The sequence below is a fragment of the Schistocerca piceifrons genome, chromosome 2 (genome assembly GCF_021461385.2).
Source record: "Schistocerca piceifrons isolate TAMUIC-IGC-003096 chromosome 2, iqSchPice1.1, whole genome shotgun sequence".
NCBI classification, from domain to species: domain Eukaryota; kingdom Metazoa; phylum Arthropoda; class Insecta; order Orthoptera; family Acrididae; genus Schistocerca; species Schistocerca piceifrons.
Window position 1 is genome coordinate 306149391 of NC_060139.1, and position 257719 is coordinate 306407109.

At 41.4% G+C, this 257719-nt stretch overlaps 3 protein-coding genes across 3 annotated transcripts; 2 read left to right on the plus strand and 1 right to left on the minus strand.

Moving 5' to 3' along the window:
* The first annotated feature begins 12000 nt into the window (after positions 1-12000).
* On the plus strand, positions 12001-12891 carry LOC124775341. The gene has a single exon (XM_047250173.1). It carries the CDS (start codon positions 12001-12003, stop codon positions 12889-12891), a length of 891 nt encoding a protein of 296 aa, XP_047106129.1.
* An 18323-nt stretch (positions 12892-31214) lies between these two features.
* LOC124777990 (odorant receptor 30a-like) lies at positions 31215-102643 on the plus strand. The gene is made up of 4 exons (XM_047253559.1): positions 31215-31297; positions 56081-56182; positions 79578-79733; positions 102365-102643. Exons 1-4 carry the CDS (start codon positions 31223-31225, stop codon positions 102437-102439), a joined length of 408 nt encoding a protein of 135 aa, XP_047109515.1. The 5' UTR covers positions 31215-31222; the 3' UTR covers positions 102440-102643.
* Positions 102644-110440: 7797 nt separating this feature from the next.
* Positions 110441-196926, minus strand: LOC124776778 (torsin-1A-like). Its single transcript, XM_047251916.1, has 6 exons — positions 196385-196926; positions 191515-191777; positions 160967-161118; positions 142961-143109; positions 120231-120378; positions 110441-110771 (listed from the first exon to the last, which is right to left on the minus strand). Exons 1-6 carry the CDS (start codon positions 196554-196556, stop codon positions 110642-110644), a joined length of 1014 nt encoding a protein of 337 aa, XP_047107872.1. The 5' UTR covers positions 196557-196926; the 3' UTR covers positions 110441-110641.
* Between the last annotated feature and the right edge of the window lie 60793 nt (positions 196927-257719).

Below are 257719 nucleotides of genomic sequence, written 5' to 3' on the forward strand. Positions count from 1 at the left end.
AATTTATTGGAAATTATGCTGGAACTATTTACTTAACACTGATATAAATAAATTGTTAAAACAGAGGGTGTCCCACAAAATCCGGTACACCTCGCGCCCGAGATTTAACTAACAATGAATTAACTAAAAAGGAATAGATAATAGCAATGTTAAAAAACATGTAGTTACTTGTTTATGAGAGATGCTGGAAGTGGTGACCATGGGCATCCAGGCATCGCTGACTTCGTTTGATGACGTTGCCAGCAAATACACTGTAATTCTGCAGGCGTGATATTGTTAATTTCTCTAGTAATGTTCCGCTTACGATCGTCTGCTGTGTAAGGATTGTCAGCATACACTTTGCTTTTTAGAGTGCCCCATAAGCAAAAAGCAGTCCAGGGACCTTGGGGGCCAGAGGTCTCTACTGACAATTCTGTCTTCAGGGAACACTTGACGATGTGGGACTTACTTTGGTTGGATGTGTGGGTGGTTGTTCCATCTTGTTTGAATACTACATACAGCTTCTCTGCGTCTGTTAATTGTACATATAAAGAGCCAAAGATCTCTAGATATCTGGCACTGTTTAAGAGCCAATATTGCACATGCCGGGCAACGCACACCGTACACCTATCTTCTCTGAGTCAAGAGGTTCTTCATGTAGAACGTATGGGTTGTCCTGCTACTAGTATCTGTAATTACGATCCTTTACATAACCTGGTAAATGAAACGACGCCTCTTCTGACATGAAGTAAAGCAGACGGTCAGAGTAACCGTTAGCAAGTGATGTTAACAGCCAGTTACGTAATGAATTCTCTTTTCCTGATTGTCAAATTTCAACTCACGCGATAGGCTTTTAATTTCATATCGTTTAGTACTCGATGACACGACTTGCAAGATACATCAACCTGCTGCGATAATCTCTTTACCAACTTGCGGGGACTTCTCGCAATGTCCATGCGAATTCTGTGTATAGTTTCAGCGGTCCTCACTGTCGGTCGCCTAATCTTCTGTACAATCTGAACGGTTCCTACAGCCCTCCACTTCTTGTACAGGTCTTGAATATTGATGGTCGTGGGGTGTTTCCTATCAGGATAGCTCGCTTGAAACATTTCTTTACATTCTTTGAGGGAGCCTGTCTTCATGTAACACTCTACTATATCAATCCGCTCTTCTAAAGCGAACTGCCCCATTCCCGTAACAACTTTACAATACGAAGTTCTCGAAACAACTGACACACTAACACACAGCTGCATTCAAATTTCTGATGAAATGCAGTGTAGCCAACTTTCGAGACAGTGTTGTCACTTCACAAGCAATTCGACTAGAGATGATTAACTGGTACGTGAGGCGTACCAGTTTTATATGGGACACCCTGTGTTAAAACATATACAGTGTCTGCCATTTACCTTCACCACACCAAATAACTTTTTGTTCACAAGCAAAATAAAAAATATATATAAAGCAAATGATGTTTAGCTACAGGGCGATATTAAGGAGCTTGATTGCCTTTGTTATAATTTTGTTTATCTTTTTAAGTAGCATCCTACTTTTTCTTGCTAATTTACCCCCTCTCCTCAAGAGCTGTTTAAAAACGTATCACAGTGTGCCATTCACGTGAGCTTGACGTCAAAATTTAACACAAAACTTACTTTGAGTCTCTTGTACTAGTACACAGTGCATGTAACCACTCGTCCACTCTGCTGGAATCTATAGCAAGGGAATGGAAACACAAGGGAGATGCATGCCAGTCGTTCAGTCAGTCGCCTTCAGCTCACGGTTCGTCAGTGCGAGTTCTACGGCCATTGCGTTGCGCTGGGTTGAAACGACCCGTTTCCAGTGCCGTCAACAAAACGAGGAAAAGTTGGCCGGGAAGGCGGGTTCTGGTCAGGAATTTGCTCTACGCTGAGCATCTAAGTAGCATTATGCTTGCCTTCAACAAAAAGGAAATAAAAGTAAGATGATGCTATTAGAATCATATCTTCGTGACGCTGAAGCTAATGATCCCCTTGCAGCTAAACAACATTTGCTTGATACATTGATAGATTTCTTTTTTGGGGTGGTCAATATAAATGGAACACACTGTATTTTGTATGTGGTGTGTGTTCTTTAGGACATGTCTGAAAGAACAGTCACCGCATATACAAAGTGAAGCGAAATTCGCACACTCGGGCTTCGCTGCGCAACTCGTCACAAGCCAGTGTTAAAAAATTTTCTCACTCTAGATTTCGTCCGGTGACTACATCCGGCAGAAAAAGGACGTTAAAGAGTGGCGATCTGGCAATACTGTAACCACACGTATGGTAACTACCTCTGTCAGCTCACGGGAGTTCTGCTGTGTACTTGGTGCAGTGGATAGACTTCAGGGTTAGTATGCAGGAGGTCGATGGTTCGATCCTGCCGGCACGGTAGCTGAGCGTGTTCGGTCAGAGGGTTAGCTGGCCTCTGTAATAAAAAAAACTGAGTTAATAGATCAACGACGAACTTAAAAGGGTGTCTTTCGATGTCCGCCCCAAGCCGATACAACGAACAAAAACGAACAAAATGAGATTATAAAAAAAATCCTGTGTTGAGGCATATGTTTTTTATTTGGTAAATGTAGTTCAGGTGGTACAGTATCTGTCATCTTAACCGTCAACAACGATTGGAGTGGGTCCTCTAGAAAACACTTGTACTTACATACTACAATCATAGAAATGGAAGATTGGTCAGCTTTGAAAGAAGGCCTTTTCATATCATGGATTTCACAATTACCTCATCTACTAGACGCGAAACCCGTTTTCTTTGTACTCTCCTCCAGTGGTCCCAGAGATTAGTAGCAACTATTATTCTTGCCTCGTTCAGGTCCATACATTTCGTTAGGGTCTTACGTTACCAAATAGGACTAGCAATGAACTTTGCGAGTAACGTCCAAACTCGGTTACTATTTGTATGTGTTATCACCATGGTACCATGCCTTTCAACACTGAGTATGGTAACTGCATGCTGTTTAGTACATATCTCAATGCATTATTATTATTATCATCCTATCGATGTGATTGTGGAAACATCACATCTATTACCATTACGGAGACAGTGTAATTGGAAACCGAACATTCACGACTAGCGATGTCGGTATGAATCATGCAGAACAGTATCTGTCAGAGGGGTAATGCCAATTACGTGGAACAGGTAGAGGACTGATGGCATGTTTATACTGTATGTGCTGTCTAACAAACAGGGACTAGTTGCGAGCGGAGTAACGTGCACATAAGAGAATCCGATGTACTGGAGTACAGGTATCAAACTTTCTCGTTGCAAACCTCTAAGCCTGTGTAGCAGACGTGTGGCATACACAACCAATGAATATGTGGATATACATCTGGTCCTTGGTGCATCTGATAACCGAGCTGGTGTTGCCGCTTGTGAATATGTTGCTAGTTATCCTCATTGAGCCATCCAGATGAAAATTTGTCTCGTTGTCTGCAGCTCCGCCTTTGGGAGTCAGGTTCTCTCCTTCCACCATCGCATGACAGAGGTCGTCCACGGACTCGCTGTACTCCAGCTACTGAGGCAGCTATTGTGGAGGGCATATACCCTCAGCGAAGTACACGTAGCGTAGCAAGGCAGCTCCGTGTCTTGCAATGCACGGTTGTTAACGTGGTGCACGAGCATGGGCTGCGCCCGTATTATTATGCTTTCACGCAACATCTGCATCCTGCAGATCGCCATCAGCGGATGCAATTCTGTGAATGGTTCCAACAACAACAGGAAGCCAACGATGACTTCGTGAACACCGTAATATGGTCAGATTAAGCAGCATCCACTCGTGCGGGTGTCTACAATATGCACAATGCTCACAATTGGTGTGAGGTTAACCCGCACCTCACCTGGGACTGTGGATATCAAGATCGCTTCGGTATCAACATCTAGGCCAGAACTTTGGGTGATGGGTGTTTGGGCCCCTACATGTTGTCTGACTGGCTGACTGCACGAAGGTATCATGCATTTCTCTCAAACCATCTGTCTGATGTGCTGGAAGATGTTCCACTACATGTTCGGCAGAGGATATTGTTCCAACATGATGGTACATTTGGAATTAATGTGCAACAGTACTTGGACAGACCATTTCCAGGGAAATGGCTCGGACGTGAAGGTCCAGTTATATGGCCATCCCATTCACCTGACTTAAATCCCCTGGATTTCTTCCTGTTGGGACACTTGAAGGAGCACGTGTACTCTACTTCGCCAGCGAATGTGGAAGAACTGGTAGCACCTGTTCATGCTGCTCTTGTTACTGTGGACACAGCTTTGCTGCAAAGGGTCCAGATCTGTATGATGCGGCGGCTTGCACAATGTTTGGACATACAGGGAAGTCGCTTTCAGCATCCGTTATTCTGAGGAAAACGTATTCTGTTGTGAAGGTCATGCGGTCATTAATATGGACATTATTATTGTCATTGGTTGCTAATGTGCGACATCTGAGCGGTCATATTACATGTAGTATAAATGACAAGTAGATGTTGTGTTACTGTACTGTGCTAGCATCTTTAGCATCTTCAAATTGATATTGTTTTTTAATTATTCTGTTCTATGACAGGTCATTTGTTTCAACTGTCTATTTCTTATTTGTCCAACCATTTATTTGTTACGTTCAGAGTTACAAAATGGTGTAAATTTACGATACATGTGACCTAAGAAACGGCGAATATTATACACTCCTGGAAATTGAAATAAGAACACCGTGAATTCATTGTCCCAGGAAGGCGAAACTTTATTGACACATTCCTGGGGTCAGATACATCACATGATCACACTGACAGAACCACAGGCACATAGACACAGGCAACAGAGCATGCACAATGTCGGCACTAGTACAGTGTATATCCACCTTTCGCAGCAATGCAGGCTGCTATTCTCCCATGGAGACGATCGTAGAGATGCTGGATGTAGTCCTGTGGAACGGCTTGCCATGCCATTTCCACCTGGCGCCTCAGTTGGACCAGCGTTCGTGCTGGACGTGCAGATCGCGTGAGACGACGCTTCATCCAGTCCCAAACATGCTCAATGGGGGACAGATCCGGAGATCTTGCTGGCCAGGGTAGTTGACTTACACCTTCTAGAGCACGTTGGGTGGCACGGGATACATGCGGACGTGCATTGTCCTGTTGGAACAGCAAGTTCCCTTGCCGGTCTAGGAATGGTAGAACGATGGGTTCGATGACGGTTTGGATGTACCGTGCACTATTCAGTGTCCCCTCGACGATCACCAGTGGTGTACGGCCAGTGTAGGAGATTGCTCCCCACAACATGATGCCGGGTGTTGGCCCTGTGTGCCTCGGTCGTATGCAGTCCTGATTGTGGCGCTCACCTGCACGGTGCCAAACACGCATACGACCATCATTGGCACCAAGGCAGAAGCGACTCTCATCGCTGAAGACGACACGTCTCCATTCGTCCCTCCATTCACGCCTGTCGCGACACCACTGGAGGCGGGCTGCACGATGTTGGGGCGTGAGCGGAAGACGGCCTAACGGTGTGCGGGACCGTAGCCCAGCTTCATGGAGACGGTTGCGAATGGTCCTCGCCGATAGCCCAGGAGCAACAGTGTCCCTAATTTGCTGGGAAGTGACGGTGCGGTCCCCTACGGCACTGCGTAGGATCCTACGGTCTTGGCGTGCACCCGTGCGTCGCTGCGGTCCGGTCCCAGGTCGACGGGCACGTGCACCTTCCGCCGACCACTGGCGACAACATCGATGTACTGTGGAGACCTCACGCCCCACGTGTTGAACAATTCGGCGGTACGTCCACCCGGCCTCCCGCATGCCCACTATACGCCCACGCTCAAAGTCCGTCAACTGCACATACGGTTCACGTCCACGCTGTCGCGGCATGCTACCAGTGTTAAAGACTGCGATGGAGCTCCGTATGCCACGGCAAACTGGCTGACACTGACGGCGGCGGTGCACAAATGCTGCGCAGCTAGCGCCATTCGACGGCCAACACCGCGGTTCCTGGTGTGTCCGCTGTGCCGTGCGTGTGATCATTGCTTGTACAGCCCTCTCGCAGTGTCCGGAGCAAGTATGGTGGGTCTGACACACCGGTGTCAATGTGTTGCCGGCCGAAGTGGCCGTGCGGTTAAAGGCGCTGCAGTCTGGAACCGCAAGACCGCTACGGTCGCAGGTTCGAATCCTGCCTCGGGCATGGATGTTTGTGATGTCCTTAGGTTAGTTAGGTTTAACTAGTTCTAAGTTCTAGGGGACTAATGACCTCAGCAGTTGAGTCCCATGGTGCTCAGAGCCATTTGAACCATTTTTTTTGTCAATGTGTTCTTTTTTCCATTTCCAGGAGTGTTGTATGATATGTCAGAATGAAATTAGCAAATAAAAACAATGCGCCTCAACGTAGGATCGAGCCGACGACATCCTGTATGCTAACCCAAAACTCTATCCACTGCACTAACTCTGCAGCACGAATAATGTGTACTGAAAAAGGTAATTACCATACATGTGGTTAAGGTGTTGCCAGATTGCCACTCTTTAATGTCCTTTTTCTGCCGGATGCACTCGCCGGACGAAATTTTGTGACAGGCAATTTTTTTATTGCTGGCGTGTGAGGAGTCGCCCTGCGAAGCCCGAGTGTGAGAATTTCGCTTCAACCTGTATAATTTTAGGCGAGGCTGATCAATTGGTCATTTCAGTGCAGATGCACACTACACCACGCTCTAACTCTTACGGAAATCGGCGAAATGCCAAACGTAGTGAGGATAGCGGGCAAAACGCACAGAATCAGTAGTGTGTGAATAAGTCGAGAATTTGGGTCTGATGTAAGCCGTGCTGGGTAGTTCGTGTGCTTGTCACGATCTGTGTGTCCGGATGGCGCAGCGATCAACGTATCTGCCTAGTAAGCAGGAGACCTGGGTATGAATCCCAGTCTGACCCAAATTTTCAACTTTCTCCATTGATTGAAGTCAATGTTCACCGGCAGCTAATGCCATTAATTTAGTGTGTCTTGACACTGCATTTTGTTGTAAGTAAACAATTATTATTTTAAGATAGTTTATTGTTATAATCATTCAGACAGTGAGCAACGGTGATACGCTAGAAAGTGGTGGCGACACAAGTTTTGTTTAGGGAGGAGGATGAGGAGGAGACAGTAACACACTGTGACCCACCAGGACCAAACCATGTATCCGCGCCATATCTACATTTGTACTCTGCAAACCATTGTCAAGCGCATGGCGGAGGGTATGTCCCATTGTGTCATTTCCTAGGCCTTTTTCTTGTTCCGTTTCCGATGGAGCACGGGAAGAGTGTTTATATGCCTCCGTGCGTGTTGTGGCTAATGTAATCTTGTCCTCACGATCCTTACGGGAGTGATGTATAGCGGGTTGTAGTACATTACTAAAGCCTTCATTTAAAGTCGGTTCTTGAAACTTCATAAGTCGACTATTTCGGGATAGTTTACGTCTCTCTTCAAGTGTCTGCCAATCCAGTTTCTTCAGTATCTCCGTAACAATCTCTGACGGGTGAAACAAACCTGTGACCTTTCGTCAGTCCACATTTGAATACGCTCAGTATCCCGTGTCAGTGCTATTTGGTACAGGTCCCACACACTTGAGCGACATTCCAGGATGGGTCGCACGAGTGATTTGTAAGCAACCTCGCTGTAAACCGATTGCAATTCCCCAGTATCCTAGCAACAAACCGAAGTCGGTCATAGCTTTACCATCGAGCGAGCCTATATGATCATTCGATTTCGTATGGCTACAAAGTGTTACGCCCAGGTATTTGTATGAGCTGGCCGATTGTAAATGTGATTCATTGATATTATAGCGATAGCCTACTAAGTTTTTTTTCATTTTGTCACGTGCACAGTTTTGCAGTTATGAACATTTAATGCAAGTTGATAATCTTTGCACCACTTTGAAATCTTATCAAGATCTGACTGTTCAATTATGCAACTTGTTCCAGAAAGTACTTCATGATAACAGCATCGCCTGCGAAAAGTCTGAAGTTACTATTAATATTGTCAGGACTGATTTAAAACGCCGAAGAAGCGATCATTGACAGGGTTTGTATACAAAATGGACAGCGCGTGTCGGAACACACTTCCCTGGAGCACACTCAAAGTCATTCATATTGGGTTGGTACATGAGCTCGTAGCCTTTTCCGTAAGTTTAATAAACATAACAGATACACATAACAGAGACTTTGGTCATCAATAATATATACTCCTTCACTATTTACGACAGTCTACCAAGGCTGAGGTAACTTTTCGATTCAGCGACTGGAGAAATCACGTAGTTCTGAGGCGAGGAACTCGTCGAGTCTTTTTCGGAGCTCAGTTTCATCCGAAGAGCAAGTTTCTTGAAGGCTGTTCGATAGAGAGCGGAAAAGGTGAAACTCTGAGGGTGCAAGACCAGGTGAATAAGGTGGGTGTGAAATGACTTGCCGGCCGGTGTGGCCGAGCGGTTCTAGGCGCTTCAGTCTGGAATCGCGCTACCGCTACGGTCGCAGGTTCGAATCCTGCCTCGGGTATGGATGTGTGTGATGTCCTTAGGTTAGTTAGGTTTAAGTAGTTCTAAGTTCTAGGGGACTGATGACCTCAGATGGTAAGTCCCATAGTGCTCAGAGCCATTTGAACCATTTTTGAAATGATTTCTCAAGTCATCTTCTGTATAGTGTTTTTTGTCTGTCTAGCACAATGTGGGCGTACGTTACTCTCCTGGAGTAGCATCACTTCACGCAATCTTCCTGGCCATTGTTCTTGGACTGGGTTTGAAAAATCGTCTCAGTTGCTGACAATAAATCTCAGCAGTGACGTTACACCTCAGGGAAGCAATTCGTAGTACACCACACCGTCGCCGTTCCACCAGGCGCATAACATTATCTTTTGTGGATGCGCGCAGGTCTTTGTACGGGGAGTTGCTGATTTGTTTGGGCTCAGCCATTCCTTTCTTTTCCTTACGTGAGCATACAGACACCATTTCTCGTCACCAGTAACGGGACAGGACAAGAATGTTCGGTACTGTTCACGAGACAATTGATGACGAGGAAGCAGAGCTGCACGTGTGGGCACTCGATGATTTCTGTGATTTTGACTTAGAGTATGGAGTACCCATACACCGGAATTTTGAAATGCAAATGTCGTTCGATGATGTAATGATCAAAGCTCATCACATTCGCCGGTTCTCGAGTACAATGACATGGAACATAGTGGATTAATGCGTTAAACAATTTTCATCAAACTTCGAAGGTCTTCTTGAACGTGGGGAGACACTAATGTCAAAACGACCCTTCTTAAAAATCGTTTTCAAGGCGTACTCTGCCTAATGGCATTGTTGTTGTTGTGGTCTTCAGTCCAGAGACTGCTTTGATGCAGCTCTCCATGCTACTCTATCCTGTGCAAGCTTCTTCATCCCCCAGTACCTTCTGAATCTGTTTAGTGTATTCATCTCTTGGTCTCCGTCTACGATTTTTACCCTCCACGCTGCCCTCCAATACTAAATTGGTGATCCCTTGATGCCTCAGAATATGTCCTACCAACCGATCCCTTCTTCTAGTCAAGTTGTGCCACAAATTTCTCTTCTCCCCCATTTTAATCAGTACCTCTTCATTAGTTATATGATCTACCCATCTAACCTTCAGCATTCTTCTGTAGCACCACATTTCGAAAGTTTCTATTCTCTTTTTGTCTAAACTATTTATCGTCCACGTTTCACTTCCATACATGGCTACACTCCATACAAATACTTTCAGAAACGACTTCCTGACACTTAAATCTATATTCGATGTTAACAAATTTCTCTTCTTCAGAAATGCTTTCCTTGCCATTGCAAGTCTACATTTTATATCCTCTCTATTTCGACCATCATCAGTTATTTTGCTCCCCAACCTTATGGCATTATCCCCACAAAAAACACAAATGTTTCTGGCTGGCGCCGCTTCTGTCATACCTCTGTAGAACTCAAACAGAAGAATATGTCCGAAACGTTCCGATTTCTCTACTTGAACTGCATTTTCTAGCGTCCATGTTTCCACTCACTACCTCCAAATGACAAAATGACAATATGTAAATTTCAGATAGCAACAGTGAACTACAGTTAAAAAATGACAATCGATAAATAAATGCGTACCAACCGGAATACCAGCACGCAAAACAAAAAGGTTATTAACTTAGTCACCAACCTAATACATCTGTCGATGACTCTCCATCCACGATAACTTGTTGAGTCGAACCTGGCATGAAATCTTCAATCTAGCCACAAATGTCGCTTGATGCCTCATACGATCGCACGTTTGATAATAACCGTATATGTGGTCCTGAGTCAAATACCTTTCGGAAATCGAGAAATACAGCATCAATCTGACTGCCTAAGATTTTCGGTATGTCACTTGAGAAAAGTGCAAGTTGGGTTTTGGGATTCTGTCGTGGTTGGCACGACGGATGTCATTCTGTTCGAGATATCTCATTACATATAAGCTCAAAATATGTTTTAATATTCTACAATTAATCGATGTCAAGCATGTTGGACGGTAGTTTTGTGAATCACATCTACACTACTGGCCATTAAAATTGCTACTCCACGAAAATGACGTGCTACAGAGGCGAAATCGAACCGACAGGAACAAGATGCTGTGATATGCAAATGATTAGCTTTTCAGAGCGTTCACACAAGGTTGGCGCCGGTGGCGACACCTATAACGTGCTGACATGAGGAAAGTTTCCAACCGATTTCTCATACACAAACAGCAGTTGACCGGCGTTGCTTGGTGAAACGTCGTTGTGATGCCTCGTGTAAGGAGGAGAAATGCGTACCATCACGTTTCCGACTTTGATAAAGGTCGGATTGTAGCCTATCGCGATTGGGGTTTATCGTATCACGACATTGCTGCTCGCGTTGGTCGAGATCCAACGACTGTTAGCAGAATATGGAATCGGTGGGTTCAGGAGGGTAATACGGAACGCCGTGCTGGATCCCAACGGCCTCGTATCACTAGCAGTCGAGATGACAGGCATCTTATCCGTATGGCTGTAACGGATCGAGCAGCCACGTCTCGATCCCTGAGTCAACAGATGGGGACGTTTGCAAGATAACAACAACCATCTGCACGAACAGTTCGACGACGTTTGCAGCATCATGGACCAGCAGCTCGGAGACCATGGCTGCGATTACCTTTGACGCTGCATCATAGACAGGAGCGACTGCGATGGTGTACTCAACGACGAACCTGGGTGCACGAATGGCAAAACGTCATTTTTTTGGATGAATCCAGGTTCTGTCTATAGCATCATGATGGTCGCATCCGTGTTTGGTGACATCGCGGTGAACGGACATTGGAAGCGTGTATTCGTCATCACCCGGCGTGATGGTATGGGGTGCCATTGGTCTGGGTCACCTCTTGTTCGCATTGACGGCACTTTGAACAGTGAACGTTGATTTCCAGATGTGTTACGACCCGTGGCTCTACCCTTCATTCCATCCCTGCGAAACCCTACATTTCAGCAGGATAATGCACGACCGCATGTTGCAGGTCCTGTACGGGACTTTCTGGACACAGAAAATGTTCGACTGCTGCCCTGGCCAGCACATTCTCCAGATCGTTCACCAATTGAAAACGTCTGGTCAATGGTGGCCGAGCAACTGGCTCGTCACAATACGCCAGTCACTATTCTTGATGAACTGTGGTATCGTGTTGAAGCTGCATGGGCAGCTGTACCTGTACACGCCATCCAAGCTCTGTTTGACTCAATGCCCAGGCGAATCAAGGCCGTTATTACGGCCAGAGGTGGTTGTTCTGGGTACTGATTTCTCAAGATCTATGCACCCAAATTGCGTGGAAATGTAATCACATGTCAGTTCTAGTAAAATATATTTGTCCAATGAATACCCGTTTATCATCTGCATTTCTTCTCGGCGTAGCTGTTCTAATGGCCAGTAGTGTACTACCCTTCTTGTAGACGTTTGATGTTGACTGCACAGATAATACAGATCTGTATCCGGTGACCCTTCCTTTTCTGTATAGGGAGCAGAGCACGCCAATGGCAGAACTGAAGAGCGGACGTGCCCCGACAACAGGGGTGCGCGCAGACGACGTGCTGCGGCACAACGTGAAGCTGCTGACACTGGGCGGGGCGTGGCCCCCGAGCGAGCGGCGCGGCCTGCGCCGGCTGTTCCCGCTCTACACCGCCACCATCTACTTCTGCCAGAGCGCCACCATCGCCATGGGCATCTGGCTCACGTACGACCTGTGGGGCGACGTCGACGAGATCATGCTCACGTACGTCAACACGTTCACTCTGCTCGGTGGCTACATCAAGCTGATCTACTTCTCCCGTGACGTGCGGGGCTACCGCGAGCTCGTCTCGATCCTGCGTAACGTCGCCAGGGAACAATGGCCGTACTGCGAGAACGACGCTAAGCTGATGGCAATCTTCACCGGCGCGTACCGGAAGGGCTTGTGGCTGACGTTCGGCCCCCTCGTGTACCTCAATATTTTGGGCCCCACTTGGTTCTTCATGCCTCTCATTCTTCGTGCCTTCGGTTCAGAGGAACGCCTACTGCCGTTCGTCAACTTGCGCGAAAGTGTGACGAATATTTTTCCTCTGTATGTTGCCATCTACGTGGTGCAAGTTTACTGCATGTTCTTCTGGAATATAATCAGCGTCGGTCTGGACATGTTCTTCGTCACGAGCATGGTTCACGTGGCTGCGCAGCTCAAAATCCTCAATGAACGCCTATCTAATTTAGGTGAAGATCCACCACATGACGACTACGGAGCTGTATTGGATCGCCAGATTATGCGGGGATTTGTCAATCCGCAAAAGCGGCCATTCAGCTGTGACAGACGACGGCGAGACATGTATGAAGAACTACGTAATTGTATCAAGGCACATCAACACATCCTAAGGCAAGTGTTAAAAGTACAATAGTTGCTTAAGTCTTCATCGTCCTCGAAAAGCCGGAAGGTGCTAGTAGGACTCACGGTCTAAGGCAGTAGTCCCTTACCTGGGGATAATTACCTCCTGAGGCGTAAAACGGAAACTTCTAAGGGATATGGAGTTTCGGTCACGAAACTAAATAATCTGTGAAAGCTATTTCTGTAATCGCTAATACGTGAGACTGTAATACTGATTACATAAATTACCAAAAATACATTTTTTTAAATACCAGCATAACGTGAGAAGCATTGTGGTTGAGAATACAGCTTCTGAAACGAATTTGTGAACAACATTTTCCTCACATAGTCCATCCACTACACACAGGGTGACAATTACTGAACTATAAAAAAAAACTAAATTAGTTACAAACTACGGCGTCGACACACTTTACATGTAAACATCACTACAGGTATCCGGATTTAGGTTATGGCATTTTCGATATGCCAGCCATCATTGGCGATGATGTGGTGCAGAAAAAGAGCGAAATTTTGCACGACCCACTGAAGTGTCGGAATATCGATGTTGTCGATGACCTCCTAAATGGCTGTTTTCAGCTCAGCAATGGTTTTGGGGTTAGTGCTGTACACATTGTCTTTACTATAGCACCTCAAAAAGGAGTCGCATGTGTTCATATCCGGAGAAAATGGCCTGGGTACCCAACAGCCACAATGCGGTCCCCAAAGTGCTCTTCCAGGACACCGAACACTCTCCTACTTCGATGTGATCGAGCTCTGTCTTGCATGAACCACATCTTGTGGAAATCAGTGGCACTTTGGATAATGGGAATCAAATCATCTTCCAAAACCTTCAGGTACCGTTCGATAGTCACCGTGCCATCAAGGAATGTCGCTCAAATTATCGCGTGATTGGACGCTGCACACCATACAGTCACCAGTTGAAGGCGAAGAGACTTTTCGAGTGCAAAATGCGGATTTTCAGTCCCCAAATGCGCCAGTTTTGCTTATTGACGAACGCATTCAAATGGAAGTCGGTTTACAACAACAAAGCGCGTTCGCATGCGCATACTAATTCCCATCACGCCCTGCGGCCAACCGCGCAATTTGAACGTCTTAAAGCAAACCGTTCAGAAGTTATGACAATTTTATTTCATATAGTTCAACAATTTTTCACCCTCTATATATTTCTTACTATGCATCTACGACAGTAAAATGGAGACTTAGATATCTCATATACATAAATATCTCATTAAAATGTCTTTTCTGATATGTATATAGTTCCTAAAATAGACCTGAAATTCTTTCATTATTCATTTCGCAACAATAAAAGAACTAACTGACAGCGCAACACAACATTAACTACACACATAAAAAAAAGTTTTGCAGCAGCCCGGTTCCCAGAACTCCTGAAGATAAGACGTTGACTGTGGATATTGTATCACAGTCACAGTCCCTTTGACTGTTCAGAGATGTCACTAAACCCGCCCAAAGATGTAAACAACCACGCATGAGGAGCGCCTATTAGACGAAGGGGGTCAGACAGCCGTTCAGTTCCAGTCATTCCACGAGGAAGGAGGTACACGGCTCGTGTTGTATATGGTTCAACCATGCCTAGACAGTCAATACCGCGGTTCGATAGCGTCCGCATTATTACTTGGGCCAGGAAGGGCTCTCAACAAGGGAAATGTCCAGGCGTCTCGGAGTGAAGCAAAATGATGTTGTTCGGACTTGGAGGAGATACAGAGAGACAGGAACTGTCGATGACATTCCTCGCTCACGGCGCCCAAGGGCTACTACTGCAGTGTATGACCGCTACCTACGTATTATGCCTCGGAGGAACCCTGAGAGCAACGCCACCATGTTGAATAATGCTTTTCGTGCAGCCACAATACGTCATGTTACGACTCAAACTGTGCGCAATAGGCTGCATGATACGCAACTTCACTCCCGACATCCATGGCGAGGTCCATCTTTGCAACCACGTCACCATGCATCGCGCTACAGATGGGCCCAACAACATGCCGAATGGACCACTCGGGATTGGCATCACGTTATCTTCACCGATGAGTCTCGCATATGCCTTCAACCAGACACTTGTCGGCGACGTGTTTGGCGGCAACCCGGTCAGGTTGGACGCCTTAGACACTGCCGAGCGAGTGCAGCAAGGTGGAGGTTCCCTGCTGTTTTGGGATGGCATTATGTGGGGCCGACGTACGCCGCTGGTGGTCATGTAAGGCACCGTAACGGCTGTACGATACGCGAATGCCGTCCTCCGACCGATAGTGCAACCATATCGGCAGCATATTGGCGAGACATTCGTCTTCATGGGCGACAATTCGCGTCCCCATCGTGCACATCTTGTGAATGTATTCCTTCAGGATAACGACATCGCTCGACTAGAGAGGCCAACATGTTCTCCAGACATGAACCCTATCGAACATGCCTGGGACAGATTGAAAAGGGCTGTTTATGGACGACGTGAACCATGAACCACTCTGAGGGATCTACGCCGAGTCGCCGTTGAGGGTGGGACAATCTGGACCAACAGCGCCTTGATGAACTTGTGGATAGTATGCCACGACGAATACAGGCATGCATCAATGCAACAGGACGTGCTACTGGGTATTAGAGGTACCGGTGTGTACAGCAATCTGGACCACCACCTTTGAAGGTCTCGCTGTATGGTGGTACAACATGCAATGTGTGATTTTCATGAGCAATAAAAATGGCGGAAATGATGTTTATGTTGATCTCCATTCCAATTTTCTGTACAGGTTCCGGAACTCTCGGAACCGAGGTGATGCAAAACTTTTTTTGATGTGTGTATATAATGGCTACTCCGCTGCTGTAGGGCTGGCTCTGAGCACTATGGGACTTAACATCTGAGGTCATCAGTCCCCTAGAACTTAGAACTACTTCAACGTAACTAACCTAAGGACACCACACACATCCATGTCCGAGGCAAGACTCGAACCTGCGACCGTAGCGGTCGCGCAGTTCCAGATTGTAGCGCCTAGAACCGCTCGGCCACACCGGCCGGCTCACTCTGCTGTAGGGCCTACCCTGTATTACTGTTATTAATTCTATTATTATTAGCTTTAGTCTTCATACACAATGCATTCACAGCCTGAAGCTCTCCAATTTTGGCTATTCAGAAGTAAAGAATCCAACAAACAAATGGTTTTCAAGCAAGAAGTTTACGCTCGTATTTTAATTTGGTTGGTTTTAAATGGAGGTGCAGGGTGTGGATAAAGGAAGTGTCGCTAGGGAGAGAAGTAGTGCACAACAAGCATGTTTTATAACAAGTGTCTACCCTCAATGTGGGTAGTTAACTTTCTTTTCCGAGATGGTGTTGTAGGTAGCAATTGCGATACAGTGAAAATTGCTTCATCGTTCTATAAAAAAGCGGTGTTAGGAATAAAAAGTATCAACTGTCTCAACGGCTCGTTAGGTCATGGTTTAATGAAACAGTTACAAACACTAAATATCTTTTATATTTCGTCATTTAGAAGTTGAATTGCTCAAAGGGAGATTAGTTAGGCGCTAATGTAGATGGTTGATATTGGTGGTATGGTGGACAAAAATGGAAAGGGTGGTTCTAGCTAATATCTTATTGCACTAAGTGGTAACGGTCACGGAAAGGTTGGGAAGCAATGGTATAGGGTTAGCGTATAAACTTAATTATGTCCTACTTCGTCGTAACTGAAGTGCAGCTATTGACGGAGGTGCAGTGTAGATTGTAATTATCGTATGGCAGCGAAACTTAGTAGATACGCTAATGCAGTAATGCGGAGCCGACTTACTCTGGAAAACAAAATTGATTCCAATTTTGGACACCAGGTGCAAATCTGGCGCTGTACAGTATATCGTCGACGTCTCCGGTGCTCATATTGAACAATTAATAATAAAATCAACATTACGCCTTACTCACTTGTTTCATGGAAGAAGGGAGAGGGTGCAACTCAGCGGGGTCACGTATCCCAATCCTCTCGAATGCCACCATGGGAACCGACACACCCTCATTTGAGACACTGTGGAGAGGTTTGGAGTTTAATCCAGGACATTAGCGCCAAGTCCGACGATCGGCAACCTTACGCCACCATCTCTCCTACTCTGGCTGGCCAAACACTGGCACTGAAAATTTCACCTACCGCCAGGACTCGAACAGGCGTATCTCCGAGTCGAAAGCCAATGCACTGGTATTCGTTAGCGACGTCGGCCACGGAGGTGGGTATTAGCGCGATGTCTCTTAGGGATGGCTAATAGTTTGTCCAGTGAACATAGTGTCCACCACTTTACTTAGGCCAATTTTTTTTAATATTTCCGAATTGTGAGAGAACAGTGACAAAGGTGATCCTGTTTCTCGTAAAATGGTCTCATTACTTACACTCCTTGAGCTACGGTTTGCATGTCTCTCCTTTCTTCAAGAACACCAGCAAATCCAGATTTCTAGTTTAAGATAAAGAGAAGAAAGCGAAGTTAGAGTCAGCGTCACATCGGCGTCAGGGACATTACCGAGAAGTACTGTGGCGACTCCTTCCATCGCCTCCATCTGTAGCAGCAGATGACGGGCTGCGTAGACCGGAAACCAGCCCCCCAACGCCTTCGTGGGTCCCTTCCGCCGGAGGGAGAACTTGGGTGGCCAGGTTTTCCGGACGCGAGGCACGCCGAACCGTCGCTCGGGCAGCCTCTTGCGCCGCTCCGACGAGGGAGCACCCCCTGCCGTGCTCTCGGCAGCTCGCCCGCTCAGCGCCGTATTGCCCGCATCGTCGTCTGCCGCGTTTTGCCGTGGTATACGCAAGCTGCAGAACTCTTATCCCGCGCTCGGTGTCAGTGTTCTGTCGCAGTTCGTTAAGAAGAGGAGTGTTACCATGTTTTTGCACGCCGCCTTCTCGAGTTGTGTCTCCTCGAGGTGCTTCTATTGACTGCGGGTGTACAAAACCTGATGCTGGACGCCGGGTTCGTCCTCCCGGTATCAGCAATTGGATTACTGCGCGCAGTATAGTGCAAACAGTGCAGTGAAGTGCGGTGCGCGCCAGGATTATCAGAAAATAAATATCAGCAGAATTCGGAGTCAAGGGTCAAGCATGTTCGAAATACCATTTACCATGAAAGATCTTAATCATGGAATGAACTCAATGAAAAACGGTAAAGCAGCGGGAGTCGACGATATATGCGTGGGACAGATCAAACAGCTCGGACCTAGTGCCAAGCAATGGATCCTGCAGCTCTTTAATCATTGCTTAAAAACGTGTAAGATCCCAAAGATGTGGAGGAAATCAAAGGTAGTGGCGCTACTCAAACCTGGGAAAGACGCAGGTCAACCGAAGAACTACCGCCCAACAGCACTCCTGTATCATCTGTACAAACTGTACGAACGAATAATCCTAAACCGCATAGCAAATATCGCAGACCAAAAGCTCATTCCCCAACAGGCTGGATTCAGACCCGGGAAATCATTCACCAGTCAAATCCTAGCACTCACAGAACACATAGAGGAAGGGTTTGAAGCCGGCTGCGGTGGCCGTGCGGTTCTAGGCGCTTCAGTCCGGAACCGCGCTGCTGCTACGGTCGCAGGTTCGAAGCCTGCCTCGGGCATGGGTGTGTGTGATGTCCTTAGGTTAGTTAGGTTTAAGTAGTTCTAAGTTCTAGGGGACTGATGACCACAGCAGTTGAGTCCCATAGTGCTCAGAGCCATTTGAACCATTTTTTTGAAGGGTTTGAAAGCAAACAAATAACCGGTGCAGCATTGTTGGATTTAAGTTCTGCATACGACACTGTCAACCACAGAAATCTCATGGAAAAACTGTACTGTACATTTAAGGATCATCAGTTCACAAAAATCATTGAATCTCTGCTGCAAAACAGACAGTTCTATGTAATGCTGGACGGAAAAAAAAGCCGATGGCGTCGACAAAAGAACGGTCTCGCCCAGGGCAGTGTGCTGGCCCCCCTACTATTTAACCTATACACCAACGATCAACTAACACCGGAACGTACTACCCACTTCTTGTATGCCGATGACCTGGTCATTACAGCGCAAGGAAATAGCTTCGAGGAAGTAGAAGGGAAATTAGAAAGCTCGCTACACGTAATGTCTGAATACTATAAAGAGAACTCCCTCAAACCAAATCCATCTAAGACACAGGTTAGCGCATTCCACCTCCGCACAAAACAGGCAAACAGGAAGCTGAACGTCACCTGGAATGGCAACAAACTGGACCATACGGACAAACCAACATACCTTGGTGTCGTGCTGGATAGATCACTGACGTACAGATATCACTGTGAAAAAACCTGCCAAAAAGTTGCTGCCAGGAACAATATTTTAAGAAAACTGACGAATAGTAAATGGGGAGCTAGTCCAACTGTATTACGAACAACTGCTCGAGCACTTTGCTTCTCCACGGCAGAATATGCATGCCCTGTATGGTCCCGATCCACACATGCCAAAAAAGTCACCAGTCCTTAATTAAACATGCAGGCTAACAACAGGATGCATGAAACCCTCTCCACTTGGGAAAATATACAAAGCAGCTGGATTCTCATCTCCTGAATCCCGAAGAATCGCGCACGAACATACAGAAAAATTTAAACATATTTTCGACGAGCGCCACCCGCTGCATGGTTCTTCATGTGGACGTAGCAGACTTAAATCCCGCAAGAGATTTCTCACTAGTGAATTGAACGAGCCTCCGAAGGACTACCCTGCCTCACGAGAAATACCCAGCGGCAGTACATCAAGCTGGAAGATTTGGAGAACACTGAACCGCATTAGAACAGGCGGCGTACCACCAGTTAAAGCAAACCTAGTCAAATGGGGCTTCAAGGACGAAGGAGACAACAAATGCGACTGTGGTGAAGTTCAGGATATGGAACACCTTCTACAGTGTACCATCTGCCCCACTAGGTGTACCCTTGACGAACTATGGCTTGAGAAGAGAGAAACATTGGACTTGGTCCGACATTGGGCTGAAAGGCTTTGAAACAAATCTCCGGACACGAAAAAATAAAGTAAAGTAAGGAGTATCAGGCGGTTTTATTACTATTCTATCCCCAGTAGTTTCGGCACCCTGCCGGCTGCTGTGGCCGAGCGGTTGTAGGCCCTTCAGTTCGGAACCATGCTGCTGCTACGGTTGCAGGTTCGAATCCTGCCTCGGGTATGGATGTGTGTGATGTCCTTAGGTTAGTTAGGTTTACATAGTTCTAAGTCTAGGGGACTGATGACCTCAGATGTTAAGTCCCATAGTGCTTAGAGCCATTTGAACCATTTTTCGAATTCAGCACCCTTTTGCCGTCAAGCGCGCCGTTGAAGCGGGTTTTCCAGCGCCGCCAGTCGATGCCGAACGCAGACTGTAAGCCATTCATTGTCCGCCCGATCCAGTCTCCACCCCGAGCGAGGGTCCTCCTTGATTAAGAGGTATTACTTCGTTGAATTTTACTATTGTGGTTATCTTTTAGATTAATACACAGAAGCGACAAAGAAATTGGTATAGGCATGTGTATTCAAATACAGAGATATATAAACAGGCAGAATACGGCGCTGCGGTCGGCAACGCCAATATAAGACAACAAGTATCTGGCGCAGTTGTTAGATTGGTTACTGCTGCGACAATGGCAGCTTATCAAGATTTAAGTGAGTTTGAACGTGGTGTTATAGTCGGCGCACGAGCGATGGGACCCAGTACGAGGTAGCGATGAAATGGGGATTTTCAAGTACGACCATTTCACAAGTGTGCCGTGAATATCAGGAATCCGGTAAAACATCAAATTTCCGACATCGCTGTGGCCGGAAAAAGATCCTGTAAGAACAGAACCAACGACGACTGACGAGAATCGTTAAACGTGGCAGAAGTGCAACCCTTCCTCAAATTGCTGCAGATTTCAGTGGTAGGCCATCAGCAAGTGTCAGCGTGCGAACCATTCAACAAAACACAATATGGGCTTTCGGAGCCAAAGAACCATTCGTGTACCCTTGATGGCCACACGACACAAAGCTCTACACCTCGCCTGGGCCCGTCAACACCGGCATTGGACTGTTGATGAATGGAAACATGTTGCCTAGTCGGACGAGTCTCGTTTGAAATTGTATCGAGCGGCTGTACGTGTACGTGCATGGAGACAAGCTCGTGAATCCATGGATCCTGCATGTCAGCAGGGAATTGTTCAAGGTGGTGGAGGCTCTGTAATAGTGTGGGACGTGTACAGTTGGAGTGATATGGAGATCCTGATACGTCTGGATACGACTCTGACAGGTGACACGTACGTAAACAACCTGTCTAATCACCTGGATCCCTTGTGTATTCCGACGGGCAATTCCAGCAGGACAATGCGACAACCCTCACGTCCAGAATTTATGGACAGCCCTGCACGATTCATGGTGTCAATTCCCTCAAGCACTACTTCAGACATTAGTCGAGCCCATGCCACGTCGTGATGCGGAACTTCTGCGTGGTTCAAAATGGTTCAAATGGCTCTGAGCACTATGGGACTTAACATCTATGGTCATCAGTCCCCTAGAACTTAGAACTACTTAAACCTAACTAACCTAAGGACATCACACACATCCATGCCCGAGGCAGGATTCGAACCTGCGACCGTAGCGGTCGCGCAATTCCGAACTGCGCGCCTAGAACCGCTAGACCACCGCGGCCGGCGTGGTCGCGGGGCCCCACACGGTATTAGGCAGGTGTACCAGTTTCTTTGACTCTTCAGTGTATGTTAGAAACAGCCTGCGCGGCTCTTACGTACGCCCTGTCTTTTATTGTCATTTTTCTTAAGAAGTACACCGCTTAGGCATGTGTGCCCATTAGCAGTATAGAAGGGAACGTAAAACGTTCCATCAGCACCAACTCACTTACAGACCTCTGATCTGTAGACTGGAGTTGCACCACTGAGACACAATCACATCTATGCTGGGGACCCCATCCAGAGCTATGAAAGCAGTTGTGGAAAATGCATCTTTGCAACTTTATTGCCATCTGAGCCATTCAGGCACCGCCATTGGCTCGACTCAAAGCTTGAATAGAGTGAGGTGGCGCAGTGCTTAGCACACTGAACTCGCAATCGGAAGGGAGACGGTTCACATCCAGGTCCGATCATCCAGACATAGATTTTCCGTAATTGCCCTAAATAGCACCAGGCAAATGAAGGTATGGCTGTTTTGAAGGGCACATCCGAGTTTCTTCTACGTCTCTGAAACATTCCAAGCTTGTGCTCCGCCTCTAATGACCTCGATGTCGACGGGACCCTAAACTCTAGTCTGCCGTCGTTCCGTTTTATCGAAGTTGGGATCCGCAGAATACCAGGAGAGGGGTATGGACTGCTCAAGCTCTAAGCGAGAAGCGTCCGCGTTGTTTTCAGTTGGTAATAACGATGCCTGTAAAATGTGAAGGTGCTAGCCAGGCACACAGTTTCACTTATCTGAAAGTTTCCTCTGAAGCGTCGGCATCACTGCAGACTAAGCTATACAACAATAGTGCCGTCAGGGGCTGCGTGTTAACTTCAAGTGAGTTCTTTTTTCTTTTCGTTTTTTTTTCCTTCGTGGCCTTCAGGCATGACTACTCAGGCCGTGTCCGATACAATTCCTTTTTCTTGTGCGTTTGTCTCGCGTCAGTGCAGGATAGGTAGGCATGGTTATTAACGGGTTTGGCATGGTTAGTTTAAGCAGTAGCCGGATTCCACTCCTATTGCCATCTGGTTATCCCTACCCCCTTCCACTGAGATAGAATATGTGCACCCCAACTATCTGTGTGTAGTGTTATACATGTGAAAGTGAGCGAACGTTTTCTAAATGTTTGCGAATCATCAAACTGAGAAGTAGTGACATACTACAGATTAAAATATACAAGGTGGATCACCTAATTGTTGCACCGCAAATATTGAAGAAATGGAAAGCCCTATTAATATTTGGTTTTCACAGAATGGATTGGTAGTCAGGGGGTCGTATTGTTAACCAATAAACAGATTGCAATAATACTTGGAGAACGAATTTTTTTGTGTAAACTTACACTTTTTAAATGGAACAATGCCTGTTGACATTAGCAGACTAAACGTAGAGTAAATTAGAATGTCACTGGTGTTTGTTGCAGGATTCTAGTGCGAGTTGCTTATGAGATAACGTATTGTGAAAAATTTCCACACCAACACTTGTTTGTGTCATTCAGCCTGTGTAGTTGTTAGGTAAGACGTTGTTATGTTTGCTTGCAGTGTACTTAATAAGGTGTCTTGAGTACATCGCGACTTGCTAGTCAGTTAGTGCGTGACATTCCAAGCAGCAGGTCGTGAATGGACCATAGAATTTACCAATGCCGAAGAAACCGACATGTTCATAGCACATGGTGAATGTTTGCAAGAATGTAGTTCATTCTTGTAGGGTGTATACGGCAAGATGTCCCACTAGACGTCAACCGTCTCAGCAGTTATTTATTAATCTCTGCAATGAGTTCCGTGAAAATGATGGTGTAACACTTAGGCAACGGAAGGAAACAAATGATGACGGAAGAGGGGGGAATTATTGTTCTTGCTATTGTTGCAGCTCCCGCGCAATCGCACTAGGAAGTGACATGAGTCGAGCAAAAGTCCTGCGCATTCTTCACCGACATGGGTTCCGTCCCTGTCATATCTCTCTCAATCACTGCATGGAAACGATTATGAGACTCATGTCACCTTCTGTACATGTGCATTAAGACAGAATACTCCAACTGCATCGTTTATCTTGTTTAGTGATGTAGCCACATTTACCAATCACGACCTGAAAAACCGCCAATATGTGCATTAATGGTCTGTTGACAGTCCCCTTAGGCTTCGTCAGGTGAAATGTCAGCTTCCATGGAGTGTAAAGTTGCGTTGTGAGATAGTGTACTTTCATCTCTTATGCTCGTTTTTCGTAGATGTGTAGTGGCGCGGAATAGTAAAGAGTTGGAAACGTGGAATATTGTCGAAGTTTCGTTGCCTATGCCGGGAGTCAGAGGCAGTAGGTTAGGCAAGAGGTAAGAGTATTGCACATGTATAGGAATGTGTCGTCACGCAGGGGCAGTGACCTGGTTACACACAATAGGCGAGAGAGAATTGCTTAGCTCGCGGGTTTGTGTTAGACGGAGACTTTCGTAGAGTGTAAGACAGAGGTATAGCGTCACCTGTACTGTATTTCACAACTTCGCTTAAGTCTGCCGTAACAACACGTAACTCTGTCGCAAGAACACCTAAGGGGCGAGTACGACAGACGAATCAGCAGTATAAGTGGAACGAATGCGTTCATTACAAACGAGCATGACGTCAGGACGTCGCTCGTGCTTCCTTTAAATAAGGCCAGCTTTGATAGCAACAAGGGACTCGCAGTCAGATTTGCAGTTAGATGTGTACTGGGTCGCTGTGTAGCGCTCAGCTCGGTGATCGACATGTTAATCTTTATTAAGGAGATGTTGCAGTAAGGGCGGCCCATCCAGCAGCAGACATGAGGGGACAGTACCAGCTCTGGTCCTCTCTGCTGCCGCTGTCAGTCATCAAGCAAGGCTTAGCAGACATCGCGGCAGACTCGCTCGCCGCCAGTGCTGACCACATCAGTGAGCCGTCGTCGAGATCGTGCGGGGCCTAGGCCCTGTGCATCCGCCGCCACAATCGGGTGAGCCGACGACGCTGGGGGATTGCAGCACATTCCGCCCGTCCACTGTGGACGAGCCACCAGGAGGAGCAGGGAAGAAGACAGGGTGGAATAGAATACACTCCACACTACGAGAACGCTTCTCGTGCCGACAGCGTCGGGACTCCAACTGGAGCCTCCTACACGCAGCAGCTTGCTGTCCGCCGAGCCGGCCAGCCAGCCGAGCGGCGCCAGCCATGCGCGACCGAAGTAAGGGCATTCCACGCTACGTCACAGCACGCGGCGCTGCGCTAGCAAGACTGGTGCGGCCCGGAGCTGGTGTCATCGCTACGAGTCAGTGAGGGCTCGGGGAAGGTCGTTGATATCTCCAAGTTCAGCCAGCATGTGTTACGCGGGCCACATTGTGCTCGGCAGGAATAAAGGTGTTATGAATTAATACTGTTTCTTTGGCGTTTCTGACTCGTTCACACTCATTTCCTAGCATCCTGACAACTGGAGAGGTCACCGCTCGGCCTCCAGTCCACCGTAGGCGACCGGGACCACCGGGGCCCCTACAGATTTGGTGTCAGAAGTCCTCGCGCCCACCACCTACAGATTTAGTGTCAGAAGTCCTCGCACCCACCGCCTACGGATTTGGTATCAGAAGTGTGCGAACCGCCCACTACAGCTCTGGCCTGCAGATCTGGTATCTGGAGTCGTCGACACCGCCACTGCAGGACTGACACCACAGAGTTGTGGTCATTAACGATGTTTTGGCAACAGCTGCAATGAGCAATTGGTCGGACGTAACTACGTTACGTATGGCAAATTTGCGACTTGCAGGGGAAGCCAAGACGTTCGAGATGTGCCATGAGACGCTTAGTAAGGCGAGCACGTTTGAAGAATTGGCAGATGGGTTACGACAAACATATCGTAAGCAGAATAGTGCAAGATTTTTTAGGGAGAAGTTAGCTAGTTTGACACAGAAGGTCAATGAGACAGTAGGCGAAAATTAATTCGCAGACCTACGAATTATGGGGTAATCCTGATGCGGATCGTGTATTACTACGAGAGGCAGAAAACAGAGCCCTCTATGTATTCTTCAGGGGAATTCCTGAAGATTCGCGTAGGGTTAGGATGGAGAATCCTGGGGATTTAGCTGCAGCACTGCGTATTGCAACGCATCTGCAGGAGATAGACATTGCAACAATGGTTCTCAATGATAAACGCATCTTTGCGTCGGAGAGGAATTGTTACCGTTGTGGGAGGAAAGGTCACGTAAAGGCTCAATGCAGACAGCCGCAGTGCTATGCTTGTAAACGTTACGGTCACAAGGCGAATGAGTGTCGTAGTAAGCGGAATGGTAACGGGAATAAACAGGAAAAAGCGTTAAACGAGAGCTGGAGTGTTTCGTCTGTCAGAAGACATTCCTGGTAAGCAGAAGTACAGTGAAAACTAGTACAGAGACGGATTGTTGTTTGATGGGTGTTGTAAGGAAAAAAAGATGTAAGTTTTTGATTGATACAGGGGCACACGTATCTGTTGCTAGTCTAGACCTCGTGGGTAGGAGAAGACTAGGTACACCTATGTACAGATTACGTGGAGTAGGGAATAGTGAGTTGCAATCATTGGGTACAACACAGCTCGTTTTTAAGATTGGAACTGTAGAGTTCGGAGAGCAAATGGAAGTGTTGCCAACTGTGGGACAAGGGTATTCTGTGATTCTCGGACTGGACTTCCTCGATAAACACCATGCCAAAATTAGTCTTTCACAGCCTACAGTTGGACTTAGTGAAACTTGTTTTCAATGGGTACAACAGCTGTAAATGTTTCTACGTCGCGAGGTGCATCCGTTGCTAAGATGTCACCAATTGAACCGCGTACAAGGGCATTAAAGATGATCGCGCATGTCAAAGTGCCTTCGGATACAGGGAAGTTAGTTTGGTTGTCAGTAGGTACCGATGTACCACAGCAGAGACTATGTGTGGTGGAGCCACTTGAGAGCAATGAAGCATTAGATGAAATGCATTGTTTTATTAGGAGGAGCGTTGCGCGCGTAACGGATATAAATGGGGAACTGATGATTCCGGTCAGTGTAGATAATTTTGGGGCAGATGAATTGGATCTCCCAAAGGGTTTAGTGGTAGCAAGTTTGGAAATACTCGACGATGAGGATGTAGGTGAATCCCAAGGTGATTATAACGTCAAGCAAACCGTCAAGGCATCTGTACTACGTGATAAGATTCGTCATTTGGAGAATGGTGATCGGAAAGCTATGGAAGCTTCGTTATTAGAGTATTTAGATTTGTTTAATTCAGAAGGTCCATTACCAGCAACTCCTATTACATAGCACCGTATACCGACTGGTGATAGTCCGCTGGTCCATAGAAAACCATACAGGATAGCGAAACACCTACAACCACTAGTGGAAGAATTTATTAATCAACAGCTAAGGGACGGTATTATAGAGAACATAGTGGTAGTCCCTAAGAAGTCATTGGGCGGTACTAAAAAGTGTAGGTTTTGTTGTGACTATCGTTTTTTGAATGCACGAACTATAACAGATGCGTATCCAATACCGAACATCACGGAAACATTGGACAGCCTGGGTCGGTGTAAATATTTTTCGACACTAGATCTAAAGAGTGGGTACCATCAGATAGAAGTAAGTCCCGAGGATAGACCGAAGACGGCCTTTACAACAAGCCTTGGTCACTTTCAGTATCGCAGAATGCCATTTGGGTTGAAAAACGCTCCTGCTACTTTCCAGCGTCTGTTACATTGTGTGCTTCGGGGACTGAAACCGAAGATTGCTATGGTACACCTCGATGATATTGTTACTTTTTCGCTTAATATAGAAGAGCATGTGGAACGACTGAACGAAGTATTTAGTAGGCCAAGAGCGGCAAATCTTACGCTTAATCCCTGAGGTGCATAGGCACATCATCTCAATATATGGGTTTGAGGCACATGTGTTACAAGAAGTTCTAGCCACTTGAGAGAGAACAAAAGCGGTTTCCTGGGATTGGAATTTCAAAGTGCGCCACTTCCCATCCATGGGCAATGGTATTTAATATCGCGATCTGTAATTAAGATATTGGGAGGGTTTGACATCCGCAGCATGCAGATATGCATGCAAAATAATTTTATTTAAAAAAGAGGATAAAGTGTCACTAGAAGGCTTCCTAAGAGACAATCTCCATTCCTTCTGAACTGACTATGCAAATATAGACGAGATGTGGCTCAAATTCAAAGATATAGTAGCAACAGCAATTGAGAGATTCATACCTCATAAATTGGTAAGAGATGGAACTGATCCCCCGTGGTACACAAAACAGGTCCGAACACTGTTGCAGAGGCAACGGCAAAAGCATGCGAAGTTCAGAAGATCGCGAAATCCCGAAGATTGGCTAAAATTTACAGACGCGCGAAATTTGGCACGGACTTCAATGCGAGATGCCTTTAATAGGTTCCACAACGAAACATTGTCTCGTAATTTGGTAGAAAATCCAAAGAAATTCTGGTCGTATGTAAAGTACACAAGCGGCAAGACGCAGTCAATACCTTCGCTACGAAGTGCCAATGGTACTGTTACCGACGACTGTGCCGCTAAAGCGGAGTTATTGAACGCAGTTTTCCGAAATTCCTTCACCAGGGAAGACAAATGGAATATTCCAGAATTTGAAACACGAACATCTGTTAGCATGAGTTTCTTAGAAATAGATACCTTAGGGGTTGCGAAGCAACTCAAATCGCTTGATACGGGCAAGTCTTCAGGTCCAGATTGTATACCGATCAGGTTCCTTTCAGATTACGCTGATACAATAGCTCCATACTTAGCAATCATATACAACCGCTCGCTCACCGATAGATCTGTACCTACAGATTGGAAAATTGCGCAGGTCGCACCAGTGTTTGAGAATGGTAGTAGGAGTAATCCATCGAACTACAGACCTATATCATTGACATCGATTTGCAGGTAACATATTTAAGTGATTAACACTGCGAGATCACAGCTTAATGTATGCTCGAGATAAGCTAGTGCAAATGTGATGTGCTGGTAACTTAATAACCGGTATAATCGCCAGAACGTTGAATGCAAGCTTGCAAACGTGCATACATTGTATTGTACAGGTGCCGGATGTCAGTTTGTGGGAAGGACTTTCAAGCCCGTTCCACTTGGTCGGGATAAAGAATTCTGGTTGTGGATGACGCAGGAGCTGTCGTCCGATGATGTCCAATACGTTCTCGATTGGAGACAGATTTGGTGATCGAGTAGGCGAAGGTAACATGTTGACACTCTGTAGAGCATGTTTTTGGTTGCAACAGCGGTATGTGGGCGAGGTTTATCACGTTGGAAAACACCCCTGGTAAGCTGTTGATGGATGACATCACAACGGATCGAATCACAAGGCTGACTTTGAAATTTATAACCACGAGAGTACTCCTACCGTCATACTAATCGCACCCCAGACCACAACCCAAGGTGTAGGTCCAGGGTGTCCAGCAGACAGGTTGGTTGCTACCCCTCAACTGGCCTTCTACTAACCAACATCCAGCCATCACTGGTACCGAGGCAGTACTAGCTTTCATTGGAAACACAACAGACCTCCACCCTGCCCTCCAATGCGCTCTCCCTCCACACCGCTGCAGTCGCAAATGGCAGTAGGTTGGGGTCAGTGGAAAGCACGCTACAGGGTGTCTGGCTCGGAGCTGTCCTTGAAGTAACCGATTTATAACAGTGCGTTGTGTCACTGTGGTGCCTGGTGCTGCTGAAATTGCTGCTGCAGACGCAGTACGATGCGCCAGAAGCATACGCCGAATACTTTGGTCTTCTCTCTTGGTAGTGCCATGTGTTGTGACCGCAGAAAATTTTAATTTTAATTTTTGCTTTTGTGACCATAAGAAGAGTCCAGGCTCCATAGTCGAACCGCCATCCGACATTAAGAAATAGTCCACCAGGACGTAGGTACAAGATAAGCGGCGGAGGCTGCCAAGTATGGCTTGTTGATCAAATAACTTAGTGTTTTTGCGCAATGGAAGACGCAAACGCCAGGACGATAATACAGCAAGAGAGTGTGTCAGTCATGTCCAGAAAAGACTCTTGTGGAACCAAATTAAGTTGTGTGCAGCTAGAAACGAAAGTGTCGTGTGCAACCGAAGGCATTCTTGTGCAAGCCGACCAATTAGAAACAAGAGTGTCGTGTGGAACCATAGGCATTCTTGTGCAATCTGATCACTTAGAAATGAAAGGGTCGTGTGAAATAAATTAACTCGTGCGCACACAAGTACATGAGAAACGAAATAAAAGGCCAGGCAGCAGAACAGCTAGAAGCAGAGATTCAGATGCAGATTCAGAGCCAGTGCCAGCGGGGCCGAGTAGGCCCATAGCAGCCTATACAGCTGATAAAGACTTCAACTATGAGAAGACGGTGACAGACTCTGGTGGACACTCAGGAACTGCAGGTCAAGTAGGATTTTTAGAGTTTCATTGGAATAGTGTTGAACAGAGGCTATCAGTCTTTGTCTCAATTACTTAGAGAGATTCCAGTGCTAACCAAGAACAAGAGATTGCTTTGTACTTGTTTCTTATATGTGCCGGCATTTAGCTTTGAAGTAGCAAGTCCGAATAAATAGACTGAATTTTACTAAGGGGTTTATGGTCCAATACCTCACATAAATATATGTGAGAATAAATTTGATAGAAACTAACCAGTCTTTTCTGCCTATTACAGTTCTGTAACTTATTTTCAGGAAATTTATTTGCTTCAAACCAAGGAGATTCTCTCCCTCTCATCTCCAATATAAAGGTTGACAGCAGTTTATAAATAACCCATTGTCGGTAATGTCCTGATTGCGCTGCGCAGTTCGCACTTACTTCATTCTGGTATAGTGAGGCTGTGCCGGGATGCGACACACATGGCCGTCCGTAGCTCGGTCTTTTTGCTACCATAAATTCTTGTGACCACCGCTGCCAGCAGTCATATACTGTGGCTACATTCCTGGCAAGTCTTTCTGTAATATCGCAGAAGGAACAACCAGCTTCTTGTAGCCCTATAACACGACCTCGTTCCATCCATTGATAATGCGATAATGGCGTCTTTGTCGCGTTAAAGGCATTCTTGACTAAGATCAACTCACCGCGTCCAATCTCAAAGGTAACTAACGGTCACGACAGTTACAGCGTGTATTTAAAGCAAACCTGATTTGCACCCTCTTAGTGGCGTTCTAGTGGGCTCTCTTACGCGACTTGCGCAAATTTGAATAGACATCGGCTTTCAGACGTAGAAACACATCTATCTTTCGTTTATGTTGCATACCACCTTCTTCGTGTTGTTTTTTTTCCGTCAGTGAATATAACGTGTGTCTCTCCTAAGAGTCGTCAGGCATATTTTTTCTTGTGTTTTGGTAGATATTTGCAATTTCGTTTTTGCATTGCTCAGCTGGAGTCACTGCAAACAATTACTGCTCATCACGCCTTTCATGCGACGTGCAGTGTCAACAGAAAGCGTCAGTTTGTTTCCTGTCAAAAAAAAAAAAATTAAATCGGAGCGTTGAACATCGGCGTTCGGCAAGCAGTTGTCACCAGGTCCCCAGTAATCTGCGTAGTATATAAAAGCCACACATGTTCGTTTTGCATTTTAAACGAAGAGCGTGGTGGGGAAAAAGGGTTTCACATCACTGCACTACTTGCTTAGTACTGGCAGCCATGAATAGATGAAAGAGTACCACCTAACAAGTGCTTGCTATCGTCTGCAGCTCACTGAAGACGCTGCAGCGTGTGATGAGTCCTGTGGCCATGACGCAGTTCATGTGCAGTGCATCAGGGGCGTGCATCACCTTGTTCCAGGCCACATTCGTAAGTAACAATTCCAGTTTCTTTATAGTTTCTTACTAATAAAGTACATGAATTACTCTCCCTTCGTGTTATCGATAACATGTAAAACGTGACTTTCAGCTAAAACAGGCTTCCAAAATGTTGCAGAGTGTGACACGCTCAATATTTTTTGCCACGACGACATTACAATAAATACGGAACAAATCACCTACGCCAGTGTGTTGTTTTCTATACCCTGTTTCTATGTTGAGAGAGTTTGAATACATTTGTTGTACGAAATAAAAAACTGCAGAGTAGTTGAAGAATTCTATAGACTTTCATTTGAATATTAAAAGTCCAAAATGGCAATCACCATGTTATGAAATCGTAAATATTTTCAAATGCACGAATAACTGTTGTAATAGGTTCAAAGAAACAGTCTAGTTGTTTTGACTCAATTATCGAAACAAGCTGGTTAGACGCAATATACACTGCTGGGCAAAAAAAGGGAACCACCCAGTGGGTAGGAGTAAAATAAATGAAACTTCGCGGCTTGAGAGAAAGAGTGTGACGTTGTTTCAATAACTACAGGATAGAATCAAATTTACAAAGAACATGGTAGTTTGAGGCCACTTATCAGTAGGACGTTACACCCCCGCGGTCTGTACCCACACAGTAATTCGTTCTGAAAGGGTGTAATGAAGCTATTTTCTCCTCTCCGGAAACAAGTTGCCACACACCTGTTGTAACTGGCGTTTGATATCATGGATGTTAGCACTGGGACGGAGTTGACGTCCGAGCTGGTCCCATACGTGTTCTGTCGGGGACAGGTCTGTGGATCTTTTTCTGGTAACAGGGGTAACTCAACATTACACAGACAATTCATAGAGACACAGGCTATGAGTGTACGATCACTAGCCTGTTAAAAAATGGAACCACTATAATGTCGGATGGGAGATAACACACGAGGACGCATGATGTCCTTGATGTATTGTTGTGCGGTCAGAGTACCCTCAATCACTACCACTCTTGACCTGACCTGATGGCCCTCTGGACCATGATGCCAGAAGTAACACCACTGTGACTCTTCAAAACATTGGAAAAATAGGACCTGTCTCCCAGTCGCCACCATACTCGTAAATGATGGTCGTGATGCAATGCCGTTCATTAGCAGTCCTTGCATCCCAGTCACAGCACATCTCCAAATGCAGCTGTTTCTTGCAGCCTACGCTTGAGGCAGTAATTCACCAGGTCAGCTGCTGCTAGTCTCTGAACAATGGTGCACGATGACACAAAATGGTGCAGAGCATCCTTTACTCGTTCTTGGATGGCAGAAGAACAGATGTGATGGGGTTATGATGTGCTTGGTGTATAATATGGTGGTTCTACCTTTTGGTGGTCAGACGTGGTTGACCAGAACCTTCACTACGAAATGTCTGCCCTAACATTCCCGTGCTACTCAACATCGAGCCTCTGTCACATCCAAACGACCCACAAATCTGGATACTGCACCGATTCTACCAGCTGACCAATGGAGAACACAACTAGAATCCATTCAAACTCTGTCCCGCGTCACAAAGAAATTATGCAATGGGACGGAAATCAGTAGATGTGATGTACATGTACAGACAAACAAATGACTACAGTTTCAGAAAAAACTGAATGATTTATTCAAGAGAAATGGCTTCACAAACTGAGCAAGTCAATATCATATTGGTCCACCTCAGGGCGTTATGCAAGCAGTTATTCGGCTTGGCATTTATTGAAAATGTTGTTTGATGTCCTCCTGATGGATATTATGCCAAATTCTGCCCGACTGGCGCATTAAATTGTCAAAATCCCGAGCTGATTCGAGGGCGCTGCCCAAAATCCTCCAAATTTTTCAGTTTGGGAATATCTGACGACCTTACTGGCCAAGGTAGGGTTTGGCAAGCCGAAGACAAGCAGCAGAAACTCTCGCCGTGTGCGAGTCAGCATTATCTTGACTGAATTGTAAGCCCAGAATGGCTTGCCATGAAGGGCAAAAAACGGGGCTCGGAATATCGTAGACATAGGTGGGAGGGGGGGGGGGGTGGGGAGGGGGCAACAGTCAGGTTAGTGTCCCATTGTCCAGGGTGTCTGCAGACAGAACGGAGGGCAACACCGAGAATGTTCAAGTAAACTTCTTGGATCATGTTCACGGTAACCTGAGTGAGTGAACCCAAGTCATGGCACGAAAAACACTCTCAAAAACATCACTGATCCGCCTCTAGCCTGAACTACACCCTCCACACACTGTGGGTTAAACACCTCGTTGGGACGTCATGCACTCGACGTCTTGTATCATCTGAAGAGAGAAAAAAACCATAACGCGTCTTAGTACTCTATACGCCTCGAATCAGCTAATGTCCAGTTTCTACATTATTTGGCCCACTGAAGATGTACGTCTTGATGTGTCATTGTGAGAAATGGGCTTTTGCGAGATACCCGGCTTGAAACATACACTGCATGAAGTTTCCTTCGAAATGTTCGCTCGGAAAGTGCTTGAGGCCGGCCTGCATTCACTAATAGCAGAAAGTCGTGTCGGGTTTGAAACCGATTGCCATCAACAAGGCGTGACACTCGTTTATGGTCCCTGTCATTTAGGGTATCATATATAATGTATAATTTATTTCACACGATATACTGCGAATTATGGATGAAGGACAACTGACAGATTCCGTATTTTTAGATTTCCGGTAAGCATTTGACACGGTACCGCATTGCAGGCTGTTAACGAAGGTAAGAGCATTTGGAGAAAGTACACAGATTTGTGAGTGGCTCAAAGACTTCTTAGATAATAGAGCTCAGTATGTTGTTCTCGACGGCGAGTGTTTATCAGAGACAAGGATATCGTCAGCAGTGCCCCAGGGAAGTGTCATAGGACCGCTGTTGCTCTCTATATACATAAATGATATGGCGGACAGAATCGGCAGCAATCTGCGGTCGTTTGCTGATGATGCCATGGGCGATTCTAGAAGTAGGTCGGGGGGAGGGGGGGGGGGGGAATTAATGGCGGGGGGGGGGGGGGAATGGATTATCGCTTAACAAAAGGAGAGTTGGTATCCTCCACCGACAAATTGGTAAAATGTGGTGTTGCTTAAAGTAGTTTTTGGTAACTGTTTTGGAGTTCAGGGTAAAAACGTGTCTACAGAATGTGTGTGCCCGGGAAAATAATACGATTTGACCGAGACGTCCGGCGATTTCGAAGTTTTTGTCTAGGGTCAGCAATTTAAAAGGGAGACGCCCATTTAAATGATATTTATTGGTTTAGATAGTAAGCTATTTGCCGCTCTTATTCTTTTGTTAAAATGTGTTTGAAATACATTGCAACCTATATGCCAACATAATTATAAACAAAATGATTGAATCTGTTGAAGTAATATATTCGCTGATTTCTGATGTCATTTTATGTAGTGTAATATGCTACTCCATTGGGGGGGGAGGGGCTATAGCCCCCATAGCCGCCCCCTCCCCCCCCCCCCCTTGCCACCGCCACTGGATGATGCCGTGATGTACGGTAAGGTGTCGATGTTGAGCGACTGTAGGAAGATAAAAGATGACTTAGAGAAAATTTCCAATTGATTTAATGAATGAAAGCTAGTCCTAAATGTGTAAAAATGTAAGACAATGCGGATGATTAGGAAGAACAAACATATAATATTCGGATACAGTATAACTAGTGTCCTGCTTGGAAGAGCCAAGTCGTTTAAATATCTGGACGCAACGTTGCAAAGCTATGTGAGATGGAACGAGCGTGTGAGAACTGTGGTTGGGGAAGGTGAATGGTCGACTTCGGTTTATTCAAAAATGGCTCTGAGCACTATGGGACTTAACATCTATGGTCATCAGTCCCCTAGAACTTAGAACTGCTTAAACCTAACTAACCTAAGGACATCACACAACACCCAGTCATCACGAGGCAGAGAAAATCCCTGACCCCGCCGGGAATCGAACCCGGGAACCCGGGCGCGGGAAGCGAGAACGCTACCGCACGACCACGAGCTGCGGACGACTTCGGTTTATTGGGAGAGTTTTATGAAAGATTGTTCACCTGTAAAGGAGACCGCATATAGGATGCTGGTGCGACCTATTCTTGAGTACTGCTTGGGTGTTTGGAATCTGCACCAGGTAAGATTGAAAGAAGACATCGAAGCAGCGGGCTGCTAGATGTGTTACCAGTAGGTTCGAACAACACGTAAGTGTTACGGAGATGTTTCGGGAACTCAAATGGGAATCCCTGGAGGGAAAGTGACGCTCTTTTCGAGAATCACTACTGAGAAAATTTAGAGAACCGGAATTTTAAGCTGACTATCAAACGATTCTATTGCCGCCAACATACATTGCACTTAAGGTCGACGAAGATAAGATACGAGAAATTAGGGCTCGTACAGAGGCATACAGATTCTCGTTTTTCCCTCGCTCTATTTGCAAGTGGAACAGGGAAGAAAATAACTGGCAATGGTACAAGATACCCTCGCCACGCACCGTACTATGGCTTGCGGAGTATCTACGTAAATGTAGATGTAGATATATAGTATGTATTATATAATATATATGAATTACGTATTATATTATATGATGATGATGATGTCCCATACTCCGAGGAGCGTAGATGGACGATGCGGGACACCCGCACCGCTGACTAGGCAAGATCCTAGCAGAGGTGGTTTGCCATTCCCTTCCTCCGACCATAATGGGGATGAATGATAATGATAAAGACGATACAACACCCAGTCATCTCGAGGCAGGGAAAATCCCTGACCCCTCTGGGAATCGAACCCGGGACACCGTGCGCGGGAAGCGAGAACGCTACCGCAAGACCCAAGAGCTGTAGACATTATATTATATATATTCGACCACTGGTCTATAATATTACATGGCTCTGAACGGTACACCATTCCTTGCAGATACATTGGACAGTACATGTTGATAAACCAACAATTTGGCCAACTTCATTCACTGTGTATTCATGGGTACGTCTGAACACGATCTATAAAACTATTTTTAGCCTTTTATTTGTGAAACATTCAATTTGGAAATCTAGATTCGTCAAGACATAAATCCTCTTAAACCAAAGAGTAACTATAATGTAATGTAATGTAATGGTTTTTATAATCTGCAGATGTCTATGTTTCTCACGATGTCATTGAGCATGTAATATTTTAAATCCACATGATCTGCACTTTTAGCATTTGATGGCAGTTTTTAGATCCATTTCAGAATGACCTAATGTAAAGGCTGAAAACGGTAGCGAACTCAATAAAGTTCTCAACAGCAAATGGAGCGGTTTTTCATTAACTGATTAATATTTTCATCAGAGTACTTATAAATTCAGTGTTTATCAGGCAATGTTCAATGACGATCTACAGTTTGTCTTACTCTGTGTACAAAACCAGTTCATCAGTTTGTCGTAATTTTTCAACTGTGTTCGTGTCCCATATATCTTTCTCCAGCTTTCTCCAAAATATTTGCAACGATAATATTCAAGCAGCTTCTTAAATATCTAATTGCAAATAAAAATTACCCAAGTTACAATTTAAATTTAAAATTGTTTCTGATATTGAGAATGTTGTTTACACATAAAGTGAGAACGCAGTTAATTTATTACACAATAAATTACTAGTTATCAATATATTCTGTAATCTGTCAATAGCTTTCGACTAAGTAGATCGCAGTATTATGGTGTCACATGAAAATTTGCAAAGTGATTCAAGCCATATTTCTCTGTACGTAACAAAGAACGTCAAAAGCAAAGAATTATCCATAGTACCCTGCACATTCCAGCTTACGACTCTCACTTTCTGTCTCATTTATTACTGGTTTACCATCTGTAATATTATCAGATACAATACTTGTTTTCAGAATGAATTTTCACTCTGCAGTAGTATATGCGCTGATGCGAAAGTTACTTACTTACTTACTAGAACCTGGTCGGTACACAGTTTTAATGTGCCAGTAAGTTTCAATAGGCCTACTTGTTTTGTTTGTAGATATCACAAATATAATGATAAATGGCAATAATGTTTACGAGTATGTTACTAAACGGTTTCTAGGAAATTCACTGTCATTAACTCTGAAATGAAAAAAAAAAAAACTCATTCCATGCAGTTCAAACCTGAAAGAGGCTTTCACCGATAAAATGTATAATATATGTGCCCAAGCCGATAGTAGAGGACTACAGAGCTAAATTTTCCAGATTATAGTTTCATAGTATATTTAGCTGCGAGAAACGTACCACTGAACTACCAAATTGACTAAACAATTATTGATTTGCCATATGAGTGCTGTCAGATGTATATGGTATAAAGCTACGAAAAGACATCGTTTGCTTACTTTCATTCCATAACGTGTAGGGAATCTCATTAATGATGCAGTTTAAAGAGTTCAAAAGTATGTAACACAAATTATTTGTGGTTTGAATTCACGAATATCTTGCACAATCTTGTTTAAGGGATTGGAATAGGCCTATTAACCACAGTCCCTCAGTACATTTGTTCATTAATAAAAGTTGCGATGAATAATACAGGGTGATTCACGAACATCTGCAAATATTTTAATATGTTATTCTACAATTAAAACTAAAGAAAGAAGTTCATATAAACATAGGTCCACAAATGTTTAGTTATGGAGTTACGGCTGATAAAAAAGGTTTTGCCTGAAATTTAGCAACTTCGCTAATATGAAGCCATCGCAATACTGTACGAGGTTAAAGCACGATTTCCATTTATTTCGTTGTTATTGATCTGGTGAATCTAATAAAACATGTCCCATAAGTGTATCTGCAGTAGTTTTCCAGTAGACCTGCGTCCAGAGAAGCAAAGAAGTAATTTCGTAAAATTTTAAATTTATTAACTACTTGGCCCAATTTGTTCTTTAAATTCCACACAACTGCACAAAGTTTTCAACAGAACTTGTAGAGAATTTAATTTTGGAAAACTGATGGTTATAACAACTGAAAATATGAATGTGTCAGATAATCTGCTTTTATGAATACCATAATACACGTTAATTCTTGTTAAACATGAAAACACAAAGCTGAGTGTTAAGGAAGTTGTACAATGTACATACAACTTCACAATACAATCACAATAAATGTTCAAAAATGTCTCCACAGAGTTCAATGCATTTAGCTGCACGTGTATGAACAGATCTTTTTGCTCGTTTCAGTTTCACAGGGTTGTTCTTCATTTCGTCTATTGTATTCATAATACGAGCTAGTAATGCCTCACGTGTGTTGACTTCGTCCTCATAAACTATGTCTTTCATCCCTACCCATACACAAAAATCCATTGGTGTTAAATCGGAAGATCTGGATGGCCACAGACGTGTAACACCACGACCAATTCATTTCTGGGGAAAATGTTCATTTAAATGTGCAGTAACGCCGATGGTGAAATGTTGAGGAGCACCGTCATGTTGAAAATACATTTGCTATCGCGTAGCAAGTGGAACATTTTCGAGTAAGCTGGGCATTTCTTCTTGAAGGAATTGTAAGTACGTCTCTCGCCAATTAGACGTCCTGAGAAAATGAATGGTTCAATAAAGTGTGTGTTCATTATACCACACCACACATTTATGCTAAATCGCTGGTGGAATTTGAGTTGCACAGTTGCATGTGGGTTTGCTTCAGACCACACGTGCTCGTTATGTAATTTGTTTATGCCATCTCGAGTAAACTGTGCCTCATCAGTAAGTAAAATGTATTTGTGTAACTGCCGATTAGTACGAGGGCGGTTCAGAAAGTAACCTCCGATTGGTCACAGTGCGGGTTGTGGGGGGAGTAGCGACGCCATCTGTGCCTTCACGCACTCAACAGGCCAGTCGGCATCAAGCCGTGGTCGAGTGAACGTCGTACCTGCGCTAGTTTAGTTTTTGTGGCAGTTTGAAATGTGTGCTGCAATAGAAAACCCCGCCAAATGTGAAGTGCGTGCTGTCATAAGGTTTTTTACAGCCAAAGGATATTCTGCAGTAGCTATTCATCGTGAGCTTTGTGCCGTGTACGGACCAAGAGTTATGAGTGAAGGAGTTGTCCGTGAATGGGTACGTTTATTTAAAAGTGGACGAGAAAACGTTCATGATGAAGAGAGGAGTGGTAGACCATAATTGGTGACTGACGAACTCGTTCAGACAGTTGATGCAAAAGTTCATGAAAATCGAAGTTTCTCAATGTCGGAGTTCTCTACTGGTTTTCCACAGATTTCTAAGACTCTCTTGTATGAGATAGTGACAGCAAGATTGGGTTACCGTAAGTTCTGTGCACGATGGATGCCCAAAATTCTTACCGACCACCACAAAACTCAAAGAATGGCCTCTGCATTAGACTTTCTGTCACGTTATAAGGACGAAGGAGAACCATTGTTAAACAGAATCGTGACCGGTGACGAAACCTGGATTAAGTACGTGAACCCTGAGACAAAAGAACAATCAAAGATGTGGGCACATTCAAATTCGCCTACCAAACCAAGAAAAGCCTCGCAAGATTTTTCTGCCAGAAAACTGATGGCAACGGTGTTTTGGGATGCCAAAGGGGTGTTGTTGGTTGAATTCATGGAACGTGGTACGACCATTAATCAAGACGTGTACTGTGAAACGATAAAAAAGTTACGACGGGCTATACAGAACAAACGCCGTGGTATGCTGACTTCCGGTATCGTTTTTTTGCACGATTACGCCCGTCCTCACTCTGCTCGCAGAACAACGGCCCTTCTTGAGTCCTTCAAGTGGGACGTTATCAACCATCCACCTTACAGCCCAGACCTGGCGCCAAGTGATTATCACCTCTTCATGCATTTGAAGAAATGGCTCGGGTCACAGCGGTTTGATGACGACAAAGAGCTCAAAGATACGGTCACAGGCTGGCTCCAGGCACAAGCGGGTGATTTTTATGCAGAAGGAATTTCAAAGCTTGTGAAGAGATACGATAAGTGCCTCAATCGCTATGGAGACTATGTAGAAAAATAGTGCAAAGATGTAGTTGTAAGATGTATATATTAAAATATTTTTATTTAACTTGGTGTATTTTTTTAAATCAACCGGAGGTTACTTTCTGAACGGCCCTCGTATTTAACCAGCTGCACAACTCCAAGCCAAGGGCAGGATCTCCCAGATGTAAATGATGCACTTTTTGTTTGGTAAGGATACAGATTATTGTACTTCAGTGTGCGCCATACCTTAGATTGTGAAATTCCTGATCGTTGAGAGTTTTCGTATACTGGTACACGGGCTACGTTGAACAGCATCCGTAATATCCTCATCATCGTCTTCACTTATCGAGCGCTCGTACTGATTTGAATGCAAAGTAGAGAACCTGTCTCCCGTAGCATTCGAAATACTTCACTAATGGTTCGTGCATTCGGAGTCCTCCGAGTTGAATAAAGTTCGCGGTATTCGTTAACTGCAGCCGTAGCATTACCATCACATTTGCCATAAATAAACTATATCGGCGTATTGCTCTGTCGTAAATTTGAAAGGCATCCCTATTTCATAAATAATCTACAAACTACAGCAGTTACTATGTGGTTTCACTTAAATGCACTGTTGTTGTTATGTTCGTTCACTGAACAGTACAGAAATTTAACTCGTTTCGAGGTTCGGAAACGACTGAAACAACTCACTAACGGTTTCCAACAATGACATAAACGTTCCTACATTCTTCATGGAAAGTAAACAAATTTACTTGTATAATAATCTTTGCTTTTCTGGATGTTCTGGAAAGCTATTGCAGATACACGTCTGGGGCGTGTTTTATTAGATTCACCAGACAAATAACAACAAAATAAATGGAAATCGTGCTTTACTTTAACCTCGTACAGTTTTGGCTTCATATTAGCGAAGTTGCTAAATTTCAGGCAAAGTCTTTTATTAGCCGTAACTTCTTAACTAAACATTTGCGAACCTATGTTTATATGAACTTCTTTCTTTAGTTTTAGTTGTAGAATAACATATTAAAATATGTGCATATCTTCGTGGATCACCCTGTATATCTCTCGATCAAATTCATGGCTTAACACGTATCTATTATCCAGGGCACACTGCTAATAACTTGTCTGCGACCGTAAGACGTTTAGCTACTAATATAGTGTAGTTTAAAAGAAGACTAAATCATTTTAAAGTGATCGTCTCCTTTTAATCAACTAACGAATTTTTCGACACAACCAGTCGATGTACGTTTTGTTAACAGCATCACATAACGTGAGTTCTACGTTTTCGCCCTTCGATGGGGTGATGTAGTCTGTGTATGTAACTACTGCCATTTTTTACGTTTTTATTTTTTGTAAATGAAGAATGCGCGCCTCTTTTTTTCCTTTTATTCATCCTTCAGTATAATTTGGCTTACAAACGGTATAAGAAATTAAACTTATCAGTCCGTAAGAAAATGAGTATCGTCTTTCTTTGCTTTTAACACATTCCCTATGATCACGCAAATATCGCAACTATGAGCACAAAGACCAGATAGCATTTTTTATGTAATTCACGTGACTTTCCTCTATGAGAAGGAACAAATAAAAAAGCAAATGGATGGATGGGCTGAGGAGCAGCGCGCGAAAACGCTTAGACTTGCCCAAATTTAAAATCGTTTTCTGACATTCGCTGCAGAGAAATGAAAGGCAGGAGAGTGTTGTCTCATTTGTACCATTTATGAAAAATGGAAATGGAAGAGGATGTAGATGAAGATGAAATGGGAGATATGATACTGCGTGAAGAGTTTGACAGAGCACTGAAAGACCTGAGTCGAAACAAGGCCCCCGGAGTAGACAATATTCCATTGGAACTACTGACGGCCGTGGGAGAGCCAGTCCTGACAAAACTCTATCATCTGGTGAGCAAGATGTATGAAACAGGAGAAATACCCTCAGATTTCAAGAAGAATAATTCCAATCCCAAAGAAAGCAGGTGTTGACAGATGTGAAAATTACCGAACTATCAGCTTAATAAGTCACAGCTGCAAAATACTAACACGAATTCTTTACAGACGAATGGAAAAACTAGTAGAAGCGAATCTGTATATTGAGCAAGCAGTAAAGGAAACAAAAGAAAAATTCGGAGTAGGTATTAAAATTCATGGAGAAGAAATAAAAACTGTGGCACAACTTGACCAGAAGAAGGGATCGGTTGGTAGGACATGTTCTGAGGCATCAAGGGATCACCAATTTAGTATTGGAGGGCAGCGTGGAGGGTAAAAATCGTAGAGGGAGACCAAGAGATGAATACACTAAGCAGATTCAGAAGGATGTAGGTTGCAGTAGGTACTGGGAGATGAAAAAGCTTGCACAGGATAGAGTAGCATGGAGAGCTGCATCAAACCAGTCTCAGGACTGAAGACCACAACAACAACAACATGAAAATGGATTGGTGAAACTAGAAAAGTTCATAAGTTTGCAGAGTCTCAGCGTCCACTTCACTGAATTAAAATGGGTCCAACGAGTTTTGAAACTTTTTAACTACCTCAGAACGTGAAATAGATTTTTCCAATTTTGGAAGTTTATGTTTATCCCATAGGCAACCGCTTCATTAGACGAAAGTTTCATTTTTTCCTCCCCTATCACACACCAAATGGACGATGTTGTTTTAGAGATAAGGAGGACGGGACGGGAGGGGGTGGGGGTGGGGGGGTGGGGGGGGAGAGATGAGTGGATTGTCAATGGTAACTGGAAGTTACACGTATAAATGATGGTAACATTTTATAACAGGTTCAAGTAAAGAGACCTGTTATGACTGGATACTGCGTTTACGCTAACTCAGATTTTACAAATGTTTCAAAAACATCGTAAAATACATCATTGCACTGCGTGTTCATTGGTGACTCTTGCAGTGGAAGGTTTTGAGGCTATAATCGACAATCTGTAAGGTGTCTGATCTCTGAAAATGTTTTTATTTTTTATCTGAATTAAATCACGAAGTCAGGTAATCCTACGTTGTCATTTTTAATCGGTCTACAAGAGAGCTTAGCATGCCACAAAACGTCGAATTTCGTTTTACTCATAGAAGTGAAACTGTTTTCTTAACTTCGCACAGCAGACGAACATGGCGCGTTGCAGAGATGAAAATTACGAAAACATCCTAATTAATCTCTGTGGGCGTCAGCATATCGAGGAAGAACATTTTGCGCAAGTTCACGATCATATACGACAGTCATATTGAAAGTAAACGAAAGACAAAAGGGGAAATGTTACAATAACCATCATAATAAAATTAGTTATAGACACGCTTGTTTGTTTATGAACGACGAGAGTACAGACAATTTTGCACCTTTGAGCTTATGGGAAAATCCAGAATTTAGTTCACCTACATTCTGTAACAGAATGCAGGTGATTTAATATGTATATATAGGTACAGCGCGTATTAGACCGCAGTCTCTGTGACAAAGTAGGACTGAATAAATGAATGGTCTCTAGCATTTCTGGATATAAGTTCGCTAGACCTTTTTTTGTTCCGTATCCTCCCATCAAAAATGGTTCAAATGGCTCTGAGCACTATGAGACTTAACATCTATGGTCATCAGTCCCCTATAACTTAGAACTACTTAAACCTAACTAACCTAAGGACATCACACAACACCCAGCCATCACGAGGCACAGAAAATCCCTGACCCCGCCGGGAATCGAACCCGGGAACCCGGGCGCGGGAAGCGAGAACGCTACCGCACGACCACGAGCTGCGGGCGTATCCTCCCATCGATCAATCCCTAGAGACTGAGCACGGTGGAAAAAAATTAATGACATGAAAAACTACTAATTTACGTAAGGTTTCAAATGAAAATATCGATGACTTTCATGAATTATTCTTAATGGCTGAAAGCCGATTTTATGATGATCGCGAAATTTAAACTGATGTCTTCAGCTGGTGTTGGGAATTGTTGGTGGAGCACGATTTTAGGACTGTTAGAGAGTAGGCACGGATGAGAAATGGGCTTTGTTGGTCTTGAGAAAGAAGTGAGCAGTAGGCGACGAGGATTTTTGTGGGAGAGTATATTGGAATGGCAGTGGGATGGAAATTATGGTGAAGAGGACAGCAACCCAAGCTCTTGAATAGGAACGTGAAGAGGGGCCTTGACATGAAGAAGTAACGAGTACTCCGATAAATCCGAAGGCCTAAGTAATTTCTGGGCGTATTTCGTGGTAATGTAAAGAGAGGTGATAAAAGTTGGGATAGAAAGAATGTAGAGAGTGCGTAGATCGAAGGTTACGTGGATGTTTATGGGAACTGCAGCTAACTCGAAGGTATTCACCGTGAGAGAGGAGAGAAAGAAGGTAGTTGACGTAAGATTTGATTGAGGGAGCTATGCAGACATTGAAGGCGAAGTGAAGAGCACGACATTTGAGGATTTAGAAGGAGACAGAAAATTTTGGTGATGCTGAAATGCAGGTGAGATTAACATAAGAGAAAATAGGTCGGTTTAGGGCTTTGTATGCGTCATGGCCCAGGAATGAAATTTCAAGTTTCTGTCATTTTCCTTTATTGTCCTTTCATTGCCCCGCCCCCATGGGTGAGTGTGGGCTGGCATACAAGCAGCTCTTCAGCCACTAGCATTTACACAAAAACAAATCGTTTCAAAATATTATGGAAGATTAAATATTTACATATTTTTTTAAAATTATTAACGTCATTGCCAACATGAGTAACTTAGAAGTGGATACCTTCGGCATAGCGAAGCAGCTTAAATCAGTTAATAAAGCCAAGGCCTCCGGTCCAGATTGTATACCAGTTAGGTTACTTTCAGAGTATGCTAATACAATATCTTCATACCTAGCAATAATGTACAACTGCTCGCTTGTTGAAAGATCCGTACATAAAGACTTGAAAGTTGCACAGGTCACATCAACACCCTAGAAAGGAAATAGGATTAATCCGCTGAGTTACAAACCAATATCACTAACGGCGGTTTGCAGTACCATTTTGGAACACATACTGTGTTCAGACATTATGCATTACCACGAAGGAAACGTTTATTGACGAATAGCCAACATGGAATCAGAAATATCGTTCTTGTGAAATATAACTAACTGTTCATTCTTATGAGGTGATGAGTGCTATGGACAGAGGTGTCAAACTGATTCCATATTTTAAGATTTCCAGAAGGGAGAAAGGAAGGAAGATTGGGTTTAAAATCCCGTCAACATCGAGGTCATTGGAGACGGAGCACAAGCTCAGATTGTGTCAAGGATGGGGAAGGAAATCGGCCATGCTCTTTCAAAAGAATCATCCTGGCATGTACCTGGAGCGATTTAGGGAAATCATGGAAAACCTAAATCTGGATGGCTGGACGCAGGTTTGGACCGTCGTCCTTACGAATGCGAGTCCAGTGTGCTAACCTCTACGCCACCTCGCTCGGTTTTCCAGAAGGCTCATGACACTGTTCCTCAAAAGCGACTTATAATTAAATTACTTGCCTATGGAGTATCGTCTCAGCTGTGTGACTGGATTCGTGATTTCCTGTCAAAAAGGTCATAGTTCGTAATAACTGACGGAAAGTCATCGAATAAAACAGAAGTAATGTCTGTCGTGAATCAAAGGAAGTGTTATAGGTCCTCTGCTATTCCTGATCTACGTAAACGACATAGGAGACAATTTGAGAAGTCCTCTTAGATTGCTTGTAAATGATTTTGTCATTTAACGTAAGTCATCAGACGATCAAAACCTACTGCAAAACGATTTAAATAATTATCTCTGTGGTGCGAAAAGTGGCAGTTGACTCTGAATAATGAAAAGTGTGAAGTCATCCACATGAGTACTAAAAGAATTCCGCTAAATTTCGGTTACACAATAAATCACGCAAATCTAAAGATAGTGAATTCAACTAAATACTTAGGAACTACAATTAAGAATAACTTAAATTGTAACGATCACATAGATAATGTTGTTGTGAAAAGCGAACCAGAGACTGCGATCTATTGGTAGAACACTTAGAAAATACAATAGGTGTAATAAAGAGACTGCCTGCACTATACTTGTCCGTCCTCTCTGGAGTATTGTAGCGCGGTATGGGATCTGCATCAGATAGGACTGACGGAGGACTCCGAAAAAATTCAAGGAAGATCAGCTCATTTTGTGTTATCGCGATATAAGGGAGGAAATGCCACGAAATGATACACGAGGTAGGATGGCAATGATTAAAACAAAGATGTTTTTTTGTTGTGGCAGGATCTTCTCATGAAATTTCAATCACCAACTTTCCTCTCCGAATGCGAAAAAATTTTGTTGGTGCCCACCTGCATAGAGAGATCGATCATCATAACAAAGTAAGAGAAATCACAGCTCGCATAAAAATATTTAAGTGTTCGTTTTTACCGCGCGCTGTTCGAGAATGGAACGGTTCAGAAATGGCTTGAAGGTGGTTGGATGAATCGTCTGTCTGGGACTTGATTGTGAACTACAGTGTAAACGTGTATATGTAGATGTATTGTAATAGAAATACAGCACTGAAATTAATGAGCAAGCACTTTGCTGCACTAAAATGGGAAAAATCTGCACCAGAGGAGAACTCTGTAAGAATGGGGAGGTTAAGTGGTCTGGTGGAGTCAGGAGTGGCGGGGGTCAACGTTGAAGGACAGGTAGTGTTTGAGAATGGATGTAATGTGGGAGAGTGAATGATACGAAACATGGGATGTGGGTTGGTAAAACTGATGTAGAGGCCAGGTCATGGTTATGAGTAGAAAAGACCAACAATAAGAGAAACTGAGTGAGCGCTAGTGTGGAACAGAATAGGTAGTGGGTTAGATCTGGTAGAAACGGTATGTTTCTTTTATCTGAGTCATTTGCATGGGCCATATACGACAACAGATTAATAGAGATACTGTTTAATCATGGCTCATGAGTATTAGGGCAACAAGGACGTGGCCCCACTCAGCATTGTTCCCAAATTTATTCAAGATGGTAGATCCAAGATGGCAGCAATAGATGTGGCAACGTCGCAATGACGTCATGCAGGGAAGTTCAAATTTTGGCGGGAAAATTGGTCAGTTGGGCTGCCTCCACTAACCTAAGTCATCCCACCACCACCTCTTCCATGGACTTGGCAGAAAAGTACTCAGCCTGTACTGGGCTGCTGGATAGGATGGACATAAGTCTTTATTTTGCATGCAGTGTTTATTTAAACAATTTGAGTTGTCGTAGGCAGTAGCTCCATCCAGTGTCTTCACCATGAGGTCCAGAGTCCAACTGACCTAGTCGATAGTATCGCCATCAGAGGGCACTATCATCCCTTCCATGATGTAATCCAAAACGGCAGTCTGGGGAAAAATGGTGGGAAAAGGACTCACTCTATGTCCAGCTGCTGGAGACGAAGGAGTGTATTTATTTTCAGTGGGAAGCTGGAACAATTTATTTAGGGACAGATTTCACATAATTTATTTATTACACTGATACAAAACACTCGCCCTGACGTGCTTGATGTCACAATACATAGCCTACAGGCCTGCAAACTACCCGTAAATTACCGAAATAATGCAGTACCTGATGTACAGACATGCAAAAACTCGTAAATTGTCAAAATAATGCTTATAAAACGCTCTGCAAAGATGCTCACTAATTATAAACTGTCGAAATAATGCATTGCTCAGCCTACAGATCTGTTCACAAAATAGTGCAGTACACTGTTGCACAGACACATTCACTACTCGTAAAACTGTCAAAAAAATGATGCATGTGTAACACTATGCAAACACACACACAACGTTAAATAGCCGAAAATAATGCAGTGCACAAACACTTATTGCACATAAAAATGCTTTCGAATTATCGTTAAGAAATTCGACCTCAACATATCAGCAGACTTTTCCCCACAGAGATCCAAGCTGGAATGATGACCGGATGTGTTGGGTGTGCACACTGGTCCAGCCTGTACCACATGTGAGATGCGTCTCGCCACGCCCATGTGTTTACATGTCCAATGTGGGCTGACGCGGTGCCGTGAAATGTTTATGTAGCAACTCACCCTCGAACGTGCAGCTAAAATGTCAGTATTATACTGATGTCTCATGTCTATGTAAATAACATCCAAGTCTCCCTCTGGATGTGCTGTAGGAATCTTTTGCAATGCTTCCCAGAATAACACAGGATGCATTCTTCCTAGAGATCCTAAAAAGACAGCCCATCCATTATGTATCAACCCTTTTCAGAAATTGTCAAGTGCAGCAGAAATAGTTAATGGTCACTTTTGTTGTTGTAGGAGCTTTCGTGATGTCCCAGCTTGTCTCCATGGAAATATTTGTCCTAACAGGACCTGTTTACGAAAATAGCCCAGAGTAACACAGAATGCATTCTTCCTGATGGTCCTGATGAGGCACTGCATCCAAAGGACAGCATCCCGCCAGAGATGGATGGTGTGCTTCAACTTGTCTTTGAACACTTGAACAAAAAAGACATCACATTACTCTAGGGTAACTTGCCCCCATCTTGTTCGAACCAGTCTGTAGAGGCTCCTATGCCCCAGCACAAAGGATGTCTTGTGAATGAATGGAGCATTCTGATTGACTCTTACTGAATTTACCCGCCAAGTTACGGACGTGCTGGTGTGGCAGCACTGTCCACCACTTTTTTCTGCAGGCTAGACTTTCAGCGGCAGAACTATTTTGTACAGATTGCCATATTGCACTGACAGTTAAACCCTGCAAAAGTGGTCTACTGGTCACACCTCCTCAATTACACTGCTCTGCCACTGACGACGAAAACCTAAATATTACAGCATGAAACAGATCTCCAACTGGACTATACATCACCACTTATAGTCTCAGTGTAGTAAACACACAATTCGTATCCTACATCAAACAAAATCATCGCGTCTACATCCTGCATAGAGCTAGCGACCACCAGACGCTAGTACATATACCACGAAGACAGATAGGGTAAGCGCATGGAGCGTAAACAGTCCTCGCAGTACTAGATTTTTCCAGCGAGTTCGGTAGGTCACCCACAGCAAACGACGGTCACAAGTCATCTGCCCCCGCACACATACTGGCTCAATGCATGACCAGAGCACCCTCAGTGGACCGGGGTCACCCTCTGAACTGTTGTATAAAGGCTGGGTCAGTTCCCCTTGGCACAAAGGCGTTACTATTTCTGACACGTTATTAATTTGAGATCTGACTTTTAACTGCTTGAGCCCACATTCTGACAGAGATCACGAAAGTAGTATCACCATTATGCATACGCCTGCTCGCCATAGATGGAGCAATACTGTAAGAGGGCACGAATCTCGACAGAGGTAAGGGCTACCTTCGCACATGCCTCTCTGCGCGATTTCTAGTATAAAGTTAGCGATGTGAACGAGCAATCTCCAGTGCAAAATATTCACCTGAAGATGACTGAATCAACATGGCAAGAAGTCGACGTCATGTAGCTGCAATCCTAAAACATCACAGAATACTATTTGATCGTAAAAATTTCAGGAATCATCTCATAATAATCTTATTTTTCTGTATACTGACATGATTGTCATAGGAGTGTGACTAAAATATAATTTAAAAGTTTATTTGACACTACAATAGTAAAGCCACAGTCCCAGTATATAATTTTTTCCTTTCTTTGTAAAGAAAAAAATTCATATACTGTGACTATGGCTTCACTATTGTAGTATCAATAAGCTCATAATAATCTATTTACATTAATGATTAGTACAGCCCTTTTACTTTTTATTTTACTTTTTTTTGGTGGTGGGGGGGGGGGGGGTTTACGATATGAAATCCCTGTTAACTATCCCTCAGCTCATTGTGTACGTCAATCGCTAAAAATTTTAGTAGTTAGAATGTTTTATCACTGTCCATATATTTTATTTCAATGAAAATCTATGTAAAGTTCACACTTTCCAGTTGTCATCATGCTAATCAGAATTCTCCGCTGTGTCATAGGAATTTAGCAGACTTAGGACTCCATGATGAGATAAAAGAAATTATTCAGGTACTGAAGGGAGATGAAAATTTAATAGTCATGGGTGACTGGAATTCGAGTGTAGGAAAAGGGAGAGAAGGAAACATAGTAGGTGAATATGGATCGGGGGTAAGAAATGAAAGAGGAAGCCGTCTGGTAGACTTTTGCACAGAGCATAACTTCATCATAGCTAACACTTGGTTCAAGAATCATAAAAGAAGGTTGTATACATGGAAGAATCCCGGAGATACTAAAAGGTATCAGATAGATTATATAATGGTAAGACAGAGATTTAGTAACCAAGTATTAAATTGTAAGACATTTCCAGGGGCCGATGTGGACTCTGACCACAATCTATTGGTTATGAACTGTAGATTAAAACTGAAGAAACTGCAAAAAGGTGGGAATTTAAGGAGATGGGACCTGGATAAACTGACTAAACCAGAGGTTGTACAGAGTTTCAGGGAGAGCATAAGGGTACAATTGACAGCAATGGGGGAAAGACGTACTGTAGAAGAAGAATGGGTAGCTCTGAGGGATGAAGTAGTGAAGGCAGCAGAGGATCAAGTAGGTAAGAAGACGGGTGCTAGTAGAACTCCTTGGGTAACAGAAGAAATATTGAATTTAATTGATGAAAGGAGAAAATATAAAACTGCAATAAATGAAGCTGGCAAAAAGGAATACAAACGTCTCAAAAATGAGATCGACAGGAAGTGCAAAATGGCTAAGCAGGGATAGCTAGAGGACAAATGTAAGGATGTAGAGGCTTATATCACAAGGGGTAAGATAGATACTGCCTACAGGAAAATTAAAGAGACCTTTGGAGAAAAGAGAACCACTTGTATGAATATCAATAGCTCAGATGGAAACCCAGTTCTAACCAAAGAAGGGAAAGCAGAAAGGTGGAAGGAGTATATAGAGGGTCTATACAAGGGCGATATACTTGAGGACAATATTATGGAAATGGAAGAGAATGTAGATGAAGATGAAATGTGAGATAGGATACTGCGTGAAGACTTGGACAGAGCACTGAAAGACCTAAGTCGAAACAAGGCCCCAGGAGTAGACAACATTCCATTAGAACTACTGACGGCCTTGGGAGAGCCAGTCCTGACAAAACTCTACCATCTGGTGAGAAAAATGTATGAGACAGGCGAAATACCCTCAGATTGCAAGAAGAATATAATAATTCCAATCCCAAAGAAAGCAGGTGTTGACAGATATGAAAATTACCGAACTATCAGTTTAATAAGTCACAGCTGCAAAATACTAATACGAATTCTTTACAGACGAATGGAAAAACTGGTAGAAGCGGACCTCGTGGAAGATCAGTTTGGATTCCGTAGAAACATTGGAACACGTGAGGCAATACTGACCTTACGACTTTTCTTAGAAGAAAGATTAAGGAAAGGCAAACCTACGTTTCTAGCATTTGTAGACTTAGAGAAACCTTTTGACAATGTTGACTGGAATACTCTCTTTCAAATTCTAAAGGTGGCAAGGGTAAAATACAGGGAGCGAAAGGCTATTTACAATTTGTACAGAAACCAGATGGCAGTTTTAAGAGTCGAGGGGCATGAAAGGGAAGCAGTGGTTGGGAAGGGAGTGAGACGGGGTTGTAGCCTTTCCCCAGTGTTATTCAATCTGTATATTGAGCAAGCAGTAAAGGAAACAAAAGAAAAATTCGGAGTAGGTATTAAAATCCATGGAGAAGAAATAAAAACTTTGAGGTTCGCCGATGACATTGTAATTCTGTCAGAGACAGCAAAGGACTTGGAAGAGCAGTTGAACGGAACGGACAGTGTCTTGAAAAGAGGATATAAGATGAACATCAACAAAAGCAAAACGAGGGTCATGGAATGTAGTCGAATTAAGTCGGGCGATACTGAGGGAATTAGATTAGGAAATGAGACACTTAAAATAGTGAAGGAGTTTTGATATTTTGGGAGCAAAATAACTGATGATGGTCGAAGTAGAGAAGATACAAAATGTAGACTGGCAATGGCAAGGAAAGCGTTTCTGAAGAAGAGAAATTTGTTAACATCGAGTATAGATTTAAGTGTCAGGAAATCGTTTTCTGAAAGTATTTGTATGGAGTGTAGCCATGTATGGAAGTGAAACATGGACGATAAATAGTTTGGAAAAAAAATGGTTCAAATGGCTTTGAGCACTATGGGACTTAACATCTGTGGTCATCAGTCCCCTAGAACTTAGAACTACTTAAACCTAACTAACCTAAGGACATCACACACATCCATGCCCGAGGCAGGATCCGAACCTGCGACCGTAGCAGTCGCGCGGTTAAATAGTTTGGACAGGAAGAGAATAGAAGCTTTCGAAATGTGGTGCTACAGAAGAATGCTGAAGATTAGATGGGTAGATCAAATAACTAATGAGGAGGTGCTGAATAGAATTGGGGAGAAGAGGAGTTTGTGGCACAACTTGACTAGAAGAAGGGACCGGTTGGTAGGACATGTTCTGAGGCATCAAGGGATCACAAATTTAGCATTGGAGAGCAGCGTGGAGGGTAAAAATCGTAGAGGGAGACCAAGAGGTGAATACACTAAGCAGATTCAGAAGGGTGTATGTTGCACTAGGTACTGGAAGATGAAGAAACTTGCAAAGGATAGGGTAGCATGGAGAGCTGCATCAAACCAGTCTCAGGACTGAAGACCACAACAACAACAGGACTCCACTGTCATACTTGTCACTGAGCGAAGTGGTGGAGTGGTCAGCACACTGGATTCGAATTCTGTAGGGTAAGATGGGGTAGGGTGGAGTATGACCGGGGGGGAGGCGGTTCAAATCCCTTCTCAGCCATTCAGATTTATGCTTCCCATGGTTCCCCTAAACTGCTTAAGGCGAATGCCAGGATGGTTTCCTCGCAAGCAACATGACCAGTTTCGTTCCTCCTCATTTCCAAATAAGGCTTTCGCCCCGCCATTAATGACTTAGTCATCGCGTGGACGTTTCTTCTACTAATGTCAAGCCATCTCACTTGATGGCTACAGCGGAATGCAAAATAAAATTTCATGTACCAAAAATTCTCGTTTCCGACCACGAGTCACATGGCAAAAGTTTAGTAGCGTGTGATGCCCTGCACTGTCCTATCATTCTAGTGAACCAGTTAAGAAGTTGACCCCCCTTCGATTATCGGTTTTATATACAGGGTGTATATGAAGTCCGGAAACATTTTCAAATACTTATTGCGCAAGAACCAAACATTGTACAGATATCAGAAATTTGTCATTTTGAAGAGAAATCCCGCAGGTTCTTTTTTTTTCATGTATACCGCCACAGCGTAGTTTGGTAATTTGCCGATAATCAGCACTAGTCGCAAACATGGTGAGTTCAGGTGCGGAACGAGCTTTTGTGTGTTGGACTTCGACAAAAACAAGTGTGCTACAGCTGTTCAATGGATGTTTGATTGGCCGTGCCACAGAAGCGGACAGCTGTTTCATGAAATGGCCTCCCCGATCACCAGATCTCACTCCGTGTGACTTTCTTCTGTGGGAACACATTAAAGATCTGGTGTATGTACCGCCTCTACCACGTGATGTAGCAAAGCTCCGGGAGAGAATATGGGAAACGACTGCCACAGTCGACGATGCCCTGCTGGGACGGATATAGCAAGAATTCAATTACCGTATTGACATCTGACGGGTCACTCATGGTTTTGCATATAGAATGTTTGTAAAAAAAACTTTCAGAGTTTCTCTTTAAAAAACAATATGCATAAAATCTGTACAATGTTTAGTTCTTGTACAATAAATAATTGAAATTGTTCCTGGACTTTATGTACACTATATATACAGGGTGTTTCAAAAATGACCGGTATATTTGAAACGGCAATAAAAACTAAACGAGCAGCGATAGAAATACACCGTTTGTTGCAATATGCTTGAGACAACAGTACATTTTCAGGCGGACAAACTTTCGAAATTACAGTAGTTACAATTTTCAACAACAGATGGCGCTGCAAGTGATGTGAAAGATATAGAAGACAACGCAGTCTGTGGGTGCGCCATTCTGTACGTCGTCTTTCTGCTGTAAGCGTGTGCTGTTCACAACGTGCAAGTGTGCTGTAGACAACATGGTTTATTCCTTAGAACAGAGGATTTTTCTGGTGTTGGAATTCCACCGCCTAGAACACAGTGTTGTTGCAACAAGACGAAGTTTTCAACGGAGGTTTAATGTAACCAAAGGACCGAAAAGCGATACAATAAAGGATCTGTTTGAAAAATTTCAACGGACTGGGAACGTGACGGATGAATGTGCTGGAAAGGTAGGGCGACCGCGTACGGCAACCACAGAGGGCAACGCGCAGCTAGTGCAGCAGGTGATCCAACAGCGGCCTCGGGTTTCCGTTTGCCGTGTTGCAGCTGCGGTCCAAATGACGCCAACGTCCACGTATCGTCTCATGCGCCGGAGTTTACACCTCTATCCATACAAAATTCAAACACGGCAACCCCTCAGCACCGCTACCATTGCTGCACAAGAGACATTCGCTAACGATATAGTGCACAGAATTGATGACGGCGATATGCATGTGGGCAGCATTTGGTTTACTGACGAAGCTTATTTTTACCTGGACGGCTTCCTCAATAAACAGAACTGGCGCATATGGGGAACTGAAAAGCCCCATGTTGCAGTCCCATCGTCCCTGCATCCTCAAAAAGTACTGGTCTGGGCCGCCATTTCTTCCAAAGAAATCATTGGCCCATTTCTCAGATCCGAAACGATTACTGCATCACGCTATCTGGACATTCTTCGTGAATTTGTGGTGGTATACAAACTGCCTTAGACGACACTGCGAACACCTCGTGGTTTATGCAAGATGGTGCCCGGCCACATCGCACGGCCGACGTCTTTAATTTCCTGAATGAATATTTCGATGATCGTGTGATTGCTTTGGGCTATCCGAAACATACAGGAGGCGGCGTGGATTGGCCTCCCTATTCGCCAGACATGAACCCCTGTGACTTCTTTCTGTGGGGACACTTGAAAGACCAGGTGTACCGCCAGAATCCAGAAACAATTGAACAGCTGAAGCAGTACATCTCATCTGCATGTGAAGCCATTCCGCCAGACACGTTGTCAAAGGTTTCGGGTAATTTCATTCAGAGACTACGCCATATTATTGCTACGCATGGTGGATATGTGGCAAATATCGTACTATAGAGTTTCCCAGACCACAGCGCCATCTGTTGTTGAAAATTGTAACTACTGTAATTTCGAAAGTTTGTCTGCCTGAAAATGTACTGTTGTCTCAAGCATATTGCAACAAACGGTGTATTTCTATCGCTGCTCGTTTAGTTTTTATTGCCGTTTCAAATATACCGGTCATTTTTGAAACACCCTGTATATATATATATATATATATATATATATATATATATATATATATATATATATATAGTTTTATAACATCTTTATTGTATTTAATTAATTTCTCTATGTTCCCATCTTTTCGATTACCCTCCATGAACTTCTAACACTGCACATTTGTTACAATGAGAGTCGAGGAAACTTTGCACGCATATGAAACCTGCAAATCTGCGTTTAGTAATACTTCAAAAGAAAAGAAAATATAATTTATCTATAAATAATGTAGGGAGATATTATACATATTAGTATGATGTAATCACCCTTCATCAGAATAATAAAGTTATGGATATAATCTCTCTTGCGGACTTGTTTACATGGACTGTGAATGTCGTGGATTAAAGTTGCACGAAAATCTCTACAATTGTCAAGTGTGAAGTTCTCCTGTGTAAATAAAAGGATGGAAAAAGTGTATTGCTCCTACAGTAGTAGATAATACTTCTAAATATAAGTCTTTGCAGTGATTTGGATGAGCATGTGTCGTATTAGAAAACAGATATTTTATGTTCTAAGCACTGTGTGTCTTATCTTGTAGCTATATTTTTTTTCTTCCAGAACCCTGAGGGAAACTCAACTCTGAAATGTTTAATTTTCCTTCCATTGCCAGCATTTCAAATATTCATTTACTGCTGGGCTGGACATGAAATAGTTTATCAGGTAAGGATAAAAATCAACGCTTTAGATCATGCATTTGAATAACGTAATGAATTTATAGCAATTTTCACGTTTCTTCAGGATTTTATGTGCTTAAAACGAATTCCAACACAAATCATCAGTATTTCATATAGAACATCAGCAAACTATTACGAATTAAAGATAAATTCATTCGAAGTAAACGTCAGTAAAGAAGCGAAGGGAATCAGTATTTGGATGTCACATGTCTGACGGAGAAACTCGGTGTAGAGTCTTGTCTTATTTAGATGTGTGATGTTACGTACCTCAACATTCTCTTGCATTAGCAATACCTGTCACAGAACCTATTCATGATGGATTGTCTGAACTCGGCAAGTTGCTGGTGGAGACACGCATGTCCGTTGTATCCGCTGTAGGTACCTGAAATACACTTACCTGCGTCTTTCAGATGTTGCTATCCCCTCTGCACAATAGAAACGCCAATCCGCCGGATTCAGAGTCTGAATGGATAGCTCGAACGGTGTAGAATGATGTGAAGTCTGAGAGGAGTTAATGGTCGAATAAAAGCGCGCTCGTATTTTGAAGGGATGCCATTTGTAATTCTAGTAATTCCCTTTCTGGTGGTTTACAAAAAATGTTTACACAATCACTTATCGTCCATCTGTACAGTATGTAGATTACAACGGTCTTACACTCAGCCGGCCGAGGTGGCCGATCGGTTCTAGACTCTACAGTCTGGAACCGCGCGACCGCTACGGTCGCAGGTTCGAATCCTGCCTCAGGCATGGATGTGTGTGATGTTCTTAGGTTAGTTAGGTTTAAGTAGTTCTAAGTTCTAGGGGCTGATGACCTTAGAAGTTAAGTCCCATAGTGCTCAGAGCCATTCTTAAATTCACTTATCGCGCCAAAACAATGACAGTTACATTCAACAAACTCTAAAAAGGCCCACAATTTAACTGATAAGGCGTTTTCTACTGTGATCAAAGGTGTCTACACCCAACACGTAACCGCTCACCCTCGCCGTGCAGGCAAATTCAAGTCACTCGTCAGGTACAATTAGTGTCAGTTGTTCTATTTGCATAGAAGATAGAGCATTCCTGATTGCTGCTTTGTTTCCTTGACACAGGGTAGCAAAATCCTTCCTAATGTTTTGGGCCAATAAGAGCCCTCCATTTTGTTGTCTGTATGTATGTTGCTTTCTGGGGTCGAACAATGGCCCTCATCTAACATAGCTGATGTAGTGCCACATCACCTGGGGCGCTACACAGGACATTCTGTGGCCCCCAGTTTATCTACCCTCTCTCTCACACACAATCCAGTGTCAACATATTGCCCAACATTGCATAATCTTATGTAACTCATTGAGTACTCCCTATTAACACAATCGTTATAGTAATATCACCAGAAAAAGGGATTAGAAATGCGTAAAGACGAGCTGCTTTGTCTCAGTAATTAGAGGGTTTAATATACAGCACATCAAATCCCACGTGCAATTTTTATAAATATAGATGTACTTAAAAAACAGTGATGTAGAATGTGATTATGCTGCTGACTGTAGTAAAGTAATCGTCGACTGAGAATGTTCATTACAGCATGTACGCTGCCTGACAGAAAGTGAAGCACTCAGAAGACACTTACACACCATTGGGAGATACTGCATGCAAATAATCAGATGATAGTAGGTAGAATGGCCATTAGAGTGCATTAGGGTTGTTCATGTTTAGTGCTGTCACCAGTCTCTGTAGGCATACAGTCTGAAAAACTTGTAAAGGTGTTGCAGCGTAGGTTGTCCAAAGAGTTGCTATGAAAAAAAAAAAAACAGATCCTTTGGCCGTTTCTGATTTAATTAGAATTGAAATCAGCCAATCTGGTAGTTGCACATGTAAATTGCCAGAAACAGTGTCGCCAAACGTGTTGTTTGTTCAGAGAACGATAGAAAATTGGACATGGGACGATAATAAGGATAGGATCCGCGAGCCAAAGGCATAGCAGTCTCGTGCTCTATCTTCTATGCAAATAGAACAACTGACACTAATTGTACCTGACGAGTGACTTGAATTTGCCTGCACAGCGATATGATTGGCTAACTTCAACGCTCATATGCTATCTCTATTTTCAGCAGTAGAACACTTATCTACATGTGGCATGTGCGTCCATGAACTGTCTGTATGTTGTTGAAGTACTTGCTTGGGAAGCAGGATACCCAGATCGGTTCTTGATAGAACATGTGTGGAACCAGCTCAGTGCCAGTATCCAAGATATCAAGGACCAATTACAACAGTTTTGGGCCAGATTGCTTCAGGAGAGGATACAATGACTTTGCGACAGCCTTCCCTACTGAATCAGCGCAGGCATCCAGGCCAGAGCGGATGCAATGTCATACTGATAAGTGGGCTCATTCTATCAAGTTCTTTGTAATTTTGGCACGATTTTGTAATCACTGAAATAATATCACAACAGTCTCAGTCCGTGAAGTTTCATTTTGTTTCCTCCTTTCCCTTCTGGGTGTATCACTTTTTTTTCAGACCGTGTACTTAGAGTTGACTATACACTCATGAACATAAAGACTGCAGCTCAATGAAGGCGGCATCCTACAATGTAAAATTGGTATGGAATACACACAGAGGGCCCCAGAAAAATATAGACGCTCTTTAATAGTACTAATGAAACAAAATTACATAACATTTATTTATGTGTTCAAATTGCCCCCATTATCAGCCGAACAACGTCTACGCCTCTGAACTGTTGACCGAAGTACTGCTGTCAGTGTTGCCGGTTTGACAGCTGCACAGGACGCCTCGATGGTTTCTCTTAGCTCGTTCAGTGTAGCTGGCTTCTATTGATAAACTTCATTTTTCAAGGTCTTCCATAGGTAGAAGTCAAGAGCTGTAAAATCTGGAAACCGTGATGGGTACTCACCAGCTCCTCTTCGTCCTATCCATTGTCCAGGTCGATTTTATCCAAGTAGGCTCTGACATCTCTGTGGCAGTGAGGCTGAGACTCATATTGTTATAGATAAAATCTTTCATTTCCAAACACCTCTCGGATGGCAGACAAAATCTCTATATTTGCAACGTGTAATGATACATCTCACCTGTTATGGTACCTTCAAAGAAGAATGGCCAATCAAACCACGCGTCGACAGACCACACCACAAATTAACGCCCAGTAGATTAAGATGTTTGTCCACATGAACGAGAGGATTTTCAGAAGACCAGTACATGGCATTGTGGCGGTTTATAGTACCGTTCAGTTTAAACTGCGACTCGCCAGACCAGCTAAACATCCCTGCAAACCGTGCATCCTCTCAAAGCGTGCCTACAAACCACTCGCAGTACTCCATCCTTCAATTCGGGTCGTCCTCGCTCACAGCGTATAGCGATCTTGGAAAGCACACTTGCCGCTTTGCAATCTTCAGAATTTGTCGTATGCTCGGTCGTCTTGTCCGCTCTCACGTGCACCTTGCTTCACAGATCTTTTAGGTGACCTAGTGAAATGACGCAACGTATCAGCGCTTGAAGCTGGACTTGTTGATGTTTCTGGTCGGCTAGACCCTTTCTCATACACCTCCTGAAGATTGTCGTCGGCTTCAGATTTATCCCGAATACGATAAATTGTTGTACGTGTTGGTGGCTGAGTTCTGTACATATTACGCCAATGTCGCTGTGCCTCCATCATGTTTTCGCACTTTCAGTAACACTTCAATAACGCCTTGCGTTGCACAAAACGACAATCTTACTTCATACATTGCTGCACTGTCACCTGCAGGAAAACACGCGCCAAGATGTGTTGAGAAACAATGGACTAAACTACCGCGCAAAATTGCAATGATATGTCAATTTGTTCCAAAGATTATAACTATCAGAGAGTGTCTACATTTTTCTGGACACGTCTTTACCACATACGTTGATATGCAAATGGTTATCATGCGAACCACACGAATTAGGTGGCAGTAAGCATGTACATTCTTTATATAAGAACGTAGTGGGTTTCTCGTTGAGAAATCGTATTTGTTTGTGAGAAGATGGCGTTATGCATCGTGTGAGGAGAAACGTCTACCAGCACGTGTCGTAATTTGACAGCGTCATAATTGTGGTCTACTGAGACCGCCATTTATTGTTCAGCGACATTGCTGTTCACGTTGATTGTGATCGCACGACTACTAAACGAATAAGGAACTGTTAAGTTCGCCGCAGCATAGGATCTCAGGGAGTACGCGCTACTAGTGCCCGAGCGGACTCACATCGAAGGTGTTACTAGGCTAGGGCATTGCCCGCAGACCTCTGGGGATGGAATGCCTGTGGTGCTCGAACGAAAGAAACGCACAGAATAAAAGGAAAAATCAGTGCACCCATGTGCTCGTGAGCGAATATAAAGCAGACTTAACAGGCGGAGTCTTGACGTAAAAGAATTCGAAATGGGTTAAACTTATTGAATGGTTCTTTGCCTGAAAGCTAAGCTTGATAGCTACCGAAAACAAGCGTATATCAGTCCCAAGTCTTACAGTGTTTCGATTTCTATCGAAACAGCGACTCCCATCAGCCACTGCTCCAACAGTCTTCTCAGAGTGGACGATTTACATTTGTTGTCAGATGAAGGGGTTCAAATGGCGTCAGAGGTCATGTATAAATGGTACTTGTTGTTGTTGTTGTTGCTGTTATGGACATCAGTCCGAAGACTGGTTTGATTCAGCTCTCCATGCTACTCTATTCTGTAAAAGGCTCTTCATCTCCAAATAACTACTGCAACCTACATCTTATTGAATCTGCTAATTGTATTCATCTCTTGGTCACCCTCTACGATTTTTACCACTCACATTGCCCTCCAATACTAAACTGGTGATCCCTTGACGTCAAAGAATGTGTCCTATCAACCAATCCATTCTTATAGTCAAGTTGTGCCACAAATTTCTTGTCTCCCCACTTCCATTCAGTACCTCCTCACTAGTTATGTGATTTGCCCATATAATCTTCAGCATTCTTCAACAGCACAACATTTCAAAAGCTTCTGTTCTCTTCTTGTCTAAGCTGTTTTTCGTCCAAGTGTCACTTCCATACACACCTGTAGCTACATTGCAAATACCTTCAGAAAAGACTACCGAGCGAGGTGGCGCAGTGGTTAGACGCTGGACTTGCATTCGGGAGGACGACGGTTCAATCCCGCGTCCGGCCATCCTGATTTAGGTTTTCCGTGATTTCCCTAAATCGCTCCAGGCAAATGCCGGGATGGTTCCTTTAAAAGGGCACGGCCGACTTCCTTCCCCGTCCTTCCCTAATCCGATGAGACCGATGACCTCGCTGTCCGGTCTCCTTCCCCAAACCAACCAACCAACCAGAAAAGACTTTCTGACACTTAAATCTCTTTTTGATGTTAACAAATTTCTCTTCTTCAGAAATTCTTTTCTTGCTATTGCCAGTCTAAATCTATATCTACATCTATGTCTACGTGATTACTTTGCTATTTACAATAAGGTGCCTGAGAGAGGCTTCAATGAGCCACCTTCAAGCTGTCTCTCTGTTGTTCCACTCTTGAACAGCGCGCGGGAAAAACGAGCAACTAAATTTTTGTGTGCGAGCCCTGATTTCTCTTATTTTATCGTGATGATCGTTTCTCCCTTTGTAGGTGGGTGCCAATGTTTTTCCAATCGGAGGAGAAAACTGGTGGCCGAAATTTCATGAGAAGATCCCGTCGCAACGAAAAACTCTTTTGTTTTAGTGATTCCCACTTCAATTCTACATTTCATGTCCTGTCTATTTCGGCCAACGTCAGTTACTTTGCTGCCCAAATACCAAAACTCATCTATTGCTTTAAGTGTATCGTTTCCTAACCTAATTCCCTCAGAATCACCTGATTTAACTCCATTTGCTTTTGTTATACTTTCCTTTCAAGGTACTGCCCATTCCTTCCAAACGCTCTTCCAAGTCCTTTGCTGTCTCTGACAGAATTAAAATGTCATTGACAAACCTCAAAGATTTAATTTTTTGTCCCCGAGCTGTTCAATGAGCGAGGCCAAGACGTGAGAATGTAATGCAACAAAATCTTAAGGTCTGGGTCTGCTTCCGTGGGCTGTAAAATTTTTCTGTGGTACAAGGGAAAAGATTCCAGCAATTCAGAGCCCTGCACACCGATTTGGCAACAAGACGCGGCAGATGCATCGCAATCAGAGTCTTGACCAATCGGAAGGCGAGATATGGCGTCTGCATTGCCATGATTTGTCGTAGGTCTGTACACAATTTCATACTGATACTGCGAAAGCAACAAAGCTCACTGTTGCAATTTTTGAGCAGTGCGTGTAGGAACCAACTTTGACGAATGAAACAAGGACTGCAAAGGCTTGTGGTCTGTCACTAATAAGAACTTGCGACCATACAGGTAGTGATGGAATTTGGTCACACCACACGCAACAGCGAGAGCCTCTTTTTCTATTTGAGAATAATGGCACTGAGTTTGAGTTAACAACTTTGAGGCAAAAGCAATAGGTCTGTCTTGTGCACCAATTCTGTGTGTAAGCACATCGCCGATTCCGTGGGTTTGGCAGGGTCAAAATGCACTAAACGTCTGCCACTAAGCAAAGCATTGTGGATTTTCTGAAATGCGTCTCGACAGTCTTTAGTCCACACCCAAAAGATAAGCGATGCAATGGAGCCACGATCTGAACGGCATTCGGTATGAACCGAATGTAGTATGTCACCTTGCCTAGCACTGACTGCAGTTCAGACACATTGCGAGGATCAGGCAGGCCACAGATTGCAAGCAAATAAGATTGGAGTGTGTGCACACCCTGACTATTCGTCGCATGACCTAAGTGCTGTAGTTCAGTTTGAAAAAAGTCACACCTTTCGAGTCGACACTTGAGTCCTGCTTCTGACAACACTGGAAAAAGGATTACGCCGATTGGCAATGTGTTCCAGTGGTGTACGACCTGAGACGACAGTATCGTCAAGGTAGTCTGAACAAAGTGCCACTTTTGAGGTCAGCTATTCCAAGTAACGTTGAAAAATGACGGGTGCGGAAGCACTGCTGAAGGGCAAATGCAAATACGTGGACAGTCCTAAGTGTGTATTTACAACAAATGCTTTTTGTGATTCTTCATCCAATAGAATTTGCAAGTAGGCATCACACAAATCTATCTTAGAAAAGTAACGTCCTGCACCAAGCCTGTCCATGAGTTCCTCAGGGCAGGGTAGTGGATAAGTGTCAACTATTGTCTGTGGGTTGACTGCAGACTTGAAGTCAACACAAATGCGAATGCGACCAGAAGCCGTAGGCAACAAAACGAGAGGACTTGCCCATTGACTACCTTGAATGGGAGCAATTACACCATTATCTTGCAGTTCTTTCAATCACTGGCTACTTTGTCTCTTAAAGCAATTGGAACGCGGCGGGCCCGGAAAAACTAAGTCTGGGCACTGTTGGTTCAAATGGCTCTGAGCACTATGGGACTTAACTTCTGAGGTCATCAGTCCCCTAGAACTTAGACCTACTGAAACCTAACTAACCTGAGGACATCACACACATCCGTGCCCGAAGCAGGATTCGAACCAACGACCGTAGCGGTCGCGCGGTTCCAGACTGCAGCGCCTAGAACCGCTCGGCCACCCCGGCCGGCCTGGGCATTGTCTTTCAATGTAACATGCTCTACAAAGTTATTAGCTTTTCCCGTTTCTTCTGAAAAGAGTTCAGGAAATCCTTTACGCAAGCTGTCTGCACTGTCTTTTGAACTAAAAGCAGTCACTGAAAATACATTGTCTTGGATGCTAAGTTCAAACAAATCATGGGCATCTAAACCGAATATGTGCTCACTTTCTCTTGATTTCAACACAATAAAATTCACTGCCCTAGTGTGAGATTTGTAAGTGGCAGGCAAACTACACTGTCCAATCACTGGAATTTCCTGTCCGTTGTAATCGGGTGAGGTGCTTGCTAGATTTAGATAGGCGTGGTGAACCTAGCTGTTCGTACGTGGCACGATTAAGCAAAGTTACTGAAACACTTGTGTCTAACTGAAAGGTCACACGATGGCCAGCAATTCGTAATGAAGCAAATAGTTTGTTAGAACGTCTTTGCGCAGCACTAGGGCGAGAAAGAGGCACAATCTTAATTTTACTTTTGTCAGAATCTTTTCTAGGTTTTGAAAACACTGCGTTCACTGCATGTGGTCGAGCCTGTTTTTTCTGGGAGTGGGCAAAATTGACGGCTTTGTGCCGTTGCAAACAACCAGACCTCGACACTAATCCGCCGGGGCGGATCATTAACTCACTGTAAAAGTTGCCAAAACTACATTTAAATGTACACTTCCTAGTCAGGCCACTGGCAGTAAGTCTGCTCTAACTATGCCAAGAGCACTCGTACCCATGGCAAGAGGGGAGCACCCCACAGACCCCAGCTCTCATGGAAAGAAAAAGAATGTAGTGTTGTTGTTTTTCCTTCAAGAAAGTGATTTAATAGTGGGTATTAAGCAGGTTCTTAACATGGTCGGAAATGGAACTTTTCTGTGGCTAAGTAAAGTCTCCATGTTTAAAAATATTAAAATTACTCCATATCTCCAGCTTAGCCCCAACAAACCAAGGTATGGTCGCACTTGAATCTGCGAATGTGTACCTCTAATTTTAAAATTAAATAACTCTTAATGCAATATTAACTTAGAGTGTGATTGTAACTGACTTCATAGACCACATACAAAGAGAAACACGAGTCACAAATGCGCATAGAGCGCGTGTTGCGTGTCGTACATCGTTGCGGTGAAACATCAATATATTTAACTTATTTACTTGGGACTGGAAAAAAGTGTCACTGTCCTTCCACCATTAAAAGCAATTCCTATATGTTAACTATATTTCATACGCTGCAACAAATGTCCTAAAACCCACCAAACGTAAACTGGCCAGCGACTACATTCTTCACTGCAAACTTTTCAAAGTATGCACAGTGGTTTACTTATTTGAGAAATAGCACAATAACTATGGGCAATAACGAAAATAAAATCAGTTCACTATTAAGTAGTGATATCAGACTATAAGATTTAGTTCTTTTTTTCGAATAGTTTCCTCAAAATCGAATGAGAAAACCTGTACAGCGAAGAACACATGCGTATCCCAGAACTGCAGTTTTTAAATTCATATAAAAAAAAGCTTATGAGAAGTACATGAATCTAGCTGGGAATTCATAAATTGCTATGATTTCATGCAAAACATAGAAGTATTCATTAATTCAATTGAATTTTCATCCCATTTTCGATTTTAAATTGAATAATGAAAATTAATCTAATGCCAGTTTATACTTGTGTAGTATCCATATTCTCGATGTTGCGTTGACTACCGACACTCTGAAATAACGTACCTCATCATAAATATCAAGACTGAGATTCGTTTCGTAATTTCATTCAAACGGAAGTGGAGATTTTTTTGAAGCTGCTCACCATCATTGAAAAATATATTTTCCGGCAAGATACAAACATGAACCAGTCCACAAACCCAGAGATAGGCACATATATTTTACAAAAAGTTCCGTAATAGCAAAAACTTCAAGTGTGTAACTTGTGTTTATTGTCACACATAGACTGGCAGTCATATTAAGATTTTTGGCCGCTGGAGAAACGTTACAGTCGTTGGCCTCTGCAACAAAAAATACCATGAAATACAGGGGCGTAACAACTGCCGTATCAGCCGTATCAATGATACGGGGTCCCGGAGCTACATGCGTTTATTTCAGTCTGTGCACGCAGTTCATGACGTTCAAACATTGTAAATCTAGTGATTATTTGTTTGTTAGTAAGTTTAATTGTGAAAGAAATGAGTGAAAGAAAGATTACCCCGGTGGAGATATTAAAAGTTGAAATAAACAGAAGTAGGAAGTTATACGGAAATTGCCCAAAATTTCTTCATTTTTTCAGCAAGCAGATTCTGTGAGTGATTTATTTTGTAATGCAAGTACTAAAAACTTATCTGCCTCTACGGAAAAAAATACTTCTTGTTTATACACTGAAGAGCCAAAGAAACTGATGTAGGCGCGCATGTACAAATAAAGAGATATGTAAACAAGTAGAATACGGCGCTGCGGTCGGCAACGCCTATAGAAGACAATGTGTCTGGCGCACTTGTTACATCGGTTACTGCTGCTACAATGGCAGGTTATGAAGGTTTAAGTGAGGTTGAACGTGGTGTTACAGTCGGTGCACGAGCGGTGGGACACAGCATGTCCGAGACAGCGATGAAGTGGGGATTTTGCCGTACGACCATTTCACGAGTGTACTGTGAATCTCAAATCCGGTAAAACATCAAATCTCCGACATCGCCGCGGCCGGAAAAAGATACTGCAAGAGCGACACGAACGACGGCTGACGAGAATCGTTCAACGTGACGAAAGTGCAAGCTTTCAGCAAATTGCTGCAGATTTCCATGCTGGGCCATCAACAAGTGTCAATGTGTGAACCGTTCAACGAAACATCATCGATGCGGGCTTTCGGAGTCGAAGACCCACTTGTGTACCCTTGATGACTGCACGACACAAAGCGTTACGCCTCGCCTAGGCCCGTCCATACCGACATTGGACTGTTGACGACTGGAAACATGTTGCCTGGTTGTACGAGTCTCGTTTGAAATTGTATAGAGTGGTTGGACGTGTACAAGTGTGGAGACAATCTCTTGAATTCAAGGACCCTGATGTCAGCAGGGGACTGTTCAAGCTGGTGCAGGCTCTGTAATGGTATGGTGTGTGTGCAGTTGCAGTGATATGGGACCCCTGATACGTCCAGATACGACTCTGACAGGTGACAAGTACGTAAACAACCTGTCTCATCGCCTGCATCCATTCACGTCCATTGTGCATTACGACTAACTTGGGCAATTCCAGCAGGACCATGAGACACCCCACACGTCCAGAATTGCTACAGAGTGGCTCCAGGAACACTCTTCTCAGCTTAAAGACTTCCGCTAGCCACCAAACTCCCCAGACATGAACATTATTGAGGATATCTGGAATGCCTTGCAACGTGCTGTTCTGAAGAGATCTTCACCACTTCGTACTCTTACGGATTTATGAAGAGGATTCATGGTGTCAGTTCTCTCCAGCACTACTTCAGACATTTTTCGAGTCCATGCCACGTCGTGCTGCGGCACTTCTACGTGCTCACGGGGTCCTACATGGCATTAGGCAGGTGTACCAGTTTCTTTAGCTCTTGAGTGTAATTTAGGTCACGTTATGCAGCATTCTACGCTGTGTAACGTAGGACTCATAAGTATCATCACACGTCGTCGCGGAAATGTGCAACATACATAATTTTATTTGAATTATGGTAAAAAGCCATAGGGTTAGATTAAGGGTGCACATAAGATGCATATTGCTCGAGAGCAGCGGCATATGAAAAGCTGCATCTTGGTCTATTATCTAGTCGAACAAATTACACTAAGTAAATTCATGCGAGCAGCGCGTTCGCTAGATTTATACACACGCAGTACACAACTTTATAAGAAAACACATTCCATAATTTTATATACACAAGTTTTCGCACATTAGGTGTATGTTCATGGATGTTCAATTTTACCTGTTTCGTGCAGTGTGTATTAATTAAATAAATTTATCATAGACAGGTAACAAGATGCTGATACATTAAATTTATTTATAACAGTGAGCTTATATAATGAACAGATCTACATCTACATCCATATTCCGCAAGCCACCTGACGGTGTGTGGTGGAGGGTACCTTGAGTACCTCTATCGGAACCCTTCTATTCCAGTCTCGTAATGTTCGTGGAAAGAAAGATTGTCGGTATGCCTCTGTATGGGCTCTAATCTTTCTGATTTTATCCTCATGGTCTCTTCGCGACACATACGTAGGAGGGAGCAATATACTGCAAGACTCCTCGGTGAAGGTATGTTCTCGAAACTTCAACAAAAGCCCGTACCGAGCTACTGAGCGTCTCTCTTGCAGAGTCTTCCACTGGAGTTTATCTATCATCTCCTGACGATCAACTTTATATGATCATTCCATTTTAAATCACTCCTAATGCGTACTCCCAGATAATTTATGGAATTAACTGCTTCCAGTTGCTGACCTGCTATATTGTAGCTAAATGATAAAGGATCTTTCTTTCTATGTATTCGCAGCACATTACACTTGTCTACATTGAGATTCAGTTTCCATCTCTCCACCCAACAAGTCTTAGAGTGGAAAGGACGATGAAAAATAGAATCAATGAACGTTTATTTTATTAGGTACACATTTAATAAAATAAAATTTTAATCAGTATAGTACGGCATTACTGTTTAAACTCGTTAGCGCAAAATCGCTCCAGAAGAACTCGTGGTTAATGCGAAAAAAGTTTGGTGCAGTCAGTAATACATTAGTTCTAATAGAAAATTTTGTCGTGTAACTTTTTTTCAATCCCAAGAGCAATTAAATTTCATTTTAATACGAACTTCCAATGTTACAGTAATTTTTTCCAAAATAAATGCAAGAAATGTAACTACATAGCTAACTACCCATTGTTGACTCGTTTCTAACGTATTGTAGGTCGGGAGCCACGATTACCAGCGTGTACGGTACATTTAACCTAGAGTAAATATCTCTGGAGTGAGCACTCACATGCGCAGAACAGATTTTGTGTTGTCAACATACATTGCCGGCCTGGTCACGTGATCTCGGGACGACGTGCGTTTGTTCGTATAGCGCCCTGTATATTTAGAATGTCACTACATCCCTAGTACATACGGATTCTTTTCATACGTGTCGTGGATTATTTATATATGTTGCGAAGACATTTTAACAGTATCCATTTGATACCGGGAATAAACCAGCTACGTAACTTTTAAGGGCAAGTAATATTACATTCAGCTTCTTTGCGATAGGTGTCATAGTTCAGATGCACTCGACTTTTGGTAGTTTTTGGTATGATATCGCACTTTATAGTATTACAGAGCCTGAAGTACATTTTTGCAGTGATAGTCCTGCAAAACGACTACTTTCGCAAGTGTCTGAAAAACACCGAATTTACCACACATTAGCGATTGTATCCCTGCTAATTCGTCCTTTTTTTCTTGTATTTCTGCGTACTTATTTTCTGGTTTTTGCGACCTAAAGCACAATTTTTCTTACTGGTGGCACTTTGAGGTATTTATTTAACGCATTTTAAGTACTTGCTCCCGGTTCATTAAATAAATAGTAGACGGAGTAATCTATATACATAATTGACAAGTCACTAATAAATGCATGGAGGATAGTATTTACTGAAACAAGTAACCTTTCCCTTTCCTGTTCCACTAGCAAATTTACGAGAGGAAGCGATTGTTTGTAAGCTTTTGTATGAGCCGTAATATCTATTATATAGTCATAAAATCGTAGAAAAATAGGTCTACAGAATCAAGTCTTAATTATAATGCCTCTCGAAATTTTTAAACGTATACAGTGTCTCTTACTAAAATGAAAACTATAATTAGAGATATATGGAATGTACCCATGAAAAGTTACTACCCTCCTTTCACATATTTTTCTTTCCATCCGTAGCAACAACGTAATTCACCATCGCTATTACACTATCAACAAACGGTGAAACACAACAAAAACTCTTGGTATTATAAACTTCAAACGCTGCAGAAAGCACACAGGCACAGCGAAGTCCCGAGATCACGTGACAATCCTGGTTTAAGGGGAGTTGGAATGCCGGAAAATGGAAAAAATTCACATTTTCAGTTTTTAACCTTATAACTTAATTTGAAATTTTCTGCTTAAAATGGTGCAAAATTTGTTAAGAAATTCCAATTGGAAGTATTTTTATTTAATTTTTCAAAATTACATGTGCGCCCAGCAAAGTTACCCATCTTGTGATTTGTACACATTTAAATCTTCGCATTTCCGAAAACATTACATATAGAAGGCTGTGGATTTCACTCTTCAGTTGTAGAATCTTTGATCCTTCCATAGGTACCATTGTTTTTACGACTAGCTGTGTTTATTGTTCAGTTTTTGATCTGTGAGTGTTTGTTTTGAGCCTCGAGTTTAGTTTGTCGCTCATTTGGAGTTTGTTATCTGTCTTGTTTTGACTTTCAGTGGTGAGTGCGTAGTTTCTACGATGCCTAGGAGTGCATCATTATTTAAAAAGCGAAAGTTTCGCGGTAATAGATTTACAAATAACGTTTGTTCAAGTGATTCTGCTTCAGCACCTGTTGATGCTGGTGAAAGTTCTGACGTTTGTACAGCTGAGATGTGTGAAGGAGACACGCCCACCAGTGCATCAAAAAAGAAGTTATCAAACTGTGCAAGTGAAATTACAGATGAAGCTTCTAATGAACAATATGTTTTAGTCGACTTTCCTGTTTTTACTGAGTTTATGAAGAAATGTTTGTGTTGTAATCTTTGTGGAGGTTCTTTTGATATGAACATAACAAAATCTATAGGACTTTCCTGCAAAATTGCTATAGTTTGTGCCAGTTGTGAAAATGAGACCTGTTTTTGGAGCTCTAAAACATGCAGTAGCAATTTGTTTGAGAGTAATATCAGGCTAATGTATGCAATGAGAGCAATTGGTAAAGGACATACTGCTGCTCAAACATTTTGTGCCATAATGAATCTTCCACCTCCACCTGCTAAAATTGACAATTACACTGAAGTGATAGGAGATGCTGTTCAGTCTGTAGCAGATTTATCAATGAAAGCTGCTGCCAGTGAAGCAAAATATATAAATGAAGGAAACCCAGATATCCCTGTTGCTTTTGATGGAACCTGGCAGAAAAGGGGTCACACATCCAAAAATGCTGTTGCTACTGTTACTAGTGTGGACAGCGGTAAAGTTTTGGACTATGAAGTGCTCACTAAACATTGTTACCATTGTGCATCTGGTAAGATAGAAGCAGCTCACATATGTAGCAAGAATTATGAAGGTACGAGTGGAGGCATGGAGGCTGCCGCTGCTGTGAAAATGTTTAGCAGATCAGAAAAAGAACGGGGAGTATTTTACACAAAATTCCTTGGAGATGGGGACTCCAAGGCATACAAAAGTGTTACAGAATCCATGCCATATGTCAATAAGACAATAACTAAACTAGAATGTGTCGGTCATGTTCAGAAACGAATGGGCACTCGTCTAAGGAAACTGAAACAGAATCTGAAGGACAAAATTTTGTCAGATGGTAAAACCATTAGAGGTCGCCTGTCAGATAAAATTATAAATGAATTACAACAATACTATGGTATGGCAATAAGAAATAATGCAAATAATTTGCAGGAAATGAGACAAGCTGTATGGGCCACATATTTACATCGATCATCAACTGATGATAATCCTCAACATTTTGCTTGTCCAGATGGTCCTCAGTCATGGTGCAATTATAGAAAATCTCAAGCTACTGGGGATCCTTATCACCATAAAAATTATATTCCATTGGCTGTTATGGAAGTAATTAAACCAATATATAGAGACTTGGGGCATCCTGATCTTCTGCGAAAATGTCTTCATGGTTGTACCCAGAATCAAAACGAGTCGTTCAACAACCTCATTTGGACTCGTGTACCTAAGAATGTATTTGTTGGGATAAAAACATTGAAATGGGGAGTCAGTGATGCTGTTATTTCATTCAATGATGGTCATATGGGTAGGCTAAAGGTCATGGCAAGGCTCGGCATTGCTCCTGGTATCAACACCATCAGAGGTCTTCAGCTTCTGGACAGCGTGCGAGTAAGGAAGGCTCAGTATGCAGCTGAATTTAATACAAAAAAAGCAAGGGCAGCAAGGAGAAGAAAGCTTCTAGGTGAAGAAGAAGAACTAGAAGATGACCCTGATTACTCTGCTGGACACTTTTGATAATAGAATAAAAGGTATTTGTGAATTTTCATAATAAATTACTTTAATCGCATTTTCTGGCATTTGACATTTTTAGTGTTACATGTACCTTTATCTCATAAACCACTCAACCAACAACATTCAAATTTTCAGAAATGCTGCAAAACAGTTCAAAGAGGCCACTGAACTAGAATCATGACAAGAACTGGCTTATTCTCTGAACTAGGGAAGTTTATGTTATACTTTTTCCAATAAAAAATGGCTTAATGGTAAAAAATTCATAAATACTATACCAACAAAAAGAAAACATTGGTTCTAGTTCAGTGGGCTCACAATATATGCTGAAAACCTCTGCCAGAATTTCAAAGTTCTGAAGATAATAGTTCCAAAGAAAAAGGTACACAAAGTTAGCAAATTTAACATTGGCGAGATAGGGCATTCCAACTCCCCTTAATGTTGACAACATGCACAGAACGCAATGCTCACTCCAGAGATATTTACTCTATGCATTTAACCAAAGTTTATAAAAGTATATTTTACAGATGCGCTTTGTCACGCGTAATGAAAACAAAATAAGAGCTGATACCTCCAACAGCAAAAAAATAGTTCCTTGGGAGAACTAGGGCGATGAAAAATTCGTTATAAGTAAGGACAATAATCGAATTTTTCGAGTAAGATCGATGATTACAGATTAGACGAAAACGCCTGAATCAGCGATATAAATTCCAGGTTGGTATGTTCGATATGTTGACTTTTCTGGTTAAATATTACCCAAGACCATTAATTTCGCCTTAGAGCTGCTATAAATATTTGTTTCTAATCTTAATGCGCCTTGGAAATCATCATAGGTCAATATGCTTCAGCAGTATTTATTACAACTTTCATTTGCCACTAATTGAGAGTATGAAAAAATACATCTACATCCATACGCCGCAAGCCACCTGACGGTGTGTGGCAGAGGGTACCAAAGAAAAGAAAGGCACATCTTATACCGAAGAAGGACAGGAACACCACGATATACGCACAGAAGTAATACTATGTAAAAGTGTAACATGAACGAACAGTAACATCATACGTCAAACTCACAGAGGATTAAGAATGGGAAGAGCACAAATACAAAGAGGTCAGTCAACGCACACTGCAATTTCGCTAATACTCGTTCCAGCCACTATCTTACATTTTGACCATCCCGCTATGTTCTGAAGGAATCTCGCATGTGATACTTAGAACTTTTCGTACTGCTTTGAGACATTAACAAAGAAATGGTTCAAATGGCTCTGAGCACTATGGGACTTAACTTCTGAGGTCATCAGTCCCCTAGAACTACTTAAACCTAAGTAACCTAAGGACATCACACACATCCATGCCCGAGGCAGGATTTGAACCTGCGACCGTAGCGGTCGCACAGTTCCAGGATGTAGCACCTAGAACCGCTCGGCCACTCCGGCCAGCAGACATTAGCAAGTCTATGCCACGATCATTTGGTTTGTGCTGCAGTATCAATTACGCCGTGTATGTTTTATTGTTGTTCTTATCGCTTTATTGAGCGCTAAGATGAACTTCCAATATTACTAGATGGGAGAGAGAAGTTTTCCTGGCACATTATCTGTTACTTTTTCAACGCCTCAAGCGCACGTAACGGGATCGTGTAAGTTCAATGAGTACCGTATTTGAAATGCCAGTCTTCTCTTACTCATGAAATATCTGTGTCAGAACCGGCTTACTTTAATGACATATTCTTTACAAACGAATATCAATGACTCTGCAAAGAAAGTGCTTCCACCTATATTCGTCGAATCTCCACCATAGCAGTCGTGCGACACGACAGGAAAATGGTGTGTGTGTGTGTGTGTGTGTGTGTGTTGCTTGCTCTGAATAAGATGGCGCAAATTACTCCTATTTATTTCACTCGTTCCATCTCAACGTTGTTCATCCGCCTTATACACCCCCCTCCCCCCCCAATCCCCCACACAGCAGCGAACAACCTATAAAATATGGTTTGCATTGACGTTGCGCGTCATCAAGGAGGCCCATGAAACAATTTGGATTCGCCGGGCCTGGTGTAAAGATTAATTTAAAAAATTAAAGATTTGATTCATTAACATTTTCAACCCTACAGTTTTGAATATTTTTCTTAATATTAATTTTACTTCATTTTATTTTTATATTCATCTGGAACACCTGAGGAATTTCGTAAAATATCTTCGTCAGATAGAAAAAATTTTGGTGACAGCCTTACTGAATGCGAACGAAAAATAATTTTTAAATTGGACCCATTTAAACCACAATGACCGTTTCCAAACGATCCAGAAGCAGAGTGATGTTTTTCATGCTATCATTACTCATATTTCAAAACCGCTGGTAAAAAATGTTATTCTAATATTTTAAACAAACTATATTGTCACTTCTATTGGTTGTTTGGAGATGGTTAAAGCAAAAAATACTCCTCCACATGGATTAACAGTGTTTCAGTTAGAAGCAATTTTGCACAATCTGTATCTGGCCACGAAAACTCACAACAGCATATTTTGCGGCTCTATCTTTTAATACTTGGTTACAAGGTAATGCCATCGATACTTTACTGCAAAGTGTAATCAATAGTAAAATTACTTTCTGGTGAGATGTATTACATTATGTTATTAATGTCGTGATTACTTTGGCTATATGCAATTTACCTTGAAATTTCATGTCAATTTTACGTTTACTGTCGAATTATGATCCTATTTTAAAAGAACTTATTTTAAAGCCAAAAGGTGAAACAAATTACTTAAGTCCCATGATTCAAAATGAGATTGTTAAGGTACTTGCTGCCACAATTAGAGAAAATACTGTTTTAGAAATTAAGAAAGCTCCACTTCTGGTGATTATTTTGGATACAACTCAAGACCTGTCAAAAACCGACCAACTATCTGTAGTTTTCGATATGTCTCAATAGCAGAAAATGTGATTGAGTGCCTAAAGAAATAAAAATATCTGAGTCCTTGTTGGGATTTACATCAGTAGCTGATTGTAATGTAGAATGGCTTAAAACTGAAATTTTTAATACTATAACAGAATATGGAATTGATGTGTGCAAATGTAGGGCGCGGGGTGACACTCATGGAGGTAGAATAACTTTATAAACGAACATGCGCCAAATGCCGATTATATTCATTGCACGGCACTCATCAAATTTAATTTTAAACGATACTGCCAAACATGTTCCTGAAGTGTCATATTTTTTCGATAATTTGGAAAAAATATATACCTTTTTTGGCAATAGTCTAAAACGCTGGTCATTGGTGAGTAGCGATAAATATTTAAAATATAAAATTAAGCTAAGAATGTCTGCCCTTTTACTTTATCGGTTATAAAGAAAAATTATTCATTAATAATGAAAACTTTGCACCAGATAAATTTAATTTTCACTAAAAAAAAAGCAGCGTGACAAACGTCAAAGTATAATTAATATTTTAGAGAACTACGATTTTCTAGTGCTTGTCACCTTTTCTAATTCATTATTTGAAATTATTGATCCTGTTTCTAAGGATCTACAACATGAAAATAATGACATACAGAAAACCAGTATTTCACTAAGTAATGTTTTGAATAGACTGAGCGAAATAAGAAATCAGAATTCATTACATGGTTTGCTAGACGAGTCCAGAGACCTAGTAAAAGAGTGGAGGTAACAACTGTTTTCAAAAATAAAAGGTGGAAGATGACAAACCGATATCTTGAGGAGTTATCACAAGATGAGAGAATTTCAGACCTGGAATCGTAATACAAAGTCAATGTGTACTGTTGCTGTTTATATACATTAATTTCTCAAACTAAATAAAGATTTCAAAGACTCTGTGACCTTAACAATACATTCGAGGTGTTACAACCAGAGAAACTCTTATCATTTTCAAGTGAATTAATAAAAAAGAAAGTGGGAAAACTGACTGCTACACACAGTAAAGACATGTCTTTTGATCTGTATGAACAATTAATTTCTTTGAAAATGTGCTTAAAAACTGAAATTTAGAAAATCTATTCCATTAAGGAACTCACAGAATTATTATTGATTAAATTGAATAACATTGTGTCCAGGTTTCCTGAGGTAATAACAGCATGTTTCCTATTTTTGATTCTTCCTATAACATCTGCAACAGCTGAAAGAAGTTTTTCGAAATTAAAACATAAAAAACTGTCTTAGGACTCATATGAGCCAAGAATGGCTTTCAGACTTGTCAGTGCTGTCTATAAGGCAGAAAATCTCGAAAAACGAAAATTGTCTTCACCTATGGATGACTTAAAAAATAAATTTGCCGAAAAAAAACGTGAGGAAAGTATGATATAGGGCCCATCTAAGGCAAGCTACTCCACTGATCAAAAACAATATTTATACAACTTCCTGGCAGATTAAAACTGTGTGCCCGACCGAGACTCGAACTCGGGACCTTTGCCTTTCGCGGGCAAGTGCTCTACCATCTGAGCTACCGAAGCAAGACTCACACCTGGTCCTCACAGCTGTACTTCTCAGCTCAGATGGTAGAGCACATGCCCGCGAAAGGCAAAGGTCCCGAGTTCGAGTCTCGGTCGGGCACACAGTTTTAATCGTCCAGGAAGTTTCATATCAGCACACACTCCCTGCAGAGTGAAAATCTCATTCTGGAAACAATATTTATAATAAATATCATCGACTTTTTAGATAACACTTATGTTAAATGAATAAGAAACACCCAAAACCATCGTATGTCGAGAACTCGGCGACACTTTCAGCTGTACTACAGATTCCATATGCCAAAAGAAGTTCCCTATGTGGCATAACCGGTACAGTGTATAAAGACTATATCTACAAATGTCATTATTTGATACTATTTAATATGCAAATTGTACAAAAAAACAAGGGCATCTGATAGATCATTGTACTGTAGCACTGAAATGGTGTACTTTCGTAGCACACACGTTATAACACTAATAACATCAACTACTGGGAGCCTTTACCTACCGATATGTAGTTTCCCGTCACTTTGTTGTATAAATTTTCACTCGCCGCTTCCGTCTATATACCAAAAATCATTTTGTAGTAAATCGTAGCTAAAACCACGTATTTTAGAGACCATCAGTTTTATGAGGCTTTGAAACAACTTATATTCGTACTGTGTACTTTATAAGAAAGAAGACCTACCAAATGCGATGTTTAGCGCCATACAATATGGCGACTCCTCTGTAACACAAAAATAAGTCGTATCTCATGTGTGCCCATGAACAAATGGTGCTCATGTAAGCCGCCTAAAGCCCCCCCTTGACCACATCTAATGCAAAAGACCCAATCTATTTGCTTTGCTTGGGCTGGAGAAAGTGTGTAACGTTTAAATTTTGACCCCGTACTGTAGGATATCTACGCATACGCCCATTCTTCCGACAGGTATACAAATGGTCACTAGGGCAAGGGATATCCAAAACAAGTAACCCCTTATTTCGTGTAATCAACAGAAACCGATATATGACCCCTGAAAAATCGAATTTTCGAGTGCAGCTTTCTGGAACATATAGGTACCATGCACTGTCTTGCAGTGACAGATATTAATCCAATTTCATTAAAAAATGTAAAAGGCTTTGAGATGCAATGAAGCAGAAAATAAAACTATTCTGTAAGATTTTTCAAATAATTTCTCACGTCTTTCCTGACACAAAATCCACAGTACACTGATCAAGCGAGAAAAACTAATCTACTAGTGAAAACTAATATGCACAGTTTTCCGTAAAATTTTCTGGTTGTAGAGGGGACGTAGTATATGGAGTTCTTATAAGGCACCTATGTCCAGATATGTACCTCTGGTATGTAGAACTTGGTATGCACGCAGCAGAGACAATGAGCTCTGACCTGTGTGCTGTAGGAGCGCATGGCATGGACAATGACTCGACTAATTGTGCTTGGATTCTCTTCTATGTGACGATGGACATCCTCTTCTAAGTTGAGAGTTCACCCTGAAACACCACTACCAACTCTCCAATTTCAAACATACCAATTTCTCGCAGCCATTGCATTTTGATGAAGGTGTTATGTGACATTATAATTACTACAAAGACTGACAGCAGCACCCTTTTCTCAGCATATGTGCGTACCATGAAGTGGAAGATTGAAAGTGATGTGATCGAACAAATTTATTTTATACCCCAACGTTACTTTTCAGACATGTATTCCTTGTCAAAACTTTATCTACTAAGTACCCTTGAAAAGCGTGTGATAGGAATTTTGAATCATCCAGTAGATTGAAGCCATGGATGCTGCTCAGGTCAGATCTGAGAAAACATGAAGTCTTCTTGTAACAGATGTTGAGAATAACTTTGTGCAACTTCATCAGGAAAGTCGATGCCGTGCCATTGAAAACAGTCAAGGGAAGGTACAAAATGGTTTCTGGGCTGACAGCCTTGGGGCTCTAGCTCATGTCGCCTTCTCCGTGTGGATACTTATCCATTTCCTGACAATCTTGCACAGCTGAACGAATGATATCCCAGTCCTCTCAGGCGTTAGTCGCTCGAGTCCACTGAGATCCTGCATGGTGTTGAGTATGGTTCTGCTGACCCCACTGTCTTGTTATCCAGAACGAGTACGAACAGCAGTATCACAGAACGATAAACCGCATTCTCATAGATCATGGTCTTGTCGCTGTTGGATTTTGACACTTGCTAGCAAACATCTCTCCTCCTTACACGAGGTATAGCACAATCTCCTGATCAACAACCAATATTGAAATGCGATTTCTGAACGAGAATTGAGCTCTGTAAGCTTTCTTAGTATACAGAAAGTATACAGAGTTATGTGTGGTTCTGCTGAAATGCTGATCATTTGCATACCCAAGCACGTAAGTACATCTCATGCCAGTTTAATGTTCGTTGCAAGCAGCCTTCATGATGTTGCTGTTTGAACAGTCAGCAGTGTGTAAGGAAAATAAAATATGTATCAGCAAAAATATTGGAAAAAGAAGCAGTTCAAGCTGGATTGGTTAAAGCATGAAAGTCAATGTACATACAAAGCATAAAATCTCTTACTTGCGTGAATCTTTGGTTTATAATAGAGATGTCTAATTCTAAAAATAAACGCAAATGCTGCAGTTAAGTACTATATTTGTCACTGATAAATTATTTAATAAAATTATGATCATTTAATTAGTTTCTATAGTGGTGCTTATTTGATGACTACAACAATTATTTCCTATGAAGGCTTAAATAATCGAACATTACAAAATATAGCTGCTCAACATGAGGCTAATAGGAATCTGTTCACTAAAAGTTTTAGTCTTTTATCCACCAGTTCTGTCAATAATTGTAAGAGAAGCTGTAGCACTGACACGTAGGAAAGGGAAAAAAGATGGGTGTGGCAAGAGCTTTGCTGTAGTACATCCCGGACACAATGTAATCACATTCATCAACGAGTAGACCACTTGAGCTCTATCTCATGTCCACAGGTAGTAATTGTGATTTGTGACTGACCCTACAGTCCACATTGTATAAGAAAAAGTTCAGAGCACAGATGTCTTAAGATAGTTTCATGACAATGTGCCACAGGATTATGTAGTTGCTAATTTGGCTGGAGAATCTTATAGAAAACATTCATTTGTGTACTTTTGGTGCCTCCAACTGCCCCTTTTACTGTTTGCACCTGTGCCTGCAGGAGGAGTTGCTGTCGGTGTCTGGCTATGGCAGTGCGTGGGTGGGTGCGAGCAGGCGTATCAGCGTGGTGCTCCATATCCTAATGTGCAACGCACAGAAGCCACTACGACTCACTGCGGGGAAGTTCTACCCTGTCAACCGTGACACATTTGTCACAGTAAGTGCAAGCCAGCTGTGCATATCAATGTGGCATCTAGCATCTACTAACATTTGGATGCACAAGGAGATTAAATTCACAAAAATGCGTTTCTGTCATCAAAGTGAAGGTCAATTTGGACACCATGGCGCACTAAGGTCTTATCCTTCCTGTACTCTGACTTTGGAACTGGCACAGCCATCCAGGTATACGGAAGCCACAGATTCACATGGGCTCCGAACCACGACGAAACTCAGCATTTTAGTATTAACCAACATTGACAGAGATGAAAGAAATAAGTAACAGATAAAAATTCTATGATTGAGGATCACTCTCAACAATAATCCATTACTTTTGCATGTGTCTACATTTCTTTCGGACAGTTACTTATTTACACATTTACCTAATTAGATATTTTTGGAAGAAGATTTTTAGCATTTTTTCTTTTATGTTTATTATGTAATTAAAAAATCCTCAACATCCATAAAATAGATTTAATTTTTGATGCAAAAGACTAAAATCTTTCAGGCAGATTAAGTTTAGAATGGCAATTTCTTTGTAATCACTTCTTTTTACAAGTATTGTCCTCTTTTTTAACTTCCTCTGATATAAACAGGTATCCTTCACAAATAAAATGGTGGTCTGATATGTTGATAATGTTGCATTGTTTATACACACTGAAGTGCTAACACACAAAGATCACCTGCATATTAGCATGTCGGTACACCTTTGGTATGCAGTGGTTAACACCAGGCAAATTTGGTGCCTAACACATCTTGAGTTCACTATCATACTTCTCAAACTATTGCAACATAATTATGGCCTTATGTCACAGGCCATTAAAATTCTCCATCAGTGAAGACATCAAGCATGAAGGCATGGAACAACTGCTCCACAATAATGTTTATGTGGTTCACAGGTTCCTTCCATTACTACCACAGGATCCATGAAGTCCAGATTGATGTCCCCCAAAACATAATACTGCACCCACTGGCACAGCTCTGTTCCACAGTGCACGTTTCGAGTAGTCATTTCCCTGCCTGACAAGATATCTGGACATGACCATTGACCGGGTGCACCAAAAAACGTGACTCATCTGACTAGCAACACATTTCCATTCAACCACAGTCCAATGTCAATGACTCAGTGCCCACTGCAATCATAATTAACTATCTCATTGGGTCAACATAGGTACATGTAGGGGTTGTCTGCTGCAGAGACCCTTGTTCAACAATATGGGCTGATCACTGTGCCCCAAAACGCTTTTGCCTGTACCAGTACTGTATTTTGTTGTCAGATCTACCACAGATCACTGCCTATCCTCCTTTACAGAGTGGGCAGCCTCCACATTCTGTGATGAGAGTTGGACATCCAACACCTTGTCACCCACTCATGGTTTCATTATCCTTCAATCACTTTCCAAAGATGTTCATGACAGTAGCACACGAACAGCTGACCAATTGTGCTGTTTCTGAGAATCTTGATTCCTGATAGTGGGCTGTAACATTCTTCCTCCTGTCAAAGTTGCTTACATCAATGGATTTCCCATTTGCAGCTTGTATTGTCACTAGAACGGTCTTTCCCCACCTGTCTCTGCTCCACTGCTGGAAAAAAGAAAAACAGTACACCCTTCTAGAGGTTTCCAAACCACTTAAGATTTATTGTTGCAAAAGTGCTTATGGAGGTACATGAAATGATTACATATACAGATCAAAAGCACATATACAAATCAAAAGCACAAGCGATTCTGAGGTACCAGTTATTGACATTTGCTAAAATACCCACATTATTATGTGATGTAGCCTCCATGTGCAGCAATGTTGGCACTGACTCTGGCATCCTGTTGATCATATGGACTGTGAATACTGTCCTGAGATATGTCATGCCATATCTGCTCAACCTGTTTACATAGAGCTGTCAGTTGACAAGTCGCACGAGTCACTTCTCGTTCTATCATATCCCACATGTGATCGAATGGAGATTCGATTTCATTACTAAAGACCACAGTGCACTGCTCCGTCTTCAAAGTGATCCTTTGATGGTGCCAGGTGAACCATGCATGTCAACACCATCGCATGAGTGGAAGATGGGCTATGGTGTATGCACCCATGGTCCCAATACTAATAACCAGTTTGCAACAGTTTGTGTTCACACATCTGGGCTCACAAGCCCTCTTATCTGTGCTGTGATAGCTGTACGATCTCCCATTGCTCCCTTTACAATAAGACGATCCTTGTGAGCATCTGTGCTGCGTTAATGTCCAGAACTTCTTCTACGGGTGTCAGAATGTTCATGTGGCCATTGATATCGGCATCATTGCATGACTGACACAGCACTTACATCTTGTGTGGCAATTCTCCAAAAGGACCATCCTGCCACTAAAAAGGGCACAATTTGACCCCTTTCAAATTAGCTCTGTTGGTTGTAGGAAGCACATGTGCTTCTCAGTAGTATGTCTGCCTGCTTTCTTCACACATTTGCACCACACTGAGCCTTGTGGCCATGAGCATTTCCTATTAAAGGGTAGACACAGATGGCGACATGGTTGCTATGCCAGTACACTATCTGTCAGCAGATGATGTTGAAACCATTATCATGACATCTCCTATCTCTCGGTCCCGCAGGTGTCATCATCTTTCCTGGTTTATTAATTTTTTTTCTGGCAGTGTACTTTTCTTACAGCATCATGAGTCTGCAACACCCTCAGCTCACATTCAGTCTCACAGTGGGCAGCATTTGTAATCTTTTGGCTCATCTGTATATTTGTATCACTTAATTACATGTAATTTTTCATTTGGTACTAATAAAATTTTCCACTCTTTGATAACACATCACTTGAATGTCTGTAGTTAAAACTTTTTTATTCACATTTTCCAGTTCTATTTAGCTGCCTTAGTGCCACTCCATTCTTACTTTCTTTTGTTTACAATTAAATTTGTGCACGTCCTTAGGCTTTTCCCATTTAGAATACTTTCCATTTAACTCAGTTCTAGATAGAAGCACCTTATGTATTTTAACTTAGGATCTACCCTGTCGACATTAGTGAGACGTCAGGGTTGCCACAAGTTTCACCAAGTGAAGTTCCCTGATATTTCCCTGATTCCCAGATAAGTTTTAGCATTTTTCCCTGACTAATTTTGAGATCTCAATGGTAAGTAAAGACATAAGTTGACAAAAAATGTAAGGACTTCCTTATCTCTCAACCATTTTGTTTTGTTTTAGGGCGCTAAAACAACCCACCAGGAACCCACATAAACATCACAGTCGCTCCAGCAAGGGTGAGCAAGTGAAAGCTTTCCTGGACCCATTGCACTAAGGGATGGACAGTGTACAATGCACAGAGGCTTTGAAGGGCGCTGAGAGAGAGTGAGCAGATGACACAATTGAAAAGCCTGTGTCGCCGGATGTACTCCGTGGCCTGATACAGGGCAAAGAGCTCTGCTGTAAATACCAAGCAGTGTGCCGAAAGCCGATACCAAAAAACGTCGTCGCCATTGACGAAGGCACACCCGACACAACAGTCAGTCTGAGAGCTGTCAGTGTCCACAAAGGTACTATCGCAAAGTTCTGTGCTAAGGTCGTGAAACTGAAGGTAAAAGGACGAGGCTGGTGTAGTGTCCTTAGGAAGCAGTTGAACGCCAAGGGTGAACATGGGCCACCGCGTGAAACCGATGTGGTGAAGGGTTCGTACCCACAAAGGAGTCATTGAAGAAGGAGGCATAGTATGGCATACCATACCATACCAGCTGGGCATGAGTCATATGTTCCATCACCTTGCAAACACAGCTGGTGAGAGGTGGCGCGGTGGCTAGAAGGAAGCTGTTCGTTCTTACCGGGCTTAGGTATGGGTATGACAGTGGCTAACGTGCCCTCTTCCCAGATGTGGTTGTACATATTAAGCAGAAAGTGCTTGCCCACAAGAAAAAGGTACTGCAACATCTGAACGTGATCAATGTCTGGCCCTGGGGCGGAGGATCAGGATGAAGTGAGAGCACGATCTAGCTCCCTCATAGTAAAGATGGCATTGTAACACTCGTGTTTGTCAAAGGTCGCCAGGGAGGAGTAAAGCCTCCAGTCAGCCTTAGTAAGCTGCCATTTTGGTGTGTGCGGTAGTGGGGTAGGAGTCAGCAAATGGATAACACATGGGAAATGGTCGCTCGAGTAGGTGTCAGGAAGAACAGACTACTAGAGAGATGGGCAAGATGTGCAGCGCACAAGGATAGGTCCAAATGAGAATAGGTGTGTGAAGAGTCTGAAAGGAATGTGGGTTCTCCTGTGTTAAGGCAGAAAATATAAAGTTGATTAAGAAAGTCAGCCAAGGGGCACCTCTCGGACAGGTTCCAGGAATGGTGAGCATTAAAGTCAGTGAGCAGCAGAAATGGGTGAGGTAGCTGTCCAATAAGCTGGAGGAAGTCAGCCCTGGTGACATCGGATGACAGAGGAATGTAAACGGTACAAAGGGAAAAGGTCAAGTGATGAAGGAAAAGGCAAACTTGAAAACGGGTAGTCATGGAGATGGATTGACTGTGAACGTCATCCTGTATGAGCAGCACTGCTCCCCCATGAGATGGAATGTCGACCTCTGGTGGAAGGTCAGAACGGACCAGGAAGAAATGCGAAAGCTCAAAGCAGTCATGAAGACACTATATTGTTTCTTGAAGGCAGAGTACAAGTGGACGCTTTGATTCAAGCAGCCATAAATCCTCTTCATTGGATCAAAGGCCGCAAAAGTTTCATTGGAGGAGAGGCATGATGAGGAAAAAATGAAGAGGTGTCATGTCGGCAGCTGCCGCGTGCCACTCTGCGAAGACTCGCTGCTACAGGGCACAGAGGCAGGAGGATCCTGCTCCATGAGGTCCACTGAAGTGTCAGCTTTCTTCTGCTGTCGGCCTACGGAGTCCAATGCAGAAAAATGGTTGGTGGTGCGCACAGGCGACAGGGAGGACAGCCAGATGAAGGTATCATGTGGCGACACAGTCGAAGAGAATCTTTGAGTTGGCAAAGGCGAAGACCATTTGCCTTTTTGGAACTTCTTCGAGCCTTTCCAATTAGCACAGGAAGACTCAAGTGTTGGTTGGCTGGAGGAATGTAGGAATTCTGTACTGGAATACTCCTTCTGTCCTTCCTGGCCTGTCAGTTGTGTAGCTATTGACTTCGCCTCATGAAGCAAGAGTTTGATGGCTTGTTCTACAGCTGGAAGAGGGGACTGTGATGCTACTATAACACTGGGCAATTTCACAACCTCAGAGCTGAATTTGAAGTTGCATGTCTGCATGGCCATGTCCTTCATGGAGCGAGATGTAACAAGAACAGTACTATACATGCCAGACAGTAGAATGCAAAGTTTGTGACTAGCTAATAACTTGCAAGCGACAGGGCAAGGAACTTTTTTCTTTATGCAGATCTCCTGGACAGCCTGCTCATTGAGATACATGGGACAATCTCGAGAGGAGCTGGCATGGTCGCCATTGCAGATGATACAGCAGGAGGAAGTAAGTGGATAATCGCCCTCATGTGCATCCCTACCACAGGGTCCCATTTGGCCGGGTTTTTATAAGACATTTGAGTGTGGTTGAAACGATGACATTGATGGCAATGCATTGGGTTCAGAATGTATGGTCGGACTGTGAGAACCTCATAGGCTGCTTTGACCTTGGATGGAAGCATCTCCATCACACGTGAGAAAAAGAGAGAGTCTGGGCACTAAGGAGGCATGCACCTTCTTCATCACCCGGTGGATGGCAATAATACCCTGATCAGAGAGGTATGTTTGGATTTCGGCCTCAGTCAGACCATTGAGCAGCCTAGTGTAAATAACACCACAGGAGGAATTCAGAGTTCTGTGGGTCTCGACACGAACAGGACAGCTGTGGAGAAGTGAAGCGGCAAGCAATTGTTGTGCTTGAGAATCAGAAGTAGTCTCCAAAAGCAAAGTGCCCTTCCGTAAATGAGAGCAGCATTTCACAGGGCCATCAATTGCAACAATACCTTTCTGAATAATAAATGGATGTACCATTACAAAGGACTGACCATCTTCAGTTCGTGAAACCACGAGGAACTGTGGGGCAGCTGGGAGGGTCTTTGAATCTTTAGCCTCTTTCCGTCTACATTTTGTAGATGTTGATTGTAAAGATGATTTGCTCATTGTGAGAAAATCTCTCATGATTGTCAGAATCTCCGGCGGCACACTCCTTCCAATTGGGGGTCCCCTTCACAACAGGGTGCACCCGCCTTAGGTGATTGTTCACACCTCAGGTCACACCTCCCAAACACATGACAGACAGACCAGTCAGCAGTTTTGGAAGGTAACAGCTCAGGCAATCTCCCTTCCTTGGGCCTGGTCTGTACCAGCGAGTATATGTGATCCTTACCTGTCGACACAGGGTTGGGAATTACACGTTACTCGTCACCTGTTGCATGTCAGATGCGTGGGCCCACTTTCAGGCACGCACAGGGAGGAAGAAGAAAAAAGAGAAGCCTCAAACGCCAAAGCAGAGGAAAGGTAGGAGAAGGTGAATGAAGAAAGGAAACAGGAATGAAAAAGTGGTGAGACTGTTCTTATGTCAGCTACAGGCAATGCAGAACATTCCCAAAAACACCCCAGACATGTTCCCCAAGGGATGGGGAAAAGAATAGCAAGAGGATAGACACGCAGCATGAAAGGGAAAAGATGTTGCAAAGGCAGGGCCCCCATGGTAGATTTCTCCCCATGTGACCAAAAATCTTAAGTACTAACATCAAAATCTTTTGTGATGAACTATTTTTAGATAGATAAAGCAAAGCAAATGTTATGCATTTCATTGAGATAACTGATATTTTATTTCAATAAAATGAAACACATTAGTGAGAAATATATGCATATCCTTGGAGTCGGAAGACAGATTTAAAATATCTTCACTGATTTCAGAAACAACCTCAGAAAAAGCAGGACTCTTGAAATAAGTGTTAAAGGCAGGGAAGAATTGTGCACATCAGCACTGTACGTGACCACCAATAAAATGTTAGTTCTACTGTGTTTGTTATTGTCAGTTATTAGTCACTGTGTTATATCTTTTATTTTACAGGTATTATGTGATTTTTCTTTCGACACATATATGGGTACATAGTATGCAAACTGCCAGGGACTGCCACAATTTTTGGAAATTTGTGGGACCAAACTGCTGAGGTCATTGGTCCCTAAGCTTACACACTACTTAATCTAACTTAAACTAACTTACGCTATGGACAACACACACAGCCATGCCCGAGGGAGGACTCGAACCTCCAACGGCGGGAGTCACAAGGAACGGCAGGACTCACAAGGATCGTGAGAAGGCATCTCAGACCATGCGCCACTGCCACAATTATCTTCTTCTTATCGTCCATACTTTCTAATATATAAATTATTTTCTAAGTGCTAAAATATACTAGGATAAATAAAATGTCTGTGAAATGCTGCACTGTGCAATGTACTTACAGTGAGACAGTTGCAATTCCTGAAATCCATCGCCTGTGGCCTCTGGGCTGCCAAGGAGCACCGCAGTCCTGGGTCCTTGGATAAACCACAAAAATCTGCCGCATTATGCCAGACACAAATAGACCCGGACTGCAGGCAGATTGGTGAAACTAGATCCGATGGGCAGGGCTTGCACATTAGTGGGAAATGAAGGCCTTCAGTACAGGCCCGATCCGTTAGAGATACCCAGAGAAATGGCCTGCGGTTTTGGCCCATCATGGAAGTCCACTCGTGGCCAGCTATTCACATGTCACAGACACCATGTTGATGAAATGAGACCATGTTGATCAATCTGTGCAACAGATAAATTGCGCATATACTCTGAGAATCAATATAAATGAGGATAGGTATCAATTCACCATAAAGATGATCGCTGAGCCACAGAGATGCACATAGAAAACAATCACACTCTCACAACTAAATTTTCTGCCATAGCCTTTGTCAGAGGGCAACGGCCTTGCCACAGTGGATACAGCGGTTCCTGTGAGATCACCGAAGTAAGCGCTGTCGGCACTTGGATGGGTGACCATCCAGGCCGCCACACGCTTTTGCCATTTTTCAGGGTGCACTCAGACTCGTGATGCCAATTGAGGAGCTACTCGACCGAATAGTAGTGGCTTCGGTCAAGAATACCATCTTATGACCGGGAGAGTGGTGTGCTGACCCCATGCCCCTCCTATCCACATCCTCTACCGAGGATGACACGGCGGTCGGATGGTCTCGGTAGGCCACTCGTGGCCTGAAGATGGAGAGCCTTTGTCAGAAAACAAGAGCATACACACAGTCACTCAGACACAACTCACAGATGACCATCATCTATGACTTCTGTGTCAACAATCTCTGACAGCAGCACTGACTGCAAGCTGAGGGGACTGGTAGGAAGACAGAAGCAGTAAGAATGAGGGAGTAGGGAAGTGGCACACATACTCAGCTGCACCCACCCAGTGACGACACATGAGACATCTCAGTAAACAAACCATTTATATCTGCTGACACAAAAACGAGATTTTTTCCAGTGTTTTTTTCAAATTTTCCTGATATTTCGTTGACATGTTTGAAATCCCTGATTTCCAGACCTTGTGGCAACTGTGGATGTTGTGTACTTTCTGGATTTAATTTGTTCATCAGTTTAGAAGTTATAGTATCTGGGTAGTTCTCACTAATTTCTCACTAATTTCAGGCACCTCTTAAGGAACAATGCCACATTTTCCCGCCATATATCAGTTTAAAAGTATCACCTGTGTTCTAATTTCCACATTATTCCAATGGAAAATCTGAAATACTTCCTTGCCATATGTATTTAATTATGCTCACAAAGTTTTTGAATATTTCTTTAGGAATAGGCAGAATTTGTCTTAAATATATGGTTTTCGATAAAATTGCACAATTTGTAACTTTAACTTTTTGTATAATATTCAAGGATTTGTTTTGATTTAATTTTGTTGCACCTCTAATTTTCTCCCATTGGAAGATATTGTTCTAAGTCGGCATCTGAAGAAAGTCACAGCCTGGACGATGTGGTAGTCCCCAGCATTCACCTAATCCAGTTGAATGTTGTTGAGACCATTGGAATTCAAAAACCTTGAGCTACACATAGGACACAAATACGGGACATTAATATGAAAAGAAAAGTATCAAATTGATGGCACAGAACGAATAACATAGTATTCATTATGATCTTCACACCTTTATTTTAGCAAGGCATTAAATACAATATCATAAATTATGTTATAATTTTCAAGAGATTAAACTATAAACTTTCAATTTTACTGACTCAATGTCAGAAGCTTTTCTTATTAAGAAACATTCATTACAAATAAAGTGTTCTTCATAAATATTTTTGTTCATTTACAGCATGGTTGATCACTTTGTTACAGCCCATGAGAAATTAATTTAAGGCAGCATTTATTGCATAGCATGTCAAACAATGCAATCTCAGAATACATCAATAACAGAATAATTATATAAAATGAGGGATAAACAATGTCAAAGCTATTACATCTAAGTTTAATCACTATACGACTTGCACGCTTCCCCATCTTGATGCACAACCACTAAACAACCACTACATCACTCCCCCTCCCTAGTGCTAACAATATTTGCAATTAAACTTGCTGTGATGTCCAGATTGCATGACGACTGCTGTTGCTGTTGTGGAGCCATCAGGGGTAGGACACTATTTCTTTGGCAGGTTGTCGGTTATGGGTGGCAGGTGGTTCTGTGGAGTCTGTAGGTGGTGTGGTACGTGTTTTTTGTGCCTCTGTGGGAGCAGCACTGAAGACGGATTTTAGACTGTCAATGCAAACTGTTGTTGGTGTTCACCTCTAAACCTTTTATCTTCTCTGCTGTAGCAGGTAGATCATATGATGGTTGCAGAGGTTTGTGCAGCACGTAACGTCAATTGAACACTTGTTTACAGTTCGACAAATTGACAAAGATGAATTGGTTATGAGTCTTTTCTTCTCTTATTGCAATACGCAAAAGTTGCCGTATCTGTGAGCATTGCTTGATGACAAAGCCTTATGCATCAAGGATCGTTTCCAGTACATTGCAGAGGAACTCACCAGGTAATCTTGCTGGTTGGCTAAAGACTAGGTCAGCTGTGATTGTTTTCATATAATCATCAATGGTTGTGTGAATGCCCAGTAGCATGGTCGGTAGTCTCTCAGTCCAGTGGTGTGACTTGGGACACTAAAGAGATGCTTTGACCCTCGAAACCATTCGCTACCCGATGATAAGCAGCTGTCTGGATGCGCTTTGTGCTTGACATGGTGGCAAGTGTCTCGAACAGATATGATTCGAGCTCCCCGTCCTGGTTCGTGGAAAAGTACAATGGTATGCTGAAATGGGCAATCCATCCTCGGAAGAATGTAGTTGCGACAGTGTTGGCGGTGTTCTCGGATGTAAGGAATGCATCCGGCCAGCCAGTGAATCAGTTTATGGTGGTATGACATTAAGTACATCCTTCTGATGGTGGCAATGATCCAATAATGTCTATGTTGATGCATTCAAATCATTGATTAGGGGAATGAATGTACCAATGAGTGCACTTACACGGCAAGCGATTTTTTTTTACACTGGCATGCTATGTATTGGTGGAAAAATGTCTTATTCTTTGTCTGGGTTAGGCCACACAACTTCTTTTCATCAACTACGCTGTAGCACATCCACCAGGATGAAACAGGTTGCGCAGCAATGCAATTGCTTGCTGTCAAAAACTGCGAGTCATGAAGGTCATGGCTTCAGTGTGGAAACGTCACAGTGCAACAGCATATTTTTTGGTGGCACTTGACTGCAACAGAGCAGAAGACTAAGATGGCCATGCCAATACATCTTGCAGTTCATCATTGGATTGTTGTGCAAAGGCCTCATAATCAATTGCACTTGAGATCACTTCAACGTGAGAGAGCATCTGCTGGTATCCCCGAGCAAATGCTGGTACATTAAGTACTCCCTCCAATGGACAATGTTGTTCGTAAACTGTCCTATGAAGTCCAAATGACAAAGCTTCAAGCATGTATCTGAATTGGTTGATAGAAGCATACTCCATATATGGTTCACTGCCACAGACCAGTTCTGCTGTAAAGCAGGTAGTTTTTTACTACAGAGTGCCAAAGGTTGTCACAGATCATCTATCTGCTGTTGTAGCATGGTACTTATTACTGTTGCTGGCACATAACCATTAACACAAGCGGTGATCGCAGAACATGGTGTACCAACAGAACGGCCTTGGTGATGGCAGTCTTTACATTATTGAAAGCTGTCTCTGCTTCATTATTGTACAGCAGTCTGTCACTTGGTCTGTGTGAACAGTGTTGAAGATAATTCAGAGGTGCAGCTAACAATGCATGGTTCCACACACAGTGACATTAGAAGTTGGTAATGCCTAGAAATGTCCGCAATTCATGAACAACCACCAGTTGTGGATAATTACCTATTATGTCTATCTCGTCTCACGGCAGCCAAATTCCATGGACTTTAATTGTGTAGCCCAAGATGTAGATTTCTGAAGCTGTGAAGACACATTCAGAAGGGTTGTAAAGCAAATGAAGGCATGAGAATATCTCACACAGATGTTCAGCTTCAGAACTGGACATAGCTTACACATCACCAATGTACACATAACAGATGTCCCGGTCTCTCATCACTTCATCCATGAAACACTGGATAGTTTGAATGGCATTACACAACCTGAATGACATCCTTGTAAGCTCAAAGAGGCCAAATGGATTGGGGACAGCGGTTTTAGCAATATCTTGTGGTGCTACCAGTACCTGATAATATGCACTCAGCAAGTCTAAGGTGGAGAAGTTATGCTCACCACAGGTGTTAAAAGTAAAGTCCTCGATGTGCAATACTGAGTGGCAGTCTGTAATAGTCCTTGCCTTTAGCTGTCAATAATCACCCTAAGGATGCCATCCATTGTTCATTCTGGGCACTACGTGTAGCAGTGAGGCCCAGCTGCTGCTTGGTGGTTGGCAGATGTCCTGTACAAGATTAGCTACTTTCAGCTTCTTGAGTGTCAAGGGGTGAGATAAGAATGTAAAGCACTGTTGAATGGCGTACTGATGCTAGTGTCAGTAGCTGCCTTCTGATCTCCGGGAACTGCTTAAGAAGTTCTATGAATGGGAGTTACCAGGGTCATCCGGACAGCTGTACTGTCCATACAACATACACTTACTTGACTGGCCAGATTGATGGTAGTATCAAGTAGTCGACAATGTCTGAGGTCGGGTAGCAGGTCATAAAACACCAGGAAGCTGGCTTCTCATATGGGATGTGTCACATTTGCTTTGATAAATTGCTACTCAAAATTATGACGTTGGCCTAGGTTTAGTGCACGTGTCAGATGACCAATGCCTTTATTGTAGATCAGCGGGTGGCAAAGCTACAAAGAGGCAGATGTGTGGATGGATAAACAGACACATCTGCACTCGTATCCACCAAGAACTGGAGTTTGGTATAGAGATCGGTGATCAACAGTGAACAGCTGCTGTACAGAAAGCCAGTCTCCATCATTACTGACTTCCTGTCATGTTTCCTACCTTGCATGGCAGAATACATTTCTTTGCCTGAGGTCCAAACATTCTGCGGTGAGCAGTATCATTGAGGTTGATGACAGGAATATCATGTTCACAGTGCCGTGAATTATGCAGTGAGCCAGTTCATGGTCCACAAAACTCTTCTGTTGCTAACATATTTGCACTGGACATCTTTGCTCCTCTGCCTCTGAATATGTCCAGAGCAGTTCCGGATTAAACGTTAGGAACAGAAGAATTTCGTGGATAGGTTTACCAGCAGCCAAGTCATCCAGTAATGAAGACCTTCATTCTGTTATGCAGTGAGCTCTGCGATCTGCATCTATAGTGGTGCTATAAGAGAATTTGCTGGAAAGCCAACAGTCGCTACCACTGCAGTCCGGTACATCTCCACCATATAGCCTGCGCTGATGCATTAAGCTCTCTGGCGCATGCTGTGAGGATCTTCTGTGCATCCAGCAGGAGACATGACAGCCGGATGTTCCTTAGAATGTCTTCATTAACATCACTGCTTGCTAGTGTTCGTAGTGGTCTCCTAACTCCTCCGTTCACAGCAACTTCTCAAAGCATTTTGCCTCAGACTGTGATAGACAGCGTGACCACGGCAATCTTCCGAGTCATGTATCGGTGGTAAGGCCTGCACCTCAACAGTCATGTCTTCATTAAGTGCAGTGACAAAATAACTGTACTTAAGCCTGTTCCACATGAGACATATGAGCTTGCAAGATTACCCATGATGCAACCTTTCTGCCGGCACCTACCATGTAGATGAGGCCACTTGCACAAGATTCATGCTTATGATCACCAGACAGCGGAATAGGATGGATCCTATTCTCATGCATATGTAAGTGCTTCGCCCATGGGCAGATGACCAAGTGGGGAGCACAGCTGACAAATGGCGTGAAGTTTCCTGCTCAGTGAAATATAATACAGCAGGTTGTTCACATCACAAAAGTTAACACGTGAAATAACTGCAATTTTCGGTAAGTATTATTTGAAGCTTTATCTCGGTTACACAATTTATCAAAAGTTGCTGCTATTCTAAGCCATTCCTCTTCAGCTGTTGGAGCTCATAAGAAAGAAGAAGTGAAGTGAAAGTTCTCACTTTTTTTATTCAGAAATACAGGAAACAAGTACCTTCAAATATTTATCCCTCAAAGAGTTGCAGATTTCACACCATACACCTATTATCGATTTAGACAGACTCGAAACTGAAATAGAATGTGCAAACGACAAGCTCTTGTAAGATTCGCCAGTCACCAGAAATCGCAATGTAACTGTTCACCTGGAAAGTAATAAAATATGACATCTGTCACCTAATATTGTTGAACAAACAGTCATATGAAAAACTATAAACACAAAATTAAAGTCTTGCTTTCTGCTTGGCGAAATTGCTTCTCTCAGGCGAAGTCGATGATGACAGCTTGTCGAAACAAAATTTTAAACTGTAGTGGATCCTCCAGCCTCAACTCCTTTATCAATAAGGAATAACAGTCCTTTTCCTCATCCCTTCTTTGAAGCCACAGTCAAACGCAGCAGCTTCTATTTTTGCAGCACCTTTCTTCTGATTTTTACTTTATAATGAAAGCTGCAGCTATGGTAATAAGACCAAGGTGACATCTTCTTCCATCCTTTTGAGCCTTGTCTTCTGAAAGTATTTAAGTGGCTTTTACAATGCGGGTGTTTACACATGTGAGCGACTTATAGTTTCATATAAACTGTGTGAAAACAATTAAATGCAGCATTATAGCTGTGGGGTCTTGCCCACTCGTTGGTTGCTTATACGGTTGCATTCTTGGAATGCTATACAACAATTCAAACAAATAAAATTAGTAGTTTTATTTCTAGAAAGCAAATTGACAATACTTAATTTTAATTACAGCAAATGTCACTAGTGAGAGGCGACAAGAAATCAGTAAAGTTCTTGCTGTACACAAAGTCCAAGTAAGCTCCTCATACGGATCACGACAATCAGATAGCGTAGCACAAATGTCCATTGCAGACTGGCCCGATCTGAGCGGCCGAGGCTAACAGGAGTGGCGTTTATATTCACTTTTTCCAGGTGTCGCTCTTGGTGCAGCGTGGTCCTATTCCACACACCACTGGCCGATGTTTCCTCACTGCCTTCTATGCTCTTCTGTTCCGCATCTTCGTTCCAGCGCTTGTGGTTATGCCAGAACATTCCTCCCCCCCCAAACAACGGACCAGCGTCAAGTAATGGAGTGCGACCACCGCGAGAATGCAGGAGTGTAGGTGCCTCGGTGGGCCAGAAGCTGTTACTGCAGGGGTGTCAACACATCCAGACGAAGAAGGCGGCAACTGCTGTGATATGGGTGGGTCCAGCTCCATTGGTAGGACGAGAGGACGTGGAGGAGACGAAGCGTCCGTCTCCATGGGGTAGTCCAGCGGTGTCGTGATGACACCCTCTGGCGACTGCTGCAGTCGCACTGCCCTCTGGACCCATGAATCTGGGGGAAGAGACTGAAAGATCATTGTGTACATGACAGAGGCAAAGTTGATTTTGATGGCGGCGCTGAAAGCCATCTGGACCTGATAGAAGATATGTGCAAGCGCCAAGACGACGGACGATCTCGTCTCGTACCCACTGTCTGCTGCCGCTAAAAATTCTGTAAGACATAATATCATATGATGTGAAGCAATACTTGCGGCCTTCCTGTGGCGCCAGATGCTGAAGAGGGTGGAGCAGTGTGCGATGGTGGCAGCTGTGAAGCAATTCCCCCGGCGATGGTCCATCTCACGGGTGCAAGCGATATGAGATGAGAAACAGTTGCAATGCTTGATCCACGGTGTGTGGGGAGTGAAGTTTGTCCATCTGCTGCTTGAATGTTCAGACAAAAGGTTCTGCTTCACTGTTGGGCTGTGAATGGCACGATGCACTAGTTTGATGCAGTATGCCACTCCGCTCACAGAATGTTTCAATTAACGTTGTCGAGTTCAGGGACACCGCAAAAGGAAACTTGCTATATGAGTCAACCACAATCAACCAATGAGTGTTTCAAAAAGGTCCCGCAAAGTCTATGTCCACACATTGCCATGTCGATTGCGACTTAGGCCGAGCAGAGAATTTCTTTCAGCAGAGCGGACTGATTTTCCGCACATGTGTAATACTGTGGCATCATTTATTCAATTTGAGCGTCCATATGATGACAAGTACAATGTCGATGCACTAACTGTTTCGTACGAACAATCCCCCAGTGTCCCTGGTGAAGTAACTGGAACCCTTCTTTTTGCAAAGCTTGGGGGATCAACACACGTGACTGTCCACTGTCATTCTGAACAAGAATGACATCTTGCTGTATAGCAAGGCTATGCCAATGTGCAAAGTACTGGTGCACTACAGAGTTCCTTATGCTGTGCAATGAGGCGAAGATATGCGAATTTTTAGCAGAATGTTCAAATTCTGAATCGGCATCCATGGCGTGTGCAATTTTCTTATAGTTCAGTGGTAAAAACTGAAGCAATTCAGAATCCTGAGCAGCAATGTGACAATAAGATGCAGTAGAAGCATCAAAGTACATATCAGGGCCAATCGGAAGAGGTGAAAGTGCGTCTGCATTATCATGTTGAGCTGTTGGACGACACAAAATCTCATACTGGTATTGAGACAACAACAAAACCCATCTTTGCAAGTTTTTAACAGCTCATAAAGAAACCAGTTTCGTTAGATAAAACAATGACTGCTAAGGCTTGTGATCTGCTACTAAGTAGTTTTCTGACATACAAATAGTGGTGAAATTGGTGACACCATACACAATAGCCAAAGCCTCTTTTTCAGTTTGTGAATAGTTACACTGAGCTTTGGACAACACTTTTGATGCTAAAGCAGTAGGTCTGTCTTTGCCACCAATAATGTGCGAAAGTGCCGCACCGATTCCGTAACTTGCAATACCTCTGGTTTGTCAGGATCAAAGTGAATTAAGTAACAATCACTGAGCAATGCATCTTTAAGTTTTTGAAAAACTACTTGGCACTCATCTGTTCAAACAAAAGGGATGCAATGGAGCTGCAATTTGTGCAGCATTCGGCATGAACCAAATATAACAGTTAATTTTCCCTGAAACTGACTGCAATTCTGTGATATTGTGAGGAACTGGCAAATCTCGTATGGCTAACAATTGCGACTGAAGGGGATGTACACCTTGACTGTTTATGACATGACCAAGATACTGCACAACTCAGGTTTAAAAAACTCACACTTGTCCAGTCTACACTTTAGTCCTGCATCAGACAACACATGAAACAAAGCTCAGAAATTTGCAACACGATCTTCAGGTGTACAACTTGCTACTACAATGTCGTCCAAATAGTTTGAACGGTTTGGCACTTGTGCAGTCAGCTGTTCCAAATACCGTTGGGAAATGGCGGGTGCAGAAGCACTGCCAAAAGGCAAAAGCAAATATTTAAACAGGCCCAAATGAGTATTTACTACACACACTGTTTGAGATTCTTCTTGGAACGGTATTTGAAGATACGCGTCACGCAAATCAATTTTTGAAAAATAGCGCCCAGTGCCTAATCTGTCCATGAGATCCTCTGATCATGGCAATGGATAAGTATCAATCACAGTTTGTGGGTTGACTGTAGATTTAAAGTCAACAAAGACACAAATGCGACCTGAAGGTTTGGAGAACAAAACCAGTGGACTTGCCCTCTGGCTAGCAATTCTTTAAGTTCAGCCACAACTTCGTCCCATAATGCAATGGGAACAGTTCTGGCCTGGCAAAATTTCAGCTGAGCATTGTCTTTCAGTGTAATACGTGCAACAAAAATGTGAGCTTGGTCTAAACCTTCAGAAAAGATGTGATTCTTGAGTTTCTTCCAGCATATTTGATAATCAAAACATCCACGGGTGTACTGCCGGCCTACAGTGTCCAACGGGCACAATATTTCGACGATCATACATGTCGCCATCATCAGGTGAACTGACGGACTGAGCTCCTGTGAATGTGCAGGCACGGAGATCCGTACACTATGGCTGCTCAGAGGGAACTGGATTCGGTCACGGCGGCAGCCGATTTAAATACTCTCAGCCCGCGGCGCGCTCCCTCCGCTGTCCGCGCCCTGTGCCATGGTCGTGTGATGGAACAGATTGCTATGGCGTCTGAGATGACGTCGGAGTGATGGCTCTGTCCGCTGTGGTCGTCACAACTACACGTTTGCTTGATTTACTCTTGATTAACCCAATCACTGGTTCCCAAGCCTTGCTAAGATTATAGCCACAGTCACGGTTTATGAGGTTGTCAGTGGTGCGAGTTTCGATGGCCCAGTATCTCGACATCTGTACCAGAATCCTCGTGCGTTCATACTCCATAGCGTGATTTTCCGACAAACAATGTTCAGCGACCACCGACTTGCTTGGATACATCAGTCGAGTGTGCCTCTGATGTTCACGGCATCGATCCTCGACGGTACACATCGTCTGACCAATATACGACTTGCCACATTGATACGGAATCTGGTACATGCCAGCCTTCCTCAAACCGAGATCATCTTTTGGCGCTCCCCACCAGTGCACGAGCTTTATTCGGAGGAAAAGAGTTTCAGTAATTCTTTTAGCAACCTCGCTACACTGTCTTTCGCATTGAATGCAGACACTGACAACACATTATCCTGAATGTTAAGGCCAAATAAATCAAAAGAATCAAGACTTGCGTGACTGTAGCACTGTAAAAGTCACTGTTTGCATATGCGAGCAATACATAGTAGACAAAGTACACGTTCTGAGAATGGGAATGTCTTGTCCATTATAAGCTGTGAGTTGTGTGCTAGTTTTAGACAGGCATGGGGAGCCTAACAGGCCATATGTGCGACGACTGAGCAATGTGACAGAAGCACCCATGTCCAACTGAAATTTCCCACGTTTCCCACAAATAAGTAAATGAAGAAAAAGTTTGTTTGACTGACATATATCTGATAAATCTGCATGCTTGCTAGTTGCAGACTTGGAATATACTGCATGCATGACATGGACCTTGTGACTATATTTTTGTGAGTGGACTGAATTCTTTTGTTTGTCCTGTAGCAAACATACGGATTGCACATGTCCTTTCCTACCACAGGCATAATACTGAGCTTGTCAGGAGGGGGTGTCTTGGCATTTGTGCTGTGTATAACACTTAGGGCAAGACTTAATTATGTTCACCTGTGTAGCTGCCTGTTTAGCGAACTGCTTTTGCGGCAAGGAAGGTTGTTTACTTGGCTTGGCTAGCGCAAGCTGCCGGTGCGGAATGGGGTGATCACAACTAAGGGACTCAACCCGCAAATAGCTGGCTGCTCAAACATATGAGCCGACAAGGCACCGGAATCTTACTAATCCAATATTTGCACTACCTGCTGAAATGATGGATCGGACTGTTTCAAAATTTGTTCTCCGATTTCGACATGAGGAACATTGTACACAATCGCATCACACAACATAATGTCTGAATATAAAGCACTGCAAGCACATTTAAATTTGCATGTCATTCTCATACCTTGCAAATCTGTTACCCACTTGTGATAAGTCTGTTTGGACCATTTTGCAATCGAAGAATTGATACCAAGCTGCTACCACATTCACTTGCTGATCATAATAGTTTGTTAGTGATGTTACTACTTGGTCATAAGACAGTTCAATCAGAGGGACATTAGGAAAAAGTTTTTGAATGAGGCGGAACACTGCTCTTCCTACCATTGATAATAGATAAGAAAGTTTCACAGTTCCTGGTATATTGTGGGCACCGACTTGCACCTCAAACTGTGAGAGCCACTCAAGCCGTTCCTCTTCCTGTTCAAAAAACTGTTGAAAAGGTGTTATAGCAGCTGTAGTAGGCAGTGCTTATTCCGTAGGGTGCACACCGCTGGCGAGTAGCTGCTGCACTGTGTTGAGCAGGGTAGAAATCTGGTTCATCTGAGACCGAAACATCTGCATTAGCTGTGTGGCATCTAACACTTGCAGCTGAGGCACCTGAGCAGAGGGTGGGACAAGATTGGTGGGCATGTTGGAAGAAACATATGCAAAAGAAATATACAAGGCAAACGACAAAATCAAAGAAATTTTCGGCAATGCCCACCTGAAAACACTTATTAGTAATAATGACAAGAAATAGTTAAAAGCAATATGCACCCCTGCAAAGTACAGACAAGAGAGAATCAATGTGCCAGCAACAAAAAACAGAAGTTTGTGGCCGGCAGGCGCGTAGTTTGTTTATCCCATCCTCATTGCCAGTTGTGGGGTCTTGCCCACTTGTTGCTTACAGGGTGCCTAAAGGATGATGTGTTCTCAGGATGCTATACAACAGTTCAAACAAATAACAGTAGTAGTTTTATTTCTAGAAAGCAAATTGACAATACTTAACTTTAATTACAGCAAATGTCGCTGGTGAGAGGCGACATGAAAACAGTAAAGTTCTTGCTATACACAAAGTCCAAGTATGCACTTTGTACGGATCACAACAATCTGATAGTGTAGCACAAATGTCCGTTGCAGACTGGTCTGATCTGAGCAGCCATGGCTAGGAGCGGTGGCATTTATATTTACTTCTTCCAGGTGTCACTCTTGGCACGGCACGGTCCAATTCCACGCACCGCTGGCCGACATTTCCTCACCGCCTTCTCTGCTCTTGCATTCTGCATCTTTGTTCTGGCACATGTGGTTACCCAGAACAATAGTGACCATCTAAAGTACAAATAAATGTAGTGCCCTTAGAAAGAGACATAAAATACCCGAAAGACTCAAAAGTAAACTAAAGCAACAATTCACATGCTGGACATTGTTAACAAACACTGCAAATGTGTTAAGTAGACAACGTGACAGACACTTCCCGTTTAAACGCTTTTTTGTGGTTGGACGTTCTATCACATGGAGTGCTGCAGTAGACAATGACTTTCTTGTGAGAGTCACACGTATATTGTAAAGCAGCTTTTAGTTTCATCAGCTGTGACTCTTATAGTTACGCAAACCATAGAATGGGATTCCGCTGCCTAAAAGGTGGTGGTCTGACAGTGACTCAATTAACCGAAGTGCTGAGGGGCTCGTCGAGGGATGGTGCTGGGTCTGACGTGAAACCTTGGTACACAGATGGCGCAAGGCATTGTTGATCAGCTCTTGATATTCAAAGTATGTCAACAATGCAGTTCGTGGATGATGCACAGTCCATTTGCACTTGATGTTTGAAATGACACAGTATGAATACTACATTAGTTTATGTTGGCTGTCTCATACAATCACATCAAGGTCACCAAAAATGTTCTGATTCATGATAAATTAACTTTATGGCAAAATTCATTCCATAGCATGTTCATTCAATGCAATCTGAGAGTGCATCAATGTGAAAAATCAATAACAGAATAATTAAATAAAACAAGGAATAAACAATGTCAAAGATATTATGCCTAAGTGTAAGCACTATAAGAGTTAAGTGGTTCTACACCTTGATGCACAATCACTACAAATTCTGTCTAATCAATGCAGGCACATGAAGCATCTTCTGTTTGGTGAACTGCGAATTTCCACTATCTGACTGTTTGTGATTAATCGCATGTGCCATGCCTTGTAAAACATTTTTTCAAGGAATAGGTTGTTGATTTCTCTAATAAGAATGTATCATTCCCCTAATTCCTTAGGAAAATTTATTCTTTTATGAAATCTGTCTTCCTGGTTGTTGAGATGTTGCCATGGAGATAAGCCCAGGAAATTTATGTTTGCTTCACCTATTACCTTTGTCCATACAACAAAAGGCCAAGTTGTTGACTATGTCTTGATAGTGTACGTGTGAAAAAAAAAAATCAAGTTGCCACCATGAGAGTTGGTGATGATGTTAGTTCTGTCCACATATTCATTCTTCAATGCAACACATTTTCTGAATGACAGATGACATGACAGAGACCTTGAGTGCAGAAGTCTGCAGTTTGGCTGTCCTGGAAATGCTTCCTCTTGAAAACCATCGTATCTTCATTCTGAAAACACATGCCATTCAATGGTTTCTTCATCCAAGAAGTCACTGGGTGTCTTGTTACCAAAATATCGTTATGGGGGAGGGGGGAGCAAAATTTGAAAGCCCCACAGAAGCAGCATATGTGTGACTGCCCTTTGCAGAATGAGTTGCACTGTTGTCACGGAGCAAAAACAGTCCTTTGGACAGCTTCCCTCTTCCTTAGATTTCAGTAGTGTGCTTCTGTGATTGTTTGGCCCTTAAACGCATCATCTGTTAGTAGCCCACCTTGGCAGTCCCCAAAAAAAACATTAAGCGTCACCTTGTATCATAATGGTTAGGTCCTCGCATTTTTAAGCCCTGGTGAATCAACATGTTTCCATAGCTTGCTTTGCTCCTTTGTCTCATGGTCACAGTGGTACAACCAGCCCTCAGCCATGATAATTAGGCAGCTAAAGCAGTCGTCTCGATTGGCCTGACAACCTGGAACATTTCTGCTGCTGCTTACGTTCAGCATATGATTTAAATGGGAGTGAGCAGTTGTGGAAACCAGCAAGCAGCAATTTCAAACTTCAATATAAGTTTTTGCTACATGCAACCAATGCATTAAATCATCTACATCTAATCAACATGTATACTCCACCACAAGCCACCATGCGATGTGTGTGGAGGCGATGCACTGCCACAGTTATCGATGTAACTATCATACGTAAATAAATGCTTCCCCTAATTCAGTGTTGGTATAAAACTGCTCACATCCAGATTACCTTCAACCATGTTACAGTAAGTAGACATTACTTTGTTGCCGAATAAAAGTATTTTGTTAGTACGTTTGTGTTTCTTTGTTTTATGACACCATTCAATGAACTTTTTAAATGGAATGATACAGCTTGACTAAATGAAGATAAGGGTTTAGAAGACATATACTGACACATCAAAGAATAGTTAATTTGCTAATGGAAGAAAGGATGGGGTAAATATTGCTGAGGGAGACCAAGGGTTGACTACTGTAAACAGTGAATGTAGGTTGTAGTAGTTATGCACAGATGAATAGATTTGCACAGAACAGACTAGTGTGGAAACCTATACTAATTCAGTCGTCAGACTGAAAACCACAACAAATGAACTTAAATATTGCTGTATTCCTCATAAACATCTCTCACAGTTGCGTGTGTTCTGTTGCAGCTGATAAATGCCTCATATACGTTCTACACTCTGATGCGCCAGACGAGGGACCAAGGATCAACAGTGCAGACATAAGAGGCCTTGCATTACAGGAGAGCAGTACAAGTCACTGGGCCACCAAAATATTTTCACTACTGCTGTTAAAATAACTTATTTCCTAGATGCAATTTGCAAGAAACCACTTCAACAATTTGTAGTCAGCAAGATTAGTGGAATGTCTCAACTCTCTGTTGATTTTTTAACAATCTGATGATAGAACTTGCTATTTTGACTACCACACAGGACCATGTTTGGAAAGGTAAAGCCTCTGGGTTATCCAGATGCAAGAGACAACTAAAAATAATTTATCAATGTGCTCCTCTAGTGATCATTCCTCTAGTATACTTGAAGTTCTGTTTTTCCTTCCATTACTCTTCCATTACTCTCTGACTTTATAGTGGTATTATGGGTCTATGATTATATGTTTGAATCCCTTCATGAGCAACAATCTCGTTGTCTTCAAAGAATCCACTCAATTCACTAAATGACGTACACTCAAGGGCATCCAGTTAGTTGCCCTGTAATTACTGTTTCTGAATAGGGATACATAGTTTTAAGGAAATTTCACCTTTCCCAGGTGAAATCTGTCATTTCAATGCCGCAGTTGTAAAAAAACAGAGAAAAACTTAGTTTTGACTCTAGCACAGTGGTGCACTTCCATACATGTTGTTACAAAAAAACAGTGATTTAAAAATAAAGCTTTAGATTATGTAACAGCTTTCTTCAACATTGCAAAAAAAAAAAAAAAAAAAAAAAAAAAAAAAAAAAAAAAAAAGTGATAACACATGTACACCATCTAATTAATATTGCACACATGAGAATGTTGCCACATTATGTAAATGCTTATTTATAAACTGTTTATTTCTTCCTCTGAAAAATATTATTCTTTTCTGTGTAGTTAAGTAAAAGTAAGAAATGCTCTTGTTTCTTGTAATACTATTTCCTTCAGAAGGCCTACTCACAGCAGAATATTTGAAGCATCCTGATGGGACGAGAGAGGAAAGGTGTGCAATTTGTCTCAACATCTGGGTAATATTTTTGGTCAATACTGTGTCTTAAAGAATTACTGACTAATTATGTTTTTGTCTTTGTTTGTCGACCAACTCAGCATATCAGCTAGTTGCTGGAGAGTACAGTCAGTACATAGAGAATAGTAAACATCTTGGAACATACAGACAAAATTCGAAATCAACAGGGAACATATACAAGAGTTGAAAGGATGGAACGTGCTTCATTGAGCTGCTCATGGGTAGAAGCGACAGACTGAGCTTCATTAAATGTTAAAATTTCTCATGGAGGTAGATAAAATGTTGGAACAAATTCAGAAAGATTGTATTCTGTATATGATGCTGGTGAACTTTCACATTAGTAAAACAAATATTTTTAATATTTCTCGGGTGTTTAGCCAGGTGTCATCATCCGGCAAGCCGGCTTTTCCCCATCTTCAGGAGTTCTTGATGACTGATTGTCTTCCACAGGATGCTGTCTTTAAACACCCCCTCCAGCAGGCTCTAGCTGTCTGTGAATTGGCATAAAAGTGGCAGAAGTGTATCACTGGAGCATGATCCTTTGTCCTCAGTCCCACTGTCGCCAGCAACAGAGGTGAGTGTGTGCCACTGTGGCAACAACAAGCCTTTGTCCTCTTTAATTACAGTGATGGGAGCAGATATTCATGCACTCTGCTGCTGTGCTCTGCCCACACTCAAGGCTGGGTCAAGGCCCTGTTTGACCGAAAACCACTGTCTTTATTTATTATATCATCATCTAGTTGGAGCTCTACAGCCTCTTTTAGTAAACAATCCCAGTAAGTGTTGGACCATTGTAGCAATTTGGTGTCATAATTCATGACATGTCTGTGGGAAAAGCACTGCTCTGCCACAATGGACTTTGTCGGATATTTGTTGTCTGTGTGGTATTTATGGTCCTTGCATCTCTCCTGTCTGGACATTGTGGCCTACATACATTTTCCCAAACCGGCAGGAGACGCAATATACTCCTGATTTTGAGAATCTTAGACCATTCTTGACTGAACTCAACATGGACTTTGTGACTACCTAGGCCTTACAGTAGACAAGTTTAGGCCAGCACTAATGAAACTGTTTGAGTTTGTCCTTATGTCAACCTACTTTCTATTCTATGGAAATTACTATGAGCAAACAGGTGAAGTGGTGATAGTCTGCCCACTGTCAGCACTGGTGGCCAATATGTTTATGGAGGCATTTCCAGAAGCAGCCCTGGAGTCTTAAGTGCACAAGTCCTCGTGCTTTTTTCAATATGTAGTTGAGGCATTCATAATCTGGCTGAATGGGTGACACATCTACGAGACCTCTTGCAACACACAAACAGATTCGTATAGCATGCCTACAGCTGTCATGTTCCTTCACAACAAGGTGTCCAAACAGCACTAGTGCACAGAACATGTGAAATCTTGGACCAAGACAGGCTAGCAGCCGAATTTCACCACCTATAGAAGGGTGTTCCATATGAACAGTGACAACAACTGCTGGAAACAATGTGCCACAAGACCTAAGATGCTGAGGAAACAGCCTGCTAAGGATGAAGAGCCACCTGTTGTGGCAGCAATTATCCCAAAAGTTGGGAACACAACAGAGAAAATAGGAAGAATACTCTGGAAACATAACATCAACTGTGTGTTCCACCCACGGACCAAGACAAAAGTCTTGTTGAGGTGAGTCAAGGGCAATCTAGGACTCCAAAAACTGGGAGCATAGCCCACCTCCCACCAGTGCATAACAATTTATGTAGGCGAGACTGTCCATGAGAGATGCACTGAGTGCAAATGCAACACTGACAACAAAGAACTGACAAAGTCCACTGTTGCAGAGGTCTGCATCTCCCATACGCATCACGAATTATGACAGCAGTTGTTGCAACATACCAACACCTTCTTAGACTGTATTCTGAAAGAGGCTGTAGAGATCTGGCAATGTGACAAAACTAATAAAGACAGCAATTTTTAATTACATACAGCCTGTTATGCAAGGCCTAGGATGTAGCCTTGAGCAAGGTCAAAACACAGCAGCAGTCAGAGTGGAAATCCACTCTTGTTACAGCAACTGCAGAGGATGAGGAAGTGTTGTTACTGCTCCGGCAGACCCAGTCTAGCGCTGGAGGCAGCAGGTCTGAGGACACCAGATTGTGCCACAGCAATGTGCTTTCCCCACCACTATACCACGTTCACAGCTATAGACAACTAGCTAGGGGCCTCCAGCAGGGGAAGAGGATATAAAGGTGGCATCCAGCAGAAGATAATCCATCATTAGGAAAGCATGAAAATATCAAGAAGTCAGCTTCCTGAAATATTGCTACTTCTGGATGATGCCACCAGACTGAATAACTGAGAAATATTCAAAATCTTTCCATGCTGAGAAAATCTAAAATCAAACAAAAAGTATCGTGTTAAGAAATACACTTTGGCACTTTTCAGTTGCTGCTTTGCCAATGTTCAGTACACCTGTTATAAGATCTGCAGGAAAAAGTTGTATCCACCATTTCACATGTAAAGCATATTTTATGCCATAAAATGATTATTTCATATTCCAGGGTTCATATTATTATCCTTAGAGTCTTGATGGTAATAAACAAGAATTCTTGTGGCTGCCACAGATGTTGATTAGCTGTAACCATGCCTGTAACAACCAGTGCTAGAAGACATTGATGGAACTTTGCATATGTGATTGCAAGATATACATCGATGACAATATGTTGATTCTTCTTCACCAGTGTATGAGTCATAATGTGTTATGAAATGGAAGCAAATAAAAGTTGTACATAGTGTTGCTTGATAATGCCCAATAGGATAAAAACAACTAATCCCAATGAAGCACAAAATTAATTTGAGTGAAAAAACTGGCTCACAAAGGAAAATTATTCCTTAAAGAAAAACACCAAATTATTCAGCAATTTGACTAATTCCAGGGGTGTGAGAAAGAGGCATGCCAAACTCAGATTTTATACTTCAATGGACTGGTCTGGTAACTGCACAGCCTGAGTGAGGCTTTCTCAGTGATTTCTTCATAATTTTTAGGCAAAAGGTAGGCATCTGCCTCAAAAATAGAGCGCACAAACAGTTTAAATATGGGAGGCACCTGTCATTCTAAACACTGAAGATTACTACCTGAAGGTGTTACATTTTTTAGGAGATGACGCATACTGGGAGCCTAGTCGTGATATGAAACAGGCCATCATCAGGAAGACGGGGAAGCAAAACATCTTTCAGGATTATTAGCACCAAAACTGGCATATTGTGAACACCATGTTTTAAACTTTGCTGAAACACTCAAGAAAATGAAAATAGACCAAAAAGAGGTAATGGTTAGTCTGGACATTGTGTCACTTTTTACAAAGGTGCCAGTACAAAACACGTTAGATCTTTCGCAGCAACAGTTTCACCTGCAATCATCATGTTGTTTCGTCATGTTCTGATGACAACATACTTCTTGGACCATGGTGGGTATTATGAAATGACAGATGGCATAGCAATCCGCTCACCACTGTCTCAGGCAGTCACAAATTTCTTCATGGAGCACTTTCAGGAATAGGCTCTGAGCTCGAAAGCATTGCATCCAATGAAACCTTCCTGATATGCCCTCACGGTGAAAATACACTGCAACGGTTCATTGATCACATGAACGGTGTCCATTCCAACATTAAATTTACCATCAAGATGGAGAAGGATGGCAAGATACTGATCTTGGATGTTTTAATTGAGCAGAAGGCAGGAGGCTGGCATAGTCCTTCAGTGTACAGGAAAACGACATACACTGATCGATACTTGAATGTTGATAGTTTTCACCACTCTGTTCACAAGAAAATCCCACGTCCAGCCACCCTGATTTAGGTTTTCCATGATTTCCCTAAATCAGTTTAGGCAAATGACGGGATGGTTCCTTTGACAGGGCACAGCTGACTTCCTTCCCCAGTCTTCCCTAATCCGATGAGACTGATGAGCTCGCTGTTTGGTCTCTTCCCCCACATCAATCCAACCCAATTCACAAGAAAGCGGTCCTGAATACATTAATACATAGAGCACAAGTTATTTCTGACGACCACCTACAGTCTGAATTGCAGCAACTGAGACGTGTTCAGAGAGAATGATCACAGCGAGAGAGACATTGCAAATGCTTTCAGGTACCACCGAAGGAGGACACCTTGTGAATCGACAGAAGATGTCAAGTTGGATGCTTTCCTGCCATACTGTGGGGCAACAAGCAGCAGGTTAGGACAGGTGCTACAGAAACATGGCCTGAGACCAGTGTTCTGCATGCCCCCAAGATTTCAGATATGTTGCGCCCTCTTAAAGACGACGTAGCTCTTCATGTACCTGGTGTGTATGGTGTCCGTTGCAAATGTGGCAGCATCCATATGGGTCAGACAATTTGCACAGTTGCAGAGCATTATACCGAGTGCAAGGTAGAAGTGACATATTAAACAGAGGGAGCTTGACAAGCCAGCCAAAGCTGAGCATTGCCTGGAAAATCGATGAAAACACAGTTAGAAAAAACGAGAGATTTGGCTCATGCATTAACATACTGGGGATTCTGTTACAAAAGAGGCATCTGGGATTAGTATGAATAGCAACAATTTTAACAGGAGACCAGAGGTACACACTTTGTAGGGTGTGGATGAGGGTTTTGGATGTTGAAAGGAAGCAATGCCAAAAGCTTGACACTTGTAGGGAGGCAGGAACAGCAGTTTCAAACATGATGCCAGCCACTTGTGCTGACTGACATCAATCAGTCCTGCAGTGGGCCGGAGATGCTATGAGCTACCCATCTCGCCTTCTGTGCATGCGTCATTTTGGCCCTCTCTGATTGGTGCCAGAGGCTGCAGTCATGGCTACATAATTGGAAAACCATGCCAGCCCCAGCCGTCAGTGTTTTTATTCCTGACAACAATGTGTAACACGTATTTTAAAAGCAAGTATCTGCCACTCCTAGGTGGCAGCAGTAAGTAGCTTGTTCTTAATACTCTGTATTTTATTTTAACAGAATGCGATGACAGCAATACCTGGAACTAGTTAATAAAACTAAAACCATTAATCTTGACTGAACATTATAATAAAAAGTGCAAAATATTATCACCTTTTTTATGTACTTCATGTACAGACATTGATTGATTACTAGGACTGCCATGACTGGAGACAGAACACTACCAGCCCAAGGTCTTCAGCTTCTACCAATTAAGAATTATGGAGACTGATACTTTGAAAAAAGGGCACACACATTATGTTTTGTTAATTATTTTGTGAGAACTTAAAACTACACTCTGGATTGCAACTGGTAACTTGACAGCTGTCTTTAATGGACAGTATTTTTGAATACTAGTGTACACAAATTAAGCCATAACAAAAAACAGATCTCATACAACAAAAAATGTCTCTGAGCACTAGGTGACATAACTTCTGAGGTCATCAGTTGCCTAGAACTTAGAACTATTTAAACCTAACTAACCTAAGGACATCACACACATCCATGCACGAGGCAGGATTCAAACCTGCAACCGTAGTGGTCGCTCGATTCCACACTGTAGCGCCTAGAACATTATAAAATATGTACACTACACTTTTATTTAAGCAAGTTATGTAACATAACCTGTGTGCCGATAAGACAGTTATTTTCAAGAAACCATACAGATACAAATAGATTTCATAATTTTCACTGTATCCTCAGATCCCTTTATTTGGAACAGTGATGGAAAAACTCTTTTGTACCAGAGCCCACAGAAAAAAAAAAAAAAAAAAAAAAAAAAAATCACAGCTTTTGTGATTCTTTACTATTCAAATAAATCAGCTATGAGTGAGAAATTGTTAATAATTCATTAAAATGGCTTCAACCTCATTTTATATCCAATCCTCGCAGTAGCAATGTCAAAACAGAATCCTACACAATTATCCGTTCAAATTTATGATATCCAAACTTCAAAATTATCAGTGTTGTGTCTTGTTGAATTCACCAGAAAGGATGAAGTGAAAGCATTCAGCTACAAAATATTCCTTTTTCCTAAAAGTGAATGACAGTAGGATAAAACTTAACTTTCTCATTATTTCTTCCACCTGTACCCGGTATTCAACAATGGAATAATGAGTCAGACGCAAAATATGGCCCTACATTCTGCCTCTCAGTTTTGAGAGAGCCTGTACTACAAAATGCCCAAATTGGCAGGAAACTCTCAGTTCCACTTGGCAATAAACTAAACGATGATAAAAGCCTGGAATAGTGATTACTTACCTTATTTTTCCCCACAAATGTCATAAATACAGTGCCAAATATTTGGGAGGTAATTGTAAGTATATTTTGTAAAAATTTCATTTCATGCACAGTCAGTCTAAAAAAGATAATTAAACTTACAGGTGCATGTACTGTGTTCTGTTCATGTAAGATGTAACGAAGGTAGAAACTCTTATCCAGCCTGTTTGGGCAACTTTAAAAAAAAACTTAGGGTGACCAGCAAACTGGCTCTGCACAACCTGAGGTCAAATTGAGATAGCGGTGACCTCTACAAGCTGACAGTCTTGACACATTATGTCATGGCAACCTCAGTGGGTTAACATTTGGGAAGGGCGCCGCAAATAACATGGGGCAATATTTAATTATTTGTCATTACATAGCAGCTGTGTCTCACAATGCGAATGTATCCAATACACATCAACTAGGACATGTAGTTTTATTGTCTTGAGTTATGTTATCATGTTGGCCAAATGATGATTCAAAAATAAAAGCTCATAGCATCTGCTAATGCTTAAACTAATGAAATAAAAATGGAAATGAAATAATACAGTTACAAAGATGTGAGTATGAATTGATGGATATGGTTCCTGCAGTTAGTTAGTGCTACAGTACCTGCATGAAATTAAGCCGGCACTGTGATAAATGGATACACTTTTCTGTCTCAAATAACATTCGTATTTGACTCACATTTTTACAGAAATACAGCAGGGAATGAGTTTAGAAATAATACTCACCTGAAACTGCAAACTCACGAAAGTATAATTCAAGGTAATATTAAAAATACATCTTTAACTATTAACATGCTGAAAGCATGTTTTTGTGAAATTTATTTTAACAGAAAAAATAGAATATCAAAGTTCATAGACTTTTTGTTCAATTAACATGTCTCAATAATTATGTTAAATTATAAACAATTAATAAGCAAGTCTTGCAATATATAGACAATAGTTCACAACAAAATACTTCTAAAAAATTGGCATCGTTCCTGTTACAGGTCTCCATACTTCCGTCTCTTCTTCTCTAAAACAACTGATACCTTTTGCACTATTCTTTTACAACCAGATTTTGAAAACAACTTCATTTTCTCTGGGCCAAAAGTCACATCCTGCAGGACTTCTCTGCAAAAAGGAAAATACGTAAATTAACTTTAAAAACAATGCCTCCAAACACAATGGAATGGAATAGACTAGAATAAAACAAATCACCATAGTCAATATCAGGCAGAAATTATGCTAAAGTACAATACGAAATACTGAGAGAGAATAGGGTTTAAATTTTACCTTAGTCTACTATCAAGAATTTAAATTTGTTCTATGAGACACAATGAACTACAATTGCATGAAAAATATCAGGTACATGTGCAATTAATTTATTTTGCATTTTACATCTGAGCTGCATGTTTTTACACCAATTCACAGTGTGTAACACACTGTTTGACTGAGCATTTGACACCAGCTGTCTGTTTCACACATCAAAAAGTTCCAAATTGCAACAGTTCTGAAAATATTAAATACGAAATACTTTCACGATGTTCTGCGATGTAGAAGGTATTCCACATCCACCAAAATAACCATTTTCAATTTAATAGTTTCAATGAAATTAATATTTCAAACATACAGCCACAATTTCTAATCTGCTACTATTCAGTCTGGAAGTAGCAGTGTAAATTAGAAACCCACTAACATAAACGGTGTGTTTCCTCAACCATTAACCTCAGATATTCTTGAAACTATTTAAGAATGTAATTCTGATTTCACACAGATGAACTGTTGGGAAGTCCTCAGTAAATGATGTGTAGTCTCTTCTCGTATCAGCATGAGTTACAGAACTGTTCTCACATCTGCTGCTGGTACTGTAGATCTGAAAGGGACATGAATGCGACATCATCTTACTCTCCAAAATTAAATAAGTAGTGTATGATTCCTCTGTTTCAAAAATTGAAGCAACGTCTGTTTATTACTAGAAAAAAACCTAAACACCTCACACAATCAGCTGATTTCAGCCTCTATGGTAATTTTCAAGTCATCAATGTGTAGATATAATATTGAAAAATCCACTTAAAATTCCAAATTACATCTGTATTACATCCACAATTGTATCAGCTACCTTTACACATTTTGAAATTCAATTAGCAGTAAACAGTACATTTCTGTACTCTACTACTTACACACAGATGTTGGCAAAGCAGCGTTCAAATAATGACTGTACAGCTACAACTGTAATTTGAACTTCGCATGCATTTTTTTTCTGAATTTATCTGTATGTACTGATAAATTGAAACTGTTAATGGAGGCATAAATCAGTTAACTGTGTGACACACACACACACACACACACACACACACACACACACACACACACACACACACTTCTGCCCAATACTTGAAGCCAAATAAAGGAGATTTGTGCCACTTAAGAATTTTGTATAGGCTGTAGACACCAATACAAAGAAATCATTAACAATGTGAGAAATTAGTTCCACATTACATCATAAACTTCTTGATGAAACAGCAATCAGTCCTGACATTCAAAACAGAGAAAAATTAAATTTTAGGCACTGTAATTTCTTTAAAGCTGTCCATCAAATTCCAGAGGGCAATATGTTAATGTTGTTAAATGAATCGGTTTTAGACCACTAATACTAGCAGTGGAAATTACAAAACGGTCCTTTGAGAAAAGAAAGGTGATTTCACTATAACCTTATTTAATACTGCCATAGTTTACTTCATTTACTGAGAACATTTTTACAATGCACCTGGATGTAAACACAATTATGATATCTTAAACAGTTTTGGAAATACTTGAGATTAACAGTTAAGGTGACTCGCATTTTGAAGCAGAATTCGTGATATAACAAGCCTACACAAGATTTTAGGATATTACGCTTTGCACTCACACAGTTGGGAGTTATTCAACAGCTGTGTCACTGTATTTCTGGCAGATGATTATGGCTAAAACCAGATGAAATGATGAGCAACCAACATTTGACTAATGTCCTGTGGAGGTCTGCAACTGACACATAATTTAAAGGATGAAAATGGCCAAATAATATCTATTGGGGGCTTTACAAACAAACAAAAACTGGTTAACAAAATAAATTAATACTGCAAAGCATCACAATTTTGTGCTGATCATTTATAATTACAAAGTTACCTACCAAGCAGGGGAATAATCAATCAACACAAACAATGTTCAATTGCCACTGGCTCACTGGTCATGACAGTGTTTAAGTTAATATACAGTGGGGGTTGGACGCATGTGCTGCTGGCCACTGATTACTGACTCTGAGAGTGATTTCAGAGGTTAAAAAACTTTTGGTTGCAAACAAGGGATACTTCTCATGAAGATCTGCCACCAGAAGCACAATCCAAAACAGCAAGGGGCGGAGGAAATGTTGAGAGTGTATGTGATGTCATTTTGGTGATTACAGTATCAAGTCAACTTTACAAAGAACATGGCAGCATTTTGGTAATGAAACTACATTGTTTTTAAAAGATCATTACTATTATCATTATTCTGTAAGACAGTAATATTGATTACATAAGTTACCAATAACTATTTTTTTCAGATACTAGTGTTAACGAGTGACATAATGTGATGGAAGGCAACAGCTTGTGAAAAGAATGTATGAACAACATCTTCCTCACGTGATCCACACAGTACACACATTCTTTGTACCATGCATTTCTGACAGCGAAACTGTTACATACAGTGATGTGATAAAAGTTATTGGATAGTGATATGCACATATCACATATACAGATGGCACTAATATCATGTATACCACATATAAAAGGACAGAGGATTGGCGGAGTTGTCATTATGGCTACATGAGGGGAATTAACAGATTTTGGATGCAGAATGGTACTTGGAGCTAGACGGAAGGCCCACTCCATTTCAAAAATCATTAGGGAATTCAATATTCTGATATCTGCAGTGTCAAGTGTGTGCTGAGAATACCAGGCATTACCACCCACCATGAACAATGCAGCAGTGACTGAAGACCATCACTTAATGACCAAGAGCAGAGGTGTTTGCATAGAGCTGTCAGTGCTACATACAATGAACATATCCATTAGCACAGTGCAGAAAAATTTGACATAATGGGCTGTGATAGCAGATGACTGATGCGAGTGCCTTTCCTAACAGCACAACATCGCCTGCAGTGCCTCTCCTGGACTCATGACGTCGGTTGGACCATAGATGATAGGAAAATCTTGCTCTGGTCAGCTGAGTCCCAGTGCTAGTTGGTGAGAGCTGATGGTATGGTTTGAGTGTGGTGCAAGGCCCCACGAAGCCATGGACCCAAGTTTTCAACGAGGCATGTACAAGCTGGTGGTAGTTCCACAATGCTGTGGGCTTGTTTAGATGGGACGGAATGGATCCTCTGGTCCAACTGAACTGATGATCTAACTGGAAATGGTTATGTTCGGGTACTTGGAAAACATTTGTAGCCATTCGTGGACTTCAGGTTCCAAAACATGAATGGATTTTTTATGATCACAATGCACCATTTCATTGGGCCATCACAAATGTTTGCGATTGGTGTGAAGAACATTCTGGACAATTTGAATGAATGATCTGGCCACCCACATCACCCGACATGAATCCCATCGAACATTCATGGGACACAATCGAGAATGCACAAAATCCTGCACCGGCAACCCTTTCTCAGTTGTGGATGACTATGGAGGCAGCATGGCTCAGTATTTCTGCAGGGCACGTGTTGAATCGATGCTTACAGAAAAATTATTTCTCGTTCTAAAATTTAGTTAGCCTCGAGCGCATATAAATGTTGGTGAGGAGGAGGGGTGAGGTGGGGTGGGGTGGGGGGGGAGGGTGGGGGGGGGGGAGAGGATGGTGCTAATATGTTACTGTATTCAGTGGTTGGGAACCACTGCCCTGGGGCCTGGATGTGTTCTGTTCCAATTGGGTAGGGTGTCACAAAGCTCCTCTCCTGAGGAAAGCTAGCAGACAACTGTTGGTATCTCAACATCACACAGATAGTTCATAGAGACATATGCCAGGTGTGAACAAGCACTGTCCTGTAGAAAAATTGCAGCAAGATACTGCCAAATGAGAGGTATTAAATGAGGGTGCAGGATGTCCTTGAGGTACCACTGTGCTGTCAGAGTTCCTACAATCAGTACCACTTGTGACCTGTAGTCATACTTGATGGTTCCCCATACAATGATGCAAGGAGTAACAACACTGTGCCTCTCGAAAACATTAGAAGAAAGGGACCTCTCCACAAATCGCCACCATACTCACACGTGATGGTCACTCGGGGTATTGCAGAACCACAATTCATCACAGAACACAATGCAATGCCATTCATCAGCACTGCATCCTTCCTGGTCACAGCACCACTCCAAATGCAGCTGTTTGTCTTGTGATGTTAATGGCAGCCTATGCATGGAACAGTAATTCCCTAGGCCAGCTCTTGGTAGTCTCTGACCAGTGGAGTAGGATGACACAGAATGATGCAAAATTTCTGTTACTAGGTTTCTTGTGGCAGGTGCAGATGTGAAGGGATCAGAATGCGCTAGGTGCACAATATGGTAACCCTCCCTTTTGGTAGATCAGATCCTTGAAGATGAATATGCCTTCTTTCATGATCCCATGAGGTCCAATACTGGGCTGCTGTCACATCTTAATGCTGCACAAATATCGATATTGCACAATTTGACCAGCCGGCCAAATGGAGATTCACGATACGGGCTCTTTCAAACTCCATAAAGTGCTCATAAATTAATACTGCAAAATGTTACAATTTTGTGTTTCTCAGTTACAATTATGAAGGTACCTACCAAGCAGGCAAATACTCAATCAACACAATGTTTAATGTTCAATTTTCATTGGTCCACTGATCATGACAGTGTTCAAGTCAATATACAGTGGAGGTTGAACACATGTACCACTGGTACATTTGACACATTCATATGAGGAATAGAAGTAGAAGGGTGCGACACCAGACCATCTATATGGTGGGGATCAGGACTGTATGGAGGAAAGGGCTTCCCAGCCTCCCCACATGTTGTCAAGATTGTTTTGAGTATGCTGCAGAAGTTTAGTTGGGAAGTCATTTCACATCCTTGAAAGAGTCGTTATCTCTCCCCATGCATTTTACATATTTTTGGAGCCAGGAAGAAAGTAAATCATCAGTTTGCTTAGGATGTAAAGGTGTACGCCTTGTACAACTATAGTTCCGTAAGCAACTGCAAACATTTTTCCATGAAGACAATGACCATCCTGGCTAACAGTGGGATACATGTATTAACAGCTGTGGTGATTAAAATGAAATAATAAACAGTGAGTAAACTGTTAACTCACTTTCTTCCATCTGTCTCATTTTCACTTGACTACCTGTCATATTGGAACCCTAAATGTTTATATAATTCTCAATCGTGTGTTGCTGTGCAAAGTTAAGTGAAATTCGACCAAGTCTGTTGGGTACGTCATTTTTTGTCAGGTAGTGAACTTATGTAAGCACAGATGAATGGCACAGGGAAGTCTTCATCAGAAGAGGGACACTCATCAAAACATCATGGAATTTCAACACAGCCACTTGGACAGAAGCCAAGAAAATTTCATCCGCAGTATATGTTTCAGACTGGTTGTTGCATTTGTCAGTGATTAACACTGAAGAGTACAAATACTGGCACCAGGAGCAGTCAGAGAGTACTTCCCCAATCACTTGCATCTGATGCAGGCATATGTCCCCTGGGTGGATGGCCTAGACTAAAGCCTCTAAACTGGCTCTGATAGCAAGGGAGCAGATGACATTGTCAGAATCAACAGAATTTCTCTATTTGATTTTCAACAGATAAACTGAATTCCCAGCATCATACCAAGATCGCTAATGTGAAAGTTCCCAGCTTTTAGTTTGCAGTTCCAGCACCTAACTTCAAGCAACAAACTGGATGAGTAGACAGCACATTGCCAGCCCTCATTTGTTGTCAACAAGAGCATCTTGGCCAGCTTCCTCTTTAGGAAACACCAACATGTCAGTAAATACAAAACACACTTAGCACACAATAATACTATGTGGAATAATGTGTCAAATTGTGATGTTTATCTGAAAACAGTCATGTTGGAAGCTACATTCTTGAAAGCTACATTCAAAATACGCTATACCAATCATAAATTTGACCAAACATGTTGTCTTACAGTAGAGTAAATCCTGTCACTTAGCACTTTTAAATTTAATTAATTAAAAAATTTTCTAAGTACGTTTAAAATACCTGTGAAGCACCCCCTTTATTATTTCAGACATTTTGTATCAAGATGGACAGCACATTTTAATGCTATCAGTTGATGACAAACAAACTGTCACTGTCCAACCACTCCACAAAGCAATTTGTCATGTCACCAAGACTGAGGTCAGTATAAAGATTTGTGTTTATTTATTCCCAAGCTACCAATGCAGTCTCACATCTTGTTAACTCCTCACCCTCTCTTGTAGTACTCTGAACTCTTTACACCTTCACTGTTATCAATGATAATCAATAATTAAATCAAGCATCAAAACCATTATATGATTGTGACAAACATCTTTTTTTTTATTGCTGATGTAGTGACAAACTCTAAGAATACCATTCTCATAAACACATTTGCTGAAAGACAAAGTTCAGTCTACAAATATAACAAAGATACAGCAAGTATATGCTTGGCTCACTGACATACAAAAAACATTTTCCAAAGAACAACTTAAAAATTTTTGTACTTGCAGGTGCCAAAATGTTGTGATATACAGTTGTTAAAGAGCTCATATAACAGTTCCAAGAGCGAGCACATAACATGGGAACATCAAAATTAAAAACAGAAAGTTTCCTGAATGTGGTAACAATCATCCTCAAAACTAATGCCACATTTTAAGTACTGCACATGCTCCCTTTCATTGTTAGACACTGACTGTCAGTTCTGTCTACAAGGGAAACCGATACAGCTACTTAAATCAGTGTGACTATACATCAAGAGATATATCAGAGAAATATACATACCTCATCTGTGTTATTATAGGCATATTAAAAGGACAAAAGTGTATCAAAAATATCCAGTAGAAACAGCATTCCAAAGCAGCAAATGCGCCTGCAGAGTGGGGTGAAATTTAGGAAAAGGAGAAAGGAATTTTTTATTGCATCTTTGGCATAAAATATTCAAAAATATAATTCTGCCAGATGGGACGTGAGCATAAGATAATGGAAGCGTTTTTAACATAAGAGGACCTCAGCTCCAATACAGATTATCCCTTCACTGTAGGGCATTTTTTAACCAACTCAGTAGACTTCCATTGTTAATTTTGATGTCAGCAACATATGTCCTTGTTCTCGGAATTGTTACGTCCACTGCTTAATAATCTGGTAATACACAGGAGAGCCACAGAAACTGGTACATCTGCCTAATATCGTGTAGGGCCACCAGTAGGGCCCCTACGAGCACACAGAAGTGCCACAACATGATATGGCATGGACTCGACTAATGTCTGAAGTAGTGCTGGAGGGAATTAACACCAAGAATCCTTCAGGGCTGTTCATAAATCTGTAAGAGTACGACGAGTTGGAGATCTCTTCTGAATAGCACGTTGCAAGGCATCCCAGATGTGCCCAATAATGTTCATGTCTGGGGAGTTTGGTAGCCAGCGGAAGTGTTTAAACTCAGAAGAGTGTTCCTGGAGCCACTCTGTAGCAATTCTGGATGTGTGGGGTGTCACGTTGTCCTGCTGGAATTGCCGAAGTATGTCGGAATACACAATAGACATGAATGGGTGCAGGTGATCAGACACGATGCTTACGTATGTGTCACCTGTCAGAGTCGTATCTAGACATATCAGGAGTCCCATATCACTCCAACTGCACAGACCCCATACCATTACAGAGCCTCCACCAGCCTGAACAGTCCCCTGCCGACATGCAGGATCCATGGATTCATGAGGTTGTCTCCATACTTGTACACATCCATCCACTTGATACAATTTGAAACGAGACTCGTCTGACCAGGCAACATGTCTCCAGCCATAAACAGTGCAATGTGGGTGTTGACGGGCCCAGGTGGGTGTAAAACTTTGTGTCATGCAGTCATCAAGGGTACACAAGTGGGCCTTCACCTCCAAAAGCTCATATTGATGATGTATTGTTGAATGTTCACACACTGACACTTGTTGACGGCCCAGCCTTGAAGTCTACAGCAATCTGGGGAAGGGTTACACTTCTGTCACATTGAACGATTCTCTTCAGTTGTTGTTGGTCCCGTTCTTGCAGGATCTTTTTACGGCCACGGAGATATGATGTTTTACCGGATTCCTGATATTCACGGTACACTTGTTAAATGGTCGTACAGGAAAATCCCCACTTCTTCACTACTTCGGAGATGCTGTGTCCCATCGCTCATGCACTGACTGTAACATCACGTTCAAACTCACTTAAATCTTGATAACCTGTCATCGTAACAGCAGTAACCACTCTAACAACTGCGTCAGTCGTCAGTCACTTGTCTTATATAGGCATTGCAGACTGCAGCGCCATATTCTGCCTGTTTACATATCTCTGTATTTGAATACACATGCCTATACCTTTTTTTTTTTTCAGTGTATTACTACATGTTGACACCTGTAAGTATTGAATTTTTTGGTCTGTCCTTCGTAAAATGTTTTTGTCTGTCAGTAAGCCAAACATAAAATTGGTCTATCTTTGTTCTGTTTTTTGTAGATTGCACTCGAAAAATGTCTTTAATGCCAAAACTATCCAATTGTTCAAGTTTCAATAAGGTGAATAAGCAGCAAGCAAGGTGGAAACATTACAGCCATATATTCAACAAATATATGGTTGTGGTACCCCATGAAGAAAACGATTCAGCTTTACATTTATTTCCTTTGATTTACCTATGTCAGTTTAAGTAAAATGCAAAGAAACAAATTAGCAAGGCCATCATTGACAAAGTTTAATAACCCTTTAACATTCACAACTGTTGATCCTCTCTTACAACCAGTTTCTGCACCCTTGCTGTAAACAGATACATGTCCGATAAAGTAATATTCTAACAAAGAGAGAGAGGGGCTGGCCAGTACTTACCTCAGCTCAGTACAGCCGATAGATACACAAAACAGAACAGAAAATTTACATTCCTAACTTTCAGAACTTTGTTCCTTCATCAGGGAGGAGAGAGGGGAAAGAAAGGGAAGAAGGGAAAGTGGATTCAGTTACTCACATCCCAGGTTATGAAGCAACAGGGAAAGGAAAACAGGGAGGGTAGCAAGGATCCTGAATCCACTTTCCCTTCTTCCCTTTCTTTTCCCTCTCTCCTCCCTGATGAAGGAACAAAGTTCTCAAAGTTAGAAGCGTAAATTTTCTGTTCTGTTTTGTGTATCTATCGGCTGTACTGAGCTAAGTACTGGCCAGCCCCTCTATCTCTTTGTTAGTATTTGTTTCATATCTTTATATGAGATTTTCCATTAATCATTTAAAGTAATATTCTCACACACTGACATCTAAAAAGCTGCTGATATTATCATACAAGTTGTCAACCAAACAGTGATGAAGGTTCACAGATATCTTTCTTTAAATACCACATCGGACTTACTGAATGTCATCATCTGAAACTTGCTGAGCACCTTTTCTATGAAATGCATCTTTAATGCAGTTTTTCACATGTTGCACCTCCAGTGGTAGGAAAGGAATGTAGTGATCAATAACACAACGGCTTACCACGTCGCTTTTCTGAAGGCCTCCTAAAAGAAAAACACATTTAACAATGAGTGATATATCCTCATTTAATTTAGGAAAGATTCAAACTATACAAAAGATACCAAAATCAAAACTCTTAACTATGCTTTAGCACATCAAACATTATACTTACCTTCCTAGGGTTACTAATAACATACAGTATCTCAGTATTAGCCAGTTGTTTGAACTGAACATTTCTTCATAAAAAGCAACATGAAATACAGTAGAGAGAAAATGCTGGTAAGTAGTTTCTTGAGCAGCTGTGTCTCAACAAAGTCAGAACTGGATGTTGCTTCACACAACTAGTTTTTCTCTCCAAAGTTTGGAAATGTTTGCATTAGTATGATGTTGCTGAACATACTTGCAGTTGTGGTACATGTTGCACAAGATGTCATGTGTTCTCAGTACCAAGCTCTGTCAACTGGACTCTTTTGATTCTCTTCCAAAGACTTCCATTTTCCCTTACTTTATTTAAAATCTTCATTTATTGATCTCTGACCTACCAAGGTAAAATAGAAATAGAACCTCTCATCAATCCATATTTTCTCTTTTTGTGAAATAAATTTTCAAATTTTAACACTTATTGCACAGTGCAGTAGTGTTTTTATGGTGTTTCCCACAAATAGTCAAAATTCAAATTATGGGCAGTGGATAGGCAACATTGTACACAAATACAAGTGAATCTGTACTCTAATTAACCAGAATTTTTGGTTGGTTGGTTGATTGATTGGGGGAGGGGACCAAACTGCGAGGTCATCAGTCCCCTGAGATAAGGTGGCAAAAACCAAGGAAGGAACAACATGAACAGCAGAGTCCAGTCAAGTGGAAGAGAAAACAGGAAAACAAAGAGGTGAAAGGAATGTTGGGGAAGCAGGAAGAGTAGACAACATGAGGGAGAGGGGAGCAGGGGCACCCCAGAAATGCTACACACGTTGGGGCACCACCATAGTCACTGATCCCTTCCAGATCTCCACACCATAGCATGATCATAACAAAACAGGGACAACACCAGGGGAATGAGACACAAGAAAAGAGGAAACAAAATTGCTCAAAAGACCAGACAAAACATAAGGAAAAATGGTGGGAGAAACGGGCCAGTGTGTAGGCAAGGCCAAGGTCTCCATATCCAGTGCCAATGCTAACCAAGGGACACCAATTCGGGAGGAAAATTCCGTACTTAAAACTGGAAGGACAAACAATTTTTGCGAAGAAAACTGAAGACAGACATAACCATGCAAGGGTCACCCACTAACAACCAGGAAGGTGTATTTAGTGCAACGACCCAAAAGACAGGAGTAGTCCAGCAAAATGTGGAACACTATGAGAGTGACACTGCAACTACAAAGGGGAGGAAGCTCACTGCGGAGTAAAAAACCCATGGGTCAACTTAGTATTGCCGATACAAAGATGGCAGAAGATGGTAGATTCCCACTGAGAGAGGCAGAGGGAAGAACGTCGCGTGGTGGAAGTCTCCTCGATTGCACAAAGTTTATTAGACAGAAAAGGTAGCCCCCCCCCCCCCCCCCCCCCTCCAAGAGTTGGCCCACAATTGGGCAAAAAGGGATTAGATGAAAATCTGCAAATCTGCCCCTAGGTGGCCGGCCTCCAGCCAGATGATTGGCAAGTTCATTACCCAGGATACCCATGTGGCTGGGAACCCAAAGAAAATAAACTGACCAAGCAGCATTGCCGAGATTAGCGAGAAGGTCGTGGATGGCAAAGACCAAGCGTTTGTGGGAAAAACACAGAGTGAGAGCCGAAACGCCATTATTGAGTCTGTACATAACAGAACTCGGGTGAGGGAGGACTGTTCAATAAAGCAGAGGACCCGACAGACGGCCATAAATTCTGCAGTAAACATCCCACACATGGCAGGCAAGTGATGGTGTTCTGTGCCAACAGAAGACAAGAGGGTATATCCCATATGTTCGGCGGATTTAGAGCCATCGCCATAAAAACCAGTGGCATCCTGAAACTCCCATAAGAGTGGGTGTAATAAACAACGAAAAACCATTGGAGTGATGGAGGCTTTCAGATCCCGGAAGAGATCCATCCAAATCCAGTGCCAAAGAACCAGCCAAGTTGAGGGGAAAGGGGGGGGGGGGGTAGGTTGCTAGGGAGAGAATGTGGGCAAGAGGACAAGGAGGGGAGATGGAAATTTCATGGTGGTGAGAAACATGGTGGAGTCCAAGAAAAAAACCCACCTGAGGGGTGGGTGGGGGGTGGAGGGGTGGGGGGGGGTCAGGAGGTGGGTGATGTCCTGAAGCCGCAAACAGAATAGAATAGGAGGGGTGAGCAGGGGAAGAGTGGATAGTCAAGGCATAGGAAGCCAGGAGATAGTACCACCAAACTGAAAATGGAGGGATCCCAGCGTAAACCAAAAGGCTATTGACGGTGCTAGAGCAAAAGGAACTTGTGGCTATAAAGATACGACAATGGTGAACGGGGTCCAAAAGGAGCAGTGTTGGAAACAGCAGCTGATCCATAAACTTAACAACCATAATTCAGACGAGAAGAAGTAAAGCCTGATAAAGGCAGAGAAGGGTCTAACGATTTACACCCCAAGAGGTGTAGGCATGGAAGCAAAGGACATGGAGTTTTATCAAAACAGCCAACCTTCAAAAGGTGGATATGAGGCAAACAAGTAAGCTTGCAGTCAAAAAGGAAATGGAACTGAAGAGACCACGGTCAGGTGTTGGGCATCAAGGTAGAGCTCTAGATCAGGATGGACTGTAGTATGGAGGCAGAAATGCACTGCCCTCGACTTAATGAAAGAGAATTGTAAACCAGATAAGAGTGTCGATGCAGAAGTGTGTCAGATGGCACCCTGGAGCAGTTGTTCTGCTGAGGCCATCAAGTGGGAGCTAGCCCAAATACAGAAATCATCCACATATAGAGCAGTGGTGACCAACAGTTTGGCAGAGGCCACAAGTCATGAACACTAAGGAGAAAAAAAGGACACTTAATATGAAGCTCTGTGGAACACATTCTCCTGGGTCTGCAGAGAACTGAGAGCAGTGCCAACCAGAACTCTGAACAACCGGTGGGACAGGAACTGGCAAAACGTGGGAGGGGGTCCCAAAGACGCCATTCATGGAGCATAAGTAGGATGTGATGGCACCAAGCTGTGTTGTAGGCCCTACGACGATCAAAGAAAACCACAACGAGACGGCAGAAGCAAGAAAAGGTTTGCCGGACTGCAGTTTCCAATTGAAGCAGATGATCAATCAAAGACTGTCCCTCCTGAAAGTCACACTAATAAGGAGATAAAAGCTGCTGAGATTTAAGGACCCAACTGAGCTGAAGAAACACCGTCTGTTCAAGTAACTTGTAGGGAACATTGGTCAGACTGATGGGCTGATAACTATGAAGAGATAATGGATCCTTACTGAGCTGAAGAAGAGGATCACAATACTGTCTCTCGAATGAGAGAGGAAAAGGCCTTGGTGCCAAACACAGTTAAACAGCTGGAGAAGATTGTGGAGTATTGAGGCACTGAAGCAACTGGTTGCGGATGGAATAGGGGTGAGGGGCTGAATCGGGGGCAAGGAGAAAGAGAGAGAGGGAGAGAGAGAACGTTCCATTCAGTAAAAGGTTCATTGTAGGATTCTATATGACAAGGGGTAAAATGTAAGGGGGGAACTTCAGACCGCTGTTTCCAGACAAAGAACACGGCGGGCTAGGAGGCTGATGCATATGCCATCACAAAATGGCTCATGAGGTGTTCTGCAAGAACTGATGAATCTGTACAAAGGCCACCTGCAAGGGCAAGGTCTGGAATAGAAGACAACTGCTGACAACATGGGAGTGTGTGGATGTATCCCACACATGTGACAAAGAAACAGAAGGTTCTAGGGAGGAAACTACAGCAGAGGATGGATGCTGATTAAGATCTTGCAAGCATGACAACAATGATCATGCATGGCGGTGGCAATGGCTGTGCTTATTTTGGTAACATGCTCTTCCTGAAGATAGATGGTTCATTTTACTGGTGATCAAAGCACTCAAGGTTCCTGTATTCAAACTAGATCGAAATTCAGAACTTTTTTCCTAACAATACTAAGAACTCTATTTACAGGCAGTGTTACTATGAGGAATAATCAGTAATGAAGGCATAAGCTTGCTTAGTGATGGATACTTCTTTAATGCCTGATGTACCACATGTAGCAGATATTTTATACCAAGCAGCATCAGTAGCATCTCTCTCTTCTTCAACCATTCCAAAGTCACCAAACTGGTGTCTTGAAAACTCAAATTTTACAGTTTTTTTTTTTCACAATCATTCAGAACATCAGGAAATAACTCTCTCAGCTTCACAACTGAGAATAATGATTTCCTTTTCCTAGATCCAGCATCTATAACTTCGAAGCTTTTTAAGAAGTCATCATAGTGGAATTTTTTTTCTTAACTACATGAGCTGATGAAAAATCTACTGACATCTTCAGAAAATTTTGTAACTACAGATTTTTCGAGCTTCGCGTCAGAATGCCATGCCAAGGGACCCGGTTTCGATTCCCGGCTAGGCAGGAGATTTTTTCCACTCAGGGACTGGGTGTTGTGTTGCCCTCGTCGTCATTTCATCCCCATTTCCGACACTCAAGTCGCCCAAAGTGGCGTTGAATGCAATAAGTACTTGTCCTTGGCAGCTGAACTTTCCCAAATGGGGGACTCCCAGCTCACAATGCCATACACTCATTTCCATTTTTTTTTTTAATTTCAATTCCAGCTGTCTACCAGAAGTAGGTAGTGCGCATGCGCACAGGCTGATAAATCTCACAATCAAATCTGTAAATAATTTGTTTAGGATGCTATGAATTCTTTGAGCTACTGACTCTTCTTTCTGGAAGAATACATTTGCTATCGTAAATAACGAAAGGGTATTACACAAGAAAAGAAGATATAACTTAGTTACTGAATCATTTAGAATAGGTTACACTCTAGATGAGCGAGAGTTGCTTACATTTTTTGAAGTTTCCTCACTGAAAAATTTTACAAGAGATTCTCACTGTTCAATTTTGGGGACAGGGGGCAAGTCTGTGGTACGAAGGACAGAGGAGAGGGAAAGGGCGTTAGATGTCATCAACATGGTGTGAAGGTGGTCATATTTCTGACAAGCCTCAGTGTAAGATAAATGATAAGGAACTTATACTCCTGTATCTTCTTATAAACTGGGGAATCTGGTGAGTGTGGAGAGTAATGATTGTGACGATTAACACACACGGGCAGCGGAACACAGGGACTCCCTTCATGGAGTGGGTGTTACTTTCACTGCATAGATGGTCCGCCACATAGTGGGAAGACATGCTCTCAATGCAAGCACCGAAAACACTGCAGTGGTCGCGGGATATATGGCTTCACATAACACTGATAACACATAACCTTGACCTTCTCAAATGCCAGAATAAAGGCACCAGTATCGATGTGACTGTCCTCACAAATTTTCTGAACATGCCAAACAAAATGACTGCCCAGTCATTCTAGTTTGGCTGGGTGTTGCTCATTAGTTTGAAGGATAAGGTCACTATGAAAAATGAGTAACAGACACTTGGATGTCGCCAAGATAGTCACAAGCTAGAATGGCTGCAGACAAGGTGGTAAAAGAAGTTCTGATCAACCGCAACCCCAATCACATCTTACTGAAAGACTCCACAAAACTTGTCCTCGATATTTTACACAAAAAATAACAGCTTGGTGGTGGTGATGGTGTCCCTGTCAGTTCTAGTGCACACCATGCCAGTGAGCCTGGCTCTCTTCCCAGGGTGTAGGCAGGGGAAGGGTCATAAGAAGCAATATTAAATGATCCATTACCAAATAAAAAGATGGCCATGTAAGAACTACCAGTTTTTTTGGAGCTTAATACGTTTCATACACAATGCATCCACCCTCATACCACCCACTCCGATCAGGGACTCTTCCCATATGTACCACCCAGCTACAGCAAGGGCTGTCTGGCACAGCAGCCACTGCCAGGAGTTCCAATGCTCCAGAACTCCTAAGCATAAATGGGGAGGTAACAGCTCAGGTATCAGAAATACAATATCTTGTTGTCAGGCAGCTCAGCCAGATGGTTACATAACAGCCCCACCACTTGGAGTGGCTACACATGCTGGTGACCTAGCGGGGTAGGAGGCGGGTGGAGGGAGGTACAGTGGGGAAGGAGGGGGAAGAGAAGTCCATGCCACAGATCCTAGAGAGGGGTTTTTCTTCAAGTGGCTCACGTTATGGAGAGAATAGTGGAAGTGGTGGACAAATCCCAAATGGGGACCAAAAATACCTAAATGGAAGGATGAAAAGGCAAAGGGAACAAAAACCTAAAGGAATACAGTAAACCAGGTCAGCATTAGGAAGAACACCTAAAGAGAGAGGGGAAGGAGGGGGCAGAAGGGAAGGAGCAAGGATGGGGAGGGAGGGGCACAAGGAAAGAAATGCAGTTCGGGAAGGAAGAATGTCCGCAATAGCTTGGGGCCCCGTGTGAGCACGTACGAACTCACAAAAGAACTGTGAGGCCCCTGGCGGGAATTAACCATGAAGCGACTGAGCCCTTGAATGTGAATTTCTATGCCACAAACTGTATATTGAAAAGCAAACTTTATCTGTTGAAACCTGCCAGGTTAGCCGAGAGTGCTAACGCGCTGCTTCCTGGACTCGGGTAGGCGTGCAGGCCCCGGATCGATTCTGCCCGGCGGATTAAAGACAAGGGCTGGTGTGCCGGCCAGCCTGGATGTGGTTTTAGGCGGTTTGCCACATCCCCCTAGGTGAGTATCAAGCTGGTCCCCACGTTCCGCCTCAGTTACACGACTCGCAGACATTTGAAACACGATCACACTATTTCGTGATTTACACTAGACGCAGACAGCTGGGGTACGCTGATTCCGTCCCGGAGGGGGGAAAGGGTGGCGGCAGGAAGGGCATCCGGCCACCCGTTCAAACTAACCATGCCAAATCCGATTGTAACAACGCCAAACCTGCCGACACTGCGGGTCAGGGCACAAGCGATAGAAACTTTATCTGTTGAGACAGCTACAAGAAAGACAAGCAGCATGCAAAAACAAAGAAATTACTGAATAAAACTGATGAAGGGACCCCACAGGTACTGCACTACAATAACTTGGAACACTGGAACCAGAAACCAGTTATACTGCTTTGCTTAATGAAAAGTCCTCCAAAATTGATGTAATAATGACCTTAACACATCCTGTGGTCAGCAGTGCTCATTTAGTCACAGAGTAACAGACACACAATTTCTGTATATGAAATCCAAGTACAATCAAATGTTGATAATCCTATTGCTGAGTGTCCCCAACATGCACATGCACACACACAAACGGGCACTTACAGGCACACAAGGGTAAGTGATACAAAGTCAAATCATCAGGTCCTTTTCACAGACATGTAGAGAGAATGGCTGGAAATGATGGCTACTTGCATCTGATGGCATTGGGAAGAATTGTGTTTCAAGTGAAAGCAGACTGCCAAAGCAACATAACAGATATCAGATCTATAGGGAGAAATGTGATTAGAATAGACTTAACTTCCATGCAAGCTGAAAGCAACTTGACGCAATTTCTGCTGTTTAATAGTTGACAGTTATTAACCTCCACTCTGACTCACAGATTAACCCTGCACAGTGTAACTGGTCTGATCTGATCTGATGATGATGATGAATTAACACAAGCCGTAGAATCACTAATACAAGTTCTCAGCATCAGAAGGATGAGTAAGCATGTTTCAAATGGTAATTCTTGGTCATCCTTCTAATACAAAACCTGTGCTTTGACCTAATGATTCCCAGAACCTGCCGGAATACATAGGCATATACAGGATGAAGAATCAAGTCCAACTACATGTAGCAACAACAAGCAGTGGAAAGTGACAGTTGGATTATCAAAAATATTATTATAAGGATAGATTGCTACTCACCATACAGATGACACACTGAATTGCAGACAGGCACGACGAAAAGACTGTAACATGAGCTTTTGGCCAAACTGATCTTCAGAAAATAAAACACTCACACAGCCACACACGCAAGCCAACCTCACACATGGCAACTATCTCTCACTGCTCAGGTTTGTGTGAATGAGTGTTTTTCTTTTGTGAAGAAGGCTTTTGCCAAAAGCTCTTGTGTACTGTCTTTTCGTTGAGCCTGTCTGCAACTCAATGTGTCAACTTTATAGTGAATAGGAATCTATCCAATTCATATGTAGCAACGGTTAGACAATGTTTCAGCTGTCTACAACTTGAGCAAATTAGTAGTCAACGTTGTTCTCAGAAAACTAAAAATTTTGGCGACAATCACTCAGCAGATGAGTGCTATATCCAAATCCTATCTTTGTGTTCATTGTAAAGGGAATCATAACTTAATACATAAGAGATGCCCAGAATACAAGAAGCAGAAACATATAAAGACAACTTCTGCCGAGCTCAATGTTCTATATACTTAAGTTAAGAATCTAGTAACTCGCAGGCCATACACTGAAGTTGCGATGGTTCAGTGGCAGAGGGAAGACGAGGAAGCTTACCCAGTCCTCCTAACACACAACACAGGATCACAATGTAAAAGCAGCCTCAGCAACAAATAAAACCTCCAGTGACTTCTACTGCATCAAGATCCTCAGCTGTACATTGTCAAAGTGGACTACCATTAGGAACAGCTGCAGCAAATCTATATTCCCCACAGTGTCAAACTTCCTAATCAGAAGGAAGAAAACACAGTCAGTACTTCTTTTTCAGATGTGCCAAGTAGATACAAGTTATTGAAAAACTTGGGAATCTGCTCTTGGACTTATTAATTTCATGTCTATCTCAGTACAGTACAGTTATTTACATATTCAACATAATACATCTACAGCTACATACTTGCAGAATACAATACAATATGTACATTAGACTTTGTACAAGACTAATTGATTTTGAGGCCTAAAATTCGACAGTCTTGATTGTTGGGAGATTTGCTGAAACCAGGTCCTCTAGTGTGCAGGCTTCACGCAGCTTCAGGTGAGCCAAGAGATGTTCACTATCTTGAAGTTTTCCATGTTCACAGGTTGCATCTCTAATAATGTGGCCCCACCACATCAAGTTTTGTTTGCATCGCATAACTCTACTTCGCAATCTGTTCAAAGTCTTCCATGTCTCGTAGGGTAGTTGGAAACCAGCAGTGGGTTCTTCCTCTAGGTTTTGGTTATTACTTCCAGTTGCCTTGTTTCATTACAGTGCCATTCAGCAAGCGGAAGGTGATGATTTAATGGCTTCAGTTGTTCGAATAAATCTCTTTTGCTTGACTTCAGTCTAGGGCATGATGCTTCACTTCCAAACATGGGATGCCTGGAATAATTTTCCTATTTCTTTTTCTCAACCTCTGTCACTGTTCTTTGAGTGATATCCAGAGGTGTAATGCCTATAAAAATGCAGATTTGGTCAACCGGATATGGCTGTAGGCAAGCAACATGCGGCCTGTCTCATTAAGAGCGGTATCAACACGGCTGGTGTGTGCAGAGTTTTGCCAGATTGATGCAGTATATTCTGCCACAGAGAAACATACAAACAGAGTACATGTATGTAGAAAATTTTTTTGAGCTCCCTGTGTGCTATTAGTGAGCCTGTGAATAATATTATTTCTGCTGCAGACTTTGAGCTTCTTGTTTTCCCAATGGTCTTTGAAAGTAAGTGTGCGCTCGAGCTTTACTTCGAGGTATGTAGGGGTGTCCCAGTGTTGCAGTTGATTTCCTGTTCCAAGTTACTTCCAGTTTTTTCCCCAGCTTGTCTATTCTTCAAGTGAAATAAACAGACCTTTGTTTTGGATGGGATAGGCTTTAGGTTGTTATTGTCATAGTATTCTGCCAGATCTCTGAAGGTTTCAATCAGTTTCATTTCTACCTCCTCAAACGTTATTCCTCAGGCTGCAACCACTGTGTCATCGGCATTATGAAAGATCTTGTGTCTGTTCCGACAGGTTGGTCACTAGTGTAGATATTATACAGCAGTGGTGCCAACACACGGCCTTGAGGAAGACAAGCCCTACCACCAAACATGGCATCATAGGCTTATCAGCTATATAACAAGCAACTGCTAGCATTTTATCTAATAAAGTTAAGAAAATAATACAGTTAATGAAAATTTTACAGTGGAACTCCCACTCAGCAATCTCAAACAAGGATGCTTCAGAGCATGAGCTTTTTCTGAAAAATGTTGAGATCAAACCAAAAATAAATATTAAGTTTAAAGGATATGATGTACTCCGCCAAGACAGAAATTACAGTAGATCCTCTGTGGCTTTTGCTGCACAGTATATAGATCTTACCAGTATACATAACTTCCAGGCAGTAGCAGCAAAAGTATGTTTATCATCGCAAGTTTTAACTATAACCCCAGTGTACTGTCTGTCAGGATCTAAAATGACAATGACAGATTATTATTATTATTATTATTATTTTTTTTTTTTAAGCACTCGGTCGTCAAGCCACAAGTGGCCTACCGGGACCATCCGACCGCCATGTCATCCTCAAAGGAGGATGCGGATACGAGGGGCGTGGTGTCAGCACACCGCTCTCCCAGTCGTTATGATGGTATTCTTGACCGAAGCCGCTACTACTCAGTCGAGTACTTCCTCAATTGGCATCACGAGGCTGAGTGCACCCCGAAAAATGGCAACAGCTCATTACTTAATAAGTTAGAGCCACCATTTACAATGTGAGGAGACTTGAATGCTCATAATGCATCAATGGGCTGTGAAATCAATGACACCTACAGAAAAGCCATTTTGGATCCAATAGATGAATTTAATTTATTTATATTGAACTATGTTTTATATGTTTATGTTCTTTTACATTAAACTACGTTATGGATCTCCGACATTGCTTATTATGCCCCATCGGACAAAACTGGCTGTTGACTTATCTGTTTGTTCAGCATCACTAGCAGATACATTTGAATGGAAAGTTAACATACATCCAAAAGGCTCTGATCACTTTCCAATTGAAGTATCAGAAAACAATTCCCTAATTGATGTTATCCACAAACTAAAATTGAGATGGAATGTAAGGAAAGCAAACTGGAAGAGTTACCAATGGTCTTTCGAGAATTTAGTTCATCTGACCTGTCAGAAGGATGCGGTAATGACTGTATTAAATTCATAAATATGCTCAATGGAGTCACATCAGCCTACATTCCTCAGAAGAAGGCAACAAGAAATTTGAAATTTCAATCCATATCATGGGGTAATTCTGAGTGTTAACTTGTAGTTGCTCAATGTAAATCAGCAAATAATAATTTACATTGAGCACCTACATAGCAAATTCTAATTGACATTGAGCAACTACACGTTAACACTCAGAATTCCCCCATGATATGGAAACTACACACTACATGTGCAACAGTACATGGGAAAATTTTTGCAACTATAAGAAAGAGGATGCAAATGCTAAATAATTTCTCAAAGTCCAAAAGAAATTTTCTTGGAAAAATACTGTAAAAGGATTGCAATAAATACCCCTCTCTCAGAAGTATGGGCAATGATAAGCAGAATCAGCAATAAACTCTACCACCAAAATTTATAAACTACTGGATTGAAGACTTTGTGGATATTATTGCACTGCTACCACCAAAAAGATAAAAAACTGCAGTCTAAAAACAGCATTCACAAAAAATCACAGGCATATAGTGAATTATTTACAAAACCAATTACAATCCAAGAATTAGAAGTATTATTTAAATGTTCTACTTACACCTGGAATTGATTAAATAAAATGCCCTACGATACCAACCTTAGCGACAGCAGCAAAAACTGAACTCTTGTAGGTCTTTAATGCAATTTGGACACAAAGCGAAATTCCTCAAGAACAGACCACACAAATTATTGTACCTGTATTAAAGCCCAGTAAAGATACTTCAATAGCAAATGCCTATAGCCCAGTTGCCTTATCATCATGCTTAGCAAAGACATCTGAATGCATTCTCAAAAATGGTTCAAATGGCTCTGAGCACTATGGGACTTAACATCTGAGGTCATCAGTCCCCTAGAACTTAGATCTACTTAAACCTAACTAATCTAAGGACATCAGACACATCCATGCCCGAGGCAGGATTCGAACCTGCGACTGTAGCGGACACGCAGTTCCAGACTAAAGCACCCAGAACCGCTCGGCCACACCAGCCGGCTCAAATTATGTTTCACATGGTGGTTGGGACATAATAATATTTTGCATATGTCACGATATGACTTTCAGAAACGGAGAGAACCACTGACAATTTAAGTATCCTGATGGTGGACACCAAAAAAACCTTTGATGAGAAAGGTTATTTTAAAGCTTTATTCTTGGATATATCAAGAGCACATGACAGTTGATGTTTTCTTGCTTTTGCAAAAGTTAGACCACTTGTATGTACCACATATTTGTCTTCGTTTTCTTCAAAATTATTTACACCATAGACCTGTTTACATTTGGAAGCAAGACAACAGTTTACACTTACCCTTCTCAGTGTGGAAAGGAATACTTCAATATACTAATCCAAGTCCCCTCTTATAAGGCTTATTTGCAGCAGATGTGGAAAACATTTTTGGCCCCACTATACATGTGGTACAATACACAGATGATATCTGCATGTATGCAGCATATATCAGCCTATAACTGTGCTGCTTATGGATAAATATGCAGCTGATCTACTACCTGAATGGTCCCTGAGGAAAGTTCTAAGTTTGTTCATTCAAAATGTTCTGTGATTTTCTTTATACAAAATCTTCAAAGATAACCAATGAATATGGTAAGCACGGGATCTTTTAAGTATGAACATCAGCAAAGGTGCTGGGGCTTCTTCTGGATAGCGCACTATCCTGAATTGAACATGATAATCATTTTGTTACAAAAACAGAAAAAGCTCTGAATGTCTTATGCACTGTAAGTCATGTGTAGAGGGAGTCCAACTGAACGATTCTCATCATCTTATCTTATGGTCTAACACACAATGGGCTATGGAATTTTTGTATGTTTAAATACCCCAAAATGTGTACTGGTACTATATAATAAAAGCTAAATGTACTTAAATTTTGGGCTATTAAGCAGTGCCTAAGAGAAATGAAGTAATCACCAACTACTGCCTTTCTAATAGAAGCCAAAGAGATCTACACATAACTACATACTAAAAATTTTCTTTTTCAAAGATTCATCATAATTAAGCATCCTGTCCTTCAACCTGAAGTTTTTTTATCTGCCAGTCAGAATGGGTCAAGAGTTTAGAGCTAACAGTGATGTACTACATTAACTGGTAAGCCAATGGCCAGATTTTTTCATATACTGTTGGATCCAAAGCACATGAGGGAGTTTATTGTGCATATTATTGCCTTAGGTTGCAGACAGACAAGAAGTTCCCATTACCACAACTGAGTAATATTTACACTGCAGAAGTAATAGTGATTAAAAAAGCAATTAATTTTTGAACTGAAAAAAGGAACAAAACATTAACTCTAACTGACAACAGAAGTTCTTTGGTGTATTTATAGCATCAAAAGTGGAAAGCTAATAACAGCTGTATTTAAGATGTGGTGGAATTAATAATGAAAACAAAAAATAAAAATAAAAAAAACCAGTTTGCCTAATAGGGGTAAATGAGCACTCAAGTATCTAGCATAATGAAGCAGTAGTTGGTCTTACGAAAGACAGTATCAAAGAAGGGAACCCGCTATGTACACAGCTCCAGTGTTCTGATTTTCTCCATGTTTCATGAAGAGAGGCATTCGTACTATGTAAACTGCGATGGCAAATATTGCAGCGGAAAAAAGGCTTTTCGTTCCCTTCATTGCAAAGCATTATACCAAGAAAACCATAGCACAGCCAGAAAAATCTCCCAAGGAGATATGTGATATCAATTATTAGAATAAGATACGAACACGCATGTTTCCCTGCATACCTCTATAGCATTGGAGTGATAGACTGTCTCACATGCAGCAAACATCCAGAAGAAGACAGATCTTAACCATATCATTTTGGGATGTTCTAAATACTCTTCACATCAAAATAAACTGCAGGAAAACCTCACAAAAATTAAGATTTTCTAGCCAACAAATATTAAGGCCTTAAAGAGTGACAACCTCAAAATTAATGGTCCAATAGCTCAAATAATACACACTTAAAAATTTTAATTGTAATCTCTAACTTATGCAATTGTAATGGCTGTATTGCTTCCTGCAAAATTAAATAAATAAATAATAAATCTTCATTTATTTCTCTGTTTACCATTATACTTGTCTGTGCCCATTTTCTTTTTTCCTACCTTTTCCTCACTTCAATTTATTGTATTTTACTTTTTCTGTTTTTTAGTCCCCAATGCAAACACAGGGCTTATAAGTTTAATGTGTGTATCTGTCTGTGGCTTTGTAGCTCCCAAATGAAAGGGCTAATTTTAATTTAAAAGCTGGTTTAATCAGAGTGGTTCTTAGCTACATTCCAAGAAAGTCTGTGCAGCCATTTAAATTTCATCAGCTAAAGTAAATAAAAAGTTTTCCACCAGTATGCTCTCTTTATATCCACTACGTAATACGTAAAGAGCTACACCAAGTTACATAGTACCGAATTATAGAGCTCAAAAAGATCCAAATAAAAATCCATGAGAATATATGTTTATCTTTTACAGTTGACCAACAATGATGATTTTTGTTTTTTGAAGTTGGCCGTTTCAGCACCTACAAAGCACAAAAAGGGTGACTGTGACTCAACTGTAAAAGATACATATATGCTCTCAAAGACTTTTTTGTAGTTGTATTTTGAGGTCTACTCTCAGTACTAAATCAAATGATTTTTGCCAAACAGTTTATGCAAACTACTGCAAAACAGTGCAATGACAGCCCACTTTCTTGTGATTGATTCAGAATCATCCCCACTGCTTATTGCTCATGTTATCTACATTAGCTAAACATGTTCTAATTACATACTAATCCATATACTAATCTCTGCAAAGTATCTGTGTGAACGTGGGGACAGAGTGTCGATTGTACTGTGTCTGCTACTGAAACATAAAGTATAAAAATCATGAAATAAAACTTAAATTAAAAATTTAAGAAAAAAAGACAAAAACCTCTACAATATATATATATATATATATATATATAGAGGGGCTGGCCAGTACTTACCTCAGCTCAGTACAGCCGATAGATACACATAAAACAGAACTGAAAATTTACATTCCTAGCTTTCGGAACTTTGTTCCTTCATCAGGGAGGAGAGAGGGGAAAAAATATATATATATATATATATATATATATATATATATATATATATATATATATATATATATTTTATGCATTGCACCCTATAAGTTTAATATAAGTAGTAATATCTTGATCTAAATATCACCGCATTGGGGCACTAAAAAATAAATAAAATAAAATCTAGAAATGATAAAGTATGACACTTAAATACAGCTAAGCTACCTAGGCAACGTAGATAAATATCAAAACAACAATATCTAATCACTGAGTCCAAGTCCAAATGAACTTACTCTGAAAAATTTGCAATATAGACACACCCATCAAACGATGCCTGCCCTCACGCGACTGCCCTTCAGGTCACTGTACTTGGTCATGCCTGCACGCACTCTTGGTTTAATGAAGTGTGAGTTAGCACACTATCATCAAACCATTGCAGAACAAGGCCTCATAAGATAAATTAATGCATGAAACTAAGTACTTAAGTAATTATGTAAAAATGTGATATAAAATAAATAGCTAACTCTACTCATTAACAATGTTAGGCTAATTAAAGACGTATTTGTTTTCATATTTTGTATAACAAGTAATTGTAACTTCACTAGCTGTTGTGATGTGTGAATGCAGGATGCGCAGGACTGGAAGAATAACACCAAGCAGAATAGAAATGGACAGTCTGTTCCTGAATTGATTCTTTCTAAAGAGTGGATGACGGATGATTTGGAAAAAGTGAATGGTACCTCAACTGATTTCAAAACGCATCTCTGGTGGCTGTAATGAGCGGGATGAAAATTCTACTCTAGGCTGCTACAATGGCACCCCTCCTCACATCCTTAAGAAAATGTTTCCCAAGCTACAAAAAATGCATACACCATAAGCACATGTGAATTTGCATTCCTTGCTGGTACATAAAGCATTTCTCTTCCATGAAAACACAAAGTAAAGAAAGCACCATTTTTTTTTTCAATTTATTGCCTCGTGGCAGTACCCATTCAGCAATCTCAACAGTAATACTAATTATGATGATATGAAAGTAAACACGACACTTTGCCCAGTCTCTGAGTGAAATAAAATTCCTTGACCCTACTGGAAATCAAACCTGAGTCCCTTTTGTTTCAGAATATGCTGTGTTGACCGTGCAGCTACCGGGGGGAGACGAGACGAAAGTGCTTCAGTACAAAACATTAATGCGGAAAACACTTCCAGCATGATGTTTCTGCTCTTGAGTTCAAAAGAATATCTGAGATTTCAGAATCTCAATAAATGTTTACATACTTTTGAGTGACTTGTTCTTTCTTATCCTCTGACTTAGCGCCACACTCTGAATGTGTTGCCAGAGATTATAAAAGCTGCAATCGTCAGCCCCAGTGGGGTCAGTGCGTATCGCAAAGCAGTCCAGACATCACTCCCCTCCCAACAGCTCAGGCTCCCCACCACTCTTGTTGATCAGACCCTGGGTCATCTCACTAGCTCACTTCTCCCCAACACTCTCAGGAATGAGATTGAAAGGTAGTTCTCTAGCTTAGAACTCCCCACCACTCTTACAGATCGGACTGCAAACTAGCTCACTGCTCCCCACCAAGGCAACTAAACTAGTTCCTGCAGACAAGATTACATGGAGCAGACCACACGGCGACTTGAGTAGTCACTCCATTCTCTGTGCTCTTGGCAAAGTGATACAGCTTGCAACTTGCTTTCTTGACCAAACACCTCTCCATCCGAGTTCAGCTCTTTATTCTTTGTGTTCTTATTTGATTTGTTCCAGTTGTCGTCTTCTTGTGTTGTTGCTCTTCTGTTTTCTTATTGCCTGAGCTTGTTAGGTGTATTATTTTGTCTTCTTCTATGTCTGTTGCATTTATAGTTGTTTTTGTTGGTAAGTTGGTAGTCTTTATGAAGGTTTTAATTACTCTGGGTGTAGAGAATACTAAATATAACAGTATGTATAACACACAATTTTTCAAACATACATGACAGCTCATATATAAACGTTGTCTCAGGAGAAATGGTCAATATTCAGAGATATGGCAGGAATGATCATTTGAAGCAAAAAACTAAATATGGACATATGTTCTATTCCAAATGTTTTCTGAGATGGAACATAGTTAAAATTAGTTTTGTACATTTTTCTCAAACAACATGAAATCCACAGCCTCTAGAGAAAACTTCTTGCAGTATAAAATTAAACTATATTAAATTTCCTTCAAACAGGTCCTATTCATTTTTTCCAAGGAGTTACAGGTTGTGTGAAGAGAACAAGAGAATGCTGAAAATCTTGTGCAACGTGCATGTGTCAAGGTGTAGATAAGCAAGTTTGCGACAATTTCCTGACTTGATAGACCACGTGTCCTGCATCAAATTATTCGTCTTGACTTAATCTAAACTACTATGGTACATTGTAAATGACGACAAGGTACTCAATAATAAAGAAAATAAGTAATAATGTCCATTAAATATCTGTCTTGGAAACTATTTACAATAGGGTGTATGTCCACATGAAGTATTTTGATTCAAATGATCGTTCTTGTTATAACCTTGAAATTGACCATTCATTCTGGGACAACCTGTATATTATGTTTAATTTTTTATTTATTCATTTAACCTGAACAAGTTAATGCCTTCAGGACCCCTCTTACATCAGACCATAGTTTTATATGTAATTATAAAACTTATTAAAATCAGTTACTTAAAAAATCATAATATTTTTAAAATGATATCTCTTCTTTCCCCTGCATATATAAAGCTTTGCCTGTTACACCCTCTTGGTTGAAATTGTTGATTTTCCTCACTCTTCCTAAAGTTCTTCTGCCCACTGGGTAATAATTATCACTAGTTTTGGTAATATGTCGTCTTCCATTCTTGTGACATAATCTATCCAGTTGTTTCTGTATTCTTTAATCCGCTCAGTTATGTTTTTCATTCTCAGTTCTTTTCTGATGTTTTCATTCACTCTCCCCTCAGACAGAATGTCCCCAGCTACTCTTCTTAGAATTTAGATCTCTAGGCAAGAGCTAGCGGTCTAGGGAGCAGTAGTTATTATGAGCAGTAATGGGTCAACAATAAGCTTGACCATTTGGACTGTGACTCCATCCTGTACAGTAAATGCTGAGCTGAAGGGTTTTTTGACAACGTTGTCAGCTCAAGAAAGAATTTTTTGCTACTACTATCATTTACCTCCACAAAGTAATCAGTAAGTCTGTGTTTTGTTTACAGTTCAAAAAAGGTTATCATTAAAGTCAAGTACTTGGTCAGTTCCTTGGTTGGGACAATGGGATCAGCTGCAGCTTCTACTTTGCCTACTCTTCCCTCGATCACAGAAGCTTTTCGATAAGGACAGCAGGTTATCTGTAAGCCCAATGTGCAGTGTCTCTGAGATTCATGAACTGTTTTCACTTTTTTGTTAGTCAAGGTGCAGGTTTTCTCTTCAGGTTCTGATCTTTGAAGGAGCATATTTATTGTGTAATAGAGTTACTTTGGTAGTAAATCCATGGAGTTGGTCTTTCACATCCGGGTATTGTATGGAAGTCATCTCTCAAATATTTCTTGTGCCTCCGCTGCAAGTTCAGGCATACTGATACATTTAAAGTCTCTGTATGTTGGCACAGTTTATTCCGTGCATATGAATATTATGTTGTAAGCTGGCATTACAGGAACAAATTTCTTTGCTTGTGGCAAATATATGTATGGGGACCGGACTACAGGCTGCATTAGCAAGCTGGAATACTTTTAATTTGAAGGAGAAACTACACACTTGAACTTCACAGTGAAAGGGCAGAATATTTATGTTAGTGTTCCTTGTATTATTTGTATGCTCCAAAGTTGGATCAAATTTTGAAAGGTCACATTTGAAACATTCTATCCCGCCTACTTCTGGAGATCTGTAGAGGACGCACATTAGGCAAATTTTCTTAAGGGGTATGATATTTATGAACATATACTTGACTTGTTTGTCTTCATTAGTAATGGATGTGAGTAGCATGGTTGGCAATAAGTTAAAGCATTTGTAAGCCACTGCTGCACCTGCTCATCTCGGGAGTCTATACTTAGGGAACTGGAGAGTATGCTTGGCTCAAGCCAGGTGTCCACATTCATTAGAAGAAAGACACAGACGTCAATATTCTGAAATATTTGGCAGAGTTCATCAAAACGAGTTGAAAGTGATGGCCAACTATGTTCTACAGTAACAATACTGGCACACTGGTAGAATTAGTGGCTGCATGAATAGAAAAGTTCGTAGCTCCTAAAGCACAGGCTTTAGAATTCATCTGCAATACTTTTTTCCAGCCTTTGCCTACACCATCATCCTGACACCTCTTGTTCACATGCTATGTAGCTCACATTCAGATATCATATTATTCAAAATTTTTATCTTTCAGCAGTGAAATCCTTGCATATTATCAGTCTTGCCTTCACTAGTTTCTTAATCACTATAACTGTTTCAGACCTTTTTGTATAAGATGTAAGCTTAACTATTGTTGGTCTACATTCTGCAGATCACATCACTTTATAACCTACTCTACAACTTCCGATTACAGAATGTGCTGCATGTATATTTGTTCTCGCTATAAGCTTTTACAATTTAAAATGGCTATGTTAATAGTAAATATTTTAATTTTAGCAGTGTACTTTTCAGTGCTGCACAACAATATGTCATCCACATTGCCTTCGCCTATAAGAATTACGAGTGATGTTTGGTATCATTTTACCGAAATGGAAGAAAAAGGAAAATGCTGCTGCTAACAACAGATAATTGCCATGACTTCTCGCTCATCATCAAACCTGAGGAGATATCTAACATCAAAGCATCCTACAATACCTCTGGAACGATGTGGCTCAGGAAGCCGATCAAGATCGCCATCAGTCGATGCAGAAATTCGAGAAATCATTTCTCGTGAACAGTCCTCACTGACATCTTTTTATGCTTTGCCCAAATTACAATTTACAAACTCAAAAAAACATTGTCAAACTCTCTAATGCCCAGTTTGCATAATGAGTTATTTGATAGAATTAAAAATGACTTGACCACTCCAAAGGCAGTCTGCCTTTCGTCTGATACATGGATGAGGGCAAATATCATTAGTTTCTATGCACTCACTGCACATTTCATAGATGAGAAGAGTGAACTAAAGTCATGTCTTTTAGAGTGCACACTTTTCGAAGACAGGCACACTGCAGAAAATCTCTCAAACTGAGTAAAGTCTGTTATCCCAAATACAATATCAATTTTAAAATCACTTCCGTAATAACAGAAGATGTGTCAAATATGAAATTAACTGCCATGCTTTTGAAACTTCCACATCCCACACTTTGCACATTCTTTAAACCTCAATGTGCAACACACAATTCAGAAGTCCATACGGAAAACCATTGACAAGGTCAAGTGAATTGTTATCTCTCTTAAGGAGAGACCTTTTGCTTTAAGCAAACTTTCTGAAATGCAAGAAACTTTTAAAAAGATCAACTGAAACTGCAACAAAATGTCTGAACCAGATGGAACTACACTTATGAAATGTTGCAAAGATTTACTTTAAGTAAAGGACCCATAATTTCTCACCATACAATTTTAGGTGAAAAATTGATCACCTTAAACTTAAAAGGTACAGACTGGGAGCCACAGGCTTTGAGGATTTTGAAAGTTTTAGATGAGGCAACCAAAGAAGTGTCCTCAGAGAAAACATTCTCACTTTTAAAAATGAAAATCTTGTCAACATTACTGGAATAGCATCTAAAATCTTTTAGAGATAGAAATAAAGAATATCCGCAAAAAATAGAGTCATTGGTTGATAATTTGCTTAACGGGTTATCAGAGTGCTTTGTGGTTATCTTCAGCAATGAGTTGATTAGTCAGGCAACATTACTGGACCCCCAGTTCAGAAGACAAAACATTTCAGAACAGCTACATGAAGGATATTGCAGAAATGAAAGCATTGGTTGTTCAACAAGAAAAAACAGAGTTCATTTCTCAACTAGTTACCACTGTGACACATGAGACTACTTCAAACTAGGAGGAGTTCAGTGAAACTATTACTCAGCTTCAAGCAAGTCACAACTCAGAAAGTGCGGCAATTGTTGAACTGGACAAATATTAAGTGGAGGGAAATTTGCCTATAACCAGCAGTCCCTTAAACTGGTGGGAAACAAGAAAATTGCTGTGGCTAGTGCTGTATCAACTGGTTCTAATAATGTTATGTATCACAGCAACATCAGTGGCCTGTGAATGAATATTTTCAAAAGCAGGACAAATGTGCACTAAGAAGACAAAGAGACTCACATTGACTAAAATGGGTCAAATTTTATTGATCAAAGACAATACTGATTAATTTTTCCTTTATGGAAACATATATGGTAATACTGACTGTGTGATGACTGCAGATACACTTCAATTACAGTTGTTATAATTTTTATAAATTTTTTCCAATGAACGTATCAAAATACAACAAGAATCAGTCGTCATTCTTAAAATTTTTCTACTTCATAAAAAAATTTGCGATTTTGTTGTGATATTTATAATTTTTACAGCAGATGAAATTTAAAACACTTATATCTGACAACTACTAGGGACATAACACAAAATTATTACTCTTCTTTACATGTTCTTTCAAAATAGAACCAAATCTGATAAAAATACAGGTTAAGTGACCTGAATTAAAAAGGCACTTATTTTTGTGAATTAGTGGTGAGTGCTGAGTCATGAAAAAGAGCTAGTTCATTTTAGTGACTGACCAGTTGTGATCCGATCTCTGGAAAGCACAATTTTGATCATCTGTAAACCAGAAGAGGCTTATACCCAGCAATAATTTTTTTTCCTTAACCATCCCTCCGATGTGACGATGCTTGGCTATCAAAATATTACCCCTTATATTACACTTAAAGGAAGGGGCAATACTTTTAGAGGTTTTTTTGTGTCAGGGTATTTTTCAATTTTTAATTTTTTTATTGCCCTGTTTTATTGATATTTCAATGAGAGTGACCTCCATAATTTCTGAAAAGAACGTCACTTGTCAGGAGCCAACAAGAAAGTCAAATTGCTGCTAAATGTGTTACAAAAATTGACGCTACATCAATAATATGTCCACGCCGTAAGTAAAGCTAGAATAATCAATATCAAAACTATATTTGAGTAAATTTATGAGGCACAAAGCAGAAACACGTATTCTGACATTTTTGCAAATGAAGCTTCCAATCGATCAGCAGCACTTAATAAGTGTGGTTTTAATGATATGTTAACTCTGTTATCTAAGACACAAAAGACTATCATATGTAAAAATGCATGTAGATAAAATTACACTATATTTAAAGTTATCTTCACATTTTTAAACGTGAAATCAGGAACAATGGAACATAAAAGACTTTTCCAAATTTGTTAAATTTTTATGATAAATGCAATAGTTTACCTTTTTCATTGAAGGAACCAACTCGTATTAATTCTTCAAAATCACTTAAGCTAAGTTCCTCACGTTTACTCCCATTATTATATAGATCTATCATCTTGTTTAGAATTGCTTTACTTCCAGTGTCAGAGATGAATATGAAAACTGAATTCCTGTAAAATAGCAAAATATTCTAGTCAAGAAATGAGCCTCAAAGAAGGCATTAGGTTATCAATACAATACAATTTGATATTAAATTTATGCTGTACATAAAAAAGGCAATTATATTGAACAAAAGAAGCCTGCAAAAATGGGAAAACTGGGAGATTTTAAGTATAAATTGGGTGTACATCCATTCTATTCGCCCAGTTAGAATCTTCTGACTTTGAGCTACACTCACGTATAAAAAAGCTGATGGGTGAAAGACACTATGATTCCAATGAAGAGGTTATTATACGCATATAGACATATTTTGTAGACATTATGGTATTGCACATTAGAGGTGGAATCCATTTACTGGAAAAACATTAGATAAATCTGACTGACATTGAAAGAGATCACACAAAATAACAACACTAACAGAACAGGCCACATAGGTGTACTACACAAAGCGTTGAGGCAGTTAAGTCGGCAGTGGCGTTTGCAGTGACAGCTGCACAGAACTTATCGGTGACAGCAGCCCTGCTCCACCTGCCTCGGATGCCATCTTGTTGTGTTTCCTGAGTACCTCATCCTCCTCCTTAATTATACCGAGATCATGTTTCAAGGATTTGTTGTGAATGTAGCTGCGGTCACAGTTTAACAGTTGGTTTTCGGTTCTTATTTGGAAGGCTTCAGCAAAGACAAAGAGATGACTTCTGAAATTGGTGGAACATCATCAGCTATGTTGTGTTTACCAAATCTGCAGCTGCTGCCACAAACTTTGCCACCGACTTGGCTGATGCACGCCTTAATGTGTGTGTGTGTGTGTGTGTGTGTGTGTGTGTGTGTGTGTGTGTGGGCGAGCGCGCGCGCGCCTGCGTGCGCGCGCGTGGGTGGAACTAAGATCACCCACATGTCCCCAGGAAGTCAGTTCTTCAATGCACTTGTTACTGGTGACAGGATTGCTTGCCAAAATATTGTGCCCACAGAACACTACGAAGTGACAGTACACATGATATGTCCCGTCAATAAATAAGGCAGGAGAAGCTAAATAATTATAATGTCTACATGTTTTATCTAAATTGCATGGTCTCTCTTAGCAGGTACATGAAATTCCTACAAAGTCCCTTAGTACTATTTGACCACAATAAGCTGACCCTTTTTACTACTGCTGCCAGTAGTGGAGAAAATTGGCACTATTTGTAAGATATCCATTTGTCTCCAAGCGCTCACATACATCTGCTCATGCCAGCCATGCTCCCATGTAAGCACTAAACCCAGATAGCAGGAGGCAAGCCACACCTCCCACTGTATTCAACAACCACTGCATGAAGGATCACCTTATTGTGTCCAAACGGTAAGCAAGTATAAGAATGTCTCAGGTTCTGTTTTCTCTATCTCAGTTCCATCATATTTAGGCCACTACGGCAAAGTAAACCTAACAAAGGGTGGATGGATATGTAGGCACAGACAGACAGTAAGGCAGGAAGACAGACATAGACAGAAAGTGTGTGTGTGTGTGTGTGTGTGTGTGTGTGTGTGCGTGAGAGAGAGAGAGAGAGAGAGAGAGAGAGAGAGAGAGAGAGAGAGCTAGCTTTTAGTAGCAAATGTTTCTGTAGTGTGTGCCAGGTTAAATATTTGTCCATTACAGCATGCATATCACTTCAATGTATCAAATGTTTCTGGGAAAAATAAATTGTAATATTACTAGTAACACTACCTCCATCAGCAGTGCTACAAATGTACTAGAACATTTTTGCAATGGAATGTTTTCCTTATTATTTGCAATAACTTCCACTGCACTTAAATGTGCTCATCCTTAAAGAGATGAGGAATGTTGTTCTCATATGCCATCTAGCAGCTGGGCACATTTATCACCCTACAACAAAAAGATCCCCATTTCTTGAAATGTGTCATATTCATTCTGTCTGAAATTTTGCCCACCACATCTAGAATAGTTTTCCGTCACCCTCCCAATCTCCGCAGTATTCTTGTCAGACCCTATGTTCCTTCTGCATCTATCTCCCTACCCTATGGCTCCTACCCCTGTGACAGTCCCCACTGCAAGACTTGCCCTATGCACCTTCCTACTACCACCTGTAACAGCTCGGTAACTGGCGAAACATATACTATCAAAGGGAGAGCCACCTGTGAAACAACACAAGTCATATACCAGCTGTTACATAAACATTGTTTGACCTTCTTCACTGGCATGACTACCACCAAATTATCAGTTAAGATGAAAGGGCATAGGCAGGGAGTGTATACTGGCAACTCACAATATCCTATTGCAGAGCATGCTCTACAACATGACATTCGGGACCTCTATACCTGTTTCACCACACGCACCATCTGGATTTTTCCCCCAGACACCAATTTCTCAGAAATCCACAGATGGGAACTAGCACTACAACATGTCCTTCATACTTGCCATCCAACTAGCCTTAATTTATGTTAATTTGTTCCTTCTCAGCATTTCTTCACTGTAACTACTCTTTGCTTCACTCTGTTTTAGTTTTCTACATCTTTCATTGTTTTTCCCATCTATTTTTCACTGACCCCTCCCACCTCTGTTACGTGCAATGCACTTAGCTTTTCACTGTTATTAACTCATGCATGATGTTTAAGCAGTAATCTCTGGCTGCATATTACCCTGTCTTCCTCCTTTAAGCTCTCAAATTTTCAAATCTCATCCAATGCAGTCCTCAAGAGTCAGTCTTTCCTTCACATGCCACATGGTAAGTCTCCCCTGACCCACGGTTCTGGTTGACTTTCCTGAAATCTACCCCTTTTCCTAGACCTCTCCAGTTCTTTTCCTTCACCCCTCTTCTTTCCCCTTCAAGCCTTCTGCATGAAGAAGGAGCCATTGGCTCCCAAAGCTTGACAATTACAACAGTCTTTTATGTGTGTGTTCTGTCACCGCTTGTGATTAGATTTTTTAATTACTGTGAATGTTGGAGAATAGGTATCACTGTACATAGAGCAACATTATCACTCACAATGGTGATGTTTTCTACAGACTGATTAACATGAAGATGCCCCGAGCATTTAGTGATGACAACTGAAATGGTTTTCTCAAATTCAGCAGTCAGTCTCTTCACAGTCAACTTATTCAGTGCATTACGTTGATCAAATGTTCTATGCAGTTTGCAAACAGTATCTGCACAGTAATCACTGCATTTGTAATAAGTTTTCACTATGACAACATGCTGTTATGTGTGAAGCACTCCATTACTAACCACAAAGAAAACAAATGATAACTCTGCAAAAATCAGTGCTGCCAACTAACTAAAACAGAAACTGTGGGCATTTAAAAAGTTGTGTCCTGTATGAGGCACCCTTTATAATGGCACAAAGGGCAACTGTTCTTGTTTTGTTGTATAATACATTGCTGAGTATTATGAATGGTGATTCTGTACCAATGGTTATGACTCCTGGCAACAATTAAGCTGACATCAGAGATCCACTCTTCATGTCTTTCCAACAACTTCTTACTTCTCCATAGCTCTTATGTCCCACACCTTTAATAATTTGGTCTATGTGCCTTACCTGTGATCTTTTTTCGTCTCTTTTCATTAACATATCCCTCTATTATTACATTCAGGAGTATCTCATGTTTCATTATATGGCCTATGAGTTGCATTGTTCTTTTGACAACTGATTTCACAGCCTTCGTTTCTCACCCACTGTTAAGCACCATTTGATTTCCAATCATGTCAATCGACTTTATTTTGAGCTTGCACCTATAATACCACATATGAAAGGAAATTAGTTTCTTCTCTTCCTAAGTCTCCAGGCTCTACATTTCACAGCCATAATGTGCCACAGTCCAAATATAGGCTTTTAGTAACCATTTACTGATTTCAAGACTGGTGGTTTTTGAAGTTATTTTCTACTTCTTCCTCTCCCTCCTGCTGAAGGCAGTTTCTGCATCATCAGTTCTGCTTCTGACTTATGCTTTGCTCTTTCCATTCCCACTGATCGTATTTCCGTCAACTTGCTCCGATAGTTTGCTACGTATGCAAATTTGGACTTGGGCTTTCTCTTCTTTATTAACTGCTATCACTTATATTCCAGAATTATTTACTTTGAAATTATATTATTAGCCCTTAATCTTATCCATTTTAATTAACATGGATTCAAGATGTTCAGAGAGAAAATTGTAATCTTTACAATTTTCTCTGTCAGTATCTTGAAACTGTATTAATTAAAATGGATAAGTATTCAAGAAGCCATTTCAACAGCAGCAGCTAAAGAAAATACGTGCATAAATGTGGGTATTAGAAATTCCTCCGAGACATAAATTTCTGGATTCTTCACAAAAGCACTACAATAATCCACAGTTGCTAGAATACTATTAAGGGCACTAAAAAAAACACTTGCTACAAAAAAATCATTCAATGACAATATAACATGTAGTGTAGAAAATAAAAGCAAAATAGAGTGGGATGTCATAAAACCAGAAACTGGAAAAGGCAGACAAGACAAGTATAATAAGATAGAGATCAAAGATGGGGGTAGAATAACAGCAAATCTGCAGGAACTGCTGAATTATGTACATGAATATTTCTCTAGTTTTGTAGAGAAGTAGCAATTAAATTGTCCTAAAACACATGCAGCACCTGCAATTTCTTACACAGCAAGTAAAATGATGCTTCCCAGAACAGAGCTTGAAACCTGAACAGTAAAACAGAAATTAAAAAATAAGAAATCATCATACCTCTCTGTTCTGAAGGCATGCACAGAGAACATGCAAGCCCCATTGAGAAATATAGTAAATGAGTCCTTCAGATCATGTATTTTCTGAGAGTACCAAAAGTACACATAGGCTGTGCCCTTGCTAAAGAAAGGTAACGTGACAAGTACTGAAAACCACAGACCAGTTTCACTACTGTCTGTATGGTCAAAAATAGCAGAATTAATCATCAAAGATAGACTAATGGGTTACAAGAATAAATACAACCTATTTAACAAAACACAGTTAAGTTTCAGAAGCCCAATATTGGCCATTGCAGAGTTCACAGAAGTGATACTTGTAGCTTTTAACAAGGATGAGTGTGTTGTTGTTGTTGTGGTCATCAGTCCTGAGACTGGTTTGATGCACCTCTCCATGCTACTCTATCCTGTGCAAGCTTCTTCATCTCCCAGTACCTACTCCAACCTACATCCTTCTGAATCTGTTTAGTGCATTCATCTCTTGGTCTCCCTCTACGATTTTTACCCTCCACGCTGCCCTCCAGTACTAAATTGCTGATCCCTTGATGCCTCAGAACATGTCCTACCAACCGATCCCTTCTTCTAGTCAAGTTGTGCCACAAACTTCTCTTCTCCCCAATCCTATTCAATACCTCCTCATTAGTTATATGATCTACCCGTCTAATCTTCAGGATGAGTGTATTATAGGAATATTCTTAGACTTGCCCAAGACTTTTTATACTGCTGATCATACAATACTATAAACAAACTAGAAGCACAAGATGAATGAGGGATAGCAAATGAGTGGATGCTGATGATACGTTTTTAGTAAAATAATTAAATCAAACAATGGAAAATGCAGGATGGAATGTAACAATACCAGAGAAGGAAAGTTGCTACTCACCGTACAGTGGAGATGCTGAGTCATGATAGACACAGCAAAACAAAAAAATTCGACGCCCTATGGATTCCAAACCAGTAACCTCCTTCCTGTCTCCATGACCAACCGTATCCTCACCCACAATTACTTCTCCTTCAAAGGCATTGCCTACAAACAAATCTGCAGTACGGCTATGGGCACTTGCATGGCACCATCCTATGCTAATCTATTCATGAGCCATCTAGAGAAATCCTTCCTAAAAACCCAGAATCCTAAATGGCTCTGAGCACTATGCGACTTAACTTCTGAGGTCATCAGTCCCAGAATCCTAAACCCCTCACCTGGTTCAGATTCACTTACGACATCTTTGCTATTTGGATTGAAGGTGAGGACACCTTATTCACATTCCTCCAGAACCTCAGCAACTTCTCCCCCATTTGCTTCACATCATCCTACTCAACCCAACAAGCTACCTTCCTAGATGTTGATCTCTACCTCAGAATGGCTACATCACTACCTCCATCCATATCAAACCTACTAACCACCAGCAATACCTCCATTCCGACAGCTGCCATCCATTCCATACCAAGAAGTCCCTTCCGTACAGCCTAGCCACCCGTGGTCGTCGCATCTGCAGTGACGAGCCATCCCTCTCAAAATATACCGAGGGTCTCACTGAAGCCTTCACTGACCATAATTATCCTCCCATCCTTGTACAAAAACAAATCTTCCGTGCCTTATCTTTCCAGTCTCCCACCACCTCCCAAAGTCCCACAGTCTGGCCACAGAGGAGCATGCCCCTTGTAACTCAGTACCATCCAGGACTGGAGCAACTGAATTGCATTCTCCACCAGGGTTTCGATTACTTCTTGTCGCACCCTGAAATGAGAAATGTCCTGCCCACTATCCTTCCCACCCCTACTACTGTGGTATTCCGCCATCCACCAAACCTACACAATATACTCATCCACCCTTACACAACCCCTGCTCCCAATCCCTTACCTCATGACTCATACCCCTGTAATAGACCTAGATGCAAGACCTGTCCCATACATCTTCCTACCATCACTGACTCCAGCCCAGTCACTAACATCGCCTATCCCATCAAAGGCAGGGCTACCTGTGAAACCAGTCATGTGATTTACAAGCTAAGCTGCAATCACTGTGCTGCACTCTACGTAGGCATCACAACCAACAAGCTGTCTGTCCGCATGAACGGCCACCGACAAACTGTGGCCAAAAAGCAGGTGGACCACCCTGTTGCTGAACACGCTGCCAAACACGATATCCCTCATCTCAATGACTGCTTCACAGCCTGTGCCATATGGACCCTTCCCACCAACACCAGCTTTTTCTGAATTGCGCAGGTGGGAACTTTCCCTGCAATACATCCTACGTTCCCGTAACCCTCCTGGCCTCAACCTTCGTTAGTCACTGTCCTCACCCATCCAGTTCCCTCCCTGTTCCCATTCCAGCACTACACAGCTGTCATTTCACCACCACATCCAGTCTTTTAATTTCTTTTTATTTCTCTCGTTTCCACCACATACCCCCCTACCCCCTCCGCACAATCTCTCCTGCCCTCCGTCTAAACTGCAACACTTCACCGTCTGTCACTCCCACCATGCTATCCCTCCCCCTCCCCGCCCCAGCCTCCTCATTACTTCCACCCAGTCGCCACTCCCATCATGCACTGGTGCTGCTACACGCAGTGTGGTTTCAGTTCTCTGGGACTGCAGACGTGTGTGCAAGTTGCGTTGCGTGAGTGTTTGTATGTACGCATGTGTGTATGTGTGTCCACTGCTGACAAAGGCCTTAATGGGCGAAAGCTATAATTATGTGAATCTTTTTGTTGTGCCTATCCCGACTCAGCATCTCCGCTATATGGTGAGTAGCAACTTTCCTTCTCTGGTATTGTTTAGTAAAACAATTGTCAGATAAGAAACATATAACATAGGTGTTCCTCAGGGTAGTGTATTGGGTCCATTTCTGCTCTTAGTATATATCATAGACTTCCCAGATAGTATAACACAGGGAAAAAAAGTTCACTCTGTTGATGAAAGCATTATTATAGTCACTGAAAAAAACACAGGAACTCCAGTTAGAGGAAGCAAATGAAACCTTCCGAAATGTTTACAATTGGACCGTATGTACCAAACTAACATTGCATATAAACAAAAACAGGAAAATTAAAGAGACCTTGGGAGAAAAGAGAACCATGTGTATAAATATCAAGAGCTCAGATGGAAAACCTGTTCTAAGCAAAGAAGGGAAAGCAGAAAGGAGGAAGGAGTATATAGAGGATCTATACAAGGGCGATGTACTTGAGGGCAATATTATGGAAATGGATGAGGATGCAGATGAAGATGAAATGGGAGATATGATACTGCATGAAGAATTTGACAATATTATGGAAATGGAAGAGGACGCAGATGAAGATGAAATGGGATATATGATATTGCGTGAAGAATTTTACAGAGCACTGAAAGACAACAAAAGGAGTAGACAACATTCCATTAGAACTACTGACAGCCTTGGGAGAGCCAGCCATGACGAAACTCTACCATCTGGTGAGCAAGATGTATGTGACGAGCGAAATACCCTCAGACTCCAAGAAGAATATAATAATTCCAATCCCTAAGACAGTAGGTGTTGACAGGTGTGAAAATTACTGAACTATGAGTTCAGTAAGTCATGGTTGCAAAATACTAACACAAATTCTTTACAGACCAATGGAAAAACTGGTAGAAGCTGACCTTGGGGAAGATCAGTTTGGATTCTGTAGAAATGTTGGAACATGTGAGGCAATACTGATCCTACGACTTATCTTAAAAGATGGATTAAGGAAAGGCAAACCTACGTTTCTAGCATTTGTAGATTCAGAGAAAGCTTTTGACAGCGTTGACTGCAAAACTCTCTTTCAAATTCTGAAGGTGACAGGGATCAAATACAGGGAATGAAAGGCTATTTACAATTTGTACAGAAACCAGAGGGTAGTTATAAGAGCCAAGGGGCATTCTCTTATTGTCTAAACTATTTATCATCCATGTTTCACTTCCATACATGGCTACACTCCATACAAATACTTTCAGAAATGACTTCCTGACACTTAAATCTATACTCGATGTTAACAAATTTCTCTTCTTCAGGAATGCTTTCCTTGCCATTGCCAGTCTACATTTTATATCCTCTCTACTTCGACCATCATCAGTTATTTTGCTCCCCAAATAGCAAAACTCCTTTACTACTTTAAGCGTCTTATTTCCTAATCTAATTCCCTCAGCATCACCCGACTTAATTCGACTACATTCCATTATCCTCGTTTTGCTTTTGTTGATGTTCATCTTATATCCTCCTTTCAAGACACTGACCATTCCATTCAACTGCTCTTCCAAGTCCTTTCCTGTCTCCGACAGAATTACAATTTTATTTCTTCTCCATGGATTTTAATACCTACTCTGAATTTTTCTTTTATTTCCTTTACTGCTTGCTCAATATACAGATTGAATAACATCGGGGATAGGCTACAACCCTGTCTCACTCCCTTCCCAACCACTGCTTCCCTTTCATGCCCCTCGACTCTTATAACTGCCATCTGGTTTCTGTACAAATTGTAAATAGCCGTTCGTTCCCTATATTTTACCCTTGTCACCTTCAGAATTTGAAAGAGAGTATTCCAGTCAACATTGTCAAAAGCTTTATGTAAGTCTACAAATGCTAGAAGTGTAGGTTTGCCTTTCATTAATCTATCTTCTAAGATAAGTCATAGGGTCAGTATTGCCCCATGTGTTCCAATATTTCTATGGAATCCAAACTGATCTTCCCCAAGGTCAGCTTCTACCAGTTTTTCCATTCATCTGTAAAGAATTCGTGTCAGTATTTTGCAGCTGTGACTTATTAAACTGATAGTTCGGTAATTTTCACATCTGTCAACACCGGTTTTCTTTGGGATTGGAATTATTATATTCTTCTTGAAGTCTGAGGGTATTTTGCCTGTCTCATACATCTTACTCAGCAGATGGTAGAGTTTTGTCAGGGCTGACTCTCCCAAGGCTATCTGTAGTTCTAATGGAATGTTGTCTACTCAAGTGCCATGTTTCGACTGAGGTGTTTCAGTGCTCTGTCAAACTCTTCACGCAGTATCATATCTCCCATTTCATCTTCATCTACATCCTCTTCCATTTCCATAATATTGTCCTCAAGAACAACGCCCTTGTATAGACCCTCTATATACTCCTTCCACCTTTCTGCTTTCCCTTCTTTGCTTAGAACTGGGTTTCCATCTGAGCTCTTGTTATTCAAACAAGTGGTTCTCTTTTCTCCAAAGGTCTCTCTAATTTTCCTGTAGGCAGTATCTATCTTACCCCTGGTGAGATAAGTCTCTACATCCTTACATTTGTCCTCTAGCCATCCCCGCTTAGCCATTTTGCACTTCCTGTCGACCTCATTTTTGAGACATTTGTACTCCTTTTTGCCTGCTTCATTTACTGCATTTTTATATTTTCTCCTTTCATCAATTAAATTCAGTATTTCTTCTGTCACCCAAGGATTTCTACTAGCCCTCGTCTTTTTACCTACTTGATCCTCTGCTGCCTTCACTACTTCATCCCTCAGAGCTATCTATTCTTCTTCTACTGTATTTCATTCCCCCATTCCCGTCAATTGTTCTCTTAAGCTCTCCCTGAAACTCTGTACAACCTCTGGTTTAGTCAGTTTGTCCAGGTGCCATCTCCTTAAATTCCCACCTTTTTGCAGTTTCTTCAGTTTTAATCTACAGTTCATAACCAACAGATTGCGGTCAGAGTCCACATCTGCCACTGGAAATGTCTTACAATTTAAAACCTGATTCCTAAATCTCTGTTTTACCATTATATAAGCTATCTGATACCTTCTAGGATCTCCAGGCTTCTTCCATGTATATAACCTTCTTTCATGATTCTTGAACCAAGTGTTAGCTATGATTAAGTTACGCTCTGTGCAAAATTTTACCAGGCAGCTTCGTCTTTCATTTCTTACACCCAATCCATATTCATCTACTATGTTTCCTTTTCTCTCTTTTTCTTACTATCGAATTCCAGTCACCCATGACTATTAAATTTTTGTCTCCCTTCACTATCTGAATAATTTCTTTTATCTCATCATACATTTCATCAATTTCTTCGTCATCTGCAGAGCTAGTTGGCATATAAACTTGTACTACTGTAGTAGGCGTGGCTTCGTGTCTATCTTGGCCACAATAATGCGTTCACTATGCTGTTAGTAGTAGCTTACCCGGACTCTTATTTTTTCTTCATTATTAAACCTACTCCTGCATTACCCCTATTTGATTTTGTATTTATAACCCCGTATTCACCTGACCAAAAGTCTTGTTCCTCCTGCCACCGAACTTCACTAATTCCCACTATATCTAACTTTAACCTATCCATTTCCCTTTTTACATTTTCTAACCTACCTACCCGATTAAGGGATCTGACATTCCACCCTCCGATCCATAGAACGCCAGTTTTCTTTCTCCTGATAACAACATCCTCTTGAGTAGTCCCCGCCCGGAGATCCGAATGGGGAACTATTTTACCTCCAGAAAATTTTACCCAAGAGGACGCCATCATCATTTAACCATAAAGTAAAGCTGCACACCCTCAGGAAAAATTACGGCTGTAGTTTCCCCTTGCTTTCAGCCATTCGCAGTACCAGCACAGCAAGGCTGGTTTGGTTAGTGTTACAAAGCCAGATCAGTCAATCATCCAGACTGTTGCCCCTGCAACTACTGAAAAGGTTGCTGCACCTCTTCAGGAACCAAACATTTGTCTGGCCTCTCAACAGATACCCCTCCGTTGTGGTTGCACCTACGGTACGGCTATCTGTATCGTTGAGGCACACAAGCCTCCCCACCAACAGCAAGGTCCATGGTTAATGGGGGGGGGGGGGGGGGGGGGGGGGGAAATTTCCATTATTGTTATTATTATACCATTATTGTTACATACAGGGTTATTACAAATGATTGAAGCGATTTCACAGCTCTACAATAACTTTATTATTGGAGATATTTTCACAATGCTTTGCACACACATACAAAAAGTCAAAAAGTTTTTTTAGGCATTCACAAAGGTTCGATATGTGCCCCTTTAGTGATTCGGCAGACATCAAGCCGATAATCAAGTTCCTCCCCCACTTGGCGCAGCATGTCCCCATCAATGAGTTCGAAAGCACCGTTGACGCGAGCTCGCAGTTCTGGCACGTTTCTTGGTAGAAGAGGTTTAAACACTGAATCTTTCACATAACCACACAGAAAGAAATCGCATGGGGTTAAGTCGGGAGAGCGTGGAGGCCATGACATGAATTGCTGATCACGATCTCCACCACAACCGATCCATCGGTTTTCCAATCTCCTGTTTAAGAAATGCCGAACATCATGATGGAAGTGCGGTGGAGCACCATCCTGTTGAAAGATGAAGTCGGCGCTGTCGGTCTCTAGTTGTGGCATGAGCCAATTTTCCAGCATGTCCAGATACACGTGTCCTGTAATGCTTTTTTTCGCAGAAGAAAAAGGGGCCGTAAACTTTAAACTGTGAGATTGCACAAAACACGTTAACTTTTGGTGAATTGCGAATTTGCTGCACGAATGCGTGAGGATTCTCTACCGCCCAGATTCACACATTGTGTCTGTTCACTTCACCATTAAGAAAAAATGTTGCTGCATCACTGAAAACAAGTTTCGCACTGGACGCATCCTCTTCCATGAGCTGTTGCAACCACGCCGAAAATTCAAAGCGTTTGACTTTGTCATCGGGTGTCAGGGCTTGTAGCAATTGTAAACGGTAAGGCTTCTGCTTTAGCCTTTTCCGTAAGATTTTCCAAACCGTCGGCTGTGGTACGTTTAGCTCCCTGCTTGCTTTATTCGTCGACTTCCGCGAGCTACGCGTGAAACTTGCCCGCACGCGTTCAACCATTTCTTTGCTCACTGCAGGCCGACCCGTTGATTTCCCCTTACAGAGGCATCCAGAAGCTTTAAACTGCGCATACCATCGCCGAATGGAGTTAGCAGTCGGTGGATCTTTGTTGAACTTCGTCCTGAAGTGTCGTTGCACTGTTATGACTGACTGATGTGAGTGCATTTCAAGCACGACATACGCTTTCTCGACTCCTGTCGCCATTTTGTCTCACTGCGCTCTCGAGCGCTCTGGCGGCAGAAACCTGAAGTGCGGCTTCAGCCGAACAAAACTTTATGAGTTTTTCTACATATCTGTAGTGTGTCGTGACCATATGTCAATGAATGGAGCTACAGTGAATTTATGAAATCGCTTCAATCATTTGTAATAGCCCTGTATTTTACACTAAAATGGAACGCACATGTGAGAACTGCGGTAGGGATGGCGAATTATCAACTTCAGTTTGTTGGGAAAATTTTAGGAAAGAGCGGTTCACCTGTAAAGGAGACTACATATAGGATGCCGGTGAGACCTTTTCTTGAATACTGTGTGAGTAAGTGGGATCCATACCAGGTTGGATTGAAGGAAGACATCAAAGCAATTTAGAGGTGGGCTGCTAGATTTGTTACCAGTAGTTAGAACAACATGAAAAAGTTATGGAGATGCTTCGGGAACTCAAATGGGAATCCCTGGAGGGAAGGTGAAGTCCTTCTTGAGAAACACTATTGAGAAAACATAGAGAACTGGCATCTGAAGCTGACTGCCAAGTAATTCTACTGCTGCCAACACACATTGTGCACAAGGACAAAAAAAAAAGTGTAAGGGCTCATACGGAGGGATACAGACAGTCATTTATCCCTTGCTCTATTTGCGAGTAGAACAGGAAAGAAAATGACTAATAGAGGGTACAGGGTATCCTCTGCCATGCACCGTACAGTGGCTTGCGGAATATCGATGTAGATATAAAAAAATTTTCTCTGTATCTTTTAAACCATGCTGGATGTAAAATTTCAGAAAACATCAATTTTTGAGGAAACTATTGTCAATTCAGCACAAAGTACTTTCAATGCTTTGAAAGATTGTGATAGTTGGACCTGTGTTTCTATGGCCAATTTTTTCCTCAGAAACACTTGAGACTGGTTTTACCCACGAGGTATGAACAAAAGGTATTTTTCTAAAAAAAAATAATTCAATCAAAACCTGCATACCTCTAAAAGTTCACATAATTGATGCTGTTGTGTCAACAACTAATGCTTCAATATAAGACTGAAGACCACATTCAATGAGAGTTACATACACAGCTGTAAACAGTTCCACTCTAGTCACAGACTGCAATGAAGGCATGCCAAGAATCTGCCACAATTTGGATGATGATGATGTGATGTGGGGGCATGACAGAAAGGTCATTAGCACCCATATCCAACCTGGAAGAATCATATGAAATATTTCTCATATTGTTACCTGCTATTGCTGGTAGTAGTTTACTATGCTAACAGTATGCAATTTATCCTTAAATTGGTTCTAGATTTTAGTATCCCTTTCTCATGTGTTTCCTCCCAAGGCTTTTGAACAGAATGCCTGCTGACTGTGAAATGGTCAGTACCTTGATCTAGCACTTTGATTGTAGCTACCATGATATGAAATGCTTCTCTGTCACCATCCCACGTTTATCAAAGTCGGCAGCAAGCGTGGGAGTCATTACTGGAATTTCTTATCTTTAAATTGACCTTTTCTCATATGTTTCCTCCCAGGGCTTGTGAGCAGAATGCTTGCTGCCTGCAAAATGGTCGGTATGTGAATTGCTTCTCTGTCACCAATCCCACATTTATCAAAGTCAGCAGCAAGTGTGGGAGTCATTACTGCTTTACATCCTCTTTTCTTTTTTAATTGCGGTGATGGAATTTTTGAGACAGTGTTATCAGTCAATATTTGTGAATGTTCCTTGAAATAAAGTAACTCCAATTCAAAGCTATTTGATCTTGATGTCACAATTCAACAAGTTGGTCTGAGAAAAAAAACTATGAACAAAATATGATTAAAATTATCAACACTAAATGAGTAGTCAATTTTTCTTTTCTTTTATTTTCAATGCATTTACAGTTGTTATATATCCATAAATAAATGACCTTAATTTGCTCTCGTCACTTCCCAGCTACCTCTGCTCACTGAAATGTTGTTCTCTCTTTCTCAAGAGGTGACAATCAATTTCATTCATGAAGCCTGGGGCTGTCATTTCAACCGCTGGTTGATCAAAAACCGTTTTTCTTCTAAATAGTAACGATATTTAAAGGATAAGCTTGGCCTGTGTAAAAAAAGTCTTCAACTTTTTGAACAAAGTCTGTTTCTTTTTGGCTTAAAATGTCAATTGTCTTTCACCATGTTTTTGTACTTGCCTCCATTGTTGATACCACCTATCTAATTTTTGAATTCAGTTTTCAATTACTGTATCAGAATTCATTCTTTTTCCCAATAAACCAACACTCTCCACACAAGTAGAGTGGCAATGTGACACATGGTTAATTTACACACCCACAACCTGTGGAAAAGAACAATTAATATTTATTTCACAGACAGTAGTTTGCTTCCTGTTATTTCATGAGAGTGCCACATGAGTAAATAATTTTCTCCAGTATACAAACTGTAGGCCATGACATTGAGCATCAACCCTGCTTCGTTCCCTCAAAGGTGACACACTAGTGTGGCGGTCTGAGTTGGGTTGTTTAGTGTCTGAACACGCATGACAAGGCCGCTTCATTACATTTCATGAGAGTGCTCCATTATACCCAGGAAACAGAACCATGCAAGAGAGAAATGAATTCATCACGCGAGTCAATCTATTGGAAGCAGAGTGTTGGGCCCCACTTAGAGATGAACAAGGGAAGAACTCAGCACACGGTTGGTGCAGACAGCTAATGGCAAAGCACATGGCACAACACATGACATGATATACCAGGTGAGGTTCATGGTGGACGAACCTTGAGTAAGCACTGGCCTGCACAGCCTACTGCCACTCACACCTAAACACCTCCGCCAACATGTCTGCCCGTACTATGCGTCGCATGTGCCTTTCATGGCAGATTTCCGCACTATGCTACTGTGCTACCCATGCCAGCTCACCAGCTCATCTGCCTCTATCTTGATGTCTGACGGGGTTACTAAACCCTCTCCCTGAAAAAACCACACAGCGCCAGACATTAACAGCCTTGAGTGCGACCTCCAGCACAGAACCCAAGAGGCCCCTGGAGAACCCGACAGCAGACCAGCCATCAAAGGAGGCAATGCCAAAGCCTATGGTTCTGACAGAAGAGTAGAAAGGCAGGGAAGCTGTGGCAGCGAGGGGACTGGGGGTGTACACTGACTGCAATGGAGGCTATGCCACCTCTTCTGGCAAAGGAAGGTGGGGTGCGGTGGAGGAGGAGGAGGGTGGATTAAAATCCAGGATGGCGGAGTGCAGGAAGGGGCCACAATGGGGAATCACACCGCTTTAAGTGGGAGCCCTCACCAAGAACAATTTTGTGACTGAAACTGCCACCTAGCACACCAGCACACCATGGCAGTGATGTCAAAATGGGGTATGGGCATAGTTTATTTGCGTGGTGGGTCAGCTGCTCCCTACCAGCACCCACCACAAATAACTTCCGATTTTTGCAGGCCCATCACAACACCTGGTAGCCATCAAGGTTAAAAACCAGATTACATGCCATGAAAGTCATCAAACTTCCATGAGACAAACTGCTGACCTTTGTTGGCAAAAATTACCAACAATGTGCAAACTGTGGCAGTTGATGACACGGAGGACAGCTTGGCTATGTACGGAAAATTGGATAACTAATCGACTACCTACAGCAACATGCTGGTCAAAAAAGGAGCCAGCAAAATTGACGTGCACTCTGTCTCAATGGTGGATCAACACTGGCCAAGCAGAGAACTAGCATGCCAGTGCAGTCTGGTTCTGTGCACAAGCCCTCCAAGAATGCACCAGATGTTCATTGTCACAATCAATCATTGGCCAGTAGACCTGACATCACATCGGTGTCTTCATATGAGTCATACCCCTGTGAGACACATGCAGCAACTGGAGTAGGCAAGGATGCAATGCTGGTTAATTGAAGACAAGACAGCATTTCTTCTCTGTGGCAAGCATGACAACCCCCTGGACAACGTTGAGCTGATCACGTAGGAGGAAAATCATATGTTGCACCCAATCCCTGCACAAAGAGACCTGCTCTGGCCAACCCAACCGGATCGCCAATATGGTACACCACAAAAACAGATCAGTCGCCTTGGTGGTTGTGGATTCATGTGCTGTCAATGGAAAGCCTGACAGAGTTCGCTGTGGGGTATAATCTAATGCGAACACAAGAGCCTCCTGCTGACAGAACTATGAATCAGGCCCCACTGGTAGCCATGGTGGAGTGGTAACAAATGTCATAATAATATTTACTGAAAAAGACGGCCCAGTGCTGAAACCGATGGGCAGTCCTTTCCAGCAGATTGTAACGAGGGCCAAATAAAGAAATCAATGGCATGTGGTTGGTGACGAAGAGGAATGTGGAGATGAGCAGAGGAAGAACTCAACACATGGCTGGCACTGACGGCTAACAGCTAAGCACTTGGCACAACACGTGGCACAATATGCTCGGTGAGGTTCGCTTGCACAGCCTACTGTCACCAGCAGGTAAACACTTCCACTAGCCGGTCTGCCCAAACTATGTGTAACATGCAGAAGCAATATTTTTCAAAGGTGATGGTTTTATTTTTGTGGATTTTCTGATTTTGAAGTGTCAGAGATTCCCCATCCCCTTATCCTACTGAGTCTAAATTTCACGCAGCTCATTTTTACATGGGCCTGGGCCTTTGAACCATCGGAGGTTTAGAAGGGCCATTCCATAAATTGCCTTCTTTCATTGTTCAACAGTAATAACTACATAAACAACAGAACACCACACACTGAAGGCTGTACAATTAGAAGTCAATCCCCACATCAATGGAGAGAGTTGAAGTATCAGATAAACAACTTTCTACATAAACCTAACCTGATACTAGAATAAAGTTGATAGAAGGCACTCAAACCAAATTATTCTCTTCCAGTCAAACTAACCATATTCAGTGGCCTCCCCTTGTTGAAAGGCAGAGAGATCTTAACATTTTCTTCACATTCGTCTGCAACAGTATGTGGAACACTATATGTGACACATATACTACTGAGCAATTTCCTGCACTCCAAAAATAATCAAGACACAAAAATGTTACTTGCTATCAGAGATGCTGTGCATCATAATACATAGTATACTATATTACTTTGACAACCATGTTCACTTATTTATATATAACTTGAGCCACAGGAAGTTTAGTGTGTTACTTACTATGGCACAGAAAATTTACCTGAAGTCAACTCCATCAATGTTGTTGTGATAATCTAAGTAAGGTTTGATACCATCTAATACTCCTGGTGGTATTTTGTCCACTTCATCAAAAATAAATAGTGATGCAGCACAGTTGCTCACATTGCCTCTGACCCAAGATGCTAACTGCTCCTGTAGAATATAATGTTTATACTATAAAACCCAATATAGTACACTTAGGAATCAAAATGTTCTATACCTATACGTAGGGAGTTGTTTTTATCAAAAGGTCATCGTGAAGACCAATGCCTACAAATTTGGATTTTCTTCTACATAACTCTCACAACACATGGAATTATTCAGAGACATTTCTTTTCACTTGTCTGTAAGAGTAATTAGCTATTAATTTACTGTCAAGGAAAATGTAATTTCTGATATTAAACCGAACTCCATGTTATGTACAGCAAACATCATAAATAACTGTACTTTTGAATAAAACACTACATGGAAAACAGAAGTTAACTGTTACTCAAAATTCTCACCTTCCACTAAAAAAAAACACAAAATGTTTTTTTCTGTATCTATAATATGGAAAGGATATATTGCTAGTTACCATAGAGTCACAGAGAAGTGCAATTAAAGAGACTGCTAAAATATTAAAGCTTTTGAACAAGGTCCTCCTCCTGCAGTAGAAAACAGACACATCCATACAAGCACAATCCCACACACATGGTCACTGTTTCAGGGTGCTAGAGCCTGACTGCAACTGTGTCTGACAGGACAACAATCAGGGATGGGTGGTGGAGGTAACAGGAGTCATGAGGCAGGGAGAGGGAGGGACAGTAGTGTACAGGTGGAGGAAGATGCTAATGCTGCCCAGCAGGGTGGGTGGGGACAGGGTAAGCATCAGGAAGCTGTGCTCAGGAGAAGGTGAGGGAGAAGGGGTGAGGAGGAGGAGAGAAATGGACTGCCAGTGTGCACTTGGTATGCTTGCTGGGAGGACTCATCTGTGATGCAGAGGAGGCCCTGTCATCGGCTATCGACTGCACTGGGTGCAACCGGCTGCACATAGTGGCACATGTGGCATGAATGACACCTGCTACTTGAGTTCTGAGGGCATCCTCGGCTCCTTTCAGTAGATGGCTGATTTGGTGGAGGCAACCAGCACTGCATGTGAGGTGCAGGCTAAGCTGTTTAGTTGTAGCACCGTACACCCAGGATTGATTGCAGTCCTCTGGTTTGGAGCAAAGTGGAAGATCTAAACCAGAGGTTCAGATGACTCTGCGATGGTAGTGGATGTGAATTTCTTGAATTCTGCTATCGGGAGCAGAATTGTAGTATGCATCTTAATATGTCAGGTGTGCACTACACATAGGAAGCAGCTACTAAGATAACAAAGTAGATGTGGTGTGCACAAGGGGCTTTTTTAGATCAGAGAAACCCTTCCTTGGGATCAAAAAAGATTTTCCTGATAAATTAGCCACAATAGCCTCAGAGAGTGTTCATCCCTGCACAGATCAGAGTTAGAAAAGGTTAATACGATTTTAGAAAACTGTAGGAACATCCACGAAAAGATCCCAGAATTAGTATCGCTTACTAAAGTTTATCAAACATTGGAAAATCCAGGTCGGAATGTAACAATATTATGAAAACTAGTAGTAGTAGTAGTAGTAGTAGTAGTAGTATGGTGTTCTGCCTTAATGCAGGTCTTGTCATGGGTTAAGTCTCTTCCACTTTTGTCTGTCCACAGTCAGTCTTTTCATTTCTGAATATTTGTCTCCTTTGATATTGTCCAGCATTTGATATCTTCTTTTTCCTCTTCCCTTTCTTCCCTCCACCATTCCTTCTATTCCTTCCTTCAATAAACAGTCTCTCCTCAAACAATGTCCAATCCAGTTCCGTTTTCTTTTTCAGATGACTTTCAGCATGTTTCTTTCTTCCCCAACTCTTCTTAATACTTCTTCATTCCTTACTGGGTCTTCCCATTTCACTTATTCCATTCTTATCCATATCCATACCTCTAGTGCCTCAATCTTCTTTCATCTTCCTTCCTCAATGTCCAGGTGCCCGCACCATACAGTGCAACCCTCCAGATGTAACATTTGGCAAGTCTTTTCCTCAGATCTTTGCCTAGTGGTCCACAAAGTAATTTCTGTTTCCTCTTGAATCCTTCTTTTGCCATTGCAATTGTTTTCCTAATTTCTGTTGAGCAATCATATCATCCATATCCATATATTATGAAAAGGATAATTGGTACTCACCATCTAAAGGAGAAGCTGACACCCAAACATCTAGATGTCAGACACTCAGATCGGTACCAAATGATGTGTGCCGATAGAGTATCAATCAAAACACCAATTTAGTTTGTGCTGTGTGCTGTCGTCCAGCAGAACATCTGTAAATTAAAGTAACACCAGCACTACAGAGTATAGGAAAAGCGCATCTGTGAGCTGCAAATGGGAAGATCTCTGGTAGGTGAGTTGGTAGAGCATCAGATCTTTGTACTAAAGGTCCCGAGTTCAAAACACACCAATGGCGAATTTTTTTCAACAGTTTACACATGAAATTGTTATACGGGAGAGCATTTTTCTGACATCTAAAAGGACGCATCGGAGTTTGTAGCACTTTTCTTCTGCAAGTCTGCTTTCGATTCATTAGTTGAAAGTAGCAAACCTGTACAGTACATTTGTACACACAGATGTGGTGTTATCTATACAAATGTATGCTATAGGTTTGCTACTTTCAACCAATGACGTGAAAGCAGACTGCCAAAAGAACCGTGCTACAAACTCCGAAACGTCCTTTCTGATGTCAGAAAAAATGTTCTCCCATATAACAATTTCACGCATAAACTCCCATACAGCAATTTCATGCGTAAACTGTTAAAAAAAATTGCCATTAGTATGTTTCGAACTCGGGACCTTTAGTACAATGATGTGACGCTCTACCAACTCATCTATCAATAATCTTGACATTCGCAGCTCACAGATAAGGTTTTCCTATACTTCATAGTTCTGGTGTTAGTTTTAATCACCATTTACACATCTGCTACTGGATGACAGCACACAGCATGAACTAAATCAGTGTTTGGTACAGATCTGAGTGTCTGAGATCTGGAGGTTTGGGTGTCATTCACAGATAGGCAAAAAAAAAGGACTATCAGAAAATGAGCACCAAAACTGGTGCCAAAGACTGATTCATGTGACATTGTTCTTGATGTCCAGTCCCAAAATTACTTTGAGCAGATAGTTACAGAACTAACTTGTGAGGGTAATTTCTTACACCTCCTGGAAACAACCAGACCTGAACTTATCAAATCAGTTAACGCAGAGGAAGGTATCTGTGATCATAAGGCTATGACAGTATCTATGACAATGGGTCTTACAAAGAATGTTAAGAAAGGCAGAAAAATATTTTTGCTTAGCAAGAGTCACAGGATACAAATTTCGGAGTATCTGAGATGTCAGCATCAAATATTCGGTGATGAGGACAAAGATGTAGAAAACAAACGGAAAAAATTGAAAGGAATTGAGCAACATGACCTCGACACATATGTTCAGAGTAAGGTCTTAAGGGATGGGAAAGACCCACCATGGTTTAATAGTCACGTTAGAAAAGTGCTATGTAAACAAAGAGAAATTCATCTCTGATTCAAGAGAAGTAAAAGCCTAGCTGACAAACAAAAGCTAAACAAAGCATAAATGACAGAAGTGTTCAATGACTTTGAAAGTAAAACTTTGTCAACTGATCTGAGTACAAACCCTAAGAGGCTTCGGTCTTATGTAAAATCAGTAAGTGGGTCAAAATCATCTATTCACTCACTTAGTGGCCACACTGGCACTGAAATGGAAGATAAGAGAGAAGGCCGAAATATTGAATTCGGCCTTCTGAAATTGTTTCACCGCTGAAGATTGCAAAACAGTCCCTTCTTTCAATCATTGTATGAACATTGAAATGGCAGATATTTAGATACTCAATTGCGGAATAGAAAAACAACTAAAATTGCTTATTACTGGAAAGATGTCAGGACCAGATGAGATACCTATAAGAGTCTACAAAAATTATGCAAAAGGACTTGCTCCCCTTCTAGCAGTGATTTATCATACATCACTTGAGCAATGAAGGATACCTAGCAAATGGAAGAATGCCCAGGTCATTCCCATTTTTACAAGGGACAGTAGGACAGATGTACACAATTATAGACCTACATCGTTGACATCAATCTATTGTAGAATTATGGAACAAGCTTTAATTCAAGAATTATGATGTTCTTGGAGAATGAAAATCTCCTCTATAAAAATCAACGTCGATTCCACAAACAGAGATCCTGCGAAACTCAGCTCACTTTGTTCCTCCATGAGATTCACAGTGCCGTAGACAATGGCACTCAAGTTGATGCCATGTTCCTTGACTTCAGAAAGGCACTTGACCCACTCTGCCGTTTAGTGGGGGGGAGGGGGGACAAAAAAAATGAGCTTATCAAGCATTGGAGCTCATTTGTGACTGGATTCAAGACTTACTTGCAGATGCAGATAGAGCTCAACATGTCGCTCTTAACCCCAGGATGCATGGTGCCGAAAACACACATGAATGCATATGCAGGGCCTCCAAGGCCCTGCCCTAATTAAAAATTTTCCTCTTTTCGTATAATCATTCTTTGGAGTTAATTTCATTTCTGTCAAATTATTGTCATATTGAAAGATTCCTAAGATACCGTAACAGGATCTGGTGGGCCTGATTAACATTTTATTAATTTTTGAAAAAAACTCTTAAGAGTGAATTTTTATTAGTTACATCCATTTACATACAACATATACAAATAATTTTATTAATTCACTTATAAGTTGCAGCTTTCGTTTTATAACATTTATTACAACCAATTTCGTCAATTAAAACATACTCATTATTCACAATATTATGTATATAGGCAATATTTTGACAAAAAGTTATTATTCATTGTTCACATAAAATTGCATTTTTCTTAGTTTTCAACATGTGACAAACAAGAAGCACAAAGAACGCCACTGTGTTCCTTACAGATGTTGGTTTTACACTTAATCCATGTCATAGCACTTTTCCTATGTTTATTATATGGACAATAATTGTATCTTCTTCTCTTTCGGCAATATGACATCTTTTGAACACCACATCTTTGCATGGCATCAACGATTTTCTTTGGAAGATTAGGGATCTGAATACGAAGTTCCAGTAGTGGTCTTACGATTTCCTCTGCTAAATCTCTTAGGAACAAACGCCTTTTATCGCTTCTTCCACTATGGTATGTCAGATGTTGGGCGAAAAATAAAATTTCCCTGTTCATTGCTTGCTACGTCCATCATATTCATCCATAATGCAAATGACCATCTTTTTGTTTGTCTCTTGCAAGTGTAATAACGAATTTTCTGGACCATTTGATCTTCTCCACCCTTCGTAGTTATAGAACTTTATTATATCTGGTTTCTTTTTTGCATAAGTTTCATCAATGTTTCTGTCGTGATGCATTGTGCTAATGAGAACTACATGAGAACTACATACTTTTTCTTTTTGGAAACATAACACCATTGTAATGTCACCTCTAAATGCAAACAAAGAGGAATGAATCGCTCTTGAGGCAGATGGTTTCATCTCATTAGGAATTTCTGGTTCATTTTGTTTGATTATTCCCACCACTGTAATTTGCTTCTGAAGCATCTCTTCTGCCAGCTGCACACTAGTAAAGAAGTTGTCAACAGTAATATTTTTTGATGATCCTTCAATGCTTTTAGCAAGATCTTTCACCAGATTCTATCCAAGATTTTTCTGAATAGATTCATGGGGCTTCCTTCCCATGTAAACAATTCCGTCTAAAGCATATGCAGATGTAGCATCACACAAACAAAATATTTTTATGCCATACTTGGCTGGTTTAGAGTGTGAAGATGCATCTTCCACGGAATGGGACTACCTGTTCGTCAACTGTGAGTGAATCATTGGGAATCATTCTATTTCTACACTTGTCAAGAAATAGTTCCCATACGTAGCGAACAGCTGCAAGTTTGCCATCTGCAGATCGAGCTTCACGGGTATGCCTGTCATCAAATCTAATCATTCTCCTTATATCCTCGACTCTATTTACTGATACAGTGGCCTTATATGTAGGATTTGCCTTTTCATCCAAGAATAATTCTCTAATAAGGACATCCCAACTCTCCCAACTCTTCGCAACACCAGAAAGCAGTAAAAGACCAAGAAAACCCTCCATTTCAGCAAGTGAAATGTTTTTCCATGTTTTACCACGTAAAGCAGCCACTCTTCTGCCTTAAATATTTGTGCAGTTGGTGATTTCCTCTAGTATTTCCTTGGAGATGAAATAGTCCCAGGCATCCTTATGTTTACAGGTTTTCAAACCACGGGCAGGACCAGGTACCTGCTATACGATATTATGGACAGGCGTACGAAAAGTTGCAGGAGGATCTAATTTCCAAATCGTTGCATTCCGACTAATGTATGTGTTGTCTCCTATACCTTTTTGTAGTGGCTCTTCATTTTCAGACTCTGATGAAGTAATATTATCGGAAGGACTGTCATCTGCCTCAGTATTCACATCTGTAGGTTCATTCGCTGATTCTTCACTACTTGCATCTTCAAAAATATTTCCTTCCTCGTAAGAATCATCTTCTTCAAACCACCGAGCCACAACACTTTCAAAATTAGCTGCATTTGCACATACTGACTCTCTTGCTTTGTATGTCGAAGCCATAGCAAAAGGCATGTCTCTCGAACAGCAGCTTGTGCAGCACTAAACGAGTCATACTCTTAACAATATGGGCCTTGCAGCAACAAACAAACTACAGTAACAATGAGGCTGACAAGAGCAGCACAGGATAACAATACTATGCAATAATAAAACATTTGATAGCAAAAAGATCAATAATACACCGACATCGCCAATATGTGAAAGTAGTGTGTATTATTTTTTAGTTATACTATTACTACTACAGCTACTGCTGCTGTTGGCACTCCTGTTGCTGGAAGTACCACTACAGTTATTGTTGAATTAATAACTGCTCCCAAACAAATGTTGAAGACAATATAGGCTAAAGAACATTTATAAATGTGTGAGGGCTTCTGAAGCCCCGCATATGCATTCAAGGTGTATGGGTAAACGTATTGAATTATACAAAAAACTTAAAAATATTTCTTGTTCAGACTTGATAGGAGGAATGTCACAGTGTTAGTGAAAGAGTACTGGAAAGCAGTTTGAAATCAAACAAAAAATTACAGAATTTTTAAAAAAATGAAGACATACAAGGACCTCGGAGGCCCTGTATATGCTCTTAAGGTACAAAATCGACAGATGTAAAGGCAATTTCTGGAGTATTTGAAGGAAGTATGATAGGCTTTGAGGGTGTTCACAGATGATGCAGTTGTCTATAACAAAGTAGCAACACCGAAAGATAGTAATGATTTGCAGAGTGACTTCCCGAGAATTGATGAATTGTGCAGGCTCTGGTAGCTGACCCTGAATGTAAATAAATGTAACATATTGGCATAAACAGGAAAAGAAATCCACTACTGTACAGTTACACTATTAATGACAAACTGCTGAAAACAGTATCTACCGTAAAACATCTAGGAGTAACTATCCAAAGCAATCTTAAGTGTTCGAATGACCACATAAAACAAATAGCTGGTGCAGATTCATAGGAAGAATCTTAAGGAAATGTAACTCATCCACAAAGGAAGTAGCTTATAAGGCACTTGTTCAACCATTTCTTGAGTGTTATTCATCTACCTGGGATCCCTACTGGACAGGACTGATGGAAGAGATAGAGAAGATCCAACAAAGAGCAGTGCATTTTGTCACGAGATTGTTCAGCTGGCACAAGAGCATTACGGAGGTGCTCAACAAACTCCATTGCCACACATTACAGGAGAGGCATTGTGCTTCACAGAGAGATTTACTATTACAATTTTGAGGGAGAACTTTCCAGGAAGAGTTGGACAACATATTACATATTGCATAATGGTAACGAGAAGAAAATTCAAGAAATTAGAGCCAATACAAAGCCTTACCAACCATCATTCTTCTCATGCACTATACTCGAGTAGAACAAGGTTGGATGGCTCAGTTAGTGGTACAAAAGTACCATACACCATTCTGTGGCTTGTGGAGTATGGTGTGGTTGTAGGTGAATAGGGGAAAGGACTTGTAGGTGTGCTGGGGGTATAGATGTGCACAGCACTGGAGTGGGAGCAGGGCAATTTAGGAAAGTTTGTATTGGTAGAAGGAATCCAGATGGCAGAGGCTGTGAAGCAGTCATTAAAGAGAAGCACTTCATGTTGGATGGCATGTTCTGCAACTTAGTGGTCCAGCTGTCTCTTGGCTAAAGTTTGGTGGTGGCCACTCACGTGGACAGATAGACCATTAACTATTATGCCCACATAGAAAGCAGCACAGTGTTTGCAGCTTAAATGGTAGATCACATGGCTGCTTTCACATATGGGCCTGCCTTTGACAGAGTAGGAGATGCCTATGACAGGTGTGGAGGTAGTAATGGGAGGATGCGTAGGACAGATCTCACATCTAGGTTATTACAGGGATATGAGCATGAGGCAAGGGGTTGGGAATAGGGCTGGAGTAGGGACTGAGGAGGATGGTGGGGAGGATATTCCTCATTTCAGAGCACAATGACATATAACTGAAATCCTGGCGGAGAGTGTGATTTATTTGTTATCTGATGTTATCCAATACAGTGGCCATATCTGTGTGTGTGTGTGTGTGTGTGTGTGTGTGTGTTTTGTGGTTGGGTGACTGTGGGTGTATTTTCTATTGCAGAAGGACTGTCTGAAAGCTTTAATAATTTAACAGTCTTTTTCACTATGCCTGCCTGTGACACAACCTGTCTATATGCTGAGTAGCAATCTATCCTTCTCATATTGTTATTATTCCATCCTGGGCATTATTTTACAAATTTATCTCATCACATGATGCCAGTTAAGTGATAGTAGCTTTGTGAATAACTTACAGCATTTACAGAGTAACATAAAAACACAAAAATAAATGTCAGGTAAGTTTGCTAAACCTTTACAGTCACAGTGAGCTCATCAGTATATCAACCCTTTGACTGAAATAAACTACTGCAGCAAACTAAGTTTCCTGTTTTGAAGGTGCAGTGGATCAATATAGCAGTCTCTGTAGATGAAGGACAGTGCAACAAAAGTGAATCATGGAAGGCAGAGAAGCAAGAACATAATGCCAGACAACGTTTGCTCAGCTACAGCAAAAGGTAGTTGCTTGCGGTACATGGGGATCTGGGGATTCATCTTATAAAGCTACTATTACAATAAGACAATGTTACAGGCCTAAAGTAACCATACATCAAGAGTACTTGCTGCTACCCTACTCATCTGAAGTTTTTGTATGTCCATCCTTGTGATCGAAGGTCTGGGGGACTTCGGCCATCCACTATGTAAGAAAATGAAACACCTACAGCTGTCCTTATGACGCCATTTATAGTATGGCTCCAGTTTTGGCACTTCAATGCACTATCTTCAGGCCTTAGCTGGTGCCAAGAAGGTTCACACCATCCACATACACACTGCATCAGTGGCCAACATCTATAACTGGTTTTTGCAGATCACCTGTAACCGCAGTGTTGTCTCTCCAACCATCCAGAAAGACAACATTGCAGTTACAGGCAATCTGCAAAAACCAGTTAGAGATGTTGGCCACAAGTCCGTGAGTTACATGCTGTTGTGGTGCACTACCAACTTTTGCACTGTAATAGTGTGTGGAACGGAGAGAGGTAGAATGCTGTAAATAATTTGTGTTTGCTGTCAGCACTGAGCATGTATACACGATGACACACTTTGTGAGAATGTTGTCACAATTCACCACAACAAAGTGAATGTTATCTCAAAGATCATGTTTGGTCATCAGGGAGATTTTGTGAATAAGATCTTCAAATGCAATCTTATATCAAGGATATAATATGCAGCGCAACGATTTCAGGCATAATGAGTGGTGTATCAAAGAAACATAAAATTTATCATTTTCATTCAGAATAGGAACATGAATTTTTTTGTATCAGAAAGAAAGGCACGGCATTTGTTTATTGTGTCAAGCTGCTATTGTATTTGTGAAAAAGATAAACATGGGAGACATTTCAAAACTGTGTGAATGCCAAGTTTCCATCATACAAATCAATTAAGTTTTCAGCAAAATCAGTTCACAAAACTGCTGGATAAAAGTGTTGCTGCCATTCTTGCTTCTTATCGTGTTTCAAATGTACTGGCAAAAAGGACGAAACCCTTTGAAGACAGTGAATTCATAAAAGAAGCATTTCGAGAAGCTGCTGATGAGCTGTTTCAAAATTGTAAAAATGAGTCTTGAAATAGTGGTTGCCGTTGAATACCTTCAACTTTTGTCAAGAACAGTCACAAGATAAGTTTAAACAATATCTAATGATGTTTCTTCTGAATTGAGGACAGACTTGGATGAGTGTTTTATTTTACAATACTATTAGATGAGTCTGATGATGCAACAAGCACTGCTCAGTTACCAGTTTTTGTACAATGAATATATGCATTTTCCAAGAAGCAATTCATCCTGTCTGAGAGAGAATACCTATCCAAAAGTTTGTAAACATTACCACAGATGGCACTCGAGCCTTAAGAGGTTCTAAAACTGGCTTTCTTGCTCAGTGCTGAAGAGATGAAAGTTTCCCACAGTTTTTAATGTATCACTATATTTTATACTAGCAGTTCATTGTAGAAAGTTTTTAAATTTGAATGAAACTATGAAAACTGTTGTGAAGATAGTCAATGAAATTAGGTCTCACTCTCTTCAAAGAAGACTTTTCAAAGATATAGCAGATGAACTGGAACTGCACAATGGAGATTTACTACTCCAGACTGAAGTGTGTTGGCTTAGTAAAGCAATAGTACTTCAACCTTTTCACAGTCTTTTACTGGTTATCAAACTGTTTTACAAGAACTAGAAGAGAATATTCTGTTAGCTCATATTGAAGATCCTCTCTGGTGTATAAAGTTTGCTTTCTTAATTGATCTAACAGAAAAACTTACTGAGATAAATTTGAAATTTCAAGGTAATGACAAACATACTGCTGATGTGATATCTGAAGTAAATTATTTTACTGCTAAATTGCATTTATGGGAGTGTTGCCATAAAAGACGTAAATTAAGATACTTTTCAACTCAGAACACCCAAGCAGAGGAAAGTGGATACCTTATGATAGAGAATGTCATGCAACAACGATCTCCAATTTGAGGGATGATTTCAATGGCCAGTTTACTGATTATAAAAAGATTTCAGTGGTAACCCAGTTTGTATATTTCCCTTGGCCTAACCTTGAATTACTGGTATATCTGTTTCCTTTGAAAATGTTTCTTCACAGATAGGGCAGCTGTTGAACTTTAAATAACATCTTTCAAAAATAATTTGTATCTTGAAAGTGTTGCAGAACCCAGCCCTTAGGAAAAATACCCTACATCAGTTAATGTAGCACTTAGGATAAACATCTTGTTTGTTTCTACTTACATTTGTGAGACCGTATTTTGAAATACAAAGTTTATTGAAAATAAGCACAAAACAAGGTTGATTGAGGGACACCTGGACTCCTGTATTTGATAATGTGTAACAAGTTATACACCTAATCTCAAGGACATTGTTAACAGAACATCTACTAAAGTTCCACATTACATATAAGATAACTCTTGTGTTATGCAAATAAAAATATATTAGTAAAATATTATGAAATAAAATTCTTTTGTTTTGAAAGAAACTATTATTGTTAAATACTTGTTTTACAGTACCCTAAAGTTAAAAATGTAACAGTAATTGCATTTTTAAAAGAAGCACACCCCTTTGATATGTTGGTGGGCAATAGTAGATAGTGAGGATTTCATGGTTGCCAACCCCTGTATTAGACTGTTCATTCTCTTCAGCAGGTCCTATAATTTTTCTTCACTGTCACTGAGGATAACTGTGTCATCAGTGAACATTATCACTGATATCCTTTCACCCTGAATTTCAGTCCCACTCTTGAACCTTTCTTTTCTTTCTGTCATTGCTTCTTCAATGAATAGTAATGGAAAAAGATTGCATCCCTGTCTTATACCCTTTTTTCTGAATATTTTTGTGTTTCCATACATCATCAAGCAACTGAAGTGTTACTTCTGTTACCCAAAGTTTCTTCACAGTTGCTTTCTTTGTGCCTACATATGTATCTCAGCTTCTGTGATTGCCCTGTCCAGAGATGTTCATTCCTCTTCAACTACAAGATGAGTCAAAGAGGAATTTATAGCTTTGGAATGACGTAGAAATTTATTGAGATAACTTACAGAATCGGTAGATGTGTCATTTTGTAACGAACTGCTGTGTCGTCTGAACAAGACACAGCTAGGGCAAAAGCACCACATGCACAAAGATGCGAGCTGGTGCCAGTGCCATAGGGACTTGCCACTTGCGCAAGTTCCACAGGCGGCACTGAGGATGAAGCCTACTCTGAAGATAGAAGAGCAGCTCTTGCCCACTTCGATTATAGATCATCATCCAGGGCTGAGTTAGATAGGGAATGTCATATAGTGAACATACAGTTGTAAATTGCATTTGCTACATACTGTGAAGTTTACCTATGAATATTTGCACCTAGCCATAGAGGACATTTTTTGTGTTATATTACAAGCAGTATTGCAGAATTCATTACCCATCTAGTCACCAAGATAAGTAAACCTTGTTAACTCATTTGTATAGCTTTGTTACTAATTTGCTGGAGTGTTGTAGAACCTCCGTTCTCCTAATCAGTTACCTGGCCCTGGTGCATAGGTGTGTAACCGTCGCAGGGAGAAATTGTCTTAGCAATGTACTGTGCCAGAAGCCATTTCACAAACTAACAAACTTGGCCTACCTTAATAACAGTGGCAACTCTGCCTCCACAGCAGAAGTGACAAGGCCATTACAAAACTGGCAAAGAGGCTTTACAAAACAAAAAAGCTCAAGTTTCGCATAAAAAAGTCAAGTGTCATTTTGGTTCAACGTGACTACCATTTGTGATGTGGCAAATGTCTCACTAGTAATCAAATTCTTCCCAGACTTTTTGCAACAAATTGAGTGTAACTTGTGCAATGGCAGCGTAGACTCAATTTTTCAGGTTGGCTAAATTCTTTGGTAGAGGGAGGAACACACACATGGTCTTTCAACAAGCCCCACAGAAAGAAATCCAAAGGTGTCATGTCTGGGGAGCAATGTGGCCATGCAACTGGGCTTTCACGACCAATCCATCGACCTGGGAAGCTATCGAGGAAACCTCAAACTTCTGTGAAATGAGGTGGTGCACCGTCTTGCTCAGTCACCTTCATCAATCTGTGGAGTTAAAAAGTTTTCAAGCATATCCAGATATACAATACCAGTGACAGTTTTGTCCATGAAGAAGAAAGGGCCATACACTTTCAGTCTGCTAAGGGCGCAATACACATTAACTCTGGGGCTGTCACAAACATGTTCCAGGGTTGCATGTGGATGTTTGCTGTCCCATATTCTGCAGTTGTGGGTGGTCACCATGCAAATGATATGAAATTGACTCATATCTGAAGAATGTCTTGTTGCCTACTCTCCGATGCAACATTTCTGCATAGAATGCCCCACAAGCAACCTTCTTTGCATCGGTAATGCACTGAGGAATGTCTCTTCATCCCTATCCAATGAAACATTTCCACGCAGAATTCCCCAAGAGCAACCTTATATGCATTACTAATGTGATGTGCCACTGTGAACCTTTATGGTTGCAAGATCTATGCAGCACTCACCAAACAGTCTTTTGTGCATTGCTGGTCTCACGAGATGCACGTCACATTGATTTTTGTGGACTGCAGACAAAGCTCTCCTTAACATGTCCGACGTAATCATCAACACGCATACAACCTGGTAATCTGTGAACAACCTGTCTCAACAAAGTTCTTGTGCCAAGAGTAAATTGTAGGCCTGCTTGGAGGTTCTTTAGCACATCTGGTGCAAAATTTACCATGAACAGTTGTTGTAGAGTTCATTTCATGAAACCAAAATATACAAGAAGCACACTCCGCACCAGTGAAGGAAGCCATTTTAACTGTGCACTATGCTGGTGCTCCTAGGGGCAGAATGGGGTACTGATGCATTACGTGAATCAAAACTGAGGTTGTTTGCTACAAAATGAAACATCTACCAATTCTGTAGGTTATCTCGAAAAATTTCTATATCATTCCAAAGATGTAAAGTCCTTTTAGACTCAACCTGTGAATCACCTACAGTGGTATTCATTATAGCAATATCTACAGCCTTAATCGACTTCAAACACACCTAATAATGCCTTAGCACTACAGTTTTCTACTTCTTTCCACACTGATTCTTCCTAATGATTAACTTCAATTTCATCCCACTCTTGATCATTATTAAATTGTGATCTGCTTCTGGGTATGCATTACAATGCACTGTTGCAGCAATCAACCACATACCAGACCTCACAACCCCTCAACAGGTGTGCAGATGACCTGCCTTCAAAATCCTGGTGCTGGGCAACAGAACACTGCTGTTGCAGCATTCTTCAATACAGCACTTTGTCACAGCAGCGGACGGGGTTTCCAAAAGCCACAGCACAACATTACACTTCCATAGTTACCTGCATGACAGGAGGCAGGCTCCCATCAAAACATTGCTGGCCAGACCAACTATAAATGCTCATTGATCAGCTATTAGCATCATTTGTACTTGTATTTTGACCATGTCCTGGACTTCTGACTTTAGCCAACACAGTAACTGTCTTTACACCAGCCGTCAGTCCGATGTGGGATCCAGCAGATCCACCTCACCAAGCAGTGGTATCAGCTAGCCAGCAGTCTGTAAGCCCCCAGCTACAACTGAATTACTTGAGAACTCAAGTCAGTGCCACCAGATGGAGGCCATGCCTAGGGTTTAAATGTCCAACACTGACTCTGGGCTCAGCACCAGGCATCAGTGTGGCTCATCAGCTGTTTGTAACTAGATGGAGACCAGCATGAGCTTGCTTTTTGCCAGGTGATGTCCTCAGTTACACCCAAACCGACTGCGCGAAACTAAGAAAAGAGGTTTGGTGCAGCGCAGCACAGACAGTGTAGACATCAAACTGCATGGATCTGCGGTGTTCCTTGTTTTCCAATTTTAATGACATGCGTATGCACACACCTGATCATTACTGTGCACATATGAACACTCTGCTCCATTCTGCACTGCTCTGCACCATGTGCTTGTACATAGCGTGGCATATCCGGTAGGACAGGGTTTTCCTCACCAGAGTGTGGCCACAGCAAACTGCTGTCTAATGTACACACCCGCTGCTGTGCAGCGAGATGTGCTGAGGTAGCACACTGCTACTGAAAGACCACATATGCTGCCGGTGTGCAAGAAATACTGAAAAAAGAATGTTTATCCTGAATGAGCTCTCCTGACTCCATGTTCACTGTGGTATTAATAGAATGCAAGCCACAGTTTCACAAATGCCATTCTGGTGCACATGCAACCTTCTTGACTACTATGGATGTCTGAATTGCCAACACCATTACATTTGGTGTCAGAAGAAGCGCTAATAACAATGAGTGGCATCACAGAGCAATAATTGGTAGCCTCATTTCAACGTAGTGAGTGGAAATAAACTATCCCATGATTTGTCATCATTAACCATTACATTGACACTGCAGTAACCAGAGTAATATTTCACTGTGCCAGTTTCACCCTGCTGCAGGAGAGAATACACTTTACCAGGAAACTGCTGGACTCAAATGGTCATGAGCTTTCAGCCATTCACCTGTTACTGACATCATCAGAGCAGAAAGGCAAATTCAGCTGGCTTTCACAACAACGACATGGGGCAGAATGAAAAACTGTGTAACATACTGTGATCAACATGACAGGAAGAAACTTCTATGTGTTTGTCATCTAAGCAAGAAGGGACTTAACTTTGCTCCTTCACCACAAAGCATCCCTTTTGCTGACATATTAAGTGGTGTTGAACAAGCAATTCACACATTTCCCAGTGAAACAGCACAAGAAATTCGTAGAGATACGAGCTGTATTTTTTTTTTTTTTTTTTAATCCAAACTGCCAGCACAAAACATGACTGGAACTGAACAAGATGGCCTCTGTGCTCTCCACAACAATCCTCTCATTGTCATCCTGCCAGCTTACAAGGGCAATGCTGCCATTCCAATGGAACAAACTGACTACAATGCGAAAATCTGACGGATGCTGGAGGATGACACATACTAAAAACTGCCTTGGGACCAAACATCCAGACAAGTAAGGAAGACTTCAATGTTTCTCAAATGGTCATCACTGGAAGAGTGTATTGTCAAGAATCTCCTCCCTCAGGCACACAGACCACTCACAGTTTACAATCTGCCAAAGGTATATAAGGACACACATTTAAGACCTATAGTAAGCACCAGGGATCACCAACCTATAGACTTGCAAAGCATTTGGCCAGCCTCTTCTTGACCCATGTAGGGCACTGTGGGCACTATATAAAGAATACAGAAGACATCACCTATCGCATTAAACATCTACTCCTTGGAGAAGGAGATATTAGTGTTAGTTTTGATGTTTTTTCCCTATTCACATATGTGCCCATCACAGACTCTAAACTTGCTGTCCCGGATCTTTGAGGACACCATTGTAAATTTATTTAAATATAACCTGATGTCATCATATTTTTTACATGGTGGAAAATATTTGAACCAGACGAAAGGTGTCGTGACGGAGAGTTCATTAATGTCAGCTGTAGCCAACCTCTTGATGAAGCATTTCAAGGACATTGCCTTGGTCATGACTCTTGCAAAGCCTTGTTTTTTTTTATCGCTACATCACTGATAGCTTCGTCATGTGGCCTCACAGACATTAGAAGTTGGAAGAGTTCCTGGAACACATCAACATCGACTACCATGTAACATTCATGATGGAAGTAGAAAAGGATGGTTCCTTGCCATTGCTGGAAGTCCTTGTCTGCCTTAAATCCAAGGGGCATCTTGGTCATAGCGTTTATCAGAACTCCAACCACACAGATTAGTATCTGCACCAGCTACCACCACCCAGCAGAAACGGTCTGTTCTGAGAACCTTAATACATCAAGCTGAAACTGTATCAATGCCAAAAACCTGCTGAGGGAACTAAGCGACTTATGTCCAGTTTTCAAGAGAAATGGTTCCAACAACAGACAAATTGCACAAGCAGTTTCATTTAAGCCATGAAAACAGAAGGTCTCTGAACAGGACACAAAGAAGAGTGCATTTTTACCATTTTGTGGCTAAATAACAGAGAAGATAAGAGGGCTCTTGAAGAGACATAAAATCTACAGTCTTCAGGCCCCCCATGTACAAAATGCTATGTGGGTGTGGGCAGTTTTATGTCAGACTATCTGCACTATTGAACAGTGCTGCGTAGAACATGTAAGGTGTTTCTGCCTAAGCTATCTCTAAAAAGCAGTTGTAGCAGAATATGCATTGGAAAATAGGCACTGAATTGCTTTCAACAAGACTTCTATTATTAAATGGACTAATGGCTTCTGGGATATTGCAATAAACAAAGATCAAAAGAGGATTGCAGCTGAGTTCGACATGGAACTCTGCGATTGAGGAGATGAAGTCGGAGTGGTCGTCATGCCACCAAAACATTACTATAGATGGTGCGGGACTGAGCACCAGAGACGTCACTGGCAACAGCGCAGCTATATACACATGACAACAGCATCCACATGGCAGTCAACCACTTGACAATGGCACAGGAGATCTTTGCTGAAAGCTCGTGGCTAGTTAACAACTTGACACAGCTTGAAACCTGAGAACATTTTATTGATGGATACCACTACGAGAGCATGCATTTGTACGAAACTATTATTTAGTTTTTCCCATGTCATTGTGTTGGTTATGCAATGTCCACTCACCTGGAAGAGAGGGCTGGATGGTTGGTTCAACTGTTGGAACGGTACTCAATCAGTGACCTCAGGTGGCACGATATAGGAACAGATGGCAGTTTGCACCCAATTAGGTGTATGCAGTGCAATGTGTGGGGCACTGTGGTCCATGTGCCCAATCATCTGCAATGACTTGTGGACAATATGCCAGTGAATGGAGAGAATGCTCATGGTTGGCAGCCAGATACAGGAATTATAGTGGCGTTCGGTGTCAAGAAATGTGATAAAGGTGTTGGTTTCTTTCATATAATATTTTTCCTTTTATTGAGGATGGACTTTGCAATGGTTGAACCAGCAGTAGAGTGGGTTACCATTACAGAATCCTTTCCGACTTTGCCGAATAAGGTGGTACAAATTCAGGCACACAATGCAGAGATGCATAAGCAGTCAGATGCATGAAGAGAGACTAGGTCCTCATCTGCTATGTCAGTACCCATCCTAGGCGGTAGTACTGCTACCCTACTTTCTCCGTTTTCAGGTAAGGCTGGAGAGGATATGTTAACATTTATAGACAACTTATTAACAGAAGTTGTGCCAGGATGTCGGGATGTTGGTCAGAGGAGCAGTTGTTGCATATGGGCAAGATATGTTTGATGGGAGATGCCAAAATGTACATGATGTATCACAAGGAACTGAGGGACACTTAGACATTTCCAATTCTGAGGAGAGACTTGGTACAGTGATATGAGGGAAAGGGGGGGGGGGGATAGCTGTGGGTATTAAGGGGGGAGAATAACTGTGGGTATTACAGGGAGCAATTAAAGAATGTGTCACAAAAACATGATGAGTCCACTGAAAATTTCATGAACAGGATTAGAAAGCTTAAAGTCAATATGTATGAGTTTAATGAAAGCAATGATAGGGTACAGCTGCAAGAGGCAGAACAAAGAGCACTGGATAAAATTTTGGTGAATTGCCGCCCACTGTATCAAGAAAAATATGGGCAGAGTTTCCTAAAACCCTAGTGGGAGCCACATGAACCACACGAGTTGGAAGAAATATATGCAGTGACATGAGTCTGGGATAAATGGGGAGGTCGTGTTACCATTGCGGTTGGCCAGGCCACATATGACATGAGTGCCGCCACTCGCAGTGTAGCAAATGACGGTGAGTAGGGCATCGGAAACGAGATTGCATATAGAAGCCTAACAAGGGACACAATAGATGCGAATAATAAATTACCACTAAATGGCAATAGCTGCTCCAGGGCCACAGAGTGGCACTTTCAGTACGTAATAGTGTTGGAGGTGTGGACTCCACTAAATGCTACGATGGTTGTCTCATGATAGTGGGTGCAGGACAGTGGGTTGTGTACAACTAGCTCCCCAATAGTTGTGGTGGCATTTTCTGTGTAGTAAGAACTCGTACAGTGATTGATGACAGCAGCTTAGTCTCCCAGACAGCAGTTTTTATACCAGCATAGCATACAACAGTGCGCTTGGGTCCAGCAGTGTGAGTACAAGAGGCGGCTGAGTGCTGCCTCTGCAAAGTGGCAGCAACTGCCTTGCAAATAAAAGACTAACACGTAGTGTCCATCAGACAGACAGCCATACCCAGTGGTTGGTTAGGTACGTGGTGCACCGATGTGAACCGATGCTACGGCCCAGGGACTGGATGAAGCGACCCTAATGGATGAAGCGACCCATTTCAGTGGGGCTGGGTTGAGCCCTATTACCATCAGCTGTAGCAGCAGCTTGTAAACCATCTACTACTGTATGATATAGCTAGACATAGTGAAGTTGATGGTTATATGGGATCGATGGTTGGAATGGATATGCCTCAGCATCAGTAGCAGTTAAAGACAAAAAGATACTTATAGGGTCATGAGAGGAGTGCTCACTTGTGGCCAGACAGTAGGTATGTGGGAGGTGGTAGGTGACTGGAGAAACAAGGCATGGGGGATCTGTTTCTGTATGAGATTAGGAGGGTAATTTCCCTCTGTGAAAGCTTCAGTGAGACCCTTGGTATATTTGGAGAGGGACTGCTCATCACTAACCATGTGACGATCACACTCGCTAGGCTGTATGAAAGGGGCTTCTTGGTTTGGAATGGTTGGCAGCCATTGAAGTGGATGTATTGCTGGTGGTTGGTAGGTCTGATATGGATAGAGGTACTGATGTTACCATCCTTAAGGTGGAGGTCAATATTGAAGAAGGTGGTGCGTTGGTGTGTGGAGGACCAGGTGAAGCAAATGGAGGAGAAGGTATTGAGATTCTGGAGGATACATGTATAGTGTCCTCACCTTCAGTCCCAATCACAAAGATGTCATCAATTAATTTGAATCAGGTGAAGAGTTTGGGATTCTGGGTTGTTAGCAAGGATTCGTCTAGAAGCCCCAGATTGGCTCATAATGTTGCCACGTGGGTGCCAATGCTGTACCATGGATTTGTTTATAGGTGGTGCTTTCAAAGAAGAAGTAATTGTGAGTGAGGATATGGTTGGTCATGGTGATCAAGGAGTCAGTTGGGTGATGGTAAAAGTAGTGTTCAATAGTGGCAAGGCTACGGGCACTGGGGATGTTAGTGCAGAGGGCTGTGGCATCACCAGTGACAAGCAGGTCACCATATGGTAAAGAAGAAGGAACTGTGGAGAGTCGGGGGAGGAAATGGTTGACTTTTTTTATAAAGTCATGAAGCCTATGTAGAAAGCGGCACAGTGGTTGCACCTTAGTTTGTAAATCACATGACTGCTTTCAAAGGTATATACAGAGGAGGTTGGTGCATAACAGCAGCAATTCTCTCTGTGGAGGCACAGTAATTGGCCACTCTGGGGCATCCTGGATGGGTGGGTTTATGGACTTTAGGACGCATCTTCACCAATACAGAAAAGTTTTCCTGCCCCTAGCCAGAACCCAGCCCCATATACTGTTCCTGCATTGTTGCCTACCTCAAGGAATCCTCCCAAATGGCTTGACAGTCAAATTATCCATCTCCGACTGCAACCTCTCTTTCCACAAAGACCTCTATCTGTTCAATTTACTCAGTCCAAAGCCCTCACCAAACTAGTCCTGCAAAACCATGTAAGTCAGACCCTAACCTTTTTGCAATAACTCCTCTCCAATAAAGTCTTGTCCTCCAGGAAATAGAGCAGCATGTGCAACCTTGCCCGCATCCTCTCATAGAACAACAAACCCTGCCTCAAAGATGTACTACATTACCACATCTTCCAAAACTTCTTCCCTATCACCACAATACAGAACCCAGAACCTAAACAGACATGAAACATTTATCGGCCTTTCCTCCAACAGCCTTAGTCTCACAGAAGTATCAGTCCCTTTCAAAGGCCCTATCTTTTGCCCCACTCCCACATTCAATCGTGCTGAATGTTATTGTTTATGGTGATTAGTTTGTGGGGCACTCAACTGTGCTGTCATCAACGCCCCTATGAAATCCCAATCTTCACACAGTCCAATCTAGTCACTTTCACGAATGATGATGAAATGATGAGGACAGCACAAACACCCAGATCCCGAGCACAGAAAATCCCCAACCCGGCCAGGAATCGAGCCAAACTTTGTTAATACTTCAGAATCTTCAAACCATTTTGTACTAAAAAAGCAATCTGGAATTGAAGGGATTCACAGTGAATGAAGACTCTTCAAGCCACTTTAGTTGCTATGTAGTTCTTTATTGGAAACACTGCTGGTTTCACACAACTACAGGTGCATCCTCAGGTGATGCAATGATGAGACCTCAAACTATCAGAAAGCTGTGATGTCCCACAGTTCTGTTGCAAATGGAAAATGTTGATCCATAATAGGCTGTTGTCAATATTAAAATTGGAATTAAGCACCAGAAGGTGAATGTCAAACTGAACACACAGGGGTGACAAGACCATTAAGCAACTGTGAAAATGATGACTGTTTGTTATGCCAGTGCTACGGAATGGTGATTGGTGGTGTTGTACTGGAAGCTCATCTCGGCAAAAATTCATCCCATGTTTGATATCGTAAACCATATGATTCCCAAGGCTTTTTTTTTTCTAATAAAAAGCATGAAATAAGTAAAAGCATCATATAATGTGTGTTTGCCCCAGAAGATGTGTAACCACTACAGGAAACATCTGCAGCGCAGCTGTTATGGTTTGCTTGTGGTTGATGGAGTCTTGAACAATTTAGCTGCACACGACGTACAACAGCTGTGTTATGGATGTTTCCCTTACTGGTTCTATTTCTGCCAGAGCAAACACATATTATGGGATGCTTTTACTTATTTCATGATTTTTATTAAGGCACCTCGGAAAAAATCCTTGGGAATCACCCGATTCATGGTATCAAACTTGGTATGAACGTTTGCCAAGATGAGCTTCTAGTACAACACCGCCAATTACCAGGCCGTAGCACCAGCATAACAAACAGTCACTGTTTTCACACTTGCTTAATGGCCTAACCATCCCATCCATTCAGTCTAACATTCAGCTTTTGGGGCTTAATACCAATTTTACTATTGACAACAGGCTATAATGGATCAATATTTTCGATGGGAACATCATAACTTCCTGGTGTTTGAGGGCTAATCATTGCATCACCCGAGAATGCACTTGTAATGGTGTGAAACTAATAGTGTTTCCTATAATGAACTACATAACAGTTAATGTGGCTTGAGGAGTAATCATTCACTGTGAATCTCTTAAATTCATAAGAATTTCTTTAGTACAAAATGGTTTGAAGATTCTTGAATATTAACAATGTACTTTTTTTACCTGCAGCAGTACTATGTACAATATAGTATGCTGGACTTGTTTAGGACCTTGTCTCCTTCTCCCGGTCCCTACAGTGGAAACACTGTCACCAACAACCCAACCAATCACACTCAACCCAAAATCAATATTGAACCCTGCCTAACTCAGTTCACCTCTCCTTCCAACTGTTAACAACCCTCACTGCCTCAAACCACACCCCGTTCACATTCCAGAATTACTGAACCTCAAAACTTACCATCGTGCCCCAAATCCCTCAATATGGTTACCAACTTTACATCTGCAGAAAGAACTGCAATCCACCACCTAAAAACTGATTCTGACCTCATAATCGTATACGTCAACACATGTTCCATCACTATGGTTTTCAAATGCCAGCTGACAAATTCGTCCACCTACAAACCCTGCCACAATAATCCCATTTCACAAAACCAACAGAATCTTCAGTCTCTTCAGAAATCCTTAGGTCCTTCCCGGAACCTCACTCCTGAGTCTGCCCATCTCCTCATCCCTACCACTCCCCACACTCCTACCATCTACATGCTTCCTAATGTACATACGTAAAACCAACCACTCATGACGACCCACTGTGGACAGTTACTGTGCCCCCACTGAGAGAACCCCTGCTCTCATGGACCAACACTTCCAGTCTATTACTGTAACCTATCCTCCTATATAACAGAAATTAATCATTTCCTTCATCAACTTTTCACAGTTCCTGCTCCTTTATAGCATGATACCCTGCTCATAACTGTTTATGCACATTCCTCTACACCAATATCCCCAACGCCCATAGCATTGCTGCCACTGAACACTACCTTTACCAACAACCAACTGACTCTAAACCAAACCTTCTCTTTGGTCACAATTACCAACCATATCTTCACCCACAATTACTTCTCCTTTGACAGCATCGCCTACAAACAAATCTGGGGCACAGCAATGGGCACCTGTATAACACCATCCTATGCCAACCAATTCAGGAGGCATCTAGAAAAACACTCGCTAACCACCCAGAATCCCAGACCCCTCACCTGTTTCAGATTCATTGATGGCATCTTTGTGATCTGGACCAAGGGATTAGATACCCTATCAACATTCCTCCAGATACTCAACACCTTCTCCACCATTTACTTCACCTGGTCCTCCTCAACCCAACAAACCATCCTTCTTGATTTTGACCAACACCTCAAGGATGGTGACACCAATACCTCTGCCCACATCAAATCTACCAACCACAACCAATATTTCCACTTCAACAGTTGCCACTCATTCCATACCTAGAAGTACTTTACTTACAGCCGAGCCACCTGTGGTCAGCGCATCTGTGGTGAAAAGCAGTCCTCCTCCAAATATAGGTAGGGTCTCACAAAAAGGAAATAATGTTCCCAACCTTGTCAGAAACTACTCTCCTGTGCCTTGTCTCTGCAATCATCTACCTCCTCCCACATACCCACCATCCAACCACAAAGGACCACTCCTGTTGTTACTCATCCTACTCGATCAAAGGCACGGCTAACAATGAAAGCTGTCATGTGACCTATAAACTGAGCTGCAATCAATGTGTTGCTTTCTATGTGAGCATGATGATTAACAAGTTGTCTGTCTGCATGAATGGCAACCACCAAGCTGTGGCCAATAAACAACTGCATCGCCTAGTTGCCAAGCATGACACACAATAATATGAGACCAACTTCAACAACTGCATCATAGCCTGTGCTATCTGTATTTTTCTCACCAGCACCAGCTTTTTCTGAATTGAACAGGTGCAAACTCTCCCTGAAACATATCCTTCATTCCCATAATGCCCCTGGTCTCAACTTTAGCTACTCCTATTCTCCACCTGCCTGTCCTTTCTCTGCTCCCATTCCACTACCTCACATACCTTCCATTCCACCAACACATCTACATTGTCTCCTTCCCACTTCTCTACTTCTCTCCTCTCCTTTCACCTCTCCCCCCCCCCCCCCCCTCCGCCCCCTCGCCACTCCAGTACAGCCTCTTGAAGCCGCTCCTAATGTACCCACCATGTCCCTAGATGGTTCCATTGCAATACCATCTTTCCCCATCCTACCCTGCTACTCCCTCCCCCACAATGACCGAGCAAGGTGGCACAGCGGTTAGACACTGGACTCGCATTCGGGAGGACGACGGTTCAGTCCCGCGTCCGGCCATCCTGATTTAGGTTTTCCGTGATTTCCCTAAATCACTCCAGGCAAATGCTGGGATGGTTCCTTTCAAAGGGCATGGCCGACTTCCTTCCCAGTCCTTCCCTAATCCGATGAGACCGATGACCTCGCTATCTGGTCTCCTTCCCCAAAACAACCAACCAACCATCCCCCACAATCCACCCCAGCTACACTGCTGCTCGCTTCTCTGATGCAGTCGGGCCTTAGTTCCCAGAGACAACAGTGGCAATGTGTGTGTGTGTGTGTGTGTGTGTGTGTGTGTGTGTGTGTGTGTGTGTCCTACTTCTGTTGAAGGACTTCCTGATATGCCCTCTTGGTAAAAGTACACTGCAGCAGTTCATGGATGACATGAACGGTGTCCATCCCAACATTAAATTTATATTCGAGATGGAGAAGGATTTCAAGCGACCATTCTTAGATGTTTTAGTTGAGCAGAAGGCAGGAGGCCACCCTGGTCATTCGGTGTACAGGAAACCAACACACACTGATCGATATTTGAACACTGGTAGTTTTCACCACTCTGTGCACAAGAAAGTGGTCCTGAACACATTAGTACACAGAGCCAAAGTTATTTCTGACGACAACCACCTATAGTCTGAATTGCAGCACTTGAGGCACATGTTCAGGGAGAATGGCTAAAGTGAAAGAGAAATTGCAAATGCTTTCGGGTGACACCAAAGAAGGATGCCTTGTGGATCAGCAGAAGAAGCCAAGCCAGTGGCTTTCCTGCCATACTGTGGGACAATGAGCAGCAACTTAGGACTTATACTGCAGAGACATGGATTGAGACCAGTGTTCCAGCCCACCCCCAAGATACAAGATATGTTGCGCCCTGTTAAAGACAACATAGGTCTTCGTGTGCCCGGTGAGTACAGTGTCCCTTGCGAGTGCAGCAGCATCTATATAGGCCAGAAAATTCACACAGTTGCAGAGTATTGTACCGAGCAAGAGACATTTTAAGCAAAGATAGCTTGACAAGTTGGTCATAGCTGAGCACTGCTTCGAAAACGCACACAAAATGCAGTTTGAGAGCACAATAGTCTTGACTCATGCATCAACATACTCTGACTGTGTTACAAAAGAGGCAGCTGAGATTAGAATGAACAGCAACAACTTCAACAGAGACCAGGGCTACACAATGAGTCAGGTGTGGGGGCGGTCTTTGGATGTCGAAAGCAAGCAACAGCTGATGCTTAACGCTTGTAAGGAGGCAGGAGCAGCAGTTTCAAACGTAGTGCCGGCCCCTCGTGCCACTTGACATCGCTCAGACCTGCAGTGGGCCACAGCTGCTATGAGCTGCCCAACTCGCCTTCCACGCACGTGTCATTTTGGCCCCCTCTGATTGGTACCAGCAACCGTAATTGTTGGTATGGCATAGTCCATATCAATTCAGCTGCGCTAAGAAAAAATCTTACCTTCATAGTCTCGGATGTTATTGAATTTAGCATATGTTCAAATAAAGGACTAAGTAAGGAACACATATTTTTTTTGTTTTCTCAAAAAAAATTTCTGCTCCAAGATACAGCCCTCCAAAGAAGACACTGCGCATACCATTTTGAAGATGCAAATTTTGGAAAAAATTTTAAAATGCTGTATCTCTGGAACAATTCTAGACTTTTTTTTGAAAGGTAATTGCTTTATCATTACAAAGAAATCCTCCATTTGGATTTATCTGTCAAAGTTATTTTACTATAGCATTATGAATTTTTTAAAATAATTTATGGAATTTTTTGTTTTCAAAAATGCCAATCCATAAAATTTTGATTTTTTTCAGCTGATTAGTACCATATAGTTCTACATTCCCTGAAAAAGAGAGCTTCCACTTTTAGGTTGAACAGGTTTTATAAACAACTACCACATTATTGCATAACAGGCTCATAAAAATCAAAACCTGGCCTTATGTAACATAATTTTGGTTTTGAAAGATGAGTAAGAGACTCATTTTTCAAGCATTTCCAAAATGTATGTGAAAGGTCCAAAGACTGAAAGGTTTCAATTTATACAATTTCTGTGCACTCTGTTTAGTACCGAAATTAGCCAGTCAATGAACTAAAAATTTGTTCCATTGCTTCAATATCTTCCTTTCATATAGAGTGATACCTTCCTATTGAACCAATAGGAACTGGAGTACTTACAATCTTTAAAACATTATGAATAGAAAGTGAGCACTGATGGCGTTGTTGCTGTCCTTCAGCTGGAAACCTATATCCAGCAGCTAGTCCATGTGGTGGCATAAAGTTCACTACGTTTAACTCAAACTGGTGTCTATAATCTCTGCAATCCACCAGTCACTATCATACACACACACACACACACACACACCACAAACATCCCCCTTCTACGGTTGTGAATCTGAATATTATCCTGCTGTTTCTGAGGTATTGACCGAATGAGTAAAATTTCTTGTTTCTTGCTCTTTAAAGTGTGTGCAATATGAGTTCGTCCATCACTTTCGAGTCTAAAAATGTCTTCTGAATTCCTTTCACAGGAGTAGTTTGTTTGGACCATTGTTCTCTTTTTGGCTCACGGAATTCTTCGATTTCCTCTTTGGACAAAAGAATGAGGGCTGTGGATGTGTAAGATTTTATGACTCTAGTAAAATCCTCAGCATTCTGAGCCACAGCTGTATTTGGTCTGGAAAGCTTATGTTTTGTAGGAAGATGCCTCAGGAGGCCTCTGCACCATCCCGAGGCCCCTTCCCATGACCAGTGGCACTGTATACCCAGTCAGTCGGCACAAGCAACTTACTCAATTCAAACAGCTGGTAATGATTCTTAAAATGACTAGGAGCACCATCAGAAATAAAGATTATCTTCTCTGCTCCTTTTTGCAGTTGAAGGATTTTGTGCATTGCTAGCAAAGCACGTGCTGAGACACGTCCTGTGTCATCACTTATAACTGCAACCCTTGTGGTCTTGTTTTGAAAATCTGTCATTCCTGTAAAAATTGAAACCTGGTCATTACTACAATGATGCCCTTCTACTTCTTGTAGGAGAATTACAGACCAGTTCTCAGCAAAATCACAGTGAAGCACTAAACATTGTTCTCCAGCCTGCACATAACCTTTTACTTCTGCAATGTGGTGTTGTTGCAATTTCTTCAGATGCTGGTGTAGTACTGCTTTCACTGACCATTTACCAAGTTCATAATGAAACTGTCAAAGGCAACACGTTTCTTAATTCGTTTATTTTCCTCCAATGTCGCATATGTAATTTCTGCGGAGTTATCTGCTACATATTCCAGGCAAAGTGTCTGTGAAGACAATCCTCCCTTTCCAGGGCAGTCACGACATTCTTGAGACAAACAAGTCTCTCGCTTTACATCACAGTCTACTAATGACTTCACATGTCCAACCAAGGTGTCATATGTCACGTGCTCCAGTAGGTTCTTCACAGTTACCGCACAAAGTTCAAAATTCGTACTGAACACACATAAACAGACATCTCTAGGTGGGTGTGGAACTACCCACTTAGGTCGTAGTGCATAAAATTTTGACCTTCCAATATGTGAAGTTGTACAGTTGCTCTTATAAATTGCAAAAGTTTCTTTAATACTGCAAGTCATGTACTTCTTCACTTTCGCAACTTTTTGACCTTCTACTGTTACAGTTACAGTGTCTTTTTTGTTGGCACTCTGGTGAGAACAGTCCCATTTATCTTCCAGATAAAATGACTGCACTATTTGAACTTGAGCTGCTTCTACAGGGTGACCATAATAGGGATCTCGTCTTCCAAATATTCCTTTTACAGACCTCACATTTCTTGATTTGTCTACTGTATACTTTGATATTGATGGAATGTGGTTCAAAATTGTTTTCTTTGAAAATGTCTCTGGAATAATAGTTAAAACTTGCACATTTTCTCTGTAGGATGCACAATATTCAACAACAGCCGAATTGAAATTTGTGAAAAATTCCTGGTAAGAGGTGCAAGAGGGCTTTCGCCGATTTTCTTCTGAAGATGGAATTTCTACTTTGAAGAGTGTGGTCAGTTTTGCTGTAGTATATTCATCCATAGCTTTAGTAATTTCTCTGCATTTTCTTGATGCATAGAGCTTATGACTCAACTTCACTGACCACACTTTCTTAACAGGAGTAACACCTACCTCTGTAGTTGACTGATTCAGGATATTTAATTCTCCCTCCTCTGATGCAAAATCTGCATCATCTGCAACACTGCAACATCAGAGGCTTCACCTTGTTCATATACTATCATTGTTGTTACTCTGACGAAACATTTAGAACACAAAAAGTTGTCACTGGAAACATCTTCACTTCGTAACAGAATCTTCAAATGAAAACACTTTTTCCTAACCTAAACAAAGTCTGTTTTTCTGTTTGGCTTATATATAGCTCTTTTATGGCAAGCAGTCAGCACACTTCACTCTCCTGTGGCCCCAGTCAGAAGACATTTCGAATAGTCCTTTTCACAAAACACATCGCAACTGTCAACTGGCAAATTCCTCACGAAAACACAGATCTCACTGGATGGTCTCAGATTTCTTAGAAGCCTCTTCAGTAAACAAATTAGCACTGAACAATTACAATACAGAAACCTGCAATGAACAACTACGGCAAACAAACTGACAAGAAACTACAAAGTCTAAGAAATACCTGCAACAATGAAAGTGATAAGAAATAACTACAACAAAGACAATAGAAATAAACATTGTAACAAAGAAATTAGTAAGAAACAACTTCAGTGAAGATATACATTACACTTGAAAGTTTAAAAAAAAAAAAAAAATGATTTCTTTTAAAATAAAAACTGTTCAACTTAAAAGTGGAAGCTCTCCTTTACAGAGAATATAGTACTACGTGGTACTAATCAGCAGAAAATAATCTAACTTTTCTGGACTGGCATTTTAGAAGAAAAAATTCTTTAAATTATAAAAAAAAATTCAAAAGGCGACAGTAAAAGAATTTCGACAGATATGTCCAAATGGAGGATACCATTGTTATCATAAAGCAATTATCTTCCAAATAAAAAAAAACTCTAACAAAATAGCTAGAACTGTTACAGAGATACAGCATTTTACAAATTTTTCCAACATTCACATCTTGAGAATGGTGTTCACAGTGTCATCTTCGAAGGCCTGTATCTCAGGGCAGGAATTTTTTTGGAGAAAACAAAAAATGTGTGTTTCTTACTTACTCCTGAATTTTAACATATGCTAAATTCAATAACATCAGAGACTAAGAAGATAACTCCCCCTGCCTGAAGTGATATGCATTATGCCATATTTAAGTGGGAAATAGCGCCAGCCCCGGCAGTCAGTAGTTTTAATCCTGACGATGATGGCAGAGCTAGCCACAGAAAGTTTGAGAATTTTGTTGTAACTGACGTGGCTTGAAAACTAAGAATATTTTATCCATCTGCATTTGTTTACTCTATTTCTGTGTGCATCTAGTACATTGCTAATCTGTTGTCACTAAGCCCGTCAATATTCATGAAACTCCCCACAGCAAGAGCACAATTCAAGATCATGAAGCTCGACATGCAATAACAATTAGTTCGTTACTAATACCAACAGTATTGTTTCTTTTTTGTCAAACCTATTATATTTACATAACTAGTACATCATCAAATTTACACTATAATGTCAAAGAACATCTTTGTGTCAGTCAAGTAATACAGCTGTTCAGCATTCTCTGCACAAGTGACAATGAAAAATAAATAACTCTTACAGAAAAACATTGAATTATTTATTTTACTGATCATTACCTGGTATAATTCTACATCTTTTTCAAATCTGAAGTGGAGTCTTCCAGAGAACATATAGATGTGGGAATCCTCCTCACCATATTTAAATAAGTTTTTCTTGATGAAATTAGCAATGAAATTCTTTCCTACTCCTGGCAAACCATGAAAACTCATAACCAAAGGTTTCTCATTGTTCCCCTTAATGTGGCCTCTCAATGCACTTGTAATATAATCAATGGCAATATGCTGACCATACACTCTGCTTTTCAATGTAGTTGTCAACTCTGAAAATTCAAATACAGAAAAGTATCTACTGTAAGGTACGATGATTACAAACATTACTAAATGACAGATGACAGCATATGTAAAACAATCATATAATGATAATGGAACACACACACACACACACACACACACACACACACACACACACACACAACTCTGAGGTGGGTGGTGTCGGCAGGGGTGGGGGAGAGGGGACTTAGGCTGAGAGGGAAAGAAGAAGGGATGGGGGAGGAGACAGAGGATCAGTTCCTATGGCCAAAGATTAATGAACACTTCTGTAATCATTTCATAAACATACCCAAGAAAAGTGAAGTAGTCAGCTCAAACCAATAATTACTGTGAAACATACTAGATGCAGTTTAACAAATATTTACTGAATTCAATGTAACTCAAATTCTTAGATCATGGCAATGGCTAGCAAAATTTGACATAGGGCTGACAACATCCAAGTAAAATACTGAGAGCCTCTTCTACACAAGAAGTTATAGCACACAGATGCAAAAGCAATTTTATCAGTTTCATAAGACATTTTTCTTTCCAGTAACATTTACATATGGTACTCATATAAATGGTATTATGGCACTTATTTATTACAATCAGTTGCCAAGCCCACACAATTTTCATATGTTTTTGAAAAATAATGGCCTTTGTTTTAAGATTAAATAACAACAGCAGCTGATTAGTGTAAAAGGAAGATTTGTGGTTTAATTCAAAATAGCTGTTATGCTAATAAATATTTATGTATACATACACCACATAAAGTAATCTAGTAGCAATTCCTATAATTATCAGTGTAAGTAGATTAGCATTTGTCACAAATATTTGTTAGTATACTTCACAAAAGTATTCTGCTATGACCGTTTCTGCTTGTTATGGTACAATCTGACTTCTTCCACATCCCTGAAGAACACACCGAGAGAATGAATTAATGAATGAACAGTTCAGTTTATCAGCAAAAGTAAGATTCTCTGTAGAGTGGCGTCAACCGAAATGTGTGGTACCATTTGCCGGATTTGGCTCATGATGTAACTGTGTTTTGTTATGTGACAGCACTGTTGTGTGGCATATCGAAAATGGATTGTGTTTGAAAAGAGTGTTTTGTATTACAGAAATGGGTGTTTGGAGCTTTGTACTGAGTTACCATAGTGTCAATAGTTATTCGCTACGGATTTGTTTTGTATTTGTTATTAGTTATGGTGCGATGAAGAAATTTGCTAGTAGGTTGTTGCTTACATAATGGGTGACAGTATTGTGACAACAATAAAGTTCCTCCAGTTGTATGGTCTGCTGGCCAAGAATGTCAGGTGCCATGTTTGCAGGGAATTCAGAAAGTTAAAGAACATTGCTGTGTCTCAGTCAAGGGATGAATATGTATCATTGTCACCGTGACAGTGTTTGGCAATCCTTTCAGTGGGGTGGGGGACGGAGGTTTGGCTCAAGAATTCGGGTCAACAGAAGCGTCCGATCCCACGCATCGGCTTTGACTCGTGACGTAAGGGTGTTGTCGTGTGTGACGTCATGACGGCGCGGAGTTTGGTTTGAGTGTGGCTGTCTCCAGTTCTGTTTTATCTTATTTTATTTACTTTTCTGATCTGTTCGTTCTATCTCGTAAGATTATTTTTTTTTAATTTAAAAACACTTATTACTTATTTTAATTATCTGTTTCCTCCAATTTCTGTTTTAGTTTATTATATTTATCTTTCTGATCTGTTCATTCTATCCCGTGAGATTTTTTTTTTTTTTTTAAAGACAAAAAACACTTATCAGCTACTGAAGCATCTTTATCTTCTATGGGTTGCAGGGGTTACGACACCTGGGGAGGTGGGTGGGTATTCATGCATGGCTGTCTTCACTTACACGTTGTAGCTACACAAGGTGTCTAAATTTGTTTATATTTAGTTTGCCCCCCACCCAAAACACCCCATTTCCCGCACTTGTCCCGTTAGTGTCATTAGGCTTCTTGTGGAAAGTGTGTGTGTTTGTTTTTGTTTCCGCCATATTTGTGACGTCATGGGTCAAAGCAGACGGCCGGGATTGGACGCTTCTGTATTTCCAAGAATTCTATATATGCCATCAAAAAATAGTTACTTACCAAAGTCAGTGATCTCTCTCTCTCTCTCTCTCTCTCTCTCTCTCTCTCTCTCTCTCTCTCTCTCTCTCTCTCTCACACACACACACACACACACACACACACACACACACCACACACACACACACACACACACGAAGTAACTAACTATTTTTTTACGGTTCTGTGGAAGTGTAGCAGTGCAACACTGCAGAAGCCATGGGAAATCAGTGAGTGCAGGATGTCAGCATGCTGGTTACAGCAACAAAGCTGTTTACGCATTGTGAGACAGACCAGGCCCACCACCCCAAACCTGCCAACACAGCAGTAAGACAGGAGTCTTATAGGATGGGCCAAGTGATTTCTTCACCAATTGGCTGTAGAAATGCTGTCAGGAAAATGAGTGGAAGCAGTGCATCAGCCAACAAATGAGCCACTACTCTGTATATATACAAACGTCAATTTTTAGTAGAGATATTCAAAGCCTAGCAGACCCAAAACGAGGAGGGGGCTACAACAGGCACTGCCTCACTGTGGGGCAGCAAGCAGCATCTATGATCCTGGACAGCAGCCACTGCCACACCAACTTCTGGCACCATGCGTCCTTCCAGGACTTGGTGCCCTTTCAGCGATAGACCCCTTCCAGGCTCACTCCAGCAGCAGCTCGACACCTGCCCAGAGAGCAGGAAGTCATGAGCAGGGTGATACAGCCTCTCTCCCTTCTACGCTGGTACAGGCACCACGGCATCTGCGCTGCCACTTGTATAGACAGGACTTCCCACCATAGGGCTGGCATCTTCTGCAAGTGTTCCAGTTGTCTCCTGCACTACAGGCATTGCCTGCATGCAGCCCAACACGCCTAACAATTGCATGCTGCTAGCTGGTCACGGGCTTCAGCATTCCAGGGGTCAGACATCAGGACCTGCCAGCTGGTCTCCAGCTTCCACACGCTGTGAAGCGGCATGGCTTTCACACTATCGCATTGCAGTATAGCTGCATGGATTCTAGTAGCGTGATTCACTTGTTAACTTAATTTACCTCAGTTCCCATTGGCCAGCATTCTTGCCATCACCAACTGTCACCACTCAGTCCCGCACAGAAGTGGCCTGTAACCCCTTTTGTAGACTTCATTTGTAAGAGGAATGGTATGTATGTTTAATCTTTGAACATGACTGCGTTTTGACGGTATATGGAAACTGATGTTAACGGAATTTTTTATGGATCTGTGATTTTGCTTTTCATTACAGTTAGGGATTAATTTAGATTGTAAGGTATCACAGAGTTTATTCTGGCTCTTTCAGTTAAGTCAGGTTTTCAATAAGAGTTAGTCAGCAAGTTATTATTGTTATTATTATTTGTATAACGGGCTTTATTCTAGCAGTATAGGTCAAATGAACTTTCTTATATCAGTATTTGCAGCAAATTGTAGTTTTGTGGTATTGAGGACTTTGTCTGAGCTAGTTTTGCCAAGTTTTTGGAAGAAGTTGCAGTTTTATGGTGCAGTGGAATTCATTTGAGCTATAGAGGGTGTCACAGGAGGCGTGGTCAATATTCAGGGATGACAGGTGTGATCATTTGAATAAAAGAACTCTAAAATTAATTTTTTTCAGACTTTGTACACATGGTTATGTTATAATTCACTGAACTGATGCTTTCAATATAACTGTTCTACTTTGACAACCATCACCATTAGTACTAAACAAATGCTGTGCTGGTAGGCTGATCTGATGCGTATCCCAAGGTCTATGTTAGGTCGGAAGTTGGCTGCTGTTGGTTGGCGAAGCCAATGAATGTGTGACTACAGTATTCTTTTACGTTTACATGTCGCGTTATGCTGCTGAAGAACAGTACTGTTATCGTAATGTGGTCTGATATTCTCAATTTGAAGACAGCATTACGAAGAACATACCCGTTCGAAACCCCCATATTCTCTATGAGGTCCAGGTAGCTTAATAGTTACTACAAACGTAACTACATAACAGCATAGTCGCCTCGCCATATGACTGATAGCGTCATTGGTCGTACAAGTCGGATTGTATCGTATTCTACACCATAACTGCTTCGAATCTGCTGGGGCGGGTTGCTACAACACAAAGTTGTTTCAATAAAGGGGCGCATTAAGTGTATTTCACTTGTGTAAGTGGTTCGGTTTACCTACGATCTCTGGTGTAAAAATGTGCGTGAATGTGATGCCGGCAGATCTCATTATTTTAATAAAAAAAAACTCCATGTTAACGTGGGAAACGTAAATTGCTACATCATGCAAGTTTAACACAAAGCGTGGCATGAGTCATCAAAATAAATGGGGCAGAGAGAGAGAGAGAGAGAGAGAGAGAGAGAGAGAGAGAGAGAGAGAGAGAGAGAGTGTGTGTGTGTGTGTGTGTGTGTGTGTGTCGGGAGGGGGGGGGCTCAATGTGAACAAAAATCACCTATCTGGTCCCTACATGCGAAGATAAATGAAACAATATCAGTTGCATTACGAATACATACATCGCACAGAACTGCTGACAAAAAAAGTACACTGAGGGGTATACTCACGATCAATATTTGCATATTCCCAAGAAGCATGGCAACAGTCAACTAAATTGCACACTTCAGCTCTCGACGCCGCATATATCTTCGTGATGTACTCTGTTATTGTAGCAGCTGTGAATTCCGTGAACAGCAAAATGCTGAACACTACGGAGAAAACTGAACGACCGTACATCATAATTCCGAATACCTAACGTAAGAGCTTGTGTGTACGTCCTCATCTTCAAAAATTATTTGTCTCTTTAACACAACACATGCTGCAAACGTATGAAATGAATCTCTCACACACAACACTATCACGCCCAGTAATCAGCAACATCTCTCAACATCAGCGCCGATAACATTCGTTTAGGGCTTACGTAAACTTATGATCTTCACATTTAAGTCGAACCGCCAGCACCTCCGATAAGATCTATCGTTCTTCCACAGATTACATATGACGTGACCCGTGGTAGGATCCACGGAGCGACCAGACTGAGTAAAGTGCTACGAAACTGACTGGCTGGAAAACTTCGCGTCATCAGTTGGAGCTGCGGCAGTTGAGGCGGCTATGATCCCACATGTACCACCCAGTCAACGAGTAAGACGTCCTCCCGCGTCTGCATCTACACTCTGCAAACCACCGCGAGGTGCATGGCAGAAGGTACGTCCCATTGTACCAGTTATTAGAGTTCTTCCTGTTCTGTTCACGAATCGAGCGCAGGAAGAATGATTGTTTGAATGCCTCTGTGTGTGAAATATTATTCTAATCTTATCCTCATGATCCATATGTGAGCGATACGTAAGGGATTGTAGTATATTCCTAGAGTAATCACTTAAGGGGCTCCAGGAAGGTTCAAACAATGAAATGTTCAACTTATACTTTTTTTGGATTTTAAAAATCTACAAACTTCTCCCTTTCAACTGACATATATTTTACTCAGTTCAGAAGACAACCACTATTTTAAAATATTTTTGAAATACGTTCTGCATGGGTGTACCCACTGTGGCCAAAATGAAGACGTTCTTAGTGTTCCGGTGTAATTACAAACGACAGCATGAAGCTGAAGAATGCAAGAGCAGAGAAGGCTGTGAGATGACGTTAGCCAATAGCTCGCTGACTAGGCCCGCACCACGACAGGCGTGGCCTCTATACGAAAAGAATATAAGTGCCATTCCTGCCAGCCTTGGCGGACAGTAGAAGACAGACACTAGTAGACCCGGACTTGTGATCCATATCCATTACTTGCATGGAGATTGGAAACAGCGAAAGAAATTGATTGTTTGCATGACGCCAATCGCTTGCAACATGTTCTTGTAAACCAAAGTCAAGTATTTTCAGTCTACTTTAATGTAATAAACACCATTAATATGATTTGCTTGAATTGTTGTATAGCTGTCCGAGAAAGCAGCATCCTTTAGGCACCCTATAAGAGATGAGTGGGCAGGACCCCACAATTAGGATCTGGCAAGGATGACTAAGGAATGCAGAAACTGGGCGTTTACTGCATCCCTTGCCAGTGCAGAAAAATATATGTAGGCCGGACCATCAGGATGGTACAGGAGAGATGCAGTGGTCATAACCGTCACACAGACAATGCACAGCCGACCAAGTCCATCGTGGCAGAGCACTGCATCTCACATGGACATTCGTGAACTATGATGGCACAAAGATGTTACAGCTGTCAAACACCTTCTGGAACTGTATCCTCAAAGAGGCAGTGGAGATCAGGCTGCATGACGAACTGATAAATAATGACAGCAGTTTTCAGTTAAGCAAGGCCTGGGATCCAGCCTTGAACACGATTAAAACACAACAGTCTACATGAAAATCGGCTCCTGCAGGACACCTGAAGAAGAATATGTATTGTCACCACAACGGCAGTGTTCTGCATGCAGCCATGGCCACTAAAGAACTCTGGTCCACGATCTGTCATGGGGCGCTGTGCTTCCCCCATCACCTGGCGCCAAGCTACCCCCACCAGACTATGGACCATGCGGAAGTGCCAAGACAGAGGCTGCGGGAGGGGAGTAAACTTCATATAAAGCCATAATCCATCAGAGATCAATCAGATCGATCAAACAGATCATTCTTGTGTTCACATGAAGGTGAAGGCTATGCACTCCGCTCGCTGTCATCCCCATTGCAGCTGTGTAGGTAGCTCCAGAACTACCGCTAGAGTGTGTGTGTTGCCACACTATTGCTTCAGCTGCTGCCCCTGTAGTTCCTGCCCATCTACCAGAGGATGTGTGCAGTGGCTGCCATTACTGCCTTTGTGAGCTGTTGCTACTTCTGCCGCTACCACTGCCAGTCTCTGTGTCGCTGCATGAGGGTGCAAGTTGGCACATCGCGACAGCCATGCAGCCATTGCTGTAAACTCTAAAAAGCAGCCCTGCCTACAAGTTCCAACAAGCATAACTGCTGAAATTAGGACGAACATAGAAGTAGGTGACATCTCTAGACAGCCATATTCAGGGACTGATAGGTAATGAATCTAGCGAGTCAGGGCCCTGACTGTGGTCAGACAAGCCCGGATTCATCGAGGCAAAGGCACAGAGTAGGGTACCAGCCTATTCTCCACAGTCAGGTGGAGATAGGTAGACAACTTCATCCACCACTCAAACACGTGTCCCTACACTGAAGACATGTAGTCCAAGACCAAAAGGCCTTCCAAACCCAAGGGCCCTAAAACTCGGGCACTGACAACCCAAGCTGAAAACATTAGCAATCCCAACGTCCCCACTAATGAAAGGGATGAAGTCGAGGACATAGCTCCACCCATTCTCTCCGCCACACATGGCGTAAGAAAAGCGTCATATGCCGAAGTCGCCAGCAGCAACTCCATCCATCCATCCGAAGAAGGAACCCTATAGATCTCCCACAACTGGAAATACCAAAACAGACCACCAACTCCAACCAACACAAAGACAATCCCAACCCAAAACTCTAACCAGGAATGCACGAGTGTAGTGCTACACAACCTCCCAAAAGGTACCTCCAGAACCAAGGTAGCATCTGCGCTAAAAAGGACGGCTCTTGGTGGAGAAATAACCGATGTCATCACGACACGAAAGGGTGATGCTATTATAAAAAACGCTCACAGTGACCTCAAGGAATACCTACAGTGGAAATTCCTCAAAAATAGTTTCCAGGGGCGCACATAAGGCTGCTACCACCACGAAGTCCTAACCAGGCTAGGCTACCCAGGGAAACAAGCTCTCCAATCCTAACTGTCGTCATCAAAAACGTCGATGGCGAAGTTTCGGGCGCCGAAGTTACGGAAGAATGGAAACTCCAAGGCTACTCCGTTATCAAAGCGACCAGAGTCATTGGCTGAAGCGATAACAAGCCAAAAAGTATGATACTAGTATTTATACACGATCAATACACGCATGACGATCTGATCCCTCCCCACTTCAGGTTTAACTACTGTAGTGTTGCGGAATAGTAAAGAGTTGGAAACGTGGAATATTGACAAAGTTTCGTTGTCTATGCCAAGAGCCAGACGCAGTAGGTTAGCCAAGAGGTAAGAGGATTGCACATGTATGGAATGTGTCGTCACGAAGGGGCAATGGCCTGGTTACACACAACAGGCGAGAGAGAATTGCTTAGCACGCGGGTTTGTGTTAGATGAAGACTGTCATAGAGTGCAAGACAGAGGTATAGCATCAGCTGTACTGCAGTTCACAACTTCGCGTAAGTCTGCCGTAACAACACGTAACTCTGTCGCAAGAACACCTAAGGGGCGAGTACGACACATGAATCAGCAGTATAAGTGGAACGAGTGCGTTCATTACAAACGAGCATGACGTCAGGACATCGCTCGTGCTTCCTTTAAATACGCCAGCTTTGATAGCAACAAGGCACTCGCACTCACAGTTAGCCTTGCAGTTAGATGTGTACTGGGTCGCTGCGTAGCGCTCAGCTCGGTGATCGACATGTTAATCTTTACAAAGGAGATGTTGCAGTAAGGGCGGCCCATTCAGCAGCAGACGTGACGGGACAGTACCAGCTCTGGTCCTCTCTGCTGCCACTGTCAATCATCGACCCAGGATTAGCAGACATCGCGGCAGACTCGCTCGTCGCCAATGCTGACCACATCAGCGACCTGTCGTCGAGATCGTGCGGGGCCTAGGCCCTGTGCATCTGCCATCACAACGGGGTGAGCCGACGATGCTGGGGGACTGCAGCCCGTTCCGCCCATCCACAGCGGACGAGCCACCAGGAAGAGCAGGGAAGAAGACAGGGTGAGATAGAGTACACTCTGCACTACGAGAACGCCTCTCGTGCCCAACCCGAGGCCACCTGCTGTCCGCCGTCGAGCCGGCCGGCCAGCCAGATGCCACCAGCCACACGTGGCTGAAGTATGAAGTAAGGACATTCCTCCAATACGTCACAGCACGCGGCGCTGCGCTAGCAAGACGTGCGGCCCGGAGCTTGTGACTTCACTGCGAGTCAGCGAGGCCTCGGGGAAGGTCGTTGATATCACCAAGCCATATTGTACTCGGCAGGAATAAAGATGTTATGAATTAATAATGTTTCTTTGGCGTCTCTGATGCGCCAACAGTCATTTCCTAGCATCCTGACAACTGGAGAGGTCACCATTCGGCCATCCAGTCCACCGTAGGCGACCGGGACCACTGGGGCGCCTACAGATTTGGTGTCAGAAGTGGTCGCGCCCACTGCCTACAGATTTAGTGTCAGAAGTCCTCGCGCCCACCGCCTACAGATTTGGTGTAGTGGTAAGTGCACGAGGCGATTTTTGTTAATAACTATGGATGCACGTTCTTTGTTGGGAGTGCACTTTGTGAGACCTGCGGAAACAGCAGATTTATCTGGGTTTAAGGGAAACAGTTGGGAAACGTACTTGGTACCAGTCAGATGTACTGTGTGTAATTAAACGGGGCATGGGGAGCCATGCACGAAGTTTGTACCAGTAGAATGTTCAATTTGTAGACGGTTTGGTCACGCAGCGCACAGTTGTAGAGAGTGTCGCTGGGCAATAACAAGGCGGAAGAATTAATTTTGTTTAGTTGTGCATTATGAGTCTTGTTTGTCTTCTTGTGTGTAGTGCTCAACTGTGACAAAGGAGTTGAATAGCTGGTGTAGTTATTGTTCTGAGGAGTAAATTCAGTATAGAGTAAGTTGTTGGTAATTTGCCCAAATCATGCCGGAAACAAGATCCGTTACTACTGAAGTGAGTACAGCTGCTCTGACGGAGCAAATCTTAAAATTGTTAGAAGAGAATGCGCAGCATAAGTTACGTCATGTAGAATTAATGACGCAAATGGAGACCTTGCGTTCGGCGCAAGAGTCGCAAACGGGTTCAAGTGAGTGCAAGTCAGTAGCAATGTCCAACCTTGCAATATATCCTTCAGTAGCTAACTTGATCACGCCTTCCTAGGGTAAAACAACAGAGGATGTCACAGCATTCATTAACGATGTTTTGGCCACAGCTGCAATGAGCAATTGGTCGGACGTAACTACGTTACGTATGGCAAATTTGCGACTTGCAGGGGAAGCCAAGACGTTCGTGATGTACCATGAGACGCTTAGTAAGGCGAACACGTTTGAAGAATTGGCAAATGGGTTACGACAAAGATATCGTAAGCAGAATAGTACAAGATTTTTTAGGGAGAAGTTAGCTAATTTGAAACAAAAGGTCATTGAGACAGTGGAGTCTTTTTCAGATAGGATACGGAAAATTAATTCGCAGACTTATGAATTATCAGGTAATCCTGATGCGAATTGTGTGTTACTACTGGAGGCAGAAAACAGAGCCCTCGATGTATTCCTCAGGGGAATTCCTGCAGAATTTTCTCGTAGGGTTAGGAAGGAGAATCCAGACGATTTAACTGCAGCACTGCGTATTGCAACGTATCAGCAGGAGATGGACATTGCAACAATGGTTCGCAATGATAAACGTATCTTTGCGTCGGAGAGGAATTGTTACCGTTGTGGGAGGAAAGGTCACGTGGAGTCTCAATGCAGACAGCCGCAGTGCTATGCTTGTAAACGCTACGGTCACAAGGCGAATGAGTGTCGTAGTAAGCAGAATGGTAACGGGAATAAACAGGAAAAGGCGTTAAACGGGAACGGGAGTGTTTCGTCCATCGGAAGACATTCCCGGTAAACAGAAGTATGGTGAAAACTAGTACAGAGACGGATTGTTGCTTGATGGGTGTTGTAAGGAATAACAGATGTAAGTTTTTGATTGATACAGGGCCACATGTATCTGTTGCTAGTCTAGGTTCAAATGGCTCTGAGCACTATGGGACTTAACATCTATGGTCATCAGTCCTGCTAGTCTAGGCCTCGTGGGTAGGAGAAGACTAGGTACTCCTAGGTATAGATTACGTGGAGTAGGGAATAATGGGTTGCAATCATTGGGTACAACACAGCTCGTTTTTAAGATTGGAACTGCAGAGTTCGGAGAGCAAATGGAAGTGTTGCCAACTGTGGGACAAGGGTATTCTGTGATTCTCGGACTGGACTTCCACGATAAACACCATGCCAAAATTAATCTTTCACAGCTTACAGTTGAACTTAGTGGAAACTTGTTTTCAATGGGTACAACAGCTGTAAATGTTTCTACGTCGCGAGGTGCATCTGTTGCTAAAATGCCACCAATTGAACCACGTACAAGGGCATTAAAGATGATTACGCATGTCAAAGTGCCCAGAGCTGGTGTCATCGCTGCGAGTCAGCGAGGACTCGGGGAAGGTCGTTGATATCACCAAGCCACGTTGTACTCGGCAGGAATAAGGATGTTATGAATTAATAATGTTTCTTTGGCGTCTCTGACGCGCCCACAGTCATTTCCTAGCATCCTGACAACTGGAGAGGTCACTGCTCGGCCATCCCGTCCACCGTAGGCGATGTGGACCACTGGGGCGTCTACACAACTATGTACACGCAGAGTAGCCCAACCCACCCAGTGCAATCGTTGCTAAGAGAATGACCACTCCACAGACGCCTGCAACAACCAACTAAAATGCAGCAAATGTGCCAGACGCCAAAGAATGCCAAGCTGAAGAAGAAAAGTGCGCGAACTGCGGGGGCAAACACCTATCAGTATCCCATGCATGCCCCCAATGGCCAAAGCAGCTGTTATCACTACAAACCACAGAACTAATCAAATGTGTTGATACCCCCAAGGCAGAGGCACTAAAGTTGAAATTCCCAGAAACCTCTACTGAAGAACTTATTCACGTGGAGGACATGGTGCGAGCAATCACAACTGCTCTCCACAACATCCTTCCAGACAGACAGGAGCTAATCACAAAAGCCATGACCTCAGTTCCCGAGCAATTCTTCGGAAGGAAAATGGCTGTCAGTGTCCCAAACAACAAATCCCACATACTACTCGTCAAAATCAAACCAAGAGTAACACCCACAGTCGCCTCCCCCTCCAGCCTAGGAACTGTGCAACAAGATGGTGACTAGCGTCAGTCACTGTTGCACTCGTAAACGCTTGCAGGTTCAACAGGAAACAGCCTCTGATACAGGGCCTGGTGGACGAAGAATGGGTCGACATCTTAGGAATCACAGAGGTCAGAGCAGGCCAGAATATCCAACAACTAAAAAAATATGATATGCCACAGATCGCAGCAGACTAGTTCGATCCTTGGAGAAGCCGCAATCTTTCACCACAAGGATATTCCAGCAGTACATCTTGATCTCCCAAGAGTACTTCAACCATCTTCACATCGTGGCCATAAGGATAGACACGCGAAAACTCGGCACAGTAACTGTAGCGACCTTTTATTCACCCCCCCCAACGACCCTCTCCCCACAGAACTCATAAGCCATATAGTATTCCACGGCAAATGCATCATAATGGGCGACTTCAACGTCAGAGGTCAAGTCTTAGGCGACAATCACAACAGCAAAAGGCAGGACACTGATGAATCGCCATTAGTGTGGCTGCATAATGACTCCCCCGTCTACATCAGTCATGTAGACTCCTCCATACCGGACCACATCTTTTGCAGTGACATCCTGGGGAATTACTGTACCGCCTGCAGAGTTGGCCCAAGCATTGGGAGTCACCATATTCCCCTTCTATTTGACACAACGGCTCTCGGCTCTAAAAAATTCAAATTTGACACCCCAAAAACTATCAAAATCTATAAGAAAACAAAGTGGGAAAAATTCGTCAACAGTCTAAAGGGACAATTCCCCACCACGAACATTAGCTCTGTGGATGACTTACACAACTTTAATGACCAAATAGTTTCAGCATATGAACTGTATATCGAGGAAGCTGTCCCCACCAATACAATCAGGAACAAAAGAGAGGCAATGCCGCAAAACATCTTATCCACTATAAAACTAAAGAGACAACTACTGAGGCAATTTAAAAGGTCAGGTGACCCTACCTTAAAGACTGAGTGGAATAGGCTCAACTCTTCTGTTGAAGAAAACCTGAAATGCTGGACGGGGATTGCTGGCAAAGGGAATGTGACAAACTAAACCACAGAGAGCCAGAAAAATTTTGGAGCACATTCAAACAAATAACAGGAGTTCCTGGCAGCAACCTCCCAGCGCAACTCTCGTCACCCCACAAGGCCTTGCAGCCAACGCCCACCAAAAAGTGCAAGTGTTCAGTGAGATCCTAAAGGAGGTCCATATCCACCCCACTGATCCTCTATTCAATGGCGCGTTCGCTATAAAAATCTAAGAAGATCTTGAGAACGTAGCACCTGGCAGGGCCAAATCACCAGGAAATGGTTACAACTACTCCGCCCCACATCCTTCTTCCAACCTTAAGCCGCCTCTTCAACACAGTGCTTAAACTAGGAATAGCACTAAAACTTATCATGATTCACAAACCTGGCAAGCCATTGAATCAACCCTCTCCTACTGCCAAATTTCGCTCCTCCCAGTAATAAACAAGACATTCGAAATAATCATAAACAACAAATCCACAAATTTATCAACAAATTTAAAATTCTTTCACCTGAGCAAGCCGGATTCTGGCAAGAACACTCGACAATGGACCCTATCATTAGACTAATCAGCACCACATGAGAAAGCCTAAACAGCATATTGCATACTGGCACTATTCCTAAACATCGAACGAGCATTTGACAAGGTGTGGCACTGCGGACTGGCATTCAAAATGGCCATGCAAAATTTCCCTCCACACTTTATACACCTCACAAACTCTATAATAACCAACAGAACAGTGGCGGTATCGACAAATTCTGTCCCACAGTAGGAGTAGCGCAGGGAGCAGTTCTCTCACCCACGCTTTACAGCCTGTACACGGCAGACATCCCATGTTCTAACAGGAGGAACGAGCATTTCGTCCTCTAGGCAGATGACACTGCCTGCTGGTGCACAGCACATTCGGAAGAGGAACTGAAAAGCTAACGGCATCATACATCCCATAGCTAGAACAATGGATGGCCAAATGGCATATCAAACCCAGTCCATCAAAAATCCAGCTGCTGCTATTCAGACATCAAAATTTAACACAATGTGCCAGGCTAAAGCCTAATGACCTCTCCATAACTATACGGCAGAAGAATGTGGACCCTGTCCAGAGTTCCAAATACTTAGGGATGACACTCGACTCCACACTGACATGGAAACACCACGTAGACGAGATAATAAAGTCCAAACGAAGGATGAAACTAGTGAAACTAATCAGTACTAAATTCGAGGGTGCTAGCCCAGAAGCAGTGCTACACACTTATAGAACTTTCGTAAGACCAATTCTTGAGTATGAATAGCTTCCAAAGCACAATATGCCAGTATTGCTGCATTCAACTGCCAAAACTTAAGGCTAGAAGGAAAGCTACACTACACCATGGCAAACAAACTAGCCTATGAGGACACCAATACTGACCAATCCTGGATAAGATAACACCCGAAAGTGTCAAATATGGACTGAACAGGGGAGATAGGGAAGGGATAATGAAAGACCTGATCTGTAGGCAATCTATGACTTTAAAATAACCAAATACAGATGCCCTTACCCCCACAGACTTTATTGCACACTCACTTCAAAGGACGTTCCCCAACAATAAGGAGCTAATTTAAAAAGTTAGAAAGAGAAGAATTCAGTGAAATGAAGTGCTACACACAACTCCCATCCCCACAAAATAGTGAAGTGAAGTGCAATGACTCATCATAGCTGGCCTGACCAATCTTCCCACTTACAGAGCTTAGGAATAGAGTTAGCCAAGAAACCAAATCGTAATATGAATACATATTCAGCCAGTATAGCAAATCCCAATTGTACGAATAATCTAGAACCAAGAACCAAGCTCAATAAGTAGCAGAATAAAGTCCACATACCACTAGAACAACCAACAGAACAGATCTCCAACTTTAGAAATTTGCATGAAATCTGACTGTCTATCGAAAAGACAGTAACAGCTACAAAACAAAAAGAGAAATTTGCCATGAACAGAAAATCCAGCGCCATCCTGACTGGGGTTTTGTTGATTTCCCCCAGTTGTAAGGTGAATACCAGAATGAAGAATTCCACCACACAGAATTATGCAAAGACTGCTAACAAAATGGCAAGAGGCAGAATAGCACTACCAACCCAAGTAGGTAGGACTCCCCCATGAAATAAATAAATGGTGCCCCAACTAACCCCAGACTGAGAAGGAGTTGAGTCTTAAACAGCCACCACCATCTGTGAGGGTGTTGCAAAGAAAATAAATTAAATAAATAAATAAATAGAACTCCAGGAAATCCTGAAGATGGCAAGAAGTCAGCTTGCCAAAATGTCTTGTCTTTTGGACGACGACGCTCAGCTGAATATCTGAGCAATTTTCAAGATTTCCATATACCTGTAAAACCTCAGATCACACATAAGTGTTACAAAATAAGTGTTGTGGCTAACCTGTGATACTTTTAAATATATATCATTCACTCAATTGTCATATGTTTCATGTTTATTTACTCTTTTGTAATCCTGAAATTGTTAATAGTAAATTCTGTTCATTGAAGTCTCTGTTTTATTGAAGGAGAATCATAGGTAAACGTAAAGTGACTAGAAATCCTTTGAAGCTTCTAAGAAAAGGAGAAATTTTGGGAAGACAAAGGTAGGTGTTTTACCATAAACAATAAAATAATAACCAAGTGTATGAACTTAACCTTGCTGGTACACCTGCCCATTGCAATGAAAGTGAGAAAGAGAGTCTTTCGCTTTTTCAGTTGATGAAAGTTCCCATCATTACTTGTGTCCCAAAGGAGAAAACAGTTGGTGTGAGTACAACAAAGAATTGCTAATTGGTAAAGTGTACTCTCATAAGCATAGTCTGCCTGATGCGGTGATGGAGGTGGTAGAACCTACTTTCAGAACCCGAACTGTTGGAAAAGTGTGTTTATGGAAAAAGCCCAAACCTCAATGAAAGTATAAATAGTGTTATACAGTCAAGAAACCCTGAGACTGTGTTTGCTGGAACTGAAATGCTTTACTTTGGTAGGCATGATACTGTTGCTACTTTCAATGATGCAACCTTTCCAGAATGTCTCAAAAAGACAGTTGTCATACCATTTTACAAAAAGGGTGACAATTCCTGTATCAATAATTATAGACCAATTTCACTTCTGCCTATTCTCTTAAAAATAATAGAGTATTTCATACTGCAGCAAATATGCATACACCTATCAGACAGTAATATATTAAATGATTCTCAGTATGGATTACGTCAAACTTAACAACAGTCAAAGCAGTTGAAAACCTTATCTCTTTTGTACTAAGCTCATTCAAGTCAGAATTATCTGCGGAAGCCATTCTAATTTACGTGAGTAAGACTTTTGACTCAGTTAACCACAAATTATTATTAGATAAACTATGTTGCTATGGAATCAAACACTTGAAACTCACACTAATTGAATCATACCTCAGCAATAGAAAACAAGTTGTAAAGCATAATGGCCAAAAGTCACAGACTCTAAGTATAAAATGAGGTGTTCCTCAGGGCTCAGTGCTTGGCCATCTAATATTTATACAGGGTGTTACAAAAAGGTACGGCCAAACTTTCAGGACACATTCCTCACACACAAAGAAAGAAAATATGTTATGTGGACATGTGTCCGGAAACGCTTACTTTCCATGTTAGAGCTCATTTTATTACTTCTCTTCAAATCACATTAATCATGGAATGGAAACACACAGCAACAGAATGTACCAGCGTGACTTCAAACACTTTGTTACAGGAAATGTTAAAAATGTCCTCCGTTAGCGAGGATACATGCATCCACCCTCCGTCGCATGGAATCCCTAATGCGCTGATGCAGCCCTGCAGAATGGCGTATTGTATCACAGGCGTTCACAATACGAGCACGATGAGTCTCTACATTTGGTACCGGGGTACCATAAATGAAAGTCAAGAGGGTTGAGGTCAGGAGAGCGTGGAGGCCATGGAATTGGTCCGCCTCTACCAATCCATCAGTCACCGAATCTGTTGTTGAGAAGCATACGAACACTTCAACTGAAATGTGCAGGATCTCCATCGTGCATGAACCACATGTTGTGTCGTACTTGTAAAGGCACATGTTCTAGCAGCACAAGTAGAGTATCCCATATGAAATCATGATAATGTGCTCCATTGAGCGTAGGTGGAAGAACAGGGTGCGCAATCAAGATATCACCAACAGTGCCTGCCCAAATGTTCAGAGAAAAGCTGTGTTGATGACGTGATTTCACAATTGCGTGCGGATTCTCGTCAGCCCACACAAGTTGATTGTGAAAATTTACAATTTGATCACGTTGGAATGAAGCCTCATCCGTAAAGAGAACATTTGCACTGAAATGAGGATTGACACATTGTTGGATGAACCATTCGCAGAAGTGTACTCGTGGAGGCCAATCAGCTGCTGATATAACCGAGCAAGGTGGTGCAGTGGTTAGACACTGGACTCGCATTTGGGAGGACGACGGTTCAATCCTGCGTCCGGCCATCCTGATTTAGGCTTTCCGTGTTTTCCCTAAATCGCTCCAGGCAAATGCCGGGATGGTTCCTTTCAAAGGGCACGGCCGACTTCCTTCCCCGTCCTTCCCTAATCCGATGAGACCAATGACCTCGCTGTCTGGTCTCCTTCCCCAAACAACCCAACCCTGAGCTGCTGATAGTGCCTGCACACGCTGTACATGGTACGGAAACAGCTGGTTCTCCCGTAGCACTCTCCATACAGTGACGTGGTCAACGTTACCTTGTACAGCAGCAACTTCTCTGACGCTGACATTAGGGTTATCATCAACTGCACGAAGAATTGCCTCGTCCATTGCAGGTCTCCTCGTCGTTCTAGGTCTTCCCCAGTCGGAAGTGTAGACCTTATTTTAAAGGCTTAAAAATTCTCAAAGTCCCATCTTTTTACATATATTGTTGTCTATTAAACATAAAAGAAAACTTAAACCACTACACTATAAGGAAATCTGTTCATCAACACAATACTTGACAAACAAATATGACTGATATACCCAAAACCAGGTTTAAGAAAACCCAATCTAGCTATGAATACATAGGCATAAAATTATTCAACACTTTATCTGTACAGGCTCAATTGGTTTCACTGAATATTTTCAAAACTAAAACCAATGTGTGGATGAAGGAAAATACTTTCTACAGTATAGAAGAATTTCAGAATAGTTGTAAAGTTGACCTAATTTATTGATAAATTAAGGCTTACTGTTATGTATAAATATGGGTGTAGAGGCAGCTATAAGCTAATAGGGTACAACGCTGCTATATTTTTTACCATGTAATATTTTGTTATATGAAACATAGTGTACAAATAGTTATAATTCTTCTGACGACATCGATTGCATGTTAATGCTGATAAATTAAGGTTTACTGTTGTGTATTTTATGTATAGATATGTGTGTAGAGGCAGTGATAAGCTAACATGGTACAACACTGCTATATTTTTACCATGTAATATTTTGTTATGTAAAAAATAACATATAAATAGCTGTAATTTTTCTGACAACATCGATTGCATGTTAATTCTGAAAGATGGATAAAATAAATAAATAAAACCTTGTAAGCTGCAAAGTATTTCAAAATATGGGCAAAATCTCAGAGGGGATGGATCTCATTTCAGGGAATCATATTAGGAAGTCATGGTCTTGTCAAAGTAGCTGATTAATAAATTCCAGACGTTTGGGTAATTACATCCAGTGAAGACTGAGGTGAGAATGATGGTGTATTGCTGTAAAGAGTCTGCCTCCGAACAAATATATTGGCCTCAAATTCCAAGGCTTTCTGGGAGTGAACGTTTGACATGGAAAGGGTAGCAACTGTCAAAATATAAGTACAGTACTGTTGTTTGATAGTAGGTTTAGTGTGGACAGAAGTGTGTAACTGGCCTTCAGTGAGGACGAGATTAACATCAAGGAAAGAGGCACAGGATTCGGAATAAGAGCATGTGAAATTTAAATGGGGGAAGGTAATCAGAGATTCCAGGAATTTTAGCAGGTCATGAGTCCATATGGTAAAGATATCATCAATGTATCGAAACAAAACCAGGGGCTGAAGGCTTATGGACCTTGGTAAAGCCCCCTGCAAGCAACCCATCAAAAGACTGACCTAGGAAGGAGCCATCATGGTTTCCCTTGGCTGTACCCCTGGTCTATTTGTATGTCTGCCCTCAAAGGTGAAGTAGTTGTTGGTAATTATAAAATTGATTAAGGGGTGTAGGAAGGATGTCATAGGTTTGGAATCAGTTGGGCACTGTCTGAGGATATGTTCAGCAAGTCAGACCATGTGTGTGGGGAATGCTGGTATAGAGGTAGATAGCATCAATGGTGGCCAACAGCATGTGTGGTGGGAGTGGTACAGGCACGGATTTCAGATGACATAGGAAGTGGTTGGTATCTTTGATATAGGAGGAACATCTTTGTACTATGAGTTCATTTCGAATAACAAATTTTTTAGTTTAATAGCTGCCACGTCAAGCAAGATAGCTATTTCCTGCATACAATCCACAATTTATCCAGTGCTTGGTCTCACAAATCATGGAGTTTATAAGACTCCCTTTTTTGGTTACATACATTAAGTTTGTTTACTAATTCATCTAAAAATCTCTTAAGATTTTGGGGGTGTCATTAGTTTGCAAATATTGCCCACACACACACACACACACACACACACACACACACACACACACACACACATACACACACACACACACACACACACAGAGAGAGAGAGAGAGAGAGAGAGAGAGAGAGTGAGAGAATCAAATACAGGTTGCTGTTCTTGTAATTCTAGAAGCTAGGAAAGTATACCTGCCGATGACTGTTTTCAATTTTTTCAGTAATAAAACGAAAAGACACTGAAATCAAATGAAGCACAGCAGTTATTACTTCATGTTAACTGCGACAGAATGCTCACGTTCTGAAACACTGCCACCTGGGAGGAGTGTTAGAAGGAAAGTGGCGCAACAAAGTACAACCAAGTTCAACTTTTTGTCGCATGACAAAAGTTGCGTCTCTTAAGTTGCCCCTCTAAGAAATGGGAATTCACACATGCAGCTGCATTGCAACTGCAGTATGCTACTATTTACCTGTGGCGGCACTTTTGTTGCGCTTGTAAACTCAGCCTTACAAACTCATTTTCAAACCTGTCCTACTGTGGCTGAGTTTTATTTTAGCTTGCTAAGAAGCACAGGTGGATTGTGATATTCATTCTGCAAACATGTCTGTGTTGCAATTTGATTATTATTAAGATCTGGCCCTTTTAAAGCAGCCTCAGTAGAAAAGGTGTGAGACACAGTTAAAGATGGCGGCCAGTGTAAAAGCATAGCGTGTATATCGTCAAAAAAGGGCCAATTTTGTTGGTAAAACTAAACTTTGTGTACAATATAAACATGAAATATTGAAACTAAATGACTGTGTTACTAAATTACAACTCATGATCAGTGAACTGAAAGTGGATATTAGGAAACTTACATTAGAAAAACGTGAGCTGATGTTGAAGGAGGAAACGACGACAGAAAACTCGACTTATTCGGATAAGTTGACAAAAGATATGTGCATAAAAAGTTCACAGAGTGTTGGAAATAAAAAAAGTGTGAAAGCAGTGTAAATTTAGTGCACAACAATGGCTGTGATGTGTTATCTAAGATAAATTACGAAAACTCCACAAGTAAACAAAGTGCTCTTCCATCGGCAAGAAGTGTGTTTAGTAACTCCCGTAAAATAAATAACGACAGCTACAAGGAAGTTTAAATACTGGAAAGCGTGTAGATACAAGACACAAGATTTTATTTCTATATGATAGTCATGGACAACATTGCGCTAGTTTATTAAATCAGGCGCTTCCACCAAGATATTTTGCGATGTCTGTTGTAAAACCAAACGCACAGTTGAAAAATGTTGTTAGTAACATTGATAAAAAAGGTAAAGGACTTCAGTAAATTTGACTGTGTTATTGTTCTAACTTGGACAGATGATGTAGTATCAGACATCAAGGATTAACAACGCACTGTGAACATGATACTCACAAAATCTACGAACACTAAAGTGATCCTGTGTACAGTATCTTACAGATATGACAGGGCGGACTGGAACGACAAAATATAAAAATAAACACGTTCTCGGTGCAATATGTTTCCCAGTACAGTCACGCTAAGTTACTGGATGTAAATCGCTTTTTAAGGAGGCCTGATTATACAAAGCATGGGCTACATTTGGTGCTGAAAGGGAAGGGAAAACTATGCAGGAACCCTTATTATTCAGCCATGATTCATCCCACCACACCGTCACTGATCTCTGTTAACTCCTTGCAACAGGCAGATCAGTCACTCAACAAAACTATATGCTTACACTATAAGAAAATAACAGAAGACTAAACTAAAAATTTAACAGTAAATATGAATACCATGGAACGAATAAGTAACAAGGAAGCAACACAGAAGACAGTATCACCACAGTATACAAAATAACAGAAGAAGAAGCAAAAGGTTAACAGTAAATATGCGTACAGTGGTACGAACGAATGGCAGGGAAACAGCACAGAAGACAATATCACCATGTAAAATGTTTGAGGAAGAAGCCGTACCAGAGTGGACAGAAATTAAAAACAACAGATCACGACAAAGCACCAGGCAGAAGGTAACATCCAAACGACATATGAACGATCTTTTATGGCTCAATCCACTGCAGAAGAAAACAACCAAGAAGAAGTCCAGGGCCCCAGGAGGTGAAAAGCAGGTCAGAAACGAAAAGACTAGACGCTACTCTTCAAAGAAGTAACCAAGCAAGAAACATACCTCTCATAGAACTGAAAAATTATTAATGTACAGGGCTTAATCAATAACTTTTATGGGCTAGATGTCCTTTTGAATGGTTCATTGAAGGAGATTTCTAGCTTGTGTATAACTGAACAGTGGCTACAAGAACTACAAAAATGTGCAGTTAGGATTTCAGACTTCCAGTTGGTCAGCAGCTTTTGCAGGAAAATATACAGAGGGGGTGGAACATGTATATATGTAAGAACAGGTATTAAATCAAAGGAAATCAGGCTTCAAAATGTCTGCTTTGTTGAAAAATATTTTGAATATTGTTTATGTGAACTAATAGATAGTAAAATTATAATTGTATGTATATATAGGTCCAAATCTGGCAATTTTGAATTATTTTCTGAAAATTTGGAAAATCTTCTAAACTATCTAAACAGTCAGTCTTTGGGATTACAATATTAATTTCAAGGACAACGGTAAAAAAGGGCAAAAACTTGTTAATCTACTAAAAACATACAATATGGACTTGTGTGTGGAAGATACCACCAGATACAGCAGATAAAGTGAAAGTATTATAGACCACATATTCACTGACAAATCAAAATGTGGCTTTAAATCTGAGGTAGTGGATACAGGTTTCTTTGATCATCAAGCACTTAAGTGACAACAGGAGACATATTGAGAGAAGATGAATTAATGATGGCAGCATTATGGTCTTTAATCTAATGTTAAAAATGTAGACTGGGACATGGAAAGCAATAGTTCTATAGTTATAAAATCCAACAAGTTCTTGTCAAATTATAAATACTGCTATGATATTTCATTGCCTCTGAAGAGAATGAAAATAAACAAAAAATCAAATTCATGGATAACAAGTGAAACCAAAGAGTCATCAGAAAGTCTTAGAATGCTATATACTGTAAGTGTGGAAAGCAAAATACTGTCTTGAAACCATATGCCAAGCACAGGGAAGCTATAATTAGTGCAAAAAGGAAGCACAATGATTCATATATCAGAAAGGATAACAACAAAATGAAATCTATGTCGAAAGTTATTAATAATCATACAGGCAAACATGAAAGTGCAAGTAATAAAATCATCATAAAACACAAAAGTGAAATTATTGATGATCCACTTCTAATAGCTAATATACTTAATGATCATTACATTAATGTAGCCCAAAACCTGATCACCACTAAATATAATCCAGAGATAATGGTCACAACTCCAATAAATGAAAGGAAAATCTACCTATATCCCGTAACACCCAAAGAAGTACAATCGGCTATCAACAAACTAAAGAATAAAATGACCTGCAGATTTGATGTTATCCTTGACAAAATTATTAAATATAGTACTTATAATGTTGTCTCTCCACTTGTGGACATAAACAATGACTCCTTTGAAACTGGTGTGTTTCCAAGTAAATTTAAGCAGTCAACAATAATACCAGTCTACAAACGAGGTGACAAGTTTGACATTAAAAATTCCAGACCTCTATCATTACTATCTGTATTTTCGAAAATAACTGATAAAATAATATATGACGGATTGTCAGACTTCATAAACAAAAATAAAATTCTTGTAAATGTATAGAATGGTTTCAGAAAAGGCAAACCTACACAAACAGCTCTCTTCAGTTTCCTAAAACTTGTTTACAAAGCTATTGAGGACAAAGAACTGATCTGTGAGTTGTTTTTGGACCTTTCCAAAGCATTTGATCTCATAAATCATAATCTACTGCTGTTAAAACTGTATAATTATGGTGTCTGTGGTATTTCCTATGAGCAGTTCAAGTCAAGGAAACGAAGAGTAGAAAGTACTCAGGGTGGAAATGTGTACCATTCTCAATATAAAAAAGTTAATTATGAGGTGCCCCAGGGCTCAGTATTGAGACCATTGTTATTCTTGATTTTTATTAATGACCTACCTCAACAGTTTTCAACTGCTGATACCATATTATTCGCTGATGACACCAGCTTCATTATAAAAGGACAGAATGATTACAAGATGCGGCAAAAAATCGACAAAACAGCAGAAGTGGCAGAAAAATGGTTTAAAGATAACTATCTAGTCGTCAATGACACGAAAACTGTATGGATGAACTTCAATCCAAATAAGGAACAAAAATAGGACCAATGTAAAATGCACATTATCGAATAGCCAAATTCAGCAAAAGAATCACACAAAATGTTTAAGATTATGGGTGGATGAGCTTCTAAGATGGGAAAACATGTATAAATGCTTAACAAAAATCAAGTAAGTACTGTTACATATTAAGAGTGCTCAAAGATTGCTGTCATACTGAAACAGTGTTAAGTGCTTGTTATGCATACATGCATAGTCCACTGAAGAATGGAATAGTGTTCTAGGGAAGTATCTCTTTTGAAAAGCAGTCTTTTAAGCTCCAAAAGAAAACTTTAAGATTAATAAGTGATGTTGCTTACAGAGCACCATGTAGAGGTATCTTTAAAGAATTAAAAATCTTGACTTTACCATCTATATTTATATTTGAAAGCATATGCTTCATTAAAAACCATCAAGTTTCACCTTTGAATAGTGAGATCCAACATTATCAACCAAGGAACAGGGATGCTTATCATAGGTCTGTGCAAAGAAAATCAATATATCAGGGCAGTGCTGTTTACAAACCAAAAATTCCGTACAGTGCGTTGCCAGATGGCATCAAAAAAATACAAAACAGGTATACATTCAAAAAAGAACTAAAAAATCTACTAATAAACAACAGCTTCTACAGCATTAACAAATAACTGGAATTTTGCTCGAATCTGTAGATCTACTTCATAACTTTCTAAACTAAAATTCATAATTATCAACTATACCTAGATAAAACCAAACTTCTTTCATTCATGCATGTATATAATTATGCACCTATCTTTTGTGACATATGTTTTAAAGTACTGGTATTTAATAGTATTAGTAAAGTCAACCAAAGGGTTTTGCAAACTTTTCTTCTATCTGTATGTAAGCAGAATAATGTTTTTGTTGCAAAGATGTGTTGATACCAATGATAAGATTTTGTACACAATGTAAATATGAAATATTTTATACTGGCCTGTCCTTTGACAAGTCCAATATCATGAATGTGATAATACAGGCACTAAATAAATAAGTAAATGAACCTATAAGGCTTGAAATTAGTCGCCCAATATAAGCACTGTAACTGTTGACAGATTCATCAACAACTACTTTATGAAACTGTTGAAAATGAGAAAAGTAATTTGTGTTATAGGAACAAACATGACTGTATCACTATTTTAAATTTATATCATGCAATTCCATTATGTCACATGGTGTATTGCAGAAACATCTTTTGCCAGCACCTAATTATTCCATTGCACATCATTTTTTGAAAACATTTGAAAATACTCGCAGTTATGACACTGCTGACGAACTCTGTATTAACGTTTCGAATGTTTTGTCCCTTTTTATGAAGCGACTTAAAATAAATGTTTAATTCTTTCTGGGAAAGTGCTGCTATGGAATGATTCATGAAACAAATAATTCGATATATCACTGAGCTCAGGAGAGCAGCATTTCATTATTTTACTTCTGATTTCATCATGATCATTCGAGCATTTATTTTTATGAGGGTTGATAGCGCTGCAAATTCCTTTTGGAGTAATGGATGTAGTTGAATTTTATCTTGTTAGTTTTGTAAGATTTTTCTTAGGAATTGTAGGCTGTCTGCTAAAGAAGTGTTCAAACTTAAATTGTTTGATACTGTCAGTAAAAGTTATAAAAGTTCCTGTAATTTTAGGGCTATCTTTGATAAGGTTATTTTCTACCTTTAAAGAAATTTATTCATTTTATTGATTTGTTTTTCCTATCTCATTGTGTACTATGTTCAAAATAGCTTTTTTAAATGATGGAGGAGTTTACTTTTCTTGAAACTGCATGCATTTTAATTCTCTGATGACTTTGTTTAGAATTTTGCAGCACAGTTTGTAATGTGATTTAACCTTGTTTCAGAGATTAGATTAGATTAGTACTTGTTCCATAGGTGATGAATACAACACTTTGTAATGATGTGGAATGTGTAAGGTTAATAAAAGGTGTCTATACAAGATATTACATTACACAAAATATTACATGACACTTAATATTTTTAATATTTTTTTGGGGTGTTAGGGAAATTACCCACTTACTATATCCAAAAATTCATCTAATGAGTAGAAGGAGTTGCCATTAAGAAATTCTTTTAATTTCCTTTTAAATGCTATATGGCTATCTGTCAGGCTTTCGATGCTATTAGGTAAGTAACCAAAGACTTTTGTGGCAGCATAATTTAACCCCCTTCTGAACCAAAGTTAGATGTAACCTTGAGTAGTGAAGATCATCCTTTTCTCCTAGTGCTGTAGCCATGTACACTGCTATTACTTTTGAATTCGTTCGGATTGTTAATAACAAATTTCATACGTATATATATATATATATATATATATATATATATATATATATATTGTGAGGCTACAGTGAAGATTCCTAGCTCTTTAAATAAGTGTCTGCAGGATGATCTTGGATGAGCTCCAGCAATTATTCTGATTACATGCTTTTGTGCAATGAACAGTCTTTTACTCAATGATGAGTTACCTTGTCGTCGTCCATGTCCCTTGGTGCCAAATAGATTCTTCTCCAAGTTCCCAATGAAATTCTGATCCATTTGTGATCATCAGTTTAGGTGCATTTGAACTGCTTCCAACAGTTAATTTCTTAGGAAAGCAGTTTTCAAGTTAGCCTATGACTCTGTTACAGAACAAGTTACATTTTAGATTCACAATGCAGGTGTTGTGGACATCTTTCCTGTAAATATTCAGCAAATTCTTCTTGAATTACTGAATTCTTTTTTCAGTTATTACCCTTGGAGTTTTCTGATTTTTATTTATGTCATGCACTCTGACACTGAACGTTGGCAATTGACCATTGTGATCTGAGAGGTAATAAATATGGGAATTACATTATCACTTTGCAGTGTTAATGCATTTTTAAAAATTTCATCAGTATCACTGCTGCTGGTTCCCATTAACCCAGTTACAAAGTATTGAGGGGAGCTAGGTTATATGAAATGACAGCTGGTTCAGATGCAATTATGGAATATTTATGCTCTACAAAATTAAAAACGAAATCTCAATTTAATATTACCTCATTCCACTTGAAAGTCAAAATATTTAATAATGCATAAAGTTATTTCGTATATACAATTCAAAACTACCAGATGGAGGCATGTATATTGTAACTGTTGTTACTGATATAATATTTTCTTACATCAAGATCACATAATAATTACAATGTTCACATTACTCTTTTTGACATTTGATTGCCATCTTCAAATTTGATTAATCCTCTCCATGCTCTGACTTCTTTTTCTATTAATGTAATCTCTCTGAGGCATTTATAGAGGGTATTTCAGATTTGCATTTTGAACATAATGACATATGTCACTATGTAGTAAAAAAGTATCTTTTATTATTAAGGGAACAAAAATTTATGTGTCCTCTAATTTTCTGGCCTTAGAATTTTTATCATCACAGGAGTATTTAAACCATCAAAAATTGAAATTTTATGGTTTTATATCCAAATAAGTACAGGCACTTTGACAGACTGTCTATATTTTGGACAAAAATTTTGATACCGGTGTTGAGGACACAATAAATGACACAACAAGAACTAAATAACAGCAAAGTCAGTGTCCCCTCTTGAACTAAATGTTTTTGTTGCCTTGTGGCATATGACATGGTACAATTATTACTTCATTTAACGCTTGTTTTCTATTGAAATCAGATTGTGTAGCTCATGTTTGTAAGAAATAAGTCTATTGAATACATTTAATAATATTAATTAGGAAACACTTCCTCATTATATGTATTTGCTTATGAACCAACCTCAAATCCTGGACAATACCCTAAGAAGCTGAAATCTAGTTCATAACGAAAGGAATATAATTTTGCAGAACAGTAGGAAGTGTTTCCCATTTCATATTGCTATCATTACCTACCAGGCATAGATAGAAAATTCAGTTAATGATGCACATTTAAATTTATTTAAGTTTGTTACCATAAAATGACTTAGTATTACAAAAACTGTTTATCACAGTGTTAATTCTAATTATACAATAATCTAAAGATTGAATTTACGTGTAAGTAGAGGAGTAGAAGGAGTTGCCACCAGAAACTTATGTAATTCAGTCTGAGATACTGTCTGGAACTGATGTACTCTGATAGGATACTCATGATGCTCAATACATGTGTATCAATTATCTGAATTCTTTCTCTATTTATGTAAACTCTCTGAGGCATTTGTAAAGGCTATTTTTGTCCAAATGTTATATTATCTTTCAGGAAAGAGAAATTTTGGTAAGATAAGGGACATTCATATAAGACTATGAGAAGGAAAGTTGCTACTCACCACATAGCGGACATACTGAGTTGCAGATAGGCACGACAAATAGACTCTCACAATGTTGTTGTGCCTATATGCGAACTTTCCTTCTCATAATATTGTTACATTCCATTCTGGATTTTCCATTATATGAATATATATGTTACAAAAGTAGTTGAACAAAGACTCTTTATTAATACTAGGCAGTGGATATTCCCATTGAGGTTCTGCTCTATTTGCAGTCTATATATATATATATATATATATATATATATATATATATATATATATATATACATTAGTGTCGTTCCTTGTTAACAATGTCAGCCTGCTCCCAATAATTAGCAACTTTCACTCCATTAATTCAAGGCCAAAATCAGATCTGCATTAGGATCACACTTCCTTGACTCTTGTGCAGAAAGGTGTGCAGTACACTGCTGCATCTATTTTCAATAAGCTACAACAATAACTCAAAAATCGTAGCAGTAATCCATGTGCTTTCAAATTGAAACTGAAAAGTTTTCTCTTGAGTCACTCCTTCAATTCTGTCGAGGAGTTCCTTGAAAAATTAAGCTGAATCCTACGTTACACAGTTGATTGCGTTTCCTTAAATTTATCGCATATCTTTTTTGCGTTCATAAACATTTTATTTTAGCTATTATTACTTTTTGTTGTAATTTCATGTACTGACGCATTCCATGCCTTTGGGTTAGCTCCTCACTTTGGTCTAATGGAACTAGAAGTGTGAAATAAAAATAAAAAATATAACATGTGTTTCTGAATCCCATTTGACAACAAATATATATTTCAGTACCTTGCCTTTTTATACAACACAAGACAGGAAAAACGAATCAAGGAAATGAAGAAATTTCTTTGAATGTAAAACTTAGCCCTAAAATTGCAGAGTCTGTTAACTGCTTTTGTCTCTCAGTCACAGGTAACTTATGTTTCAATACTTACTTATCAGCAGCGTAAAGTTCCTAAGAAAAGACTTCCAAAGAAAGTTAGATAAAATCAAACCTCATCTTACATCTTCAAAAAAGTTTTCAGTGTTATCGACTCCCTCAAAAATAAATATTCGAGTGTTAACGTAAAAAGTACTCTCTGGAAACTAACTGAAGCAGATAATTCAGCATGTTACCCATGATGGAAATATATGAAAACTAATGGCAACAAATAAAGCTGATGTAATTGAAGAAGTTCATATTAAAACTGGTATCAGAGGCCATAACACAGCTGTAGAATCCATTATTAATGAAGTAAAAAGGTCAGTTAAAACAGGTCGGAAGATTTACATGTTCAATAAGTTAAAGAAGCAGACATATCATATCTCAAAGAATAATGGATATATATGTACCTAGGTAGAGCAGATCATGAAAAGGGAAATTCGCTGTCAAGAAGACTACATGTGAATCCTTCAACGACTATTGTGGCAGAATCCTGTCGGAAGAGCGCTCCTAAAACTCAAAGAAATTTTTGTCACAGGTTAAGGGTGCCAATGGTATCAGAGCTAGTGTTTGAAAATGCATAGATGACAGCAACTGAAAATGAGAGCTGCAAAGCAAAGCCAGAAATTTTGAAACACATTGTAAAACGTTCTTATTTTTAAGGAAGGTGCATACATACTGCCCTGGTTCACTGACAATAAACATAAGTGTCATTCTCATTGAGAAACAGGCAAAACCACACTCATAGGCCAGACGAAATGTTCATCTCAGTCAGTTCCTATTTTAACCATAATACACAAATCAAAAAAAGTTTTTGCATCACCCTGGTTCCCAGAATTGCTGAAGATAGACATTGACTGTGGATATTGTATCACACACACAGTCCCTTTCACTGTTCAGAGATGTCACTAAGCCCACGCAAAGATGTAAACAACCATGCATAAACAGCGCCTATTAGACGGAGGTGGTCCGACAGCCGATCAGTTCCAGTCAATCCACCAGGAAGGCAGTATGCACCTCACGTTGTCTGTAGTCCAACCATGCCTAGAAGGACAATACAACCGTTCGATAGCGTCCGCAGTGTTATTTTGTGCCAGGAAGGGCTCTCAACAAGGGAAGTGTCCAGGCGTCTCGAAGTGAACCAAAGTGATGTTGTTCCGACATAGAGAGACAGGAACTGTTGATGACATGCCTCACTCAGCCTCCCCAAGTGCTAAAACTGCAGTGGATGACCACTACTTATGGATTATGGCTCGGAGGAACCTGACAGCCACGCTACCATGTTGAATAATGCTTTTTCGTGCAGCCACAGGACGTCATGTTACGACTCAAACAGTACACAATAGACTGCTTGATGCGGAACTTCACTCTCGACGTCCATAGCGAGGTCCATCTTTGCAACCACGACACTCTGCAGTGTGGTATAGATGGCCCCAACAACATGCTGAATGGACCACTCAGAATTGGCGTCATGTTCTCTTCACCGATGAGTGTCACACATGCCTTCAACCAGATAATCGTTTGAGACGTGAATGGAACCAACCCGGTCAGGCTGAACTCCTTAGACACACTGTCCAGCGAGTGCAGCAAGGTGGAGGTTCCCTGCTGTGTTGGGGTGCAATTGAGTGGGGCTGATGTACGCCTCTGGTAGTCATGGAAGGCGCCATAATGGCTGTACGATACGTGAATGCCATCCTCTGACTGATAGTGCAATTATGTCAGCAGCATATTGGGGAGACATTCGTCTTCATGGATGACAATTCACACCCCCATCATGAACATCTTGTGAATGACTTCCTTCAGTATCATCGCTCGACTAGAGTGGCCAGTATGTTCTCCAGTTACGAACCCTATCGCACATGACTAGGATAGATTGTTTCTGGACGACGTGACCCACCAACCACTCTGAGGGATCTACGCTGAATCGCCATTGAGGAGTGGGACAATCTGGACCAACAGTGCCTTGATAAACTTGTGGATAGTATGTCACGACGAATACAGGCATGCATCTATGCAAGAGGACATTCTACTGGGTATTAGAGGTACTGGTGTGTACAGCAATCTGGACCACTACCTCTGAGAGTCTCGCTGTATGGTGGTAGGACATGCAATGTGTGGTTTTCATGAGCAATAAAAAGGGCGGAAATGATGTTTATGTTGATCTCTATTCTAATTTTCTGTACAGGTTCTGGAACTCTCGCAACCGAGTTCATGCAAAACCTTTTTTGGTGTGTATATATTGCATACCTCTCAGTGACTGGAAGTATGGAAGCATGTACATACTTCTCCGCTGTCTATACAAAGGATAGCAAAAATGATCCTCAGAACTAGTATTTAATGTCATAGATGTCCATCTGTTGTAGAGTCCTAGAACATATTCTGAAATCAAGCATATTGAAGTATCTCAAACAAAATGATCTTCTCCAAAACTCGTTCCACTGACTTCACTTTAGTACGGAAATTAGAAGTAAGTATCTGTCAGAAAATTTTGCCATTGATCGCAAATAAATTGACTTTCACCAACTAGTAATAGCGCTTCCAGTTTCCAAATACTCATGAAGTTTGCATCATGAATCCACATTATAATCACTAGCATATATCATTCACTTTGATTTTTGAATAATTATGTGACCAACATAATAATCATTAGTCAAGACACTCAAATTATCTGCCGTACTTTACTCTATTCATGTAGATACGAAACACATCTGTTTAGACAAGTCAGTTTTTAATGGTGGGCTATGTAAGCCTCAGTTCTGCATATACAAACAGAAAAATATTAAACAACTGTTCTACATTAAAAACTAATTCATTTCAACAACTTTTTAACATATTTGTGATATACGGCATGTTCTTCAAAATGTTCATGTGAATCACAATATTCACTCACATTATTGGCATTTGGAACGGTTAAAAAGTTTATCCAGCTTCCCTTTAATGAATAACGACTATGAGCACATCCATCTTAAAACAGAAAAAACACTGACCCATGCTGGCCATTAATGAAACTTGCCAAGTGACTCGAGTGTTCTTACTCTTGTTTTCAGTTAATATGAAGATTACAATACTATTACCAGTTTGTACCATCACACAGTTGCTTGCTGTTCCAGATTCTAATTTGTACAGTCTATGTGTACATCGAAATTACAAATTATAACAGCTCACAGTACAATGTAAAATGCATCTTACTATAAAATTATAAAGCTTAAACCTTCGGATACAAGGAAGTTTTGGTAGATGCTCCTTTGTTCTATGACATAAAGTGAAATACTGTGGTGATGCATCAGCTGAGAATGTATGATCCAAATAGCGCTTGGAGGTGGAAGCTCGAAACCAAATACTGTGCCATTTGGCAGGAGGGAATGAGCACATCACTGTGTCTGAATACATAAACATTATCGCAAAAACACTAAATGAACTAGATTTTACTAGCCTTCATTCAACCAAATATCTCTGAGACTGTGATGTTTGGGTTATGCGATTGATACACTTAGTTGCCTACATCGTATGGTGTGAGGGTACTTCTGAAATGATTTTTAGCGAACTTTGACAACAACGTAGTGCAAAGAGTGTCTGTCGACAAAAATAACATATGTTAACTGTAAGTTGGTCGATTAGCTACCTGGTCCTGAATTGGTATTATTCAGAAGGCTTCTGTTGGTAGTAATTTATTTTTACGAACGTTTCCTAGCTGACAGTACTTCACAGGGTAGCCACTGTTGCCTGCTGTGTTACCTTGTTGTACTTCACTCTAACTCGTTTTAAATGAATTAATATTTGTCATTGACTGTAACTTTAATTACAATATTCACTATTGTAATTTCGACATTAGGTCTTGTTCAAGTTGTTACAAGTGCTCTTCACACAGCAGTAGTCAATATTAATAAAAAAGAGTAAAAACGCTAACCTCTATGGTCATATCAGCCTTTGTTATAAACATCATCGACACATGGCAATGGGGTAAAAACTCATGAAACTAGATACATGCTTTCTGCATTTGTCGGTAATTAACGTTGAACTACTGTAGCACAGTGTTAACTATAGTGGCTCACATTTTTATTCTATTTATTAATGTTGACTACTGCTGTGTTTTCAGCATCTGAAACTGCGTGGAAGCGACCTAAGGTCAAAACTGTCATGTTGGGTATTGTAATACACAATACACCGAATGACGAATATGAAGTCATTTAAAAATTCTAAGGGACTGTGATACCACAACAAATACAGTTGTGTTCATTCTAGGTTATTTCATACTGGTTCCTTTCCTTGTGATACATGTATGTAATTGTTGCAGTTATGATGTTTAGTAAGTGTGTCAGTGCTGAAGACGATTCCAATTTTGAAAATGCACAACATTTATGTGATGTATATCTTTATGTGTGACTTAGGCTTTTGCACCAATGGAGTCAGGTGGGACTTGCTCCCCGCACATGACTGCTTACTCCGTGGTGGCCTATGTGGGGAGCTGGGCTTTCTTCCTTCATTCCCTGCAACCTCCATATGGATAAAAAACTGTATTATAGTCAACATTCTTAAAAATGTACAGCAGACTGCAGTGGAATGAAACAGCAATTGATCTACTTCGTCATACATAAAAGAAATGTATTTTTTAATAATGTGAAAATACACATAGCTTTATTTAAATCATTATTTATATTTTCACTGTTTTAAAAACACTACACAATCATGCACACATAATATTAACCAGTACTATTATTTTCAGTACTGTAAAACAGCGTAGTGCAGATTAGAGGCTCCTGACTAGCATTGCTAACCATGCTGTTTTTGGGTAGATTGTCACGGAATTTTAATACTGACCAGGATCCCGAGTATCATACGCGCAAACAAGGTTGACACTCGGCGCGGTGTCTGACGGGAGCTACTGTGTATGGCAAATGCCTTTATGGTCGCTCCCAGCAACCACCACGTGCTAAGTGTCAACTTTGTTTGTGGATACAATAAAGGGACTCAGGACACACTTTTTCTCCGCCTGTACCGAATCTGCTAATTAAGCGAATGAAGAGAAAGAATGATGTGTGAATTTGCTCTCCCAATCACTATACACGATGCAAAATACACATTTATCTGTTAAATTAGAGATTATTGCCAGCGCATTTCACGTTCAATTTGAGCATTTCAGAACTAGAAAGGATCGGCGTTTCGAAAAAATGTTTCGTCCTTCCTCTAATGATGATAGCTGTTCGTCAATTTCGTCTGTGCTGAAGAAGAAAGTTAAAGATATACGGCTTTTATCAAAGACTGGTTAGAAAACGAAGGTTTCTTACATGGTTGATAAAAGAAAACGACTTTACGCAGTTGTTTGTGATTTGCACCACTACGTTTTGATAAAATATGAAGTTGGCCGTTGTGGCCGAACGGTTCTAGGCGCTTCAGTCCGGAACCGCGCTGCTGCTATGGTCGCAGGTTCGAATCCTGCCTCAGGCATAGATGTGTGTGATGTTCTTAGGTTAGTTAGGTTTAAGTAGTACTAAGTCTAGGGAACTGACAACCTCAGATATTAAGTCCCATAGTGCTTAGAGCCATTTGAACTTTTTTTGATAAAATTTGAGGAAAGGAAAGCCGTATTGGATTACCATAAGACACAAAAACACATACAGTTGTAATAGTTGTGTCATAAAAATAAAACAATTACAATTTTCTTTGCGAAGAATCATATGCCTGAAAAAGATGCTGCAATAGATGCTGCCATTGCATCTGTTTATCACAGTGTACGACAGAGCCTAACTACACGTCACTGGATCACCAAATAAAACTGCACCATACCCTGTTTCCACAGAGTAATACTGCATCTAAAATAGTGCTGACAGCTCCAGTCAACAATGACAAAAACCATTGGGTTTTTGTCTTACTGGGAAACGAAAATCCATCAGTTTTGAGAGCTAATTGCAACTGTCATGTCATAAATAATACTGTAAAATATGGTCCTAAAACATTTCATTACGATGTAGAGACGTTAGTTCTCAAACTCTGCGGTAAATTTGGGCTCTCTGTATCAAATGTTCAGTGACTGAAAGATTTTTGAGAGTTTGTGGAGATAGAGTTTAAGTAAGTATTATGACACGTTTGTACCGGATGCTACTTCTTGTAATTGACAGAATTGTAGACTCCTGGCCTACGATCAAGTCATATTTTACTTCAAAGGGCGAGGAACGCTTGTGGGAATCCTCCGTAGCTGAGGTGCAGTAAAGTGATGTACAGATACTTTGGCGAAGAATTCCACACTTTATTCTCACTGTTACATACTGCACAGATACAAAACGTGTAACTGCGATGTTCAGTACTCAAGAGACAAGCGGCAGCAGGCAACTGATACAAGCGTCCGGGAATAACAGAAATGGGGACGCTCGACTACCGAGTAATCCCACATGTCTCTACTGTCATGGTACTGTGATCCTTTGTGAGTTCAGGGTGCCCATTTCTCGCTACTGTTCAGCTCGTGAAGTCAGGGAGCCAAGTCAACGTCTTCACAACACAAAGCACACATTACAAAAACCCCAATACGTAATTACAATATTGTGAAGAAATAAATGCAGCAGTCAACAGTATACAAAGTGGGTGCACAGAGGAAGATTGAATAAAGAAATTAAATTGTAGGGATGTGGAACGTCAAGTGTTATCAATACATTGTAGGCCACATAAGTGAAAGAAATGTATTTATTTGTACGCTAAATAACCTAATCTAACCTTCACAAATTCCTCGTTAAGTGATTTACATTTCAGGTCACGTTTTTGGAACAGCTTTCGTCTGTTGCTAAAAATCTTAATCTAACCACGAGACGATCATTGGCAGAAATGGCATTCGCGGTTTGAAAGAGGAAACAAGCACTGTAACCAGTTACGTATTTTTTCATGCTTAGCACGACGCATTTAAAGCGTTTATTCTCATAATCAAGTAAAAATATCTGCATATGTATTTTTTGTGATAAATCTGTCTGTTCCCCGATTGCAGACCAGAAACAAGACAACGGTAAGGTGTGAGAGGCAATACAACGCCCATATAAACATAACACAAAATACCTATGTAAATATTTGCTCTTCATAATGAGAATAACTCCTCGTAACACATCGTGCAGTCTTGCATTATTTAACTCATGAATGACAGTTGCAGGCCTTCCGAAAACTTCGATTATAATGAATGAAATTAAGAAATGACATTTATTAAATGGGTATCTTGTTTGCAAATGTGGGGACAACTTTCATATGGGCAAATTGAAATGTTTATTCGCCCATTCTCAAATGATTTCGTAGTTCTTTATGTCCTTGCACTGTTGCTCGTAGAGCGAATTTTGGTGTATATTTTGTGTTCTACTCGCTGTCCATGGTGTCGTCCACAATTTATCCATTTTTCTTTCTTTCCAAGAAATGATCTCGTCCCCAACATTAAATTAATTGCTGTTGTACAGATGACTAACTGTTCAGCACCATTTCTGAGCAACTTTACGAAAAATTTTAAGATAGTGTAGCTCCAGTGGAGTAGTTTGGTAAAGTATTTTGACAAAATCTTTGACGAAGATCTCGCAAAAACGTGTTTGTGACTAATCTTCAACGGGTCGCTGTTTTGAATTGGCGTCTCCCACCTTCCCAAGCTGAATAGCAGAAATGAGCAGCCTGAACTTGCAAAGGATCATGGTGGCGTGACTGTAGAGACACCATTTGGATACATCGGTAGTGGTCAGAAACGAGTACCCTTAACTCGCAAGGAATCATGGCACTGTGACCGTAGAGACATCTGTCAGATTGCTCGGTAGTCGACAGTCCCCATTTCTGCTAGCCCTAGATGCCTGTACAGCAACAGATGAACGAAGATAATGATTCTCCATTACAGATAAAACATTTTTGTGGTTGCTGCTGTCGATATACTGCGCAAGGTCTATCCTGACGGTTGATGCCTGCATAGGTAGAAGCAGTGGTTCACTCCCACACGTAGTTCCGTCGAAATGGGCGGGGAGAGGCGGGTGGAGAGGTCCGCCGTAGCGAGGCGGATATGGTCGCATCGGCAACGTGTTGTGGGGCGGCAGGTGGAAATTTTTCTGTTGTTGCCGTTCTCAACACAGGCTCTCTGACTACAACGTTGGCAACCAGAAAGTGATTAGCAAAAAACGTGGTGCCTGTAATTACCGTTCAATGTGCCCATTCTGATGGAGAAATAAAGTTATTGACCATTGAAGTTCATTACACTGAGGATTTAGGATGATGTCTGGGATTCATAGAAAATGCAGTTTACTATAACAATATTCACTATATTCTGAAAACGATAAGGCGTAAAGTTCCAGACAGAAGTTTACCCAAGCAATGCTACTATCAGCTCTAGTACTATCAGAGCTGTTCAGAGTCTATTGTGTGGATCCTACTATCCCTAGATAACGAAACTGTTCAATAATCGTTATCAATGTAAATGTTCAAAATGAATGCTCGGCAAAATTTGATGTTAATACTCATCAAACGCCACACTAGTAATGGTAGAAGGTCTGTCCTACGACGACATGTGAAAATACGACATACGCAGATTGAGAATACTTCACTGAAGTCGTTCCACAATTAAAACTTTACCACAATGCGAACTCGTTACGAGCATACTGAGTTACGTAATATGTCATCCAAGGCTGTTCGTTGCAACTGCACAGACGCGACGGGGCTTCCGACACAAGAGTGCGCGCTGATATGAATCTAGAAGAGAACTGGGGGCCTGACTAGCTCGCAGCGCTCTTATTTATATAGCAGCGATGCGGACCGCCAAAGGCGCAGCCAACCAAATTTACCTTCCCGACTAGCCGCTGGGGCTAGTAGAGCACCACTTGAAGTTACTAAATAATTAATTGCTTCATTAGCTGAAGGCCGATGAAGCTCTCAATTTAATTGTGCCATTAGCACACAGGTAAGTATCCATAATAAAATTCTGATGTGGCTAGGTTAAATACTTTTGGCGAGAGAATTATTTTAGTTGCACTGCACGTAATAGATGAGCTCTGAACTTGCCATTTGGAGAGACACTACCGCTATATTTTATAGCTACCTTTTGGAAACTTCTCACGTCTTTGTTATTATAGCGTCTCTCCATTCTACCTAAATCTAAACATCCTAGCTTTATCTAATCACTTACTTAATCTATCTTGCTTTCGTACTTTTAGAACACAAAAACAGAAAATCATGAATTTCAACCAAATATTACTTTGTGAGATCCAGCATGCTGTTTCCATTAAATCACAATGAAAAAGGAATCTGAATATAAATTTTGAAGTTTCTAGCTCCTTCCTGTTGCGCCGATGATATTTACGTAAAATGTCCAAATCTCGAAAACTGTTAAAGCTACTAAACTGAAACTGAACACATAATCATTGTAGCATCACTCCTTACATGCTATTAACTTTTCAGATTATTTACTTGACTTTTAAGGTATTGCACAACATTCGTGATGTCATAGCTAGTTACAGCGGACTAGGCTGGCACACAGTGGAAAGCATATGAATTCTATATGGCATGAGTAGGCTGCTTCCCTACATCACCCTCTACTTAGTTTTCTTTGAATGTAAAAGAAAAAAATTACAAAAGGGGAAGCAAGAGTACAGCTTCACTCCCTACAAAAACGGAAAAGTCGAAATTTAAACATTTAGAAATATTAAAAGAAAATTTATTACCTACTCCAACTATTTAGATTGCTGGCTTGTTCACTGCCTCTTAAGCAAAACTTCAAAACTGATTAGAAGCTCTATAAAGTACATAAATTGCAAGTCTGCAAAATTCAAGGCACTAATGCCTTGCATGTTAAATTATTCATGACACAAGTATTAAATGGATGGCTTGATACTGCCTAGAAAATCACTCAAAATTTTAAGTAGTTTCGAAAATTAATGAAACAATTTGGCATACGTATTGCCTCAAATACATAAAAACAAAAACATGTAAAATTATGAAAATGTCTGGCTCAAGTTTCACTTAATTAGGTGAAAATCTTAAACCTATTAAATTGTCTGTAGATATTTTTGCATACATAGGTACAAAGAAAATGAAATGGTTATTCTTGTTACATAAATAATTAACGAAATCTTAGCAATCTTTTCCACACCTGAAAGAGAATTTCACGAATCATAACACTTCCACTTTTATAAACGTTGTTGTAGCCGCTTTGGCTGGCGTTCTGCATTTCGATTCACAAGGGTAGAGGAGGGAAGTTGCTATGGTGTGCGTCATTCACGTCCACTCTATACTGCAATGGGGAAGGGGGAGGGTCACTGTGAGTTGTGTCCAAGTCACTCCACACTTTCACGCAGCTACCAGGCTCCCATTATCTAGTTTGTCCTGTAGAACAAACAAAAAGTGTACGTCAGACTCCGTTCACTTAATAGCTAAGGGAGGGTCACAATGAAATGGGGATATATACATTTTGCCTCTCAACTTGTCACTGAAACAAAGTTAACAGAACTGTTTTCTACTTCAATCTCATGGTTAGTTTACTGTAATTAAATCGGTAAACAAATGTCTCAATACGCCGTTAACCATGAACTAAAGAAAAATTTATGCCCAAGGCATACAAACATGAAACCTTTAAATCTCCCATTATCATTCTGGGCCAGAACACTGAACCAATGCTCAGTACATTCCTGACATAAATGTATTTATTTAGAGGCTGACTCATCGTCAACTATCTCATTCTTAGAGACAGTATGAGTATACTTAATTATTGGTTGTCATTCTTAGCTTCTCTGTACATTTCAGTAACTTGTGGTAATAGGAGTACAACTGCTGAGTGTTCAAAACACACTACGATTAGTCGATTACTAAATTAACTTATTGGTCCTTTGCTGCTGTGTCAGTTCCACATTTCAATGAAGTTTAATTATGCTGAGCTGTTAATAATGGCCGGCCGGATTGGCCGAGCGGTTCTAGGCACTACAGTCTGGAACCGCGCGACCGCTACGGTCGCAGGTTCGAATCCTGCCTCGGGCATGAATGTGTGTGATGTCCTTAGGTTAGTTAGCTTTAAGTAGTTCTAAGTTCTAGGGGACTGATGACCTCAGATATTAAGTCCCATGGTGCTCAGAGGGTTTTGAACCATTTTTATTAATAATGTTTCACGTCTGCAGTTATGTTATTCAATTACATTGCTAGTATATGTACTTATGTAATACTCACTCTATTAACAATTTAAATCACAGGATAGCACACTGGTTTTATTTCTATGGTGTATTGCAGCTGATCAGTGTGCTCACGTGGCTATCCATTTCCACTTGATCGGATGCTGAAACCACAGGTAGTCTCTCTCGACTTACCCCTAAAGTGCATAAAGTAATCATGGATATGCGTTATCCTAAATTCCTTAAACCTATAGGACATCATGAGCTGCTTTCTCTCATCTAACATAAGGGTACCTACAGTCACATTCACGCCTCCAACTCATAACCTTAACACGTGTAGGCGTGTCCTAGCACACACTACACCAAAATAATGGCCAGTTCCGACCTCATAATTACTTCAAGGACGTGTCCTGCACGTCTGAACCACAAACATTGTTCAATTCCATTATTATTGCCATTCCATTGCTATACAAGGTGGGTTCATCATTACAACTTATCTGCATATATTCCAAAACACTAAGCAATCTCTTCTACTATTTACTAGTTAGCTCTAAAGCAGACAATAGGTCTCATTGGCACTTCAGCTTCTGCTTAAAAACGAATTAGTGTATCTTTTTAATATTACTGTGGAACCATTTCCAATAAAACAACACTTTGTACTTATAATATTAGCAAGGTTCTTCCTAAAACGTATATATACATACTTGTTATTCAGACACATTTACGTCTTCATTACATCATACCTCTCTATTGTTTACTTGTCACTATTAGGTTTGTCACATCCAGTAGTTTCTTCACTAATCGGTGGATAGAATGGTTACAGAACTCATGGTTTGTTATTGGCAATATTTTCAAAATTTGTTATAGGAAGAAGAAATCGAAATCTTGGGGATAGGAAAGATGAAGAATGAGTGAGACCTGAAAAGGGGGAAAGACGATCTCACACAGCTGGGACTGCACAGCTGCCACACTGTGTAGAGGTTACAGAACAACCTTCTCCTTACAAAATTTATTGGCTTATTACTGACTTGATAGCCATATCGGAAACTTTTGGTATTTGAAGGAAGGGATCGAAACTTTGGTGGATAGGAAAGATGAAGAATGAGTGAGACCTGAAATGGGGAAAGAAGATCTCACACAGCTGGGACTGCACAGCTGCATCAGTGCGTAGAGTTTACAGAACAACCTCCTCCCTACAAAACAACATCTTCGTCCCAATACCTTCTATTTTTCAGAACTCGTATAGGGAGATCCCAAGTCTCATCATTAGTTACTATCTGTTTGCAATAAATGGTACCATAATTACTCTGGTTATTGGCAAGACCATTTTTAACTGGCTTCTTTCAGAGTCAACAACACCCTGATACTTTGACGAGAAATCTAAGCCCATTAAAACCTCGATACTGAGATTGTTAACTATTAAGCATGGATGATCAATTACATTACCATTAATATTAAAGGGCAGCAAAGCTTCTTGCTTTACCGTTTTTGACACCTTGCCAGTAGTACCAATTATTCTCTGTCCTGATACCTTCATTACTGTAAGCTTATCGTTACTAGATAATGCATCAAAGAAGGACTGATACAACGCACTCACCTCACAGCCATTGCCTTAGAGACAATGTACATTGATACTAGTATTATAGGGTGGCTTATTCTAGGTTGTACAGGTGGTTCCTTAAATTCATCCAATAGTTCCTTTGGATTTGTCTCCAGCTAAAGTGATCGACATCTGTTTTCATTACATCTGAATCAAGGTGTGTAGGGGTTTCCTGAACTACATTTTCAGCTGCCTTTTCCAATCGGTCTACTAACTTTAAATCAAAACACCACACGACTTCATTACATTTAGTTTACTGAACGTGAGCCAAATTATTGTGGTCGGAGCGACTCTGCGCCTCCAGACTGGGCATAACACTAGTTACAGGTAAACCACTTTCATTATTATCGTCGGGTTTCTTCTCAAGTGAAAACTGTTCACAGCCACTGGGTTCATCGACCCACAACTGGCTACCCCCTACATTTTCACTTACCTCCTGCCCTAAATCTATCAGCACAGTATCAACATCCTGCACAGGCACTTTAGATAAGAACACATTATTCTCATCGTAAATATAAGCATGAATTTCTTCTGGTTCTTTACCTGACAATTCAGTACTTTGTAGCTCTTCCCTAAAATTACGTTGCTGCGCCTTCTCTTGCTTTTCCCACTTACAAAGCGTCTCTAACACGGTATCAACTAAATACTGCGAGTGGTTTAATATTTCTGCTGCATCATTGGATGCTACCTACTCATCATCCGAATGCTCAGTTTGAGTATTTTGAGCTGTCTTACCAATCGCTGTAATTACTGGCTTAGGAAAAGTAACAGCCTGGTGAGCGCCAGTGTCCTCATAGACGGTAACTAGTTTTTCTGCTTCTGCCGACTACTGTTTCCCTAATTGCCATTATTGTTAACTGGAACAGCATTGCTTTCAACATTGTTGTTTACCTGCACATTTTCGTTAGGGACAAAATTACTATCATTAGGTTACCATTGTTGGTTATGGTTATTATTTCTCCATTTCCTACCTTTCTTAGGATGGCGAACGCCTACTGTTCACATGTTTACATTGCCATTCTGATCATTTTTAAAATTACTGTTAGTGCTATTACTATTTCTGTTATTGCGTGACTGCTCCTCATTGGCAGCAACACGCTATACACGTTCCAAATATTCAATGAAACGGTAAATATTGTCTCTAGGGGCGGATATGATTCTAGTTTGCCAATACCATGGCAATTTAGCTTCAAGACCTAGTATTATTATTTCAGGTTTCAGCTTTCCCGTCAAATGCGACAGACGTGAAATCCAAGATCTGGCAAACTCTCTGATAGATTCCCGTTTCCCACTCCAAAATTCTCTCAACACCTCATTCTGCTTATGACTAGACCAGCATTCATTAGTGAAAGCTGTCTTAAATTGGGCTAATGTGCGACACTTCAACATGACATCAGCTGACCAACGCATAGCATCACCTGCCATATGACTTCTAATAAATGAAATTTTGTCGCGTTCAGACCAAACTGATGGAAACACATCTTCAAAATCGTTTCAGAAGTCTAGCGGATGGATATTTTTGTCTGGATCGAACGGTAAGAACTGCCAACATCCGATAAAAGCGGCGTTTGCAGCTACAACTTGTTGTACACTACCATTACCAGAAGCTATTGAAGCTTCTTTACTCTCACTTTTAGCAATGTTAGTACTAATAGTTTCTACTTTCATTTCAACATTACCTACTCTTTGCACAACATGAGTAGTATCAGCCTTAATTGGTTCTACCTCTGCTTGACATATGTTCACTTTTAAATTAACATATTTAAATCTATCTGAGCGCAGTTCAGATTCCGCCTCTATCTCTTCTGTTAACTTTTGCTACAGTTTCGCATCTTCCTTTTGGAAGTCTTTGTGAACCACGGCAACTTTGGACTTTGCCGTTTTATGCAACTCAGATAGTTGCTGAGCAACCTTTTTCTTAATGTCAGCATAGTTGGAATCAATCTAAACTGTCCAGACCTGCTTTGAGCTCAGCTTCTAAATCCTCTTTCAACTTATTGCAGCCAGCCTTGAAGGAAGTTTCTAATTCAGCTGTCACTTTAGCATTACTGGCTGATATTGCCTGTAGTATTACATTTAAATCAATTATCCCAGTATCTTTGGGTTGCTCATTAGCCGATTTCTTATCACACTCAGGTGACGAAACACTAGACCCAATGCCAGAATCATCAAAACTAAATGAAACATATGATTGATCTGTTATATCCAACTTCTCCTTTTTAAACACTACCACCTCTGATAACTGTCATTTTTAAACCATCAGAGAAACTATCATCCAGTAAATTAACAATCCCTGATTTCTGCTTTACTACAGGGGTATCTATTATTGAATCATTGCCTCTTTTCAAATTATTGTTAGGAGACAATGGTCTGGATTCCACTTTAACATCACTATTTTCAAGCAGATTCACATTTGAACCGTTGTCTGGATTTGCACTTTCTTCATCAGACATTGGTTCTGATTTAATTTCAACCTCAGGTTCTTTTGGCGGTTCCATCGCCGACAGTCTTTTAGCGAAGGTTAATAAAAGTTGAACAGATTTTCACTTAACTTAGTTCCTTCTGCAGGATGTATGGCGATGCCGGCGCGGCGTACCAGGATTACTGATGCGGCGCTGCACGTTGAACTGCAGACGGCACCTCGACACTCGACAGCTGCTGTGTATGTGCGTGGCCCTCAACAGCAGGCATGGCTCCGGCCGCACGGACTGACGACTGCGGTAGGGCGAGACCGGCTTCTTGCGATGCTGGCGGCACAGCTAGATTGTGCCAGCTTCGTCAGTCCAGATGCGTTGTAATCCAAGGGTGTCGTTAATCCAATTGCATTTCACTCCCGAATCCGAATAAGTAAAATCATTTTCACTCAGTTTAACAGTATTTTTCCCGGCGATTAGCACCATATGTGGGGTGGTGGGAGGAAAATTTTACTATTGTTGTCGTTCTCCACACAGGCTCTCTAACTACAATGTTGGCAACCAGATAAGTGATTAGCAAAAATGTGATGCCTGTAATTAAAGTTCACTCTGGCCACTCTGATGGATAAATACAGTTATTGGTCATTGAAGTTCATTAGGCTGAGGATTTAGGATGATGTCTGGGATTCATAGAAAATACAGCTTACTATAACAATTTTCACTATATTCTGAAAACGATAAAGCATAAAGTTCCAGATAAAAGTTTACACAAGCAATGCTACTATCAGCTCTTGTACTATCAGAGCTGTTCAGAGTCTACTGTGCGGATCATATTATCCCTAGATAACGAAACTGTTCAATAATCGTTATCAATGTAAATGTTCAAAGTGAATGCTCGCCAAAATTTGATGTTAATACTCATCGAACGCCACACTAGTAATGGTAGAAGGTCTGTCCTGCAACGACATGCGAAAATACGACATACGCAAATTGAGAATACTTCACTGAAGTCGTTCCACAATTAAAACTTTACCACAATGTGAACTCATTGTTACGTGAGTACTGAGTTACGTAATATGGCATCCAAGGCTGTTCCTTGCAACTGCACAGACGCGACGTGGCTTCCGACACAGACTGCGCGCTGCTATGAATCTAGAAGAGAACTGGGGCCTCACTCTAGCCTGTGTGCTAATGTGTGAAACGGTGTTAGTGTGTTCCACATGGTTAAGGTGTAGGTTTTAATAGCCTAGCGCTATTTTTCCTACATTAAGTTTGTTAAAGTTATGGGGTATGCGTTTGAGTTCCTAAGCTGTCCTGCACGGGGACAAATGTTGTTAGGGTTGCTGCATCACTCTTACCGGCGCAGCAGGGGGCCTCACTCTAGCTCGCAGCGCTCTTATTTATATGTATAGCCGCGGTGTGGACCGCCAAAGGCGCAGCCAACCAAATTTACCTTCCTGATTAGCCGCTGGGGCTAGTAGAGCATAACTTGAAGTTATTAAGTTATTAATTGCTGCATTCACTGAAGACCGATGAAGCTCTCAGTTTAATTGTGCAATCAGCACACAGGTAACTATCTATATCTTCATGCCAATACAACAGCTTCGACACCAGGGCTGGAGACACAACCGCACGTCACACACTGTAGGGAAGCAGTCTACTCACGCCATATAGAATTCATAAGCTTTCCATTGTGTGGCTAGGTTAAATACTTTTGACGAGAGAATTATTTTAGTTGCACTGCACGCAATAATGGGCTCTGAACTTGCCATTTGGAGAGACGCTACAGCTATAGTTTTATAGCTACCTTTCGGAAACTTCTCACGTCTTTGTTATTATAGCGTCTCTCCATTCTACCTAAATCTAAACATCCTAGCTTTATCTGATCACTTACTTAATCTATCTTGCTTCCGTACTTTTAGGACACAAAAACAGAAAATCATGAATTTCAACCACAATTTTACTTTGTGAGATCCAGCATGCTGTTTCCATTAAATCACAATGAAAAAGGAATACGAATATAGATTATGAAGTTTCTAGCTCCTTCCTGTTGCGCCAATGGTTTTTATGTAAAATGTCCAAATCTCGAAAACTGTTAAAGTTACTAAACTGAAACTTAACACATAATCATTGTAGCATCACTCCTTACATGTTATTAACTTTTCAGATTATTTACTTGACTTTTAAGGTATTGCACAACATTCGTGACGTCATAGCTAATTACAGCGGACTAGGCTAGCACACAATGGAAAGCTTATGAATTCTATATGGCGTGAGTAGACTGCTTCCCTACTGTGTGTGACGTGTGGGTGTGTCTCCAGCCCTGGTGTCGAAGCTGTTGTATTGACATGAAGATACACGCCAGGACGATTGAGGGTGGAAATTGAGATAAGAAGGGTGGAAAGGTCGTTGTCCTCCTCTGCTATTAGCACCCAAACAGGTCTGACCCGGTGGACGGATACGCTGTGGGTTTGTCTTTCACTAGTATCGAGAATGTTTGTTCCTCCATCGTAATTCTATGAACAGGTCGGCGTATTGCTGCTGAAGTCCAGCGCAGACTGTATCATTGTATAGCGTTACATGTGAGCAATTGCATAGCACCTTGTGGATGAAGATTGGTCATAGCTTGTCAGCATGAGGTAGGTGGGTGAGTGTTGTTAATGTGCCATTGGACCTCGTGTACTAGCGAAGGTAGTTCTGTGTGTGTGAATGGTGCGGAAGGTAAGAGGAAATCTGCTGGAAGGGTGAGGTTCAAAGAATGGCTCTAAGCACTAAGGGACTTAACGTCTGAGCTCATTAGTCCTCTAGACTTAAAACTACTTAAACCTAACTAACCCAAGGACATCACACACATCCATGCCCAAGGCATAATTCGAACCTGCTACCATAGCAGCACTGCGGTTCTGGACTGAAGCGCCTAGAACCGCTCGGCCACTCCGACCGGCTGGAAGGGTGAGGCATTCACCATTTAGTACCTCCGCAAGTGATGACTTCCTGTCGTCTTCGTAAGCTGCCTGGATGCCGTGCAGAACCCAGAGTAGAGCATCTGTCCATTGGGTGTCGTGACATATTAAACAATCTTCAATACCCAATACCATCTTTCCACTAACCTGTTGATCTGTGCATGGTAGGCCACTGTGTGAAATCGTTGCATGACGCATAGTCTGCACAGTTCAGCAAAGAGGAGGAAATCATATTGCTGACCCTGGCCGATTGGGATAGATAGGAGCAACCAAAACGGAAAAACGAGGTGTTATTGAAAGCCCATGCATGGTTTCGGCTGTTATGTCATGTAAAGGGGTTGTTTCTACCCAAATGATCCTGTAGTTTATGGCCAATAAAATGTATTTGTATCCTGTGAACTCTGGTTAGGGGCCCATTAGGTCCAAGTGTACATGCTGAAAACATTCTTTTGGTACAGCGAAGATGCATTGTGGGAAGAGCGTGTATCATCCTATCTTGCTCCACAGACCCTCCCCCATTTCCTGCATTCTGCTTTAACCCCTGGCGAAACAAAAGGCTCTATAATGAGCCTTGTGATGAGGCGAACTTTGGGGTGTGACAGATTGTGAAGGTTGTCGACAATTGATTTCATGAATGGCATGAGGATCAGTGGGGATAGTCTGCCCTGTTATTTGTCGAGCCATAGTGTGACGTGAGAGTCAGACTACCCAATTTGTTCACGTTGTAGGCCTGTTTTGGGGGCCTCTAGAGTTCATGTAAATGACTGTTTGTCCTTGTGCATTCTCTAGGTACGAGTAGTTGATTAATTTACTGATGGCGTGGATACAAGACATATAATCTGCCGCCTCCCTCCCCCCCCCCTCCAACTCACATGTTAGAAGTAAGTTGAGAACTGTGCTATGATACTGGGAGGGGGGGGGCAGTGAAAAGTGTGAGGGGGCACCCTCAGTGTCCTGCCTGAAATAGTTTACTGCCTTGTAGAATGCAAGTAGTTCAGTCATGTGCAGGCTACATCCTTTGGGGTTTGTAACTAAATATTTCGATATTAGTTTGGTCCAAGATATTGTTGTTACATTCCTACAACAATAACTGATGTGACATACGACATTCCTTTGCATATAAGTGTGACACGATTCGCCTTCTATTTTTTGTCGCTTCTTCTTCTTTCGACTTCTCTCTTTCAACAGCTTAGCATGTAAGCACCACTGCAATTACATTTAAGGAGTTGGGTAATAATAATTATAATTTCTACTTTCGTCTATGTTTCATTTAAAGAGCGTTGCTGTTATCCCTTTGTCGCTAATGGTATAAAAATTTCTGTATTTCAGTGTAATTAGAGCTGGAAGGAGTTCAGTTTGGTGAAATGTCGATTTGCATGCCAACCATGCACCATTACATGCAAATTTGCACACCACAGGAAAGTGGAATCCTTGCAGTCTAAATTTACTACACGAAGTCTGGTTTATACTATTCAGTGTAATGCAAAGTTATTTGTTACATTGCATTTAATACAGTCATGGCCCACTGCCACCAATCTTAACTGCTCGCCAACAACAATTCGTAACATGACTAGTAGCAAAGAAAATGGCTCTAAGCACTATGGAACTTAACATCTGAGGTCATCAGTCCCCTAGACATAGAACTACTTAAACCTAACTAACCTAAGGACATCACACACGTCCATGCCTGAGGCAGGATTGGAACCTGCGACTGTAGCAGCGGCTCGGTTCCGGACTGAAGCATCTAGAACCGCTCGGCCACTATTAGAAAAACAGGGAATCAAAATTAATTGCAACTTATTCACAGTAAAAGTGATAAAATATCGATATTACTTGGTTCCTTTTCATGTTTAGTTCCCGTATTGCTCCCTCACATGACCCATCCTTACTTCCAAACAATTAAGATTTAGAAGAATGTAACTACAGAAATTTTCTCAGTTTTAGCTTTTCTCCTCTTGTTATCGCACGAGTTATGCTGGCTAAACAGAGACAGGACGTCTTCAACAGGACCACATATATCATACATATATAAATTTTAAAAACCTAATTGTGTCAGCCACATTATTACATTTAGTCTTTATTTCTATTCATAGAAACAATGCACAGAAAACGACTCATATAAGAGTATAAACACACTAAAGAAGATTATAAAGATAATAATTACATAACTACAATAAAAACTGGATTTTTAAATCGCAAATATAAACTTATTTTCGAAGTGTACATGATATTGTAAAATAGCAGCTAAGGAAAACTTTGTCTATTATTTTGCTTGAGCATAGAGTGTTCCTCTTCTCTTTTCTGAGTGTAGAGTACTCTGCTTCTGCTTTATATTTCTTAACAGTATATCAGATATCAGTGGCTTAGTTGAGCAAGGTGGCTGAATTTATAACGGGAATGCCCATAATGGCTCAGTGATGCGCGGCTGTTGCATTAAGTTTATGACGTATTTGAGAACATTCTTGTCTGGCATTCTTATTCAGTTGTATGTCGACATAATTTTGTTTATGTAAATCCACATATGTGACTTCAGCCATTTTGTAAATTTTATGGTAAAGGTAGGGAAATGAACGAAGTTGGTGTCTGGAAGTATATAGGAGATAGAATTTATTGATGAGAGTGAAAATACTGACAATGTTGTGCATAATATAGTTGCTTCAGGTCGCGAATCTCAATCGCACATTAAAACTGGGTCCATTAATCCTATTATTTGTCTCACCTTTATCCAAATACATGGTTCAACTACAGTAACAATTAATAGTTTAGTGGAAATTACGAAGCAGACGTCATCTGAAACGTGTACTGAAGATGAAGTAAGCGCCTTGCATAATGAAATGCCTACCTTTCATACGGTAATGATATTTCTTCTCAAACTTCCAGCTCGAATACTACGGTATCAAACTTAATTTTATAATACATCTTGTTAGCCAGTGATGTCACCGACTTGAAGGAAGCATATAAAGTCTTACCTGACAAACAACTGCAAATCAATGAGCCAAGTTACAGTAATGAGAAAAGAGAATCGAAATCAATGCACGAAGTAAACCTTCAACTGTTCGGCCTACACTTCAGAATGAAACTTTGGAAAAGGTCACTGAGCCCAAAGTGAGTGAGAATGAGCAATATTTTATTAGAAACACCAGATAATCGTAATGATACAATGCATATCAGCAAGGAGATTTCCTATGCAAAAGAAGCAACACACAATACATTGTCATCTACCTCTATTCCACGTATATAGTGATAACATTGGCACCACAGTACATGCTATAACTTTCAAGAGCAAGACGGAAAAAGCAGGTATGTCACCCAAATGTAAGTTATATGACGTGGGATCAGTGCATCCACTATTAATCTGCGAATGTTTGTCTGACCAAGAACAATACAAGTAAGACAAACAATAATAATAGCAACTACAACAGTTGAGGCATGGGGCGCTTCTTGCCGCTTCATTTCAAGAGTTCCGTTGTCGTGGTACTTCAGGAATAGTTATGTCATGTAAAGGGGTTGTTTCTACCCAACAGATCCTGTGGTTGATGGCCAATAAAATGTATTTGTATTATGTGAACTCTGGTTAGGGGCCCATTAGGTCCAAGTGCACATGCTGAAAACATTCTTTTGGTACAGCGAAGATGCATTGTGGGAAGAGCGTGTATCATACTATCTTGCTCCACAGACCCTCCCCCATTTCCTGCATTCTGCTTTAACCCCTGGCGAAACAAAAGGCTCTATAATGAGCCTTGTGATGAGGCGAACTTTGGGGTGTGACAGATTGTGAAGGTTGTCGACAATTGATTTCATGAATGGCATGAGGATCAGTGGGGATAGTCTGCCCTGTTATTTGTCGAGCCATAGTGTGACTTGAGAGTCAGACTACCCAATTTGTTCACGTTGTAGGCCTGTTTTGGGGGCCTCTAGAGTTCATGTAAATGACTGTTTGTCCTTGTGCATTCTCTAGGTACGAGTAGTTGATTAATTTACTGATGGCGTGGATACAAGACATATAATCTGCCGCCTCCCTCCCCCCCCCCTCCAACCCACATATTAGAAGTAAGTTGAGAACTGTGCTATGATACTGGGAGGGGGGGGGGACAGTGAAAAGTGTGAGGGGGCACCCTCAGTGTCCTGCCTGAAATAGTTTACTGCCTTGTAGAATGCAAGTAGTTCAGTCATGTGCAGGCTACATCCTTTGGGGTTTGTAACTAAATATTTCGATATTAGTTTGGTCCAAGATATTGTTGTTACATTCCTACAACAATAACTGATGTGACTTACGACATTCCTTTGCATATAAGTGTGACACGATTCGCCTTCTATTTTTTGTCGCTTCTTCTTCTTTCGACTTCTCTCTTGCAACAGCTTAGCATGTAAGCACCACTGCAATTACATTTAAGGAGTTGGGTAATAATAATTATAATTTCTACTTTCGTCTATGTTTCATTTAAAGAGCGTTGCTGTTATCCCTTTGTCGCTAATGGTATAAAAATTTCTGTATTTCAGTGTAATTAGAGCTGGAAGGAGTTCAGTTTGGTGAAATGTCGATTTGCATGCCAACCATGCACCATTACATGCAAATTTGCACACCACAGGAAAGTGGAATCCTTGCAGTCTAAATTTACTACACGAAGTCTGATTTATACTATTCAGTGTAATGCAAAGTTATTTGTTACATTGCATTTAATACAGTCATGGCCCACTGCCACCAATCTTAACTGCTCGCCAACAACAATTCGTAACATGACTATAGTTCAATTCATTTATCTTGGCGGCTCGCGCATGCCCGCCCAGACGCGGGAGATTGCAGCGTTGCCAGTTGTACGCGACAAGAGAAGCAGCGCTGTAGCAGTGTAGTTCTCAAACTTACCTTTAGGGGGGAGCACGCAGTTTATGAAGTAAAGCCACCACGGCCGCATTAAACCTTTCGCTGCTACAGAGACATGCTCCCCGCATTCCACGCCGTGCGCGATTTTGTAACCATTGCACTGCTCGCCTGTGCAGACACATAGTGTTCCGACTGCTTTGACACACTTATCATTCGATTTCACAAAAACCATTTGGCCCAAAAATTTGATTTTGTCACATCTTCTTGACTGATACCTTCCCCCCATAAATGACTTAATTTTGTTTCGATTTTCAACGCAGTTATATTGCAGCATTAAATGTAGTAAACCATTGCACGAAATTTTGAAGAGTTTGCAGAGGTAAAGTTCATAGCGTATACTTTCCGTATGTTCGATTGTAGTTACCACAATGTTGAGAATGAAATGTGGACAAGATACCTAAATTTACTGTATAACAACATCTCATTTAATTTAAGTACCAGATTGGTGTCATATGTAATATTGAGAAATATTCCGTCTTTTGCGACTGTAATAAAAGTTTTATTTACATCGGGCGCGTTTGACTTTATTTTAAAGCACTTCAATCAATCAAAAGGAAGTACACAAAATACGTTAAACAAAACTGTGGACTTACAAAAACATTAGGACTTGAATATACTGTGTATCAGTGCTCTGAGCTATGTCAAATATAATTTTTGTGTGTGGCACACACAAAAAGCATTTATTTGCTAAAACACTGATCGGCCGACACAAACGTTGAATATTGTGTTACCTCAGCACAAAACTACGAAAGGTGTCTTGGCAATGGAGGAGACAAAATGCTGTCCAATGAAGATGCTTCAAAAGAGAAAAACACGTCTGGTCTAAATAAGACGCTTATTACAGTTGCAGAAGAGGAATATATTTCAATACCATTGGTAAAATTGCAACTGTGGAACAAAAACAAGAAAGAAAACATGAGTATTATTGTGTATGTGCCTTACCCTTCATTGTTGTCAATCGCTGCGATAGTCTTCTGCATCGCTGTAGTCAGTGTCGCAGTCCGAATCATCAGGTCTTAGAGTTATGACGATGGGTTCAAGCAGATTGTCAATTACAATTTCCCTGTCCATGTCCTCCTCCTGTAGCCTTTGTGCATGCCGAACACATTCAGCCCATGCTGAAGAAGTAATTCTGTCAAGTGCTTCGTGCAGAAGCCTTTCTGTATCGGCAATTTTAAATGTCACGTTTCGTTCTGCGACATACCCTTTCACTTGTGCCCAAATTAACTCTATCGGATTGTATTGGCAATGGTACGGTGGCAAACGCAAAACTGTGTGTCCATGTTCCTGTGCAATACAATCGATTTCATAAACTTTTGTGCGAGGCTTATGAAGCACTACAAGATTCAACATTTCAGCACGAGTTTGGTTGGCAGTATGTGGAATATTTTTACTTGCAAGCCATAACATGTTATCGGCTTTTTTTGTACTTGTTGTGGGTTTCTTGTCAACAACAACAGAGTGATAACTCGCATTGTCCATTACAATCACCGAGTTTGCAGGCAAGTAAGGGAGAAACTGATTCCTAAACCACAATTTAAATGTCTCAGAGTTCATTTCGGAATGATAATCCCCTGAATTTCTCTTTTTTGCCCGGAACACTAATTTGCTTTCTGGAATGAATCCAGAAGCAGAACCAGCGTGAAGCACAATTATTCGTCCACCTTTACCAACTGGTACTTTAAACCCACCCGAACCATCACTCATTTTCCAACACGCTTTCCTTGTGTGATTTTGGTTCACCCATGTTTCGTCCAAGAAAAAAATGTTCTTATTCCCGGATTTTCTTACTTCAATAATACGTCTTAAAAACTGTGCCCTTGAAGCAGCGATATCACTACGTTCCATCAAAAACTTTCTTCCGTCATTTGTATGTACATATTTGAATCCAATGTTTTTAAGGATTCTATTCATTGAAGTCATGCTACCTTTAAAATTTATGGTTTCACGCATTTTCACAGTGATTTTTTTTACAGTAGGAAATTCGCCTGTGTTGTACATGTTGAGCACTTCTCGTCTTAGAACATCTTTGTCGAAATTACCTAAATTAGTTACAGTCCTCTCACGAGTGCGATATTTCCCTGGCGATCTGAAAAGTGGGCTTCCACAGGTCTCCGTAGATAACTTTCCTTCATTGGCAATCCGTTGAACGGTTCTCAAGCTAACGCCTGTCGCTTCTGCAGTGCGTTCCTGAGATCTGGCGACATGCGTGATAGGTCCACCGTTTCCTGCTTCGCGCTTGAAAAAAGCGTGAATCCGGTAACTTATGTCCCTCGCCTGTTTATGGAGAGTTTGTCGCTTATCACCATTATCAGCCATGACAACTTGCAACAAATGCGATAAAAATTCACCAAAGAATAACTACAATCACATTTAACACTCGCACTCGCCAAGACATTCCCAGCAGACCGTTCAGAAAACTACTGAACACTTATTGGCTGTCAGCGGATGCGTGACGTCAGGTGCGTAGAACGAGCCTTAAATCGACTGCAGTCGTTCATGATTCCAACTATACAGAGTGTTCATTTTAATTGGAGACATTGAAATATCCGCAAATCTACACATCGGATCAAACAAATTTATAACTAAATTTTTTTTGTCTCAGAGGGGGACATCCAATGATACCAAATTCGACGAATTTGTAGTCAAATTTGTTATAATTGGATGTCCCCTTCTGGGAGGAACTAATTTTCATTAGGATTTCTTTTGGCTCTGTGTGTCGTTTTCAAGAGATTTCAATGTCCCCATAAAATGAACACCCTTTATAACATAAACAGTGTTTATAAATTGGGAAATATTCTATCTTTAGCAACTGTAACAAAACTTTCTTTATACCAGAGTCATTTCGCTTTTTTCTAAAACGTTCTGATTAAAACGAAGTTGGCGAAGTACACAAAATTGAATTTTGGACGTAATAAAACATAAAACTCAAATATATTGCCAGTGAGGCACAGTGCGCAAACATTTTGTTTTTGTCACAACGGACAGCAAAAACTTGCCAAAACATAGATCAGTCGACGAAACCATTGAATATGATGTTGCCAAAGCAGCGAAGCAAAGAATTCCGTCAGACAATCAAATAGCTCGGCAACGTACGAGCCGAAATTCTGCTCTAAATAATACTTTTAATACTGCCGCAAAAGAATATATCTCAATATGAATAGTAAAACAGCGACTGCGGAAGAGGCGATATACAAACAAAACGGATAACATGAATATTGTATGTGTGCCTTCTCGTTGTTTTTAATTGCTGTGAAAAGAAATATTGGGGGAGAAAATTACAAAAACTGAAAACTTATTATGATTATAATGAAGCACAGGAAATTTCAAAACATTACATTCAAACGAATAAAATTCATTAAGTAAGACAATTCGCTATTGTTTTTAAATAAATAAAATATTTAGTATGCAACAAGCCTTGAACTCAGAAACTTCCGATTAGCAGCTCAACACCTTAACCATTACGCCAACGCAGCTACTCATTTCAGGCATCATCTGGAGCACTCTAAACGTTTGCAAAATACCGACAAACACTGTTGGGATGACTATGAATTACTCACGTTGCGTCGAAGTACAATAGGAAATAAACAATTACCGCTGTTCTTTATTGCGAAAAAGCGGTTCGTGAGACTGATACGAACACCTTTCCTTGCTATCGCCTGAATTAGGAGGCTTATTGTTTGTTTGGTTTAATTAATTAATAGAATATGAAGCAATTGGTGTAAAGAATGCTTTTTCCAAACTTTCTATAAAAGAAAGTCTGCTATCAAAACATTGCTTTTGTTCAATTACTTCATTTATGACTGAACGTTTCTAAAATTGAAGACACTCGTCCGTGCTCTGCACTGCAGTCGAGCTCTGGCAACGTCGTTCTCTGTTCATTGGCTGACTGTGATTTATGACGTCAAATGCGCAGAACGAACCTAAACTCGGCCGCCAAGATATATGACGCGCACCTTAGTAGCAAAGAAAATGGCTCTAAGCACTATGGAACTTAACATCTGAGGTCATCAGTCCCCTAGACATAGAACTACTTAAACCTAACTAACCTAAGGACATCACACACGTCCATGCCTGAGGCAGGATTGGAACCTGCGACTGTAGCAGCGGCTCGGTTCCGGACTGAAGCATCTAGAACCGCTCGGCCACTATTAGAAAAACAGGGAATCAAAATTAATTGCAACTTATTCACAGTAAAAGTGATAAAATATCGATATTACTTGGTTCCTTTTCATGTTTAATTCCCGTATTGCTCCCTCACATGACCCATCCTTACTTCCAAACAATTAAGATTTAGAAGAATGTAACTACAGAAATTTTCTCAGTTTTAGCTTTTCTCCTCTTGTTATCGCACGAGTTACGCTGGCTAAACAGAGACAGGACGTCTTCAACAGGACCACATATATCATACATATATAAATTGTAAAAACCTAATTGTGTCAGCCACATTATTACATTTAGTCTTTATTTCTATTCATAGAAACAATGCACAGAAAACGACTCATATAAGAGTATAAACACACTAAAGAAGATTATAAAGATAATAATTACATAACTACAATAAAAACTGGATTTTTAAATCGCAAATATAAACTTATTTTCGAAGTGTACATGATATTGTAAAATAGCAGCTAAGGAAAACTTTGTCTATTATTTTGCTTGAGCATAGAGTGTTCCTCTTCTCTTTTCTGAGTGTAGAGTACTCTGCTTCTGCTTTATATTTCTTAACAGTATATCAGATATCAGTGGCTTAGTTGAGCAAGGTGGCTGAATTTATAACGGGAATGCCCATAATGGCTCAGTGATGCGCGGCTGTTGCATTAAGTTTATGACGTATTTGAGAACATTCTTGTCTGGCATTCTTATTCAGTTGTATGTCGGCATAATTTTGTTTATGTAAATCCACATATGTGACTTAAGCCATTTTGTAAATTTTATGGTAAAGGTAGGGAAATGAACGAAGATGGTGTCTGGAAGTATATAGGAGATAGAATTTATTGATGAGAGTGAAAATACTGACAATGTTGTGCATAATATAGTTGCTTCAGGTCGCGAATCTCAATCGCACATTAAAACTGGGTCCATTAATCCTATTATTTGTCTCACCTTTACCCAAATACATGGTTCAACTACAGTAACAATTAATAGTTTAGTGGAAATTACGAAGCAGACGTCATCTGAAACGTGTACTGAAGATGAAGTAAGCGCCTTGCATAATGAAATGCCTACCTTTCATACGGTAATGATATTTCTTCTCAAACTTCCAGCTCGAATACTACGGTATCAAACTTAATTTTATAATACATCTTGTTAGCCAGTGATGTCACCGACTTGAAGGAAGCATATAAAGTCTTACCTGACAAACAACTGCAAATCAATGAGCCAAGTTACAGTAATGAGAAAAGAGAATCGAAATCAACACACGAAGTAAACCTTCAACTGTTCGGCCTACACTTCAGAATGAAACTTTGGAAAAGGTCACTGAGCCCAAAGTGAGTGAGAATGAGCAATATTTTATTAGAAACACCAGATAATCGTAATGATACAATGCATATCAGCAAGGAGATTTCCTATGCAAAAGAAGCAACACACAATACATTGTCATCTACCTCTATTCCACGTATATAGTGATAACATTGGCACCACAGTACATGCTATAACTTTCAAGAGCAAGACGGAAAAAGCAGGTATGTCACCCAAATGTAAGTTATATGACGTGGGATCAATGCATCCACTATTAATCTGCGAATGTTTGTCTGACCAAGAACAATACAAGTAAGACAAACAATAATAATAGCAACTACAACAGTTGAGGCATGGGGCGCTTCTTGCCGCTTCATTTCAAGAGTTCCGTTGTCGTGGTACTTCAGGAATAGAGTGACGCAACTGAGAACTGATGACATCGCTGCCCCAGATCACGTAAGTTACGTGATCTGGGGCTACACTTGGCAATACCGAGTGCGGTCCGTTTTGTGTTAATAAGATTTTCACAGAAACTCACATATTTACTGTCATTCCGGCTGAGGTTCGTACTCTGATCACGAGAAACACAAACCAACCTATAAATAACCGACAATATGAAGCGGATAAAGCGCTGTATCATTGTAAGAGGTACAGAGGTGAGCGAGTGTTCCGGGGCTTACCCCAGTTCACTACTATCAGCGCCATGTCATCATAATGCGCATGTGCTTAACTTACAAAGGATTGCGCCATAATCTAGGAGTGAAATTAAAATAACTTCCCCAGACTTCGTCAGGGTACGCTTCAGTGCATTAATGTTAACAATGTTAGGCCTCAGAATGATCAAATGAATGTATTAGGTAAAACGTACGTTCTTAAGAAGAAGAAGAAGAAGAAGAAGAAGAAGAAAAGTGGCGCTGAATAATAAGACTACAAAACTAAACACTTTTCAGAGTATGCAAATGTATGTCACTTAAAAGTTGCAAGCCTCAACTTGGTCAGAGCAATATTTTAACCATAATCGGCGTCTTTACAGGAAACTGAAGGGGCTAAATTTTATACACAGAAAGATGAATAATCGTATGCAACCTCAGTTACATGTAATAGCCTTATGTATGTGACACCAATATGCTGTATCTATTAGTTTCCAAGTTATTTACTAAAAACCAAATTTGGAAAGAAAACGTTCTCATTCGTGATAGAGTAAGTATTATTTGTATTTGTAACAGAAAGTTCTAATTACAGAATTGTTGTAAATAACTGCAGTTAGAAAGAATCTTAAAGGGACAGTTCAAAAGTCATGTTCTATTGTCAGCTCCGTTCTAAAAATTCTAGCCAGTGAGGTTTAAATGCATTCAAGCTATAACTTTTTCAGTAACTAAAGCAAACTTAACTTTATTTATATAAAAATGAAGATGATTGTAAATTCTTAAACGGCAGAACTATTAGTTAATACATGTCCAACTAAGAGGCCATTTAGATGTTGCTACTTGTACCTAGGGCTGTTGATGGCAGATCTTCTGTTTGGTGGTCCGCTGCACATAGAGTGAGATAGCAATCTGCTTGCGTCAAACGCCGGCACGCGCTATACTAGGATTACGCCAGAGCTGAACAGACTTGAAAGCGTTTTCGGTAAAAGCAGGAAGTGAACTCGCGAGGAGTGTACACAATTTTCACAGAAGTAACTGATTGTGTGCCACCCGTAATGTTAACTAAAACGCGTGGCAAATGGCAAAATTTTTTCCACTTTTAAGGTGAGCAATTAACTTTTAGTGATTAGCAGTCAGGACGATAGATTATTTTACCAGGACCTTTACATAGAGGTCACCTCTGAAGTGTTAATAGTGCTGTCTCCGATAGGGATATTATTATTATTACCGGTATTATTATTATTATTATTAGGGAAATTATTATATTTTGTGTATGTGAACTTTTAAAGACTATATCAATCAGTTAGAACCCCAAACTTTTATTGATAGTCACAACTCCTCATCCTGCTGAGTAAATATCAAGTAGCAACATTTTCTTTGCGTGAGTTCAAAAAGTAAAGTGGACCTGCAGAAGTTGACAATCCGTCTTTGCAACTATGGTGCAAGAAACAATACTGCCAAACAAGGAAAAATAAATAAACCTTGCAAACAGATGGTGTTTCCTAATGTGAACAAAAATCTTAAGTACTAACATCAACATCTTTTGTAATGATCTGTTTTTTGATGGAGAAAGCAAGTCAGATGATACATGTGTTTCATTAAGACTACTGATGTTTTATATCAATACAATGAAACACATTTGGTGGCAAAATATACATTTACTTGGAGTTGCAATGCATATTTTAAATACCTTCACTGATTTCAGAAATAACCTCAAAAAAATAGGGCTTTTGAAAGAAGTATATAAGGCAGGAAAGAGTCATACAGGTAGATGACTCCAATAAAACATTGGTTCCACTATGTTCATTATTGTCAGTTATTGCCCATTGTGTTACATCTACTATTTTACAGGTATTATGTGATTTTTATTTTGAGAAACTTTTTAGCACATAGTGTACAAACTGCCACGTTTTCTTCTTCTTATCATCCATTCTTTTTAATATATAAACAACTCTCGAAGTGCCAAAATGTACAAGAATAAATAAAATGTCTATAAAACGCCGCACTTTGCAACATACTTGCAATGAGACAGTAGAAATTTCATAAATTCATCACCTGTGGCCTCTGGCCTGCCGAGAAGCACTATAGTCCTTGGTCCGTGGATAAGCCATGAAAATTTGCTGCATTATGCCACAGAGAAACAGGCCCAGCCTGTGGGCAGGTCGATGAGACTAGATCTGATGGGCAGGACCTGCACATTAGTGGGAAACGAAGGGCTTCAGACCAGCCGGCCCGATCCGTTAAGAGATACCTGCAGAAATGGCCTGTCACAAAAATCCACTAGTGTGGCCAGCTATCAAGAAGTCAAAGACAGCATGTCAATGAAATAGAACCATGGTGATCAATCCATGCAACAAATAACTTGTGCAATTATTCTGAGAATCAACAGTAATGAGGATAGTTAGCAATGCACATACAAATGGTTGCTGAGCTGCAGGCTGGTATGTAGAAAACAACTAAATTTTCAGCCATAGTCTTTGTCATAAAACAAGAGCACACACACATTCATACAACCACTCAGACAAGACTCATGCAAACGTGATCATCTCCAGGTGCTGCATCTACAGTCTCTGAGAATCAGATCCAAACAAACCACTCCTCATGCCTTCCTGCCTTTCGTCTGCAGCTGCTTAGGCTAGCTGAGGAGGAGATTAGTGTTCCTAACGTCCCGTCGACAAGGAAGTCATTAGAAACAGAGCACAAGCTTGGACTAGGGAAGGAAATCTGCCGTGCCCTTTCAAAGAAACCATCTCGGCATTTGCCCGAAACGAGTTAGGGAAATCATAGAGAACCTAAATGAGGATAGTCAGAGACGGGTTTGAATCGTCATCCTCCAGAATGCGAATCCAGTGTGCCAACCACTGCACCACCTCGCTCGGTTTAGGCTAGTGGCAACAACTGATGGCAGCACTGACTGCAAGCTGAGGGGTGTGGTAGGAAGGGGAGAAGCTGTAGCAATGAGGGAGTAGGGAAGCTGTGGATGTGCTCACCTGCACCCAACCAGTGATGATGCATGATATCTCAGTAAACAAACCATGTCATTTACTGAGACAAAAACGAGATTTTTCCAGTGTTTTTTTTCCATATTTCTCTAACACATTTGAAATTCCCTAGTTTCCAGAACCTATGAGAACCCTCATAAAGTACGAATACTGCACAAAGGAGGTAACCGTATGCCTTGCAGAAGCCTTTTTAAGGATATTCCCAGTACATTTACTTTTTAATGGCTTTTGCTTCTGATAATAAAAATCAGTTTCAGCTAAATGAGATTACATAATCGATACAATGCAAAGAATAATTTTCATGTTGAGTTTGCCTCATTCAGAATGGATTTATGCACTCTGGTTCAAAGGCATTCAACAAGCTCCCAGCAAACACACAGAAAAAAACCTGCCAGTTAAAAATAAATAAATAAAATAAAAACATTGGCTGAACTTTCTACAATTATGTGACTATCTTGATTCAGAGTTTGAAAAAGTCTGTTGATTTCAAGGCAAAATGCAAATAGCACTCATAATTTACATATATAAGAAAATATTTCTTTGAAAAATAGCATTGTAGTCAAGTAAATATTAAACTACCATCAGCTGATAAACAGAAGCTATACTGTTGAGTAAAAATGGGGATACAATGCTTTTTTCAAAATACTACTTACTAATTTACTGTATGTTGGAAGCTGATACCGAAAACGTCGGTGCCAATGATGAAGGCACACCCAACGCCACGGTCAGTCTGAGATCCATCAGTGTACACAAAGGTACTATCATGAAGTTCCATACGAAGGTCATAAAACTGAAGCCAATGAAGTGAAGATGGAGTAGTATCCTTAGGAAGTGAATGAAGGACAAGGTGAACACAGACTGCCGCGCAAAGCCAAGTTGGTGAAAGGTTCACACCCACCAGGAAAGGTGCAGGGAGCGTGAAGTTAATCTGCCAGAGCAAGAGCTGAAAGTGAACTCCAAGAGGTAATAGAAAAGAGGCACGCACCACACTGATCATCAAAGGAGTCATCGAATAAGGAGGCACAGGATGGGTGGCCATGCATGGCAAACAAACAGCATGCATATCTGCTGAGGAGAAAGTCACTGTGGTAGGACTGCGATAGTTCGGCAGCTTCTGGATACAGACTCTCAACCGGGCTAGTGTAAAAGGTGCCAGTGGTGAAAAGGATGCCATGATGGTGGATATATTGAGACAGAATAAGAGGGACGACGTGCATATGCATAAACAAAGCGCCCATGGTCTAGTTTTGAACAGCTAAGGAACCGGTACAAATGGAAGACGGTGGTTCATCCGCACCCCTGGAAGTACCATTGACAACACGTAGGACATTGAGGGACCACACACAGTGGGCTGCCAGGTAAGACATGGGATGACCAAAAGAGTTTCCTATCGAGAAGGAGCCCCAAGAATTTCGTAGTTTCAGCGAAAGGAAGAGCAACAGGCCCAAGATGTAAAGTCGGTGAGAGAAACCAGAAATTCATACAAACCATTTTGTCAGTGGAAAAACGAAAGCCATTGTCAATGTTTATGAGTAAAGATGATGAAGAGATTGCTGAAGACGCCGCTCAATGAGACAGATCTGTGGAGAACTGCAATAGATGGCAAAATCGTCAACAAAAAGGGAGCTGGAGATGCCCGGCAGGAGACAGGCCTTTATAGGGTTAATGGCAATAGCTAAGAGAACAACGCTCAGGACGGAAACCTGAGGCACACCGTTTTCCTGGATAAAGGTGTCCCACAAGGCAGAACCCACATATACCTTGAAAACTTGGGACATTTGCAAATTCCTCAAGGAAACGGTGCGGGCAACCACAGAAGCCCCACATGTAGAGTGTACAGTGGATACTAGTCCTGCAGCAGGTGTCATTAGCTTTCTCCAAATCGGAAAAAAAATGGCCCCAGTCTGGGATTTCCGCAGAAAACCACTGATGACATGGGTGGACAAAGTGTCAAGATGGTCAACTGCAGAACGGTGTGCTCAAAATCCACACTGTGCAGTGGTTAGTAAATTGTGAGCTCAGCCACTATACCAGACAGGCATGAATCATAGTTCTACTGTAAACACAGCTGGTGAGGGAGATGAGGCAGTAGCTAGAAGGAAGCCGTTTGTCCTTATCGGGCTTAAGTATGAGTATGACAGTGGCTTCACGCCAGCACATCTGGGAAATGTGCCCTCTGCCCAGATGTGGTTATATGTATTAAGCAGAAAGTGCTTGCCTGCAAGGGAAAGGTGCTGCAACATCTGAATGTGAACTGTGTCTGGCCCTGGCGTGGAGGATCAGGATGAAGTGAGAGCATGATCTAGCTCCCTCATAGTAAAGGCGGCATTGTAGCACCCACAATTCTGAGAAGAGAAGGATATCGTCCAAGCCTCCTCTGCTTGTTTTGGATGGAGGAAGGCAGAGTGATAATGGGAAGAGCTCCAAATTTCCGGAAAATGGTGGGCCAAGGTGTTGGAGATAGCAATAGGGTCCACAAAAACATCATCTGTTAGTGTCAGACCGGAAACTGGGGAAACGATCTTGGCTGCAGAGCCACCAGAGGTTGGCCCACAGGATGGAAGACGGAGTGGAACTGTTAAAAGAACTAGGGAATGAAATCTAGCTAGCTTTTTTGCTATCCTGAAGAATGCTGTAGCGGCACCACAGTTTAAGATAGGGAAGTTAGATTTGGTGCAGTATTTCGGAATGCACAAGTTACAGCCGGGTGTGGGCTGGATTGCAGTAAGTTACGCTGATCAGCAGTTGCAAAGTGGAATGGAGGCCACAGGGGCCATCGAACCGCTGAAAAGCGTAAATGCAGTGGTTCGCATGTCGCAAGCTATAGGAAGAAGGGGCCCACTGGCGCAACTGTGGTGTGGGGTGTATGTCTCGGAGCGATGCGTTAGCGAAACAGAGCCGCAAAGCCGAGTATAAATAGGTGTGGTTTTCTAACAAGATTCATCCAAGTGTGGCAGCTCTCCTGGACGGCGGGGCATGTCACACTACTGGCAACACACGGCAACAGATGGGGCGACAGCGTCCCAGTCCACGGTGGGTCGTTGGTTCGACCCTCTGAGGCCGACGCGGGGCCCGCAGCCAGCCAGAGCGGGCCACTCTTCAGGTCACTACCACGGACAGTCATCTCGGCTCCCGACACACGCTGGAGCCTTACAAGGCAAGGGCCACAGGTTTGGGCGCTGGAATGGGAGAGGTCATTGCTGCCGCATTCCCAGCTACACCAGTAAAGGAAGAAGCAGCAGCGTGGCCAGCTACGGCTCTCGGCGGAGCAGTGTGGAGTCAACGGGGACGGTGGCCGCTGAGTCGGCTGCTAGCACAGCCATCTTTACGTAACGGGAACTCTACAGCTGGCGAACAAGGCTGGCACGACACACCATTGCGTTGCACAGCCCGCTGGGGGTACTTCCTCAGCAATGCGGGGCCTGTGACGCGGACCGAGGTCAACGAAGCTCTGTAGTGGAAAAAATAAGTCATTTGAAAAGCTCAGACGAGTTTTAATATGGCACCTCCTGGCACCCGTCCACTACAACGCGACGACACTGTGCACGCATCTGTTTATAATGAATGCAGTTTGCCAATGTAGGATGATGGTTAAAAATGTGGAGAGCATGTCTCCACATGCAAATTGCGTTGCAGCATCCACCAAGGGACTGGGTGTGGTAAAGTGGTGGTGGTTGTTAGTGTTTAATGTCCCGTCGACAACGAGGTCATTAGAGACGGAGCGCAAGCTCGAGTTAGGGAAGGATTGGGAAGGAAATCGGCCGTGCCCTTTCAAAGGAACCATCCCGGCATTTGCCTGAAATGATTTAGGGAAAACCTAAATCAGGATGGGTGTGGTAAAGAAGAAGTGCAAAGAATGGAATGTGCTGCAGTGGCAAGGATAATGCTTGTAAGATATTCCACCCAGTCATCACAAGTGGGAAAATCTTGTTCAACAAAGGTTGCCAGGGATGAGTAAAGCCCCCCAGTCAGCCTTAGTAAGCTGCCATTTGGGTGTGCATGCAGGTGGGGTAGGAGTCAGCAAACAGACAGCACATGGGAAACGGTCGCTTGAGTAGGTGTCAGAAAGAATGGGCCATTCACGACAATGGGCAATCTGGGAAATGCAGAAGGATAGGTCCAAATAGGAATAGGTGTGCGAAGAATCTGTTAAGGCAGAAGAGATTAAGTTGATTAAGAATGTCAACCAAGAGGGCACTTCTCGGACAGGTTCTGGGAGAATCCCAAAGGGGATGGTGTGCATTAAAAGCCACCGAACAGCAGAAATGTGTGAAGTAGCTGCACAATAAGCTGGAGGAAGTCTGCTCTGGTTACATCGAATGACTGAGGGATGTAAACGGTTCAAAGGGAAAAGTTCAAGTGAGGGAGGAAAAGGCGAACTGCAACAGCTTGAAGATGGGTAGTCAGGGAGAAGGGTTGACTATCAATGTATCTTGTATGAGCAGCATGACTCCCCCCATGAGATGGAATGCCGACCTCAAGAGGAAGGTCAAAACGGAGCAAGAAGAAATACAAAGCTCAAAGCGGTCATGAGGATGCAATTTTGTTTCCTGAAGGCAGAGTACAAGTGGATGCTGCGATTCTAAAAGCAGCCACAAATCCTCTTTGTTGATTCGAAAGCCACAAATGTTCCATTGGAGAAGAGTCATGATGAGGAAACTTGAAGGGGCCACCTCGGTGGCTGCAGAATGCCAGCCTGCGACGACTCGCTGCTGCAGGGCACAGAGGCTGGAGGAT

Bases quoted from the DNA above. Each gene is read 5' to 3' on its own strand.
- LOC124777990 (XM_047253559.1), top strand. From the start codon at position 31,223: ATGAGTCCTGTGGCCATGACGCAGTTCATGTGCAGTGCATCAGGGGCG. The intron at 56,183-79,577 runs GTAAGGATAAAA...CTGTGCCTGCAG, and splicing joins GACATGAAATAGTTTATCAG to GAGGAGTTGCTGTCGGTGTC. The intron at 79,734-102,364 runs GTAAGTGCAAGC...GTTCTGTTGCAG, and splicing joins ACCGTGACACATTTGTCACA to CTGATAAATGCCTCATATAC.
- LOC124775341 (XM_047250173.1), top strand. From the start codon at position 12,001: ATGGCAGAACTGAAGAGCGGACGTGCCCCGACAACAGGGGTGCGCGCA.
- LOC124776778 (XM_047251916.1), bottom strand. From the start codon at position 196,556: ATGATGTACGGTCGTTCAGTTTTCTCCGTAGTGTTCAGCATTTTGCTG. The intron at 143,110-160,966 runs GTAAATTTTCTG...GCTATTTTACAG, and splicing joins ATTGATGGAGTTGACTTCAG to GAATTCAGTTTTCATATTCA. The intron at 120,379-142,960 runs GTAAACTATTGC...TTTTTCTTTTAG, and splicing joins TGGTTCCTTCAATGAAAAAG to GAGGCCTTCAGAAAAGCGAC.